The following is a 206437-nucleotide window of genomic DNA, read 5'->3' on the forward strand; positions in this document are numbered from 1 at the left end:
CCCCCTCCCCCTCTCCTTTAGCAGGGAAAAGGAAAAAGCTGATGGTAGAGTGCTCACGGGCCGGGCCTGTAAGCCCACCAGGCAAGCCAAATTGGGAGCAGCAAGAGCAGAACCACGGGTAAAATCATTCCAGGGTGATTGTCCAAAATGGGCACCTGCGAGAAAAGCGTGATGTTGGAGAAGGACGATGGGCTATCGCCTCTTGCCGCATTCTGCGAATCGCGTTTTTCTTTCTGCTCTTGCTGCCACTGCCGTCACGCTGAACTACCAGCCGGCGGGGCTGGAGGCTCGACCAATGGGCAGACGAATCGTCCAAAGAGGCTCAACACCTTGAAATGGAGGTTGCGGGACACTTCCACTTGAAAGGGAGCATAAGGTGTGTGCTCTCCGTCGATGCTCAGTAGTCCACCTCCTTTGAGAGCCTTGTCACCTGCTTTCCTCCTGGGCGTAACACGATATGCTTCCGCTTTGAAGTAAGACAGAGCGCGATCATAGATGATCTGACCCTTCTCCGCGCCGTCTATGGCTCGTAACTTGCCCGCTCGACCGCCGTCGTGCAGTAGAAGTGCGAGATCCAATAGGCCATCGCCGGGAAGCGCGTAGGGAAATTGCATCAGATCCCTCGCCACGTAGGGCAACTTGCCGGCATAGAGCCCGGATATGCGCGCATCCACTTTGGCCCAGCCAGTCGGAGTGGTCGCGCCTTGCAAGACGGGCAGGACCGTGTGAGGCCATGAAGGATCTTGGAGGTCCAGCACGGGCAAGGCCTCTTGAGATGGACCACTCAGCGGGTCCAGCACGCTCCCGTGCCGCAATTGGGCCGCGTTCGATGTCTGCCCGGAGCCATTCGCCCGCTGCGGTGACGATGTCCATTCCAGAGTCGCGTTCTCGACCTGTTGTGCATCCTCTTCCTCACCAGACCCTGCAGCCTGCAACCCGCCATCATGCGTCGAGTCAAGACTTTGACTGCCCTCTGCAAAACGGGCCACACGCCGTCTCATATCCGCACGATTTGTCGTTCCGGAAGCGCCAAGCTTGACGTGTATGTCGACCTCGCAGGGGGTATTGGCGAGCACGCCTCCGACGTAGCCAATGATGAATCTCGCATCTCCTAGTGCGCGCATGTGTTCGGTACCGAGGTCCACATCCGCCATCAAGCCGATCGCCTGGGTAAGGAAGGAATAGGAATGCGTATATGCTTGCGAGGGCGCTCTTTCCAGCGCTGGCGGATCAGACGAGGCTTCGGCGGCGTCAACGGCTGCCGATTGGCTCGCCGTCGCAGAAGAGACCACGCTGGCGTTTAGAGCGCGCGACTTCCTTTTCGCCTTGCCATCAGTAGACGAGGCGCGAGCAGGTAGCGTGTCGGAGCGTGGCTGGGTGATGCTGCACACATCGAGCGAAAGCGGTCTCCCTTTGATGGCATTCAAGCTGGCCAATGCCATGCTGAAGCCCTGTTTAACACCGAGCAAGTTGACGGAGATCGCATTACCGCTGCCGGTCGGGATGGGAGCCACACAAACTTTCTCGAGTGCCTCTGCGCCATCTGGCCTCTTTGCCAATCCATTCAGAATCTCGTGCAGCATGCCATCGCCGCTGACCGTCACGATGGCATCGTAAGCATTGATGTCGATTGTTTGAGCGATGGAAAGACCATGACCAGAGTGCGTGGTAATTTGAATATCCAAGGTGCATCCCGCGGCTTCGAGGATCGGCCGCACTTTGCTGTGGAAAAGCTGCACTCCCTTTCCGGGCCCGCCTACAGGATTGATCAGTACCTTGAGGTGCCGGAAAGGTTTGACCGCCGCTGCTTCAGGCCCATAGGCTAACCGCATCAGCTTTTCAGCCCATTCCGTTGCCCGCTCCTGCTGATCCTCCTCCAGGGCGTGCACACCCTTCGCTTTGGCCACCAGGCGAGCCTCGATCTTGACCAATCTAACGTTGGCGCATGGTCCTTGTATCTGCTCCTGAAGCGCAATCAATTTGCTCCTAGCCGCCTCTCCGTCAGCCGACGCCGAAGGGGCTTCATTTTTCTTTGACAATGCTGTTTGTAGCGAGGCAACCTGAGATGCCTTGGATGGCGGCGCTTTGAATCCAAAGGGGCCTAAAGGGTTGGATTGATTGGCGGGTGGTGCGAGCAGCCGCACAAGCAAGGAGCCGCCATCCGAGTCCGGCACAAATGAAGAGTACAACACCAGAGCGTTTGGGACGCAAATATAGGCGTGCCTTGGGTCTACATCGTCCGCGCCGGAGACAAGTAGAGGAAAGGATGCGTGATTTGATCAGGACGGGAATCGCTGCCAAGCAGGGCCGGACCACTGACCTAATGCGCGGTCCGCACCATTCACAGCGTGCGCGCTGCTTCCTCCCCGCGCAAGCCAAAAGAGGTCGTCGTCAAAGCTCAAAGTTGCAGGCTTTCCTTCGATGGAGACGTGCACCGAAGAGACGCTCGAGCTGGCTGTGCTTGCTGTTTGATCAGGCGCCGTGCCGCCTTTGACAGCCTTTGATGGCTTGTCAGGTCCTCGCGGCAAACCCAGGGCTGGCCCCGACATGTTGTCGGAAGGGATGCAAGCTCCCCACTTCACACTCGCGATGGAAGGCTATATGGGCGGTGCAAGCGACTGTTGTACCCGGGAGCTAGGCCATGCCACTCCTCAAGGGCTCCACAAAGCGTCTGGAACTGACGCAAGCGCCCAGGCCCACGTGCGAGAAAGGAAAGCCGGGGATCGACTATGAGAAGAGCCAGCGGATATACTCCAGGGCATCTGAGGTCGCACGGCTGCTGGTACTGCTGTTGGTGGTGGTCTGTCACAGAGCCATGCTTTGGTAGATATTTACGGAGTGTGGTCGCGGCTTGCCTTGTTGTGGGGTTTGTAGGACAAGGCACGAAAGTCAAGAGTCAAAGTGAGGGGCGGAGTGATCGATCACGTGCGCCCAAGGCATCGTGCACGCACAAAACGTGCCGCGGCTCGATCGTTCTTGTACACCGCGCGGGATTCGTGATTGATCGACTCACACTTGACGAAGCGTTCACCATGCGCAATCATGAAACACATCAACCTTACAATCGGGTCTACGCGTGCATCGACATCATAGAAGCACGATCGCATCTTCGATTCAGAAGAGAGAGAGCGCACTGTGAGCCTTCAGCATGGATGCGACGCCCACACAAGCACAGCTGGCCGCGGCCAGGTTGAATCCCGAGGCATTGCAGCACAACACTTCCCAGCTCTACTAGTGAGTCGCTTCGTCGCTACATGCATTGCGCCTAGCCATCGTCTTACGGAGAGCTCTATCGCTCCTCAAATTTCCAGTGTGCGCTCCATTTTGCTCTCCGTTGCTGGCTCGGCAGCTGGCGTGCTAGGCTTGCGAACCTGGGCAGGATTGTTGGTCTACCTCTCTGCCTTGGTCCTCACCAACATCCTCCTTGTCCTTCTGCTAGCCAATCCTTCTCGACCTCAAGCGCACCTGCACTCATTTGCACTCAAAACCAACGCACCGACCGGAAGGGCAGGTGGATCCAGCGCCGGAACGCTAGCGCTAGCTTGGGTCGGTTGGCTTTTCGAAGGAGCGCAGGAGTTTGGCTTCAGCTTTGTGCTCTGGTGGACGTTGTGGAGCGCTTTGGTGCATGGTGAGTCGATGATGGGCAGTGTCATGCTGGAGCAGGCTCGACGCCTTCAACAGCGCAAGCGCTGCTAGGACCCAACATGTCTGGGTATACTCCTTCCAGTGCATGTATGCGAGCTGACCAAGAACTCTCTCCTCGCTCGCTGATGCAGTATACGACTAGACCACGACAGAATCAATGTCATTGAAGGGAGAAGAGAGTGATGAAGACATCGACGCGCAAGTTGAATCCGCTCATCTAGATGCTATTGTATGCTAATGGATGAGTGACGCACTGTCAGAGGAGGGTCTATCTACACGAGGGCAAAGGCCAGCTTGCACAATCGATCAACGTCAAACTTCTCCGGCTCTCTGTGGAAAGTCTGCAGCAGCTCTTCACGTTCCTGTGCACCGCTTGCATTGGCTACAGCAGGCAGGTAGAACCTCTGCAAGCTCATGATGAGCAGCTGAGCATCTTGTTGGCTCAGCTTGGCTTCGCTTTGCAATGGAGCTGTCAGCTTCTCTTGCTCTGCCTCGCTCGCTCCTCGCGCCGCTGCCGCTGCTGCGGCCTGGAAACCTGTTGGAGCTGCTTCGGCATTGGACGCTTCTGTCACTTCGCCGCGCATGAGGACTACCCCCTTTGAAGAGGAAAGATCAGTGTAGTAGGTGACCACTAGCACTGGCTGTGCGTATTCCTGGCGCAGCTGATACTCGGCCAGTGGTGTGAAGAGCACCGTAGCTGGACGCAGAGGAGAGGCTGCAGCTTCTGGTGCTGCCCCTTGCGCCACGGGGGGCTTGGGTGGAGGAGGCAAGGTGGCCCACTCGCAGAGGTACATTTCGTAGCCCTGCTTTTCTGACTCTCCTTGCACGTCATCCGTCTCCGGTGAGACGCTGATCTTGCGAGGGAGCGGAAGGACGAATTGCTTGTACTTCTGTCCCCGCTCCACCATGGCAGAGTACATGTGCGAAGGTACGACTGCTGAGAGCTTGTTCTTGAGCGTGTGATAGCTCGTCCACAGCTCTCCAATCTTGCCAGGGTCCGCTTCTATCAGCTTCTCCAGTGCGATGATGGACGAGAGTGGCTGCAATGTGGTGGGCCATGAAGCGGCTTTCGTGGGTCAGAATCCAGCTCCCATCGACTCGGCCGCCGACATCAGTGTCGCTACTCAACCCACCTTGACACCGCTGCCTCCAGGTCCGCTGCCAACATCTCCACTCTCCAATTTCCGCTTCGCTTCAGCCTCCGCTCGAGCTCTGATCTCTGCCGCCAATCGAGCATCTCTCTGCTCCAAAGACTCGTTGCCATTGCTAGATGTGAATTCGCTCTCCTGCCCTTGCTGAGATGCCGCGAAGGAATCAGCAGCAGCTTTGGCGGCATCGACCCGTGCTCTTGCTGCGGCCTCTGACTTTTGTCTGGCTTGTGCGGTGAGTTCGTCCAGTGATAACCCCTGTCTGGAGCGCTCGTCGACAAAGGTTTGCAATGCAGAATGAGCTCCGTGTACAGCTGTACGCGCGCAACTCGAGCTCTAGACGTCTCTAGCCCGCCTCACGATGCGGGCTGTCAGACAAGTGTCCCTACTCACTCCATCGCTTTGACCTTGAGCCTACTCTCGTACTCTTTGAGCTTCCTCTCCTTCTTCTGTTCCAACAAAGTGCGTCTCTCTTGCGGGCTCAAATTCGCCTCTCTAGCTCTCTGAGCAGGCGTGGTCCCGTTCGAATTGGACGCAAGGGGCGAAGCATCCAACACTTCTGAAAGTGAAGGAGCAGAGACCGAAGCAGAGGAAAGCGACGTGCTGGAAAGGCTGCGCAGAGCCGATGTGGAGTCGCGCCTCCGAAACGGGAGGGATGCTTCTTGCCTGAGAATCGGCTTGGATGCGGCGTTGAATACAGACGAAGACGCTTGTCTGAGCCCGCCGGCGGTCCGCGCAACAGCGATCGCACTGGGTCCGAGCATACTTGCACCGTAAAGTGGAACACGAACCTGGTCACGGATAGGAAGATGGTGGAGATCGTGGCGAGCGCAATAGGAATATCCTCATCACCGGGCTTTCTTGAACCAGGGTTTCAAGGCCCACGCGAGGAAACGCTTGCGCCGGCGACATCTAGACATCCGTGAGCAAAACCCGCCTGGTGGTGACGGTCACGTGATCGCGATTCCAGCTCCCGCACAAGGTGACGCCTGGCTTGACCTGACAGCGCGCGATAAGTCGGTACATAAGGCGGAAAACAAAAGATATAAAGTATGAGCTGAATGTCAACTGCTCCAGCATTTCCCCCTCTCCCCCCTCTACCCGCGGGAATGATGAAGATGAGCCGCGAGCATCGAATCACCGCGCGTCATGATGACCCACACTTGTGACTTATATGAGGAGTCACCATGCATCGTGAAAGTCAAAGTGCAGGCTCGCCGCGCGTGTCTGATGTGCGCGTATTACAGTACGGTACCGGTATATGCGGACCGCGACCCTCGATATAGGGTCGCAAAACGCGCTAAGCTCGAAGCCCTCGGCTGACGGCGCAGCAGCGCAGCCACGACACGCAAGTCGATCGATCGCTGCTGAGCGCGGGGCCTCCCCGCGTATAGCGCTCGCGTATCACACTACGCGGTACTCACCACTCGTGAGTCTCGTGACTCTATGAAATATATGCGCGGACGCAAGCGGCGGCGGCGACGATCGTTCGGATAGATCGAGAGCTGCATGTGTGTGCTGCTGCATCGTCTTCTCGCCTTGATTGGGATTTTTTGCATGGCGCCGAGAAAAGTCTTTTCCACCCAACCACATCACCAGCACAGCTCACGAGTTCACGAATGGCAACGCGCAAGCAGCCGGCCAGCTGCAATCAGAGCATATCAAGCCAACGTAGCCCCCAGGCTCCATCACGCCGCCCATCTGTCCTTACCCCAACATCGGTCTCATCACATCGCACCCCGCAATTGTCGAGACGGCTGTCGAAAATACACAGGGCACAGGCTCCGCCACACGATGGCGGTCTTTGCCTTCTTGTCCTACTTCAAGCCGTGGTGGAAGCAGACAGATACGGACTACGAGACTGTGCTTTCTCGCTTGACATCCGACATTACGGAGGTGCAAACTCGATTGACGCAGGTCAAGACGCGAGAGAGGAGAGCGAGCGTGACCTTGACCTTCAACGCCTTCTTCCTCTACGCTGCTTATGTCGCATGTTGCTGGTACCTGCGCCCGCTTATCACCTCACACCCAAGAGGTGTCGTCGTTGCCGCCTATCTACCTGTTGTGCTCATTCCTTTCCTGTGAGTAACGCTGCGAGTCAAATTCTTCTTATCGATGCAGTGCGCTGATGCTCCAAGCAATAACACTCTCAGCATCATTTACACTCGGCGCATCGTCCGATGGTGGTACAATCGCATCTCTGAGGGCGAAGGTGAGCGTTCGGGCGAACTTCCTGCCGTGAGACGCTCGCATGCCATCCCGCTAAATTCTGCTTGCGCTCTCCCTCCGCGCAGAGAAACATCTGCGATCGCTGCAGCGAGCGCGTAGGACGAAAATCGACGAGATCAAACGTGCTTCCAGGTTCGATTATATGCGAATGCTGCTGGACAAATACGACGACATTCAGCCACCTTCTCGAGCTCGTCAGGCTGCATCGAGTGCCAAAATCGGAGACTCGCCAGCGAAGGGCCCTGGTGGTGGTTTAGCAGCGCCGGGAAGTAGTCCGCGATCCAGACCGACTACTGCACCAGGCAACGCCAGTCGAGCTCCATTTTCCAACGCATCTACACCACCTGTGCCGGCAGTGCCTGGCAACGGCTCTGCACACGCGCCGCCTCATGATCAAGCTGGCACAGCCAAAACGCCAGCTCAGGGATCAGCGGTACCCTTGGCTGCGCAGGCCGTACCACCTCGCACCTGGCTGGATCGCGTAGCAGACCTTATCTTGGGCAGTGAGAATGGAGACGGCACCTTGAGAGACGAGCAGAAGTACGCCCTCATATGCAAGGAATGTCTCAACCACAATGGGCTATGCTTGCCGAGCGAGATCGAGGAGATACGTGAGTCCACCGGTGAAGGTGCCAGGTTGAATTGACGTTCGGTACGGCACGACACGTCCTGATATGACAAGGTCCGATGACGGGGGAGGGGGGCGGGCGGGCGGACACAGCAAAGAGATTCGTTCTGGTCTTTTGATGCAAGACGGAGTATCAACAGCTGACATTGAGCCTCTCTGCGTCTCCCCTCTAGAATACATTTGCCCAAAGTGCGGCACGTTCAACTCTCGAAGGCCTTCTACCGCACCCATCTCATCTCCCTGGGGCCGAGCACGCTTCGATTCCACAGCCAGCATCCAGAGTATGAGTGGGGCATCCCCGTCACCCAACTCGAGGGCGCAGGGCGAAAGGGGACATCAAAGACCGCATAGCGTTGCAGGATTCTCTACGGACTTCTTGACCCCCGAGAGAGCTTTGAGCGATCGAGAAGGTTCCGGAAGACCCCTTTCGCCCTTGCACCAACCAGTGACCGGCGCAGACCATGAGCTGGATGGCGACAGTGAAGCGGAAGTGGAAGAGGAAGCGTGGGAAGAGCTGCGAGATTCGGAAGAGGATGACACGCCACCGGACGAACCACTCAATTCGAGCGACCCTGCAGGCACGAGATCGTCAAGAGCCTCGGGTAAGGGGTTGGCCGGGTCGAAGGGGCCCAAGTCTCGCGGAAGCGGACCTACGCGCAGGTCCAGCACACTCAGAAGTAGACGCTCGGGCAAGCCGGACCTTATGGACGTCGATTAGGCGAAGTCCCTTGTGGGACTCTCGTGGCCGAATGGCTTGCCAGAAGCTTGCAATCGTTTAGTCAAGTGATGCTGTAATAGTAAGCGAACTTATCACCATTTCGCTTGTAATCGCGCAACCGTAGTGTGGTCGATCAGATCGACGATCTCAGTAAATCAGCGCGCGCATGTATGTTGTTGCTTCGGACGTGTTGATATACCGTGTATGGGGCTGGAATCGGCTGTGACGAGCGACGGCGAGCCTGCATGCCCCGCACGTTTGAGTAGAGAGGTCCGTGCGCCGTGTCGTGAATAAAATGGGTGAACTGCGCGTTGTGAGCGCAGTTGGGGGCGGGCCACGCGGACCAACAGATGCGAGTTACGAGTGTCAAGTGACACTCACGACTCGCAACGATGTCATTCACACTCACGTCATATCATACGTTCGCAATCGACTTGAATTAGGCTCCGTCTTGTACCGGCACGCATTGATTTCGAAGCTCGCTTCCACCCACTGCAACGCCTCTCCTGCACCGGATCGACTCCTCGACTCCTGCGGTATCCTGCAGATAGTAGTCGGTCACTTTGAGCCCGCCCGCCTCTGCATAGCCACAACAACGTCAGCTCCGCCACCTTGCGGAGGTTCGCTTTCTTCAAACCATGTCTTCCTCCACCGTCGCTCAGTTCAGTCCCTTTTCCACCAGCGTATCTCCTTCGTTTTGGTCAACACTAGCAGCGATCAAGATTGACAAGCTGCAATTGTCGGATGAGAATGTGCCGGTGAGAGGTCATTATGAGGTCGGAAAGGTCATCTACGACAGAAAGACGGACGAGGATGTGCCCCTGCCTGCTGCTGTGAGCTTCGACGGTCAAGGCTTGATCGAGGGAGGGTGAGTTGGCTTGCGAGGATGTTCAGTCTCATCTACGAGAGCGCCGCACTCCCATTCTGAGAGCGTGCATGTCATCTCGCACCAAAGATACGCGCTCCCACCCAACACCTTCCCAGCTTGGGGAACACTCAAGAACTTCAATACGATCGAAGAGTTCAAAACAGCGGACAAGCAAAAAGTCTTCAATGATGTGGCTCAAGAAGTGAGATTGCTTGACGCTGTCCGGAGCGCGACATGTAGCTAATCTCTTCCGAACACTATCTACTCGCAGATCTTAGACGGCATCCTCACCGCGCAAGACCCCACGCCATTTCTCACCCGCTTCCTCGTCTTGTCCTTTGCCGATCTGAAAAAGTACAAATTCGTGCACTGGTTTGGTTTTCCTGCGCTTGTGGCCAAGCCGGGCTGGGAGCTTGCTGGAGCTGATGCTCAGCAAAGAGGATGGAAGGCCGCAGACGGAGTTGTTGGTAGAGATCAGGTGGGTGGGCAAGACAAGTGCTTCAGCCGGCGAGACAGCGGCCAGCGCTCGTTGAATGACGATGCCGCTGATGCGCTTCCTGCCCTCCTTTGCTCGACAGATGCCCGCCATTGGTGCAGCACTCGCGCAGAGGAGAGCTTTGCAAGGATCGGACTCCGCATCAGCTGCATTTTTCCTGGCGCGAAGAACAGCAGGCGAGGAATGGCAACTCTCGGATGTGACGTCGTACGAGCCGTTCTTTGCGAATGTATCTGAAGACGAGGTAAGAGGGCGCATCATTTTGTCGGTGACATGATGTATGCGGTTGACAAGTGGCGCTGATTGAATCGCATCGGTCCCGATTGCTAGCGCATAGTCGGCTTCGTAGACCCCTCGCCTCTTTCGGACTCACCAGGCTGGCCGCTCAGGAATCTCTTGGCTCTGCTCTCGGTGCGCTATGGTGTCAGAAAGATTCGAGTGGTGGCGTGGAAAGACCCATTGGGTTCGCAGATATCAAGCACGGCAACTTACAGGAGTAGAGTAGCTGCCTTGATGCAACCGGAGGTAGGCAGTGATGCCTCAAACCAAGTAGTTGCCAAAGGAAGTGAGTCAGCAAGAGAATGCAGGCACAAATGCGATCATCTCAGGCTGATTCTCGTCAGACATCTGCGCAGGGACTGTTTTGCTCGCTTATGAAGCGGGGCAGCCAGCTCGACCCAACGCAGTCGGCTGGGAACGCAATTCTCAAGGGAAACTCGCTCCCAAGATGGCCGATCTCAGCCCATTGATGGATCCGAAGAGGTGAGCAGCACCTTCGTGGCTTGGTACGTCGACGATTGAGAGCTTATGGCCAATCTGTGGAACGCTTAACGGACTGCAGGCTAGCAGATCAAGCCGTGGATCTCAATTTGAAATTGATGCGCTGGCGAATCATGCCCGACATCAATCTAGAAAAGATTCACAATACCAAGTGCTTGCTGCTTGGTGCCGGTACTTTGGGCTGCTACGTAGCGCGGACATTGATGGTGCGCCGTCTGATGGTGCAGTCCGCTATACACGGCGTCTCGCTAACGCAGACCATTCGGCTTGGCATCTCAGGGTTGGGGAGTGCGGCACATCACGCTCCTTGACTCCTCTCGCGTCTCATTCTCCAATCCTGTCCGACAGCCCTTGTTCGACTTCGAAGATTGTCTTGATGGGGGCAAACCGAAAGCAGAATGTGCAGCAGCCAAACTCAGCAAAATTTACCCCGGTGTCGAGGCAAAGGGGATCCAAATGAGCATCCCCATGCCTGGACATCCTGTGCCTGCTTCTTCCCTAGAGCAGACTCGAGCAGATGTCAGGCATCTAGAACAGCTAATCGATGAGCACGACGTGGTATACTTGCTCATGGACTCGAGGGAGAGCAGGTGGCTGCCCACACTACTTGGAGCTGCCAAGAACAAAGTGGGTTACCCTGTAGGTCTTCCTTCTCTAGGGACGTCACTCTGCTAATCCTGCACACTTGCCTTCAGCTCCTTTTGAACGCAGCCCTTGGCTTTGATAGCTACCTCGTTATGAGGCACGGCGCATCGCCAGATGTGCAACCAACCACTACTCCTGCACGAGGTCAGGAGATACCTCTTACTAGGCGAAGGTTAGGCTGCTACTACTGCAACGATATTGTAGCACCAGCAGATGTGAGTAGGACAAGCGTGTTGATCTCCTTCCACGTCAGCGGTCCCAGCTGAATGTGCTACGCTGAGAATGGCGTCATGGCTGATGCCTCGCTTTAAACAGTCTTTGACGGACCGAACCCTGGATCAAATGTGCACGGTCACACGACCTGGCCTCGCTGCCATTGCGGGTGCTTCTGCTGTAGAGCTCATGGTCTCTGTCTTGCAGCACAAGGACGGGTGAGTGGTGGCTCGGTGCGACTGTGTCTCTAAAAGTCATTGCGACTCATTCGACCCAATCGCAACGCACTAGCATCTTGGCGCCTGCCTCCACTGCTGCGCGGAAAGATGCGTCAACAAGGGATGAAGATTCCTCAGACCCTTCCAAATCCGGCTCGGTGCTTGGTCTCATCCCGCATCAGATTCGGGGATTTTTAGCTCAATTCAGCAACCTCTTGATAGTGGGTCAGGCTTACGAGCGCTGCACCGCTTGTAGTCCAGCCATCGTGGAAGCGTATCGCAAGGACGGATTTGACATGTTACTAAAGGCATTCAACGACGAAGTCTACCTGGAGAAAATCACGGGCTTGGATAAGCTCAAGGCGGAGACCGAAGCGCTCGATGCAGATCTAGACTGGAGCGGCAGCGAGGCAGAGGAAGGCGACGGTGAACTGCTCTGAATCGAAGGAACGCTGGTCCTCTGCTTCCACCTTGCGCTCTCGCCTCTTGGTAGCTCCTCTCACCTGTATTTCCGCCTCCTCACATGACTTTGATACCACCCATCAATTCGCAATTGCGGCTTCGAGCTACGTGACACATCCTGAAGAGGTCATTGCGCTCATGTGACGCGTTGTGTCATTACTCAAATACTAAGATGGAAAAGATGAGAAGATGAAGGAGGGCACAGTAGACCATGAACAGCAATCGGGTGCGCCGGGTACTGAGCAGCTGATGCAAGATTTTCTCGAACGGATTGAGCACTCGCAGACCCTCCTGCAAAAGTAGGAGACCGCGATTAGTTCAAGGCGCCGCCCACAGCAAAGGGCACACGAATCGAGCGATACTCACTCTCCCTCTAAAAGCTTGAAAAGGATTGGCTACGTTGGCTTCGTACCTCGCTTTATACTTGTCGGCCGGTTCGTCCCTCCGCTGCAAGCTCGCCACGGCGGGTGTGACGTGAGAGCTCTGACCCGTCGTCGTCGAAGAGTAGGCTTGCAAGTACCTGACCTTTTCATAAAGACCCAAATTATCGGCTTGAAGCTGCTTGACCTCGTTGCGCACTTCGCTCAGTGACTCGAACGTGCGCCGCAGTTCCTACAAGCGCGATCTAGTGCTCAGCTTTGCCAGTCTTGTACAGGTGCCTGAGACACTCGGGATCGACTCACTTCTTCGAGCTCCGCGTTTCTTGCTCTGAAACGATCTCTCTGGCTAGTGATGATGGGCAGAAGGCTAGCGCTAGGTTGTGCAGCAGCACTGCTGCTCGCATCGAAAGGAATCGTCTTGTCCTGCACTGTCGATGTTGACCCTTCGTCGTTCGCTGTGACCGGTTTCTGCGCCGTGTTGCTAGTTCGACTCATATTGACGTTGACCAAGTCATCCTCTAATCTCCGATTCAGCGCCTTTAATCTCTCCAATTCGCTGCGAGAGCTGTCCAGCTCTACAGATATGGCCTCATACTTTGTTTGCTGCACTCGGAGAGTAGTGATTTGGTCGGACAATTTGCGATTCTTGGCGAGAAGTAGCGCTTCGAGCGGCTTAGCCCCTGGTGCACGCAGAGAATCTGCAGCAGCAGGCTCTGCATTGGTAGGATCGATCTCGTATGAATCTGCGTGTTCCTCATCGTTTGCATCTCCTGCCTCGTCGCTGGCAAATTCGACGTACTTGACAATGTCCAGCTCTCGTTTGATCTCTTCATAATCGGCCATGGAATCCAGCTTCCTGCGAAGTCCATCAACCTCCTTGACCTTCTCAGCAAGCGCCTTTGATTTCTCCTCCGATTTGCGCCTCTCTTCCTCCACCGAGCGCTCGGCTCTCTTGGTCTCGTTTTCAAGTGCAGCTTCGAGCCTCGCTGCCTCATCACGGATGCTTTGAAGCCTGCTTTCCCAGTCTGCTCGGCGCTCTTCATCGCCTCTAGACAGACGCAAAGCTTCAAGTTCTTCCCTCAAGCGATCGTTGCGCCTCTCTAGCTCTACCGATCTCTCGTTGGCTCTCCGCGCATCCTCCTGCGCCATGGCGATCTCCAACTCCTCCACCTTGGAAGACTTGTCCGATGCATCTACGCGACGCTCGGTCGCTTCCGCGTGAGCAGCTCGAAGCTCCTTGAGCTGACTTTGTGCCACTTCCAGCGCTCTAGAAAGATCGCTTTCTCGAGTCGTCAGGTTCGATACCCGCTCTTCCCACCGCGCAGACAAATTTGCCTGGATCGCTGCGGACTGCTCTGCTGCACGCGTCTTTGACGTCTTCTCCACCTCTGCGAGCCTCTCTGACAAGCGCGCTCGGTCCGCTTCAAGAGACGACACTACGGATGCTTTGCTTCTCAATTGCTCGTTTTCGGCTGTGAGTGTCTCGACTTGAGACTTGAGGGTCTGCAAGTCTTGCAGAGACGCCGTCTGCTCCTGCAAAATTGGTGCAAACCGGCTGAGCTCTGACGGTCGACAGCAATGCGCATGCATGAGGCTCCATCAGCCCTTCTCGACACTTACTAGAATCAGTTCGAGCCAGGGATGAGGATCAGGTGCGCCTTTGAGCCTGTCAGCCACGGACAAGAAGGCGTTCTCGGCTTTCCTAGCACGATTGGTGAGCGCGTCGATCTCGGCCTGGTAAGCTTTGAGCAAAGGCTTGAAAGCTTCGATCTTGGCCTCGTCTTCCAATTTCCTAAATTCTCGTGTTTGCTCCGCAAGCTTCTTGCGAGAGATGAGAGCTTCGGTCTGGGTGGACACGAGGCTGGGGGAGAGCTCTGCAAGGTGACTCGTCAGGCTTGGAAGCGAAATGTCTGGTTCGGAAGCGCGGGGAGAGATTGTAGACAGCCACCGATCAGCTTACTGAAGCCCCACACATCGCCGGTAGCATTGGGCTCGAGTCTGCTCGCTCACCTCGCCAAGCGCTCAGTACAGATGAGAAGTCGGATTGCCCTCCTCCTGACGTCTTGGATAGGTACGGCTGGCGCGGTGCAGCCGCCTCGACGGACTCGGTCCTTGAAGCGAAATCCGCCGCGATGAATTCCGCCATGACGTCTAGAGTCAGTAGATGTCAGCTGCTGTACGTCGCGCGGTGAGGTGGTCAGGTGCAGGTCTGCCCATCAGTCGGAGAAGCGGTCACAGTAGCAAAGGCAGAGAGACGCAAAGTTGGCCCTTCGCGCTTCCGTTGTCTAGATGCCTCGCTATGACTCGTGGAGATGCAAGCCGGCTGACCTGTGGGTAGAGCACTGAAGCCTTTGAGCGCTACGTTCGAGCTTCTGGCGAAGCGTTGCGCCAGCTCTATGACGGGGCTCAAATGGCGTGTAGAGCCGGGGCTTGCAGAACGGCAAACAATCACGATTGGTGACTCAGAGTGGTGATCACTTGGTACAACAGCGTGCTTGTGCCGTTCGCGCATCTATCCACAAAAGCAACCGCGGTAGCGTGCGTTTGTGCGTCAATCGCGGTCGTTCGTTGCAGCTAGTCACGTGCTTTGTCGGCTTTACCCAGATTCGAGACTCATGACTTGGAGGCGTCAAGGTCTTCTTTGCCGTGAGAAGGACGATTATGACTTCCATCTGACCCTTCAACAGATTAGGTCATGTGAGATGATCGGACACAGACAAGCATTGCAGACCCGCACCTTCAAGTGCTTCGAAAATCGCATGGACCTGTGCACATCATCGCTTTCCGGCGGCAAGTGCGCGCGTACAAGTGGTGACTCTCGTGTAAATGACGCTGGGAGGGAGGCATCTTTGCAGACAAGCATGCTTGACGGTCTTGAGAAGTAGCAGGTCAAGTGCGAGATACAGGAAATCCAGGGGCTCAGCCGTGAAGCTGTGCAGCCTTCTGTGCATGGACCCAAGCGATGCGCTCGGCTCGATATCGTTGAGCCTTCTCAGCGGTGGTCCGGGAGTGCATGCTTCCAGCTGCGGGGATCGGGGCGATGAACAGTCAGAATGAGTGGCACAGCCCAACACAAGGCCAAGAAGCTGCACTCACACTTGCCAAGTAAGTGCAAGAGGCGGATGATGCGGTCCCCGATTTGCCAAAGAGCATCGACCACTTCCTGCGTCGCTGCTGGGAAGAGCGCGAAGCCGTGTCTTAGTGAGCAAGCCTTGAGCGCATCACACCTCACGCCCTCAATGCGACCCCGGGTACATACCTTTTGGCGGAATCTTGGCGTGTGTGACCGGCTCAGCCCAGTAAGGTGCAGGACCATGATTTTCGAAATGTTTGGCCCATGCCTCTTGAGACACATCGATCTCTGCAGAGAGTGCAAAGGCATGCGTGCACAGTTTGTGCAAGTGCCTTGGCCATCGCATTGCACGGCCGATTGCGACCAATGTGACGCCGGCCGCCGTACCGACCTCTTCCGCCACCGGTTCTGCTTGGTTCTCCAGCATGGTGAGTGTCTTTGAAACAACCTTGTCGACCTCAAACAATGGTGCCATGGCCGCCGCAGATGGGTCCTTCGAAATGTGCAGCATAGGGCGGGGTGGAGGTCTCTCAGGGCGTACCGAAGCACTGAGCGGCGCATCCATAGCCTGCTCCAGGCTATAATTGTTCTTCAAATGACCTGTGCGCAGGGTTTCGTACTGGCTGCTCAGATCTGGAGTCGGCTCCATAATGATTTGCAAGCGCAAAGAGCTGGACGCAACCTCTGGCTCGTCGGCAACGAAATTTTGGAACAGCACAATAGCTGCGAAAAGTCTGTAAGCAAGCAGATCTATGACGCGCAGGTGCAGGAACCCCGAGACTGCCAAAGGCATCTCTGAGCCTGTCGGGAGACGGTTGGTGCGGCTCCTCAGTTAAAATCTCCATCAAGACGCTTTGTGGACCCGCAAGAAGAGTAGTCACTGCAGCACTTACCATCAAGCTTTGGCATTGGTAGACATGCCTTGGCCCACTGCAATGTCTCCTCGATTTCGTCGACCGCCTTCTGGAGATCTGGCTCAGGGCCGTTCTCCGCGAGAAGCACCTCAAGGGGCGTATTGAGCATGCGGATGATCCTCCCAAATAGCAGAAAAGCAACGTGCTGAACTGCAAAGACTGATGTGTCTGTCATTGCGCCGTCCCTCCTGGTCGGAGTCCATGCTGCGCCCTGCAGCACGAAACGAACATCAGACTCAGCCCAAGCATCGCTTACGCTTCATCTCCTCGCCAGCAACTCACGCGATGTATAAGATTGTCAGACCCCACGAGGCTGATCTTCAGAGAAGAAAGCGAAAACGGCGTGGCTTCGAAATCATCCGAGGTGCGGGTCCAGACGTAGCTCGAGCAGATGATTAGTGTCACGCGTCGCAGAGCATCGCGATCCGGAGGATACTGAACGTAAAATCGAGCGTCGCACTTGCGAGGCCTTGGCGTGCCTTCCGTGAATTGCGCCAATTCTTTCTCGGATTGTTCCTCGCTCAGAGATGTACTGTCCTCCTCAGGCGATATGTGAGCAGGCAAATCGAGAACGTCGAGGCGCCAGGCGCGAAGCACGTAGAACAGCCAAGCCTAGCGGGCGCAGGAGCAGCATTAGAAGTTAGAGGTAAGAACCAGATGACCACTCCGCGATCGCGATTGGAAACGTCGCACTCACCTTCATTTCCAGCATGGAATGTGACGAAATACCATCTTCAGATGCTGACATGTCAAGAGCGTATCCTTTGGAGAAGCGAAAGATGTGTCAGCCCGCTCCGCATGCAACCTCGGAAACCCCACGTGCGCTCACCTGTTAATAGCAAGAGGGGGTCTACGGCACCTTCAGCGATGAGCTGTAGGAGCAAGTCGTGCGCAATATTCCAGCTACGTCGAGCAAACCCAAGCAGCCCTTCCCTCAATTGCTCATTGGTCAACTTGCATCGGAGCAGTTCATCTCGAACGCCCGCCTCGACAGCTTCAAGGTCACGTTCGCTACGCTCGCCAGGAAGGAGCAAAGCTCTATGAGCTAGCAAGGAAAGCAGCGCGATTTGTAGGTGATTTGGAATTGGTGGAGGCTGCTCGCCCGTCATCGGGTCAACACCCCACAGGATCCTGGCCGGAAAGAGCTTCGTGGACGCGTCCAAATCTGCAAATTGCGCGACCGCTAGTGCGATGTAGAGCCTGTCGTCTCGGGAGTAGTATTGTTGCAGTTGCTGCGCGGTGATCAAGAGGGTCATTGAATGAGTCGACCAAGGTAATCAGAAGCAGGACAGTCCGCACTTACATTCAGAAGCGACGAGATGAAGCTACGTCTACGATCCAGCATCGAGGGCGGCGGCTGCGGCTGCTGAGGGTTCAATTGCGGACTTGTCGCTCCAGCTGACCGGGCGGATGCAGGATCCACACCCGACCACGAAGAGGGTGGCGGCGAAGTCGGATCCGTCGAGGGCGGTGGGGCGTAGAGCTGCGTGTAAGGGCTATTGGCGGCCCATAGACCCGCACTGGTTTGCAGTGGCGAAATTGGCGATTTCAACCGGCTGCTTCCACTTTGCGCGCTGCTCGTAGAGGGCGCATGGGTCAAGTCGACAGATATGGGGCCGTGGTGCGAGTATACTAGTTCGTGACTTGTACCCGCTGCACGATTGATGATATCGTTCGGATTTGGATTCGGCTGGTCTTGCCAGTATGGATACGGCGCCATATTTGCTCGCGGAGCTTGCAGAGGAAATTGAGGGGGCTCATGCGCCCCAGGACCGAGGTGCATGGCTGCAAATGCGGCAGAAGATCGATTCTGATGAAAAAAGGCGGCGGAGGAAGTAGTTCCGCCGGGAGAGGAGGCTGCCGACGGCACCGCAGCAAAGTGCCCTGACAGCGGTGAAAAAGCGATGGGGCAGCTTGTTAATGTGGGACACAGAGTGCCTCGCCAGACGCGAGCATTCGTGACAGCCTCTTCACTCACCATTTGCTGAAGAGCTGGGCGAAGGACCGAGTACCGTGCTCGGACTACTGCCATCCGCTGAATTACTGTCTCTCCTCGCTCCGGATCCAGTTGCTCTCGCAGCCATGTATGCAGACCCGGCACTCCTGTCGCTCCGCGGCGCCCCTCTCGCTGGCAGCGGCGCCTTCTTGGCTTTCGTCTGGGCAGCATTCGAAGCTGGCACGCCTGAGGTCGAAGAGTTTGCCCCAGTCGCTGCCTGAGGCTTCGCCTTGGGTCCCCGCGGAGCACGATCCCAATCAAAGACGCACAGGTTAAGAGCATGGGCTTCGATAGCTGCGGAATGAGCCGCTCGCCCCGGAGTTCGAGGCATAGCAGAGCGAGCTTTGTTGATGCAAGCGCTGCAAGGATGCTCGCCATTGCAGCGAGCCTGTGCGCCAGCGGAGGACAAGATTAGATGAGCACACGGGAAAATAAATCGTGAGAATATCATGAAAGAGGGCCCATGAAATTTCTCACTTTTCTTGTTCGGCAGAGCTCGCAGGCAGCCCAGATCTGTGGGCGGAAGTGATCAAAGGGTGCCAGGTGAGTCGATTGGGTACTTGCGGGCCTCCAGTCGTGTGCATGTGGTGGAAGGGCTCGCGGCAAAAGGCTGCGCATCTCACTCACCCGTCGACGCTTGGGTCCTTGCTCCTCTGCGTCATTCGCCGCATCGGCGGCGGTCGGATCACCCCCGGGTTGCATCGCCAAAGAGGAAGGCCCAGCAATGGGATGCATGTTGCACCAAACAGAGCCGGTGAACGGCTGACTAGCAGAGGGTAAGCTTTCAGGCGCGTTGCTGCATGGACGACCAGAGCGCAAGCTGAGCTGGTCGGCGCAGCAGCAGCTTCACTCGCGATGCAGGTGGACGATCCCTTACGCGAGGACCAGCCGTCGCGAGTGTCTGTGACGCGCAGAGAGCTGTCGTGTCGAAGGGAGCAGACTGACTAGAGGGGGCCCGTTGTCCGCACGATGCACTATTAGCGGAAAGCGCTGAGTCGTTGGAGGATGGATGGATGTAGTGGAAAGTGACGAATATCTGTGCATCTGTGTTGGCGCTTTCTTCATGAAGTTGTGGTTCCGACAGACAGGGATCGGCAGGGAGAGAAGAGGCTTGGCGGGCGCGCACGATGGATCGATCAGTGACTGAATGGTGCGGTGCGGTGCGGTGCGGTGCGGTGCAGTGCAGTCAGAGTCTTGAGTGCATCGTCACGAGTGCAGTCTGAGGTGCGTCAGTCTGAGTGCAGTCAGTCAGAGTGCATCATTTGGGTGCTGCTGAATGCGGGCTTTTAGGCGTGCGCGCGCGACGATGAGGGAGCGCGTGGTCGCCTTGCGCGTAGCGGGTTTCGGTTGAAACAAGCTCATCCAGCACCTTGACACCCATGCATCAGCAGCAAAAGCATCAAGCCGGCCGCCTTGCCGCGTATATACGTGTAGCGGGTGCCTGCATGTATACGCGGTGTAGGTGCATGCGCAGCAGCCGCATTGCTTGGCCCTTCTGCCGTTCGCATGCATCAGCGGCGGAAGCACAGCAGCAAGCGAAGCTCTTCTGCTCGCTGGACAAGGTCGGAGCAGGTCCAATCTTGGAATCACTAACGACTCATCAGACTCGTCAGCATCAGCCTTCGAACCACTGAATCCACATCGCCGAGAGGGGGGGCATAGACCGATGATGTACGCAGGACGTTGATTGAACCTCGATCGTGACTCGAAGCACCGGCAGGCATCCTGCTGCAGTCATGGCAAGCGTACAGTGTCTTCACCGCGTTACAGGTGGGCGGGCCGCACAGATCACAGCACCAAGATGGAGGACCTTCCGCGAAGCGGCACTTGGAGCAAGAAGCGCAGCGTGGATAAACACATGGACCACAGAGACTCACACTCATGCGGCTCGGGTCTCACAGCTCTTGAAGGGCAGCTCAAATGTCGAGTGACTCTGAGGAGTCATTTCTGTCGGCGCGGCGCGCACTCACACTGTGACTTGAAAACATCGATCGTATTCGTGCATCGTGCTTTCTCACGAGTCAAGAGTGGGCTGGGCGACCAATAGACGAGGGTCGATGCATTACGATGGCAAAGGGAGAATCGATCGATCCGTCTGGACTCAAATCAGGTGCGAAGAGAAGCAGCAGCTTCTAAATCAAGAATTGCTCAGGTCCATCGGCGCGGAGTCTTGTGTGCGCGACGAAGACCACCGTACGTGGCTGACCTTACGCAAACAGTATCCACAGCCCGATTCGCTAACGATCAATCTCACTCATACACAGAGCTGGGATCGAGTCTGCGTGGTTCAGGGCTCAGGTGCAGGTTCCAGATTCGGTGATGATTCCGAAAAAAAAAGCTCAAGCTTGGTTTGACTCTTGACGGGTGCTGCAGAGCTCGGTGTGGCTTGATTGACCAGGACTTCAGCGTTCTATCTCCCTCATCATTGAGCAGCGCTAATCTCACCAAGACGTCATCCATGCACAGCAGGCTTGGAAATCGGCAAATCAGAACGAGCTGCACGGTCTCGTCGGCTTTGCATGGCTGAACGCTCGGTTCGAGAAGCTGGATCGAATGCTAGGATGCTTGTTTGGCTCAGGAACAGTCCCCACTGGAAGCTCTATCAGCTCAATACAGACCAGGAAGAGCGCCGCGGCGGACCTCGGCTATTCAGCGCGCAAATCCGGAGTCAAAGTCTGGATAGGCGCTGCGAGCCTTTTGGGCGCCTCGATCAAGGAGGCATAGAAGGCAGCTGAGAGAGCTGTTTTGACATTTCGCTTGATGTGCTGATTCCTCGCCCGACTCACGCATTGTCGTTGGTCAAACTTGCTCGCTCGACAGCACTCCATCAACGCTTCGCCGGAAGCCTGTCTGGCCGACGGCTGTATCCGTCGATGCTCGACGATTTGATCCCAATAAAAAAAATAAAAAAAAAATAAAATAAAAAAAGACGTCGGACTATGTAATCGGGCCGCTTTATCGTGCAGCAGCGTTGCAGGCGCCGCTTGGTGTGCGCTTTCGGTCAATCCTGTCGTGTCCTGCGTTCTAGACCCATGGCGCGCGTTACCAGACGAGCAGTCAAAAGCGCCACTCGGCAAAAAGTGTCAATTAATTGTGATTTGGATGCGAACTTCACACGCGCGCTACCGTAGCGCCGCGACTCGATGGGCACGCGATGGCGGACCTCACCAAGCGACACGCATTCACGATTCACGATTCCACTCACAGTCACGAATAACCTTTTCCTTCTCGCCAGTTGGCCCAATCTTGTCACATCTCTTCCATAGCTGTGTGAGGAGATCATGTTGGCCCGCCAACGCAATAACGCAGAGTGTAAGTGTGTGTGTGTGTGTGTGTGACACTGCTATGTCAGAGACGCAGGAGGAACCCTTTCAAACCCCCCAAGCCACACGCTGTGCCCGGGTTGGCTTTCAACTCCGCTCCGCTCATATCGCACGTCCCCTCGCGTCTGTTCCTATAATCGCGCAATGTGTAAGAGCTCAGACGCACCAATGGTCTACTCTCACAGTCTCATTGTTGTTGGCTGACCGAATCTTGCTGGACTCTAGCCGAATGGTGAATGTTCGCCGCCGTGGGCGTGGCAGACCCTTATCGCGCGCGCGCGCCCGTCGCAAAAGGCATGAAGCCTCTCGTCCCGCGACGTAATGGAAACAGAACCCTTCGAATGGACTCGGCCTCGGCCTCGTCTTGACGAAGTTCTATGATGTGATATCAGGAGCTGAGTGCGAAGTGAGCTGCAAGCCACGCTGGACCGCCGGTAACGCGATTCTCGAGCGACCAAAGCTTCGTCACACGTCAGAAGAAGTTGCCCGCTGGTCCCAGAAAATGCTTGCGGGCCCTCGGGCAAAACTCATCCGATCTTAGACCACGTACATTCTCTGCATCAGGCTGTGATGAAGATCTCAAATTACCAGGGCATGGAACACTTGAGCGTTTGCGGAACCTTCCATTCGCTCGGAAGGACAGAGGAGTGTCAATTGCATTTGCATAAGCTGGTCGACCAGCGACCGGACATGGGCGTAGCGGCACCCGCACGGATGTGGTAAGCTACATTATGATCGGTTAATGAGTCCGTGAATGATGAGTATCGCAGCATCGTGCAGGTTGCCAGCTATCAGCAAGTGCCTAGGAAGACGCATTAGCGCGGCGGCTTTCCTCTCGTGGAGGTCGTTTGTTGCTCAGAGCTGGAACTTGGTCGAGTTGGCTGTGGCGTCGGAGTCGCTGACGAGCTGGAAGCTATCGGTGGGGGGGCACCAGCAGGTGCTGACGAAGAAGCCGGTGGAGAAGCGGATGAAGAGGTCTTGCCTAAGGGGACCGGAAAGATGCCTGAACCGTCGTCTCCGCTATCGCTACCGCTGCTCTGCGCGGGGGGGGAGGGTAATTTCGAGAGCGCTGCTTTTGCAGCCTCATTTGTCGCCGCGGCTTTTGAAAGCGCTTGATAGGCAGGGACGCTTGTAGCTGCTGCTGTCGAGAGTGCTGTCACTGCAGCTGTCGCTGCTGCTGCCTCAGGTGCAACTGCGACTGCTGCGACTGCTGCTGCTGCTGCCGGTGCAGCGGCCGCTGCGGAAAGTGCTGCTGCTGCTGCTGGCGTGGCCAATGCCGCAGCTGCAAGTGCTGCTGCTGCTGGTACTGAACCTGCTGTCAAAGCTTTCTTGAGCTCGCTGATTGCGTATGGATCTCCACCTTTTGCAAGGTCTTGAAATCCTGCCACTCTTGCTGGATTGCTAGCGTGTAACTTGTCCACTACTGCGTTTGCAGCCTCTGCTTCATTGACGGTTGTTCTGTCCTCTTCGTCGCCCCAATTCTTCCTGCAATCGTCGGGCTCTGCCCGATCCTGCATCCTGCCGGCAAAAATGGGGCGGCTCAAAAGCTCTCGCCGATTTTTAAGGCTCTTCGGCGGGTAATCTTTGTGCGACCCATCAGGCCGAAGGCAGCATTGCAATGCCGGATCGCAACTCTTGCGGGGACATTTGGGACCTGTCTTCGGCGGCTGAGGCTGGTAGTCGTGTCTGGAACGAAGCCATTTTGGCGCGGCGAGGGTGTTGTTGTCGCAGCAGCGATTCTTGTCCCTTTGCGGAATTGTAATCTTCAAGTTTTTCGTGTCTTTCGGGTAGCCATTGGGATTCATGCCGCAATATTGCTCCAGAACTGGCTCCAGCTGGGGATGCAGCGCAGTCACGCTGTCAAAGATGTAAGTCCAGACCCCATCTCCTAGCTTGAACCATCGGTCATCAGGATAAGCCTCATTTACTATGCCTGCTTTGCCAAGAAGCTCCACCACTTTAGTCTGCATATCTTCCGCTCGTCTGTTTGCGTCTGCCCGCCCCTTTTGTATGTAGCTGTGGAACAGGGTGAGATTTGGCATGAGTCCGTCCTCTGTCATCTCTCCGACCGCACACATTCGGCCTCACCTCTGCAGCGGAAGTGCTGCTTTGTTGTCATTTCGCACCGTCGTCGCTGACCTTTCGCGCGCGGAGGGCGACCATTTGAACGTTTTCGGCGGTGTCGACAGAATCACTCGTTCGACGAGAAGGTCTTCAGCCTGTTCACGTTGGCAGGAACGCCAACCAAGTTGGTGTCACCGTTCATCGAGCTCACAACACCACTCTCCCAATCATCTGGGTTCGCCTTGATCGCGTCACAGATTTGAGTCTCTGCTTTTGCGATGTCTGGGAATGCTGAATTTTTGTTCTTGACAAGATCTTCTACGAGGTCCGCCATCAACAGACCAGTCAACATGCGCTGCTCAAGGAAATGCTCGCATTCTCCCGCGATCAGCGGGTCCCCGTGATGAGTTTTCCAATTGCCCGAGGTGAGTTCGAGTAGGCCATTCGGATCTTCTTTTTTCGGGACCTTGTATGCATAGCCAGGCTTTTTCAAGCATACAGCTCCATATCCGGACGTCTTGATGCTCTTATCGAGCCCCTGAGCCTCACAGAATGTTTTTGAGCGCCAGGAGCTCTTGACGGCTGTTGTTAGAGGCGCCCTGAGAGTGATCAGCGGGGCATCGGCGCGTGCAGAAGGAATGGAGTCGACACGGGCAAGCGTTGCCACGCAGAGTGAGGTAGTCGTGAGCATGAAATTTGCCATGCATGCAAGAGAAAGACGCATCTTGAGACCAGCTCAAGGTAAAGAGGGGAAGGGAGGGCAAAGGGAGGGGAAGCGACGAAGAAAAATAGAAGGAATTGAGCGGGACCTGCCTGAGGAATGGAGAACGTCGCCTTCTGAAGACATGGATTCGAGCGCACGCGGGCTGTGAATGTCCCTCTTATAGCCATATCATCGAGCAGAGGCTACCACTTCTGTCGTACATCCCTCCAGCAACGGTGCTCTCGAGATGGGTAACCACCTCAAAGGGTTACAGTAGTGGCACTTCGCCACAGCTCCCTCGACCACGACCAAGTAGCGTCATTCAATCATGGCACGAGAGGCGGACTACGGACTACCTCCTTCACACTCTTCCAATCATGATATTTGCCAGAGCGAGAGCCCATGCGAGCGGAGCGCCCTGAGATACATACCGTTGACCTCGATCTGGAGACTCTTCAACCGCGTGGTCTATTTTGGCGTTCGATTGTTGCCGCTACGTGGTTGGGCACCCAGTAGCCACGCTGACCTCGCATGAAGTCGTCGGCGTAGCACTCCACGAGGTCATGCTTGTGTACAGTGTTGCACCTACGTCTTTGGCTAGGTTTCGATCGTGGTGACATAGTCGTGAGTGTGCATCCGCAGATACCAAGCTACCGCTGGCGAATATGCAGGCGGAAGGGACCACGCGGCCGTCAATGTGAATAGCACGCGGTCGAAATGACTTCCTTTCCCGCGCCATGCCATGATCGAAGAGCCAGTCTCATTGGTGATCAAGGGCGACGCTCCATTCAGCCAAGCTTGCCGCAGGAAAGCATCTGTCCTAGCCCCCACTGCTCACAATTCACAATCACGATTATTATAGATCTTGCGAGCCTACGCTGGCGTAGTTGCACAGGCACGGTACTGGTGACAGTGCTGTACAGTATGCACACATCCTTAGCGCCCTCGTCGCGTGCATGCAGCGGTCAGCCACAATGACGGATGCAATTACCTCACAGATGCTTGGGAACGTCCAGCACGGTGCTGATGTTGAACGGCAGTCATGAAGTTGGATGGCTGGTGTGGTTCAACGACCTGCTGGTCATCACATGACAACAGAGTCGTGACAGGAAGCCAGCAGTCGTGAGTTGTTGTGCCTGTTTGTGAGGACGAAGCTGAGTGTATACGTGCTCGGTACTCATCAAAGTGGTCGGTCTCAATCGAAGTCAAGGTTGCTTGCTTACGCCGGACTACTCATCGGCAAAAGGGAGTCACCAGAGCCTCGATTCGTGGACTGGTGTGATACGTCATGATTGGCTGAAAGATTAAAGGAGGCTCGAATAGCGCAAATTTTGAAGGTCGATATAATCATTTGTACATCCGTGATTCAGCAGTAATTTGATTTGATTCGTGATTGGTGCATGCACGCCGTGATGATCATCTACGCCCATATGGAGGCACAGCGTGCATAAAGCCGACACTAGCGCAATTTTGCAAGGGTTTCACGTCTGCTGCTTGTCTTGATTCTGATTGACATTCAGTGATTCGCGCGATTCACATTTTGATTGTGATTCAAGGTTGTTATATTGAGTCGCGCGAACACCACATGGTCCGCACGCCCAGCTGCATATTTCCGCAATGGGCGTCCCGGCTCGATCCTTCGTGTCGTTCGCATCCAAATCATGAGCACAGGCCCAAAGCCGCTTCTCAGGATGCGTAAGGCTCACATTCTGCCACGTGATGCCCGCACGCACCCCGGATGCATACACATGTACTTAGCTAGACAATCAACAGATGTGACCTGGTGATAGCAATCCACCATCATCACCTCTGATCGTCTTATAACACCTATACAGTGAGTAGAGGCATGACTTCTATGTAAGATGGAATCGTGAAGGCCGATCAAGCGGTGCTCAGACGGATATTCGCAAGCGATGCTTTGGCGGCATAGACTTTGACTACGGTCAGCAGCCGCTCCATCTCTTGCTGGCTTCTGCTTCCCTCAAGACTGCGGCTTCTGACGCAAGTAAGCTCTCATCTCACCACAGCATTAGCGTGGATATACATTACGTGCCGGTCTCCACGGCAGAAGTCTTGATTCATTCTGCCCTTCGTGACCAGTCCTTCAACTTCTTCTTCGACTCCCTCCCGTCTCGCCTTAGACTCCATTCTCGAGGGGTACCTTTGAGCCCTCAATTCCCAGCGATTTGCCATCAGCGTCCATCAAGCCGCCCCAACGTACATCCGCAGCCATGACCGTGCCTATCTTGCCGGACCCCTTCACTCGCTTACCCGCGGAGGTCATGCACTGCATACGCGAGTTTCATTCGCCACACGGACGCTATGGGTATCGCGACAAGGAACACGTGCTGCTCGCTATTGTGAGGATCTCTGGCTCTCGCGGTGACGGGAGCGTGCAATTTGCGACCTTCTGCTTACCATGCTCAGCCCTGCCGCAGTCCCGATACTGGTTTCGCATCGTGATGGTGGCCAAGTGGCGCCATCTCGAGGCGCCTGTAAATAGAGTTCTGGGTCACATCGAGACTTACAGAACGTTTCCCTGGCTTCAACAATCAGTCATGTCGCTGACAGTTGGCGGAAGCTATCCATTGGGCAACTTTTCAGGTCATATTTGGGCCCACCTTGGCTCGACGATGGTAGATCCCGACGTACGGCTCGTGCCCTCTCTGGGCGATAGAGTGTTTATGGATCTAAGGCGTATCATGCGCGTGCCGTTTAATCGCTGTACATCCCACATTGAAGAGCCTGAGGAGGACAAGGAAGTATGGAAGGCGAATAGGGCGCAGGCGCGGGAAGAAGGAGATTCGCCACGCGAGTGCGAGATGTGCCAACGAATCGACGAGCCCAATTGGCCTTTTCCAGAGCCGCAAGATTTCTACGATGACGACGCTTTCACTGTCGCAGACCTGATCTGCAGTGACCCATTCGTCTTCTCAAATCTTGACGGACCGTACGGACGTGGCGCCGTCCCCGGAATCAGCAGCTTCAACGACTACTGGAGAGAGGCGGGTGTTCTGATTGATCTGGTCAAACCAAAACATCTCCGACTAGCTGACAGAGCGTCTCCAGTGCCGAAGCCCCTAGCGAGTACCATTACGGACTTACATTGTGTCAAGCATCTAGAAATACAAGACGTATACCCATACTTCTGCATTCCAGGCAAGCAGAGCTCCCACGCGCCGAGATGTGAGAGAAATAGGCTGATGTCCGGCTCTCTTCGGTCTCTCCCAGCTTACTACACGAAGATGGTCGCCAATGTGGAAGAGCTCAGCATGAGGCTAGACTGGAATTGCGATGAAATGATCTATTTCTGGGTCAGCGACCCCAAGCACCGCGATGAGGAAAAATCTACAACCCAAAGCTGCCAAAGCGAAGGAGAGGTGAAGGGCGATAGGGCGTGCTTTCTGAATGACGACGACGATGAAAAGCATGAGGACGATTTTTCCGAGAAGCGGAAGGGCTGGAGCTCGATGTCGCTGGGCTTCATCGCGACAGCCACCGACTCGCTGGGCCGCAAGATGCTCGCGCGCTCAACATGGAGTGGTTTCGAGCGCTTCATAGATGATGCGCCTGCAAATTCGTTGTCAGGTCGACTGCTTGATCTCATCGAATCTGCCACGCAGCTTCGGCGGCTTACTCTACACGGTGATGGAACATGCGTAGCTCTGTTGAGCGCTCGTTTGCTCCCGGTCTACGCCACTCTTGATTCTGTCGACACATTCATGACGAAACCTGGAATTGCGCAAGGGAACATCGCGGAGTTAAGAAATGATGTAGACGCCCACCTTGCGCACACGATACCTTTGAGCAGCCTACGAGATGCTTTCTTGGCGCTCGTTCATGACAGCGATCCACCACGTGCACTTCGAGAGTCAGACGTTCACGATGTAGCCGACCAACCCGAATTCTGGGTCTTGTCAAAGAACTTGCACAGGATGGCAAGTGCAATAGTCCAAAAGTTCAACGAGCGCGAGAAGCTTCCGGCCGATGGGCATCGCTAAAGGGTAGTCACCAGGTCTCCTAGCCAGCGCGCTGATCGCCAGTGAAACTTGTTCTTCCTCCGGTTCTCTCCACTGCAAATTCGACTTCATCCCTGCTCAACCCTACTTTCAAAAGTCATTCGCGACTCATCACAATCACAATGCCGGTCTTGTTCATCATTGAGGGGTATGGATGGAGGGCGGAAGGCTACTGGATTGTCAATGCCGACCTGCTAGTCTCGGTTGAGATGCATAATCAACATAACGCTCTGACGCTAAAGGTCTGCCTTCTACTCCCAGCCTTCAATGCGAGCCTGACTCTTCACCACGGATTGAAGCTCAGCTCGTGCATCCTTCTCTCGATTCTGTTGGTCATTTGCTACTTGGTTGGGACCACTTCTAAGGCGTGTCTGCTTACGCACACCTCATAGACGACTGCAAGAATTCGCCCATATGTCGCGCTCGACCTGAAAAATACCTCTCATCCTCCAAGTCGGTCACTCATCCGCCGCACTCGGCTAAAATACCGCTCATCCATCGAGTTAGGCCGCGCTCGGCTAGGACTCCTCTCGTCCAACAAGTCCGGCACCCATCCGTTTCGGCCCCAATACCTCACAAGAGAACGCGACATGCGCCCGAAAGTCGCGTCGGCCCGACCCCGGTCAAGGGAGTCGCCAAACAAGGTTCCAGAATCAAGACTCAAGAGAGCGCGCTGCGATCAGGCCCCGATCAGACAGAAGATAGATTTTCGAATACACTCATGTACAGGGCGGCAGCTGAAGACCTCAATGCCACCGGGTTTGCCTCACGTCAGCGTCCCTAGACTGGCCGAGCAGGGCTCTCATCATCGCCAGAGGGTCACTTAGGCACCGTCTGCAATTCCTCTTCTCCTTCCTACCTCTTCTCTTTCGCCCTCCTCAAGAACGAGTCGCTGTGGGGACACGGCCTTCTCTCAGTTAGCCGTCTGTGCGCGCTTGACTCATGTACGCGTCCGGTCCCGTCGCACCGCGACTCTTAATACCATCATCTTCCCCCCCCCCCCCTACCAAAAGCGTGATCACTTTGGCGACCGCACTGGGAATCGAAACCCAACCCCTGTACTAGCTGCTTGCGTACGATCTGTTCATCAGTGTAGGCACGTGCGCTCGCGTACTCGAGGAAGCAGAGGGCACGATGCGGAATCGAGCAGTCCAAGCCACCGGACAGACCGATGGGCTCGCATGACATTCGGGCCGTCCATCGAATTTGCTCAGTACGCTGTCGGCCACAGACGAGAAGGGGTCTTTACCATGTACTGCGAGGAAAGTCAAAGGCGGCCGAGGGTGAGCTCGAGAACATGCTGATGCTGTGCATCCTGCGGTCAGAATTTGCAGCTCTCACGTCCAAGTAATCCTTGAAAGTCATCCGTGAAGAAAGCATCGACGTCAGCGCGCTGCGCGTCTCGAATTGTCTGACGCTGCTCCTACTCACTTTGCCCAGCTGCTCGCTCTTGAGCATCATGCGCTCTTCGTCATCCATTCGCCGTACGACCAGAGCCTGAAGCAGATGACAAGATATGATGGCATTGCTGGGTCAGAGAGGCGCAGGAGGAGGGTGGAAGAGATGGGCGGAACCACGAGAATACGCACCCCTGTGAGTGTGACGTTCACCACAGCCAGGATCAGAGCTGCAAGTCGCCAGGCTGGCGTGGTGTACGGCGCATAGGGCCCGTGAAGAAAGGAAGCACCAAGCACCGCAACCAAGATGGCGGTGTAGGAGGGATGCCTGACGAAAGCGTACGGCCCCGTAGTGATGACCTGCGCGCATATACGCAACTCCTACTCAGCCAGAGCGCCCCTTCGCACAAGCATCCCGCTGACAGTACGCACCTTCTGTCCCGACTGCACAGCAAGATCGAATGTGAAGCTTTTGCCCAGCGTCTGATAGCACCAGAGACGACCCGCACCTCCAGCAGCTGCGAGGGCGCAAGCCAGCCTATATCGACCTTGATCCTTGCTCTCCACCCACAGCTCCAAGCTGCGTCCACTGCCGTGATTCGCTCTCCACAGTGACCTTATGTGCAGCGCAGTGAGCACAAGCAACAGAGCATGGAAGATGCGCTCCAGTCTGGTGAGTCCCAGCTTACGAATCAAGTCTTCTGGCTCTCCATTCCCTTTCGCCTTGTCAGCCTCCTTTTCCGCCTTGGACTTGACGCTCGGCGCTTGTGCGGGTGGTGTGGTTCCTGCGATCAGCAGTCCGCTCGCAGTGATGACCGACAGAGCGTCAATCGCAAAGTCAAGGTTGCTGAGCATGATGTTCAGATGGGACGATTTTGGTTGCGGATGTCTCGGCAAGCTATGTAGAGTCGCAGGAACGAATGACTGCCAAGAGGAGGCAGACTGGAGCGAAGGAAGCGGATGCTCAAGAGCTAGTCACACGAAGTTGCGTGTGGTCAAAGCGGCCGTGGATTGCGATTCAGGGATCATGAGGGAGAGAGAGTATGCGAGCTCTTATCAGCCAGCTTCTATGGAGAGCCTACGCGAACCTGTACGGCTGCATACCTCCTACGAGGTCTCCACTTTGACTCAAGACTCTTGACTTAAGAGGGCCAGCCGAGTATCACGTGACGAAAGTTTCGCGCACAAGCGACTTCTGAGGGAGTCTCGAGTTTGAGTCAAGAGGTCGAGGCTTGCAAGCTTATGTATGGTTCCAGCCATACAAGGACCCAGCAGGGTCGATGACGAGTCCATCGTAATCGGGAGCTGCAAGTACGCAAGTTTCGAGTGACCACTCACGATTCGCGAGCTAAGAACCGCTGCTTGCGAACCGAGGGAAGTAGCAGCCGCGAGTGTTAGCCGGCTGCGCGCCCACATCCATGTAGGTCGGGGGCACAAGATGAGCAACTCAGACACTTAACACCATCGAGGCGATTTGGCTCAAAACAAGCGCGAGACGCTTGATTTCGGCATCCGTTATTGTCTAGACAGCTGCCTCGCAGATCGCGCATTGCACATGCGTACGCTTGCGCGTCGGTGTAGGCAGATGTGGACTGGTGTGCGATTGAAGGAAAGAGTGACGCGCAACGTACATTGGAGCCTTCGTGCTTTGTCGAGAAGGGTGCGTAGAGAGAAGATTGCGCAGCCACGAGGGTCTACTCGTCGTCCTGCAAAGAGAAAGATCGATGACGGTCAGGCAAGTGCGTAGCGGCGCCACTACCTGTCGCCCACCCGCAATGCGCCAAAAGACTCACCTCCGACAGCTTGGGAGCCAGGTAGAAGCGTACGTGGCCATCATCAAAGCCAAATTCGCACTAGATGGGTGGAGAGAGCAGTGTTCAGCAAGTGATTGCAAAGAGAGCACAACATCAATGATCGACTAACCAACAAAGGAACCTCATTGCTCATGTGAAGGCTGACTCGATCGCACAATGGCGCCGCTTTAGCAAACATGGTGAGATACTTGAGACTGAAAGTGAGGGAGACGGATTGGTTGAGTCTGATCTCTACCGGCACCACCTTGTCTTCACCGGAGCCCGCCTTGCGCTTCTTCTTGTTGGGCTTGCTGTCTTCATCGTCGTCGTCATCATCGTCTCCAGCACCAGTAGCGCTACCAGCGCCTTGCTTGAGAGTGAGCTTCGCCACGCCCAGTTCTCCGTCCGCGCTAAAGCCCACGCCTTCCTTGGACACGTCGATCCTTACGCTCTCGCCGACTACGCTCAGGTCCCTGCAAATTCGTGCGTACTCTCCAGACGCCATTGACACCACGGCGTCGTACTGAGTGTCCGGAATGCCTAAGTGCTCCGAATCGATGTCCATCAACTTCATGTCGTACTCGGCAACTCTGTCCGACTTGGAGCTCTCGAACATGATTCCCAGGCTGTCTCCATCGTCGTCCTTCTTGATGGTGACAGTGTCGTTGTTGTCTGCAGTCTTGATGATCTTGGTCAGGCTGACAAGAGAGACACCAATGCTCATAGGCCTGTCGCACCTGTAGGGTGCGAATCCATCGCTGTGCAACAAGCGAGGCAACACGAGCGGGTTTACGTACAGGTTAGCGAGAGGTGGTCTCCTGGCCCTACTCCAGTGGGTTGCACGACTCACGATCGAAGCTCGACTGATGACAGCGCAACGTGGGAGTTGTCCATTGCTTGCATGCGGATGCCTTCTTCATTGCAGTCAAAATTGGCATCCGTGATGAGGTCTCTGACAGCGTCAATGACCTTTTTGAGGGTGGAGGCACTTTGCATGCGTGCTTCCAGCATGATGGGCCAAGGTGTGTCGAGGAAGAGCTTGCAAAAGGGTCAGAGGGTCGAATGGGAACCGAGATCAAGAGATGCTGTGAATACGAGGCTTGAGGGATCAATGAAAGATGCTGATGGGAGTGATGGGGAAGAGTGCCGAGAGGCCTGTTGCCCCGTACGTGATGCTGACTCGCATCCGCGCGTGGCGCCTGGATATGTGCTGTTGGTCTCTTTGCTGCAGCGCGCGCGCTTTGCGCGACTTTTGACCTGCTAGACAGACGCGTTCGCGCGCTCCAGCAGCTGATGCAGCACGCGAACTCGAGACTTTTAAATTGATAAAGGCAAACAACGCGCGTGGCGTGCACGCGTCGCGTGAGGTCGAAGGCGCGCACCCTGTGCAATGTCGTACGAGAAATTTAGGCGCACTGCAGACTCGATTATTTTTGTCCAAATGCCCTCGCGGCGGTGCTTGGCGGCAACCTCACGCACCTGCCGCGCACCCACTCGATGTGGTGCTTCTGCCCGTGTAAATGCTCTTTCGACTTCGTTCCTCACCAGTACCGTGACTTCAAGACCCGATCGCTCGACCGACAGCAAGCTGAAGGGTCCTAGCAGCTACGACCATTCTCATCTGCTTGTATTGACCAACTTTACTCGCCTTGCAAGGCATCATGCCCGCTCTCACAGAGGCGATTCACTCGCAGTATGACTCGATTTTGATTCTCGACTTCGGGTCGCAGTACTCGCACCTGATCACTCGGAGATGTCGAGAGCTCAACGTCTACTGCGAGATGCTTCCGTGCACTCAAAAGATCTCTGAGCTAGATTGGAAACCCAGCGGCATCATCCTATCTGGCAGCCCCTACTCAGTCTATGACGAAGGCGCGCCCAGAGTTGACCCTGCGGTGTTCGAAGCAGGTGTGCCCGTGCTGGGTATATGCTATGGCTTGCAAGAGATTGCCTGGAATCACGGTGGCAAGGTCGACCCACACGATCGGCGGGAGTATGGCAAGGCGGTCATCGACGTCGTCAAGACGGGCGATCCACGCATGGACCGCCTCTTCAAGGATGAGCCCAGCCAGGTACCAGTGAGTGGAGGTGGGGGTCGATCGATGGAATGAGCTGCGCTCATCCCATGCGCGTCTTACGTCCCCCTTTCACTTTAGGTATGGATGTCACACGGCGATCAGCTATCAAAGCTGCCGGACAACTTTAAAGTCATCGCTCGGACTCCGACCGCTCCTTTCGCCGCCATTGCGCACGAGACCAAGGACATCTTCGGTGTGCAGTTCCATGCTGAGGTGACGCACTCTCCGCGGGGCAAGGAGCTGTTCTCTGCATTCATCGACATCTGTGGCGTGCGCCGGGATTGGAACATGGTAAGCTAGCACATCTTCCAAAGCGCTCATTCGTCAGTCGACCCGCTCACTGACTCCTCCTGACTGCATCGATCGCTCGCAGGGTACATTCATCGAGAAAGAGGTCGCCCGCATTCGCGAGTTTGTCGGGCCCACCGCCAGGGTTTTAGGTGCTATCTCAGGCGGCGTGGACAGCAGTGTGGCGGCGAAATTGATGCATCAAGCCATTGGCGATCGCTTCCACGCCGTCATGGTTGACAATGGCGTTTTGCGGGCTGGAGAAGCGAAGCAGGTGGATGAAATGCTGAACAAGCATCTGGGAGTCAACGTCACCATTGTGGACGCATCCGACCTCTTTCTCTCCAGACTCGAAGGCGTCGAGGATCCGGAACAGAAGAGAAAGATCATCGGCAACACCTTCATCAACGTCTTCGAGGCCCAGGCTGCAAAGCTGGAGAAGCAAGCCGAAGAAGAGGAAGCTGAAGCGAAGAGACTCGGATCGCAGCATCAACCCAAGGGCAAGTATGAGTTCCTCCTTCAAGGGACTCTCTACCCAGATGTCATCGAGAGCATCAGCTTCAAGGGACCTAGTGCTACGATTAAAACTCATCACAACGTTGGTGGCTTGTTGGCGGATATGAAGCTGAAGCTGATCGAGCCATTGAGAGAGCTCTTCAAAGGTGAGAATGGGAATGATCAGTTTGCCAAAGGGAGCCCCGACTTCCTGTGCTCACATAGCGAACTTGTGACCTTGCAACAGACGAGGTACGGGAACTGGGCAAGTTATTAGGCATTCCAGCGCATCTGGTCGGCAGACATCCTTTCCCAGGACCAGGCTTGGCAATTCGCATCCTGGGCCCAGTAACGCGGTCACAGGTAGCTATTCTGCAGGCGGCCGACTCGATTTACATCGAAGAGATCAGGAAGGGTGGGTTCTATGACCAAATCAGTCAAGCGTTCGCAGTGCTGTTGCCAGTTCGAGCCGTTGGTGTGCAGGGCGACAAGAGGACATATGATCAAGTGATCGCATTGCGAGCTGCGCAGACCACCGACTTCATGACTGCCACTTGGTGAGAGACAACAAGCGGGCTTGACGTGATGTCGGACCGTTGTACTGACGGACTTCTTCGCCCCGCGCAGGTTCAATTTCCCGCACGATTTTCTCTCGAACCTGTCCAATCGGATCACTAATGAAGTCACGGGTATCAATAGAGTGGTGATGGACATCTCGTCAAAGCCCCCGGCGACGATTGAGGTGAGCGATTTCTCGTCCCGGAACAGACCCGCTCCTCACCCATGCTAATTTGCTGCCTCTCGACGTTGGCAGTGGCTTTGAACAGCAGCATAGACCTTCGGTAGCTGCGCGCATTGTTTGAATTTATACAGATGATCAAGTCACTCATTTGCGTCGCGACCACGCCTGCACGTGCGACGGGTGGGTGTCGATGACATAGGGTAGCTGTCTTGCGGCAAGAGCTGGCTAATTTAGGCACTCAGAGAGATTCTGCCTGGGATTGTCGGACCGATACTTGGATATTGCGAGCTTCCTGCAAGATCTGTAAGGTTTGCGCGTCAGTATAGCAGCACAGTCTCTGCAGGCGTGATGCTCTAGTAGCTCACCCGATCGACATCCAATTGTGGCAGGCTATAGAGCATGCTCTTAGCTTCCGATTGATCCAACTCTTCTAGTGCGTCTTTGCAATTTGTCAAGATGGCGATGCAAACAAAGAGGTGCAAGTCAAGCGGGTCGGGAATAGCGAAATAGGTGTCTGTCAAGCCCGCGCAAGATGCTGTAGAGTCAGACAGACGGATTGCCCACCGTCTCGTATTTCACTGGCGCTATGCACTCACCCCATAGGCGGAGCAGGTCATCCATCTGCATTTCGCCGGCTAGCAGATGCCTCAGCCAGCTGGTCGCGAAAGCAACGACGTCTACCTCTTCCTCTTCAAAGTATGCGTAGAGGTCAGGTAGAGTGGTTCGAAAGAGTGTCAGGAATCCAGACACTTGGGCGGGCAAGGGATTGCGAGCGTTGTATTTGTCTATCGATGCGAGTTGCAACCATTCGCGTCAGCAAAGGTGGCCCGCTATGTAAGGTGATCACGCCGCAAAGCTCACCAATCATGCTCATCAATTTGTCGAAAGCAAAGAACATACCAGCTTCCACCCTCACGCATTTCACGAAGGGTGCGCATAGAAAAATGAGATCTGGACTGAAGCCCTCGAAGGTGGCGCGTGGTGCTGTTGTGGTGCCTTCACGTGCTTGGGGCGAAACGCTTGCCACCCCCTCGGTGGCCGCCTCAGGTGCCCCATCGCCCAAGCTGGAGCGATGTCGGAAGTGGTCAGCAGCAACGACGGAGCTGACAGACTGACCGCGGCTGACACCATCGAATGCCGTGGTGGAGTTCACAGCGATAGCTGGTCCAGAGTGAGCCCATTCATACTCTCGAGGCAAGCTCGCGCCAGGCCGCATCGTTGAAGTCAAGTTAGCATTGGAAGCCATTCCTGAGTGATCATTGCGGGCTTCTAAGTGCGCAGAGGAAGCACCTTGGCTTTCCTGGGATGGGCTTGCGCTCAGTGGTGCAGTTTCGTGCTCGTGCATCCCGAAGTTGGTACTCGATGAAGATTGTGAAGTGGTGGCTGTGCGTTCCGCACTCTCTTGCTGGCTTGAGCTTGCCTCGAAGGGCGGCCAACTGGACAATCTCGATGTCGAGGCTTGTCGAAGCTCGTGCGGATCATCTCCTTCGCTACCGGAGGAGCTGTGATCCGATCCGCTATCGCTATGTACAGTCTTGAACGGGGGTAAAATGACGGAGTCTTTCCTCTCTGTGCGCCTGCCGCTGTCGTGGTCCCATCGATTGAGATGAGCGCATACAACGCTGCCGACAGCTGCCGAAAACCGCTTGAGCTCTTCGCCCGCCGCTGCTACCGGGTCTTCGTCTTCATGTGACCCCAGCATTCCGGAGCTGCCAATCCCACCCATGATTCCGACGCGGGCGTTCGCCAATGCTCCATCAATGCGGTTGGGCCCACGTTCGCGAGTGCCTGTGGCGCTGCTCAACGCCGAGTCTCGAGAAGCGCTGGGTTCACTGCTGCCGGAGGCGAGTTGCAATTCGTGCGAGACGTGATATGGATGATGATTTTCCTGCCATGGCATGGAGTATATGCCCGACGTGGCCTGTGAGGATGGTCGATGAGGAATGCGTTGCGCTGCCGATGATCGGGGTGAGAGACAGAGGGAGATTTTGTACGAGGGGGAGAGAGAGAGTGAGCTGCTGCTGCTCGCAGCGGCAAGTCCGATATGTACGACGCCCGCCAGGACGCAAGGACGATTCGACGTCTGTCGCATGAGCGAAGACGAACGCTGGATTGCAAGTCGCACTCACCGCTTCTCGCCAGGCCACGACTCAGTGGGGTGCGCCTGACCAGTCTTCTCTGGTAGTACCTGGCACACTCGCCCCTGATCCTCTTTTCGAGTGCCGGATGATGCTTGTCCAGCTGTTCGTACTCCAGATATTTGCTTCTGACCGACGTCATCTCTTGACTCTTGTCATCCGACAGTACGCCCAACAAGTACAGCCACACCTCCCCTCTGACTTGCGGCTGGCATCCGTGCCTGGCGTAGTCTCGCAGCTTGTCCAGATCCACATGCTGCTCCGCGCTGAGAATCTCGATGTACTCTTCCACCGACGCCGCTGCGCTGTGACTTCCATTCGCAGTCCTGCTCATCTTACCTGCCTGCCTATCGTCCTCAACGTCGCGCGCAACGCGGTGCTGGTGTTGTGAGAGACACTCACGACTCTGTGCGCTTTCGCTCTTGCTCTCGCTGGCATATTCTTCGCTTGTGACGCACAGCCCGTACATCTGTCGCTCGACACTCGTGACTCCGATCGGGATTTGACTCTTCTGAGTACTCATTTCTCACACAACGCACATCTCACGAACGAGCACAGCAGCAGGACCCGGCCAACGTACTTGGGCGCCGCGCCCTGCTGCACGCCATATGATGCACCCCCGCCACGAGCGCAAGTCAAGATCGACTCCAATTATTATAAGCGTGCAAGAGTTTTGACGAGTGCTGCGAGTGAAATTCCTGAATCCGTAGATGGTCCGTGCGATCTCACGTGACTACATCCGGCGCGAAACGGAGCAAGCGGGAGACTCGGCAGAGCGAAGCGGGAAAGATGCCGGCCGCTCCGGTTGCACGCGTCTTTAGCCTACGCAACTCGGGCTTCGGCCATCGATCGTGCTCTGCGCGCGTATGCGAGCAGCTTGCCCAACAAAATGTGCCCGCGCGCCTATATGTACGCTCTCACGCGTTCAAAGGGCGAAGAACGCTCGCCTCGCGCGCTCGGAGAAGAAGGAGCAGCAAGGCCTGCGGGGGATCGAATCACGAATGGAGTGTACGCAATACGCAGCAGGGGTTGTCTGCTGCTGATGGGTATAGCAGCTGCATGCCATTCTGATTCACTGATACAATTTGTGCTTCAAGGGGCCGTTGGACCCCGCGGTCGCTCTACCCTATGGCAGTCAAGAGTGTGAATAGTACGGCCAAAGAGGCACGATCGTGAATGCCCAGCGCATCAGATCTGATACAGTGTGAGCAGCAGTCCCGAGTAGTACATCCAACGTGCAGCAGTCGCAGTGCGCGAAGCTCTTGAGTCCATGATAGCCAGTGGTGAGTGGAAAAGTCTGACGAGTGTCGCAAGCTGAAATAGTATCAAGTGTTGCTGGCGTTGCTCTCATCTCCTTTTTCCCGTCCACAACCTACGTCCCTGCCATTCGCCATCGCCGTGACACATCGTTGGCATTTACACCCTCCCACTCTTATCCCCAAAGCACTCTCTTTCCCACTACGGCGGTAAGTTGGATGACACAGGGATGCGCTAGTCATTCTGCGTCATTGCAAGCGGTCTCTCACGTCTCCTCGCCCTTCTCCTCCTCCTCCTCCTCCTCCTCCTCCTCCTCCTCGTGCGCAGATGACCCGCCTTGCGACTTCCAGTCTCTCGCTTCTCCGCGCATCGTCCAACCGAGCACTGAGCAGCACAAGCACAAGCGCAGTCCGAGCTTCCAGCGTCTCCCTGCTGAACGCTTCCCGTCCCGCCCCCTCCAAGGCTTCCTCCCGCCAACCCTACAGCCTTCGCGCCGCCCTCTTCTCAACCTCTGCTAGCAAGATGGCTGGCGGTGCTGGTCTTGGTGAATCCAACGTCCGCCCTGACCCCGATCAGGTCGTTCAGGACATTGCCGACGTGAGTGAGCTGAGGGTGGGCTCGCTCTGGTACCGCATGTATCCACTTGCTCCCTCTGATCACTGCCCTCCGACTTGACTGTTCTGACTTGGCCCGGCTGTCTGTGCTGGTGCTGCTTCCTCACTACAGTATGTGCACAAGTGAGTGCCAAGGTTCCGGATCTTGCTCATCTCGCAGAACGGTCAGATACTGATGCAAGAGCTCCGTCTCGCAGCTTCGAGATCACCTCCGAGACAGCCTGGAACACTGCCCGACTGTGCCTGATGGACTCTTTGGGTTGCCACATGGAAGCTTTGCGCTACCCCGGCGCCCGTGCTGTCCTCGGTCCCGTAGTTCCCGGCACTGTCGTGCCGAACGGAGCTAAGGTGGGTGACAGTGTGGAGGTTCAGGTTGCCGGTTCACGCAGCCCAAGTCAGTCGCAAGCTCACGCTATGTTTTTTTGCTCGCTCTTGGATGCGTAGGTGCCAGGCACCAACTACCAGCTGGACCCGATCCGTGCTGCTTTCAACAACGGCGCTCTGATCCGCTGGTTGGACTTCAATGACACTTGGCTTGCAGCCGAGTGGGGTCACCCTTCCGACAACATCGGTTCCATTCTTGCTGTCACCGACTGGCTCAGCCGCACTGCTGTCGCTGAGGGTAAGGCTCCCCTGAAGGTCAAGGACATTCTCGAGGGTGCTATCAAAGCCCACGAGATTCAGGGCAACTTGGCCATCAAGAACTCCTTCAACCGCGTTGGTTTGGACCACGTCGTCCTCGTCAAGGTCGCCTCCACTGCCGTCGTCTCCAAGCTGCTTGGCAACAGCCGTGACCAGACTGTTGACGCCATCTCTCAGGCGTTCGTGGATGGCCAGTCTCTGCGTACTTACAGGCACGCTCCCAACGCCGGTTCCAGAAAGTCTTGGGCTGCCGGTGACGCATGCAGCCGCGCTGTGAACCTTGCACTTCTCGTTCAAAAGGGAGAGATGGGATACAACTCTGTGCTGACTGCCAAGACCTGGGGCTTCTACGATGTGCTCTTCAAGGGCAAGGCCTTCGAGTTCGAGAGAGGTTATGGAAGCTACGTGATGGAGAACGTCCTCTTCAAGCTTGTCCCTGCCGAGTTCCACGCTCAGACGGCTGTCGAGGCTTCCATCATTCTGAACCAGAAGTTCACCGAGGCTGGAAAGACCGCCAAGGACATCAGCAAGATCAAGATCTTGACTCAGGACAGCGCTATCCGTATCATTAGCAAGGCTGGTCACTTGGCCAACTACGGTGAGTTTACGAACCCAGCGAACATCCCAGTAGGAGCACGTCGTGATTTGAGGGCTCATTTCTTTCCCTTGCTCCCACAGCCGACCGTGACCACAGTCTGCAGTACATGGCTGCCCTCGGCTTGCTCTTCGGCAAGTGCGAGCCTCACATGTACGGAGACGACTTTGCCGCCGAGCACGGTGCAGCGATCGACTCTCTTCGTGAGAAGATGTGGGTCGAGGAGGACGCTGGCTACACGGAGACCTACTTGGACCCTTCCAAGCGCACCATCGGAAACAGCGTCGAGCTCGAGTTCACTGACGGCTCCAAGCTCGGCCCCGTCGCGCTCGAGTACCCCGTGGGCCACGTGAGTGACTGGCTGACTGGCTGACTCGTCTGGTCGCGTTCTAAGGCACAACGCTGATCATGAGAGGTGTTTTTGGCCCCTTTTGCCGATCTCTCTGCTACCATTAGCGCGCCCGTCGTGAGGAGTCCATTCCCCTCATCAAGAAGAAGCTCGGCGTTCACCTCGAGGGCCAATTCGACGAGGCCAAGAAGCAAGAGCTGCTCAGCTTGATCGATGACCACGAGAAGCTGATCAGCCTCGACGCTCACAAGTTCGTCGACCTCTGGGTCAAGAACTAAGCGCATCTCGCTCAGAACCAGAGACGAAGCCCAGAGATGTAGTGCATTGTCTCTTGCGAGAGTACAATGCAAACCAAAAGGTCAATGATGTATTGTCTATTCGCAGCATCCTGCGTGTCGTCGAAGCAGTTGCCCACAATTTTGCAGCCCTGTACAATGTTTGGCGATCCGCAGATTTGCAGGCGGGCCAGTAGCACCACACGCGGCGAGAAAGGGCGCGCGAAGACTGAGAGACGCAATGATGGCTTGGTGCGATTCTGTCCATGAGGTTCAGAAACGCGAGTCGAATAGGAATCGATGATCAGAGGCGGGGTGCAAGCCGAAGCGCAAGTCCTTCAAAGCTACAGTCCATGCGTGGGCTCCGCCACGCCCAATTGTTTCCTGCGTCCTCTTCCTCTGCGCAAACCCTGTCCCCTTGTGCGTGAAATGGTGTCTGGTAACGAGAAAGGCAACTCCTGTTCTTGTTTCATGTCTTCGTCCGACGAAGAAGTCGCACCGATGCCCTGTGCTGCAGCGATCATAGTGGCGCGTTTATGCAGCACCGTCCTGACACACATACCCAAAAGGGCACGTCAGTGTGCATCAGGTCAAGCACACGTGCAGGAAAGGACCACGGGTAAGTGCGGTCACTCACCATCGCGGCAACCACCTGTACCCAACTTCAGACCACACTCTATTCTCCTGGTAAAGCTCGATAAATTCTTGATCCATGCTTCGAGACTTCGGATGACTAAACCTCCTGTACTCGTCAAAGATGGTGGTCAAACTCCACTGTTGCAGCTTCCTCAGGCAGCCGATCAGACATCCCGTACGGTGCTTGCCCTTGTTGCAGTGGATCAACATGGGGTGATTTCTGCGGTCCAGGATGGTGATGAGAGCTGCAGTGATCATGTTCTCGGGTACTGCAAGGGAAGCGGTTTCACGTCTGTCAGTATGAGCCGGAGTTCGAGCCTGCCGCGACGCCAAGGTCGGCTCACTTTGAACAAAGGGCTCCTGCAGTGTTCCCAGATGGTGGGGGGGGAGAAGTGAAATCAGTTGCGTCATACGAGCACCAGACTGCTTTTTGATTGCTGAACACTCACCTTGTTGCCAGGAATACCAAATTGAAAGAAGCGGATCCCTTCATCGTGCAAAAACTTCATGTTCTGAGCTGGGTACTCCTCCAGGATGAGAGTTCTGCGAGAAGCAAAGATGCAGATAAACGTCAAGACGCTGATCGAGGCGGAGCCAAAGGAGCTTCGAGCAGCTCACAAGACACTTTTGAGTCCCAGTGTCTTCAAGAAAGTGAAGTGCTTCTTCTTGGGAAAGCTGGACCTGTACACCCAAGTGTTGACCATCGCAAAGTTGTCTGGTGGCACCAAGGTCGGGTCTTCGTTGCTCGCACCTTGTGCTGTGCTGGGTGCAGAGACTGCGGTAGAAGTGGCAGCTGCCTGTGCAGGTAGTGGAGCTGCGCTGGAGGGCAACAACGTCGCTGCCGAGACAGAAGCCTCGACGCCCGGTGCTACGTCGTCATCGGGAGGCGCCAATGGCTTTGAGAGGCCAGAAGAGGCGGGCGAGGTCCGGATGTGAGGCGTGACACCCCCTTGCGCGTTCGCAGCATCGTGCTTCTGCGTGTCCGTGCTTGTCTGAGCGCGCAAGATGGCGCCCGCGCTCAAGTCGGTCGAGATCGCTCGCTCAGAAGCATCACGGCTCGATGCCAGCTGATCGATCGAGCGCTTCGAGTGGAGGGAGAGCGGCTCATCTACCTGTTCGGGGTGCCGCGCAACCGCCATCTCCTCTTTGCGCTGCACGCTCGAACTGGCATCTGGCAGGAGTGCGGCAAGCTTTTTGTGCGCCCTTTGCGGGCTTGCCACCTTTCTGCGCTCCCAGTCGATGAAGCAAGCACTGGCTGTGAGAGTCTCATCATCATAGTCTTCTGCTTCCCAGTCTAACGCCTCGTCCATGTCGATCTCTGTCTCTTGGCTCGCATGACCATGTACCAAGGCGTCACCATCCAGGTCGATGCGCTGATCCTTGCTTGGTGACTCGAGCGCACCGGTAGCATTCTTGATGCAGCTCCCGTCTTTATTTGTGGGTCGCGTTCCGCCAGAGTTGGGCCAGCCAATCAAGTCGCTGGATCTCAGTGCATTGTGCGAGGCTCTTATTTGCAGCAGAAAAGCTGGCGGCGCTCGCCTTGGACTTCGCCTGTCGCGCGGTCGCGCATTCGAGGGCGTCGTGTTCGATTGGCGAACCGCAGCACTGCTCGGTACGGCGGACGCGTTAGGCTCACTGGACAGATTATTCTGTTCGCCCAATTCTCGCCCCGATGATGATGGTGCTTTGGCGACTACGTCTGTGCTCATGGTGAATAGAGCTCGTGGCAGTCAGCCGATTAAATCCCCGTCTGACCAAAGCTGCAAACATTTCCCCAAGGGCGCGACCAGACGATCGGACGTGACTTAACGCGGCCAACTCTTTGTCTTCTCTCGCAGGTGGTGACTGATTTGTGGAGATGTTATACTCTGTAAGGACCGCTCATGTAGAACGCGTGTGTTGCCGTATGTTGGGATCAGAAGTAGCCGGGCGCTGGTTGTGACTCACGAATGAGTAGGTGGACGCGAGTGGTGAGTCTTGAGTCTTGAGTCGTGAGCGTGAGTGCTGCAAGTCCAAGTGGAGAGGCTGGGTGCTGCAAATGGCGAACCCGTAGTGGGACGCATTCAAGGTCACGTGTTTGCTCATCAGGACCCTGCATGGCCAAATTCTTGACTTCAAACCCAAACTCACGACTCACTTCACGATGGTAATCGCGGTGACTTGGACTCTGACTTTTGACTGTGAAACTTGACCGCACACGTGCCTTCTGAAGCATGTGAATCCCATCACGAATGTCGGTGACAGCGACGCTTATCGCGCGAGATCGACGGACCGTATCCGAGGTGTGCGTGAGTGTGACGTGAGCGGCACACGCATCGATCGAGCGTCATCGCGTCTGATGAAGCGCGGTCAGGAATGAGATGTGTGTCCGTGTGTCATGCTCGACACATGTCACTTTTGACTTCCCTCCTGCGCGCACGCACCAAACGCGACGCGTGCCTACGAGCGCGCTAATGTGAATGCCGAGAGGAGCATCCAACGCACATCAGCCATGCAATCGCCTATCTGCGCACCGACGGTTCATTTCACAAGATCGTCTTGCTTATCTGGAACCGTCCATCTGTCTCGCGGTCGAGCGCTGCTGCTGCTCATCCTACGTGTTGACCGGCCCGATCGCAGATCAGGGGCACTTGATCATGCACCGAAGTCGTGAGTGTGGTCAGATCGAGGCAATCGTTGAGATGACGCCGTACATGACGCCGTTCTTGCATGACCTCCCCTGTCGAGCGAGGCTGGTCGCCCTATAAATGGCGGTCGGTGCGTGTCCGTTCAAGCGAAGCAAGCTGCAGTGCACAGCTTTTGGTGCGTGCCTGACCTCCTGACAGCAAGCAAGCGGCCATTAAGCCTCTCGGAACTCTTTTCTTGACTCAAAAATTCCCCGCGGAACGATCGAATGCATGACTTTGGCCTTCCTTAGAGGGAAATCGACATACTCGTGACTGTCAACAGGCTTTCAAGAAGCCAATCGAGATCGCTGCGGAGCGTCGCAATCACGGCACGGATGTGGACGACCGGTCAGGCGGGGGCTGTGATGGTTGTCCCGCCCAGAAGACGTCAATGTTGTCCTTCCAGCTCGCTACTGGCCGATCACTGGCACGTGCGTAAGTAAGCGCCACTCTGAAAAGGGGGACATAACATACGAGTTCTGCGCAGCGACCCCTGCCGAGCATGGCCCATTAGATCGCGGGTAAGCAGAAGCGTCGACTCGGCAAGCATGTCGTCACGACCAGCGGAGGAAGCGACGGGATCTCAAACGAGTTGCCGTTCTTAGGCCCCCCTTTTCCAACGGCAAGTCACAGTCCGAGTGCAGGCGGCGAGCGCCCGGTTCAGGTGCCCATCTTGTACTTCGATTGCTCCGTCAATTGTGAACGAAGTTGGCTCGCAAGTCTCGAGCAAAAGCCGGCGTGACAGACCAGCCATCTGGTCTAGCCGTGCGCAAATTTGCCGATCAGACAGACGGCTTGGACTAGCTGCTGCTGCCCAGTGCGTGACCGACAAGCCCAACAGGGACAATGAAAGGCAGGCAGGCCCAAGCAGACGCCTGGCAACCGCCTTGACTCACGACTGCTGGATACGGCCTGGCACTACACTCAAGACTACGAGCGGAAGCAAAATATAACTCTTTCAATTTGGGGTCGAATGTCCGGGCAGCCTCCGCCATGCCGTCCAGCTCGCCTGTTTTGCTTCCTGTCAAAGAAGTCTTTTGTGGGGTTGATCTGCGAGTGTATGCCGGTACGGTACACGCGTGGCGTAGCCTTTTTCTTTGCTCGCGCGCAAACCCAATCGTGAAATCTTTGCAGCATGGCGCCCGCCGCTCGCGGGGCTTATTGCGTCAACTTATTAATTTAGATGAACCTGCGCTGAGCTGAGACATGGAAGCAAAGATCCTCCGCGGCGTCCTCTCCCTTCATCAGCCCGCCCACCTCTGTGCTTATTGAGACGCTGCGCGATGCTTTGCTCTGCAGCAAGCAGCATCGCACGTCCTTGCGTGGCTTGCGATCAGCAAAATGGGAGGTCCGAAGTCCGTTAGGTTTCAGAAGAGGGTCTCGCTGTACTGCACATACACATGGTTGCACCGTGTATATGCAGGTAGAGTGCCTGCCACGGCTCGCGAACCGAGCCAGTCAAAGTGATGAAGCAGCAGCAGCAGCAGCAGCATGCAGCAGAAGCGTGCGCGGCTGCAGGTTTAGGCCGGCGCGCAGAAATACGCTTCGATCCTTCTGGGTCCTTAGCAAGTCGAGTGCGGAGTTTCTTTGCTCGTCACCTTAGCGGTGAAACAACAGAGGTCAAGGGAAATATCACTCAGTGACTACTGCTGTGTCCGGCCAGCTGATGCAGCATGCGTGCGTTGCAGCTTGCCCCGGGCCATCTTGGCCAAGACGACGCAAGGCACCCGCTTAGGTCGAGCTCGTGCGTTCATACGCAGGACATTCCCCAACAAGCCGAGCTTGATCAATCATCAGTCAGAGTATCAAGCTTTCCATGAGCCACGTCTACGAGAGTCTGAGTGCTTGTGTCGAGGTGACCGTGTCTGACCCTTGCCATATACTCACTCGCATCGGCAATGTGGATAGGCTCTTTCTGCTGATCTGCACCGAGCAATGACCCACTTTCCGACGGCATCTGGGTAGGCATCGCAACCCCAGCCAGCCAGCCAGCCCACAAAAGGACGCTGGTGAATACCGTTTCACATCATTCGACGGTCGGTCGCTCTCGTCATACACTCCCTTTCGCACTCCATTCGCCACTCCACCTTACCTGCCTCCGGTCAAGGCTGACTGCCTACCAAGCAGTGCCGCATCTGTTTACCTTCCTGAATCCATATTCTCCTCCACTCGCATCGTTCTCGTTGCCCAGGCACTGGCCCCTTCTTCCCCCCTCTTCCACCTTCCTTTGATAAACATCTTCTTCCAGCCTTACACTTCATCGACAACTTCATCATGCGTTTCTCTTTGCTCGCACCATTGGCTGCCCTTCTCGCAGCAGTCGCATGCGCTCCGTCAGCAGTCGAAGACGCCCACCACAACGAGCTCGCTGCTCGCACTGCAGATGCCGCCGCCGTTGAGGCTCACGCAGCCCTAGAGGGCAGAGCTGTCGACTATCGTTTGGTCAAAACAACATCTGGTCAAGTGCGCGGCGTCGACGATGGCAACGGCGTCTACCGCTGGCTGGGTGTCCGTTACGGTGCAGATACCTCAGGCGCAAAGCGCTTCACGAAATCCACCCTGGCACCGTCTGCAGATGGCGTGTTCGACGCTTCGAATGCCGGTCCCAGTTGCCCTTCTGTCCAGAGCGCTAGCAGCTACGCCAAGCTCGCCTTCACAGGACAGCAGATCGATCCTCCCAGCAAATGGTCCGAAGACTGCTTGAGAGTAAATATCTGGGCCAAGCAATCTACGCGTCAGGGTGCAAAGGCTAGGCTCGCTGCGAACGGCAAAGGAGGTGCAGCTGTCTTGTTCTGGGTCTACGGCGGCTCCTTCAACACCGGCACAGCAACAATTCCGCTGTACAGAGGCAACAACTTTGCCGCAAATGAAGACGTCATCGTCGTCTCCTTTGCATACAGGCACAGCATTTTCGGCAACCCTCTGTCGGACTACGTCACGAAACAGAAGGAGAATGCTGCTGACGGATGGAACTTCGGACTCCTCGACATGGAGCTCGCTCTAGAATGGGTCCAAAAGAATATCGCCAGATTCGGCGGTGATCCGAGCAAGATCACATTGTTTGGGGGCTCCAGTGGCTCGACCATGATCGACGCTTACTCTTACGCTCACGTCGACAAGCCAGCTGTGGCGAGCTCGCTCATCGTCTCTTCGGGCTCCGTGATCGGCTTGCAGCTCGCGTCTGGCACAAAATCCATCTTCAACTTTGCCAGGTACGACTCTGAGTGGAACACCGTTTCGGACAGCCTCGGCTGTGGTCGATCAGGCGGTCAGACGCAATTCCAATGCATGCAGAAAGTGCCCATGATGGACCTCGTCAACGCCACGGTGAAGCTCATCACCTCGGACAACACCGTCCAATTCGGTCCCACTCCTGACGGTCACACCTGGTTCCAAGACTACGCATTGCGCAGCAACACCGGCAGAGTCTCCAAAATCCCAACGATGATCGGCACCAACTCCAACGAGGCTACTCTGTTCTCAGACGACCCTGGAAACACATTGATCGTCAAAATCAGTGACGCAGCTTTCACTCCTCCATTGTGGACATGTCCAGCCATGACCAACGCTGCTGACCGCGCTCGTGTCGGCGCGCCAACATGGCGCTACCAGTATCACGGTGCTTGGGAAGACTTTACGCAAGGTTACCCCGCTCTTGGATCCTACCACTTTGCAGAGTGCCCGATGCTATTCGGCACATACCCGCCATACTACCTGGGCAATCCATCCAAGAAGGCGACGATCACACCGGAGCAAGACAAGACTTCGCGCCTGATGCAGCACGCTTGGGCGGAGTTCGCTAGGGATCCTGTCAATGGTCTGCCCAAATTGGGCTGGCCTCAGTACAACCCTACGCAAAAGACTCTTGCGACCATCGCTGTCAACAACCAGCCGCAATTGACGCTCACACAGACCAACTTTATCGATCAAGGTGGATGCGCCGTCACGGTGCCTAGCTTCAACTTCCTGCAAGGTCTCAGACAGACCATTGTGAGCCTTTGGTAGAATGTGCGCAAAATATCACACCTTTCCTTTGTCTCTTTCGCCATCGCTTGCTTGCTTGCCAAATACCACGCAACCCCTCTTGCATCTGCTCTTCCTGCTCACTTGGTCACCGTTGCGACCTCTTCCACTGGGTCATCCTATACAAACTTCACTTTCTCCCTCTTGGCGCACCGCCCACCATCAGAGACAATCAGTGTCCTGTTCCATGAGAAGAACCTCACCTTTCTTTGATTCAGCCCTTCCTTTCGCGACTGTACCATTTCCCCCCTCGTTGCACGCGAAAAATGCCGCGCTAAATCTCGCACACGTGCGCGCCATTGCTTGTTCGAAGTCATTTGTGGAGCTTGCGATCATACAGCTCTGTGATATGCTTGCCTCCGCGTCACGGCTTTGTAAGGGAAATGGTCTCCTCAAGACTCGTCTTGTCCTTGGTTCCACTCAAGCTTCTTGTACGTACGTACTTGAGAATGACCCAATCGTAGTTCTTGAACCGTGAATCAAATGTGAATGTAAAGTTGAGTGACTCAACTCACTACTCGCGAGTCAAACTCGAATACCAAAACAACTAAGATGCTGATCAAAGTCAAATCGGAATCGTGAATCAAAATCAAGAATCAAATCTTGAATGATGTGAACGACGGCTTGACTGGCAGGCAGGGCGGGCAACCCCTTTGCCCACGTGATCAGTTGGGTCGCGCGTGGAGTTCTTCTCGCGCGCGCGATTAACTCCCAGGGCAAATATGCAGCGAGTCGCTCAGTCAAGAGTACAAGTCATGATGAGTCTTTGAAGTCCGCCGAGTGACATCAACATATCAACATCTGCCTCTCTCGTCCGCCGACATTCGACAAGCATTCTTTCCATACCCGAGCGTTCCGCGCAGAATCTGACACATTTTGGACGCAGAGCAGCATTCACTCATGGCAGAAGAGCTGCATCACCAGACAGAGGCGTCTTGGTAGCTGGCTTCAAGCAGGTTCTCGCGGAGCTTACCGCCAAGGATGCTCCCGCCTGCCGCAGCCCCTCTCTCAAGCGGCGTGTCCCGAAATGGTGCGCTCAAATCTAATGCCTACGCGTCCTATGAGTCGTTGATCAAGGTGAGCCTCATCCCGCCGCGGTCCAGGTTTGGTGCGAGGTTTGTGGGGATGCACAAGGTGGACAGCAGAGGTCGCTGTAAATTCGTTGGCGAGAAAGGCGGGTCAACAGCTCTGCGCACGTACTCTCCCATTTGTTCCTGCGCATGGCTAGCTGCTTTCCATAGCGGTCCTCCTACACAAGGCTCGGCTGCCACGTATGCTCACTCTGATGGTCACACCTTCCTTCTTTCGCTTCCAGGACGTCCTCCGCAGACGATTGCTGCGCATGTACACGCTGCAGCTCGTAGCGACCCACTTCACTCTCTCCGCTCTGCTGGTCACCTCGTCATCAGGCCTGATATCGTTTCTGAGGCCTACGATCGTCCTGCTCTCAGTGATCGTTTATGTGGCTGCAGTCCTGCCACTCTTCGTGCTGCTGAAATGGAATTTGAGCCAGCCGGCAACTCAACCCGCACGTTGGAGCTTTCTTGGCTTTTCGCCGCCATTTGGCAGTCGAGGAGGATACGCCATCGAAGCCCTGCGGTCCTCTAGAACACAGACCAATCTGGGCGCATACGTCGTGAGCGGCGCAATTCTTGCCATCGGACATGCAACAGCTCTTTGGCTCTACTCGCCAGAGACCTCCTCTGCCTGGTCGCCCTACATTATTGTCAAAGTGGGACCTCGAGGTGGACCATTCAGCACAGTCACCAGACCGAACGAGCGCATCTTCGCCTTGGTGAGCCTGAATGCTATCTTCGGCTTGGTATATGCGATTACAAGGACTGCTCTGCGGCCACGTCGACCTCTGCCACCCTTTGAGACCTCGCCGTTCCACATCGGTATTTCTCAACGCGTCTCGACTGCAGTAAAGCGGCGCCTTCTGCCAGCCTTGTTTCTCGGACTGGCAGCTTCTACCGTAGAGTTCTCCATCTACCTTTTCATCAGGCGCCCCTTTTTCCGCGCTGTGCTGCGCCTCGTAGGAGCTCAGTCATCCTTACGACCGCTGCTTATTCCTTCGTTCGCCACGCCCTTCCTCAGTCAAAGTCCAGGGCTGGCGACCCAGCTCAGCTCGCTGGCAGCAGCAAGCGCCGTTATCTGGGAACTCGCATACGTGCTGTGGGATACCTACTCCAGTCAGCCCGCGAATGTCTCCGCCTATGCAAAGGGTCAGGTCAGATGCTTGATAGGAGGCCTCGCAGCGCGACGAGGAAACGTAGGCACTCCTTCTCCAACAGCGGTACAGGAGTACTACTCGTATTTTGCTTTTGCCGAACTCGCACATCTGTCCAACGTGGATGAGGTGTGGAGGAGAGCTCTGTGGAAAGACGTTGGCGACGTACCTAGTGGAGCACTGGCAGATGGAGTCAATAATGCAGCCCTAATTGCTTCCTTGCCATTGAGCCGCAAGAGCGCCTGGGCAAACATTGCGACGGAGTGCTTATCGGTGCTCGAGTCTGAAAGGGAACTCGTCGTCAGGAGAGGCAAGCCCGTCGCTCCTGCTGGAAGCGCGTCTGCTGTGGTCACAACTCCTAGCGCAAAGCCGCGCATCTCATCCACGGGAGCAAAGCATGACGTGCTGGTGCCGGATCAGACCGTTGTTCGCGCACCCGCTCCAACTCTGTGGGAGAAATTGATTTCAGCATGCAGTATCAGTCCGACGGCATCTTCAACTGCTCCAGCCGCCCCTCCTCGGCCCAGCAACACCTCAGCAGGGTCTTCGACGGCTGTGCAGCCTGCAACATCGCAAAGTAGGGATCCGAACTTGAATCAGCTCATGCACAGACTCGCACCCTCCGCACCCGCCAGCACGCCAGGAGTCCCGCAAAAGTCGAACAGTGCTCAGGAGCAGACTGCATCTCCAGCCACGCCCAGCCAGCAAGCGAATCCACTTGCTGCGGCGTTTGCGTCGGTGATCAATACAGCGTTCGCAGCCAGCAGGTCGCTCTTCCGCCTCCTGCCAGCCACGCAGAGGGACCTCATCCTGGGCTACTTGCCGTCGTCCTCTGCATGGGAAACATCGAACGTGGTACTATTGGATAGCTTGGTCCCTGCAAGTCCAGCCTTAAGTGCTTGGGCAGCACATGCAGCTACATCTCTTCTGTCCTTGAGCGTGACGGAAGACGTTTACGGTAGCGTCAGCCTCGCCGGGGCTTCTCACACCAGAGCTGGTTCGGAAGAAGTCATTGCTGCGTGCGCAGAGCTCCTCAAAGACTTGGATCAGTGGCAGCGAGAAGCGGAGGCTGAGGCCGTCGCTGCCGACGAGGCAGCGAATCGGTCGGAGAAGCGTGCTAGTCAAAAAGCAGGGGCAAGTAGCTCAGCCGAGAGCACCTTGCCGGTAGGCCCTAGCGCGCTTGATCACGCACAGCAACGAGTGGCTCTTGCCTGGTCGAAGAACGCCGCACCACTCCAACAAACCCTTCGAAATGGCTTGAGACAGGTCTTGAACACCTACGAAGCTCACGGCGTGACAATCAGCCCGAAGATGCGGAGTGCTTTTCACCAAGCGCTAGCCACATAGCAAAAGTGTGGCTGTTCACGTCAAAGAGAACGGAATGAGCATGCAATAATCGCAGCGATTTGAAATACAGTCTAGTAGGACTTGCGAGGCCGAGTAAGGTGTAGGGAAATGAAGGTGCAGCGCCGCCAGACAAGCGAGCTGGGTATGTAATGCGGCGACAGACTTGGAGTCGAGTAGTGAATGTGGGTGTGTGTGCTGATCTAGCGAGAGTGCGGAGTCAAGAATGAGCGTGGGTGTGGGACTTGGGAGAAGCGCGAGGATGGAAGAAGCAGGCGCATCGGCCAGGCTACAGCGAGCAGCTCTTTGTGGCCAGATTCCTAGAATGGCGGAGAAAGAGGGCTGTGATAGGAGAGGGGAAAATGCGGGGAAAAACGACCACGAGGTGTTGAAGCTGAGAATGGGGAGTTGAAGTACGAAGTCCCAAATTCAGTGCTGTTCAATGATGCTGCGACGGGAATCGTAGAAACGGAAAACCTGGGCACAAATAAGGATGTCAGCGCTAGAGAAGAATGCTCAGGCACTTGCATTCTTCTCACCTGCATGGTTGGGCTAGCATAGTCGCTCTCGCGCGCTCGGTTACGACCGGTGTTGGGGCTGAGATTGTCGGTCACCAGCTGAAGCGGGACGAGACCTCGCCGCACTGAGACCGGTCCGATCGAGGGTGACTTCAAAGCTTTGCTATGCGTGCCAGCCTCCGCTGTCGCGCGGCGTTTCCGGCTTTGCAAATTCTGGAAATCGACCCTTGCAGCAGATCCTTGACCTCTACTGGGGTCACGTCGCGCGCCGATGCCTGCAACGTTCTCCGAAACATGGACAAGGGCGTGGAGATCGGGAACAGAAGTGTTCCTAGCGTGTAAGTAGCGTTTAGATGGCGGCGGTGCTGCTTGAGTCACAAGCCGTTCTCTAGGTATGGGCCTCGGGATCCTCGACGGCTGCAGATGAAGGGGTCTAAGTGCACTCCTTGCAGTCGTGTGCTGAGGTGAGCCTGGGCAGCTTGATACTTCTTTCAGGTAGCCAGCAAGAGATGCGGCTGTGACGTGATCTGGTGGAGGACGATGGTCAAAAGGTGCGGCTGTCTCCTGGCCATTCGTAGTCGGTGCAGTGCGAGAAATGGTGCTGGGTGCAGAACGGCTTTGTTGGGCTTCGCGGTGCTTTGAACGACCCGAGCCGCCTTCTGTGGAAGCTCGTTGCCGCGAATTGGAGTAAATCTTCCCTTTCACCTCCTTCGAAGGAGCGGAGGTTCGCACAGGGGTGGGCGATGATCCTGATCGGGAGCGTGTAGTCTTGCGCGGGTGTTGCGTCGGCTTTCTTTGCACAGCTAGCAAACGGTGTGCTGCCAGAGGAGACGGCCCCGGACCAGCACTCATGCGAGAAAGCTCATCTTCCTCATCGCTCCAAGAGCGGATCGAGGGGCCAGTCGAGCAGCGTTTGCCAGTGGCTGATGCGACATCCTGAAAGAGCAGCTGCGCCTTGACTTCGAGGCTCTGTCCAGAATCCGAAGCACTCAGACTGATGCTGTCGACCGCAGTGTGATTGGAGTTGGAAGGAGCCAAAGGACGCTCTCGGCTCTGTAGCAGGGTGATGGCGTCACGAAGCACTTCTGCTGCTTCTGGACCGCTTGGCGTGCGTGGCCGGACTGTACGTGGAGGTGTCGAAAGCCTTCTTCGCTCCCAGATTCTCGCTGTTGGCGAGGAGGTTGGACTGACGGAGACAGCGCGGGCTGGGCCGGAGGGCAAGTCGTGGCGCTCTGGGGCTGCCATCGCGCGATGAGGTCGATGAAAGTCCCAATTGGCGCCATGAATAGGTGCGCGCACGGGTCCCGCACCTATATCGACAAGAATGGCTTTGGGCGCGATGTCAGACGCCACGCTCACGATCGAAAGCGTCCGATGCTGGAAGTCAGATGTTGGCGTCGCGACCGGCGTAGATGCAGAATCGGAGAGGGGACTAGCCGGAAGCTGATGAGCTTGACTGTCGGTCGCGAAGAAGGCCAATAAAGCATCTTCGGCTTGTGATGACGACGATCTGAGCTGCGAAGACTTAGGCAAATTTGGGCTCTTCGTCAAGTGTGGCTCAACTTTGGATGCAAGTGGCGTAGAGCACTCTGCAAGGTCGAACGGAGTGCGTTGGAAAGCCGCAGGAGAGGTGATAGCTGCTTCCTGAGAGGACGAAGAGGATCTTCTTGCCAGCAGCGGGGCCGGCGTCTGCAAAGCTTCTGGTGATGCGGACCACAATCTCTGCCCATTCATGACAGACACGTAGCTGGCCATCGAATACATCGACTGCGGCGTTTCTTGGAATAGCGCTACTGCATTTTTCTGGACGGAAGCAGGAGGTGTGCGGTGGTTGGAGCGACCAAGGCGCAGCGAAGCGTCAGAGGCTCGCGTGTGCATACTGAAGTCGGGATCGTCGATGGTTGCCAAGCGCCGTTTTGGTTGCGAGTGAGCCCTTGCTCGACCAGTGGGCACGTTACCGGGGTCCGTATTGGTCATGGGCATGACGACAGTATTTGCTCTTCGTCGGGTTACTGCACTGGCACGCAGAAGTCTGGCGTGTACACTCTTCATGGCTGCTCCATAAGCCGAATTAACGGAGATGTCACCAGGAGCGGTTGAGAATGTCGTGCTTGAGCTGTGACGGCTGGCATGAGCATCACTGAGCCTTGCTGGCACTCTGTTGCCAGCGAAAATGACTATGCCCGAGGCATCGCCCGCATCTACAGAGTGTTCCTGGGCCACGGTGGTCAGATCGAGCGGATTCACTTTCTCGGCGCAGGGGGACATGCCAGCCGCCTCTAATGCGGCAAGGACCCGGTTCGAGACCAAAGCTCCATCCGCAAGCGTTGTAAAGCTTCTCTCGCTACTGCTAGCGCTGATCGCAGCGAGGTCAGACTCTTCATCCGTGAGGTCATAGACCGCATCGCGCTTGTTCTCCGAAGCAATTCCTTGCGCAAAGCCGTCTGTTGAAGGCTCACTCGTCAGCTGAAAAGACTTGGCTCCTCGCAAAGAGTCCACGCTTGGCAGAGGTTGCCAAAGAAGGCCTAGCTCGATTGTTTCGTTGTCCAGACCTTGCCGTGCCTCTGCGTGGTCTTCGTGGGTTGGGTGCGCCGTCGAGGCTTTCACAGAGGAAGTAGGATCGTGCTTGGCGTCAGCAACGCCGGATTCTGTTAAAGTACTAATCGTTGCTGATGCAAGCTGTGAGAGGTCTTCCTGATCGTCGGCTGGCACCATGAAGCCGCGTGTCGGCGGTGCCGTCTCGAAAACGTCGGTAGCTTGGCATTTGGCAAGGCCGAGGTCAGACTGGGAGCCGAACGCGCGGCCAATGCCTATGCCAAGTCCTACGAAGGCGGCCGAGGCGCGTGGTCGGGCATTTCCTGCCTCTTGTGTGCTTCTTGCTTGCGGGTGACCGTTTGTAGACTCATGCTGCGCTTCTCTAGACAACGCTGACTGCGAGCGCAAAGCCGAGCCATGACGACCCAGCACAGGAGACAATCTTGCGGAGCTCGGACGAGATGACGAAGCTTTACCCTCATTGGCCGGCTGCGAGCCGAGCTGAGGCGAAGCAAGGACAGATGCACGCCTTGGCGAGCCAAAGACTGCTAAAGGTGGCAGCCTCGGGCTGTCAGCGGTGTCAAAAGCGTGACGCTGCTTGGTGCCACGTGCGGTGGAGGAGAGGTGATGGTTGGGACGAGCAGCGCTCGATACAGCCATTCCTGAGTTGACGCCCTTGTTGCGCTCGTGAGCTGGCGCAGCAAAATTCAGATCCAGCAAGTTGCTCATATTTGGGCTTCCCGCAAACGCATACGGACTTCTTGTCTGGCCTGCAGGTGACAAGAGCGATGGACTTGCCTGCGATTGAGGAAGTCGTGTGGGATACTGCTCGATCAAGCCGAAAGCAGTGCGCACAGCAGTCGCGACCGCTCCCGTCGGCGCGTCATTGACCAGGGGCGAAGACGGCACGCTCCTTGCGGACATCGGCACAGAGGCGCCGGATGCACCACTCGCCGCATCCGTAAGCTTCACACGACTGCCCGTGGCCAAGATGTTCGAACGGCGCTCACTTCGAGATGACCTCGATCCTGGCCTTAGGGCTCTTTTCATCTTCGTGACGACTTCGCTTGATTTTTGCCACAACGCCCTGAGTCTTGATGCTTCGTGTGTGGAAACGCCAGCCGTGTATCCAACTTCACTCCGCGTGGTGCGCCAATCCTTCAAGGATGCTGATTGTGCCCTGTCACTTAGCTGCAATCGTTGGGATGATGGCTGCTTGCGCCATCGACGAGCGAGTAGCGTGCAGAGTGACATCAAGATCAATAACAGTAGGACGATGATGCAGACCGTGATTGCAACACCCGCCGGTGTGTTAGGGCGCAGCTGCCAGCCGGCTCCGTGATCATTTGCTACGGGATGGTAGTCGGCGGACACATCACTGCTGGACTCGGGGCTACGATCGGTGATGGTCGTGCTGGATGTGAGAGCTGAAGGTATTGCACTATGCCTTGGTACAGAAGGACAAGGCGTCGAGATTGAAGCCGAGTGATGAGTGGACGAGCGGGGTGCGGTGTGAAAAGAGTGCTTTGCTTTTGAAGATTCCTGGTCATGGTCCACAGACCGTTGTTCGATGCGAAACGGAGTGGCTCTTCTGAGCTTCATTCGATTTGCAGATGCATTGCGAGCGTCCGAGTCTGCCTTTGGCTCCTGTTTGTGTGGCCTCTGGGAATATTGCTCTGTAGAAGGGTCATCCTTCTGCGACCACCATCCAGCCTTGTCCGCCCCTCGTCTTGCGATCTGTGCATGTCTTTTCCTGTGCGAGGCCTTGCGGCGCGCATCAACAGCGCGCTGCGCCTCGGGCATTTGGATGACAGAGCTCTACCCTACGTCGTCGGAGAGATGCCAGTCTATGGCATACGGGCTGACTTGATCGGGACTTCAGAGGGCGTTCTCCTTCTAAAGCGCCATCACCGAGATCAGTTGCCACGCAAGGAGATCTATGCTGTTGCAAAGAACGCGATGTCCAGTCCGAGGGATTGGCAAAGCGAAGAGGAGATACGTTGACGAGGCAGAGCTGCTGAAGGGATGTGGAAGGGGAAAGTGAGAGGTAAAGAGGGAGGGCAGAATGCTCACCGGAGTGTAGACGCGTGTGAATGGAAGTTGAGGAAGAGAGGCGTGATGACGGTGATGCTGTATCGGCTGTCACCCTCCGCGAGTTGGCCATCAGCAATGACCTGGTCAGCAGGCAGGTTAGGGGAAGTATCCTTGAGTCACGCAAATACTCCTGACGCCCATACTCCTGCGTCGTATGCGCGCGGTGAGAACTCTATAGCCTCAGAAGCACTGGGTGCAGGGAGGAATGTCTTACAATCATGAATGAAGAGCCTCGACCGTTGATTGCGCACTTGCATGGCGATGTGCCATCACATACTGGCCAACGAGGTTGACAGCGCACTGCACGATGCTTGCGACTAGCGACCCCTGCGTTGAGGACAGCGCGTGCAGTCAAAAGAGTGTGCGCTTTGCGGCAACATGATGCCTGGCTTGCTTCGGGCTAAGGAAATGTCGTCATCAATCATTGCTGGGAAGCGCATGGCTGCGGCCACACACGGTGATGACGGCGCATGTGGATGGTGGATGCTTGAAGCCATGCGCGAGCAACTGCTGTCTGCCCTGCATGCTATTTGTGTGTAGCTGTCGCTCGAGCTCAACCGTCAATCCGAGAATGAAGCCGTTGAACGCAGCGCGCGTGTACCGGTACCGTACCACCGCGTATACGCGTGCGCCGGCGCTTCCTGCTAGAGATGCGCGTCACGTGCTTTGACTTTGTTGCGGGTCTGCGCTTGTCTGCGTTGATGAGTTTGACTTTTGACGCACACTCACAACTCTTGACTTGCACGCTGCGCACGAGGTCTGGAGGGTGGAGGCCAGAACCATATGGAGCGGCATTCAACATTTTCATCTCCCAAGTCACTGACGCTCATCATCCTATTGACCTCTGACTTGCAGACGCTTGACTCTCCTAGCGCCATCGCACTCGTGACTGGCAGATCTTTCGATCATGCGCTGCTCTTTGCTTCTTGCCGCGTGTGCAAGCCTTCCTTTCGCGGCGCTGTGTGCACAGATCCCCTTCCTGTCAGAGCTTCAGGACCCCGCGCTGCCAAAGGCTGAAGTCACCGTGAGCCTGTCGAAGGAAGGTGACAGCTTTGAGACTCTGGTCAAGCACCCCAGCGTACCCGCGCACACTCTGCGGTTCACTGAACCTCCCAAAGATCTTTGCGAGCGCAGCTCAGCTCGCTCATGGTCGGGTTATCTCGACGTGGACGTGGACGCGCTCCACCGCCATCAGGATGGCAGCGACCTTGCTAGCGCAGGCGGCAAACACCCCAACGCTACCATTGAGCACTTCTACTTCTGGGCATTCGAATCTCGTAGCGGTCGACCGCACGAGGATCCCACCTCTTTGTGGCTGAATGGAGGACCTGTTGAGTATTCGCGATCGGGCCGCCGGTCGGATTCGGGACTACCCTAGCTGACCTAGACTGATGCTCTCTTCAGGGCTGCTCGAGCTTTACCGGACTGCTCATGGAGCTTGGGCCTTGCAATGCTGCGCCTTTCAACACCAGCAAAGGTCCTCACACAGAATGGAACCCTTGGTCGTGGAACAACAACGCGACCATACTGTTTCTAGACCAGCCTGTAGGCGTGGGCTTCTCCTACGCCTCGTGGGCCAACACTACGCGTAAGGATGACGCTCCTGGGCGCATATACGACGCTGCCGCTGCTGCTCGTGATGCGAGCGCATTTTTGCAGCTATGGGGCATGCATGCCAAATCCATCTACTCCAAGGACGGCGAGGAAAGCAAAGGCATCTCCACTTTCCACATCGCAGGAGAGAGCTACGCGGGCCGATGGATCCCGTACATTGCGGAGCAGCTCCTGAGAGATAATGAGGAGGCCAAAGAACACCCCGAGCGCGGCATCGAGCCCCTGCCTCTTGCTGTGAGTGCCGACGCGCCATGCGCTATGCCAGCGTTTTTGCTTGGTAGAGCGCGTCCTGACCTGACACCTGATCCTGGCGTGCGTCTGCAGTCGGTACTGATCGGAAATGGCATCACCTCGCCGAAACACCAATTCCCAGCATACGTGGACTACGCCTGCTCCAACAAGAGCGGCTATGGCATCTTCTACCCCAAGGAGCAATGCGACGACCTTTGGGCCGCGGTTCCGGTCTGCCTTGCGCTCGTCGACAAGTGAGTCGCGCCGGTTGAAATGACTGGCTCGTAGCCAAGCTCGGTCGTCTGCATGCACGACTTACGCCCCTTCACGTCAACTAACACGTTCAGATGCAACAAGCCTACTCATACTGGCCGGTATGACGAAAAGGCTTGCGCAGCTGCAACGCTCTACTGTGAAGACTCGTTGCAACAGCCTTGGGCAGACACCGGCAGATCGACCTATGACTGGGCCCACTGGGGAGACTACGAGCAAGAAGAGTGGGTAGCACAATTTCTGAATGCCGCAAACACGAAGAAGGGTCTTGGAATCGACAAGCGCGGCGCTGGTGACCATCACGATGGTGTGTTCGTCGGCTGCTCCGACAAAGTCTACGAGAATTTCGACTCGACAGCTGATGGACCAAAAGAGAGCACATGGGCTGGTGAGTTCAGTGGCTGCTTACGAAGCCATGGTCTGCTGACGCTCGGCTATGACCGCCACTCAGTAAAACGTCTGCTGGAAAATGGAGTGCGCGTGCTCGCCTATTCTGGCAAGCGAGACTTCATTTGCAACCACATTGGTGAGCAGGCAGTGCGATATGCAGTCAAGCTGGCACTGAGCGTCGTCTTGTCCGTCCATCCCTTCCTAGGTAACGAGGCTTGGACTCTGGACCTCGAATGGAGCGGCAAGGAGGAATTCAACAAGCAAGAGCTGAAGCCTTGGATCGGTCACGATGGTCAGCAGGCCGGTTCATACCGCAACTATGGCAATGTGAGTGTGACTCAAGCTGAGCCGAAGGTTCGCACACGTGCTTACGTCCTTCCACGTTGGTCCTGCCTTGCGAATGCACAGTTCACCTTTGCTATCGTTGAGGGCTCCGGTCACTTCGTGCCGTTGGATCAGCCGCAAAATGCCCTGATCATGCTCAACAGATGGCTGCATGAGCCAGCTGACGGCACATTCTGAGGCCAGTCTTGGAGGTTGACATGCGATCCATGAAAGAACGACAAGCAACAAAGCACAGCAAGCGCATCAAATGAAATTTGATCTGAAAACAAGGATGACTCTATAGCCTGATGACTTCCTCGAGGGTGCTTGTCACAATCTTGAAGTCATCGTCTGATTCCTTGCGATCTTTATCGAGCCCTGTCAGCCATGAGCTGACAGCAATTCTCACCGCGCCTTTGCCGTTCCACGAGGTGCCGCTGACGTACATTTGACCAGTTTTCTTGATTGCCTCTACCAGCCTTCCTGCACCTTCTGCTCCCGCAAGTCTCGCATTCGGACAAGCTTGGGAAGCGCGAAAGAGGACAATGTTGTAGCCCCACTCGTCGAGCGCCCAGGGCACACGACTAGCTCGGCTAGCATCTTCTGGTGCCAACTTATCATCGGGCGCAGGAGTGAGCACCTCGAATGCTTGGTGAAACCTGAGCCATCGGCGAAGGCGCTTGGCGAACTTGACGTTGCGCTTCACTAGGGCAACGTAGCCGCTGCGGCCCTGCGACAAGAGGGCGGTGTACAGCGGCAAAGCTCTGAACCTTCTTGAATTCTCGATGTTGCGAAAGAGCGGCGAGGGCTGTGACATGGCGTATTGCCGACGCCGTTCCGCTCCGCTCAGCGTGCGCGAATCTTCTGTTTCGCTCGTCGAGGTAGTGGATCCAACCAGATACGCCGGCTTTGGTCCTGCACCCGGACCAAACACAGCATCTATCGGACTTTGTGATGCGTGCTCGATAAGACCTGAGACTGCTCCAGCGGCTGTCTTGCGTCGGATATAGAACAAACCGCAGTCGTAAGGTACCTGGCCCCCTCCACCGGAAGAGTAGAAGGTCAGACTACTGCACATCACAGCTCTCTTGCGGTGAGACACCTCACATTGAGCTGCTTGTGAGCGTCGCTCGTGATGCTGTCAGCCAAGTCCAGATCACTCGAGACCCACTCGAATCCTGGCACGAGGCACGCAAATGCGGCAAAAGCTTTGCAAAGGAAGTCGAAGGCCTGCATCATGTTAGGCATCTAGTGCTCGAGGAGTTTGCATCCTCATGACCTTGCATTGAAGCTCACCTGCATCGACGTGAAGCCAAGCGTGATACTCGTCACAAAGAATTCGAATCTCACGCAATTGGCCACATAGAGCTCCCTGTGCCCCGTTGAAGTGCACTTTAGCATCCAGCGGTTAGCAGCACTGCGATTTGCAGACTCACCGTGTTGACCTCGCCCATGCCGATGACAACGACCGCGCCCTGCTCTGCGCGCTGTGCTTTCCGCAGAGCATCCTCAAGTCTCTCCAAATCGACCTCGAGGCAGGCTGCTTCCTTTTGCGCCTGGCATTCTTGGTCATTTTGTTCTGTTTGTCCCTCATCGACCGCTCGAGAGCGGCGCGACACGTCTACGATTCGTTGGCGACCGATGCCGGTGATAGCAGCAGCCTTGGCGATGCTGTTGTGCGGCAAGGCTGTAAAGATGTTGACTGCAGGAGTATCTGGACCGATGCCGTGTTCGGCGAGAGACCACTCTTGAGTCACAGTCGGGCCGGATGCATTGCCCGCTTTGCTACGAGACATGATACGTCGGATCACCGCCTCTCGTGCGCAGCAAAGTGAAATAACGTTGCTGCTAGTAGCTCCGGTAGTCAGGGTACCCTCCCAACGTTCTCTTGACAAGCCAATGAGGTCTTGAGAGAGGGCCACTGCGTGCGCTTCGACCACGGTGGAAATGCTTTCATTAGGCAGATGTACCTGTACATTCTGATCGAACAGGGGCACAACCAAGTCTGCGACAGTCGCAGAGGGCAGTGTGCCGCCCGTAACGAAGCCAAAGTATCTGCCGCCATTATGACCTGGATTGAGGGCAGGAACGACAGTGTGGAGCAACACGTCCGTCGCTGTCTTCAATCCAAAGCCGAGCTCTGGCAGCTCGTTCGGCAGCGTCTGGATAGCAGCTTCGAGCGCCTCGGGACTCGCGACCGCCGCTTCCGTATGGATGCTGTTTGATCTGCCTTCTGCCAAAGCCAAGACCCTTTGCAACGCCTGGTCATACTCCCGTGAGCCCTCCAATTGTGGCGCTGCAGCTTGCGCTCCTGCGGACATGGTCGGTCTGCGCCTGTTCAGCTCTTGATGATTCCTATGATGAGCTATGGTGGTCAAGAGGATCGCATCATCACCACTCAGTGACTGGCCCCGACTAGCATCTGGTGCGGCCTATCCATTCGAGTCATCCTTCCACAACCGGAGAGACCTTCCGAGCGTTCGGTCATGCCTGCATGCAGCAGGCAGGAACGCTGTGGGCGTCATGCAGATGGGTACGTACCTCTCGTGGAGAACGCGCAGCCCGGAACCAGCAGCAGTGACGGAACGAGAGGCAGCTGACAGTTGCAAGTCTTTTCTTTTTGCTCGGGTCTTGGCCTGCCTGCACCCATCACTCACCACTTGATCCACCGCGCACCACGAGAGCCCTGGACGAAGAGAGCCCTCATACATCAGCGTCACTGGCAAACTCGGACAAGCAAGGGCTAAGAAGATGATAAGATTTCGTCATCGACATGGGTGCCGACGCTCGACCAATGGTGAATGTGTAGATGCAGCATGAAGAGATGAAGCGCGTGCGTGCGTGCGTGCGTGCGTGCGTGCGAGCTGCGATGTGATTGGAGGAATCGATAGCTACAGCTGTATGACTAGTGGGCTATGGTGAGGGCAACTGAATAGGGAACAGTGGAGGACGTTGACTTGGATTGGGAGCTGAACATCAAGCCGCGACAATTGCCGAATCGGGAAGCGAGGGCTGAGGGCTGGTTGAAGACGGGTATACACGATGACCTAGCAAGGCATCGACGGCAGAAAGGATGATTGGCTACATAGAGAATATCGGAGCATGGAAAAGAGATCTCGTGAGACTGACATGACACGGCTTTTAGATCCCCTAGCTGCCACGGTTCACATCGAGAGACCCGCCCTCGGAAGAGTCTTGGGGAAGGGGTGCCATGCCCATAGAGGACAGTAAAGAGTTGATGTAGTAAGACGTAGCGAGCGCGTCACCATCAGAAGCAGGTGGCAAGGGGCTGCTGCCAGCTGCTGGCGTCTGGGAAATCATCACGTCGAAAGCGGGAGAGGCCATGCCCGATATGGCGTTGTTGTTGATCTCGACTGGGGCGGGAAGCATGCCGTTGTGCATTTCACCAAATGACAGCCCAATTGCGCTGTTCGACGTAAAGTCAGGAAGACCAGACATATCGAGTGCATTGGAAGCCAAAGAATGCTGGGATTGGCTGAGCTGGGCGTCACCAAAGTGCTGCGGCGTGTTGAAATTGGGCATCTGGGGCAAGTTGCTTCCGACGTTTGGTGCAAAGTTGAAATCGAGTGGCGAGTTGAGGTCTTGTGTGAACATGCCATTGCCGCCATTCGCAGATGCGTGGGCTTGTGCAGCCCATGCCCTGGCAAGGCGATCGCGCTGTGCTTTCGTCTCATCGTGATTGAGCATCGGAGGAGGCTCAGTAGGCGTGGACACCACTTGTGGGAACGGCGTGATGGGTGTCAGCATCGCCCTCTGCTGCATCGCGCCCCAAGCGCTGGAGTTGTGAGTGCTTAGGGCGGGACTTGGCTGACTGGACGACGACGAAAAGGAGCGTTGCATGGCAGCACCCATGTTGCCTCCGAGGTAAGGAGCAGGAGGAATATTCAGCTGCAGGTTAGGCTTATTGATGGAAAGACCTCTCTTGCGCAGCAGCGTTGGCCCTAGCTGCTGCTGCTGCTGCTGCTGCTGCTGCTGTTGGTGGAAATTCTCGCCGCTGAGAGACCTCATCATGGGCATGGATGGCGGTGGCATCGATCCAAAGCTCTGAGCACCTTGAGGAGGCTGCGGTGATGCCTGGGTGCGGATGAGTGTGGGGACTGGACCACTGTTCGTGTGCACCATGGCGGTGGGTCTGTGCTGCGCTGGCATATGCTGCATGTTGATTGACTGATGATGCGGGGACATAGCAGGCAGCGGAGCGTAGTGACCTATTGGCGACGGCGACATCCTAGGTGCCGTGAGCATGGAAACGGTGGGTGTTCCTGGCTTGCCGCCGAGTGCTTCGACGCATTCTAGATCCCAGGCAATGACAAGGACAACATCGCCCACCTTTGATCCAGGGCTGACGTAGCCAGAGACGTCGGCAATCAGATTGCAGCTTGGACCCCCAATGCTGGCAGCCATCGAAGCATCCGTAGTGGAAACAAAGGAGTTCTCGCTGCTGAAATCAGTAGTGGCACCAGCTTGGCGATGAGCATTGTCGTCCGTCGCAATGACGAATTCTTGAATGATGGTGACACCAGAAACTGCCATGCCCAGAGCTGCTCTTTCGCTGGGCTCTTTGCCGAAAGACTGATTGGCATCACGCTGGGAGTAGACATTTACGGGGTGATTGCGACTCAGGAAGTCTGCCCAGAAGTCTGTCGCGAAAGGTGCTTGATGCCAAAAACGATGGCGATTCTCAGAAGCGTTGAGAGAAACTCCGTCGGAGGGTGTGACCGGGGACGAGTCGACGCTGCTATCGGTGTTCTGGGAATCGGCGTGTCCACTGTCCGCAGTACCGTTGCCGCTAACCGAAGGCTTGCCTGATACGCGGCGTGGGGCATCTAAAGGCTCGACCAGCGAGAGTACCCGTTTGCCGTGGGAATAGACCGTAGTAACACTAGTGAGTCGAGAGCTTTGAAGGCTCGTTAGACTGAGCTGAGTACTGAAGTGGTCGTAGCGAGGGAGCAAGACGTCCGCACGAGGAATGGACATTGGCACGTGCACATACAAGAATTGGCAGGGCAGGCGATGGTACATCTCCGCCAAGCGAGGGAAACGGTAAGCGCCAATGCGCACAGAGTCCAAGGGCAGTCGAGGTAGCTGCGCATTGTGTTGAGAGATCGACATCATCGCCTGCCGATCCAATGAAGTGTAGACGTGCTTGTCCTCGCTAGCAGAGCAGTGAACCCACATGGAGAAGCTTGCGGGTAGGATGGGGCAGGACACCGACGCCGCTGCCTTGGGGTCCTGTGGGCTTGAGAACTGCAGACCATTGAGAGCCGTGGTCAAGCCGCCCGGCGTGCCGGGCTGACTATTCAGATAGGGCAGGCCGACCGAGGAGAGGGCAGGCGAGGGAGTGTGCGGACTGGCCAAGCTCATGTTGGACAGGGCAGCGCTTGGAGTGTATGGCGAGAGCAGACCAGAGGTTGCGTCTCCAAACATTGGATTGGGCCCACCAAGTCCGCCGTAGCCGTAGCTGGCAAGAGTCTGGGCGTACATCATTCCGCCGGCTGGGATGTAGAAGTCTTCCTCGGTGACTGGTTCAGCGATGAGCTGCTGGAACTCGGGATCACCCTGTGGAAGTCGTCAAAGTCGATGAGCTCACACGGTGACGGTAGTGTACCGTCATCCAGCACGTACCTTTTTGATGTTCTTGAGGACCTGAATGTGGCTTGACACCTGCTTGCGCGAGCGACTCTTGTTCGTCTTGCGCTCAATGTAGTCAGCAATGAGCTCATTGCGCCCGCAAGGTTTGCCGTGGACCAGGACTTTGCGTCGACCAAGCTTCGGAATGAGTCGAAGAGCCTCCCAGAAAGCGACCTCGACATCATCGGGCCATACTTCGGCTTGCTTGTTGATCTTGAGCTCAGTGACCTTGTTCGCGTTCATGGCTTGCTCTTGTGCCTGTTGCATTGCGTTTTCCGGCGAGATGGGCGGTGCTGAACGAGGAGGCTTTGGCATGCCTGCAGCATGAAGGTCGATTTCTTGAATGAATGGCACGGTGAGACCCGCCGTAAGACCGGCGATCTCGCTCGTCATATCCCCAGCGATCGATCGGCGGCGTTGTCGGCTACTGGCACTGCCGCTGCTTGACACACTGTCGGGGACCGTCGCAGAAGACGCCGATGAGTACGGCGTCTGAGTCAGGCAGCTCGATGCCGCTGAGCTCGCTACGCGAGCAGCGTTGCTTTGCATCGTGGTCCAAGAGTTTGGCGGAGTCTGTTGCACGGCTCCGTGTTGGCCAAGCGAGTACGAAGCACTCCGTTGCGGTGTCTGGTGAGGCAGAGGTGTCGTCCGACGTCGCTTGGAATCTTCGCTTTCTTGGCTCTGGTTGCCGCTCTGGATGGCGCCTTGCGAGGACAGACTGACGGTGAGACGAGGTGGGGACAGCAGAAAGTCTGCGCCCGTGCCGCCGCCCAGGGTTGAGAATTCGAACACGTCTGCGTTCGAAGAGTGAACGGCTCCATCTTGAGCCTCCTCCTTGACGGCCGTGTTGACGCCCGATGCTGAACAGAGCTCCGTCGCACTTGCTGGCAGAAGTGCTTGAATGCTATGGCGACGCGAGGTCGAGTCATTGCGGACGTGCAAGGAGCGCTTGCCCAACGCCTTGGTCGGCGAACTGCCTGGAGTGCCCATTCCGAATTCAAGCGCGGCAGCAAGGCTCGAGTGCGGGGCACCGTTGGCCGAGTGCGGTCTTTGCTCCAGCTCCAAAGAAGAAGAGAGGAAAATGTCGTTCTCGTCAAAGTGCAAATTACCGCCGAGGAAGCGCGCCGAGGTGTTGTCTGCCGACTGTTTTCGAGCTTGGAGAGGAAGGCTTGTCAGTCCATTCTCTGGCGTGCAGAGATGAGAGTCGACGCCTGAGGCGAGAGTCGAGTCGGAATAGCTGGGCGAGGGAAAAAGTCCGTGAGCCTGACTGGAGGGAGGGGAGGGAACCGAGTGCGACGCGCGAGGGTGGCCATCGTTGATATCAGTCATCTTGACCGGCCACGTCGCAATGATGGCTGTGTTGGGGCTGAGAGGTGCTGCCCAATGGTGTTTGAGATGCTTGTCAGGGAAGGATGTCGTGGTCAGAGATGACTTCGATCAACGAGCGTGGATGACCTTTGCCAGTAGGGCAGGGCTGAGATGTCACCAATGAGAGGGTGTTCGAGTGGACGGGGACTGTACGGAAAGTGTATAGGTTGTCGCGGTACGTCGTGATAGTAAGGATGAGCTTTCGAGGAGTAGCAGGCTGAACGTGTGAGACGAACGAGATGGAGAGGCTGTTCCCGGGGTGTCAAAAGTGTGATGATGGAGGGAGAGGAAGGAGGGGAAACTGTAGGCGCAGGTAAAGGAAGATGGCACTGGATGATGTGTTTATTATGAGCTGGCGGGGAGGTGGCTGACCTGCCCAGACCTCTTTGTACAAATGTGCGATGCGGGCACTGTGGCCCGCCCTCACGGTGAGTGCAGACGTACACCATCCACCAACGCACCAGCAGACCCTCAAATGCGGTGGCACGGATAGAAGGGCTGCACACCTGCGTCAGGCTCAACCTGATCTGCTGCACACGACGGCCCAATCGTCTTGGCTTCTGCGAGGGGAAGAGCAACACATCAACACTTGTAGCCGCTTCGAGCCGCAGGGTGGACAAGCAAGGGCAAGGCAGGACAGGACTAGGCAGGGTTACACGCATCGATGAGGCTTTACTTTGATCCGGCACTAGACCGCTCGGAAACGTTTCAGGGTCATGGCGGCACAGAAGCAGTGGGATAGCAGGGTTTAGCGGAGTCGAGCGAGTCAAAGTGTTGCAGTGCTGGATGTGCGCTGTGGATACGCTGTATGCCGAGCAAGGGGATGAAGAAGGGGGCTTGAGTGCGAGCAAGAGGACATGCGACTGTTCCGCTGTGACGGTCCCTGAAACGATGAAGATCAGATGTAAGGGAGAGCGGACAAAAGTGAGCTAGCAAGCCAACGGCCACGCGCGCGCTTCTCGCTCTCATCGAGCATCGCGCTCCCACGCCTCTTTCGCATTGCCTTTGACCTTCACCGGCCCAATGCCCTGCTGCCCTGCTGCCCTGTATCCCCCGCCGTGGGATGCACGCAGCACGCACATCATGCGCCTCGCTCAACGGTCGCGCTCATCTCACCGCTAGCGCTCACACGCGCAAACAGCACCGCATCCTTGCTCCTACACAGGCTCCTCACCGTCTCGACAAACAGAAACAAGTAGCAACATGGCGCCGATCGATTTGGCCCCCAAGAGAGCTGGGCCGCCTGCGTTTCCTGCGTGTTCAGCTGATCTGACCCTATCGCAAGGCTAGGGTCTGCTCTGACGGTCAATCCACGACCCCTACATCCTCGCTCGCTGCGATTCGAAGTCCCCTTTCCGTGTCATCTCAGCGGAGCGCTTCGTTCATTCGTTCAGCTAAAACGAGGCTTGCCTTCGTGTACGATACTACTACTGTATCGTCCAATCGCGTTTTGGATCGACTCGCGCTAGCACCCGAGCAAGTAGCTGTTTCAGCTGGCTGACAGACGGTCTGAGTTTCAGCTTCTCGGCAACCTGAATCTATTCGAGGTACCAACGGTTAGGCTGCATCCGGCGCCGCAAACCGACCTGCTGCTTGCCTGCTTGCCTGCTTGCTTGTCTTTAGATGGTGTGCCTCGAGCAGAGCCGAGGCCTTCAAGGATCCGATGCGGTACCTCTTCTCGCGCAATTCCTCTGGCAGAGACTCGCTTGCCTGCTGAGCCTGTCGTTCGCCGGTGCGCCATCCTATGCAATGGCAAGCAAGGCGAGAAATGAGGTGTGCAGATCATTGGGTCACGTCTGCGCGGCCGCTTCGCATGCGTCGGGCATCACGAGGGGGGCGAGGCACTGCAGCGGTGTGTGTGCTCGAGTGCATCTCTCTACAACAATCAAGCCTCATTATTCGTGCTGCTTCACACTGTTCTCAAATCGATTTGCCTCATTCCTTGGGTCAAGATGGCCGACGTCAAAGATCAAGCAAGCTTCATTTGTCCTGCCACCTGACCAGCACTCCTCGATCACCGCGGTCGATCGTGGAGCATTTTCAATGTTCGTGGCTGAATGGCGGTCTATTTACACATAGCTGCTATACCTTGCCTGGCAGAATACGCCTGGGTCTGACGTCGCGCCTAGCGTCGATGCTGGCAAAAGGCGTCATCTTGTATGCACCGGTGCGGAGCGACCCCTTGCTTGATATGGAATTTGGTGCGTGGGCCGCGCACGCGCACGCACGCGCGCGCACACACACACACACACACACACACACACACACATCAGCATGAACGTCCGTCCACGAGTGATCGGCGGGGCGATACGATCAACAACAAGCACAACACTGTCTGATGCGACTGACACTTCCGACTCTCGAACAAATCTTGATGCATCTTGCACCCGACGCTGGCTGCTGCTGCGCGTCCCGCCCCCCTTGACTCATCTTCCAAAAGGCTTCGATCGCTCTGTCCGGAGCTAGGACGTGATAACAAATCAAATGTGTCGAGCGACCTCCTTGCGCTTCTCGAAGAAATCACTTGTCGGTCAGCTTCACGTGGCTAATTTAATAGACGCAAAAGGCCCTGCCTGCTGTGACTGAAAGAAAGGCACGCATGCGATTTCCTTTTGCCTGATGCGGTTTCGTTCAAGCATGCGGAAGAGCGGTCGGTCGGCTATCTCTTTTGGCTTTCAGATGAGGAAGCGTCCGACCGACGAGGTTTGCGCGTCGCGCAAGGCGAATGAATGATGGGGCCGAGTTCAAAAAAATTCTTCTTCTTCTTCTTCTTCTCCTTCTTCTCTAGATGCCTTGCCCCGCCAGATGGGTGCGAAGCTGGTGCCCACGACCCATCCATCCAAAACGCTTTCCTTTCCCACCTTCTGACGCTAACCGAGAACGCGAATGCGGATGCGGGCCTTCTGCGCCAAAAGTCCTCGATGGACCGAACCCCGGCTTCGTAAGAAGGTAGGTCTCGCCCATCTCTTTGCTGCGGAAAAGTCGTCAGGGACCCTCGAATCTGTCAGAAAGTGCGACAAGGCGATAACGATGCCGCATCCGATGGGCGAGCCAAATCTGTGGTCGCACGATCTGATTGAGAACGCTTACAGAGCGTGGGAAACATGGGAATCTTCCACGATCGTCGAAGCAACCCGAGAACGAAAAGTCTAGATATTGGCCGGTGGATCAGAGCAACAGCTTTCATGTCCCGCGCGTTCTGAATCAGAGCGGAGGCCACGGGTCCAAAGCACGCCAGTCATCGAATGGGGACCGATGGGTGTTCACAGGGGTAAGGGACAACACTACAAGCAAGCTCAAAGCAGAAGAAAAGGCTGCACAATCAAGGAATGTTTCATTGCAAATCAAATTAGGGAAAGAAAGCTTGGCTTCAAAACATCACGTGAGCTACTCAAGCAGAGGCAGTCACAGCTGGTGCTGCGCCTTTGCTTGCCGTGAATGCAGGGGCACCAGTGCGGACAGAACGAGAGCCAGGCGCATCGGCGATGCGCTTGGACAGACCCAGGAGATCGTCAGACCAGAGCGGCAGACTAGCAACGTCGCGCTCGGCCTCAATGAAGAGATCAGCGAGCTTGTCAGTACCAGGAGCGCAGGCGCGCAGATCGTCCGTACGGCGCAGGTCGAGTCTGGTCCAAACGTCGTCGAGAGCGCGGACTAGATGAGCGATGTCGGCTTCGCTGTGACCAGGTGTGGGAGTCACGCGAAGTCGCTCGTGGCCACGTGCAACGGTGGGATAGTTGATAGGCTGGACGTAGCATCCGTGGTCTTGAAGGAGCATGTCGCTTGCAGCGCGAGCGAGGTTTGCATCGCCGACGAGAATGGGGACGATGTGCGACGGGTTTTGTTGAATGGGGATCGAGACGTCTGCCAGAGCTGCCTTTAGCTCCCGCGTACGGATCTGCTGAAGACGGCGAGAAGAGTTGCTCTCCATGAGCAGCTCAATAGCGGTACGAGCTCCAGTAAGCACAGCAGGTGGCAGAGTGGTCGAGAAGATGAATTGAGGAGCAAAGCAGCGGATCATGTCCACAAAGCGGGAGGAACCGGCGATGTACCCGCCCACGACACCAAAGGCTTTGCCGTTCGTACCAGTGATGATGTCGATACGGTCCATGATTGTCGGCTTGCCACCTTGAGCAGAGGCACCGCCACGCATCTGAACGTCCCAGTCCAGGTGCTCAGCAACACCTGCACCGCGAGGCCCGTACATGCCGACAGCGTGCACCTCATCGAGGAAAGTAATGGCACCGTACTTCTCCGCGAGCTCGATCGTCTTCTCGATGGGTCCAACCGTGCCGCACATGCTGTAGACGGACTCGAAAGCGATGAGCTTGGGAGTGTCTACAGGTACAGCTTGCAGCTTTGCCTCGAGGTCTGCCATGTCGTTGTGCTTGTAAATGACCTTCTTCGCGCCCGAATGGCGGATGCCTTGGATCATGGACGCGTGGTTGGAGCTGTCCGAGAAGATGACGCAATTCGGAAGCATGGAGCCCAGAATCGACAAGGTGGCATCGTTGGCTGCGTAGCATGAGCCAAACACTAAGGCGGCCTCCTTGCGGTGAAGCTCGGCGATGGTGGCCTCGATGTGCTCGACATGCTGATTGTGACCAGCGATGTTTCGCGTGCCACCAGCTCCTGCGCCGTACTTGGCGAGCGTCTTGGACATCTCCTCGAGCACCTTGGGATGACGACTCATGTTCTGGTAATCGTTGGAGCACCAGACGGTGATCTCCTGGGTCTCGTCTTGAAGATGTCCACGAGGCGCACGGTCGACCAGACGATTGATGTTGTTGAAGTAGCGGTAAGACTTGTCCGCATGCTTTGCCATAATGTTGCGGTGGTAGAATTGCTCATAGTCGAAGCCCGGCGCCTGCTTGGGCTGTGGCGTGGGTGGAATACCCATACCGCTGCCTGGAGTGCGGGTCTGCTTGGTCTTCTTCTTGACAGCATCGGCGCGGAAGGAGGAGCGACCCTCGGCGGCGAAGGCAGCAGCTTTCTCAGCCGCTGCAGCAGCTGCTAGCGCCTTCGTGTGGGGGCATCTCTCCACGTCCCCAACGCCTCCAGTGCGGATGCCTTCTTGAGCATGAATGCGGTCGATGCGGTCGTTGGGCACAATGCTCGCGAAGGGGGACTCGGTGCGTGCGACGTAGCCACGGGTTTGCTGCTGGTTAGCCAAGTGAGGGTTGAAGGTTGCACCAGCAGCGAATGGGCAGACCGAAGGACGAGGGCTGGCAGTGCCGAGGCGGTTGGAAGCAGCAAGCTGCGCTGGGCCAGAGCCGAATAAAAAGTTTCCAGCGGCACTCGACATGGCCGGAGCAGCTTGTACGGCAGTCTCGGGATGAGAAGCGATGGCCTCGCTCATGACTGGGCATTGCTGTGCTCTAACCGCGAGGTGGGTGGGACCATCGCTGATAAAGCTGTGAGAACTCATGTTACGCAATTGTGGCATCGGGGTGCGCGCCAGGAAAGGGCACGAGCTGCGCAGCTGGCGCAGAGAGCCAAGAGTGCGCTCCATGTTGATGATCTGGCGTGGGAGGAAAAGGGATGGTGGAAAGAATGAGTGCCTTGTCTTGCGGAAAGCTCCCTTGGCAGATGGTGGTCGAGATGGTAAGCTGCTGGCTTCTTCGAAGGAGCTGCAAGATTTGACGGGGCGCGGTTCAAAACAGCTGACTACGGAGCGACTGGGCGAGCAGCCGCTGTAGGTACATGTGTGCGTCCGGCGTCCGCACACTCGGCAAGCGCGAGGGCGGGCCTGGGCGTGTGCACGGCTAGAGGCGTGGCTGAAAGGCGGCTCTCCTGCGGCTTGCCTCCCGCTGGGGGGCAAACACGCGCAAGAAAAGTGGGATCTTCGGCAATTCCTGCAGACACGAGAGCTGCGCTGCATGCTTGCGCACGAGCATGCAGCCAGGAAGATCCGCACTCGTGGCTCCAGCAGCATAAAAGCACGGCATCAGGGCAGCGTCCAACATGGCGTCATGATTGGAAAGCCCTCGACCGGGATTGGCTAGGCTCACAGCTGCACCATCAAGCAGCATCAGCAGCAGCATAAGCAAGTGTACGTGTGTGTATACGTGCGCGGCCTCGCTTATTACGACCTTGATTCGTGGGTGAGACTGAGACTGCAGCATGAGATGCCATATGGAAGGGCTCAAGCCTTGTCTGTCTGCATCGTGCCATTCCACCCTCGTCGATGCCGTGCTCCAATCAGTGAGTCGCAGCAGGCACGAATTACGAGTCGTGAACTGCGGGGTGGGTGCGTATCGTATGCTCTTCATCAAGATGTCGGCTCGCTCCATCAGCCCCACACGCTCGGCAGCTGCAGCTGCAGTCACAACAGTCTGATCATGAATCGTGAATCTGTTGTGGTGCGTATCACCGACAGCGCACTTTGACTCAAGACTGGTGACTGTACGCAACTCCAGTCTTCTTCATGATTGCAGCTGGCGCGCGATCGCTTGTGCTACAGCCTTGCAGCCAGCAACGAGTGAAAGGCATGGCTATCGCGGTGCTTCGTGCCAGCCATGACTTCGGGGAGATGCTGCACTTGCGATAACCAGTCAAAGTCACGATTCGCGAGTGATTATCGACGGTCGTGACGCCGCCGCGAGCTGTGCAGTTGGAGCACTTGCATGAGACCGTCTTCATTGTTGGAGCAGTCACAAAGTGCGCCAGCAGTCAGAGTGTCTTCAGCCGCCGAGTCAATCAAGCCCACCAATCAAGACCGTGAATCGTGAATGAGCTCAAGGATGCGTGGCACCAAGCTTGATTGGCTCGCCCGTTGCTCGTGGCTTTGACGATACGATACAGAGCGGCGGTGACGCCTAGCAGGACGAAGCCAGATTCTGCATGCGTCGCGTTTGGGCGACGTGTCAAGACGGCGTACGGGAATGAACCTACGCGATGGGAAACAAAGCCAACCAGATCTCTGAAGCCTGGATACACATCGAAGATTGACATTCACGATTGTTGTGGGAAAACACGTGCAAAGCTATTATCGGTCTCGGGACAGTATGCGATCAGTCAAATGGCACCGAACGGAGCTTGAGGAGGAAGGGGGGATGCATTCATTCCACAAGCGGGTGACAGGAGCGGTGTATAAAGTACATGGGAGGGGTGAGGGGCTCGACTGCCGAGCGCTGCCCCCTTTGGAAGGTGGATTCGTGACAAGCGACGAGGCTGAAAAGGTGAGAACAAAGACGTGAAGTCAAGTGTCGCTGGAGACACTAGACACAAGTCGCGTTGGAGTGCTAGAGCGAGGATCCAGAAGCTTCAGTACCGAATCTTGGAGCTTGAAAAAAAGACGGGAGGCGGAAAAGAAGAGATCGTGCGAGGTCCCCGTTGGTGGGAAGTCGTTCAGAACTTGCCAAGGGTGAAGGTGAAGCCACCATCGAGGTTTGCGCTCGCCTTGGGCAAGTCCTTTGCGGTGGGCACGCGGCTTTGGAGCGCCTTGGCGTAGCTCTGGGCTTGAGCTTGGTACCTGAGCAAAGCCGCGCGGATTTGAGCAGCGTAGGTGTCAAGCAGCGCGCGCTTCGCAACAAGAGAGGTGAGCTGAGCTTGAGTTTGATCGGCGAACTTTTGGTAAGCCGCAGTGATGGCGTCACGGTTGACTTGGCCCTCCACAGTTCCTGCCAGCTTCTCCAAAGCGGTCTGGCCTTCCTTGAGCTTGGCACTTGCGGCATCGATCTGGCTCGCCACATTTTTAGCGCCGGCAGAGAGACCGTTGGTCAGGGTGCCTTGGAGCGCGTTCGATACAGCAGTAGCTTGGTTGCTTGCGGCGGTCAGGTTGTCGACCACGGCACCTGCTGCGCGTTTGGCCGCGTCAGGGCTCAGCGCCTTTGTGATGCCAGCTGGGATCGTTGGAATAAACGGCAGGCTGGGTGTCTGGATGGCGGGCAACGTTGGCAAGATGGTTGTCAATTTGCCAAATGCGTCTTGAAGAACGGTGACCGTGACCGTAGGGTAGGCGGCGGAGCATCCAGCTGTGTAAGAGGCACCGGAGCCGCTAATGCCGATGTTGTCTGCGGCGACGCCGGAGGCGAAGAGGATGGCACCCAGGACCAAGACGGTGGAGAGTTGGAACTTCATCTTTGCGATTGTGTTGATTGATCGAATGTGTGCCCAAGGGTTTGCCACAGAAGAAGCAGATGGAAGAAAGGCAGTGAGGAGCTTTGAAGAGCAGGTGGCTAGGCGAGGCGAGAGACTGTTTGATGAGGATGAGGGACAGAAGAACTACGCTTCAAGAGCGGCCGCCTTTATACCTTTCGTCTCGACACGACGCCCTGCTATACATGTCGTTACTTCCTCTTCGAGTCGCTGACCCATCGTAGCCGTCGATAGACAACGTGTCTAGTTGCGACGTCCACAACATGACCTCACAGCAAGCCGACTGATGGTTGTCATCCGTGACCCCACTTTCGAGCTTGCATCTTGGGAGCGATATCAAGAAAGATGGTCTAGAACTCCGCAACCAATCCTGCACGCATGCGACTTCCCAAGCCGTGTTTTGGATGGGTGCCTCTCCACCGTGGGACTCGACGCTGGGTCTGCGCTTTGAAAAGCAAGGTACGGTCGGACCTAGCTTCTACCGAAGCGCAGAGCGGGGAATCGCGTTGCCCACCGTGTCTGTCTGTGAGGGACCGCTGTATATGGCCTACGCCGATGCAAGAAGGAAGGCTGAGATGCGGGGAAGCTTTCAATTGCCTTGAGACATCCAGTCAACGCCGTCTCGAGGGACCCGATCTACTCGCAGTATCTCGATGAGCCGCAACCGGCTGAAGCGTTCACCCCTTTGTAGCTATCGGGCCTCGAATATCTCATCTTTGGTCCGAGGGTCAGGGGGTTGAGCAAACCATCTAGCACGGGCCTTCCTCCAGCCGTGATCCAGATGGTCCGCTCTCTGACTTTGAACAAGATACTCGTGATCGATCGATTCGTGACTGATTGATTGATTGATGCTGCTTGAGACGCGAAATGCAGTTGGTTCATGGAAGCTCTGGAGATTCCGCATCGAGTCAAAGGTTGAACTCCGCGCATTGCTCCGCGCGCGCGGCTGAGTCTAGATTCAAGGCGTAAGCGGGATCGCGCATGACGCCAACCGGATGGTCCCAGTCCGATCGTGCTCTAAATTTTGATTTTAGAACGAGGGCCTTCGGGTGCTGTAGCTTGATCTCGCTGGACACAGCCAGCTCAGGAGGCTTAGTCTCCGGGCCGTGTAAGAAATGCTTGTGCGATAATCACAGCTGAGGCGAACAAAAGTGTATCTTCTTCGTAGGGCTAAAGTAAGGTGGGAAATGTCAAAAGGTTCTCATCGCAGCAGTACGTTACCTGCTTGGCGATGCTGTCAACGAGCCTGCCTCTCAAGTGAAGCACCGCATGATACAGCACCCTTGACTGCGGCTCGGGACGTTCTTCCTCGAGGGACGTTCGCCGCAGTCAAGACTGCTGAGCGCGAGACATCATGTGTGAAAATCTTGAAGATATCTGTGCTGAGAGGAACAAGAATGTTGAAGAATCAGCCCATCACTGCCACGCCTTGCCGAGACCGGATGGTAGAGCTCCGATGAGTCTGCTGCAGGAATGGAATGTAACTTTAGAGTTTGAGTGAGACAAAGGCGAGACCCTCCTTCCACCTAAGCACGATACAACAGTGCATGAGTCTTGCACACAGCAGCAGTCACGCGTGGATGGCGGCATGGAATGGAAGGAGAAGAGAATTCATGCCGCGACGATGAGTCTTGGCTGTGCATGTCCAGATCGACCGGGATGACCGCTTCCGGCAATCGCGTGGATCGTGAATGCGCGCAACGCGCGCTCTCTCTCTCTCTCTCTTGCAGTGAGCCCCAACCACAATCACGATGATTCATCTTCCGCGAAGTAGATCCACCCTTCAGCCCCTTAACTGCCGCCCTGATTCCACGCAACTATGGCACGCGAAGCCAGACACAAGCTGCTAAGCGATTCGGAGCGCAAAGGCGATCTCATTCGGCTTGCCATTTCGCACGATATGTCTTGAGAGCAAGGCCGCGTCCATCAATTTAGCTAGGGCAAGGGCCTGGAACTGGTCCAAGTCGGGCTCGACCTTGCCGAACCTAATCCTGAATCAAGACGCAAATCAAGCCGCTCCTGCAAGATCAACGGAGAATCTCCATCTCCCATGACGGCGAAAAGGTGTGACGCTCCCCATGCTTCTCTGTTCTGAGGTGGACACACGTCAATGTCGGACCCCTGCATTGGGTAGAATCAGTCAAGAGTGCATGGCACGGATCGATTTAGTGAAGAGTGCGTGGCACCTTCGTTGCCAGGGTAGCGATAGGGAGCTTGAACACCTCTGACAGAAGCCAAAAAGTGCGTGCTTCGTGTTCCTGAACGGCACCTGGGCTCACTTCGAGCCCCACACATCCACAACGAGCGATGGTGAAGCGGCGTGAAGAAGGGATCCGTGGCTTTCGACGCCAAGGGAGGCATCTTGCTGTTAGAATTTCATTACGACCATCCTTTTTTGCTCTCGAACGCACGAATGATGTGGCGATCATCATCTATTCAAAGGTGTGAACGAATTTGCTGTCACCACGCTTTGTCTGAGCTCGTGCACGCTCGTGTTTCCGCCAAAGGCCCAGTGGCGATGGTCTACGAGCGGCGCCCCTGTTGATTGACGAGCACTGCTCGATTGAACAGCGCTGCAGCCCTTAAAGCATGAAGTGACTCACGATGACAATCAAGAATGATTTTCTGCACTTTTGCGCACACAAGCATGTCCAATCGAGGAATGGATTTCCTATCAAGTCATGACTCCACCATTGGTAACTGGTCGTATCGAGCGAGTACCCACGGAGAGGTGGGGCATGACCGATGCCCGAGGCTGCTTGACGGTGAATCATCCACCGTCCCACCGGCTGACTGCTGCGCAATATCTCCGTCCCGCCCCTCCCCCCCGCCATCGCTCGACTGCTGCTGCTGCTGCGCTGGGCCAGTGCTCTATGCTGACCGGGCGCAGGAATTGCCGTCGTGGTGCTTAGAAGGCAAGAAGTAAGACTTTGCCATCTGTGCATGGACAACCGCCGCGTCTCTCGCCCAAGCTGCGCTTATTTGTGTGAACCAAGCTCCACTGAAATCCTGCTCGGCTCGTGCGTGTGGGGGAAATCACCCGGCATTTTTTCTCAAAAGTGCACGGACCTCTGATGACTGCGCACACCGGCGACCACCCTGCCGGTTTGGATGCGCTCACCTATATCCACGCTCGTTCTTGATTTAGTCATCGAGTGAGGGTGACCGCGGTACTTTGATGACTGCTTCTTCGCCCTCCCCACAAGATGAAGTTGACATCGCTGGCTCAAAATCTAGAGCTGCACTCCTCATCAGCGCAGCACACATATCGAATCGAATAGGTGGGGGACTTGGCGGGGAGAAAGTGAGTGACCAAGTGGCGCATAGTGTCTGAATTCAGACTCGTGACTCATGACTGTCCAAGCGTGGGGAAGGCCGCGCGTCGTGCATGACGACTTGATTCACGACTTATGATCAAACAATTGATAATTCACGACTTAATTTCAGCAGTCTTGAGTGTGAGTTGGCCATGCAGCATGCATCAGGTGCATCAGCAGCAGGTCAGATCGAGAAGACCGCTTGGACCAGCAGCAGCTGCGGGAAGCGCTGCATGCTGCATCATGGCGGGCGGCGGCTTGTGAATGACCGGTCCCCGGCCCTTTTCGCGACCATGCATGGCATCAGAATCAGCATTCAATAAGATTTGCATTTGCATGCCGCATGGCGCGCGCGCGCGCTCTGTGGCGAAGCTAGTCGGTGCGCGCCTTCTTTCACTTTGCACGCACACTCAGCAGACTCGTGACTTGCCGTTCGTCCGCACTTTTGTCCCCCCACACTCAAGCGAGAAAGTAGCGCGCGCTCTGCATGCTTGTCTTCCAGCATAGGGTGACCCGCCAAATCTCCACACTCCAATCAAGAATGGCTACTGCGACTGCCGACCGCAATCGCAAATCTGCTTCAAGCGAATTTCTCCTCTGCCAACTCTGCCTTCTAACCTCCACCCACCACCTTACTTCGCTGTCAGACCCCGAATCACAGCATCACGAGCTTCGCCTTGATAGTCCCGCTTTCACGCTACCTCCGCCACATCCAATCATGACGTCCGCAGTCTCGACTCAAACACCCCAGCAGGTGGCACAGCTGGAGTACACTCCCATCGACACTATCGCCGGTATCAATGCAGAGCTTCGCAAGAACTTTCTTACTGGCAAGACGAGAAGTTTGGAGTACCGCAAAGCTCAGCTGAAGCAGCTCTACTTCTTGCTCAATGTAAGTAGTGCTCGAGTAGGAGTGTCCCGGGGAGACAGCAGTAGCTGCTGCACAGTGACTTGACGCTGCTCGCACGCATTCATACTGTGGCTTGCATCCCGCCTAATGCTCACTCCGCACATCACTTCACCATCAGGACAATGCAGAGGAGATTGCCAAGGCTATCAACAAGGATCTCGGACGTGCCAGCTTCGAGACCAATATGGCCGAGATTCTCGGCACCAGCAACGAGATCGTCGAGGCTGTGCACAACGTTGGCAAGTGGTCGAAGACCGAGAAGCCTTGGTCCGGCGTCGCCTGGGCGTTCCACTCTCCTTCCATCCGCAAGGAGCCAAAGGGCACCGTTCTGGTTCTCGGAGCCTGGAACTACCCCGTTTCGGTGCAAATCGGTCCCGTGATTGGCGCTCTCGCTGCTGGATGCACGGTTGTCCTTAAGCCTTCCGAGGTGGCACCACACTCTGCCAAGCTCTTTGCTGAGCTCTGGCCCAAATACCTTGACCCCGAGAGCTCGCGCATCGTCAATGGGGCAATCCCAGAGACGACGGCCTTGCTCGATAGCCGATGGGAGCACATCTTCTACACTGGTAACGGAACAGTTGGTCGCATCGTCGCCGAGAAGGCTGCTAAGTGGCTCTGCCCCACCACTCTGGAGCTCGGTGGAAAATCCCCTGTCTGGATCGACGACTCTGCTGACCTCAAGATCGCAGCTCACCGTGTTCTGTGGGGCAAGGCTGTTAACGCTGGACAAACCTGCATTGCTCCTGACTACATTCTCTGCACCAAAGCCACGCAAGACAAGCTGGCCGTCCAATTCCAGAAGGCTGCTGAGGAGTTCTGGCCCAAGAGCAAGGGAGGCGTTATCAAGAGTGATGATTACGGGCGTGTGATCAACGTTGGTCACTGGAAGCGCCTGAACCAGATGGTCGGCGGCACCAAGGGACGCATTGTGCTTGGTGGCGAGGGCGACGAGGCCAGCAAGTTCTTCGCACCTACTATTGTGGCTGACTGCAAGTCGGACGACCCTCTCATGTCTGGAGAGATCTTCGGCCCTGTGCTTCCCATCCTCCCTGTGGCGAATCTCGACGAGGCAATCCGCTTCATCAACTCCCGTGACCAGCCCTTGGCCCTGTACACCTTCGGAGGTGCCAAGTCGACTAAGAAGCTGTTCGAGGAGACGCGCTCGGGCGCAGCTGTCCAGGGTGACACCCTTCTGCACTTTGCGGTCGGAACACTGCCTTTCGGAGGCACTGGTCCTTCCGGCTACGGAATGTACCACGGCAAGGGCAACTTCGACACCTTCACCCACACCAGAGCAAGCTTAGACGCTCCTTCGTCTGGCGTCCTCGGCAAGGTCGTCGAGGCCATCATGGCTATGCGCTACCCTCCTTACACCTCCGCCAACCTCACCAAGTTCAAGCTGGCAACGCAACTCAGCGCTGGCTTTGGTCGCCCAAAGAACCCTCATGCTAGTGTGTCCCAGAAGGTAAGTCCTCGGGAGGTGTAATGCGGTGTAGCAAGTCGGAAGTGCGCCGCATTTGGTCGAGCCTTTTTTCTCTTTCAATCACCAACGCGCCAGTACCGAGTGCTGAGCTGTGTCCTTTCTTCGTTCTTCTCTTTGCTCTCTTGCTCCCTCGCTCCCTTGCTCGCTCGTCGGCCGATGAATCGCTTTTGCACGCCTAATTCGGCGCTCACTGCCTCTGCCCTCCCTCCCATCTCGCTCCCGACCAAGAGTCCAGTAGTCTAGGCTCTAAGCTCGGATTGATCGTTCTCGTACTCGCCATCGTCTTTGGCGCCCGACAACGAGGACTCATTGGATCGCCTTGACCTCTATCGCTGCTCCATCCAACATTGCTCCCAGACCAAGCTGCTCGTCGCTTCTTTCACTTCCAACCTTCTTTCCAACGAAAGGTGACGCTGAAATGGTTTCGAGATCTTCTTCGCATGTAACGCCTCTTCTCGATTTCTGCTTGCACTCCTTCTTAGCTGGACACCGCAACCAACGCGTTCACGAATTGTCTCGAGGCGAAATTTGTTCAACGTTTGATACAAAAGGCTGTGTGACCAATTAGCGACACAAAAAGTGCGGATGAAACATCAGAGCAAGTGAAGCCAAGCATGGATACGAAGCGGCTGCAGTCAAAGGTGCGACAGCGAACACAAGTCGATTTGCGGGAGTTTTCCCAGCGGGCAGAGCGGTGATTGAGGTTCAGGTTAGATCCGTTTCGATCAGTCCAACCTGCGCCTTTTGACATCCATGTTCTACGCCGTGCCACAGACCAGAGAGACGCTTAGGTCAGCGCAGATTCGAAAGAGCGTGGTGAGGCTGATCACACGACCAGCGATGACGATCGAATTTGCTCCATCTCCCGCCCTCCACTCACCTTCGAATCCTTCTTGCCTTTGCGATAAGCGTTCTTGTCGCGTCTGACATGACGTCACAAGGCTGTCAGCGTGGGGACGAGATTCAGAACGTGCCGCCAGGTATCGCTCACTTTCGATCTTTGAATTTGCGCGCCATGCCGAGCTTTACCTTGTGCGTCTTGATGTACTGTTCGGCTATAGACTCGGCATTCTGATGGAAGCAAAAAGGAGGGAGAACGTGCAGTCAGGCGCGATCGCTTTTGACATGGGCCACCGCGAGGTCCAGACAACGGGACTCACTTTTCGGAAGACTACCAACTTTGGTTGCATGATCAGAGCGTTGCCCAACGTCAGGATGAAAGGTAGGAGCATCCATCATGAGCACGACTCTCACCTGGTTATGCGATTTCCACTGCGCGTCTTTGACGTCTTCTTGACCATGCTCCTTCTCTAGCGCCTCGATGGCTGTCGACACGGTTGCCGAGGGCTCAGCTTTTGTCTCGGCTTTGACTTGCGGCATCTGGCCGGTTTCAATGTACTGCTCCAGATCCTGATCCGCGTCTTCCCCTTCGTGCTCAAAGTCGAGCTGCATCGTTTATTTGCGCGGGTCGTGGTGGTCAGCGTGGAACCTGATGAATCGGAGAAAGTGTGCACACTCGCTCACTTGGGCTTCTGGTGCATCTCCCTCATCACTCGAGTCAGAGTCCTCTGCTTGTACATCTCCATCTAGATTTTCCTCCTTCGCTGCTGAGCCATGTGCTGGCCGTGGCTCGGTCAGATCGATGACGTCCGGCTCCTCTTTCACGCGAATGTTGTTGTCGTATGTGCCAGGCGCCTTGCCTTTGCGCATCTCCACAAAGACTACCTCATCTTCTTGCTCCTCCTCCTCATCTTCAACTTTGGCCTTCTTATTACCAGATTCTAATCTTTCAACCTCTTTCCGCCGCGCCTTCTCTTCCTCCTTGATGCGCTTGCGACGTTCCGCTTTCTCGTGCGCAATGGCCGCTTTTTCTTCAGCCTCCTTCTCATCCTCCGCCATGTCGTACAAGCCGTTGGCGATGCCGGCGAGGTATGAGTTCTTTGCTAGCGCGCCTTTGAAAGCGTCTTTCGCTCCGTAGCACCAAACCTGAGCCTGATTGAAGCACATTTCGAAAGCCATTGCGCTCGCTGAAGAATTGGTTGCCAGACCGTAAAATGTCCATTGCATGCGATCTTGCTCCCCTCTGCACTTGTAGTATCGCTCGGTATAGCACTTGCAATCGAAAAAGACGGTCATGGCAATGCTCATCGTGCTCATCCACAACTCCCTGTTGACGCCCTTGCCGCTGGTTGCGGTGACCCAAACGGTGCTCTGACCCGCTCTGCTCAGATCGGATTCTCCTTCCGCATCTTGGCTGACCAGTATATCGCTTTGAAGGATGTTGAACCTGCTCATGAGCCTATTGCTTATACTCATCGCCTGCTTCGCCTCCGCCTCTCCCGTATTGGGGTGTTGAGCGAGAGAGAGAGCCTTTTTGATCCTAGCCAGCACACCTTGGTCGATGGTAGAGGCACGTGTTGGATTGTCGGACGAAGAGATGGCGCTGCCTGTATCCGCCAGGGCGTGCACTCGAGCTCGATAGGGAACTTTTGGGCTCGCAGCCGCAGCCGCAGACTTTCCCTTCGCACGCCGTCGTGGTTCGGACTTGGGCTTGTCGACCTCGTCTTGAACATACTCCGAATCTGAAGCGGACGTACCGCCAGATCCCGAATCGGATGCATCGTCGCTATCCTCGTCGTACAGTCCGACGTCGTAGTAGTAATCTTCCTCCTCCTCTTCCTCCTCCTCCACCTTTGCTTGCCTTTGCACCATGCTGATTGATACACTTGCTACTGCGAAATGAGAGTCCCCCCCCTAAACTGTACCACATCAACCTCGGTGAAACGCCTGCGGAGCGATGGGAGAGGTCGGAGAGAGCGTGCGCACCTACAGCATGGATGTATGCGGCTGTGCTGCAGTCGAATCCCTACAAGCGCATAACTCTATGCACGCAGGCCAATCTTGGAATGGTGCGCCTATCTTGAATCTTGATTCGATCACAATTTGAATTCACTCTCACACCTGTCACGAACACTCTTGACTCCAAACTCGATTTAACTCGCGGAATCACACGCGTCACGTGTGTGATGAACGCGTCGGTTGAACAACCAACCATACAGAACTCAAATGAAGCTCACCCGTGCATGCATGCAAGCTTCTCATTGTGATTGCATGTCGCTCTTGCAATCTCGGACCTTTCAGGCCTCATCATTCACGACTGACAAGCTTCCGCGCTCATCACAGCATCCGCACCTGTTGGGTGTACTGCGCGCTGCGTTGCCGCCACAATGTCCACCGCAGCCGAGGGAAGCTCTCGTCATGCAGGCACAGCTGTTGGCAGCAACCCGCTCCGATCGCCAACGCGAACAGCAGCTACACGCAGTTCAGCAGCTCGTCAATCGACAGGCGGACGCTCGAGTGCGGGCGGAGCGAATGTGGGCAGCGCAGTTCCCAGCCCTTCTCTGCATTCCAGACAGCGACAGAGCTTGTTTGGAGAGAGCGATAGGGTGGTGCTGGATATCGGCTTGTCCATCGCTAGGTACGGCTTTGAGGGCGAATCCAGACCCCGCGGCTTGCTCAGCACATCGCAGTACAGCCTATGGACTCCAGACTTTTGGAAAGGATGCAAAGACGAGAGGGCGAGAAGAAGCAGAGAATTAGACTTGCTCGTCAACATCACCAAGCTCCTCAGGGTCATCTTTCACGACCTACTGCTCGTCGATCCGCGAGGCAGGAGGATCGTTCTGGTGGAGAATGCCCTCTTGCCTGATTATGCTGCTCGCACGCTGTGCAAAGTGCTGTTCAGCAATCTCCAAGTCGCGAATGTCGCCCTCTTGCCCGCTCCGCTCATCAGCTTGCTGGCAGTCGGTCGCATGACAGGTCTGGTGCTGGACGTGGGCACGCACCATAGCCGACTCACTACAGTGTACTACGGTCGATTGTTGTCATCCAGACCAGACATACTCGTCACGCGGCGAGGCTCTGTAAGGCTAAAAGCGAGGCTTAAGAACTTGCTAGTGTACTTTGGAAGGTATGTTGCCGCCACGCCCAGCACCGCCAGCAGGAAGCAGCGGACGTCAAAGATCAAGACAGAGTTGCTAGATGATGCCTTCTTGGATGACATCATCGCCAAGGCGATCTTTGTTGCGCAGAAGCCTATCGAGGACGTCGAGGAGCAGCGCCGCAGTGAGATCGCAGATGTAGACACTTCGGACCAAGCCAGGCCCGCCGCAGCTACTCCCGCGCAGTCCACATTTGCTCTCACGCCGACGTCTGGCCCTCAAGCATCCTCTTCGGCCTTGGATATCGAAGACGGAGCTTACGATGAGAGCAAAGACGAGGCGTTGATGCGTCAGCTGCAATCCCGCTACGCACACACGTCCAGAGCAACTTCGCTCATCCTGCCCGTGCCTTCTCGAGAATTGTCCGACCCTCACGCGCCAGTCTTGCATAACAGCACGACGAGCTCTGCCTCGCAACAGCAGCAGAACCAGGCCAGTGGAGTCATTGTCGTGCCCAATTGGATCAGAGAGCGCGCAGTGGACGTCCTCTTTGAGCCTGGTGATGACGACGAGAAGAGTTTGCCCGAAATGATCTGTGATGCTTTGATCAATGCGAGTTCATCTGGGCCGTGTGTTGGCTGTTTGTAGAGTCGAGCGCTAATGATGAGCCCTCAAACCTCTTCGCTCCCATTCGACAGCTGCCCATCGACATGAGGATACCGCTCGCGAAGCAAATGCTGGTCACTGGTGGCGTTGCTACCATGGCTGGCTTTGCACACAGGCTCAAGGAAGAAGTGACGCGTCTGCTGGACAATTGCACCATCGATCAGCCTCACTCCGTCGCACTCACAGTGCCTCGCGTTGGAGCATGGTCCGGCAAATCCGAAAAGAGTGCTCGCAAGGCATCTCGAGCCTTAGCTGACAAGGACCTCAATAAAGCTCAAGTCGGCGCAGGAGGGATGGATGATCAAGACACTCGAGGAAAGGATACCACGGAGCGCAAAGCCCCACCGAGGGAAATCATGCGATACGCTCCTATAGCTCATCTGTGGCAACACGTCTCGCTGATGAACGACCACATGCCCTACATTCATTCCAACGGTCAAGCACAAGGTGGGGATGCCCCAGCATTCGCCCCAAATGTCGTCGCTTGGGTAGGTGCCAGCTTAGCAGGTAGCATTCGCACCACCTCCCTCTCCGAAAGGACGAAGGAGGCGTGGGAGGAAGCTGAAGCGCAGGAGCGGGAAAGGCTGAACAGGGTGGGCGCGAACGACGATGCGGCTGGTGCTAGACCATTGTTTGGATCGGGAAGGGGAAGCTTCGTCGGTGTCGTTGGCGGCATTCATACTGGCGCTTGGGGCGCGCTCTCAGCGCACCTCAGAACCGGTCCCAGATCACCCGCTCCCAATCCCACCGCCAGGTAACCCCGCACATGCGCCTCTCTCCATCATCCTACATACGCTCATATCACTCAAAAGCTGGTCGCAATTTGTGGAGCGATTTCTGCATCACAGGCACGTGCTGAGCATTGCATTCGGTGACTTGTGCGTGAAGCAGCTGTTCGGGCGTGTCGATCATTGCGGAATCGCGAAGCATCCTCAAATAGTCCATAGGCGCGCCTCACCATCCGCGCCGGCAGTGGCGAGCCATGGTTGCGTGGGATGCCACTTTGCGTCGAGAATGCCCAAACCTGCCGACACGCTGTGTCCTCTGAGTACCTTGAGCGGAACGAGCAAAGGAGCGGTGGTCAGATCGTTGTAGACTGTTCCGTGCAGCACGTGAGCCGTGCCATCGTCGCTGACGCTGGTAAACAGCGGGTAGCTATGGTGGAAGGCGACTGCTCGAAGAGCTCGAGAGTGATAACGCAAAGTCTTGTATGGTCGCGTAGACAGCTCCATGTCGAACCATACGAGACGTCTATCGTAGGAGCCGATGATGAGATGCTCGCCGCGAGGGTGCACGTCCATGCTGCTAATGTACTTGACACCAGGTTGCAGCGTCTTTGTCAGTGCCTGAGCAGCCAGGTCGTACACTCTGATCAATCTCTGAGTAGCGACGAAGAGGTGTGGCCTTAGAGGATGGAAGACAACCTTCTGCACGGAGCTTCCCTTGCCAGCCCTCGCGAAAGGCGCTTGCGTCCTTTGCCTGGATATTTGGTGGATGAGGACCGACGATGAGCCGGCATCGGATGCTACGGTAGCTAGGTAGTCTCCCTTAGCGTGCCATGCAAGCGCTTTTGGAGTCCCACCGACCTCGATCAATGCAGCCACGCCGATGGCCCTTTGACCATCCGTTGGGCGAGTCCACTTGGAAGCTGGTGCTTTGGTTCCGGCAGGTGGATTCGAAGCTTCAGCTGGCTGGTAACCAGCAGTTGCGTACAGGAATGAAGGCGTTTGTGTCGCTGCATGGCCTGGCGTGCACTGCGGCGGTGCGACGAGCAGTACTCTCCCAGTGCTACAAACAGGGAGTCGGCTGTATGATAAGCGAGCAGATTTGGGAAAGAGAGACATCCGCGGCTACATACCTGGTGGCTGCAAAAAATGAGTAGCTCTTGTTGGGGCACCAATCGAGGCCATAGACGGGCGCTCGATCTGCTGCTGGGGCACCGGCCCACACGTCCCACACAGCGGCACACCTACCAATGGCGGTGTCCCACAGCCTGACTCTACCGTCCTCCGCTCCAGTGATGAGCCATTGCCCTCGCGGGTCGAACGCAAGACACCTTACCCTGATCCCGCCGGGATGAGGATAGACGAGGGATGTAACAGTCGGAAATGGCCTCAGTTCTCTGGGAGCTGGGAGTTTGGGTATCAGAGATTCGGCATCCTTAATGTCCAGCTTGGCTCTGCGCATACGTGGAGCCATGTAGAGATCAAGACAACGCTCGAAGCGCTCTTTGAGGCCGTCTTTGTACCCAGGAATGAGGCGGAACGATCCATACTTCGCGGGCATGAAAGTCATCTTTCGATCTTCTGGTTCGGCGTCTTCCCACTCTTTGCGCTCCTGTTCGGAGAACAAGTATTCCGCTGGAGGATTGTACGACTCTGCATGGGTTGGCAAGGCTTGCTTGGGAGCTGGCATGTGCATAGGATGATCGGCACGAGGCTCGTCCGAATCGTTCCAGATGTTGTAGAACTCGGGCTTGACCTCTGGAGGCGCGCGGGAAGTGATCCTGCCCTGTCGAATCGCTCGGACAATCTTCATCACCTGTGAGATGCAAACATGTGACTGATGAGCTCTAGTCCCTCGCGAGCCGCCTCGACATTCCGGCTTACCTTCTTGTGCTCCCATTTGCTCGGTACGAACCGGCTCTTGGGCTCTGGCCTGTTCGTGAGTGGCATGTCCAATTGCTTGCCTGGTCCCGTGTACCATGGCTGGTAGTCGGCGTACTGGTCATACGCAGCGTCCGGAATTTCGCCTTGCTGTAACCTGCGAATGATGTCGAGCTCCTCATCGCTCAACTTGACGTTCTTTCCTGTCAAGCGATCTTCTGCACTCATCCAACTGTCAGGATCTTCTTGTGTAGCCAAAAAGCGATCGAGCTCGTCACCTTGTGCTGGTCGCATGACCTTCTTGCCATTGACATCGTAGCCAATGTGCGGCATGTCATCGTACCATTCAATCGGCACGTTGCCAATTCTGTTTGGCGCATCCTCTGTGCTATCGTCGGAATCGTAATCCGCCTCGATCTTTGGATATACGCGTTTGGGCTGTCCGGTTACTGCGCTAATCCTAAATTCGCCTCGCGCACTTCCATCCGCGTTCTGATTTTTGCGGAAGATAGAAGGGGCAGCCTCCGACTCGGTCTGCCCCAGCGAATTGTAGGTGGGTGCGGTCTCGTCAGGCTTGAACGTGTGCCTAGCGACCATGTCGTCCAGATTCCGCTGTACCTCCGAGTCTGATGCTGATGCCTCTGCCAGCTCATCCGCCAGAGCTATAAGTAGGGTACAGCGCTGGGATGAGTTTCGATGATCGAGGCCAGGTCCTTTTACCCAGGGGCCGCTGCGAAAGCAAGGCATGCATTGATGCACTCACCATCCTCCTCATCCTCGTCCCAATTGTCGACTTCTTCGCTATCAAAGCCCTCTTCGGACTCTGCCTCCGAGCCATCAACTACATCCGCATCACTTCTTCCATCATTCTCATCTTCATTGCTACCTTCTTCCGTACCATCCTCGACCTCGCTAAGCTCGGGGTCGATCTCGGGGAAAGCGTCTACGCCTTCATCATCCTCTTCTAGGTCTTCTTCAACGTCCTCGTCATCGAGATCCAGCGCGAGCTCTTTCTCCGCTTGTCTCGGCCGGCTCGCCGCTGACGCCTTCTGTTCAAGAGGCAGACTGACCGATGACTCGCCGTCATTCTTCGTCGAGGCAGCTACATCACCGCCTCTGTGATCGCGCTTGCGACCCGCTGACCGCCCTGAGCTACCAGCCAAGCTGGCAACAGGCGCCATGGTGCCTAGGCGACCCTGATTGCGCCCCTTCAAAATTTCTGCTCTTGCGTGCCGTGGCGAGCCTGACGAAGTTGCGTGATAGGGTGGGAGCAGTAGAAGTGAGGCAGGGCAGGTCTGCTCTTCTTGCAGGGATGATCGAGCGGTTTACGAGTTGCGAGAGAAAGCATTCCCAAAATTTCTGCTGCAGGAAAACGCGCCGCCAGGACTTTTTTTTGGCCGGTAGGTACCTCCGCTTCCAGTCGGCGGCAGTCCAAATGCTCGAGAATATTGCAAGTCACGCGCAGCTCATCGTGTGCGCGTGTGCATGCAGGCAAAGTCACAACAGAGTCGTGAGTCACGAGTGTCAACTTCTTTGATCGCTATAGATCACTTGCTTCAAAAAGCTGCATAGGCTGCTGTGGTGTGACTGTATGCGGACATCTGTTGACACTGCAGGGCTGGCGCAGACACTGAAACTCCATAGCTTGAAATTTAAAGCTCTCTGAAGCGAGACGCTGTGTGGCGCATGACCTGCAGCAGAGAGCAGTCACGCGGCGCGGCGGGAAGCTGTGGGCTGACGGGGCGTTGTGATGCATGCATGCATGCATGCATGCATGCAAGTCGTGCCTTCCAGTCGTTCGATGGAGCACGCGCGCGATACAGCGCAGAGCGCACTCAAAGACTGCTGTGTGCATGCCAGGCCTGCCGTGTTCAAGCAGCGAAGCGGCAGGAGCGGCAACTTCAGCAACGTGCTTTCGCGCCCTGCATGGATCGATATCGAGAGGGCTGAGCCGGCCGGATTCAGCAGAAACACGCACCAGCGCCTCCGGGGTGAGCTGGTGGATGCGTGTGCATGTGCGCATGTGCGAGCGTGTACAGCAGCACGCACATCAGCCATGGGTACGCATGCAGCAGGCGCGACACGCGCGCATGGCGAGACCAAAATCACGAGTCGCGGCGTGAGTGGCAGTCATCAGTCGTGAGTGAGTCTGTGAGTGGTGACGAGTGAGTGCGTGAGTGCTGGGAGTCAAGAGTCGAGAGTATGTGAGTCTGTGCAGAGTCTTGTTGGGTGTGCTGAATCGTGAATCAAATGGGCGGCGCCGAAGGATTTGTGATTTCACGATTGTGATTGTGCACAGCATTCACGATTCAACTCGCATTCCAAGGTGCACACGTATCGCGCAGTTCATCCCCTCGCTACGCCTCCAACCTCGTCAACTCGTCCCCACCCACCACGATCCGTAATTGTTCTTGCACACCAAAAGATACCAGCAAGACGTTTCTCACACATTTGCCGATCAGATCAATCACGAATCTGGGTGCGTCAGGCAAAAGAACGCTCATCCAGTAGGAAAGAGAGAGAGAGAGAGAGAGAGAGAGCTCTCATATTGTCTCATCTCGGAAGGTCACTCCGCTGCACTCGGACAGGGAACGGTTTGGAGCAGCATATTGCCACATCCAGCGGCTTCATAGCGAATCAGCTGGCACGGCAAGTGTATCAAGCCTCACACAGTTTGCTTAGCCCACTGGCCCAAGATGTCGACCCCGACCACCGCCGAGTTCGGTCACCCCCTGCGCAAATTCAAGGTGAGCATCTCCTTGCGAAACTGCTACAAAGCCAATGTTGCACGCTTCCGAAACAGGGAGGGAGATTTTGAGAGATGTTAGAATGGAATGGTGCCGTAGACTGGTGAGGATTGAAGGAGGTGCAGTGACGAGGAAGAGAAGGACCCGAGATCGCTGCAACTGTGTGCTTGTCAGAGGCTTGCGCTTCCGGCACTTAGCAGCTTGTCAGCGTTGTCAGCGTACGGCCAAATTGGATGTCGATTGGCCGCGAACTCTTCAGAGACGTTAAACCCGGGCAGCCAGGTCACCAAGCTTACGAGACACTTCGCCATCCCGCTTCTCTAGCTTGTCTTTTTGGGCGAGCAGAGCGTGGGCAAGACATCCCTCATCACCAGGTTCATGTACGACACTTTCGACAACACATACCAAGCGACTATCGGCATTGACTTTTTGTCCAAGACAATGTACCTCGAGGACAGGACAGTCAGATTGCAACTGTGGGATACTGCTGGACAAGTGAGTTGCCGGGATACGTTCCTCTGAAATCAGCGCCATGCTCGGCAGCGCCAAGATGCGGGACCGAGCGATACGGCTACGTGCTCGCTCTGCCAAAGGCGGTAATTCTCTGGCACCAGCTGACGAGCTAATCTTTCATTTACAGGAACGTTTCCGGTCTCTTATTCCCTCCTACATTCGTGACTCATCAGTGGCAGTCGTGGTCTACGACATCACCAGTAAGTGTGCTCCTGACTCAGCCTACGTCCCGCTTCGGATGCTCAGTCTCTTATCCCTGCAAATCTAATCGCCTCTCTAGACCGAGCATCTTTCCAAAACACAAGCAAATGGGTGGACGATGTGAGGGCTGAGAGAGGTAGCGATGTCATCATTGTGCTGGTAGGCAACAAGACAGACTTGAACGACAAGCGGTGAGTTGATAAAGGGTAGGAATGCGTCTAGCTCAGGCGTGATGTCTCACAACCTTGCCCCTTTCGCCCTTGGTGCGCATGTCCAGTCAAGTCACTACCGAGGAGGCTGAGAAGCGAGCGCAAGAGTTCAATGTCATGTTCATTGAGACTTCGGCAAAGGCTGGGCATAACGTCAAGACACTATTCAAGAAGATTGCACAAGCTTTGCCCGGCATGGACAAGGATGCGACTGCTGAGGGTCAGCAGGGAAACAAGAGTGAGTGCTCGCAGCGTTGTTGGTGCGCGTGCCGCCTCGGTCACGCGACTGACTTTTCCCGTCCCGCTCAAGTGATCGATGTCACTGCTGCACCAGCCCAGACGACGATGGAGGATGGAAGCTCCTGCAAATGCTGAAGGAGGGGAGAAAACGTTGATGCGACTGCTTGTATATTTGGCGCTTCGAGGGGCAAGTTCGACATGCCTTGAAGTCCAGTGTAATGTGGAGGCGGGCAGTGTAGCCTAGCGCTGCGAGGGGCACGGCTCTGCTTCCCCAAGCGAATCAGTTCTGGTGTCCTGCCCACCCCAACTTCAACCTCAATGTCATTGTTTGGCCTTTTGCTGAGTGTGGACTGATCATCGCAGGACCAGCAGAGGAATGAATGGCGATTTTTGGCACCCAGCGCGCACCTCAGAAGGTGCCTATCTAAGCTTGCTTGTCGACCTGCGAGCTCCAACTTACTCTCTTGCCCTTGAACAATTTGGGTAGTTGGCGACCAAGAGCGCGCACGCATCAGGTAGCATTTACATCTGCTACCGTGGACGTTTCTAAGGTTGAAGAAGCATGCCTTCGCTGCTCAAAGCCGGGATGACGGCTTTCGAGTACAAAAGCACACGAGGTACCGGAGCCAATGAGTTGTGGTGCTGATACCGTCGACAAATGGCTCGCAGAGGTGTTTGACAGACGCAGCAATTCTTCTTCAAGTTGCCTTGAGTCGAGAGTCAGAGTCAAGAGTCTGTGTCCGTCATGCGAAGACAGCACGTGACTCGTCTTGCATTGCTTCGACATTTTGATTCAAGATTTTGATCAAAGTCCGCTTTGATGAAAGCTCAAGAACAATCTTGCTTCATGCCGATGAAGTTCTTCTTGGGTTGGATGAAGAGCTGGGCGCACAAAAGCTGAAAGGGACGATGCCAAAACATTCTAGAATGCAGCCGGGGCCTTCTTGCCGCCGTCCGGGCCGGGCGGTGAGGTGAATATGCGTACTACATCTGCGATCGCAGCAGCATCAGGCGTGAAATGCGCAGCGGAAAGCCGCCAAAGGCTGTGGGAGCTCTCGTCTAGCTATTTCGCGTGTGAACCTTTTTTTTTCTTTTTCTTTTTTTGTGCGCGTGTGGCCTGCTGCTGCATGGGCGCGATGCTCGGGTTCGCAGTCACGAGTCAAGTGTACACGGAGGGGGGGGGGGCCGCATAAATGACGCAGTTTTCTTGCGCGCTCCGCACTATCTGATGGCGCTAATGCGCTCCTCGATCCCATTCAGATTTGACGTCCCATCTCCCCTCCTCCTCCTTGCCTGTTGCCAACGTGAAATCGTGAATTGCCTCGATGCAGCATCGCCTCATCTCGGCGAAAATGACGTCGCAGGCAAAGAAGTCCCATGCAGCAACGTATAGGGCAGAGATCGCTCGCCGCCATTATTTGCCCAAAGAAGGCTCTCACAGAGCCAGTCGCCAGTCGCCAGTCGCCATTCGCCAGTGACGATGCGCTTCGGCGACACCAGCCGGATCACGAGCAGTTCTTTTGCTGCAGGACGACAAAATTTCTGATCAGCTGATTTCTTGGCTCCCATTGCGCGGACCCGAAGCGAGCACAAGCGCTGACGAGATCCACAAAGTGCGTGCGTGGGCCCCGGAATCCTGTTGTCTGCATCGTCATCGAGTGTCTGAAGCGCAACGAAATAGAGCTCTGCGCAATAATTTCAAACACAGCTCTTGCCCTTCCTGCTGGGCCATTGAGGTCATGTCTGCTAAATCCCACACTGGTTGGCTCGCCGTTCGCCGTTCGCCGAGGCCAGCACGGCGTCTAAATCTTGTGCTGAGCTTCAAGTTGTCTCGCTCCTGTTCGCCACCCCTCTGGAAGCGAGCTCTTCAAGAATGTACACGTCGGGTGCTCCAAACTTCGAAGCGTCATTGCCCCCCGTCGCAGAGCACAACAAGCCTGATTCAGAGCGACCGACCTCGTCTTGCTTCCAAAGCGAAGATAATCCGATCGAATGCGCGTCGAAAGTAGGCTAAGGCAAACTTTGCAGACCTTCTGTTGACGTCGTTGACGCCTGTGACAGCAGAGCTGAACAAAGCTTCAACGTTCGTTTGCCTCGCCTGCAATGCCTTGGAAATCGGAGCCAAGAGTCGTTAGAGCCCAGTGCCTGCGCTAGCTTCTTTTGAAAAGGGGACAAATTCACGCTCAGGTCCGGCCTGACGAATGGATGCCTGCGCAGAGCTGAAGCATCTGTGAGCTGGTCGCTCAAAGGCGTGATGCGCGAGGACTTGAATGTGCTACTTGTTGCAGCGAAACGGCGGTGCATTTCACAGCTCGCGCGGGCTTTGATCCGATGCGAAACCCAAAAAGAGAGCTGGCCAGAGGTTACGAAAGTGCTCTCTTGGTGCGTTTCTTCTTGTGCCGCGGCGTCTCTTCCAGGGCCACCCGAAACAAAAACCTTGGTTTCCCGCGTATTTGGTCGATCGTGATGCTTGCGTGCTGCAGTCTGCGCCTGAAAGCTGCTGCTGTAGACGTAGACATGGCCGGAGAAACATTCGTGCTTCCGCTGGTACTGTGCTATCGTATGGTAACTGATCGATGATCAGTGAGAAGATCGATTGCTGCGCATATCGGAAGAGATGGTGGGGGCTCACATAGCTGACATGCTCCTTGGCAGCTCGCGCTAATCTTCTTCATTCATGTTAAGTACCATGTGTCCATCGACCTTGTCCGTCTTTGCAAACCCCTCATTCCACAATAGCTGAATCGTTCAGTCAAGTCATTCCTCAACTTGCCTCGTCATCATCCCGACAACGCCACCACTTTGCCCCAGCTCGTTCGACCTGCGAGCAACGTGGCCTCGTACAACACAGACTGGAACAAAGCTGAGTGTCGACGTCAGCAGCAAACATTGAGTCACTTCGACGTCATCCGTCAGCAACGAACATTGAGTCATAGACACAGGTGAGCCTACGAACCATTTGCCACTGCTTGGAGAATCGGAGCGCCTCCGAGCGCCGAAAGACATGGGACGATGACCGCTCATCACGTCATTCGGCGTTCGTGTGGCGAGGCAGAAGCCTGACTGGAAGTCTCGCGGTCCTCTTCGGCTGTCAATTGTCTGTCGGGGTCGAGGTTGCTACCTTACAGAAACGCAAGCGGCTTCGCAGAGAGACGCCAAGTGTTGTTGCTCCTGCAAGACTGGCTCGCAGCAGATGAGTGCCAGCATGGCATCTGCATCAGTCTCTGCTACTTCTCGCGGCGCTTGGCCCACGTCGATGGATCATTTGAAATTGGTTGGTGGGGACACGTTGACGGTTAGCGCCTTGCTCCAGCCGACCGAGTGTCGGTGGAGCGTGCATCTGTTAGCGGGAGTGGGAGCGTCGGGTTCCGTCATCTTCGCTAGTTGCGACCAGCAGGGTCGCCTTGTGGCCGTCCAATCACACAGCGCGCAATTGTCAGGCTATCCACCCGACCATCGAGCAATGGGCCGCACGGCCAATCTAAATCGTGATGGCAGAGCATCGTTGTGGCCTCTGCCGTTCACCAGAATCAATCTCCGCCCCCACTCCGCCTCTTAAAACGATGCCGGACCCGGCAGATTCATAAGAAAAAGGCTGACCAATCTTTCCTACATCCATTCTGCTTGCGTCCTCTCAAACAGATTTCGCCCGCAACATCGTCTTGGATCTGCATCCTTCCTCATTTGCGGAATCAGGCCACTTCGCTCCCCGTTGCGATCAGCTACATCACAGCATGCAAATTAGCATCACCCCTGCTCAAGCTCCGGTGAGTGCAAGCGGTGGTCTAGGTTCGCGGCAATTGGCGACGAGACGGCCAGGAGTGTGGTACGATTGGCCGACGAGACCGCGGCTCGGCCTGCTTGCTTGGCTTGCGAGAGCCACTCGCGCGGCTTCTTTTTGCGTCGATGTCGAGTTCGTATCCGTGCTTCACCATCGTCAAGGTCGAAGCTATACGGCCACTCATGCAGAAGTGCCGGCGGTCCTGGACAGGCACGCTGCGCCGCGCGCGGCCATGGCGTGGAGCGTTGAAACATATCCATCGTGGCCTATATGTCCGCGATGCGGGACGCGCTGCTTCGACTCGAGCTTCAATTAAGGTTTTCATCAAGTAGCGCGTCGCTCATTTCAAATTCAAATTCGTCTAATCACGAGTTTACAAAAAAGGCGCGGTGGAAAATGATCAGATCTGCGTCATCAGCGCATGTCAGGGGGGCGCGCGGATCGACGCTCCACATGCGAATTTGAATAAAGGCAAGGGCACAACGCAGGTTGGCCTTTGGCACGCGCGCGTGTAAGCCTATGCTGTACAGGCGGCTCGTAGCTCAGCACGTTCCTGCACGTCTTGCCTGATCTAAGCAAGATTTTGGTTTCCGGTGCTCAAAGGGCTTCTCCTTAGCCCTTGCCGTACCTCACTCATCGATCCGAACCGCAACTTTATTGGTCTGCGCACCGACGTTCGCTCATCGTCTTCAGGACAGCCATGCTGATTCCCTCGCTTCCCTCCTCTTTCCCGATCCTTGTACGATCGCGACATCCCCACTGATTCGTCGCGCTATTCCTGCAACGTCTCACACAACTTGCTCCAACTCTCGCTCTGGCCATCACGGCGTCTTTTCGAAATCATTGATCCATGGCCACATCCATCACTTCAAACCTACGCGGCACTATCGTCAATCGCATCTGCGACCTCGATCTGGGTCGACAGGGCCTCGTCGCCGCGCCTAGCGCCACCGGAACCGCACCAGCTCGGGTGGACATGAGCGCTTCCGCCGCCCCATCGAAGGGCACAACGGTCGACCAGGAGATCTACGACCTTCTTGGGGTAGGCTTCGGCCCTGCCAATCTGGCTCTCTCCATTTCCCTGCGCGAGAATGCCGAGGCTGCCGAGAGGGGCTTGCGCTTCCACTTTGTGGAGCGCCAACCTCACTTTGCTTGGCACTCAACCCTCTTGCTGCCAGGGAGCCAGCTCCAAGTCTCGCCCTTCAAGGATCTCGCTACCATGAGGGATCCCACATCGTCCTATTCGTTCGTCAGCTACCTTCACTCCATGGGTCGATTGGCCGCCTTCATCAATCGCGAAGCTACCATCCCATCTCGTCGCGAATGGAGCGCCTACCTCACTTGGGCCGCGAAGCGCATGGATGACTACGTCAGCTACGGGGAAGATGTTGAATCCATCGAGCCCGTCGCGGACACCAACTTAGCTGTTTCTGAAGGTGTCAAGCTGCTTCGTGTCACCACCAAGAGGCGCTCGGATGGTCATGTCAGAATCCGACTGGCTCGCAACATCACCGTCGGCGTGGGCGGCATCGGCCGTGTGCCTGCACCCCTTGCCAACGTCTACCCAGCTCAACCGTGGACTGCCAAGTCGAGGGTCATTCACACTTCCACCTTTCTGCCATCTCTTGCAGCCATCGCCCCCGTGCTCCGCACTCAATCCAAATCCCGCTCACTAAGGATCGCAGTCATTGGAAGCGGCCAATCGGCTGCAGAATCTGCTTTGCACTTGCACCGCACCTACCCCGAAGCGGACGTCAACATCATCTTCAGAGCATCGGCCATCGTCCCATCAGATGACTCGGCGCTCGTCAATTCGGCAGCCTTTGATCCGCACCGGACAGACACCTTCTGGCGCGCCGGATCCGAGGAACGAGCAGAATGGCTTCGCGAGTACAAGCGGACGAATTACTCAGTCGTTCGCAGCGATGTGCTCAATGCCATCGACGAAATCGTGTACGACCAGCAGATCGAGTTCGATGCACCGTGGCCCGGTGCAGATGGTCCCAGCAAAGGAAGACTCAACCTCCTTCCCAACACGCAGGTGGACATTTCGCGTCTGGTTGGGGAAGGTGATGACCAGCAGATCGAACTTACGACCTCTGACACCAAGCCAAACGCCGAGTCGGAGAGCAAGACTGAGCGCTTCGACCTGGTGGTGCTAGGCACTGGTTTCGAGAGGGCACCAGCATGCATGAAGTTCCTCCAACCCTTGGCAGCTCACTTCCCAGCCTTGGATCCCGAAGCCGACAAGCGTCGCGCAGAGTTGGGCTACCCGCAAGAGGTAGAGACCCTCGAGGCGAGACGTGCAGCGAACGAAGCCGCTGGCGAAAGAGCAGAGGAACGTTTGAGGGAGAGAGTGCGCGGGATCGCAAGGGACTACCATCTCGTTCCATACGCGTCGCAAGCGTTCAGCCCCAATCACAGAAGCGGCACCTCTAGCCCTACCAGCAGCAGCTCTTCTCGCACGCTCAGCGTCGACGCTACCAGTCGTGAAGGGGTTGCAGGCGCATTTCAACCGGGCGTCTTTGTGCTGGGTGGCAACGAAGCCACGCACGGTCTATCAGACTCGCTCCTTTCCATCATTGCGCATCGAGCAGGAGAGCTGACGAGCACGATCTTGGCACGGACTGGCAGTGTCCGCCGCGAGACTTCGTCCGAAGGCAAGATCTCGACCGCTATCCCTAATTCCGCGGTGACCGCCGATGCGATTCCAAAGGCGAGCGGCGAGTCGCTGATCAAGCCTTTGATCAACAAGGTCGAGTCCGTTCTGCACGCCTAGCCGCCCTACCAAAAATTCTGTTAGCCCAATGCAACTCCCCTTTATGCACCCACGAGTTGCACTCTTGCACTCTACTTTTACTAGATTGAAAGATTGTACAATAGCCGAGCAATAGCTCGAACGCCCCAGACGGAATAGGAATCGATCCTTGCAAACCCAACTAGTTGCGATAACGTCTGGTACAGCGTCTCGATGGTTCGCGCCGGGCGTCCTGGCGTGCAGCTGGACAAGCATTCTTGGTCTGATGAAAAGTGTTGTTGTACAACTCGGAAGCAGGAGCCCGTGCTTCTCCCGAGTGAGATGTTGAGCACGTAGTCACGGATAGACTGACGATGACGATGCGAGGCTAAGGCGACACCTTTTTGTGGAGCGCTGATGAAAGAGTTACTGTATGCCTGACTTCCTAATCCAGAGTTGTCTCGGCAACGCTGCTGCTTGGCGCAGCTCCTGCGGTCGATCGTGGATTTGACGATGGTACGGGGGCTATTGCGCCTTGAATGAGGTCTGCATGCGTGGGGATGGAGGAACTTACTTGAGTATGTGCCAGTCGCCCCAGGGGAGAGCGATTGGGGCTCAAAGGAGAATTGCGGGAAGGTACGTGGCCGACTCACCTTCGATGCTCGATTCGATCGCGTCGATGCGCGTCGACATTTCGCGCACTGAAGTGCGGTGAAAGTCAGGATACGTTGAGGCGAGGTCGGCAATCACGACTGGTCAAGATAGCACAAGCAGAATGCAGCCTTGAGCCGACTCACTTCTCGCCTCCACCTGTTGACTCATCTCTCCGAACCTAGCCTCTAGACTGTCAGCCAGCTTGTCCACCCATTCCGTGAGCTCGTGCGGGCTGGAGATGGCAGAGGCATCTGGAAGAGCATGCGGATCCGGTAGCGGTGGCGCGCCTAGACGAGGAGGTGCTGAAGTTGGCGGTGCGGATTGATCCGACTCTGTTTCCTGCTTCTGCACCTTTTGAACCAGCGGGGTGGGACGAGTGGGTGTGCTGTCCGATGCGTTGCCAGCAGAGGGACGCGCGCGAGAACTCGAGGCTAGTGGAGCTCGAGCTGTTGTAGCCATGATGGTGAAGGGCTGAGCTGTAGTTGAGCGAGCGAGATCCTGCACTGAGCCTCGTGATTGGACGCCGAGATGGTGGTCATGACAGTTAGCTGCAAGTCACGAGTCCCATTCTGACGAGTGTTGGTTTGGCTCGACTGCTGTTTGTTTTGTTTACGCTGCTGTATTTAGCTGCCTGTGCATCCGATGTGCGATTCACGAATCATGCACGCACGGCACTGCACATCACGCGGCGCGCCGGACGGTAGCGGTCACGATCGAGACACGTGAGTAGTCAGTCACGAGTGTCTCGATCGTGCGAGCCGAGCTCAACGCCTCCAACGGCGAATATATGAGGCGCATGCATCTCAGACCATTTTGTACTCATCAGCGACCAGCACCCGCTCATCCACCAACGTCCCTGTCATCAACACGCTGCGTGGTGCATAGGCTCTGCTTTGAGTCGTGCATTGGCTCTCGCTCTTCCGTTGTGGACCCAAGACTTCTGCCTCGCGCTCGCGTCAACGACTGGCTGGCCAGCTTCTCACACATCCGCAGGCGGGCGGTGCAGGCGTGGCACACGTTCCCAGCTGACTCGACCGACCCCCAACGGTCTCTCGAGCCCATTCGTGATTGCAGCCCTTCAATGCCAGCCCCATTTGCGCTCTACAGGGGCAACGTCTCGCCGCTGCTGCTGTAGAGATTTAGAGACGACCTCTTTGCAACATGCTGTGACGCAACCATTCATCTCGTCGTCTCTTTGCACCACGTTTACATCCTTATCGTCCCGACACCTGAGGTGCGAACCTCTCCTTCCACCATCCACTGCTCTTCTCTATTCATCATTTCGACGCTCGACAGTCTCGGGCTTCCGCAGAAGCGGCAATCGCTCACACGTCCTGAGCAGACGTAGTGCGAAGGCTCGCCTCGCCCGTTGGCTTTGACCCCACCTCACACCATTGGCTGTGCGGTTCCAAAACCCCTAGACATGCTATACCTCACTGCGGACAAGTTCCCGGTCTGTGAGTCTGCGGTGAGACCAACATGCGTCTGTGACATCTTCTTACGATCGCTACACGCTCTGCAGTCGTGCCATTCGGCATCATTGGCTTTTATCGATACTTTTGGTATATGATACGCTTGGCTGCTGCCGTTGTCTATAGACCCATTCCGCCTCCTCCTAATCCAACATACATCGCTGCAGAAGATGTGACAATGTGAGTAATGATTGTGGCCATCGCTCATCACGAGGATCAAGTGCCAGCCTCTGACGTGGGGTGGCTTCCACAATTAGCATTGTTCCCACTATCGACGCGGGAGAAGAGTTCAAAGAAGCAGCATTTAGCTGGTTGCAAGGATCGCCTGCTCAGATCATCATCGTAACGGAACACAAGATGAGAGGGCCCTTGCAAGCACTGGCAAATGAGGTCGACCCCGAAAGGATTACGGTTCTGACGGTGCCCAAGGCCAACAAAAGGTTGCAGATGGCTCACGGGATACGACACACGGCGACGGACATCATCGTATTCGCAGATGACGATGCCATTTGGCCACCCACCTTATTACCATGGGTCTTGGCCTGCTTCGAGGACCAAGCTGTTGGTGGTGTGGGGACGTCGCAGCGAGTCAAGCCTATCGGTCACAGGATGACAGTCTGGGAGACATTGGCAGCATTCAGACTGTCCATCAGGAATTTCGAGATTGCAGCTTCCACGCACATTGACGGTGGTGTGCCCTGCTTGTCGGGTCGAACAGCCGCGTATCGCACCGTCATTCTGAAGGATCCTGCTTTCCTGCACGGCTTTACAAACGACTACTGGTTGGGCAAGTATCTCCTCAATTCAGGCGATGACAAATTCCTCACCCGCTGGCTAGTCTCGCACGGCTGGCAAACATACATTCAGGTATGTCCCCAGGCCGAGCTGCTGAGCACAATGAAACCGGATTGGCGCTTCCTCAAGCAGGTCTTGCGGTGGACCAGGAACACCTGGAGGTCGGACATACGCAGTATCTTCAAGGAGAGGCATATCTGGACCTCCCACCCCTTTGTAGCCTACAGCATGGTGGACAAGTTCATCAATCCCCTCACCCTTTTGGTTGGACCTTGTTTGGTCGCCTACCTGATCGTCAAGAGCACGCGTCCAGTCGAAGACGGGGGATATCATCTGCCTGCATGGAACATCATCATCTCCTACTTTGTCTGGATCATGGCCACCAGAACGGCAAAGCTTTTGCCCCACTTGTGGTACAGACCTCAAGACATCATCTACGTTCCAGCTTTCATCCTCTTCGGTTACTACTTCTCCATCATGAAGATTTACGCGCTCTTCACTCTGCACGAGACTGGATGGGGAACGAGAGCGGGCATTGGCGAGCCCGAAAAAGCTGGTCAAGCTGCTGCTGAGGCGGATGTCGCTGGTGCGCCATACGCGGGCGAGCGCCCTCTCGCTGCTGCGCAGCACAGCGGTCAGAATGCAGAGTCGCGATCTAGCACGAGCAACGGCGCTAGGATGGGCGAAGCATACGCTCTCAAGTACCACCCAACGCAATATTCCCAAGATTCTGTCGAATTGGGAGCTCTGAGGAGATAAATTGCAGGCCGAGGCATCACTCTTGCGTACAGCCGTTGCACTCCCGTCATGGGCACAATTCAGCCCTATGCAGTACCAGTCCGATTTACCCTTGGCTGCCGGGAGGACGCTCGTACAGTTCCCGAATCCTTCAATCGCATCAACTATACCCCGCCTTTGCAGCTTGCAGTATGACGCCGTGGCGTGACTCTGCTGGCACGTGTCTGTCATCAATTTGCATGGCATTGAGACGAGGAAAGGGTCCTAGCTGAGAGCAACGAGTAACAAGAAAGTGATGATGACGGCCTGCGAGATGCGAGCGGAGTGTCAGCTTTGACTTGCGTCAGACTCGTCAGATGAGACTCACGCCAAAAATTTTGAGCATCAGCATCCGATTGGACGATACGTGATGCAGGTATTTGAGCAGCTCCCTCTGCGCTCCCTCCACGTTGAGCCCTACTTCTTCGACGTCGGCATCGATTCTGGGTCCGTGCCAAAAGTCTCCATGATCAGTCACTGCAAGAATGAAGACTGCTGAGTTCGCGCATCAACGCCATTTGTCTCACCTAGTGACCATTTCTCCTTGCTCTTGCACCATATGTGCCAATTGTCCAAAGATGGAGCCAAGCTCTGAAATGGTGCTCTCGATCGATTCAATTGCAGTGGACCGCTGCTGCATGTATGCATCCTGACGAAGAGCCCAAGAGAAGCGCCATCAACAAGTCGTCTAGCAAGCACACCTGCAATCGTGACTCACATTGCCTCCGTTCTCCATCAGCTCAAGCTGCTGCTGTTGTTGGCCCATATCCAGCGTCAGAAACTCCCCACCTCCTTTCGCCTTTGAATCGTACCCATCATAAGCTGCCTGCGTTGGGTCGTATCCTTGCTGGGGTGCTGATCTTGCAGCCACTTGACTTTGACTCGATCCAGCTCTGGGAGTGTAGAGCGGGGAGTCTGGTGGTACACCGAGGCGAGAACGAAGGACTATGATCGGGTGAGTTCTTTTGGCCTCAGCCGAATGCGCAATGATTCCGGACCGCATTTGCACGCTCGCAGCACTCACTCGAGTTGGCTTGAGGTGGTGCTGGAGCTGCTCCGCCGTTGAAGGCAAATTGGTCAGTCCGCTCTCTCGATGCTTTCATGTTCTTGTAAGCGTTGCAAATGTTGCCCTGTTAGCTACATTGCGCGGCTTCACAGCGATTTCATCTTAAAGACTCACCTTTGTCCTGACCTCCAACACTTCCTGAAAAGCGCTCGTAGTCCCAGCCAATCTGCTCTGGAGCAAAGTGACCACATTACCTCTGTGTTCTTCCCCCTTGTCCTTCTTGCCTGATGGCGCCGCCCTTTGATGCTTGCCGAAGGATTGGAGCTGACCCAGTTGTTGGTTGATCGACGCTAAGTCGTGCTTGATGATGTACGTCAGTTCGCTAATCTCGACGGGTCGATCGTCGAAGAGGGTCTTGCGCTTCGCCACTACAAGCGATGGCGTCGAACAGCAGTGTGCATCAGTCAGCAAGCTCCTCGACTCTTGCTCGACGAGCCAGCTGGGCGACCAACATTCCACTCACGCTCAGCAAGTCTTCCCAACTTGGCGCTCGTCTCTGCGATCTCCTTGGCCACAGATGCAGCCCTCTTTGCAAACTCGCTCCTTTCTGCTGGAGTCTTTTTGCGATTGTTCCCTCCATCAGCAAGCAGTCTGCTGGACGATCCAGAGGCTTGGGTGTGGGACTCTACGAGCGAAAGGAACTCGTGCGTGCGATCGCGATACCGCGCGGTAGATGCTGATGACATTTCGCAAGACGGAAACAATCGAAGGGGAGAGTCTGGACGTCGTGGCAGATGAATAGAGAGAGATCAGCGCAAAGAGGTATGGTGCGGGCTAATGGGACGATTCACGCTGGGGGTTTTGGGTTTGTCGGTGGTGATAGTTGTACACCACCTGCCTGGTCCCTGTGCTGATTTCTCCTGTAGATTGACGCGCGGCGGGCGACTCCAGCACGCGGTGAGTACGGCAGCAGCATCAGCAAGACAGGCAAGACAGGCCGAGTGGCTCGCTCCATCACGAATTGTTGCGCGCAGCGCCGCGCAAGCGAATCTCGAACCAAAATCATTGAACGGGCGAGACGGTCACGTGCTAGCTTCGGCACGCGTGCGCCTCCACATGCTGGTGTTCGACAGCATGCCATATACTCGTGACTGTAGCTGCGTATCCTGTTGGGGTTCACGAGACAAAGTTTTCTCAAACGCAGCCTCCGGCATACACGTACCCCGCCATCTCGATTGCAATTGCAATCGCAATCGCAATCATTCACATCCTCACCTGCGTTGCCCCCTCTCAGCACAGCTAAATTGCGGCGCGAACGGAATCCTTTGTAGCCGCTTGAACCCTGGCATCACTGTCGCACATACAGACTTAGTCTTCATCATGAGCACCAGCCGGCCTTACACTGTTCGATGGGGCATTCTTGCGACTGGCGGGTAAGTCAGCGAGTATCGGTCAGCATCTCATGGTCCGCATGACTCACACCTTCGCAAACACTTCATTGACGCAGCATCGCCAAAAAATTTGCCGGCGATTTGTTGGTGGACCCAGCGACAAGGGACGCGCAGGACGTTTCTCACCAAATCGTAGCCGTCGCTTCATCCTCCTCTGCCGAGCGAGCTCAGGCTTTCATAGAGTCTGATCTTGAATGGGCAGCGAAAACGAAAGTGGGGAAGCCTCACGCATATGGCAGTTATGAGGAAATGTTGAAGGACGAGCAGGTACAAATCGTGTACGTTGCCACGCCCCACAGCCATCACTACGCAAATGTCCTGCAATGCTTGGACGCGGGCAAGCATGTATGCTGTGAGGTGAGAGTGCTCGGCGCAGCGCCTCTGACTTTTGACTCTGCTACTGAAATGCACGTGGTTCGTCTTGCAGAAACCTTTCACCATCAATGCAGAGCAGACCAAGCATCTGGTCGACGTCGCTCGCTCAAAGGTGAGCTTAAAGTGAATGAGCGCCAAGCTCCGCGAAGGGCTCCAGCTGATCGGTTGCCTGTGCTCCGTTGCCATTTCGCAGAAGTTGTTCCTAATGGAGGCCATGTGGATCCGCTTCTTTCCCATAGTGCGAGAGATTCAGCGCCTGCTTCACGAGGAGAAAGTGCTCGGAAAGCTGCACCGCGCTCATTCGGAGCTCGGTGTCCACTTCGACAACGCCACACCGGAGCACAGGCTGCTCAATCCGGAGTTGGGAGGTGGCGCTCTGCTGGATTTGGGCATTTATCCGCTCACTTGGCAGCTTCTGACCTTGTTTGAGGATCCCAGGTAAGTTGAATGTCGCGTTTCGTGCTCGCGGCCCCGGCTGACCGGCCCGTACTCCCAGCAACGAGCGTCAAGCTCCCAGCATCACTTCAAACGTCCTTAAGCATCCCGTCACTGGCGTCGACGAATTTACTTCTTTGATTCTCAACTTCGAAAAGGGTCACACGCAAGGAATGTTGACTGCAAACGTGAGCCCATTTCACGAGCACTTCACAGATCTGCTGGCGAGATTGACTGAATCGCTTCCCTTCGCGTCGCGGCGCCCGCCACCTGCGACAACAGTTCACAGTGCGCACCCACTCCCAGCAGCACACGCTGATTCAAGGAGAAAAGGGAGACTTGACGGTTCACTGGGCTCCTTTCAGGCCGACGGCTTTCACTATTACTCTGCGTAAGAATTCGGACGAACTGGGCGAGCCGAGGACGACAGAGTTTGACATCCCAGGCGGTCATGGGTGAGTCGCTTGAACGGAACGGCAGCGCCGTCTCCATCTGTAGCAAAGTCTGGCACTTGGTGACCTCATTCCGCTCGTTCGCCCATCATGCAGCATGTTCTGGGTGCGTTCCGAGCTAGTTTTATGTCACACACATCGAGTCCGGCTGACAGGCACCTACTGCATCCCACAGGAAGCCGATGCTTGCTCTAGGGCCCTCAGAGATGGCAAACTCGAGGCGGACCTGCATCCCCTTTGTGAGCATCGTCGCCGTGCATCATCGTGAACCTCCATGAACTGACTGTCTCTGCTTCACGTCTTCTATCTCAGCAAACTCCATCTTCACCATGGAGATCATGGATCAAGTGCGAGCGTCCGCCAACTTGAAATATCCTGAGTCCATCGAAGCTGTGCATAGGTCATGATCGCGGGCACCAAGATTACAGTGATGAAATCTTCATTCCAGATTGCACGAGTTCAGGAAGCATTGCTGCAAAGTGTCTTCACAAAAAGTCCGAAAGATGTGCATGCGAATGACGCCAAAACCTGAGCCCTATTGGCGACCAGAACGTCGCTGGCTTCTGTTGCGCTCGCGCTCGCCTCCCGAAGACCTCCCTCCACCTGCGTTTGATCTCTCCTGTTGGCTGCGTGGCCCGCGAGGCTCGCTGCCACTTCCATGACGGCGGTCTCGCTCTCTGGTTCTAGACGGGCCATCATTACTCGCTCCCGCCTGAGCTCGCGAGTCGTCGCGCCCGTGACCTCGCGCTCCTCGTTCACCGCTCCTGCCGTTGCTTGGTACACGCGGCTCCCGCGCATCTACGGACTCGCGAGACGATGTGGCTGGCTCCGCCTCGCGCTGTCGCTGCCAATTGGGACCTTTTGGCACAGGGCGAGCGTTGTCAGACGCGGATCTTTGGAGCGCTTGTTCGTGAGGACGACCTCCGCCTCCACCCAGGATGCTGATGCCTCTGCCTGATGGCGGGTCAGCCCCGCGCGCCGCTTTTGAATCTTGCTCTTGTTGCTGCGAGGTCGATGGCCGCCTGGATTGTGCGTCTAATTTAGGACCCGACGGGGTAGATCTGACATCCGATCGACTCGCGGGCGGAGAGAGCTGTCCCTTCCTTGGTCCGCTGGGTGTTGTTGCTTGGTTGTCGTTGCGGTCGCGGACTTCCGCTTCCACACCCACGCGATTGCTAGCTCTGCTGCGATCTAACTTTGCGCGCTTGCTATCGCCTGCTCTGTCAGCCTCTTCGCGGGTAGGCTGCGCAGCAATCTGTGTCAGCAACGCTACGACGCTGCAGCGCGAAGAGCAGTCGATTGAGACTCACTGTCCCTGAAGCAACTTTGCCCTCCTGATCGCTTGCGCCAAACCGATCAGCCAAAGTACGTTTATGACTGCTGGTGGGTTGAGCAGCATCTTCATGGCCACGTCCGTTTCGATCGGCATTTCCAGCGGTCTCTCTCGGCGTGGGCTTGGCGGTCGACTTTGAGCCCAGATCCAAAGCACGAGCCTCTGCGTCAGGGTCCTCGCGGCGGCGTCGATCATCTGCTCGGTGTATTGTAGTGCGCGTGTCGCTCTCTTCAGACGGGACTGCCTCTCGTACTCTGCGATCTGCGTAGCGCGAAACTCGTGGCACCTCATCCAAGCGAGAATCACGCCCACTTCCGCCCCTCGCTGCGCTCCTGTCCATTTCCCTTTCTGTCTCTCGCGGTCGCGGACGGTTTTGACTGTCTCGAGCTTGGGGCACGGTGTCGTCACTATCGCGAATAGATTCACGTTCTCGATCAGTAAGTCGCTCCCGATTCGAGTCGCGCCCGCGGTCCTTGCTCTCTCGCGACCTAGACGAGTCCACGCTCGGGGCCCGGCTGTCACGTGCAGGCGACACGTTCCTCGATGAAGCTCGAGGTGCAGATGTGGGGGTAGGATGCCCTTCACGTGCGGTTGAATCTTTGGCCGGTCGTGGTGTCGAGTTGCCCTGTGCTCGGTCGCGTGCAGCTTGAGCGCCAACAGTGTCAGCAGGCCTTTGCGGCGCCACCATAGTGTCTGCGGCCGCTTGCCTGGCAGCTGTTGAGGTGGGCGTACTATTGCCGACGGCCTGACGTGGATGTTTGGGCAAATCGGACCGAGGTGCAGAAGGCGGTGGTCGGTCTCGCTCAGCGGTGCGGGCTGGGGGTCGAGGCGGCAACGAAGAAGACCCAGCGCGATCAAGAGCAGGCCTGGATGCAGACGCATCGGTAGAAGTGGCTGGGTGGTCATTGGCGTCAGTAGGCCTCGTGGGTGGCGCCTGAGGGGTGCGACCTGGGACACCACGGTCGGCAGCAGGTCCCATCGGCGGCGCGTTGGATTTGGGACGAGTAGGCAGTGGGCTCGTGTCGTTGAAGCTCTTGGCCGCAGTCGTCTCGCTCGCTTTAGCAGGTGGGGCTACGTTTGCCTTTGCATCCTTGGCACTTTTCGCGACGGCCCTCTCAGCCTCGGCAGCCGCAGCCGCAGCGGACTGGGCAGGGGGATCCGACTTGAACTTCCAGACAGGGAGCCAGGCGCTTTGACCTTTCTTGAGAGTTGCAAGTAGGCCTTGGCCTAGGACTTTCAGGTCACCTCGATCTTCCTCGTCGACAAGCTTTTGCACTGCTAGACACAAAACCTTGCCGTGGTGCTCGTCCAAGGGGAAGTATTGCGCGATTCGCGTCATGACGACAATGACATTGCGAAGACGCATATACTCGGATGACGCCAGGCACAGCTCAAAGGCCTGCGCAAATATATTCAATGAAGGGTCAGCTTGGATCAAGGGCATACTGTTGAAGCACTCACCTGAAGCAATGCAATGTGCCACTTGTGGAATAATTGGCGAAAAGACTCCCATGGCAGACTCTGCGCGATGGTCCACCTCGGCCGGAATCCGGGCAGCTCTGCGCCGACCGCTTCCTTGGCATATACTGCCTCATCAACATGCCATGCAGAAAGATCAGAGAGCACTTGCTGGAGGAATCGAGCATAGTTGCGTGCCTCGTTCTCCGTGCATGCGAAGATGATGGGAGCAACGTGGTCCACGAAGATCCTGTCGTATGTCATCAGCGAAGAGAAATTCGTCGTGCCGTTGGCGTGCATCAGGCGTATGAATCGACCGGCAAAGATTGCGTCGGTAGGCGAGAGCAGCGCGCGTGGTAGAATGCAATGCTCCAGAAGTTGCGCCACAAGCTGAGCTCTTTCTGTCGGCGTGGAAATGTGCGCTGTTATGTCGCGGAGCGGAAGCGGCAAGATCAGCAAGAGGTGAGATTGAGTGCTCTGGCTAGGCTAGAGCAGACTCACCAAACCAGTGCCCTTTCTCCACTGCGAGGCGACGCCGAGTGGCAGAGTGGGCGAGGGTCTGCGCTTTGAGTTCAGCTTTGAGATGCGACAGGACTTCAAGCGCATGGTCCCTTGTCTTAAGGTTGCCGCGGCGTTCATGGTCGTTCGCTTTCGCCAGCATTTGCAGCGCATTTGTCTCAACATCGTATCGCTCGATCGGCACGGCGATGTCGGAGAGGCTCAATTGCCAAAAAGAGGCAAAAAAGTGAGGGCCCAGTATCGCGCTCACGGCAGCTGGCAGCATCTCGTTCGCTGCGGAGATCGCCTCTTCCATCCCGGGGCGCCAGACTGATTTTGTCCCTGGCAGGCTTGTCGAGGCCGGAGAGACAGCCGTCATCTCCACCTCCATCGCCTGATCAGTCTTCTCTTGACCGGGCTCTACGGTACCTTCGGCTTGCGATTCGACTGATATTTGCGCTGTATCGTCAGCTTCACCGAGAGATCGAGTGTCCTTGGGCGTCGCGCTGTGCTCATTCGATGAAATTTTGGTCGCCGCCTTGGCCTTGACTTCAGCTTTGAGACGCTCTTCGGCCTGGTTCGCGTCGGCCAGTTTCATCGCCATTAGAAGACGAGGTCTTGCCATGTGAAAGGCGATGGCGGGCTCAATACTGAAGCGCGAATAAAGATCGGATAGCTTGGGGATCAAAGTAGAGTAGGCGCTTGGCTCGAGTTGTGTGAGCAGGAATTCAACGTACTGGAACAGTGTCTCTTGGCAAGAATCGAAGGCGTTGCCCATGTACTTCAGGCCTCCTTCGTCGTCCCCGATCAGATAGATGCATGCTTGGCGCTGCTGAGCTATCAATATCAATAGCGGAATAGTCATGCAGCTTGCCTCCATCGCAAGCAGAAGGCGCGCTCCGGAGTCATGGAACTCGCGCCTAGTGTCGCTTCCAATTTGGGCATTGGCGACCATCATCGCTTCTCGTCTCAGCAGGCGTCCACCTGTGAGCGCGGCAATTTGCTTGTCGCCCAAGTTTGCCAGTGGCTCTATGCCAGACATTTTGAGCACTAGTTCTCGTATCAGCACCAAATCTTTTGAGTTGTCTTGCTTGAGCTGGTTGGCCATGTACTGCAAAACAGGCCCAACGTCTATTTCCTTGTGTCGCCTGTAGAGCATACCTGCGAAGCTCGAAAGAGACTTGAGCCACAGGCTGATGTTGGTGCCATCCTGTTTTGTACGTTCTTTCTCTGGGTTGCTGAGTGCGTCCAACAAGATAAATGTGAAGACGTCGTATTCGAGCTCGCTGAGATACTTGGCGCATTCTACGATTGGTGCGATCAAGTTGTCATACGCTTGCACTTGATTCAAAGCCACCGTCAAGAATATGCAGGGATTCGCGTGCGATGCGGTTGCTAGATCCTTTGCTGATTGCCTGACGTTCTCACTGCTAATGCGCTTGAGAATCCCCTTGGCCTCACGTTCCGTGGCGATCTGGCGAGCCTTGAGTTCTGGCTTGCGATAGAGGTCGTACTTCCATTCGCCGTAGAGTGCGTACCGTTCCTGGTACGTCAGTCTGTGGATGATGAGCCAAACCTCTTGGGCAATGTCCCAATCGCCGTACGTGCAGCTCAGAGCTGGAAGTAGAAGCGATCGGACAACTTCGAGCCACGCAGCCTTTGACTCTCTCCCCTCTTCAGAAGCGATATCTTGTTCCAGCTTTCTCATCGCCATGCGGAGACCAACCTTCGTAAGTCTTGATACTTGCTTCATAAGCTCCATGTCCTTGGCGAGGTTGACACCGAGCAAGCGAAGGAAGGGCACAAAATCTGTCAAGACAGCCTTCGGCTCGCAGCCCGGAAGCTCCTTATCCCATATGGGGTAGAAGAACACCGGAATTAGCTCTGGGCCGCGTTTGGATTCCGAGGCGGCCTTGCCCTTAGGCTGAGGCATTGGATTCGTGGATAGTATGGGCCTCGGAGGTCCCTTCGACCTGGATTCGCGCTCGCTGCGGGGAGCTTTTGGAGCTAGTCTCGGATCAGGTTCGTAGAGAGGCGCGGTGGATATTGTAGCGGTGGCAGGTTCCAAGACGCGGCGGAGTAGGCGGGCGTAAAGCTCCGCGACGCCATCGAGTGAGCTACAAAGCCATGGATGCCTTCCCAGGATGAAGACTGCATGCCTCAAGCCGCCAACGGCCAAGAGAGCCCGCAAGAGACCACCAACTTGATTCGGGGGTTCTTTAGCTGACGCCGTAGCTTCTGCCTGTCTAATCTGCTCCGTTTCCGCCCCCCCTGCGCCTCCAGGACGATGCAATCCGTCTTCTATCAAAGCCGCGGCCATAGTAAGCGCATTGGCTTTTGTGGTGGATGCAGAACGTGCGGAGAGGGTCTTGCGATAGGCCTGATGAAGTTGCTTCATGCCTTCCTCCTTCGGGCTCAGGTGAGGGAAGAGGTCCGCAAAACGAATAAGGGAGTTCTTGATCATCAGAGCAGTCATAAAATACAGATCGTCAGGCGTCTCTTCCCGCGTATCGGGCATCTGGTAGAATCCATACTTGAAGCCGAGCACCTGGGCAACTGTGCTGTTCCCCCTATCTTGCGAGAAATCCAGCCGAATGGGCCCAATGAAGGACTCTTCGTCCTGCATGGCGATGTCGTCATCGTTTGCGCTCTGGGCGTCTGGATGAGAAGGTGCCCATGGCGACACTGACAGCAGAGCTAGGAAGAAAGGCCAGTGACTGACAACATTGCTACTGAAGACATCCATGACGACGTCCAGGACGCGATTCGGATCAAGATCAAAGTACCCAATCAGAGCAGAGATGTTGCCCATCACGCGACGGGCACGGGCGTTTCGCGCGTCGACGCTTTCTTGCTCGACTACGCGATATTGCGCAGGCAAGTCCGACGTCGACTTGGACGCTTCACCATCAGCTAGCCCGTTGGAGGCTTGCACCGCGTCATGCTTGATCGGGATGATCGATGGACCCATGCCGCTGATGAGCTCGTTGATGAGGCCCGAGTAGCCTTCATTCTCTTCTCGTAGCAAGTTGAACTTTTGCTGCTTGTAGAGATTAGCTGTGTTCATACGCACCCCTTTGCGCTGGAAGCCTGTCTCGTCCAGTATCAAGCCAACTGCTTTCAGCAGTGGCAGATCAAGCCTTTCCGCGGTCGTGAGCCTTGGAATGATCTGCTTTTGCTGAAGAGGCCCGAAAAGATGCACGTGCGCGTTAAACACCGCTTACGTTTGGCCGAGTAGTCACACGCATGGCGAGGTCATCCACTAAGCTCAGACTCACAATCAGCTCCTTGACGATCTGAGCTAAGCTTGCTCTGCATCTAGCAACAATGTCGGCAGTTGACTTGCTGCCATCTGCTGCAGCCCAGAGCGCTGTTGAAGCACTCAGGTCTTTCCGTGCGTCTAACTCCGCGTCAACTGCCCAGATGCCATCCAGGATCGCGTCTACCAGAGCCTCCGACGTTTCGGGCACAGGCGCTAGAGAAGCGCCATTCTGCGAAGCTGCTGATGACGCTGCAGAGGCGACAGATGACTGCTGCTGCTTCTTCAGAGCCTCGAAGATTGCAGTGTATGCTCCCGGCAAGAGTCGTGGATGCGCCAAATGTGAGGTGAGTAGGGCAGTGAGCAATGAAGGGAAGGCTGTCGCTGCGGGGCCGCTATCTGTTTGAGGCCATGAGGATAGGAAAGTATCGTGACTGTGATGAAGATGTGATTGGGGTGGAGAGGAGAGAGACGGATACCTGTGGTGAGAACTTTGGGTTGCTGACGTTCGTGCGGACCGTCGAAACAGGCTAATTCCATGTCCCCATTTCTAGAGCGATCGAAGCCTTGTTCCATACTAGGAAGCCAGCTGCTCTTGACCGCTCTTCAAGCCGGCAAAGACGAAATGGATGCTGAAGCGGATGCCCCGAACGCTGAAAAAGTGGAAGCTCACAGTTGATCTCGACCTCCGGTATCCCACCGTTCCATGCTGGCAGCGACAAGCTGATCCGCCTCCAGCCTGTTCGCCGGGAGCTTGACGTCCATGGCGGGGCTCTCTGCGCTCTCTGTGGAGCGTTGACGAAGTTGTGTGTGTCTCAAAGAAGGACCTGTCGGCTCAAGACATCAAGCTGCATCCAAAAGGCCGGAGGGTCGTGCTTCCGATGCGATTCAGGCAGGATTGCCTAGGGTAGGCTGAGCAGACGTGAAGAAGACCGGACGTGGTTGTGCGCACAGCGACGTTACGCCAAGTGAAGGGTGTCGAGGGAACGTAAGAGAGACATTTGCTCTGCCGGAAACTTCCACAGCGTGGTGTGCTTGTATCATGTGGCATGCTCGGCTGTGAACTGTCATGAGTCGGGTAGGTCTATATAATTCCCTTCGCAAGCGCCGACCGGCACGAACGCACGCGTGTCTGCGCTGCGCGTGACCGTCAGTCAGCCCGCGTGATGGGTTCTCGGCCGAGAGACTCACGTCCTTGCAACCACGCGCAAAATCACGAAGCACCTCAAGCTTTCTTTCACCTTCACAACACACCAAAGTTAAGACTCAAGAACAGCCCCCTCCCACAAGCAATGCGTATTAGAATTTTTACCTCTCACGAGAAAGACCTGGAGGTGGTGGGTGTTGTGCAGCCGCTGTGTCGCGACGAACACAGGCGGGAAGATGCGAGGTGGTGGTCTTTGCGTGCACCATCACCCCACGTCCATGACTTCCTCGGCTTTTGGCATACAGCTACAACATCTATTTGCGAATGCATCAGAATGATCGGAAGTGCATGTCGAGCGTCTGCGTGATGGTGAAGATGCCAAACTTTTGGCCGTTGTATCCACTCGCGACTCTTGTGTGTAAAGTCAAGTCCCTTCAGGAGTACCGATCTGGTTCACCGGTATGTATCAGGTTTGTGATAAGGCCTCCAGTAGAATTCAGGAGCCACAAAGTGCTCGGGTAGCGGAGTGTTGTCGGGCAGCAATGTGCGCGTGGCGTCAAGGAAGGCTGTTTCCCAAGGTGGGGACAACGGTGACTCGTCGACATGGCATGCAAGGTAGTCCTTTGGCCAAGGCCCTCGTCGAGTCTGCAGCGCGCTCCAATCTATAGGTGGTACCGGTATAAGTGACTCCTGTAGATACGCTGAAGGAGTGGCACCGGGATGTGCAAGGAAGAACGAAGCTCCTCCATCGAATCCTATGGTAGAGGGGTCGCAAGCCCACTGAATGACAGCGTTGATTTGGGCAGAGCTCAGGGCCGCATCGTCAGACGCGACTGTCGCCTTGAGAATGGCGAGTCGAAGCTCTGAGGGCAGACGAGCAAATTGGAAGCTCCCTTCCCCCGAGCATTTATCTTCGCTCGAGCGGCATCCCAGTACCCGCGCCACTGTAAGCAGGCGCAGGCTTCGTGCATGTACCGCTCTTAGAATGTTGTTGTTGGCAGTCATCTGGTCGTCGAGCAGCAACATGGTAATTGTGCGCGATCTGCGGAACGTGTCTGAGCGTTCGAAAGGCGGATCGCGCTGACGATGCAGCGCCCAATAATAGGTACCGGGCCGAGCGTGCTCGGGACGGGGCTGGGGAGGCGCTGGTGGCCACTGCGTATCGGTTCTGATACCCGTGTTCTGAAAGGACCGTAGCTGTCGATGTGGCTCCGTGAGTTGCGCTTCAATTTGCCCGCTCAGATCGCCGGCTCCCACTACAGCCAGCACCATCTCTTGGAAGTCAGAAAGGCTGAAAAGGTTTCCTCTCACAGATATCGTCTCCAGGCGCGGAGCCCATCCTCCCTGCCTCTGCTGGCTCGAGCCATCGGCAGAGTGACTTATGTTCGGCACTGCTTTTGCAACGTCGAAGTCACCCCTTGCGCTTGACCTCGAAAGCCTCGCTATGGCTTTCGCTGCCTCTTCTGTGTCATAGTCGTCGAGAGTTGCATTTAGATGAATCGCTCGAAGAGCTGGAGCGTAGAGGTTGTCCAGCAAGGACGCCAGGTTTCGAGCACTGAACGAATTTGAATTCAGCTGAATCGTCTTTAAATTCGAAGTGCCTAGCGCTCTTAAAAGCTTTGAGCAGCAATCTGACTTCATCTGTGGGCAATTGCGCGTCAGCAAGTGCTTTGGAGCATCGGGTATCGCAGAGAGGGTGCGGGCAGGGAAAGACACTTACCACCAGATCGTTGCCGCTTAGATCAAGATGCAGCAGGTCGACATTGTTCTGAAGATAAGAGGCAAGCGGGTCCAGTATCTTGTCCGTCAATGAATTGTTGTCGATGCGCAGCGTTCTTAAGCGGATGTATGCTCTGCGTGTTCTTTGATAGCCTGGCTTCGCTTGAGGATCCTCCTCATCTTCAAAGCGCTCGGCGTCACGTCCAAGATGACCGAGTTTGTACTTGCACAATGTCTCGAGAACCCTTTCCAGACCCGCATCACCTAATTCGGCGTGACTCAGAAGGAGGTGCCCCAAGGGCATCGCTTGGGAATCTTTGCTAAGCCACTGTGCGTGCGCGCATTTCTCCAGCGCTGCACAGACGTCTCTAGACGAAGCTGGCTCCTCACCGGCAGATATGGCGTGCAGTGCCACCTGCCGCGAGGTAGGCTGCAGGCTGAATGTCGCGCTCCATCCATGCGTTTCGTAGATGAAAGGCTGAAAGTCAGGCATTCTCAATGGAGGCCTTCTCAGCGCGTCAGCGGCTTGGAGTGAAGCCACGTCAGACGCGCTGAGCACGCATGCAGTGTGATACGATAGCGACTTGTGAAGGGATGTTGTGATGGGTCTTGATCATGAGTCACGAGTGTATACAGTCACGAGTCAACAGTCAAGAGTTGAGTCGAGAGTGAAGAGTAACTCGAGACTCCGCACAGACCCATCATGATGCATCTTTCTTGGCCGCGCTAAGGTGCCGAGATTGTGGTCACGTGTACGCTTTCCCGTCCAGCCTCCACCTCGCGCTTCCCGCCCGGCCGCACACAGAGCTGCATACAGCAGTCAAGTATTCACGATCAGTCTGCATGGGTTGAATTCACATGATAGCGGCGTGCACGGCGGTATACGGCCACAGTCAGCGCTCGCTCACATGCATGTGGCGGTCAGCTGCTGAGGGGATGTTGGCGGCGATCGAGTCGCGCGACATACTTAATCCACGGTTCACGTTCGCGCCCACCATGCCGCACCCTTCTCTCTTCACCCACCACTGAGCTAGACCAGACCTTGACTCGCGAGATCGGTAGCGTGAGTTTATGCGCGCTCTGACTTCCACCACGCTGTCTGCCACTGAACAAAACACGACCGGGGCCTCTCAAACCCAAATGCCCGCACAGCAATGCTCTCCAGCATCACCAAACTGATCACACGGCCCTCCATCTCGCCACATCTCAGACGCGCTCACAGCCCCACTCAGCCTTTCAGCACCTTTTTCGCACGCGCTATGAAGGTCACGCCAGTTGCAGTACGCGATGACGTGAGCGGGCGTGCTTGGACAGGGTGCGGTCTGGAAGGGGAGCGCTAGCTAATGTCCCTTCACCCAATGAACATCAGAACTACGCATACATCGTGTCAGACGGTGCTAAAGGCGTCTTCGTAGATCCTTACGATCTAGGAAAGGTCCAGGATGCTGCCCAAAAGCTCGGCGTGTCGGAGATCGTCGGCTCCATCACAACTCATCGTGCGTGTAGCGCTACGAGAGCATCGTCATCAGAGCTGCGCTCATCCGTAGCTTCCCAAGCCCAGACCACTTTGACCACAGCGGTGGCAACGAAGCATTTGTGGGTATATTCCTCTGTGGCAGCCGCGAAAGCCTTTGCAAGCTCTGATTACCCTCGTTTCTGCAGGCAAAGGCGTACCCTTCGGCTACTGTGTGGGGAGGCAGCGACAAGTGCCCGGCAATGACGAAGCAGGTGAAGAATGGAGATTCATTTCCGCTATGGCAAGGCTCCAACATCCAAGCGAAGATCTACGCTACACCTTGCCATACACAAGATTCACACGCTTTCTTCTTGCAAGACGAGGCCGGCAAGAAGGGCGTCTTCACCGGGTGAGTATGGTGAATAGCTCTGCTTGAGCACATTGGCATTTGTGCTGACGAGAGCCCGAGCCTCTTTTCTGTCAGAGACACCCTCTTTGTAGTGAGTCGGATCGTGATGGGATCGCATTGCCGGCTCGGAGCTCAGATTCCTTCTGCTTTGGAGTGCAGGGCGGCTGCGGTCGCTTCTTCGAGGGCACGCCAGAAGAGTGAGTTTGACGTCCAATTCGCATCGTCAAGCAGCCCGAACTAACGCTGTGTAAATATCGCTTATGTCAGAATGCACCGCGCATTGAACACGGTACTCGCTAGTCTGCCCGACGACACTATTGTTTACTGCGGACATGGTTAGTGAGCGAATCGCAACGCTGGCGTTGTCGTAGGGCACTTGCTGAACTTCGCCTCGCTTGCGTCAGAATACACCGGGGGCAACATTGCGTTCGGAATCGGCGTGCTGCCACAACGCAAATCGGTGCAAGACCTTGCGGCCTTTGTCAAAGAGAAACGCAACAATGGCGTGACCACAGGTGTCTTCACGATCGCAGACGAAAAGAAGCACAACGTCTTCATGCTTGTCGATGACGAAGAGGTTGCGGAGGCAATTGGCGCAAAAGGCAAGGGTCCCGTGGAAGTGATGCGCATCTTGCGGGAGTACAAGGTGAGTCCAGCTGCGCCATTTGCTGTAGAGCGCACACTAATCAGGTTTTCGATCTCCGCACAATTCAGAACAATGGCAAGATGCAAGTAAACCTGTGAAGCAGGAGCGATATGTCATCGCCGCTCCGCCAGAACTGTGCCCTTTTCCATATCAGAACCGGAATTGTCTTCGCCCCTTCGCAACGTCTCCAAAGATCACCCTTTAGGTGTGCTATGGCTGCTGCCCTCACACCGCCGTTCTGTGCATTTGGTATCTGTGTATTCTTGCAAATTATTCATCCAGCCAATCCATCAACTCCGGGCTGAAGTAGCTGAGAATGATAGTGGCGCCAGCTCTGACGAAAGCTTCGCTCAGCTCTACCACCTGCGCTTTCAGGTCGTAAACTCCAGCTGCGGCTGCTGCGTGTAGCGCTGCGTACTCTCCCGACACCTGCACAAAGATAAGATTGGCGCACTGAGCACACATTCCACTTTGTGCCAACTCAGACGTATCGACTTACGTGGTAGACAGCCAGAGGATGGTCCGGTGCCAATTGTCGCGCCTCGGCGAGCTGTGCGAGGAGCGGCGAGCACGCGGTCAGAGGACGCGGAACGAGACCAAGGCGCGAGGTGTGGGCGCGAGACTCACAATGTCTAGATAGATGCTGCCAGGCTTGACCATGATGATGTCTGCACCCTCGCCAACATCGCGCACAATCGCTCGACGTGCCAAGCCCCGCGCATTCTGAGGCAGCTGGTAACACCTTCTGTCACCAAACGCTGGAGCAGACGCAACGGCATCTCTGAGAGCGCAGGCAGCAATCTCGAGCTTCAGTTCCGTGCATTCGTGAGCCTCGAGCCCACAATGAAGCAGGTGCTCACCTGAACGGGCCATAGAGAGAGCTCGCGAATTTAGCGCTGTAGCTCATCAAGCTCGTCTTTCCCACCAGACCGCTATCGATGAGCGCCCTCTTGATGGCTCCTACGCGTCCATCCATCATGTCCGACGGGGCGACGCAATGCGCACCAGCTTTGGCGTAAGCTAGAGCGACATCTGCTAGCCTCTTCACGCTCGGTCCATTGTTGATCAAGCCGTCGGCGTGCAGGATACCGCAGTGTCCGTGAGAAGTGTATTCGCAGAGGCAAACGTCGCAGGCCACGTAGAGATCTGGGAACTTTTCACGGAGCGTCTTGACGGCGCTGATGACGGGCCCCTCTGGATCGTCCGCAAGAGTCCCGATCTCATCCTTGAAGGTGCATTCAAGAGGGCGGCACGAGTCGATGAGCAGAGCACGCCTTGGAGTCATCATGCTGTCCCACTCACTTTGGGTTTCCGCTCAGGAACACCGAACAGGATGACGCTGCTCAGGCCCTTCTTGATCAGAGGTTCCAAGAATCCTGGCAGCTTGTTCACGCCCCACCTCCTCTGGTTGGGCATGCCTTTGAGCGGAGCTTCGGCATCCGGATCATCAGAAATGAACACTGCGCAGAGGAGAGGACAAGAAGAACGGACGTCAGTGATCGCAAAAATATCTGAGAAGCGTGTGGAATGGAAATGAACTGACGAGGATACATGAACATGGACTTTGTGATCCTGCGTGATTGACCTTGCCATGATCGCGACAAGGGGTGGGCGTAACCGCCATGAAGCTGCGAGCTTTGATGGTCGAGAGAGAGGAGCGACGTGTGCGTGCTTAGCCGACCTAGAAGCAACGCGTGGTGCGAGCATTTGGACGACTCACGAAATGTCAGACATTCCAAATTATTCGAGTTTGATATCAAGACCGGCGAGGTGTTGTAGGAGTAAAGATTCGTGATTCAGCTTTGGAAGAAGAGCGCTTCGCCTCGATGGGCATGGTCGAAAAGCAGCTAGCATTCAATTTGAATGCTCCGACCCCTGGCCAACATCGCCTGCGGGAAGCAGCTCCACGTCGTACCGGACACCGACCGCTAATAACATGAGCAGGTTGCTTTGCTCCACGTACGTCGCACGACTCGCCGGCTTGCATGCATCCGGCAGCAGCATGACAAGTTCATCACGTTGAAGCCGAAGCGGATATTCGTCCCGAGTCACGTGTATCAGTTGGCACGCCGGCGTGCGTGCGTGTGCGTCAACTCACGACTGTGACTGCTGCTGCTGCCCGCTGCTGCCCGCTGCTGCCCGCTGGTGCGCATGCTGCTGTTGCTGCTGCTTTGAAATCGGCGCGCGCAGGCTGTACACATTGGCTAGAGGGTGGGCGCGTCTTCAAGCTTCTCATCCTCCTCCTCAAACCCTCGCTGTTGCAAGCGATTCACCTAGCAGACACACAACTCTCAGTCTCGTCTCCACCGAGTACAGCAGGCAGCAGCACTCCACCATGGCGATGCGCTCAAGCTCAGCCGTACGCGGCGCTCTCAGGCCTTCTTCATATTTGAGGGATGCAGCAACGTCGGAAAGCAACAAGCCTGGCACCTACGCTTCTTCTCACAAGTACACCTACGTCGAAGGTCGAACGCCCTTCTGGCGCAAGTTCAGAGACATCTTCGCCGTCAACCCCGAGATCTCTAGCGGTCTGCCCAGACCTGACCTGGTACGTCGTTGTGCGCTTGCTCTGGTACGAGCAGCGAGTCGCGGTTCTGATTTCGCACCTGCCGCCTCGCATGCTCCTCTAGGTTCGCTACCCAAACCCTGGCTCGCGTCCAGAGAAGGCTGCTCTCACTCCCTCGCGAGCTTCAGGTACGCATGCGTTCCTCTGCGCATGCAAGCAGTGATGCGTATATGCTCATTGTGTCACCGCTTTGATCCAATCTAGACATTGCTGGCAACAAGTATCAGGATAGGGACTTTAGACGCATGTACCCCCAGCTCTTCATGGTGACCCAAAAACACTTGACGAATTTGCTGCTCGCAGCTCCCAATGAGGACGGCACAAAGAGGTGAGCGGGTGCGGTATTGAGCACGCACAGCGTACCGCTCAGGAAGGTCACGTTGGCTGGGGAAGCTGCGGCGTACCTGCTTCGCGGGCAAGGCGGCTTACACACTGCCTTGCCACTGGGAGCAGCTTGCCACACCCATCCTCTCAAAGCACCGCCCTGGTCAAGGCCCCAGAGGACATCGATGCACCGTCGGCCTTCACCGATGTCTTGGCTCAAGTTCACTCTCCCCAGGCTCAAGGCGGACTGCACTACACCAGCCAAAACCTTCCTCCTCGTCCACCTTTCACCGCTCCTCAGCACATTTTGGTCAAGAACCCGGGCGACATCCCACACGATCCGTGAGTGATCTCCATCGCACGATACGATGCTCCGCCTAGGGTCAATTTGCTGACTTGCATCTTGCTCTATAATCTCGCAGCCACGCGTTCTTCCCAGCGGAGAACTATCGCTCTCGCTAGGTGGGCAATACGTCGTGCTCACCTGCCCCTGCTGGCCGTGGCTGAATAGATGATTGCTGCTGGCTGTCACGCTGAGAATGCGGCTGCTGTGGCGCTACTGGACAGATGCTGCTGATTGCTTCGACAGTGGAGCGTGCAAAGTCGAACTGAGAGGTGCAGACGTGATGTTGAGGTATCGAGATGTTGGGATGAAGCAGCTGCCTGCGTCTCAGGGCAATTCGAGTCGAAGTCATGCTTGCGCCGGCTTTGGACATTCACATCCCAACACCATTCTGATTGTCAGGTATGATTGCGATTGTTCTTGCAACGCAGAACGGAGGTTGTGCCTGCCAAAAACAGACACAAAGACAAAGCGTGATGCACGCCTGCGCATCGAACGTCTGAAATGCAAGTCTCTGTTGCCGCTTGATTTGCGCATGCGAGAAGGAGCGACTGTGTCGAGTACTCGGAATTCACGATTGGCTATTATTGGAGATTCACGATTCTCATTGCGGTCATTCGCGGGACTGCACGCGCACCCCTCCATGCCTTGATTGTTGCGTGTGTATATTGCGGTATGGAACCGCAAGGCGGGACTCGGCGCGAAGCGTTTGCTTCACTCACACTAGCGCACTCGCGCGAGGAGACGCGCTACGCGGCGGCAGCTTCCGCGCGTCCTCCACACGAAGATGTGACGTGATGAGAGATAGGATGTGATGGTGTGCAGGATATGAAACGCCGCACAAACGCTTTCAACTCACGACTACTCGTCGATCCGACGTTCAAAAGCGAATTCGAAAGCGGTCGCAAGGGTTTCTTGGGATCATCGTCATCTCAGCAAAAGTTGACGGAGTCAAGCCGGACGAAATTCATTCGCAGCGTCCTGACAAGCTGAAAAGATGGCGTCTCGAATCTACGATCAGATCATCTTGTTCGGTGACAGCCAATTCGAACATGGGGACTTGCTGGTGGGCTTGCTGCAGACCGCGTATCAGCACAAGCTCGAGGGTGAGTGGAGGTGGGGAAGTGGGATATGGCGGTCGAGAGGCGCGAAAGCGTCCGCTGAGCAGATCAAACCTCCTCTTGCAGTTGTGAAGCGAGGCTTTAGCGGTTACACCACTCGAGAAGGTTGGTGCCATCAGTCTTCTTTGGTCGACGGTCCGTCGAGTGGGACGCGGTTCGAAGCGCTGATGTAAGCATCGTCTTCTTCAAAACAGCGCGAGCCATCGTTCCTCACGTTTTCCAACAGAGCGATCAGCGTGAAGTCGGCGGGAAAGCGGCCCTCGTCGTCGTTTGGTTCGGGACCAACGATGCCAAATTGAAAGGAACTTCGCAGCACGTGAGGCGACAGCAGAGCTCAAGTCACGCGCGCAGCCTGTCTGTTGGCTGACGCTGTCCGTCTAAACACATCGGCCTCAGCGTCCAGTCAGCGAGTTCGAAGACAACATGAAAGCGATGCTGCAAGAAATCGAGGAGAGATGTGGAGCTGGGGTGCCCATTCTTGTGCTTACTCCAGCACCTTGCCTCGACAGCCTCTCCGTACCTAGCAAGCACAACATTACAGCAGCATCGCAAGAGATCAGTGGCGCTGGTGTGAAGCTCGTCGCCGGTCTGAGCAAGAGCAACGTCAAGCCGGTCGAGATGATGCGAATGCTCGACGATGCCAAGAAGCGCTTCAACGGCCTGCACGACTACATAGTCGAGGATGGCCTACACATTCGACCTGAGGGCTATCACGTGAGCAGAGGGACGTGATCGATTCATGGCGGCACGCTAGCTGAATTTGACCTCTTGTGCATCCGGATGCACTAGTGGATCTTCCAAGTGAGCGTGACGTGGCTGGTGAGATACTGGCACGAACTGAAATAGAAATGCTGACAATGTGGATTGACCCTCCATCCTCCAATAGACGCTGATGGAAGCCATCTCGACGCACTATCCCTCCCTGAAGCCGTGGAACCTACCACGGGTGATGGCGGACTACACGCATATTGTCGGAGAAGAGGTGCCTCTACCTCGTCCAGTAGACACCTTGGCACCCCAGCGCCTGCCTGCTCAAGGATACAAACCACGTTTCGCAGAGCACGATCTCACCACATTCGACGCTAGAGCCAGAGAGCTCCTCTCCGATAGCAAATGATACGAATCATGGCAGGAGTGCATGCGGTTACTGGGGCAGCGCCAACTCCTCTTCCTCGAGCTGTCCTATCACGCCGCGCTCAAAATGAAATTGCGCGCCTTCTTTGGCCCACCTCCACTTCAAATAATTCCGCAGCTCTTTATCCAAGGGTATCATGCTTCTCCAGAGTGGCGTCTCTACTTGCGATGGTTGAAGTCCATGCTCTTTCTGCCGCGCTATAGATCCGCTGCTCGCGCCACATTCGCCTCTCGTCACTTCTCGTCTCCTTCGCAACACCTCTGCAAGTTCTTTGGAGCTGCGTGCTGCTTCGTCCGGATCTGCCAAGCCTTGTGACGCGCCTCCAGCATGACAAAAGATGGCCCACGAATCGACGGCGTACCTGCCTGCTCCTGGTAGATGAGCAACGGGAGTGAGAGGGTATGCACTGGTCCCGGGCAGTCTGCGATCACGAGCTTTTGGATCTCTGCATCTGCTCGATTCGGCGCGCCACGGTGGCAGATCTAGCCAAGCTTGGCTGAAGGACTTGAGGCGAGCAGCTCGAATGTTGTGCAGGCCTATCGGCTGTATCATATCAGTCAGCTCGCGCAGGTCAGCCTTTGCCAGAGCTTCTGGTGTGGGAAATTGATGCAAGAGCTTCCAAAAGACTGGAACAGCTTTAGAGCCGTGGGTTTGGTTGAGCAGCATGCTAAGGGGGGAATGCGGCTCGACGTGAGTATACCGGACCGCGTGCTTCTCACAGCGAAGCAAGGGTGAACGGTACTTACGTGGCGATCAAGACCATCCACGAATCATCCTTGACGATTTCCTGAATCATGCCAAAGAACGACTCGCTTCTAGAAATGCCGTGTATGCGGTGCGGCTTGTCTTCATGGGGCGTTGCTTTTGTCCCGTGCGATTGCAGATCATTTCTCTTTGGCCGAGCACGCTCCTTGCCCCGGCTGGTCTCACGCGATGACTCGTCTTTATCAACGTCTGGATTCGCTCCGTTCAAGACGGCAATTTCTCTGTCATGACTGAGCGGCACCTTCACTCTGCGTCTCTTGCTCGTGTGTGAAGAGCCTTTTTGCTGCTTGGTCTCAGCAGCGGCGGGCTTGCCCTTGCGCTCAAAGTACGGCGACACCTGCTCAATGTCTCGTCGCTTGCGGGTAGGTGTGCGCAGCTCGTTGCGAGCATCTCGAGCCTTTCTCGCTTCCCTTGCCTCGACCTTCTCTTCGTCGACTTCGCTTCTTCTTTGTACCGCACTTTCGCAAGCATTGCTGCCAGTCCGCACGCCCTGCTGGGCGGCAGCGCCTTGCAAGCGCGCTCGTTCTTGCAGCCTACTGCTTCTGCGCATGCTCACGAGTAGAAGAAGAGTTCGTCTGATTGGATACGCATGCGCACGCAGCCACCACCGCCTTGGGTGAAGGAATGGAAAGTCTTGCGTATGAGTGCTCGGCTGTCAATCGAATGAGTTCACGAGATTCGCATCACAATTGCTGCGTGTGAAGGCGGGATGTGATCGAGCTGAAAGCTCCCAGACGCTGGCGGGATTCTGACCTCATATGCGGCTGGCGCGTTTGCGCCTGCTGGAGGTACCGGTACAGTGCATGGTGAGTCAAGTCAGAGCACGGGACGGCACCGTTACCTGCATGTATGCACGCTGCATTCACATTCGTCCCGGCCAAACCATCCAACCGCCATCCCGACTCGTGCTGTTTACGCGATACCGCCACCATCTGTGCAAAGGCAAGGGCTTGACTCAGCAAACAAAGGCAAAGAGAAGTGATGACAGCTGATACATGTGCAGAAACGGGCACTTGGACATTCGAATACTCCAGCGCGTAAGCAATCAAGCCTAGCTGCCGCGAGCAGCATCAAAGTGGGCTCAAACGAGATGAATCGCGCTCTGGGAGAGCAAGCGGCACGGAGCGTTCAGGATGCTAGTCAAGCCTGCCTCCGGCGCACAGTGGGGACCATCTCGCCCATACAGACGAGAGCATTCTCGAGCGGGTCTGTGTCAAAGAAGCAATGCAAGGCTTTGTGTGCTGGCATAAGCCTCGCTTTTCTAGGTGGCGCTTTGGCTTCACAGACCGCCCCTCATGTGGAACTTGCTGGAAAGCGGCTGTTCGGTACCTCATCAAGCATCTTTGCAGACGAGATCAAGTCGGCCAGCTCGAGCATACTTCGCCAAGCTTCTCCAGCTGCTGCACGAAGACCTCAAACTCACTTGGTCTTCCTCACGCTCGATCAGGCTGAGAGGGATGCGTGAGTCCCGAGTGTACAAGCACGAGCATCGTGGCTTTTGTTGTAGGTGGGCTCTGTGAGCCTCTTTTCTTATTTTTTTTTGTACGCTCTTCACCCCATCCAGATGGCAGCAGTGGATCGCATACTTTCGAAATGAAGGTTTCGACTGCCTACTGATCAATGCGGCTGTCGAAGGCGGCGAAGCAGATCACAGCCGCTTGGGAGATGGTGAGTGGAGCAGGGCCGATGCGAGACAATGTTGTGCCACCAGCTGCTTAGACTTCTACCCGTCTGCTGTTTCTGCATGTCGACAGAGCTCACCCAACAGCTACGTCTCGCATCTCTACCCGTGCAGCCCATTGTGCTGGTCCAGGATCAAAGGGGCGCACAGGTTGCATTCGAGCACTTGTCGAGCGACCCCAGAGCCTCAGGTTTGATGATCTTCCTCTTCGACAAGAGTGGGCAAGAATCGTCCCTGAGAAGCATTTCAGACAGAGCGAAAGAGGTCAAGCTGCCGTCAAAGCTAAGGTGGACTCTTCTCAGTGCCAGCGAGGCTGATGCCATCAAGAAGGCAGAGAAGTGGATCAGAGATCAAGGGTTCTCGTAGAGCAAATTATGGGGCTCGAAGGCGCGCCTCAGAGAGTTCTACAATTTGAGCTTTGCCGACTGAATGTATGGTATTGTATCTAGCAGCGGCATCACGTACAGGGCAACAGAGTCAATGAAGGGCTACTTGAAGTCTCCCCAGATGTCTGAGAATGCATCCTTCTTTTGTGCCGTAGCTCCGCCTGTAGATGGCGCAGCAGTGCTATTGCTGATTACAGTGCTGCCCCAAATATCGTTGCTACTGGAGCCGAAAGTGTTGTTGGACTGTGCAGCGGCGGGAGGTGAAGCCCACGGATTTGACGCGCCAGCAGCAGGGGCAGGTGCAGGCGCACCCCCCATCGACAACCCTCCAAACGCATCCAATCCTCCAAATGCCGACTGATTGCCGGCATTCTGTACCGGGGGAGATGTCGCTACAGGAGGTTTCTGAGCGAAGAGTGACAGAATATCACTCTTGCCCCTAGCACCACCGACTGTAGGAGAGGTGGGGATGGTCGTGGACGTAGCAGCCGAGTCACTCCAATCCAGATCGAAAAGACCGCCGCCACCTCCCGTCGCTGGCTTTGGCGGTGCAGCCGCTGACTGCGCGGCACTCGCAGAGACAGGCGCGGGGCTTGATGCCCTACGAGGGGCAGGCGCAGGCGCTTCGGCTGGGTCAGACAGCAAATCGATAGCCGGTGCCGGTGCCGCTCTCGCGGGTTTGGGCGATGTGCTAGAGCCAGCGGCGGGGACAGTAGCCTGACCATTTGCATCGGTATCATCATTAGTCTGTGTTCTCCGGCAGAAGCATCAGATATTGGCTACTGCCACAAAAGACTCACCGGCGCTGAGGCTGGTGCAGCACCACCTTCATCAAGTACACTAGGGTCAGAGGGAGGTGCTCCCTCTTTGGCCCATCTCCGTGTCTCGTACTGGAGAAGGCCAGAGCTGTTATAAGCCGCCGTGCTTCCGCATGGCAGTGTGACGACTAGTCGAGCGTCGAGCGTGCTCACCTTGCTTCTGATAAAGCTCTCAATTTTGTGATCAGGGGGTACGTGGCCAGCCTTCAAGTGCGCTTCCCAGTATGCATTCGCTCGTTTGTTACCCCACTTCTGGATCGAGGCCATCTGTTCCGGCGTCCAGATATCCAGGTCGATGGATTTGACTGGTTGGCGAGATGAGTGCACAGGGTGAGCGATCCGGCTTTCCTAAGTGCCCTGTCAGGACTTGCGCGCTGCTCACCTTTTGATATGTGCGTTCCCATGCTGCGATGAATGCCTGAGCAACGGATGCAAAGAAAGCAGCCTCTGTGGATGTGTGATGCAGATGTTGGATGAGCTGGTGCGCAACGCGACCAAGGGTAGTCGCGCCCTTCCAGTGCGCTTATGACTGTACGACGCACAAGTTCCAAGATGCCCATCGCGGGTCTTGAGGTCGGGCGCAAGAAGGACAGTCGCTTCGATCAGCCAAAAGCACGAATCGTTGGGCCTTTCAGAAGCCGAGAAGGACGTACCGTTCTTTTTGCAGTCCACGCAGCTCTTGTTGTCGGGCTGCTTGACCATCGCCCTGAGCGTCCGAGCGTTGGCCTCATTTTGGGCCTTGCAGGTGGTTCAAATGGTGAGGAGCAGACCAAGCGCGCACATAAGAGCAGTGTGAGCCGCCATTGCGAGCGCAACACAGCTCCATAGATCGCAGCTCACTTTGGACTGTACTGGCCTAGACATTGCGCTTTGCCTCAAGCTTCAAACTCGATGACCTGTTAGCGAACAGCGACGCCTACCTACCAGAAAAGCGTCGGGTAAGACCGGTGTAAGGAAGTCGTGTGGAAGTGATGAGGTCCTCGAAACGTGTAGCCAATCGGTCTGGCGATATACAAATGGTATGCACGTTGCAGCGGTCATGCTGCGTGATGGTGTTGCGCCAGACGAGCCTGCCGAGCCTGGCCTCCAGGCGCTCACCAGCAGCAGCTGTCGTGCGCCGGCAAGCATCTTTCGTGCGAGAGGAGTCTTCTCGCTGTCGTGCGCCCACCACCGCGGCTGGGGCGCGTGATCTTGCATACACCATGCAGGCGCTGATGGGCGCGGCAGCCAGACGAGTGATGAAGGAGTTGTGATGGATCGAGGAGGCATCGCTCGACTTCCCTCGGAATGTATGCGCCCACATTTTGAAGGGACACATTGACGCTCAAGCACCATCATCCCCTTGAACGCTAGTGAAAGTTGGGCTTTCACGTCATTTTTACCGCAGCATCTTTGTCCTCTTCTGACGCTCATCCTTGGAGCCTCATCAACCCTCTCTTCAACCTCAAGTGCCAACACTGAACGCCAGCCCGACAAAGCGTTCATGACCTCGACTCCTTCCGGTACCGGGACACCCCCTCCAACGGCACAAGGAGGTCAGGCGAAAGCTGAAAAACCGACTTTAAGCGGCACGCGTATCAAGCAAAGAAAAGGTGTTGTCAAGAGTCAGGCCAAGTTCGAGCCCGAAGGTGAGTTTGGCACGAGGGCGACGTGCTCGAGGAAGTCTGTGCGAAAACAAAGCACGGCCACGACAGCTCCTCCCTGGTGGTCCGAGTATGTCAACACGCAACCTGTATCGCAGAGCGTGCCCAATGGCTAGAACGAGAACACGCTTCTCCACCCTCCTCTCAGCCTGACACATTCGATACTCGGCGTTGACTTTGACTCTGACTTTCTTCCTACCCCTCAAAGCATTCCGCGACGCGGTTTACAAGTACTTTGATGGTGTCTCCGCTACCGACGACTGGGATGGCTATGCTGCTGCCCTAGACAAGGCGGGCAACACCCTCGACTATCGCAAGTCAGTGGCTCTCACGCGTGCCTCGACCTCACCGCGGTGCAAAGCTCTGATATGTCCACTGCTCAATTCCTTACTGTTACAGGTATAGCGATCAGTTGTTCGAGATCTTGATCGCGTGAGTCGGTGCTGTGCGAGCCTTTCGGCAGCTGCTGGGGGCCGATACTGTGGCGCAGCTTTCGCTGACTTTGAATGTATGCATCTTCATCCCGCAGTGGTAACCTGCTCGCTCCTGGCGGTAGCCCACTTGACGATGCGCCAAGCAGCCCTTTCAGCGTCTTCGCTGCGAAGAGTGGATCGCCAGCTGATGTGAAGCCCATCATCACCACGCTTGACAAGGTCATTCGTAGATACAAGTTTTTGCAGAAGCCCTTGGACGAGCACTCGATCAAGTATTTGCTTCAGTACATTGGTCGCTTCGATGCTGGTCAGCGCGAACGCTTGGCTACGGCCACTGCCTTCCTCATTCAGATGAGCTTAGTGTCGGCCAGCTGCCTTCTGGTGCTGCAGAAGGACAATCTGACCAAAGATGAAGTAGCTTTGAACTTCATCATCAATGTCTTCAAGGCTTACTTGGCAGAAGGCAGCATCGATACTCTCAGTACCAGTCTGCGCAAGGGGCGGGTCACAGACGTCCTGCCCTTCTTTCCTCAGACGAAGCGCTCTCAGGCCAACATCGTCACTAGCACCTTCAGCTCTGCTGGTCTCACTGGTGTCGCTAACTTCTATGCCAAGTTGGCAGCCCGAGATGCTCGTGAGGCGGTCATCCGTCGCCTACACGAGCTGCGCGAGAATTTGGACGTCGTGCAAGAGCCTGTCGACGGTGCTGCCGAGGAGTCCAATCCTCGCGTAGATGAGATCGTCGACTACTTGAACGAGAGCGGTCTTCCCGCCGAGGAACGTATCGCCACGGCGTGGGAAGGTCTTATGAAAGATCAAGACCCCAACTTTGTCAAGGTGAGTCATGTGAACTTGATCAGCTTCGTTGGTGTTTTTGCTCAATCGGAACGTCTTGTCCTCCTCGCCTTTAGCACGTCACACCAGTCTTTGCTGCTATCGTCAAGGGCCCTCGCAACGAACTCGCCTTGATCAATGCAGCTCAGACTCATGTCAGTGCGTTGGGTGACCAGGCCAGCATGAAGACCTTCCCTGGCTTTTTGAAGGTAAGTCAAATCTTCACGCGCATTTTGCATCGTTCTCAGAGCATTGGCTTCGGCACCGCTGACCAGCACCTCTCATTACGTGTTTCACCATTAGCTATGGTACAACGAAGATGTCGTGAGCGACTCGGCAAGTGCGTGTTTTTCTCAGAGAACCAATCGCCCAGCTACTGTGAAGAGACTCATCGCTTCGCTGTCCTTGCCTGCTGCAGTCATTTTCTGGCACACCAAAGGCCACAAAACAACACAAGGCTACCAAGCCGTGCTGCAAGTCGCTGCGCCTCTGGTCAAGGTGGGTACAGCCCATCGTCGAAAACATGTTCGCGTGTCTTTCGCTGATGCTTCCAATGTGCGCTCGCGTTTGCTTTCTGTAGTATCTCCAAGAGCAGGAGGAGGAGGATGACTAGGAGTGAACCTTCTGCTCTCTCTCTACTCTGACGGCTCAGCATCCCAAGATGCTTAGAGCGTGGCCGCCAAGTGAAATTCAAATGGCTCTGCAAAGCAGAGTGGGCTTTTCCCTTGAAATACCACGCGTGTGCCAATGGAAGTGCGAAGCAAACCGCGAAATCGTCGAGCAAACGAATTTACCGCAGCGCACTGACTTTGGGAATTCTTGAAAGGAGGTTTTACATTACAACAACGAGCAATCGATGCGTGGACAGTAAGCATTTTTGAATGTGCGCGCGGCCAGCGGCGATGCGAAAAAGTCTACGAGCGCAGGGAGAGAGGGTGCAAACGATTAATGCGCAGCTCAGGCATCCTTCTGCGCTTTTCTTCTCTGCGCGAAGCCTTTTGGCAAGAAGCCAGGCGCTTCCACTTCGCCTCGCTCGATTGCGTCTAGTTGCTTGATCATCTGGGGCAGCCAAACAGGCGGCAGTGCGTCAGCACATTCACGAATCAAGGGCGATGCTCGTAAAGGCATCATTGAGCCTCCACTGCCCAAGACGAGCCACTCACATCGTAGTTGACCTTGGCGCTAACAACAGAATCTTTCTTGTACTCGGGGTGCGTCCTCACAAAATTTCTGATCCACGTTGCTGCAGTGATAAGCTCTCCGCTGGCTCGCTTCGATACCAGGTCAAGATAGATGCCCAGTTCGCACCGGGTCTCGACGTCCATCGTGAGCGAGTCGAGGTAACTGTAAACCAGCGTGATCAGACCGGGGAAGGAGCCGTCCTGTGAACAGTTTTCCCCAGAAAATGCGGACGCCGTAGCGAAGAAGGAATGACATCGATCAGATTGCGGGTTAGGATACGCATCTTGAAGTGTGACTCACCTTTCCATTCATGAGCTCATTGAGCGTAAATTCATCGTACTCTTCTTCGACCGGAGTAGGCTCAGGACTCGCAGCGCGAGAGGAAGCGGAGGTCCGGGGGAGAGGACTCTTGACGCCATTCGACGACGCCGCTGCTCCGTTGGCCGGCGAAGTGGCGCCTCTGTTTGGGCTTGGTGCTCTGCTTCCTCTGGGCGTCCCTCTACCACCTCTGCCGCTTACCGAAGAGTCCCGCGCATGATGTCTCGGCTTTGACCTGAATACCTCTTTTCGAAAGTGGAATTTTTGCGTATTGACAGCGTCCCGAATGTGGGCTCGCTTCATGTTCACATCCACCTTGCTGATAGGCATGTAGAAGTTGAGGTGGAAGCTCAAGATGGCTCGGGTAAGCAGCACGATGAAAATGCTGAAAGCCGCGTTCTCAAAATCGGTCACTTGCACCTCCATGGATCTGAATTCTACCCTCCATCCAATCTGACCACCAGGTGGTGGAGGCTTGAATCTCATCGTCTGCCAATTTGTGGATTGAATGTTCTCAAAATGATCCATGGACTGATGATCGTCAAGATCGACCATCTCGCTGAAGATGACGAGGGGGTCTCGAATGAACAGGTGGGCCAGATGCGTAGCGAGGAGAGGGTCGATGCCGGCCTTTTCGAGACGAGTCTTGACCTTTTCATCGACTGGCAAAGGATTGTCGTTGTACTCTGGCCGATTGGCAGGATCTTGAGAGATGTAGCTGTCCACTGAGTCGTATCTACATCGTAGAAGGGCAAGAAAGGCGCTAAATGCAATGCAGTCATGTGCCTTCGGCAGCAAGCGCTGGAGCGCATCTCGATTTCAGGACTCACCTACTCTTCTGCATCAGCATTCTGCTATCCTTCAGTGGCTCCAGCCCGCGTTCTTCTCTCGTGCGGTCATCCACTGCAGCGGAGATGACGTTCCATCGACAATCGACATCTGCTAGGTATCCTCTGTATGCAGGACTAGCGGCCGTCAAGGCCAGTAATAGTGGTCCGACGGGGACGAGTTGGTCGTACACTGTTCGAGCTTCTTGCACGCTACAAGCTTGGAATGTGACTTGCAAGCAACAGCAGCCCATGCCGAAGCCCATCGCATCCATGTATATGTGATCGGGCAGCGCTGCGCCCGCCCTTGCTTCCTTGTCCTCTGGAAACAGCTGTCTGTCCCATGGGATGCTCGAATCGACAAAGGGTCGGGGAGTGAGCTCATCGTGAAAGATGGGCATGTTGATGGCGACCTTTGCACCTCTCCTCTGCCTGATGTTTGCTGTCAAAGTCGGGAAACGCGCATGAGGATTGATGACTTCATCGGGCAAGAAGAGACTTCGACTGGCCGATCCGTTCGCTTCCAGAGGCGGGTCTGTGAAGGGCCTGTCAGTCACACCCAACCTGGGAAAGGACGTGAGCGTAACAGGGAGCTCGTGAGGGAGCAAGTGGGACCTGGCGATGCGACGCCTCAGCCGCATGTTGGCCTCGACGGTCCTCAAATCCCGGGGTGTGACGCCATAAGGAGCTCCAGGCGTGCTCTCGAGCATGAAGCGCCCGTATTCGGGATGAAAGGTCGGCACGTGTCCACCTGCTGCTGCGTCCCCGGGCAGCTTGGTGGCAGCGTCGGCATGGGATTCAGCCAGCACTTTGAGAATCTCTGCTTGTCTTAGGGACAATCGGGCATCCGCTTGCTCATCGTCGAAAGAGACCACGATGTACTCGATCTCGTCGCCCCACAGCAAGCCATCACCCCTCCTATCCTTGATCTGCTCCCACAGATGGAGGAACTGCGTGATGCCATGCTCTCGCACGTGCTCTGCCAGCGGTTTGGTGTCGGGCCATGAAAGCGGCGTGCCGAGGGATAGCAGTCCCATGGCTGTCGGTATGAGGAGTGACCCTTGCGGGCGGAAGGAAAGGAAGAGAAGAAGCGATGCCGAAGAGGATTAGATGACGGGTTCTTCCGAGCACAAGCTGCTTAGCGCGAATGCGAATGCGGATGGGTCTCGTGACTTGGCCAAGACCAGCCTCTTGCACTTTGCCGATGCGACGCGATCAGCAAGGGGAATGACGTGATTGAGAGTCAAGGATGAGGAAGGGCGTGTCCGCGAGAGCTGAGCTGGGTAAGGTGAATCTATGCGAAGAATTTCGACCGAAATGTTGAGCTGCGACGCACCCAATCGGAGCAGTGGTCGCCAGGCGTTGTCATAGGTACCGCGATGTGTGTCAAGGGCGATGGAACGCTGCGCATACACCTGGACCGTTCCTCCACGTCAGGGAGCGAGGGGATGCTTGTTGCCTGAACCCTTCCTCGGAGGACGTCCAGAAAAGAGTCTCAAAGTTTTGCCGAAGGTCGGCGCCTCACAGCGTCGGTGTCGCAGGTTTGAATTGTGATTTGAATACCCACCCAGTCTGAATTCATATCCAAAGGCGGAGACTACAAAGCCTTTGCAGCCTGTCGATTTGGCGAAGCACAAAGGCCGATGAGCAGCAAATGTATCGACCGGAGTTAAGACCCATTCAAAGCTGCTGACGCGACTTTACCGCGCGAGCGAGCGGCACGTGAAGTTGAGCGCGAGGTGTCCGGCAAGCTCGGTGAGACAAGCAAGTCGTAAGTACACCCTGCACCAAAACTCAAGGTCGGTCAAGAGGTATATATATAGGTGATCGTGATTTTGGTTATGAGCGATCGAGCACCACGTTGCACGATTCAAGATTACGGAACCGAAGATCTCTCATTAGGCACATCTCTTCGACCAGAATTCATTTCATCAGAAAGCTAGGGTTTGTCAACGCCATCATCTTGCGAGGTGAATAAAGGATGACTACGCGTGAGCGCCAAACAGAGAAAAGCCAGGGTGCGCAAGACAACTCGCCACCCCATGACTCACGACTGCACATGTGCGCGTCGCTATATACAGAGCTTGTGCGCAGCAACAATCACGAATTGACTCGTGAATTCTGGCAGCAGGCACTCGTGACTCATCGGACTCAGATCAATCAAGAATAATCTCTCGCACCGCTCTATGCCGCTATAGCCGTGCTGTGGTGCGGAGGCGTCCCACCAACGGAATAGACTTGGGAATTGCATCGCGAACGTTATAAGCACGCAGCACACTCGTCCTTTTGCTTTCAACCTCGAGAAATTCTCCACATCTATGCAAGATCGGGCTTTATAATTTGAACAAAGCCCCGAAATGCGCGCTTAGCATTTTTGGCGAGCGGTATATAGCGATCGAGCGCTACAGTCAAGAGTACTGTATCAGGCAAAGCGATTCAAGGATTCTTGATTGAGTCGTCAGTCAAATTCTGCTCTATTTCGCGCCGTCGTTTCTAGTGGTGGTTACCGAGTACAAAACCTCCGGAAACGATCGAGCTGCCTGAATATGTCATATTACCGGCGGCGTGAGCAGTCTCGAACATCGCTTCGTACGTTCGACCTACGATTCACGGAGGCGAAACTTCGGTCTGGGATGGGGCCCGACGCTTGCAATCGTGAATCACGAATGGCGCACTCCTCCACCAGTCACATGAGCAGAAGGAACCCAAATTCAAGGCTCGAGCAAATTCATGGTCGAGAATCCGTGCTTGCGTGCGACGAGGGGTGAGGCGAGCGAGCGTACACCACTGCTGGTGAAGTTTCGGATGGATTGGTGGTGCGTGGTGGACGTTAGCAGTTGTCGCAAAGATGACTGCTTCTCCTTCCGGACCACCACTCCACGTACAGCGTTGCACACGCTCACCTCCACGAAGTACGCCTTCAGGCTAAAGTCGCCATAAGATGGTTCTCCCGGGTTTCCTCGACATTCGAGCTTGGGGTTTCTTCCCCGGCGCCCCTGAATGGACTTCCAAAGACATACCTGACCAGACCGGCAAGGTCGCCATCGTGACTGGCGCAAACGTAAGTGGCACTGAATGGTCGCTAATCTCATGTCCCGGTCCTATCGCTCTCTGATCCACTATCGATGGGGTCTCTCAGACCGGGATTGGTCTCGAAACAGCATACAGGCTGGCCGAGAAGGGCGCAAAAGTCCATCTCGCTTGCAGGAGCAAAGACAAGGCTGACAAGGCCATCGAGTACATCAACACAAAAGTTCCGAACGCTCAGGTGCAGTAAGTGAGAGGACGGGGCGCGCTCAATTCCTTCGATGCGGCGCGACTGAAACAGCCCTTGTTGGTCAACATCTGCAGATTCTTACAGCTAGACTTGTCTTCGCTGCGCTCCTCTCTCGACGCAGGCCGGCGATTCGCCTCTACGGAGCCTAGGCTCGACCTCCTTATTAACAATGCCGGTGTCATGATGCCTCCTGAGGGATCATTGACGCAAGACGGATACGACCTGCAGTGGGGCACCAATAACTTGGGCCATCAAGCCTTTACCCAGGCGCTTGTCCCACTGCTCAAGAAGACTGCAAAGAGCGCATCGGCTGGGTCAGTGCGAATCATTTGGGTTGCCAGCTCTGGACACTGGATCCTCGCACCATGGAGCGGCGTCGACTTTGAAAGTCTGAAAGAGGGCAAACATCGCAAGCGAGACACCAATGCCCACTACGGCATCAGCAAGTTGGGAAATGTGCACCAAGCTGCTGTTCAAGCTAGGCAGCTAAAAAGTGACGGGATCATCACTGCCAGTCTGCATCCAGGCAACATCTTTTCCGACTTGCAACGGCATCAACCCTGGATTGTCAAGGCGATCACATCGATCGCCTTGCACTCCACCGAGCGGGGCGCACTGACTTCTTTGTACACTGCTACGAGTCCCGACGTCACTTTGGCTGAGAGTGGCTCTTACTACGTGCCGTGGGCGCGCAAGTGGAACACAAGCCATGCCAAGGCAGATGATCCTGCAGCTCAAGAAGCTACGTGGGAATGGAACGAGAAGGAGATTGCCGCTTTTGAGTCCAAAGCTCGCTGATATTGCCAAGTTGCCCGTCTCAAATCGAGAACAATTCATTGCTACATCGCGCGTTGGTCTCTATCGCTTGACACTTCTATGAGATACTTTTTTGGTTCTTGGTCCGATGCTGCTTCTATTTGCTCCACGTTGTATTTCCTCCCATATTATGCCGTTTGTGCTTAACCCACCGCAACTCTTCGATGCACCTGTTCACCCTCTGTCGATTCATTGGTGCATGTGCGCAAGCGCTGTGAGAGGGTGGTAAAACGAGCTTCACGTTTGCAACAAGCGTCAACGTCTTGTGTGACTCGGACTCGTGACTGTCGACCTCCATGATTTCCATTCACGTTCAGGCATACCGGTACCACGCAGCATCCTCGATCATAGCGTGCACGCACCACGAAGAGGAATTTTTGGCCGACGCGTTCCTGCATCTGCAAGACGGCTAGGCGAAACATAATCAAAATTGAATGCAGCTTCGTGAGCCGTGGGTCGATCATTCGTGATTCGAAGATGACAAAAACCTTTGACCCACTTCTCATCCCCATCCTTACGCTATGCTAGGCGCGCACCGATTCACCTGCCGAGCTCGAGCTATTTGATCTGAGCTTGACCCACAGCAATGTAGTGGAAATTGCCTCAAAGCTCAATAGAAGTTGGGAAGGCGGATCTGGGCGGAACTGAACCTTCGCACTCGTTACTGGGCACGCGGGAAACAAGCTGGGGCCGAGACTCTCACTGATCCCCGCTTTTGCCATGACGCCTGGTCCCGAAGTAGCTCGCGCTTCCCTTGGCTCTGGTCCGAAGGTTCAACCTCGTCGCTCGCGCTTATCACCGCCATGGAACTCTTCCAGCACCGATCAGGCATTGCCGAAAGCGTCAGCTATGCCTGTCGAGGTTGCTGACGATGTTCAAGATTTCAACCCACTTTTTGAATGCATTGCTCAGAGGCAGCCAGATCAGCAGATGAATGAGACCCTAAACGATGGGTCCGTGCTGCTCGCAGAAAAGAGCTGGGGTGCCTCCTTTGCGCGGTTTCAAAAGGGCGCCATTTGTCTTCAAGATGGCAGACTGGACCTGTATCAGCAAGGTCTGAGCAGTGTCCATGTGCCTCTGCTGACCGCGGCGCTGATGGAACACTGCTCCCGCCCCGAGGCTGCTTGGAGAATACGCCACCTACTTCTAGGCAACAATGCTTTGGGCGACGGAGGCATCAGAGCGCTTAGCTCGTTTCTGCACGAGTGTCCTGGCGCAAGACAGCATCTCATGACTTTGTACATCCCTGCCAACAACGTAACATCGCAAGGTCTCGCGGACATGGCTAGCATACTGCAAACGGACGCGCTGGCTATTCAGAGCTTGTGGCTTAAGCGCAACCCCCTGGGCCCGATCAGTGTTCCTGCGTTGTTGGCCTTGGCTTCGAGCTGTCCCGCACTGCGCTGCCTCGACGTCGATGTGTGTGAGTTGGGCGATGATGGATGTGCGGCATTGTGCTCTGGTCTGCAACATTCCAACATCAACCTATGCACCTTGTACCTCTCTGGCAACGGCGCTGGTCGCAAGACATGTTTCGCTCTAAGGGATGTATGCGCTTCTCCTGCCTCCCCTGAATCTCTATACTTGACGTGCTCGCCAATCGGGGACGAAGGCATCGAAATTCTCTGCGACGGCTTTGCCCGCAACACAAATCTCCGCCGCCTTGTCTTGGGCTCGATGGGAATGACTTCAGCAGGCGTGTCGGCCTTGTGCAAGACGCTAGCCAACCACCCTACCCTCTTGCACCTTGATCTATCCCGCGCTCCCGGGACAGCCGATCTTGAAGCACACTCGAACCACATCGGCAAAGAAGCGCTGACGTCTATCGTATCGCTCATCGAGAGAGCAGAGTCGCTGCGCTCGATTGTTTTAGGTCGCCTGGAGATCGACAAGCAGGATCTGGAACAGCTGCGTGGTGCTGTGCTAAGTCGAGGCCCTTCAAAGCGCCGCATCATAGTCTTCGAAGCCTCGCTGCCAAGCGACGAAGCAGACAGGGAAGCGCGCACCTCGGTTCGAGCGAGAAGAGATCGCTTCCAAGCGGCTCTGTCTCAAGGAGGGCAACAGGCCGTCGTTCAAGAAGGAGGCGCAGAATGGCTCGGGGACACGAATAGCCTCGACGTTGTGGCTCATGACTTTCTGCGCTTTGAATCCAAGACACCGTCGGACAGGCTGTATGAGCTGACCAAGCGACTCTTGGCCAACCCGCGAGAGGTCAGAAATGCCGACAGTATCTTCAAGGCGGAGGTGCTGAGAAGCAGGAAGAAGAGGCAGCCCCTGCGTGATAAGCGCTGACTACAGATTCGAGAATAATAACTCCGATCTCTGCAAATGTCACTTTCGCCAGCTGCATGTAACCAATCATGTAAACGAGTCGAGTATACGAGATGGACCTCCTTCCGCCGGCGCAGCAAGGCTTCATCATGATGATCAATTCAAAGTAGACCTTGCGCCTGCATAATGGCCGCCACTACTGTGATTGCTGTCGAGGTGTCGTGAGAAAGACATGTTTCATGATCATGCCGAGTCGTTCGAACCTTGCTCAGAGACCGAGCGGCGTACGCAGCTAGGGCATGGCAGCATGATCGAGAAAAGGTCCGAATTAATAAGAACAGAAGAGTCACGATCGAGTTTCTGATGAGTCAAGAGTCGTGAGTCAAGAAGTGTGAACCCAGCGCGCAGGCTTGATCGCACATGACGCACGGCATCAGGAGGTTGTTCCGCTGCAGGCACGTATAGCGAGCGGTACGGTACACTCGTCACGAGTCACGACCTACGAATCGGAATGCCATGAACGTGTCGGGCTGTGCTTGGTGCGTGAGTTTGGTTTCGAGATACACGATTCACGATTGCATTTGCTGCATAAAGGCCGACTGAGATGACTCGTCCCTTCAGCCCGTCTTGCTGTATACCATCACCTCTCAATCACAGATCAACGCGGCATCAATGTCTTCGCTCTTTGGCGCTCTCTCAGGTGCGCTAAGCGCTGCCCAAAAGGTCGTCTCTGGCTCGCAGCCCCACACACGTTCGCTGCAAAAAGAGGTGAGGACTTGGCTACATGCGGGGCACACGCAACTGTAGTCGACATTGCTGGGCGGGCTGACCCGATCACAATTTGCGCAGATCCGTATCAAGAGCTTGCACTTGCACCCCATCAAGTCGTGCGCGGGCAGCAGCGTTGCGGAAGGTGAGGATGCCTGTCTCGTCGCTGCTCCTACCAAGGTTCTGCTTTGCTGACACCTCTCCTTGGGCTCGGCATCGCCAGCGGAGATCACGCAAGAAGGCTTCAAGTATGATCGTACGTGGCTCATCATCGATGCCAAGGATAAGAAGTTCTGCACCGCTCGAGGCACACCGCACATCGTTCGCATCAAGCCCATGATCGACTCGCAGAGGGGAGTGCTGGTCATCGAGGTGCCAGCATCGAAGGACGTGGAAGCAGATGCGGAAAGCACGACTCTGGAGGTGCCTTTGGACCCATCGAACGAGGAGCTGAGCAGGGCGGAGCTAGTTTCGGATGTCGAGATCTGGTAAGTCTGTGCTGCCACGGGGCAGGTATGAATGTCCTGCTCGACGGCAAGGCTAATGCTCGAAACGCTCTACGAGCACCAGGGGTTTCCTTGCGGATGGATACGCAGTCTCGAAGGAAGCAGATGATGCGCTAACCAAATTCATGGGCAAGCCTGTGAGGCTGGTGCGAAAAGGTCCAAAGGTGCGGCCGGGTGGGCTCGATGACCCGCGTGGCGAGGAGTCCAAGACCAGCTTCCAGGACTTTCACTCGCTGACTGTGGCGTCAGCAGAGTCATTGGAACATGTTCAAAAGACGCTCGTGGCTAGCGTGTATCCAGAGCGAGCTCAAGCGGGGGACATGAAAGTTGGGACCACTGCAGTCGAATGCTTCACTGTGCCAGGCAGCCTAAACAGAGAGTTCTGGACCGGTGAGTATCGACCTTGCGCTTGCGTAGCGTGGAGCTCACAGCAACTCTCCACGCGAACGCAGAGGAACGTTTGTCGAGATTCCCCATCGAACGCTTTCGCATCAACATTATCCTCGAGTCTGCTGGCAACAACAAGCTTGATCCATGGGAGGAAGATGGTTTCAAGAGGATCGAAGCTTTCCCGGCTTCGCAGGCCTCTCACGCACCCTTTGGCCCAGACGCGCGTGGCAATGGCGTCGGCATTCACGTCAACGCCAAATGCGGACGATGCCTCGTCCCTTCAGTCGATCTGAACACTGTGAGTCCCGATGGAGTCATGTCTCGCAATGGTGCTCACGACGTGTCGCACTCTATTGGGCCAGGGCAAGAGAGATCCGCACATTCCTTATCTCGTGTTGCAAAAGTTCAGGCAGGTGCAGCCAGAGTTGAAAAAGGTGGGCAAACCGTGCTGTGAGTGACCGTCGCGTATGGAAGTGTTCGCACCTCGAGCATGTTGACCTCAAGTCCTGCCTCTTCGCTCGGACAGTCGGAGTGCTCTCCTCTCCAGCACAGAACACCGGCTCCCTTCGAGTGGGAGATGTGGTTCGTGTTGTGAGCACAGTGGACCCTGACACCCGACCCCTCACCAAGTGATGCACCTCCGCCAAGAGGGCCGCTGACACTTAGCAGCGACTCTTCCTCAACGACATTGTATGATATGACGAACCCTGCTGTGTGACAAACACACCTCCCTGAGCAGATCATCAGCGACTCGAACCGAAAGACTTGTGATAGCACCACGTCTGAGCACTTTGAGAGCGTCTGTTTTGAACTGTTTCACCAGGGCGCGGGCAAAGCGCACACGCGGAGACCGCGCCGTTGCTTCCGCGGACGTTTGTCCGAGCGCGCGTCCCAATAAGCAAGTCGACTCCGTATATATGAATCTGAACGTAGTGTGGGGAGGCACAAGCGTGTGCATGCATGCAGGCACGGTTGTAATTATTGGTCGGACGCATCACGATTGGCCGTTGTTCAGCTTGGCCGATCTTGTCGGTTCGCATAGAATCATTTCGCGATCCACCTACGATGACTTACGCCAACCTTCACCTTGTTGTTCGACTTTTGCAGCTATCAAACGCTTGCCCTTCGCTCCTGCTGTCATATTCACAGCACCATCGCCCCCTCGGTGAAACATCTGGATTGACAACACGCGTACGCGGACATCCCGTCCCGCGGCCTTGGAAGCGCCACTCGTGACTCACACTTGTTTCACTCGGACTCACCCGGTGTTTCTGACGCTTTCTCCGGTCATCTTCGATCATCGCAAAAGCCGAGTTTCGACCATCTGAGCTCGATTTTGGCGTCCGGCGACTGTAGAAGCGCAGCCGGCGATCGGCAGAGCTGATTACCGAAGTCGTGAGTGTGAGCGACTGGACCTCGGAGCTTGTTTTGCAAACGCGGTGAAGCCCGTCCTGCTTTTGTTGCCTCGAGGGCTCTTGGCCTTACACGCAGATACTCCCTTGCTTCACGCAGTGGCCTGGATCATGGCGAGCAAGATGCCCCAATCATGGCAAATGGCCAGGATCACATGCGCACCGAGCGGCTCAAGCAGGTCTTGCGGCCTCGTCGCCTCAGCAAAGCTCCAACACCGATCGATTTCGAGGTCTATGACGACTACCGCTCAATGCCGGAGCGCAAAGTCCACCTCTGCCAACAAGACTCACCTGCCTGGTCATCCTACCTCTGCCTTTGTGCCAGATTTGAAGGCTGCTTTCGTGGACGCAAAAGTTGGCGGCATACCGACGTACAGGCTGACGGATGGTCATGGAAAGTTGATAGAGGGGGTGCAGGAGGATAGTCTGAAGGTGAGTGAGAGAGAGAGAGAGAGAGAGAGAGAGAGAGAGAGAGAGAGAGAGAGAGAGGAAGTTCTAAAGTCCACCTGATGAGAGGTGCCATTTCGGCGTCGGTGCACAAAGGTGAGCTGACTGAATGTTGCGATCTGTCAGCTCGGCAAAGAGGAAGCGGTGAGGATGTATCGGACAATGTTGTTGCTGCCCACGCTGGACGTGATCCTGTACGCCTCTCAAAGGCAAGGCCGCGTGTCCTTTTGGATGACGAGCACAGGGGAGGAAGCATCAATAGTCGGATCTGCTGCGGCTCTATCAGACACCGATGAGGTCTTTGCTCAGTACAGGGAATTTGGAGTGCTCCTTTGGCGTGGGTACACGGTGGACAATGTGATGGATCAGGTGGGTATAGCGACGTTCTGCGGCAGCGACCGGCGAATGGAATGCTCAGCTCCTGCTTCGATGCCCTCTGGCCAGGTCTTTGGAACTTGCGACGATCCAGGAAGAGCCAGACAAATGCCTGTGCACTTTGGCTCAGCGAAGCATCACTTTCATACCATCTCTTCTCCGCTCGCTACTCAAATCCCTCAAGCTGCGGGTGCTGCGTACGCTCTCAAGCGCACGCCTGGGAGAGAAAATGATGTCGTGGTATGCTACTTTGGTGAAGGTGCAGCCAGCGAAGGGGACGCGCATGCGGGGATGAACATTGCGGCCACCCTCAGATGTCCGGTGCTGTGAGTCGAGTATCAAAGACATCCTGTGCCTACTTCGCATTCCTCGTCAATGCTGACTCTGCTTACCTTGCAGATTCATCGTGAGAAATAATGGCTTCGCCATCTCCACACCCGCTGCGGAGCAGTACATGGGCGACGGCATCGCCTCTCGAGGTCCGGGCTACGGAATGCCTGCCATTCGAGTCGATGGAAACGACGCTTTGGCGGTGCGAGCAGCAGTCAGCGAAGCGCGGACACGAGCCATCAAGGAGCAGAGACCAATGCTGATAGAATGCATGACCTATCGGGTCGGTCACCATTCCACAAGCGATGATTCCAGCGCTTACCGCAGCGCATCGGCCGTCGAAAATTGGAAAAAGGTGGACAATCCGCTGCATCGGATGGCTTCCTACCTCCGAGATCGAGCCTGGTGGGATGATGCGATGGAAGAGGAGACGAAAAAGGCATTTAGGAACGAAGTGGTGCGCGCGATGGGAGTTGCCGAGAAGAAGAAGAGGCCAAACTTGAGCTCCCTCTTTGAGGACACGTGGACCAAAGTGCCCCCAATCCTGCAAGTCAGTCACGACGATCGCGGGTGATGTCCTTGACCACGACGAACGCAGCCAAGGCGCTGCAAAGGCTGACACTCTTCCTCGCTCAATCACTTTCGTTTGAACAGGATCAGCGAGCAGAGCTGGCGCGTCTAGTGGACCTGTACGGCAAGAGCGAAGAGTGGGCCAAGGAGCTGCCCAAATACGAAGACGCCGGCAAGGACCTGGAGCAATGGAATCGCAAGAAGGCTTAGGCTTGGCAGGTGTGGTGCTCTTGGGCAAGCGCTATCCCACCCTAGCTGTGCCGCTGTCCCTCCTCTGTAATCCCGTCGCGCGCATAAACAACCAGCGCTCCATGGAAATGGCCATTGCATGCTATTTATTGCAGTCTCACGTCTTCCCCGGCAAGTGGAGAGCCGAGTTTGAGCCTGTGATTATCACTCTAATTCACTGGCGTGGGCGGATTGCCGCCGATGCGATTTTGACCCATGCATCCTCTAAGGGTCCAAAGAGTGAGGAAAGGTGTTCGATTCGCGTTGTTCGTCCCACTTGGCAATCTAGAGGGGCGGAGAGAGAGACAGCCGTGCGCCGCGTCAGCAGATCTGCGTTTGACTGGGCATGCGCATGCGCATGCTCATGGGATAAGTTGCGAAGAGCAGTGCCCCCTGAACGTGGCGTGTGACTTTTTGAGTGCTTTAGCCTGGCAGTAGCGCTTTTCAAAGGCAGGGCATAAACGTCTGCCAGCCAAAAAGCCTGGGCAACCTCCTCTGTCACGCCCAGCTTTTGCCTCGTCCAGCTCCCGCTCTCTGGCCTCTTCTATCTGCTGAAAGCCGCATCAAAGTAGCGATACTCACCCACTCGTCTATGAGCGCGCGGTCGCACGAGGTGAGTGGGAATGACGCCAAGGTGAGCTTGTGCTGTGGTGCATAATACTGCAGACCTGCCACTCACTGGGGCACAGACTGTGAAAAGCTCGGTAGAATTGCTTGCATGCTGGGAAGTCCTCTCCCTTTGCGTTGGTGCACTTGAAGTAGTCTACGTAGCTGTTCAAGAGAAGCGTCGTAGAAGTGAGGAGAGCGCTTCAAGTCAGCCCGTCTTCCCTGCTGCGTGCCTCACGCCGTCCCGACGACGCTTTTGGAATTTTAGAAACGTACTTTTGCCAGCTACGGGCGCATGCGTGGACAGAATGAGGAAGTCAGCTCCGAGTGTGATGGGGCATCATCTACATGCATCTCCGACTGTCTGCTCACCAGTGCTTGGTCTGGTTCTGGTTGGGAAAGCTAAAAGATGGGATGAAAATAGCAAATCACTTTCTCAGCTATCGCGCGCCACGCAAGTCTGCGGGAGCGCGTCAGACAAGACTCACCGAGCGTCGAACGCCACAGCTAATACGGAGGAGGAGGAGGAGGAGAGGAAAAGCCAAGGTGGAGGAGCGCTAGAGTGTCAGCGCACGTTCCGCCGCCAATCACAGATCGAGACGGTCATGCGGCCGCCGTGGACGACCACGATCGAGTCCCTTGCCACCCTGGATGACCCAGAAGCGCGAGACGGGCTACAGGTAAAGCGTTTGTGCAGCGCCTACGCGATACCCGTCTCAGCATTCGCCTGCGTGCTAGCAGGACGAAGTCCCTTCAGCTATGCCTCCTCGATGCCAGCATGCTCACTTTGCAGCGTGAACGTCTTGGGCTTCTCCCCCTCAGAGTCGGACATGATGGGCTGGCTGAATCTGTGCTATCAAAAGATTGATGCGTAACGTCACCGAGTGCGACGTTGAAGATGCGATTGTTCGTCGTGCTGGACGAGGGTGGTTGTGAGAGTTTGGTTCGCAGTCAGGTCGAGCTATTGGTCAGCTTCGGCTTGCAAGGTGGAACTTCCTTCTGGATCGAAATCAATAAGAGCGGCCGACCCTTTGGCGTGTAATCAAAAGCGCAACTGTGTGCCAACCAACTGCCATAACTGCCGTGCGTGTACCGCGCATCACGCCTCACGCACCAGCAGCACCACTCACTCACCACGCACGCGCTCTAGCTGCCCGGTCGTTGCCGCCCTGGATCACGCTGCTGATGGGAGCCTGAGCGTGGAGCGCATCGCATCGCATCCACGTGGGCTCGCAGGCGCGACTTCGACACAATGAGCGTTGTGAAATTTCTAATCAGGATCTACAAAAGTGATATGCTCATCATTTTAATACCGACGATCTGCCGGCTTAGCGGGGTCGAGTCGGACCGAGATTACAGCAGCAGTCAGTCGGAGAGGGCCAGAAGCTGCGCTGCGCTCGGACGACGTGACCCAAGCGGTGCATTCAATTCAATTTGTCACGACTAGCTTTGATCGACCACTCACGACTACGGCGACAGAAAGTATCGATGTGAATGAATGGCCAAGTGCGGGGAAAAGCAAGCAGCAGAGACACACGACTGGAATGGATGCATGGGTCTAGCGCTTTACATCATCATCATCATCGCCCGCCCGCCCTCGCTCGCTCTCGTCACACGCAATTGCAAGTAGCAGCTGCCAGAGTCACGAGTCAGTAATTCGATCCACAGCGCCGTCGAATCGCGAATAGCGGAGATCTATAGACGTCGTCGCTACAGCCCCGACAGCCCGAGCCCGAGCCCGGGTCGCGTCAACATGTCGCTACTCAAATCCTACGAGTCTTTTCTGCTATCCAACGCCAGTCAAATCACTGCCGTCGAATCTTCTTTGCGGTCTTTGACCTACTTTTTGCCAGGCAGATTCAAGGATGCTGAGTTGGCTGGAGAGGCGGGTGAGTGGATGCTGTGATTGATTCTGCTCGCTGGCTGAGAATCACAAGCACGCTGTGTCGTGCCTTGCACGGAGCTGCTTTGTACTCACGGGTTGAGGCTTGCTCTTCTCTCTCTCTCTCTCTCTCTCTCTCTCTCTCTCTCTCTCTCTCTCTCTCTCTCTCTCAATAGTGTACGCCGCGCTGAATCTGTTGGGCCTGTATCACGACTCGATCTTGTATCGACTGCTGTCGCCCGCCAGCCAGCCTGCCACTTTCCTAAGTCGATCTTCAGGCAAGAATGCGTCCGGCTCAGTGTCGGTGTCAGCAGGAGGAGCGCGCACATCCAGCGGCACCCTTTTGCAGCACACTCCATCGCCTCACGCCAGGTATACGCATCACTGGGCGGATCGCAGCTCGCTGTACAACCTCGCTGCTCGATCTTTGGTCGTCGTAACCTACACCGAGCTACTGGCAGAGATGATAGCTAGAAGAAAGCTTGGCAAGCAAAAGGCGTGGGATGTGGTGGTGGGCATTGAGGCTGTCAAGTGGGTGTCGCGCCGTGATTGCGATTCTGCATGCTTGCTCCGCTCCACTAGTCCAAGATCTGACTCCTTGCACCGCCCCCTGTAGAGCTGCACTGCGGATCGCACTGCTTCGTCTCACAGGCTCCAGGCCTTCCATCCAGCCGCCCATTCCGGAGCGGGAAGTGGACCCTGCTATGTTAGACGAGCTGCCTGGTGGTGCTCGTTCCCTGCGTGCAGCCGATGTTGGAAGCAGCAACGGCTTGCGCGCATCCAAGTGGAGAGGAGCCAAGACGGGTTTCGAAAGGCCGACACTGGCAAGTCTGCAGGCATCAAGGAAAGGAGATGCTTTCAGGAACAGCCTTAATGGGCCGGCTTCTACCAGGCCTGGACAGTCGCGCATCGCTGCTTCGAACGCATCTGGAGCGGCGGGCGGCAGCAACTCTTCGAGCGGAGACAGCGATAGCGACGAGACGTTGGTGGAGAGTATGACCGAGGCGGACGTCAATGAATACTTGCTCAGCAGGACACTCAAGCCAAGCGATGTCAGACCTGCGGAAGAGCTCGTGAGACTGGTGGCGGGCAGGGAGGGATCGCTTGCAGAAGGGCTTTGGATAGCTCGGCCACTCATCTACGGTGAGTCGCGTCTGCGAACTACCGAAGACTTGCACGTTCGTAGAAGTATTTTCCCGCTCACCCGTCCTCTCTGCATGCCCACAGCTGTCGCACTGCGGAAGTATGGACGGAAAGCGTACTTTCCCTTTGTACTGTCTCTCTTGCTTGAATGGCTCGCCCGGACACTGCGACAACGGTCCCTCGCTCGCTCAGCCTCGCCCAAAAATCCTCTGCTTGCCATGCTAGCCGGCGGCAATCCGATCCTAGCGCTCTTGACAGCATTCATCGGCGGAGCGCCGGATAGTCAGGCCATCAGTGATGTGGAGAGGGCAGAGTGGAAGAAGAGAGGTAGGGCTTTCTGGTGGTATCTGCTTAGGGGACCTGCTTGGGACGGATGGACTAGGTGAGCTGAATCGGGTCATAAAGCTTTACGACAGGCGAAAAGCTTCGACGCTGATCATTGTGCCATTGCCATGCAGACCGAAGCTCGAACGTATCATCAATGCCACACAGAACAGAGCCATCCTCGGCATTGTTGGCGGAATTGTGAGTTTCCGCTTGCCCAGCCTTGGCTCAGGACTTTTGCTTAGATCGCTGCGCGTTGCCCACCTTCCGACTTGACAGATCGGTGACTACCTGCCCCTCATCGACGAGTACCACTTTTACAGCTCGACATGAGACTGTTCATATGTCGATCATCTGTCATACGATGCGTCATTGCCCTAGCCGCCCGTCGCATTGCGCCAAAATCGTGAAATTTGGACAATGATCACGCCACGTCAATTCAAGCGCGGAAGGTAATGCACAGACGCTTCGGCGCACCAGAATGCTTTGATTTCTCAAGGTGACTTTGTGTTCCAAAAGGGGCTTTTTGACGAGATGGGGAAAGGCTGAGGACACAGCGCTGTAGCGCAGTGATCGAAGCTGGTATCTGAAGCTGAAGCTGGGCAAGTTCGGGCGACTATAAGCAAGCAAGAGGGCACTCGTGCCTGGACAAGGGTGACATGGAGGCGCGAGAAGAATCTCAGATTAGTCCAAGGAAAGCCGGTGCGGATTGGTCGGCCTGGGTGCATAAGAGCTGTGGACAGTATTGGCATCCTGCGCGAAGCCACTCGAAGGCGCAGCTGGTTCATCCAAGCTGATACGGTTCGAGGGTCCAGTGGTCTGACTTGTACCGTTGCCAACTTGCTTCATGTCCAGCCTGGACGTGCGGCGTCGCTTGCCGCCAAAATGTCCCATATTGTCGTGCGCGTCCGCCAGACCCTTGCCAAAGTTGGCCATGCACCAGATCGCATTGATCAGGGTCAAGAAGAGCGAGATGGTGGTGAAGATGCCGAAGAAGGTCAAGGTCAGGCGGACTGTGGCGTACGTGGGCCGGACAAACACCTGCACGATTTGATAGATGAAGTAGGCCGCTCCTGCTATGAACGCAACGATGCAGAGCGCCATTATTGCCATCCATTCGCGTCGGACAGCTATGCCTGCCAAGAAGAGCACCGCCACGGCAATGGGCACGGCAGCGATCGTGAGCCCAAAGTAGGCATCGTCCCGCTGACTGACCAGGATCAGGTACGCAACTAAGCGGGCAACACGTCGATGGGTGCCTGTCAGCGTGGCCCTGACGCGCAGGAATGCCCAAGACAATCGTGAATGCAGCTCACCTGTAAAGCCGACACCGAGGAAGAAGTCAAACTTCAAGAGAACTTGGAAGACCTGGTACACCAAGAATCTTTGTCTCTGCTCGATGGATGCTCCAATAGCCTTGTAAACTTGCCAGCCGTACTCCTGCCAGAGCTTGTACGTGAGGAAAGTGATGGGGACCTGCGCCAAGCCCACTATAATCGGCACGGCGATCAACAGCCTCTCGACGAAGGGCAACAGGTCTCCGATGGCACTGCAGCGACGATTCGGTCTGTCTTCGCATCGGACGCCGATTCCTTGGTTATCCTGATACTGCAGCGCGTCCCTCACTTGTGAGATCTCCAGCGCCGCAGTGACGATCAGAGCGACGTTGAAAATGCAAACGCCCATGACTTGGATGGTATTCTTGAGGCGCTGAGCATCCAGCGAGATGCAGACCAGGAAGACTGCGCCGAAGAGGAATAAAGCGAGGTAGACGGAGACGGTCTTGAGGCGCTGCACTTGAGTGCTGGTCCTACTCTGGATGGTGCCGTAGACGACAGCGACGAGGACGATGATGATCACAGCTTCGACAATGACAGTTGCCATGAATGCGGAAGCCCATTTGGAAGGAATCCACGCCCTGCCATTGGCTGCACTGCTCTTTCCGCCTAGGCTTCGCGCGTTTGTCTCTCCAGTCACTGCAGATATCCCGCTCCTAGATCCAGCCCTGGCTCTTGGTGCTTGGCCAGCTGAGCTCGAAGGAGCGACGCCATCCAAAATCCGAGTACCTCGAGGCGAATATGAAGTACTCTCATCGTAGCTGTCCGGAGGGGGCGACGCGTAGTAATACGCTGCAGCTTCTCCAGTTGGTGGCCGATCCGAGAGACCTGCATCTGCGGGTGCCAATGGCGTTGGTGGAAGAGGTCGACTCTGCCTGGCGCCCTTATCGCCTGCGCTCGCTGAGTTTGCACCAAAGTACTGTGGTGACGAGAAGTCTCCAGGAGTTTGAACGCGAGGCAGCCTCTGGTTGCTCTCGCTAGCCGTCGGTGCAGTTTCCGCAAGCCCACTTGTTCCAGCCGTGCCTGGACGAGGGCTTCCGTACTGCTGCTGATTGACAGTGTCAGAGGATGGCATGTTGCCTGGAGTTGTGTACATGCTCGCGGCACTGGAAGCCTCATAACCTGCTTGGGAAGGTGCGTATCCCGTCCCTGTGGGTGCGTAGCCTGACTGAGCGCCGGCAGTTCTGAAAGAGGTGGTGGATGGCCCATTGCCAGAGGTGTAGAAGGACGGCGCGGCTCCAGAGTGCCCTGCATCTGACCTTTCATAGCCTTCAGCATCGTGCGATGCATGCAGATGAGCCATGTTGGCTACCGCGCGTAGACTTGGAGCGTGTTCGCGGGATGCGGTTGGAACGAGAAAGAGATGGCTGCGAGACGTACGCCCGAAGTATCACGGCGGGTCTGTGAGTGTGAATCGCTGTTGCGCCGATCGAGCTGCGGTCCGGTATAGAGGGACGGTGTAGAGGGAATGGTGTGCCGCCGACCTTGCTCGGTGTTGATCAGTGTTCGGTTGATAGTTTGAAGGCTCAAAGTCAGAAGCTCAACGCGCGGTCACGAGTCACAACAATTAATCGATGCTGCTGCTTCGCGTGTGAAATTTGTCTTTGAATCCAGCATCCAGCGTAGACGCGCGCGGATGGCAACTGCGCGGCGTTCCATCGTGCGCGCGCGCGCGTAGCGCACGCCGCCCTGCTCGTCCTCAGCGCGGCGCGGGTGTTCTTGCATGGCAGCAGCTGATGCAAGTCGTAAATCTCGCTGCGAGTCGCAGCATGCAAGTCGCAGCATCAGTCTCAACGTCCTCACCTGACCTACTGGCACAGTCCAGAATACCGGTATAGTCACAACAGTCTTGAGTCTCTTCTGACCATCGCGAGCGGGTTGAAGCGCCGCGAGCATCGCAGCAGCAGCAGCAGCAGCAGCAGCGGATGAGCTCGCATTCAAGGATTCAATCCCAACCCGCGATCAACGTACGGCCCACCGTCTCGACATCGCTAGCATGCATGGCGCCCAGCATGAGGCTCTACAGCATGTGATGAGATGGATACATGACGCCGCAAATAACAACCACAGCTGTGTAGAGCTACACTACTACTACTACTACTACTACTGTACTGACTACTATGCCCATCATGCAGTCATGAGTGGCTGACCAGCAGCAGCCCCTCATCGCTGACGGTGCGAGCTTACCAACCGCTTATAATTGCTACGCTCATGATTTTTTCACTCAACGACTCCAGTACCGGTAGCGTCGTACACCGTACATCATGAAAGACCGCATGCTGTTGCTTGAGCAGCAGCTAAGCGGGTCGCTTGACTGAAACAGGCGATGCCACGCATCTGCTCAATTCAAATTGTAGCGGTAAATGTGACTATATACAGTCGTCATGCAGCAGTCACATAGATACCCGCCTCTGCCTGCGCGCGACGCCGAAACTCCGAATTGCGCCCAACAACGCCCAGGCTAAGAGAAGCGCCTGCCTTTTGACTCGAGTTCGAGATGTCCGTAGCCAACGGCAGGAGGGATCGCCGACCTGCTGTGCACTGTAGCTCCCTGCGATGCAAGTAGTATACAGTCACAGTCACGAGTAGTTGAGAGAGAGTCAGTACAGCGGGCGAGTCGGTGCCGCTGCTTGACAACAGCTAGCTACTCGTGACTTGAAGGATCGTTGACTCGATCGCCATGCATCAGCAGCAGCAGCCCTGCAGCTTCTGGCAAGAATCACAATGACTGCTGCTGCGGGCGGGCACGCGTGCGTGGGCTTTGGCTGCTGTGGCATCACCATTCTGGTTGGATCTGAATCACGATTGGGCCAAATGAATTGAGCCCAGATGAGTGTTCCGGCCTGTACCCCGTTACGTCTCGTTCGTCGCAGCATCGGTGGCTGTGCTAGCGAGTCTGCGCGAAGAACGACCTCATGCAGAGCAGATTGCGAAACTCGCACCGACAATCTCGAATCAACAATCCAAACGTCTCCTTCGCGTGACTGCCAAGCTCAAAGCACCGCTTCGATCCTTGCCGAAACCGACGCTCTTCCGGCTGTGCGTCAACAACAGTCTCGATTGATGCTCAAAAGCTGCCATGAGCGGTGGCACTTTCGAAAGCGCGCTACACACACGTGTGACGCTCGTGCACGATGCAAACTTCATGTGCTTCAAATCCTGGGTATGGTACATGTGCTTAGCTCGATACAAGGATGGGCAAGGGGACAAAGTAGAACGTGACTTGTGCACGGGAGAGGGACGTGGGAACATCCAGGTAGACTTGCGATACCGTCCATCACATTACCGAACAGCACCCCTTGCCGTCCGCACCATCATGAGGCCCAGATCCCGACACTCGAACATCACCATGACCTGCGGCAGCGGCAGCGGCGGCTGCAGCAGAGCGTCCTCCTCTCTTCATCAAGCTACCAGCCCCCGACGCATCTGCTCGATCCCTCGCCTCGATGAATTTGCGATGTATTTCTGTGGCTGCCATCTTGAATGCTTCTTCCACATTCTGACAAAGAGCAAGTACACCGCAAGTACACCGGAAAATTCAGCTGATCCGCTCAAAACCACTCGATCGCCTTGCCCGCTCACCTTTCCGGTCTTGGCTGACGTCTCCACAAAGAGCAATCTGCAGCGTTTTGCGATCCGTGAGCACATGCGAGCCAACCGCATCTCGTCCATCGTTTCGGCGCTCACCCTTCCCGCTTGGCGAGGTCTTCCCCCTCTTCGGTGGTCACCTGCCTACCCTGCTCCTCCGCTAGATCCACCATGTTACCGACCAGAATGATCGTCACGCTGTCCTCTGCTAGAGACCGAACGTCTCGCAACCATTCAGCAGCATGCAAGAATGAGTCTCGATGTGTCACATTGTAGACCACAAGCGCCCCAGCTGCTCCTCGATAGTATGATTGGGTAATCTAAGAGTGGTGAAAGGATCGCGACGTCGATGAGCCGTGAGGCAGCAAGGACTAGCAGGATGCTGCTTACAAGGCCCGACGCGGCATCGAGCGCGTGGTCGTCTCCTTGACGATTTCGCTTTGTCGACTCACACTTCTGAATGCTTCAGAGCCCGCTGTGTCCCAAACGTTCGCCCGGACAAGCTCTCCGCTAATCTCAAAGGTGTGCGAACCAAACTCCACTCCGACTGTAGGATCCGTCGCGGCCAACCACCTCTGCTCTGTTAGGCGTATCAGGATGGAAGATTTGCCCACGGAAGAATCTCCTACAAGGATGAACTAGAGCCGGAATGGATGTCGAAAGGATCGTGTTAGCTCGCTGGTGCGCTCGAAACGTCCAGCCATGCGCACCTTTGTCAAGTAGTCCCAAGATGTCGACATCTCGGCAGTCTTGAACCGGGAGGCGTTAGGCGAGGTCGCAGATCGGCGGAAGCAGGGATGCGGAACACTTCTGAGCTCCGCGAGCAATAGTTCGGTATCGCGAGTCGTAAATGCAGTGGAATCACGAGTGTAGGTCAGTACTCTTCAAGGAGGGGGTCCAGGCGATTGTGGTTGATGATGTCAGTTGGATGCGTACAGCTAGGACATGCTCATTCGTGATTCAAAAGTCGGGGAAGGCTGTACCGGTATACGCGCTCGTGACCCCATCAGGCCGTGCACCAGCCTGCATGCAACATAGCAGCATGTTCACGATCTTGGATTGGCGCCTTGCGCGCGCAGTGTGAGTCGAGTCAAGCTTTCCCCACAGGGTTCCGGCCTTTCTGGTCACGTGCATGCGCGGATCCAAGGCCGCGGCCTTACCTCCACCGCGCGACCTATACATGCGAGAGCTGTAGCTGCTGCAGGCGTGCTGCATGCTTTGCGAAGAGCCACGCTGAGCGAGTAGTCTGGAGTCACGATCGAGTTTGTTTTGCGCCCATTGGGCGTGGCGGCGGCTGGCGTGGCTGCAGACATCACCACAGATAGAGAGTTCATGAGTTTGGAGTGAAATGGACCGCTCGAGGCTGACGATACGCCAGTCACGAGTCAGGAGAGTCTCGTTGGCACTCGCAGAGCCGTGCGTTATCGTGCAGATGTGCAGATGTGATCGAGAGAGGCACCGGGGCTGGAATGTGAATCATATTCCCGCCACGCACGGCTTAATCCATCGAAGTTGCTCGATCGAGGCTGGCTAGAGTCAGCGCTTAATTGCCATGATACAAGATCCAATTATAAGATTGAATTGCTGCATGGCGAGAAAGGTCGGGCGTAGGCGGCGCAGAAGGCGCACAAACCACTTTAGCAGGCCGTTGCTGGCTGTTGTGTCTGTGCACAAGATCCAAAATTTGCCGTTGCCGTGGCGGCTGCATGCAGCAGCAGCGACTTAGTACAGCGCGAGGGGCGCAGGAACGGACGCCATGTGCACGCAAACTGTGATATGAGGTTCACGATTGGTCAATTGAAGTTCGTTTGCGCTCAACGAAAAGATTTGGAATCAGCACGAAATACACGAATCAAGAGGAGAGAAGCCGCACCTGAAGCAATGGCCCCGCTTCAGACATCCTTCCACCAACTGTCGCGACACTGACTGATCTTCATCTCCAGCATCGACTGTAGTCATCGTCAGTACTCAGCACCTTCAACATGTCAGTTACCGATAAATTCATCCAGCAGATCGATGCCAACAAGGCGGGCTTGATCAAGCGCTTGGCAGATGCTGTCGCCATCCCATCCGTCTCTGGCGATGCTCGCTACCGCCAAGACGTGTTCCGAATGGCAGATTGGCTGGTCAAGGAGCTCGAAGCTTTGGGCGCCAAGACGGAGCTGAAGCCTCTCGGCAAGCAAAAGCTCGACGGCAAGGAGATCGACCTGCCACCCGTCATCTTTGCAGACTACGGCACTGACCCGAAGAAGAAGACCATCTTGGTGTACGGAGTGAGTGCCGCATGTCTGTCTTTCAGATTCCCAAATCTTTTCCAAGCTGATGACGAATCGATGGTGCCTCCCGCGCAGCATTTCGATGTGCAGCCTGCGCTCAAGTCAGACGGCTGGAACACCGAGCCGTTCGAACTGGTTCACGATGAAAAGACTGACCGTCTGTACGGCAGAGGCAGCACTGATGACAAGGGCCCTGTCCTGGGCTGGATCAACGTCATTGAGGCGCACAAGCAGGCAGGGTGAGTGGGATGGGAGGCTTGTAGGCCCACCTCCGGGCTGCTCTTGCTGATCAATTCAGGAGCCGCGCCCTCTCACAGCATCGAGCTGCCAGTCAACCTCAAATTCTGCCTCGAGGGTATGGAAGAGTCCGGATCAGAAGGTTTGGACGACCTGATCGTCGCCGAGAAGGACAAGTTCTTTGCAGGTGTGGATGCTGCGTGTATCAGCGACAAGTGAGTTCTGCTTGTTTTCAACATCTCACCTGTTCTCCGCTGCTCAAACAAAGCCCTCAACTTCGCCCCCATTACCTCCTCACAGCTACTGGCTAGGCACGTGAGTTCTGTCATCCCATGCACGTCTTTGTGCGCACCGGCTCACATCCAACCGCTTGCCGGCTCTTGACCATAATCCAGGAAGAAGCCTTGCCTCACCCACGGTCTGCGAGGCATCAGCTACTTCAAGCTGTCAATCAGCGGTCCTGGATCAGACCTTCACTCTGGTATTTTTGGAGGAATTGTGCATGAGCCCATGACCGATCTCTTCCACATCATGTCATCTCTGGTGACACCTCAGGGAGAAATCTTGGTCCCTGGCATCAAAGAGCTGGTTGACCCCTTGACGGACGAGGAGCGCAAGCGCTATGAGGTCATGGAGTTCGGCGTCAAGGACATGAACGAAGCTACTGGCAGTGCGACTACAATCAGTGACGAGAAGGAAGGCATTCTTATGGCGAGGATGAGGTACCCCAGCTTGTCGTTGCACGGGGTGGAGGTGAGCGGTACGCCCTGGACAGCATGATGTTCGTGGACATGCAACTCAGCTCCTAAACCCATGCTACTCGCAGGGCGCTTTTTATGAGGCTGGTACGAAGACCGTCATTCCAGCGAAAGTTATTGGCAAGTTCAGTGTCAGGTTGGTGCCCAGCATGACTCCTGATAAGGTTGCGGAGCTGGTCATCAAGCATGTTCAGTCTGAGTTCAAGAAGCGTGAGTCCCACACATCAGCGCAGTCAAGAGGCGGGATGGGGTCATTATGCTGACAGGTCGTCTGGAATAGTCGGATCCAAGAACACTATGAACATTGAACTCGCAAACGCAGGCAAGCCTTGGCTCGCGGATCCGAACGTGAGTTACGAAATCTGACTTGGAAGCCACGCCTTCCTGGCGGCTGACGTGCTTTGCCCATCTTGCAGCACTGGAACTACGCCGCTGCAATCAAGGCCACGGAGAAGGTGTATGGCGTTAAGCCGGATCTTACGCGTGAAGGTGGCTCCATTCCTGTTGCCCTGAGCTTCTCGGAAGTGCTTGGCAAGAACTTGCTCTTGTTGCCCCTGGGCAGAGCAGACGACGGTGCTCACTCGACCAACGAGAAGCTCGGTGAGTTGTTGTCATCTCGAGCAACGTCGACTATCGCAGGCGCTTTGCTGATGCAACGTTCCGGTTCTTCTCGCACCTAGATTTGTCCAACTACGTCGAGGGCACGAAGCTGCTCGGCGTGTACCTGCACGAAATTGCAGCGACCGCTTGATCACGCGAGAAGTGTATTGATCACGGACCGAATTTGATGAAATTACCTGCTTTTGCACAGCGTGGTGGCCGTGATGAGGTTCTTGCTGTCCAAATCGAGGCAGCCGACGCTGTCTGCGCCGCGAGCTTTCTCTTCAAAAAGTGACAGGCGCCCTGGACTCAATCACACTGGTGCGAACCGCGAGTGCAGTCAAGAGTCAGACGCTGCGCTCTGTAGTCGCGATGATGAGCTGCAAGTGTTGGGAGTGCCAGTGCGGAAGGAGTCAGGTGGTTGTTGACCTTGACGCCCATCGAATCTTTTTTCCCCTCGATCTTGCTGTTGACGCTGGCTTCCAGAAAGCATCACGGGAAGCTGAGGGCCATTTCTGATGCCTGATTAGAGGCTCAAGTCGTGACTTACCATCTTGAAATTGTGATGCTTACTTGACATTCAAGATCGATTCAGATTCGAATTCGTGACTTGAGCATCCCGCCACACGTCTTTGCCGTGCATATAGCGCTGCATGATCCTGCAAGAGCAACAGCTGCAGCGCGGTGGCCTTTGACTTCTGTATGGAGGTGGCCTGCACTGCACGCATGCACCAGGCGCGTGACTTGCGCGTCTGAGCGCGTCGCTTACGCGCCGATTGACGCGCCGCGACGAGTCATTTCTCACTCGTGACTCTAATTCAACCCAAGAGATGATAATAATAATAATATTTTTAAGTTTGATTGGCTTTCGGATTGACGCGCCGCTTCACTACGAGGAGGTCAAGCACCAAAGTGATTTGTATGCGGTACCTTTTTCATCTTTTCGACTCAGACTCGCAGCTGCTGACGCGCATCGCGTTTGTTGTTCGGGCCGGCGCACCCTGCACGGGCGTGGATTTCGACGGCGCTCCGCTTGATGCGTCGCGAGTGGACCCTCTGGACTCTGATGACTCTCTTAAGACTCACGACTTGAGTTCAGACTGGTGACAGCTTATGCTGATCATGACAAGCGGCAAGATCGAGCGTGTGACACCTACGTTCGCTCAGCGCTCTGCATCGAACTTGTCTGCCACAGACCTCGATCCAGCAGACTCGCAAATCGCGATTGGTCTTTTGCTACAACTCATAACATTCAGGCCGTACGCCACTTGCCGCGCAGCTCTTCGTCACTCAGCATCCTAGGAGCGGCGAGTCGTGATTCGCGAGAAGGTGTTGGTGCTTAGTCCGCACAATCCTCCATGGCATTGTGACGATCCTCCTGTCGCACACTCGCGCCGGCGCTGGAGCTTTGGCTGTAGAAGGTACATCCTTCGCAGCTGTGCTCGCCCTCAGAAACGCGCGGTAGCATGAGTCACGCCCGCAGGCCAGTTCTTGAGCCAATCGTCGCCAACACACCAAGACGACGACAACGCCAAGACCGGAGTGGTTCGAGCGCCACGCAGGCCGCCTCTCTACGGCGCATCGACGACGCCTCCACTTATAGAGACAATCAAAATCAGGATCCAGACTTCTCTCCATCCTTGTCACACCGATCGTCGGGCTCAGCTCAATCCTCACCAGCCAGCTCGCCTCATCAGCGGAAAGTTGCCGCAGGCGGAGGAGCGTCTGGCCACAGCTTGCGCAAGATGCAGATCGAAGAAGGAGAGAAAGCGCGAGCTGCGAGAGCAGGCTTAAAGCGAAAGCGCGGAGGAGGTAGTGGAGGAGGTCTAGGGTCGCGAACCAATCTGGTAGCGGCCGAGATGCGATCCTCACCCCAACCATCGACCTCCAGAACACCTTCAGGGTACTCACGCAGAAGCAAAAGCCGGACACGAGGCGAGACTGCCCTTCCTGCAGCGACAGGCAACAAAGGTCAACGACCTATCGCCGTCTCACATGGCTCCACCAGCAGCTTGCGCAACACCATGACCCGCCTGGAGCTTAGTGACGGCAGCCAGGATTCTGGAAGAAGACCAATGCGACGAAGCGCCAGCAGCCCTACCGGTCGCAGGACTTTGCCAATAAGGAAAGCATCCTGGAACCAGCGTTCTACTTCATCAGACCACGAGGCCTCTGGAGAGGACCATGGACACGCTCCTGAAGCTCAGAGCGACGATGATTTTGAAGAAGACGAGACCGAGGAACATCAGTACACTGAGGGTAATGGTAAGTCCCTTTGCGCATTTGGTACCTAAGCCCTTGACAGTAGCTAAAGACGTCTTGCATTCGCAGAGGTATCCTTCCGCCAGACAGCGACGTTCGCCCAGCTTATGCGGCTTCGTCTAACACACTTGAGCCGCATCAATGAAGACATTGGTGGGGATACTTGGGCCGTCACAAAGAGAGACTTGGGCCTTTCGATCATAGCTGCGGTATGTTCCTTCTTGTCTCGCTACATCAAGCGTATACGCAGTGCCAGACTGACGAGAGCGCCTTGGACTGTATGGTCGCTTCGCAGAGGTCGCGTGCTGAAACTCGCGGATCTCGGCGCGCTTCAGGCAGTCGCAAAGCGCCCCACAGCGTGTCCTCAGAATACACCGACACTTCTTCAAACGCGGAAGATAAGGAGACTTCCGCAACGCATCAGACAGGGCGATCTGCTCGGGGCGGTAATGAGCTCCGCAAACCCAAAGGGACCTCAGCCGTGTCGCCCGCGGTGCGTCGCGTCCGCATGGCCAACAACAGTCCCGCAACATTTGCCAAATCGAGCCCGGTGAGGACACGGGCACGGACAAGGACTAGCCGCGGCTCTCGTAAGTCCTTTCAGCCAAGTCGTCTTGCACAAGGACCAAGCCCACGCTTGGCTCGCACTGCACCAGGAAGGAGGAAAAGGAACAAAAGAGTCGCATTTTCTGCCAATGATCTACGACCCAGTCGTAGGCGCGCTCAAGGTGATGGAGATGATGCGGGCGCAGTGCCAAATGCGTCCGATGGAAGCGAGGAGGACTCTCACGCCCAGAGATACAGCGACGATGAGGACATGAACAATTCGCAAGACGAGTACTCGTCCGAAAGTTTCGACGAGGCCGATCCGGCTGGGGACAGCACCTTCGTGATCGAGGAGGACGAGGATTCTGATGAGGGAGAAGACGACTCGATGAACGTCGACGCGGGCAGTCCAGCATTGCCAATCACTCGAAGAGCATCGGCGACGCTCAACAAATTGCGGCAGCAAGACATCCGCTCCTCCTTGATCGCGGCTCGTGAAGCTAGCCGCCCCCAGCGCACGATGGCCCCACCTCGCATCTCAGCCCGGGCGCAGAGTGGTAGCAAAGACACACGTAGGCGCACATCGCGCAGCAAAGGTGCACGAGACACTGACGGGACCACTTTAGACACGGTTGCCCGAGTATCTGACGAGGAGATGGCCATCTGCTCCAGCCCAACGAAAATCCGCAAGCTTCGCAACGGCAAGCAGCTCCGTCTGCAAAGGTCCAGAGGCGAGATATCCTCGCCAGCGAGCGAGTCCGACGATGAAGCCGATTCGGAGAGCTTGCGATCGAGCCACAGTGCTGGCTCAGGCCACTCGCACCACGAGGACGCGCCTGGCTCTGAAGACGAAATTGAAGAAGAGGAAGATGACATCATGGCCGACCCCACCTCTGCGAAGCTGAGCCGCCTGCGACTTGCGCGTCTGTCGGCTCTGTGCGAGGAGAGGGGCATCCCTTCTCAAGCCAAGAAGGCCATCCTCGTCGATCGTCTGCTCCAATGGGTGAGTGCGAGCATCTTCGTGGAGACGAGCAATTGCTGAATGCGCCACCTCATTGGTCACAGTTCAAGAAGCAGCTCAGAGACGAAGCTGGCTCTTTGTCGGACGAGGCTGCGCCTCGCTCGAGCAGTTCGATCTCTACAGTGAAGCCTGACGACAGCCAAGATGAGGATGTTCCCCCAGCAACAGCCACAAAGGTCCGTGCAGGCGGGCGACAAGCCGCAAAAGTCCGCGCCGTCGTCGTAGGGGCCCCTGGCCGCAAAAAGAGTGCTAGTCATACACCCTTGTTGCTGCGATCCACGTCCAAGGAGCCCAACTCTCGCCCGCCCAGCCCTGTTCTCGACGAAGACCACCAGGATGCGCAGCCAGCAGAGGCCGTCGATGAGCTGAACGGGCTCGACCTCGAGATGCTGAATCTGACGGACAAGGAGATAGCTCCTTTCAAGCTCGAGAAGCTGGACAAAATCGGCTCCGGGGGCTACAAAGATGTCTACATCGGCAATTACAGGCCGTCTGCAACGGCCTCCGCCACTAATCGAGGCCGAGCCATGAAGGTTGCGATCGCTGACATTCGGGACGATCTCACCGAGATGGACATAAAGGAGCTCAGCCTGCTCCGCGATCTCAAGCATGAGAACATCGTCCGCTTCATTGGCGTCTCCATACCGGAGCCCCCGCGGCACGTTCCATGCATGATCGTATCTGAAATTTGCACCAACGGCGATCTGTTCGACTATGTCCGCAATGTCGAACCGCCGCCTGCAGAAGAGATTGTGAGTACGTTGAGTGACCGCTTCGTCTTGGCTCGCATGAACTGACATGGTCCACTCTCAGTTTCGCATCATGCTAGAGACTGCCAAGGGCATCGAGTATCTGCATAGTCGCGATCCCGCCATCATACACCGCGACATCAAATCGACCAACATACTAGTCACCAGCAAGAAGGTGGTCAAAATCAATGACTTTGGTCTAGCTCGCGTCAAGAACACACGGCGGTCGATGATGCGTTCTCTCGTTGGCACTGTCAACTGGCAGGCCGCCGAGCTCTGGGTGCCAAAGCCCAATTACAACGAAAAGGTGGATGTGTGGAGCGTTGCGATGACCTTCTGGGAAACTTTGCAGTGGCACGAGAAGGTCAAGAAGTATCCATTCGAGGGCATGAACGAGCATCAGATCTACCTCGAGGTTGGAGGGCCAAAACGCGTTCGGTGAGTGCACCTCCGCCCTTCGCGTTGCAGAGGTGTGCAGTGCCAACGGCTGACGCAAAGTCGCTCTCTCGCACTTGCAGTCCCAAGACGGCATCCATACGCAAGCGACATGGAGAAGGCATTGTCAATCTCTTGGATCGAATGTGGGATGCGAATCCGCGCAACCGCCCAAACATGCTTGGAGTTGTTGAGGAACTAGAGCGACTTCTTGCAGAGATCCGAGAGCGATGAAGCCATTCGACAATTTTCAAGCTTACGCTCATTCCAATTCTGGGGCCTTGAGCATCCACATCCATCTTCTGCCCACCTTTGCACGACCACCCTACCTTGCATGCTCAAACATACACAAAGTCCAAACGCATCCTTCAACGAAATCAAGTGTCACGTTCGCAGCCACGCACACAGCATGTGATCCCATGGCAGTCGCCGGTCTAGTCTGATGAAGATGCGAGTGGAGGAGCAGCATGCCATTTGAGTACACGTGTAGCAATTGTATAAGAACGTCGCGAGTGTGGAGGGGAGTCGATCAATGGTCAAGTCATACAAGAGGGTGAAGCGAAAGTGGCGCATAGCAAATTTGATGCCGGTGGACGATCGGGGTCAGAGTCGAGAGGGACGGTCGTGGTGTGATGTCGAAGCGGAAGTCTGGACCAGCGAAGGCAGAGAAAGTATTCGAGGGCTCTAGCGGTGCGACAGAGGCGCCACAGCATCGTGCGACGAAGTCGAACCTTGTATTCGTAGTGCAGACGATGACAAGGTCGGGTCTAGAAGCCAGCGAGAGCCTTGGCATCTGCCATGCGCTGTGCTGCCAACTTGGAAGGGCGAGCGTCTGATTGGCTAAGACCTGGCATCGACTCGGAAGCTGGAGTTGAGAATTGTCTAGACATGGTACGCAAATGCAGAAAAGGAGCAAGGAAATTTGGTCAGCGAGAAGCCGGCTTCGAATGTTTGGCTCGATATTCATCGAGAGAAGAACGGGCGAGGCGAAGGGGTGCTTGCTCACCTTGTGGGCATGGTGACCTTGCCGGCGTAGTTGCGGGTCGCAGCAACGGGTGCTGGCTGGGCAATCGATGCAGCCTGAGTGGTGATGCTGGCCGAATTTGTGGGTGCGGCTTGTTGCGCAGCCGTCGGTGCCTTGGCAGCTGCCGTGGTGATGGCGCGCGCTTGCTGGGCAGAGACGCGACGAGCAACGGTGCGAGTGGCGAGAGAGAGCATTTTGAACAGTCGAGTCTGTTTGAGGATGGTATAAAGTCACAAAGGCAGGCGTGTTGCGTCTTGTAGATGCGAATGCTTGCGTTTGACTTTTGCGAAGTTGAGCAGAGTGAGGGCTAAACTTTTGGGAGGCGAGCGCTGGAAGGGGCTCTCTATATATACACCTCGGGCGGAAGGCGTTCACATCAGCAAGGATGAGCGGAAGAAGACTTGCTGGTGCGCAAGGGTCCGGCCCGCACCGACCGCCATCGTCATTGTGCGCTGCGCGTAAGCCATGTTCTGGTCTGGTCACGGCAGTCTTGGTCACAATCGAGTACGATGAGTCTTCCCGCGCCTCTCACGAAAAGCCTCCATTCATGTGAGACCCAGCCAGCCAGCCAGCCCTCCCTCTTGGATCGGAGGGAAGATTTAGAGCTCGGCTGCTTGCTAGCTGCCTAGCTGTGCAATCACGACGGTCACAGGTGTAGATGATTCTTGATTGCATCTGTGCGACCGGTACCGTGCGTGCATCCCTTGTGTTCGTCGCACGCTTGGGTGCAAACAGAGGCGAGCGTCAGCCTCGGCATCAGAGCATCTGCAAACATCGAGGCGGCAAGCGGTCACCGGCTGTACCCGCAACAGCCCTACCGTGGGTAGATAGAGTTGAGCGGCAATATATAATTGCTGAAGGCGGCGAGTGGCATCCGCGCGGGCCCGCTCGCGCGAGTGGGACGAGCGATGACGACGATCGTGGGGAAGGAAGGATGTGCAAGGCCGCGCGCGCCTGCTGCTTGCTAGCTGCTTTGGCTCTCGGACTGTCTGATCGCTTCGACTCCGCTAGCAAGCAAGCATAGCCCCGCGGCGCTAAGGCAGCTCGCTCGCCTGACCATCGGACTGCATGCACGGTCGAGCATACAGTCGTGAGTATATGCATGTAGTGCCCAAAGGCCGCAGGGATCGCAGCGCGATGCTCACCATATGCTGACGCTGCTTGTGCTCGATGCTTGCGGGCCGGCGCTCGCCCGCCGCTCGCCGCCCGCCCCGCTTCTGTCACGCGGTCCGGTCCGTCAACGCTCAATGGGGGAATGTGAATGCTTGCGACTCGACTGCTCTTGTGGGCGCCTATATAGCAACTTGGACCGCACCATCGTCTCCGCTCCACTTTCGAGCGCTTTCATCTGCAGCAGCCCAGGAACCCGGCTTTAGGCTCTCAGCAAGACAAGAGAAGGCTTATTGCTATCGTACTGTACTTCTTGCGCGATGGGAAACCGTACTCTACAACAGTTGTGAGTCAGCTGAGACTGTCCAGATGCCACACAGAGCCAAAGCATGAACATGAGTATCTAGGATGTGGAATCAAAAATGCCTTTCTACCTTCATCAGCTTAGCTCGTCCGAGGCACGGGTCCCCATGATCTAACAACAAGTCACGAGTGCTGCTGTGACTCAACGCGAAGAAGACTCGGAAACAGTTCTCACCGCGTGCGTGAGAGTCCGCGGCGTACGCGTACACAGCTAGCCCCACCACCACCAGTGCACGAGCCTGGTCTGTGCCCGATCCGAAGCAATAATCTCGCAAAGCGCGGCAGACACCGCCGGAGGCAAGGCATCATCAGCAGGAGCGAGCTCACCGTCAATGTCCGCCAGTAGTGGTACTACAAGTCACGAGTGCATGGTACTGTGACTGTATTTGGATGTGGGCCCATGGGCCCAGGGCAGCTATAGCTGGATGCTCTGCGCACTCAAATCTCGCGCTCGATCGCCAAGCGAATGCGCGCCTGAAAAGGTCCGTCGCACATCTTAATTGTGCGCGCTGCTGCGCGGAAGCTTGAATGATGGCGGCTGCATGCGGGTGTGGGGTGAATCACCAATGTTGAAGCAGACATCACGTCGGGGTTCTGAACCCTCGCGACGCTGCGTTGACTGCACGGTGCTGCCGCTGTGAAGTGAGCGGCTAGCTGCTGCTCTGCTACTGTATGTGGCTGCAGGTTGGACCCTGCCAAATCGCCAGCATTGGCCAAATCGCCCGCCACTCTCCAGCAGCAGCGCCTTGCCCTCTCACCTCTTCTGACGCTCGTAGCGATGCGCGGTGCAATCACGACGTATTATTATTACGCGGTTATGCAGTCTAGTGAGTCACGAGTCACTCAGTGTAGAATCGCGATGTTGTGCACTCGAGCACCGCGTGCATATGCTCGATCGATCTTGAGCCTGCACGCAGCGCAGCGCACGATGCCGTCATCGTCTGCAGTCTCTGTATCGACGCAAAAAGGCAGCCGTGGCGCGATAGCGCCAACAGCAACGTGGGAATCTCAATCATGATGAACATTCGAGAGCATTCATCGGACCTCCCGCATCATATCACAGCATGAAGAGGGGCCTGCTAGCGGTCAGATCCTTTTGAGGCTTCAGTAGTCCAAAGCTCCCGAAGGGACAAGAGCTCGTGAGCCTCGCCATGCCGGACGAAAGACTGATGATGAGCGCCGACAAGGCAGCGCAATAAGCAGGCGAGTGATTGATAAAGGATGAAAATTGCGTTCCTTCGATAAGCAAGCACTTGATCTTCACGGCGTTACAATGTCCCAGAAGCTGACAGACTTGCCTTTTTGGGTGAATGAGATGAGGGATAGAATCTTGAATATTAGATTTCACTAGAGAATATGTGCGGACGATGATGGCCAGCGTCCCGATGCTAGTGAGGCCTGCACTACGTCCCGAACCGAATCGTCACGACTCGATTCACGATCCACCATAGTCAGAGAGTGATACTCACACTCACGACTCATCGTGACTGTACTTCGCAGAGCCGATTTAGGCAAGTCAGAAGCATCTCGAACATGAAGAATTCTTGTTCGCCCTGCGCGTCGTCGCTGCGTGCAGCTTTTTGATCACTGTTGTGAGTCACGAGTTGCATGCCCACGGACCTCCGTCGGGCTGCATAGCATGCTGGTGAGGCAGTGCCTCGGGGCGGAAGCTGCATGATGGTAGCGCGATGCAGCGCGACGCAGCCCGCGGAAGCCCCTATCAACACTTCCACTTCAACATCCACCCTTGGTTGCGCACGCGAGCCTTGTGGTGTTCGCTGCGATGCAGTAAAAACAATCACAACCTTCAATGGTGATGCTTCAAATTGTCATACAAAGCATTCCACTGATCCGAGATCATGCAGTCTTGCTTGCCTATTCTGGACATTCGGCATTGCATGGCGTCTTGCGCTCATTCTGGTTTCAATCACGCCGAAGCGGAAGCTGCTGCGAAAAGGCTGCAGCAAGCGTGACAGCCCTCGACCGCGCTCGAGGCACGCAAAACTCATTTACAATCTCGCGCACGCACGCGCATACAGTACCACTGTACACACGTTTGACTTTTGCTCTTGCTCCTCTCCTCGCATCCATCCCTTGGGCTACCTCACCCCTCCCTGCTCTTGACCGTTGCATTCACATTTCCCCACCCTAATCTCATCCCCTCCATTCACGACCCTAACGCCTTGCACGCACCAAACGAGCTTGTGGCTTGTCTCCTACTCTACACGCCCGTCGGCGTTTGCCTCCCATTAGACCACTGCGGCGACTCGGCGAGCCTCGACATCGATTGGTAAAGGAGGTCTGGCTTTGGTACAGCTAACGTTCCACTCCGACGAGCCATTCACGCCTACTTACGAATACCATTTGACGCGACGCGATACGAGACACGACTCACAAAGTGACACCCGCAAACCCTGTCGGGAGCGCTTGGTAGGTGAGGGGCGAAGACCCTCAGTGCGCCTACTTGAGCGTTTCGCTGATCTCGCTCCTGGTGTCTGTCAGGTGCCAACGGCTCTGGGCTACAGAATGGCTGCCTTCCTACCGACGCAGGAGCCGGGGCCTGGACCGACAGCGCAGCCTTTGCCTTCCTGGCTTTCCTACCAAGCGTACACCACCGTTGTCGGTCCCTTCACCGAGACTGTCACACGCATCATCTACTATCCGGATGGCAGCGCTCCTCCCACGCAGACGGTCGAGGTGAACGTGGGTGAGACGACAAGCATCGGCTATTCAGTGGTTCAGCGGCCTCTGCTCTATACAGGTCCGCTTCCGCCTCCGCCCTTGGGCACGCTCTACACCCTACCAGGCCAGGAACTGCCAAGCAGCTCAACTCAGCAGGTGACGGCTCCAACTTCTGCACCTAGTGAATCTGCACCACAGCCCAGTGGCACGGTGTCATCCAGTAATGATGTACCCACAGGTACATCAACCGCGCCTAGCGCGGCGCCGACTACGAATCCCTCTCAATCTCAAGGCGCAACGGGCACCGAAGGAGAATCCGGTACCGTCATACCTGTCCCGACCAATACAGCTACATCTGCTGCTCCAACGCAGACCGCGAATCCAACGGCGACGAACACCGCAGCCACGAATACGGCCACCTCTGCGCCCCTTCCTCAACCAACCGATTCTGCAGCCGCTTCTTCTGTTTCCTCGCTGTCGAGTGTTTCTGCATCCAGCGCATCAGCGTCCAGCGCTGCCTCGGCGTCCAGCGCATCCGCCTCCAGCGCTGCCTCGGCTTCATCCGCATCAGCCTCAAGCGCGTCCGCATCTAGTGCTTCCGCTTCAAGCGCATCACAATCGTCTCAGACCACACGACCGCAGCCTACCGGAACTATCGCAGGTATGCCTCCGAATGGTGGCGGATCTGGACTGTCTGGTGGTCAAATTGCGGGCATCGTCATCGGCGCCTTTTTCGGACTGCTTCTGCTACTGTTGCTACTCTTCCTTCTGTGTCGCAGGCGCAATAGAGATCGCGGTGCGGAAGCTGGTGTGGGAGGCGCAACTGCAGGAGGAGGTCCCATTCGCAGATTCAGCGACAAGTACTCGGCTGGATTCTCCAGAGGCGGCAGTCGAAGACTTGGCACGTACGCGGCCATCGGCGCCGCTGGTGCTGGCGCCGCTGCTGCCGGACGCGGTGGACGTGGCAGCCTAGCAAGTGATGAATGGGAGGAAGATCAGCTTAATGGAGGGAATGGCAGTGGATTCTTCGTCGTCGGTGGCCGCGACGGAGATCAAATGGCATCCGACGCCCCGGCTGTCGGCAGTGATCCTTTCAGCGACGGAGACGGCGGACGAAGCACTGGTGTAGGAGGCGGCAAACGCAGAGCGCTCGGCGCTCTTGGTCTGGGCGCTGCCGGAGGATTTGTAGCAGCCGCGTTGGGCAGAAGGCGATCCAGTAACAAGGATAAGCAGTACAACGAGAAGGTGTCTGGCGGTGCGACCTCCGACGATGATGTTGACGCTCATGGCGCGGGAGAGGAGAGGCGGGGGCTGATGGACTACGCAAACGTGCCACCCGCAGAGCGTGACATGTCTCAAGTTGGTCGTGGCGGCGCCGCGTGGGGCGAAGGCGACGGGGAAGGGGACATGACGCAGGACTCGGATTGGGCATCCAACGCTGGCGTCCTTGGTGCAGGTGCTGGAGGGCTAGCTGCTGCGGCCGCGGCAAGCCGTGGGCGAGGTGGCGATCCCAAGTCCGACCCAGAGAAGCAAGGCCTGATGGACTCTCAGTACGACGAGAGTGGCCAAGACGTCGGAAGTCCAACAAACGTCCGCAAGGGGATGACGCCGAGCCTCTCCGCCGGATCCACCTCTGGAAGCGGTGGTAACCTGTGGGGTACGCCATCAGCTCAGTATGCCGCGGCCGGACTTGCAGGGGCAGGTGCAGGTGCCACAGCGGCTGGCAATACGCACCGTCGTAATTCGGACAGTTATGGCGGAGGTGGCTACACATCCGGCTCGCAGTCCGGCAACCACTCGAGCAGCAACAACAGCGGCAGCGGCTCACGATCCAGAGGCACACCAAGCTCGCGGGGAGGTGGCGGTGGCACCAGCAGCAATTCGACCGGGACGCGCACCGTCCAGGGCTCACCCTCTACCGTAACGAGTTTGCCACCTCCCCCGCGCGCTCCTAGAGAGCGACCCGGCGTCACAACATACGGCAATCTTGCTCCTGGAGCGGCGGCTGGAGCCATCACCGCCGGGTCAGAGGGAGATACTGAGCGGAAGCCACGCATTCCTTCTTTCCATGCAGGATTCGGCGAAGGCGATCTGGGAATGACGGGCACAGAGCAGCCCGAAAGCGATGTTGAAGGCGCAACACGTGCACCAGCGCTACTCGGAGCTGTAGCAGCCGGCGCTGGCCTAGGCGCTCTTGCTGCTGGACACAGGGATAGCGGGGGCAGCACCTACTCGCGTGGTGCTTACCCCGAGCGCAATTCGGCAGAGGTTGCCGCGACCCCGGACGAGGCAGATCGTCATAGCCGCTTCATCAGCCATAACACACCTCTGCTAGGCCCAGGAGCAGGTGGCGCTCAGACCGATGCAGGATCAACCTCGCAAAGCACCGCGCATTTGTCACCTTACGCTCCTCCCGCTGCTGGATATGGCGCTCATGGACGTCTATCAACCATCCGTTCCGTTGGCGAGTTTGGCGAAGGCAGTGCTGGCGGTGGATCGGCTCTCCACTCTTTGGCATCAGGCTCTGGTAGCGGAGGCAGCGCGTCGCAGTTCGGTTCGCGAGGTCAGAGCAGTCAACAAAATGCCCCGTCTGAAGAGGCTGGCGCCGCTTTGGGAACAGCGGGCGGAGCTGCTAGCTTCTACACTCCCCCTGGCTCACCACGAGGCACTCTCGGTCAACCCAGAAGCATGCGAAGCTTGGGTTCTACCGGTGGTGCGCCGAGCAGACTTGGAGGACCTTCTGGCTGGACACGAGAGACAGACGACGAAATCGACGATTCCGAGAACCCCTTCGAGGACACGCGTGCGATCAGGCCAGAATCAGGGGAGCCAGCAAGCGATGCGCCCGACCAGTATGCAAGTGCGGCAGCTACCGGTGGGATCTTTGGAGGTCTGGCAGCCGGCTGGCGTCGTCTGACCATGGGCAACACAGCACCACCTTCAAGCGCCGAGCGCGAGACGCCGAGCCACGATCCAGACTTCTCGCCGGCATCGCCGCAGCGCCATGGCGCTCGACATGAACCTGCCCAGACTTCTGACCCTGGTCTGGCGGCAGACGTGCACAGCCTTCGCGCAAGTGTCCATCGCGCCAGTACGCTGGGACACGGTCAGAACAGCGGGCAAGGCTCGTCACCCCAAACTATCTCCAATTCTCGCGAAGCATCCAGCGGCTCTGGTGGTACGTCCGATTCGCGCAACGGTGAGCCTTCGGCTACTGAGCAAGAGCCGACGGTGCCACTCGAACCTGCCATTGCCAATGCGCCGAGTCTGCACTCAAGTCAGCGCTCTGCAGGTGGCTACAGTGCGAGCATTTCAGACACATCAGGCCAGACCAACTCGTCCAGAAGTCGCACAGGACCTGCAGGCTCAAGACGTTCTGCCATGACCACAAGCACGGGCATCGACAGTCTGAGCAACCGCACGCACGTGACGTCGAGCGAGCCGGACTCTAGTCGTAGTGGCAGCCGCAGCGGAGGAAGCAGCAGTCGCCGCACCGGGCTCAGCGAAGGCAGCGGAAGTACCGGCGCTGCGAGCTACAGTCCAAGTCATTTGGCGCGTGGAAGCACTATCAGCACCCGAGGCGGGACTATGTCCAGCGGCGGGGCTAGCAGAGCGAACTCGCGCCGAACAGAGACAGACTACGCGCGGTCCCTATCTGTTGGTCCTGAATCGCAAGAATACGCGAGTGACGGTCAAAGTAGTCGTGCAACGGCTGGCGGCGGCAGCAGCATGCTGCCGGCTTCCGGAGCACTGAGCGGCAGCGGCAGCGGTAGCGGTAGTGGCAGTGGGGAAAGAAAGCGACGCCGTAGCGGAAGCTGGGATGGTGGCGAGGGAGAAGAAGGTTTGCGCCGACTTGACAGCGTGCGAGAGGTCGGGGCAGCTGAAGAGCGAGACAGCATCTCGAGCGCTGGCCCATACCAAGATTTGTATGGGCACTACCCTAGCTCATCGCTAGGGGCAGCGGCTATGCGTCAGGCGCAGCGTGAGCTCGACCAACAGCAGCAGCAACAACAAGGCGGAACCTCACATTCGCCGCAGTCATCTTCTGACATGGGCCGCACCCCGCGGGCACCGCCGCGCAGCTTGATGCCCGGCGCGTCTCCAGCGGTCCAACCCACGCTCACCACCACCACTTCGTCCCCAACTTTGCAAGCCCTGCAGGGAAGAGGCGCTTCAGGTCAGACCGGTTCATTGTCATGGCGCGAATCCCCACGTGTGGCGTCGGCGAGCATGCGTGCTGCCGAAGCCGCTGCTCATCTTGAACGTTCACGAGCCGAGGCCTTCCCGCCGGGTCAATCAGAATCAGCTGCTGGCACGCGACCTGCCATACCAGAATGGGGCCCTCTGGAAGCATCATTCCCGGAACAGTCCACCAGCTCTCCGCGGAGAGGTCGCCTGAGAGACGCTGAGCAGGGACCGGAAGAGCCCGAAGCTGGACAGGACGATGGAGCAGAGGGCCGAGAAGGTGGTCGAAAGAGCGGGGGCATGTGGCCTCGCTTCTTGCGTATGTAGTTGCGTCTTACACATCTGAAGATTTTCTCCTTTCGACATCATTCCCATCTGGACATTTGCTTCTGGCAGCTTCGCGACCACGACAGCCACCGTGTTTCACAAATCTGATTCAGGTTCCCACAATGTCAGGCAATGCGCACGACTCGCAAAGTCCTCTACTCACTGAGATGCCTCCTTACCGATGCTCGCCTAACACGCCGACACATAGATAAATCACATGTCATTGCCCAAGCATCGGAGACCGCACAACAGAAAACTAATAGACGTACAGTGAGTGGCAAATGGAGATTTCGGACGCTTAGCTCGGAAGTGCTTGGATGGCCTGAGACAACACATAAAAGAACCGGCGCCGCTCTTCGGTAATGCACCGGGGGCACAGCATTAGTGGGTGGCTTAGGAGCAGATCGATGATGCTCAGTTGAGCGCAAAGTGCGGCTCGGGCGCTTTCCAAGGCCGAAATTTGCTCCCGCATGTACAGGCTACTGGGCGTGCACTCATGCCCTCGGTGGCGACTGAATCCGCAAAGCTGGTGGCAGGATTCGCCACCACTAAGTGCCCTTTGCACTCACGACTGTCAAATGGTCGCGTATCCTCGCTTTGGCTTGGTCAAAGCCGCAGTAATGGTCTCAGCTTCTCGCCGGCAGGTGGGAGCAGTCACTTGCCTGGCACCTCACTTATATCAAGTCGCTTCCAAATGTCCTCGAGAGCATGAACCTCGCCCCCTGATCGCCGCCGGCGGCACAGAAACCTCTTTTTTCGCCTCCACAGGCTGCCCTGGCAGGGGCTGGCTTTTCGAGCCTATCCACTTCACCGCGCTTCTCTTCTGCTCCGCTTGAAAGCGGACGGACTGGCGACCGCAAGTGAAATGGACCACACAATCAGAAGTCTGGCGCTGCTGTGCATCGCCTCTGTCCTTCTTGCATGCCTCCTAATCCACGGCTTCGCGCATCCGCGCATGCTCAGCCATGCAACACATCGCTTGCGTGAGCGAGGTACCAGCTTCCAGAGGGAAGCCCTGCTTTTGCCTTTTCATGAGCAAAGCATCGTGTTTCGTAGAGGAATCCTTTCTGCCAACGAAGCTTCGCTGATGGAACATTTGCAAGGGGAGCCCGGCCGCAATGTGAATAAAGTCGAGGTGAGACAAGCGCGAATTGCGGCCTGCTTCGGCAAGGCGCACAAATGCATACTGATAGCCTCCGCATCTTCATGTTCATTCGTGATTAGCTCCTGAGGTCGTTGCCTCAAAATCTTGGTAGCAAAGACCCGCCAAATGTGGTATCCTACATGTTGAACGATAGTCACGCGAATGCTTGGCCCACCATCCGACCGGCAGGAGAGCGTAGGGTCGATAAAAGTCTGGCGAAGCAGCTTCGTGTCTTTGCCGAAGCCGTGTCGCACGCGGACGCAGATGTGAGTCGTGCTGTTCCTTGGAAGATGCGTCGACTTGCTAATCACCCGGTTCCGGTCGCGCTCAGGTCACGCGTCGGCGAAGCCCAACCACGTCATTTGCCGGCTCGAACGACATGGACGCTGACCATCTGAGGGCATACGCGACACTCTTGGCAGGGGATGGCTCCCGTCAGCCAGTGCCCGGCCGTGTAGGCAGTGGCTCGCAGGATGGCACAGTCTCACCCACACGGATCGGCCACCTCCATTCCCAGAGTCACAGTGCATTGCTTGCCCAGAAGCATCACGCTCCTGCTAGCGAGTATGGAGTGCATGGGCTGCTCGAGGCAGGAGCTCATAAACGCAAACAGGAGATCGCTTCGGTCGATGGCGAGTCAAGGAGACATTCCGCTATCCGTTTGCCTAGCTCGCAACACGAATCGCTTCGCGCTGCAAAGCGGCCTCGTATCACGGTGCATCCCTCCAGCTGGATTCCGCCACGACAAGCGTCCCTGGAACCATCTGAGGTCTTCAGCTCAAGCTCGACACACTCTGCTCCGCATCACATCGCACATGAAAATGCCTCGAAGATGTTTCCGAGCGGCGCGACCAGAAAAGCCACTACCTCCAACATGTCTGGAACGGGCTTTCACGCTGCTCGACTTCAGCCCAGGTCCTTGGACATTAGCGATGCTGGGAGGAAACGGATGCTGATGAAGCGAACTATAATACAGCTCGAAGTGATAAAGAACGGAACGCACCAAAGAGCTGCGGTCAAAGCTATCAATGCTTACCTTGAAAAAGATAAACATCACGTTGTGCATAGGATGATCGTGAGTTGTTGAGCGGTGCGGCATGGTGCAGCGCAGTGATGCTGACCAAATAGCTTATCAGGTTCAGACCGGATTTCGGCCTCCAAACGAGATATCTGACCGCACGTTCCTCACTGCGACTGCATGGACGAAGGAGAACAGGCTTGTGCCTTCAGGTGTGCTGAAAGGGCATGAGACCCTTCATATTGTTCCTCTTCCCGATCACGCCTCTTTTGTGGGCGGGGGCCACCGAAGTTCGACGCTCATTCGGCCTGACGGAGCTCATTTCCAAAATCCGGGACCTCTGAAAGAAGCGAAGAAGGTGTATGCCCATGGCTTGCGTCCTTATCCTGTCGATACTGTTGACACGACACTCATGGATGCGCACGGCTCGCTACTACCCGAGCATCCGCGAGACCCGAAGCACTACAAGCAGGATTCCAAGGCGAGATGCGGACGAGTGATAGACAGGACCAAACAATACTCTGGCAATGGCAATGGTGGGCCAGCTGACTGGTGCAGCGCGTCTGGAGACCTCGGGCGCCCCCGTCGCCGGCCCATCACTGCATCTTTAGCTGAAGGTTCTCATACTGAAGGCCAACGTATGGACCAGTCGTTGCCGAGGAGCGCTGATCAGCCCGGGCCTAGCAGGCAGGCCAAGGTGTCTCCTCAGGCATTCCATGGCACAGGCTCGGTGGCCTACCTACACCAGAACCAATCCTACGGACGACTGTCGAACATCCATCAACCGAGCCGGAAGCCACGGCCCGCGCCAAATGAAGCTTATAATGCCGGCAACAAGGACGCGTCGCTCGGGCGAGAACTCTCTGAGGCCTATGGTAAGCGGCAAAGAACAGACGCTGCTACAGCATCCGATCAGATCGACGGCGCCGATAGAGTCTCGACGATCCCTGAGAGGGCTTTGGTTGGTGGCAGTCGACCGAGCCTCGGATTTAGCAACAAGGACCATACTTCAAGCTTGACCCTCACGGCTCAAAGGCACAAGGAGCCACTGAAAGATCCATCTACACCGTCACGCCAAAGACCGGAGGGGCTGCCTCGGATCGACACGAGACTCCGCCTTGGTTCGTTTAGAACCGGCGTAGCGCGTTTCCGGAGCAGCAGGATTCGTCCGGCAATACCAACGGAAGGGTCGGCGGACAATGGTCCGGACCTGGAGCTGCGCCTAGGCAGCAAGCCAGTCGCGACACCTCGCGACCAGCACGAACCTTTCAGCCCGATGCTAAGCAGCACAACGAGACCATTCGGACGAAAAGTTCATGAGCATCACCTCGAGTCGACTACGTCGACGTCAGAGTTTCCTGCTTTTCCTTCTTTCAGACCAAGTTGAGCGCAGTTTTGACTAACAGAGAGGCGTCCGAGCTTTCGTGGACGGAGCTTTTTCCTCAACGATAATCCTGCACGAGCATCGGATGACTGTTGCTAGGCTTCCGCAAAGGCATCGCTATTCACCGGTGCTCGAAGACAGTCCGGAAAAGGCAAAGCAAGATGTGGGCGGTCCTCGGACGGGCTCAGTGACTCGTCGATAAAGCGTTATTGGCTGTGTCGCTAGAGCGAGATTGCCTTGATTCGCAGTCCTGGTCTCCGCACTACACTCACGACTTTGATGCCGCCTCCTTTGCGCAAGCCCTGTCTCGTGGTTCTGTCCGGAAATCACGAATGCACCAACCATTCAGCAGAAGAGTCGTGAGTTCTGCCTTTGGGGTTGCCTCGCGCGCGTTGGAACGTAAGTGGTTCACGTGACTGCATTTGCACGAGCGCGCCGGCACCGGGATTCAAAACGACGTGCGGAGCCGATCTCGCTTGTATTTTGATTCAAACTCGTGATTGAAACGTTGCGCTCTGAGCCTTGCACCTTGATGGTCAACTTGTTGCTTTGTGATCATCGTCGATTCACGATCGGGCCTTCTCTGAGCCGAGCGACGCCAAGCGATATGGGGTCGCGATGCGGGGAAGCGGAGGCGATGCCGGAGTCGCTACAACGAATCTTACATGTCGAATCTGAATGTTGAACTTGCGCTTGCACTCACGATGTAACTCGCCATTGACTGCGACTCGTGACTCGCACTGCGCTGGTATCACCCATCCACCATTTCCATCCGCGATTTGTGACCTTAGAAGAACGTAGCAACGCGATCGGCAATCGGTAAGCGGCCAACCCGCCCTCCCTTCCTTTGCCCCTCTCCACCTCCTTCACCGCTTCGTTCTGCCAGATCGCCTTCTGAGCACCCTACTCACACGACCCTCCCTCTCCCAATGCCAGAATCCTCCTCAAAGGGCAGAATGAGCGCCTTTGGCGTCGTGCCACAAGCTGTGGTGGTGCCTGCAGCGGACGGCTTTCCATTAGCCGCTCATCGCTTCGAGCCTCCGCCAGGATCGAGCGCGGTGGGCCAGACGGATGGACAGGAAGTGAGGGCGGTGGTGGTGGTGGTGAACGCGACGGGAGTGCAAGCGAGGTTCTACCACGATTTCGCCTGTTGGCTGGCCATGCAGGGATTGTGCGCCTTCACGTTCGACTTTAGGTATAGCGGCAACTCTTTCCCAAAGCAGTGGTTGGACAAGTTGGAAGGTGCAGGGGATGAGGAGGAGTATGCGCAAGTGTTCGAACAGGCTATCAGGACGGCGCCGGATGAGATCGGATTGATCAGGACGTGGGGAAGAGAGGATCTGGCTGCTGTGGCTAGATTTGCCCACGACGCTCATCCTCGGGCGCCAATGTGCTTCTTTGGCAACAGTCTGGGCGGTCACCTGATGACGTGAGTGTCAGGGCATGCACGCAGCCTGCCCGCACTCCAAGCGGTCCTCAGTGCGTTGTGGACCGATGAAGCTCATACGCCGCGTCCTCAAACTCTCCCTTCCTCGCGGACTGTCTCTCCCTCTCTCTCTCCTCCCAAAAGCGTCCTGGAACCTCGCATGCTGCAATCCTTTGGCGTGCCCATTCGCTTCGCCGATGTCAATGGCGGCAATGCGCATTGGCGAAACCACACCGAGCCAGAAGAGTCGCTGTTCGGCTTCAACGAGGTGATCATCAAGCCCATCGAGACTGATCGGCTCTTCAGATCCAGCAGCTTGGGTCTAGGATACGACATTCCCTACGGACCAGGCAAGGACTGGATCGACTGGTTCAGTGAGTCGGTCGATTGGAGCTCGAGTTCTTGCACCTCTCGAGTCGCTCCTCAGCTGCAGACCTGACGCTCGCAATGCTGCTGCAATTCGTTGCATCACCACGGCTCTTTACCAGCGCATCCCCTCTTCTCGTTGCACGTGCCAGAGGATGAGCAGAGGGCAAAGGAAAATGTGCGCATGTTTGATTGGATCTACTTTTCCTTTAGCGACGACGAGACAATTTCGAGGTGAGCAGTGGCAGTCGTAGTCGCGATCAGCGTCTTGCTTCCTGGACTTGCGTGTGGCTAGTCGCTGCATAGTCGCTCATGGCTGTCACCCGCCACGCCGTCGTCTTCAGACACATGATGCATCAGCACGCCTCTTTGCTCTGCGGCAAGGGTTCCAGGACAAAGACGCTGTTCATCGACCCGCCCAAGCTCAAAGGCTGGCCAAAGTGCGGCCACGTCACGTGTTTCAGACCATCAGGTCCTCGACTGCCAAACAAGACGGGCAGTCCTCGAAATGTGATCACGGGCAAAGCAGACAACAGCGGAGAGGGCAGCAGCAGTGACATCGGCGAAGGCAGCGTAGTGGAGGAAGACGACGACGACGATGATGGTGCAGAGAGAGCAGTGAGGGGAGGAGAAGCTTATGAGCCTAAGGAATTGCCCGAGGAGATCGCGAGAGGAGAAGGCGCAGACGCGGATGCTGCTTCGGAACCTACGGAGCTGCTGGGAAGAGAAGACAGCATCTGGCAAGTCTTTCTCAAATACGCCCTCGAAGGTCTCGACACAGTGGATCCTGCTTTGGGCGACTTGCGAACGTGGGACGAGACTAATGCGAGGGACTGCGATGCTCTCAGGCGCGAGGAGCGCCTTGTCCGCGCAAAGGCCGCAGCAGAAGGCGCCAAAGGCAAGACTGATAGCAAAGCTAGATTGTGACAATACCCCTCGATTGGACCCAAGTCTTGATCGCCTTTCTTGTGTTACACTTGCATTTCCATTGCACGCGCCTTGTGCTTCTTTCAGACTTGCTTTCGTACACACTAGCTGCAACTGATAGGCGCCGCCGCCCTCTGCACGTCGAAGCTCATCTGCGAAGCGCGAATCAAATCTTGCTACCCTTTGTCAGTCCACCCAGACCCAACTCCAGACCCACAGCAAGGTGAGCTAGTCTAGCATCCACCGCGAAGCCCTTGTCTTGAAAGTCTGCCAGACGTACGGAGCGCAGTCGGTCTTCAGGTCAGCTTTGCGAATGCGCACTTCTCCACTTTGCTGCCCGCGCCGCGTTTAGCACTTCTGACTTACCCTTGAGCGTCTTGTAAAGGCCCTTGACTGGGACGAGATGTTTTTCGATGAATTCGCCTTCCTCTGGCTTGGCTACCGGCTCTTCCGAATCGTCCGACAGATGTATACGCACAACGCACAGCTTCATGTTCGCGCCAGAGAGCCCCTAATCGCATGACGAGGAAGAGAGCAACTTTTCAGCTCGTCTGACTCAATGCGGAGCAAGAATGCAATTCTCTCGTAGCGACTGGTCTGCAACGGAGTCCAAGGTCACTCACGGGATCATTGACCATGATGGTGCTGGTCTCTACCACATCGACCGATCCGCCTTGCTTCGTGGTGCCGTATCCCGTCTCCTCCTCCAATTCCCTAAGAGCGGCTTTCTGAGCTCCTTCATCGCCCTCTTCACCAGCATCTACCAGACCTGCTGGCATTTCAATGACCGAAGAGGCAACGGGCGGTCTGAACTGCGAGATCAAAAGGACATGAGTCTCGGAAGAGGGACGATGAATGAGGGCGCATATAGCCACGGCTAGGATGTGATGAAACACAAAGCAGGAGCGCGGGGGGTCAGCTGATGCGCAGGCGAAGAACGACTTCAATGTATGCGTCGCTCAAGAGGCAGCATTGCGCCTCCATCGCAATGGCAGTCGCGCACTCACCATCCACCTCTCCCTTTCTCGTCTTCCTGTCGGCGCTCTCCCACTTTCTCTCCCTTCCCTCCTGATCCACCCACTCGATAGCTCTTAGTCCGACCCACTTGGCCTCCGAATCATCCATCGGTCTGCTCCTCAGGACCTTGGCATCTTTCGAAGACATGCTTCCGATGCCGCTACTAATGCTGCTGATGTTCGCGCTGCTTTTCGGTCCTGGGAGGCCTGATCGGAGCGTGGGCCGAGCGAGGATCCGGCTCGATTCGAGTTGAAAAGCTCGTGCGTGAAGAGGCAAGCGTGGCAGGTGGTTCAAAATCGGTACAAGTGCGCGCGATCCACCGAACAGTCCAATCAGCATGGCACAATCAGGGTCACGACAACGATCAAGGCGAACAGAGATGAGAATAATGCAAAGAGATGTAGAACCACGATGCTCAATCTCTAAGCTTTCGAGAAGGTTGCTCCCCCCCCAAAAGCGAGACAGTACACTCACACTTGACAGACTCTTGACTTTGACTCGCACTTCCCGTGATTCTGCCTGGTCTGTGCATGCTGGAATTCAAAGAGATTGTTCGGTTTCTTTAAATTTGATTACCAAATCTTTAGATGGAGTGTTTGTAAAGTCCCGAGTTTCGCAGCAATGCTGCTGTGCCCACGCTATTTCTCATCATTACCTCACCTCACCTCCACATGCAGCAGCTATACGCCTCACCCATGACGCAAATCCACCACTTTGATCCGAAGACCGCATCAACGAAGCGTGACCCTGACTAACACGTGTTGAGGGAGACCACGAGATCCTTGCTGCATTGCACGCGTCATCCACGTACATCCCAGTCCATTCAGATTGGCCTTCCATCCCATCTTTATACTCTATACTCGCTCCACTTCGAACACTCTGCAATCCTCTTTACTCGACAAACGCCACGGGGAGCACGACGACTACAGCGCGCAAGTAAGCAGACAGTGCATATTTCTACAACTTCGAGTAACTTCTACTCGTCAGCCAGTCATGGTCCTCCGACGAAGTAAGTTGGAGATATCGCACCTTTTGCAACAGAGGCGATGAACGCAGGGCTGATGAGGCGTCTACGCTTTGTGTCCTTGTGCGCTGCAGTCGCTCAACAAGGATTGTGCTCCTTTCGACACTCACAATGCAGCAGCAGCAATAGTCGTCTCTTGCGCTGTGTAGCCGCATCACCCGCAGCTCGAGCCTCCTTCTCCTCTCCGTTGGGCTCACCTCGAAAAGGTTTGTCCACTACGCGTACATTACTGAAGGATGACGTAGGAACAGGCGTAGATCCAGGCTACACCTCTCCCTCTCCTTCATCCCACATCAAAGAAGAAGAGATGAAAGCCTCCAGCGACAGCGACTCGTCCACTCCTGCTCCCTCGCACGAGTCCGATCCATTTCCTCTTCCCTTTGATCCGCGTCTCGAAGGAATGAACCTTAGCAGCGCATCCCAATCATCAGGATTGAAGGGAGCTCATTCCTGGGAGGGTGCGCCGCCAGACGTGGGAGAAGCGGTGGATGTGGAGCAAAAACAGGACGAAACGCCGGTTCCTATTCGTCTGCCTGGTAGAGGTCCAGAGGATGAGGATAGGGAAAGGCGAATCGCAAGGCTGATATATCAGGCGAGGAAAAGAGGAACATTGGAGACGGACTTGCTGCTCTCCACTTTTGCTCAGCAACATCTCAAAAACATGCCAGATATAGAAGTGCTGGAATTTGACATTGTGAGTTCCTCGTCCACTTCCCCCTCTCCCTTTCAAAAGTGAGAAAAAGGGTAGTAGCAAGCTGAACTTTGCCCCTTTCATCGTTTTGGGACGGCTCTCCCTCTCTCTCGCAAGCTCCTGGATGAGCCCGATTGGGATTTGTTCTACTGGCTGACTGAACGCAAACCCGTGCCTGAAAGGTGGCGAGCCAGTTTCGAGACGGAAGGCAGGCTAGGTTGGCGTTTGCGCAAACATACAAAGAACGAGAATAAGGAGGTTCGCAGGATGCCTTCCCTCTGAGCTGTGCGCGATCGCTCGGCCTTGTTGTGTCCCCCTCCCCTCCTCTCACCTCACCGAACTGTCCAGACGCGTCATTGCATCGCATTGATGACAGAAAGCTTAGAATTATGTACAGACGAGGCTCGAAAAATTTCAAGACGACCGCGACAATATGATCGCTGAGACGTCGCTTGCATGTCCACATTGCGTGAACGCGTGACAAGTGTTGAAATCCGTTCGACCTATCACGTTGGGGCCCAGATGAAGCAGGCAAGGCAGAGCGTAGGCAAGTAGATTCCATCGGCATCCTCTCGCTCACTCAAGCAGGAGGATAAAAGCCGGCGTAAAGGGCCAAGCTGAGAATGTTCCACATGACAAGAAAGCCCACGAGGTACCTAGCTCTAGGGGTAAGAGCCACTGCAGCTTTGCCCCCAGCACCCGTCGCACAGCTTCTCGAATCATTCTTGGACCCAGAGGTCTTGCCATCGTCTTTCTCTTCGCCTTGGTCTTTCGCATCGCAAGGCGTTTCCCGCTTCGACCCGACTGTGCCTTGTTCGCCCTGCAAGACCCAGTCGGCAGCGCCCCACCAGACCACCGGTAGTGCTATGGCGAGCCTGAGGGAGATCTGCGTGTGCGCCATGACGATCAAAAGCAGCGCCGATAGAGTAGCGTGATGCACGACGACGAGCATATGCGGAGCACTCTGCATCGTCAAGATGCGTCCTCGCGAGTGTGGGCGATGGCGCGTGAGTAATCGTGATTGTACGCCTGGCGTGTGGTGCACATGCGCGCCTTTCAGCCAAGGTTGCAACGTGCGTCGACAGACGCTCTTCCAGTCTGAAAAGTAGTAGGTCCAGATGCAATCCAGCATGGGCATCAGTATCGGTGCAGCCGAGAGCAGATTGGGGGATTGAGTAATGGTCCAGTATGCGAACGGTCCCACGTTCCAGTACCTCTTTTGCACGTAGCTGTAGGCAGAGAAGCTGTACGGCCCGTCTGAGCAGTAAGGCGGTATTCGTGCTTCCTCGCTAAGCGATCCGCCGTGAGCTTGAGCGCGAGACGGGCCGCACATGTGTTCTTGCATCCACACTTGGACCAAAATCAAAGGAACCACTGGAACGAGGACGAGAGGAAGCAGGAACAGGCAACGCAGCTGCGCAGGAGAGCAAGCGAGCGGATCGTAATCAGCTTCGTTATGCGCGCACGCAAGTGCCAGAGATCGATGAGCCATGCAGCATGCAGCAAGCCATTGGTGACCACTCACCATACTAAGCGTCCATCCTCGTCGGCCACCAGCCCCGTCCCACAGAATGTGCCAAAGAAGTAGCCCGCTAGTCAACACGCCATTGGCGCGCAGAGCGCTACAGACAGCGCCCAGCACAGCAGCGAGGACCAAGCGCGCCGGACGCACAGGTCGATTGCTCGGCTCCAAGGTCTCCTTGGTACCGCTCGGCCTAGGCTCAACACCATCGTCTTCGGCTTTGGACGAAGACAGGAGGAGGCACAAGCTGAGAAAGGCGCACGCGAAGGGCGCTTCAGGAGTAGGGGTGATTTGAGCCCACGGAGATGGTGTGAGGATGCTCAGAAATGCGGCCGTGAGAGAGAAGATTTCATCATTGGTGTGCTTTCGGCCAAGTCTGTGACGTTCGGCAGGGCAGAAGAGGTGACCATCGGTATGAGGGTCAGCGTGAGCATACGAACAAGGAGGATTGCGAGCTGAGGCAGACGCAGCGCTGGCTGCACCTACCTGAAGAGCAAGAGTGGACAAGCTATGCTGCTCAGGGCGCACAGGGTCGATGTTATGGCAATAGCAGCTTCTGCACTCCAAGTCTGGCCTGGTATGACAAGTGGCAAGCTACCTGCAAGTCTAAGCATCCAAGGCAAAGCGGGCTGAAAAGCAACGCCATGCTCCCACCAATATCCACCAATCGATCCGTTGAGCGAATGCTCCTCTGCACCCCGTCGATCAGGCGAGGCAAGGCTGAGATAGTGCGTCGTGTCCCATCGAGTAAAGAGCGTTGCGAGGGTGGATTGTGGGACGCATGAAGAAGCGTCAAAGGGATGTTGCAGCAGACCAAAGAGGATGAGCAGCAGTATGCTCAGAGATCGGTGAGATGCTGCGACGATGAGCAGCCAGCGCTCCACAGATTGTGTGGAGTAAGTGCTGCTCCGCCCATCGCGGCTATCCTTTTCCGTCCTTGGCCGAGATGGTACGCTTGGATCAGGATCATTGCTGCTCATAGTGCGCAGCTCCATCCTGGTGCATACAAGCAAGCTGCAATTGAATATGCCGCACACACTCGTCCTCCAGAGCAGCGGTTGGCTCAGCTAGAGTATCGCTATGTTGAGCACATGTTGCGAGATCTTGACGTGCAATCTTACGAGCTCGAGAAGATCTTGTCTGCGAACACCAACGTTTTCAATGGTAATTTGCGCGTCCAGAGCAGGGTGTCGTAAGGAGCGCCGCGCGTTGTCCTGTCCTGGCTTGCTAGGACATGGTGTGGGGAGACTCGTGATGATTAGACTCACGGCTCACTCGTGACTTGACATTTGGAGCGCGCCGCACCGCTGTTTGCTGATTGAGGTGGAGCTCAGGTGATCACGTGGTATGATTCTGGACGGTTGCAGTGAAGCTTCCGCGGCAAAAAGAGCGCAGCATTCACGCCACTCGTGACTCCTGATTCACAGTCACATCCATAATTTCGATTATGCGATTTATTTTTTGATACTCTGTCTTACACTTCGAGTCTCTCTGTGCATGGTGTACCGATCGGTGGGTTGTTGCAAGACAAACATATGAAGTCACATATCCAACTTGACATTTTGTTCACGATTGACTTTTTCACACTCCGCAAGTACTCTCATCGACAGAATGGCTCGTGCGCGCCGAAGCTCATGCTCGCAGCTGTTGATGATGTTGAAGCCACGCCGCACCAACGCAGAAAGCGGATCCGACGCCTGCTGGCTCGGCAGACCCGTGGCTTTCCATCATCCAGAAGACCCTGAAGCGACCCCTTGCAGACCTCCCACCTCCGAGCGTTTTTGATCTGCTGATCTGCGCTCAGAATCAGGATTGAGACACCATCCCGCGCAAGCTTATCAAGCTTGCATCCGCCATGAAGGCCTGGAATGAGTCGTGATAAGAACAAGCAAACCTTGGCAGACCTTGGAAGTACAACTCGAATCGGCCACTGATCGCATGAGGGCAAAAGGCTTGTAAGTCCGCCGATGAGTCAAACGAATAAAATTTCGCAGACTCCCCGTCCCCTGCATCAGGGTCGAGTCGGAATCACATTCTTGATTCTGTTATTCTTATTGTGTCCTGGCCACAGGAGTCTTTCCGACTAGCTCACTGACTTTCGATTCGTCAGCCTACAGCAATTACCCTACCCCGCCATGACAGCGTGAGTGCGGTCTCATAGAAAGAATTTCGCACAAGAAATGTGCAATCAAGGCTGTTAGCCATATATGCACAAGACTGACCGCAATCGGCGGCGCGGCGTGCGCCAGCAGAGCAAGCACACCCCTAGCTGAGCGGATCCCTTTGAAACGCCGCGGACTCTGTATCCTTGCTGATTACTCCGGAAATGAAGTGATGGGTGGTGATGACGCAGCATGCATCTTTCCCAGAAGGTGCTGAGCACGGCCTCACGCACGCGACGTCGCGCTCAAGCACCTGCGGCGCGGCGCTCGGGCAAAGCAAGCATCATATGTTGTCAACAGCAAGCTTGCGATTCCCAATTGACACATATGATAGGCCGAGTGAAGGATGAGTGAGTCAGGCACTGCACTTGAGAGGCTGTTCCCGCGTCGCCCGCCCAGCTTGATCGATTGTTGGCATGCAGAAACCAAGTACGCGTGTGCTGCTTGCAAATGGGCGTTCTGAGACAGGGGGCCCGCGTGGACGGATCTGTCTCTGCCAGTCGTGACTCAGCTGCTGCGTATACATGCTCGGCTAGGTATATATGTACATAGCTATCTGCGGTACGCTTCCTGAACGCAGAGATGTGCCAATGAAAGAGCAGAACACACGACTAACAACTGACGAAAAGCTCCCTTTCATCCGCGATGCTCTTCGACTGCAATTGCACCGCTCAATGGACCGAGCCCGCATGGGCCGCAAGGAACGCAACAGCAACAGTATACTTTCAGGATCTGTACCCGTACAGAAAGGTACTCAAGTAGGAGGCTCGTGCGCCGCCGTCCCGGTGGTATGTACTGTACTGATGGTGGTGGTGCTACTACTAAGTGTGCTCGTGATGACTACTCTACTCTTGACCACTTGTACGGTACTTTCTTCACCTTGCACCCATGCAGCATCAGCCAGTCGGCGCCAGTCACGAGTCATTTGACGCCAAGCATGCAATATGCAGGCTTGTCCATTCGCACGCCCCGCATCCGATCCGCAGATTTGCGCAGGTCCAGGTCACCATGCAGTCAGGTCATCTTGCTTGGGCCAGCGCTAGCAGACCTACGCAGCGCATTCCGCCACCGCTTCCCGTGCCTATATTTGCACCTGCTGCATGGCGTCGTCGACCGAAGACTCATCAAGCTGGAGCGGAACTTGAGCAGGTGCATGGGCGATGAGAGACCGATTCATGAAATGTACCGCATAGGAGACAGCCTAGCTCACTCATGATCTCGAGATGATGGGCGTGTGTGCATTCAGTGATTGCCTACCGGTATATGGGTCGTGTGCTTGGTGCACGGTGTGCATGGGCCTACCGCGGTGTTTTAGGGGGGAGTTAGCTGAGTCAAGAGTCACACATTTGACTCATGTTGGGCATGGGAGTATACTTATCCAAGACTCGCCTGCCGTGGCGCAGCAGCGCATGTGCCGCCGCCGCTTGCTCTCCGCGTGCGATCGTCATTTGCGGCGGCGGAGGCGAAGTTCCTCTGCTATATAGTTGATGCCCACGCGGAAGGTGCTTCGCGCTCATCGAATCGATGCGGTTTCGGCATTTGCTCTGTGTCCGTCGACCATCCACGTCAATCATGAATCAACATCGCGATGATGGACATTGCGATGACCGCCAAGTGTAACAACCAGCAATGAGCCCGTTCCTCATATATACCTGCGTCCGCCTTTCCGCAGCAATCTCAAGAGGAAGAGGGGGTGTTCGCTTGTTCGCTCGATCACAAGTTGAAATCAAATTTACGTGACAGACATAACAGAAAATAATGATTTTGCTAGATTTGACGGTTTTGAATGGGTGTTATGTGGGTCGTATTTACGAGTCACGAGCGTACTTCAAATGAAACTTACTCCCTAACTCTTGACTCAAGACTCACTTCACGACTGTGACTGCCTTTTGCCGCACCGCCGCTCAGCGAGCCCTTGCAGCGGCCGCGGGGAGCGCAAGGCGCGTGCAGCAGCCTGAAGAAATAGCTCAATCAAGAATGCCCGGTACCTTAGGTCTCTCTGTTCGAGCTCTGTTCCGGTACAGTAAGCAGTACGCAACGGTACCATACATGATGTCTCCTGCATAGCGACTGCTGCTGCTGCTGCTGCTGTTGTTGTCCGTGATTTGCTGCTCATTGATGGACGGATCATATGCATCTACAGTAGCTGGAACGCATTCGGCGACGACAGGGTCGCTGTAATTATTCCACAGCCCCACGATCTGCTCCGCCCCTCACCATCCAGCTGTGCAGACCTGAGGATGGACAGGGCACTCATTCACACAACTCTGATCTCTACTTGTACCACTTGCTTGTACCACCCCTACCATCCGTCTAATACCTCAGCCATTCAAGATTCAGCTTCGCCCATCTGATTACCACTCACGACCTCAAACGGCCTACTCACCATTCGCGCAAGCACACGTTTGCTCCACTCGCCCCTTGCGGTACACCCGTCAACGATAGACGAGCATAAGGCAGGCAAGCGTATTCAGAGCTGCCGTGGAGTCCTACTGGCTCCATGCTGCAGAGGCGTTCTTGAGGCTGCGCGGTATCAGCAGCAGCACGAACCACAAATCTCCAACCCCGATCTTCAATTTACCTGCACAACACAGACCGCCCGCGCCTACGCCAAGATCAAATCGCTCGCGCTCGCACAACGCCATTTGTCTCAAGCAGAGGCTATTAAGCGCGGCCAGCGGTGGTGACCATTGAGCCCTTATAGCTCGGTGTGCGTTTCCTAGAGCTTCTGACGTGCAACGCGTCCATGAGTCCTAGCAGACGCCTCGAGGAGCGTTGCAAAGACCCTCAGGTCCGAAGACTGCACGAGGATCCGTTCTACTCGGTCTGGGTCCACTGCTCCAGTCCGGATCCTTATTGATCTCGGCTCGCCTTGCGCATCTCTGCATAAGCGCCGGGCTCTCGGCCCCCCTCCCCCCTTTCAATCGCACCGCCAATCCTCCCATCAGCCAGTCTCCTTGCACGTTTGGGCCTTCTGTGGCCAAAGACGCCAATAGGTGACGGGGCTCGCCTCTGGTACAGGTAGCGCACGCTAGGGTTTGAGCGGCACACTACGCCATCTTGAGCTCCACACCTCTCGCCTTTCAGCGCATCTAGGACAAAATTGCGTGAGTAAGGCGGTTACCCTTGACTAGCTCAAGTGCCGCAAACAGTACTCATTCGCTTGTTGCCCTCCATGCATACGTCCGCTTCTTTTCACTTCTTTTAGGCGGTCGCACCGCAATTCAGAATGTCAGATTCGTCGTCATCACGCAGCGGGGGCGTGTTGGGCAAGCTGTTCTCCTCCACCGCGAACAATGATTTTGCGCTGCCCTCTTCGCTGAACAAGGTTGCACCAGATCGGCCCTCACCCGCTTCCATGCGTCCTTCCTTCCAAACCACTCCGAGAGAACACTCCCCGAGCACAGGTCCTCCACGATCAGCGGGATCCACGAGCGCCGCAACTCCAATGATGCTCAACCAATCTCAAGCGCCATCCGCGTATGCAGCCTTTAGCGGGCCAGGACGGCCTCCAACGGATAGGAGAGGTAGCGAGCCGGTGTTGCACGCAGCGTCTAGTGCATCACTCCCTTTGCCAGGGGCCAGTCTCATTGGGCCTCCCCGCAGGCCCCCTAAGCCGGATGCTTTGCGCATCAAGAAACCAAAGGCAAAGGCTCTCAGCATTTCACTACTTTCCGGCTCAAGTCCGTCCACGGCGCCTCGCGAAGGCTCTTCATCAACACCTGCCACACCTTACGGCGCGAGTACCGATCTGCTTGGCCTGCCCCAACCAGCTGCAGCTCGCAATGGCTTCAACGTCTCTGTGCTCCCTGGCCCGAAATCAGCGGGGCACCGCAGACCTTCACCGAGAATGGAACAGGCGGCATTCCCTCAGCGCAGTCACAGTGCGCTTGGATACAACGATGCGCAGGAAGAGGAGTTGATAGATGAGGAACTGGGCGCTGGTAGGAAGCGCAAGTCCTCCGCTCGTTTGTTGAACGTGCTCGCCTCGCGCGGGGGCGCGACATCTGGAGCCTTTGTTCACGATGACGTCCACATCATATCGAGATCCACCGCCTCTTCTGAAGGAGCAGTGACAGCTCCTCCGCGTGCATCGTCCAGCAGTATTCGAGATCAACAAGTGGCAGGCCCTCAGCCTCCCCCTCCCCCTAGCACCAAAGCACGCCCGCCCAACTTGCCAGATCGACTTCCAAATGCTGCAGAGAGCACCTTCCTTGACTCGGTCGCAGACTCAAGTGTGTCTCGGCCCTCTGTCGAAATTACAGACTGGGAGCAGCACGAGACAGGAAATGATCACCTCGCCCAACAGCGTTCTCGATCTCGAGAGGGACAAGCATCTCCTCCGCAGCAGACGGAACAGCCCACAGTCGTCCATCCCCAGCTACAGCCCCGACGCAAGTTTAGCATGAGCAGCCTGCTTGAAGCAGCTCCTCGATCCATTGCAAACGCGCGCTCGGGAGCAGAGGGCGTCAACACTGCCGCTTACGCAGCCTTTCCTTCAGCTGCTCTACCGCAAGCGAGATTGCGGCCAGCTGCGCAGCAGCATGGAGGCAGTGACGCCTTGGGTATTCCATACGCGACAGGGGGCGCACCTGCATCTGCGAAGAACAAGAGGAGGTCGCCAGGTGTGGATGGCCCATTAGTCGACTCCAAGGACCGCGCCGGTGCTTCACTTTTGATGATAGATTCTGGGCATCCTCACGGCTCAAATCGGAACCGGCAGCCGCCAATCTCACCAGGAGCGCAAAGGGCTCCCGCGCAGTCAGGAAGCAACATCACTTCGGCAGCCGCACCGGCAAGTCGCAAGGCTTCAGCGCTCGCTGGTCTATCAAGCAAGTTCATGCGAAGTACAGATAGATTAGCAGATGGGGGAGATGATAGGAACATTGCTTCTTCTCCCACGCTGATTGCTCCCCCGCCGCGACACAAGCTCGCCAAGAGCTACACGCGAGATGGACAGCCTGGAGGAGGGCAAATTAGTCGCAAAGGTGACTGGGAACCGTTGGCGGCCTCCCAAAGTGGGGGTGTGGCTCACACAATAGGGCAGATTGGAGCAGCTGTCGGCAAGAAAGGTTTGGGCATGATGAGGAGCTGGAATTCAAGCCAACAAGGCAACCCTGCCTCGACCCCGGAGCTTTCCAGCCAGCCTGGCGCATCTAGCGCATCGCAGTACGTCGATAATGAAGCGACGCGAAGGTGGAACAATGCTACCGATCCTGATGTCGCCTTGCCACCTAGAGGGAGCTCCGCACGACTTGCACCGGCAATGCATGGGGGCGTGTTCGCTGTTCCGCTGCGGGACGCCGTACTCCGCACCCGGCTCCTAGATGCTGAGGCTGGCATAAGCGTCAATCCGACCTTGCGCTCCAACCCAAGTACGACACCGCGTCCCCTCACCCAGCTGGAAGATCTCGATCTGGGACTCGACTTTTCGGTGCCGATGCCAGCTTCTTCTAGTGATTCGATGATCGAATGGCGTTCGTCACGATTCGTAGGCAGCCCTACTCTATCCGCATTGCCACCTGCCGCTGCGTCGCAGGCCGAAGCAAGAAGGAGGTATATGCCCGCGGTCGTCGTACGCTGTCTGGAGTCTCTCGAAAGATGGGGATCCGACGAGGAGGGCATCTATCGTATTTCGGGCAGGAGCAGTCATACGACCAAGCTCAGACTCATTTTTGATCGTCCTGGAGGCGATCTGGAACTGCAAGACATTGGACCAGCAGACCTGGACTTGAATAGTGTCTCGAGCTTGCTCAAGCATTATCTTAGAGAGCTGCCCGAATCCCTGCTGACGCAGAAGCTGGCAAGGTCATTCGACGAGGCGGCAGCCAACGCCACTGGGTCGTGTGCCACTTCAGGTAATTCCTCCGGAGGTCCTGGCGGATTGGCAATGGGCATGTTTGGAGCCTCGCCTGTCGATCGCCCACACAGCGCAATGCACCCAGATCAGCACTCTCTCGCTATGGCGCAAGCCGTGGCGCCTATCATGCCCCGCTTACCGGTGTGCAACTGGTACCTCTTGCGAGAGATTACGCACCACTTGTCCAAGCTTTGTCAGCCGGAAGTGGTGGCGCGGACCAAAATGCCTCTCAACAATCTCGGTTTGGTACTGGCGCCCACTCTTGGCCTCAGCGTGGGCATGATGCGAGCACTCATCCAGCACCACGCCATCGTCTTCTCCGCCGGTGGACCGACTGAAAATGATGAGCAGCTCGGTGCGCCGGAGGGCTCGGTAGTGACGCTCGCTCGCGCGGCAGAGGGGCACAGGAGCGCAGATCACATGTTGCTAGCTGATGCGTCGAGAAGAGCTGTACGTCCCTCTACAAGCCCCGGCTTCGAGCCTGAAGTAGCGCCAGGACTGTTGACCGTCAGTCGATCCAGCGATGCAATCGACAAGCGAGACTCGAACAGCAGCGTAGCAACGCTCCGCGCGGCTCTAGAAAACATGTCTCCAAGGACCGCCCAATACCCGCAAGCTTTGGAAGATGATCCTGACAGTACGGCGGCACCCATCGCTGCGCGATTCACCCGATCACGTGCAGCATCGAATGCCAGCGCCTTGACCTCGTTCACTTCCGGGTGGTCGGTTGCGGAGCTGCCGCCCTCACCAATGCTGACTCATCAACGTCTTGACAGCAATGGAAGTAGCGTTGAAGTTGGCAAGCAGCCTGGGTCGACATCTTCGCAGCTCGTGTCGCAGGTGTCGCCCTCTCCCTCTTCATCTTTCAGCACAGGTACTGGGGCGCATCTGCCAGCTGCCTGGGAGTCGAGCAGCAACAGCTCGTCTTCACGTCGCACTAGCGAAGATGGCGAGATGGGCGACGGCTATCGCAAAGGTAGCAACACGGGCCCTGCATCTCACACTTCGCACTCGTCCTCGATCGACAGGCCGCGACCCCTAACGAGTGGCAACAATCGCTTCTTTGCCAACAAGAATGGCCAAAAAGCCGCTCCAATCGTTACGCGCTTCCGCAGTCAGACCACGGCTTCCCCCGATGTCACTTCTCCCAGGCGTCTTCCACCTTTGCAGCCGACTGGACTCAGCGTCTCCCACAGCTCGCCCAGCAATGGACCATCCTCTTTGCCGGACACGGGGCCGGAGCTGAGCATGCGGCAAGGTCTAGGCCACAGTTCTGCAGCCATCGCAGGCCGATCTGACCCTGCACAAGATGCATCTCCCGTGACGCCGCTTGCTGCTCTTCCTTGATCATGATGACTCTGCATACTTTAAGGACTCGACAGCATTGAGCGGATGCCAGTGTTTTCAATTTCTATCTGTCTTGCTCTATCTGCACAGTCACGATTCTGCCATCTTTCTCATGTTAATGCACGTCCTTTCATGCTCAGAACCACAATCGCATGCCAAAATTCCCTTTCACACTCTTCCGCACCGACCTGCACAATCGTGAATGTTCTTGCAATATCGCCAATCACGAGTGGACTTTTTTTCCGCCCAAAGATTGATGGCTCATTCATGCTGGGCGTGCATACATCAAGCTTCTTGTCTCGCAGCCTGCCTAATTGCATGAGTTTGAGGGCGAACTGATGATGTTGTTGTCTTGAGCAGCTCTATCTGAGCTCGAAACGTCGTCAAGGTCTGGATCCGACCATCGACACGATCGGAGTTCGGATCAATTTTAGCGTGGCCCCCCTCCACCCCTTCCCAGGTTGGACCCTGGGATAAGAGAAGGCGATGATGAGTCGCGACGGTCGACGTCTGGTCTCGAGAACGGGAGCGGATTCAGCCCGTTTGGCTGTCCCAGCGTCATTGCTTGCAAGCCCGCGTGGAGGGGAATCAGACACCCTGTACCCTTGCTTCGGGGATCGGTGATGTTGTGCCTAAACGCCGTCGAGTCCTATGAGCAGGTGATCGTGACGCCATCGACCGTTTGATCAATCGTGCACATGTCACTTTCCTCGTAAATCTATCGGATCCGTGTCGTTGGTGTACTTCTCCTCGCCGCGCTGTGCATCAGAGCGTATCAGGAATCGAGTGAAGCGTCAAGCTGACCAGCGACTGTTGCTTTAGAGCGCGCTCGAGACCCCATGCAAAATATGGCCAACGCCAAGGTTTCTATGCGGCCCCGTCTAACTTGCAGCCGAGAAGCGGCAGCTAATGTGTCGATGCACCGCGGGTCCGATGCTGCGCTTCAGCCTTGCATCGCGAGCGATGTACAGCTGACCCAAGTCACAATGTGTGAAGTCAGTGGTACCACCGTTAGCATGTCTCACCAGCAAAGTTCTTTGCTTGTTCGAGAATCTAAGTGGGGCGTTCTGACTAGCGAGCTTTTGCTGAGGAGCTTTTGGGTGAGCTGATCCAGCTAGACCTGCAGTCTGAGTCGTGGAAATTGCGGAATCTTTAGCGTGCTCGCAACCTCTAGACACAAGAATGGATTCTCAAAGCCGCTGAAGTCAAGCTCTGCTTCAGCGTCCCCTTGATCACGCATGGGCCTCGATCTCGACCTCATTACTGCTACTCACTCGTGACTACAGGTACCGTGAGGCGATGGATATTCGAGACTACTTTTCGCCTGAGCACTGTCAACCAGCTGGCACCGCCTGCCGGCCTGGAACATCGCTCAGCACATGCCTCCACCCGCTGCGCCTGGACTTTCAAGGGCTTGCATGACGCTAAGGAAGACGCGTCGAAGGCCAAAGGTGCGCAAAAGCCGGGCATGTATGTAGCGTGTTGAGCAGGAGGAGCTGCATCAGAGAGATAGGCGGAGGTCTGAACCTTGATGGACCCAACATCCTTGAAAACGTTCCCTCTGCTCTCCCATGTCATGTGAGGCAAGCCCGATCGGACTGCCTGCAGTGCTTCGTCGCGATAGCACGATTCGAATGGCGGAATCGAGTCCGAACGCAGCAGACGTACAGCGCTGTACTCCCAAATCTCCTCGATTCGTGATTACTACCGGTGCTGAGCTGATGACTCGGCCACGACTGGGATGGGCGGCGGGCTGCTGTTCGAGACAGGAAGGGGCACGCCTTTCACGTGTCGCGGTCATTGCCGATCCTTTTCCCTGGAAGTTGTGGCAACTCCTCATGGGCCAAGAGCAGGCGTCCCCCTCATCGTCGTTCCCCTCGACGATGGTCATGGATACCCAGGACTTCATGGTGTTGTCAGTAGTGAATGTGCTGCAGGCCTTCGTGCACAACCTGCACGCGGCGAAACCCTGCATCGAGAGAGGACGTCTGACCGTTCTGAACGAGGCAGTCGATGCTCGCGCTAGTCAAAGTGCATCCTGCGAGATCCAGTCTTGAGACTCCGCCCTCGAAGAGGCAATTTGGACGCCCTCGTCGGATGCCGTTTAACCTCCGCTCCGTGTGCTAGCGCGATTTGCAAAGGACCCAGGCCTTTCCCGCTTGTTGTCTTAGCGCGCTGCGAGTGTTCACCTCCGTGCATCGAAAGAAGTCCATCCTGCGCCTGCCCAAGAGCCACGGTGTGGATGGGCGAGCCGCCCCACTCACCCTTCGCGCTTCAGAATCCTTCTTTAAAGTCATGTGGCGTTCTGGCATTAGCGTCTTCGTGACCCTTAGCTTCTTTCCACAGCACTTTTCTGAAAGCTCTTGAAAGGAAGCCACTCGACATTATCGATCGTAAATCCTTGAGGCGACGCGCCTCACCAACTCACCCACAAACATTCACCAAGCGACCACCTTTGCCGACAAAATGCTTCGCTGGTGGCTGAAAGCAACCGTGCAGCTACTCAAGCGTAACATGACGGTCGTTTCGCAGCCATCGTCCTGCGCAAGAGCTATACACTGCTGGATCCCTGCGCTCGCCATAACGCTCACGGCTTGCTTTCAATGCGTGTGGCCGCCAGTTTTTTGGTAGAAAGGCTCCGCCCAAGCACATGTCTTTTGGGACGTCCGGCACAATGCACGGGCCGTTGATACACTTGCTGTGTCCGCACGCCATGTTTCAGATTGAAAGCGATGGTCGACGACGGCAGCCAAGCAACCAAAACGGCCTGGCTACCGATCCCTCTTGTCGACGTGTCGATGACCGCCTTTGGTCGCTATTGAAGACGCGCCACTGTCCAGCCCTCCTGCGTTGCACAAGGATAGGGCAAGTGACTGCGTCCCTCGAAAAGGGGCTGGTCACGGGCGTCTTGTTCTTGTGTTTGTCTATGCACTCGTCGTGCGGTCGGGCCTTGCGCATGGCTGCTATCGCGTGCGCTTCGGAGCATGGTGAGGTGCAGGTCTGTGCAGCATGATCGACAACGCAGTCTGAGTGGCAAGATACTGTAAGGGATTTGTTCAGGTGATTGGAGCCCGAGCTTTCAGCTTGTAGGCTCGCGAGCACAGCTCGAGAACCACACGACTGCAGCTTCACAGTCTGAACAAGTCAGCACGAGGCGAGTGAGACCGAGCCGCGACGCGTCGTGTCAGGAGATGCTGCAGAGCACCGGAGTTTCCCAGGCATTCCTGGGTCGAGGAGCGCGTAAAATGAGCCGCGCTAACGAGAACGAACGTCGTCCGTCGAGCAAGGCAGAATACTCACTTCCTACTCAGCAAGCACCTTGGCAGTCCACGAACCAAAGCTACGGTCCGAGAGGAACCCATGGACACTAAAGTATGCGTTCAGGACGTCGTACGCTGGCGACTTGCCCAAACGCCTGGACGCTGATTCAGAGTTGACCGTTTATGCTGCCATACTCGCAATGAGGGCGCCAAAAGATGGCAGTGTGGGCACCGTCCTGCCTTTCGAATGCCTCTTGACCAACGACGCCTGGACGCCTGCTCATCTGGCCGCAATATTTAGACGGGAAAGGGCACAGCAAAAAAAGAAGTCGGCGTTGGCAAGCGCGCGAAATATAGCTGATCCAGGGCGAGTAGAAAGGTTTAGCATCGATTGGGAGGTCCAAGCTGCTGAATCGAGGAGCGCATGAGGCGAGCCATTTGCGTTGCTACAAGTCTTCTGCAAGAGTGGTCTGCCTACTCCGGCACGCCGCCGGTAAAAAGGTGCTTGACTGCATGAAGAGCACGTCCCTACTGTGTGCTTCTGCTCGCTACGATCTGCGGCGCAAAGCACTCCAGCCGTGCGCTGCTGAATGATGGGCGATGAAGCTCTGCTCTCACAAGACATTTGTTCGCGCCAAAGCGGTGTGAGACAACATTGTACATTGCAGCGCCAATCGTGCTGCAATGACCAGTAGAAGCAGCAGGCTTAGAGCCGATGTGCACCATGCCGCATCATGTACGATCGATCTGCCTTTTTGGCTACGCTCGCAGATCGTGATGATGATGTTTTGCCGGGCCTGCACCCTTCGTCAGGCGATCGAGCCAGCAACTATCGACCTGCTGCTCGTCATGCTCATTCGCGACCATCAGGTCGCTTGTGGCTGAGTCATGGTGTGATACTCGACAGCACCATCGCGCACCGTCAGCAGGTCTTTTCCTTCTGCTTCGCAGCGGTGTCACCGGCAGTTGCACGGATACCTAGACGAGTAGTGCTCGTCTGCCTGGGTGGCCAGTGAGGTGACCTTCAGCACTGCTGTCACGATACTTGCTGTCGAGCTGTGCATACGGTACTACTTAGCAGGGCGAGGAAAGTTAGCGTACATTGCAGCGACGCGAAGACGTGGTACCACATGCCCCCACGCGCTTAGAAGAGAGCAGCCGAGTACAGTTTCCTGACGCACGGTGAATCCACCAGCCAGATATTGGGCCTGCTACTTCGACTCCACGAAGGCACGACGAGCATCCGCGAGCTCCTCACGCCCCTCATCGAGGAGTGCTGCCTCGGTGTTGCACAAGGCTACCTCGCCAACCTTGATGTGCCCACTTCACGCTGTTGGACCGTGTATCGCTCATCTCTTTATCACCACCGTCTCTGAGGTAGACGTCGGAACGTTTCGAGACCTCAATCCGATCCACTCGACAATAAAGGAACTCTCCGCGCTACTTTTCTTCTTCGCGCGTATCTAGAAGCGGCTCTTGATCTGCTGCCAGCACAAGAATCGGCGCCACCGACTTCTCCAGGACTTGTCGCCGGCATTCGACCTGACAGGACCGCCAGAAACTTACTTGCTCTCTGGCAACACCGGAGATCGACGAGGCCCGCTCATCTCACCTCGTCGTGATTCTAGGCATTTTGAGTGTCGGGAGCAGCAGTCAAGCGACAAAGCAGGAAACGGACTCTCTATACAAGTCGTGTCTGCGCGCAGGCATAGCATTCCTACGTTCAGCCGCCATTTCGGTCGATTTTTCGCACCTCGCTCTCCCAGGTGGTCTTGGCGAAACACCGCGCGGAGCGTCAAGTCCGGCCGCCTGAATTGAGCCAGCAGGCGTCTAAGCAAGCGCCTTGCTGACGCTATATAGTAGTAGTAGCAACACGGCATTGGACTCAAGACTCGCAGTGGCGGCAAGATCCATAGACTTGCTATAGAGCTGTTGAAAACGCGACTCAGAAGCTCCATTCTGACGCCAGCGCACTGAGCTGAGCTGAGCTGAGACTTGAGCAGCGCAGTCAAGTCTCTCTTCCTTCTTCGACGGAGCCGCTGCATCGACAAGTTGACGGAGGAAAAGCTTCTTGTGATTCCGGCCTGCAGCTTCCGGCCCGTTTCTGCCATCAAATCACATCGATCCCGTCTTCTGGCGACCTCGAGTCTATTCCCTGTACTGTGACGCAAGCAATCGCACCGACAACGACGTCCTGATCGCACCCTAGGCCCTGCATCAGCCCGTCAGCCAGTCGGTCGGTGGGTCGCTTGCCATCACATCTGGACATCGAGCACCCTCCCGAAGCGCAGCCACACACCGCGTTTCCAAGGCGTCAAAGTCGTGCGAGAATTCCGTTGCGCAAGTGTCTCAATCAACACTTTTTTGCATCGCTTTATTGAGCAACATTCACATCGATCTCTTACCAGGGCTCGCTGTCTCCTCCAGTGCCCAGCGATCTGCTTGCAGGCGAGCGCTTGATTGCTCAAGCCAAGCAGGCTATATCTCTCAATTAACTCAACAAGCACCACCACCACCAGCAGCAACTGCTGGTTGACCAGAACCACTGCCGCGGCAAGCGGCAAAGTCAGCACCTTATTGGGGCAGTACATTCATCGATTTATCGATTGAGAGACAATCTTCCTCAGATTGCCGAAAGGTGAGAAGCAAGACTTGGCCGTCCCGCGCCTTGCGCCACCGAATGAGCACTTAAAGCGGCTTGCCGCGGTCAGAGACCTAGCACCCTTCTCAATGAAGTCACAGACTCTTCGCAGCCTCGTACGGTAACAGGTGCTGACGCCCCGCCTGTTCCGCAGTCATCATCATCAGCAGCGCTATCGCTCCGACGCCGCCGCCGCGATCTGCACTCCCTCGCCGGCTCAGGCACCTGAGCTGAAGAAGCCCTGCTGATCTACTTACCTTGGCTCACTTGCGCGCTCGTCATCCCCCTGCAACCTCCAGCCGACCGAGGGCTGGGCGTTGCCACTGCGAGACGGGACCAAGTCATTGCGATTGCTATCAAGGCGCTGACAAGTCGGCAAGATCACAGGCGCAGGTTCAGTCGAGCCCAGCTGCTGCTGCATCGACGCCAGCACTGCTGAGTGTGTCCTGCCGCGTACGTGATTCAGTGAAGGCACACCGCAAGATCGCAAAATTTTCGGCAGTAGGCGTGGTACGGCGGTGAGTTGGGTTCACGATTCACGATTGCAGAACACTTTCCGCGGTCTCTCTTGGATCATGTGCGCGACCACGCAAAACCAAGGTTGCGCATAGTGGTGCTATAGCTATACTGCTGGCTGTCTCAATCAATCGGTGCGGACGCGGCAACCACCGCTCAGGATCACTCAGCTGAGGTGCCTGCATGCTCAGCCGTTGTGCGAGCCAGCTCAATTCTGCTGCTTCAGCCTCGATCCTTGTGGCTGCTGTTCTCTGCTGCTTGCGAGCACACAGCGTGCCTCAACGGAAGGCGTTACTCGGTGGCCTCATTTCTTTGAGCCACAGCCGCGGGCGGCGAGACCTTGCCGGCTTGCTATACAAGTGCTGGCTGAGACGGCAGTGACAACATCAGCTATAGGCTTCGCCTGTACGGCTGATTCACCTGACTGGCGCGCTGCTGTAACGAGACATTGTCGACGGTGCCGGGCTAGCAAGCAAAACTTCAGGAGCTCGAGTCGGGAGTGGATCAGCAAGGAAGAAACGCTCGCTGTCGCGCAGTGGCGGCGAGAAGGCGTTTCGCCATCGCAGTGACTTGCGATGTGCCTCTATCCGGCGTTGGCTCGCCCAGAAGGCACGCGCCACGCCGCTGGCATCTGCCCTCGTATTCCGTATCGGTCCTCGCTTCGTTCCCGTATCCAAGTTGGGGGTCTTGACTTGCGAGACGGTGATTGGCTGCATGTGGCGACACAGGAAGACTGAAGCTGACCTCTTGCTGTCCGCCTTCACCCATGCACCCACCCTCTTTTCTCAGCTCGCTAGCCGCGTGTCCGCCCTCCCGCAGACGTTTGCCGCTCAAGCGACTCTTCTCTGCCTGCCTTTCCAGTCTCGCCACGGCCCTCACCAGCAGCACTCATCAACGTATTATTAGAGCGCCTCTCATCGACAGAAACCTGCCCCACATCTAAACCCGTGCCCTCTTACCCTTTATTCCTCCTTTGGTGCAACAAAGCATTCCCTCGAAGTACGGCGCCGCATTCGTGAATCTTCACCACACCGTGGATTGTGGGACCATTGCACCCTCCGCTAGTTGGCAACGGGTCAATTTGTTGCGCAATCGCTTCCCTCTTTGCTTGTGAGTGCTCAGACTACGAGGTATCAGCGTTCGCCCCTCTCTCCTCCTTCATCTTTTACCTACGCAAACTTCACCGTGTCGAGACCACGGATCGCCCCGATCTGCTTGTACTACATGCTCCGTTGAGTCTTGACAAAGTCTCGCCTCGCTTGGCTCCTCTCGCTCTGTTCACCTTGCTTCACACTAGCTCACCGCTGCCTTTTGGGCCCCCACAGACGCAAGCCAGCCGCTCAACTCTCAAGCGACGGGTCTCTTGGTACGCAATCTGTTTTCTGGGCGAGTGATCACCTTTCGACACTGCGGCACAATCCAATCCGCTGTTAGCGTGACAGATCATGTTCGCTTTGACTTCGAGCGCACCATTCGTCCATCAACATCAACAGCCTCAACACCACCAAAGTACCTACCAGCAGACGAAGCTCCCTGCATTGACCAGCAGCGTATCTTTTGGAGGAGCTAGCGGGGCTGAAGCACGCTCGCTACCGCCGCCCCCCTTGGCGCTGGGTACAGCCTCATCAGGTGCTACTCAGTCCGGCGTCCTGCCTTCCCCGGCCGCTCACTTTTACAGTCATCACTACGGTCCTAGCACCACGTCTATGACCTCGCCTGCAGCCGGTCAAGACACTCATTCCACAGGCATCGAAGCTGAATCGCTCGAACTCGCAAAGCGCGCCAACCCGGTCAAATTAGAGACGGGCAACGCAACGGCTGACGGGAGCTGTCGTTCTGCGCCAGCAACATCGTCAAACTTTCCTGGAAGCGCCCTTGCAAACGGCGCAGGCGAAGCGACTACGATTGACAGCCTTTCGGATGCTCAACGGCCCATCGCAAGTGCCATAACTGCGTCACCTTCCATCTTGCCTCCTATGTCTGATAGACTCGAACGTTTCGGCAGCACCAACGACCAGAGCAGCAACGTAGAAACGGGCTCTAGTAGCGCTTCGGGAGACAACGCAGCTTGGACCCGTGGAACCGCAACGGGAGGTCTTCCAACAAACTCCAATCCTGCCGGAATGTCGTCAAGCTCCTACAACGGCAGTGCTGCTGGCAACATTGCGCCCAGTGGTCTCACTGGTTCTCTTGGCGGACCACATGCAAATCAACCTGGCGCCACTCGCCTTTCGGGAGATTCAGGACGATTCGCATTTTATCCTAGCGATTCCAGCAGCTCGGGGCATCCGCGCGACACTCATCATTCAGGCTCGTCCTCCAGCGCCTGGGATCACACGCAATCCACCACTCCAATCACTCCCTACGGCCCTCCTCCGCCGCACAGCGCTCACAGCGGTGTTGACACCAACACACCGTCGACTGCTACAACCAGTGGTCCGTACGCGCAGCAACGTGGCAGTGTCAGCTACTACCAACCTGCAGGCAGCATCGCTCAGCAAGCGCACCAGAATTTCGCCTCTGACAGGGCTACAAGTCCCTCTCACCCTCTGTGGGCAGCCAGCGAGCCAAACTCTCCAAATGTGCCTCAAACTGCGTCTGCACCCTCTACGTCTCATGGATATCCTCAAGGCCAACCTCGAGGTATGCCTATGAGCTACAGTGCGCGACCGTCATACGGTCAAAGCGTTGCCCGAATCTCCACGCCCACTTATGCTTCGATGGCTACTGGCGCAGGTAGTGGAGCCGGCGGCGGCGGCGGCGGTCCCTTCACCGCAGGCCCTGCTGGCCCAGTTCCCTCGTACATGGGCGGCGCTGCCGGTCTGTATCACAGTGCGGACGTTGGACACGGCCAGATGATGAATGGTCCTCAGCGCACGTACATGTCACAGCAAGGCGCACCTCAGTCTGGCCATCAAGGATACAATTCGCAACACTTTGCCAACGCATACGGTCACAGCGCCCCCTTCTTATCTAGTGGCTATCCTGGTCAGACGGGAATGATGGGCATGCAGGGCGCGCATGCGCCTCACAGCGCACCGCTGCCGTCGGATCCCATCATTCAAGATTCTTACGGTAACACTGTCGAGTTCAGAACGCACTACTTCAACCCTTTCGAGGTCAAGCACCGCCGTCGTACCACCAAGGCGCAGTTCAAGGTCCTTGAAGGGACATTCAAAGGTGCGTTTTCCATCTGCGGAGTGGATTATTTCAGCGCTGGCTTGCGCTGACAAGCCCAGGCTCCCTTGACACCGTTTGTAGAGACGCCCAAGCCGACGGCTGCAGTTCGCAAGCACATTGCAGAAGAGCTCGGTATGCCGACGAGAGCTGTGCAGATCTGGTTCCAGAACCGACGAGCCAAAGCCAAAGCTTCGGCCAAGAAGGATCAAGACAAGACCAAGAAAGAAGGTGCGGCAAGCTCGGACGTCAAGCCTGGGCAGGTTGGGGATGGAAGTGGTGCTTCGACAAGCGAGGCAAGTGCGCCGCACAGACCGTCTGGTGGAAGTGTGTCGTTCGACAGCAGCTTTGGACACAGCTCCAGCGTTGAAAGCGCTGCCTCCCAACCCCACGAATCTAGCGTCACCAGTGCCAATGCTGCATCTCACGGTCAGAGCACAGGGATGTACGGTGAACGAGGCTCTTTTAGCGGTCCCAGCAGTGCTAGCTTCTACCCGGACAATTCTGGTACCTCCAGCTCGCACCAAGGCGGTGGCTCGACATCCAACACGCCTCGATACGCTCCCCCTTATCATCCATCGGACGGTTCTTGGCGATCCTACCAGTGATCGTCAGGACCGCGACTGTTCGGACTATGCCTCGGCGCTTCTTTGACCATTTAAGCTCTCTTCAAGTCTCGACGTCTCAGCCAAATTGCTTGTACAAGAAGCCGCGCCTGCTCATCGACCCTGTCCTCCCCCCTGTCAAGAATTTCCTCTTGTCTCTTATAAGCCTGCTCGGCTAGCCCCCGCCACGCCAAGAATCCTAGCGTGCGCTTTCCCCGCGTGTCAAATTTGGGCATAGGGAGGCGTCTGCCTGCAAAGCGTGAATTGCGCTTTGTTCTACTTCTCAAGATGCTTGCCGATAATTCTCTTGCTGTTCTGCGCTTTGCCGATCTCACCACTTGTGTTCTGCGCTCTCCTGTCAGCCCGGTTCCGTTTATTATTCCCTCGGCTTTCAAAATCGTCATCCGTGCGCCTGCATTGGTGTGAAGTGCGCTGTCGATGAAAGTTGGCACGATTGATGAATTGACGAGTCTGCACCTTCTCGACGATCTCGACCCGCGCGACGTTGAGTCATTTGACGCTAAATGAGACAGTTGCTTGGCCTGATAGCAAGTGCCATCAACGCCTTCACACTGTCGAAGACACGCATATGTCGAGGTGAGTCGAACCACGTGAACATGTGGGAGCTCAAGCCTGTGTGAAGCCGTGTGAGAGGGGATCGGCCTGCGCGCTATAGTCTCGGACGGTGTGCACGGCAGCGTCGCCGCTTTCCCTCTCCGACGCTGAGCATACGGGCACGAAGAATCATAGTAGAAAGTTCCAAAACCGACATAGGCCTGAATAGCTTGTCAAACTTCGCAGTATGTCGCTCTCGCTTCAGATCGCATCTCATGGCTTTCAGCAGCGAATGACGAGACGACCCTCTTGTGGCTGTCACGCGCTGATCCTTTCAACGAATCAAGCCGTACAGCGCTCGCGCATTCGCCTTGAGCATGCTGCATGCAGCAGCAGCAGCAGCAGCAGCGGCTGCGCGGCAAAAATTCTTCTTCACGCGGCGCGCTGCCATGCACGCCTGCGTTTAAGCACGCATTCACGATTTTCCGATTGGCGACTGCTGGTTGTACACAGCACCAGCCGGTGCATGTCCTGTGAGCTGAGAGCTGCTGCTGCTCGGGCAGGGTCTTACTAACCCTTCTGCTGCAGCTGCATGGGCTTCGTCGGCTTCCAATGTCGGTCGCTTTTTGTGACAGGCAGCAGTCAGTGTGAGCCGTGGATCAAGCAGCAGCAGCAGCAGCAGCAGCAGCTCTATGCACGGTCTTGCTATAGGCACAGACTCCCATCTTCGTGATTCGGAATACGGGACGCCTGCACTGGTACGGTACTCTTTACCCGGCTACCGCTCGCTCCGTCTCCCTACGGCTTCGCTGCAACAAGTACGGATCGCAAAACAACCTTTTAAACACCACAACACCGAACAAGGCAACTTCAGCTTCCAAGCTATCGTTCGCTCCCACTTGTTGCAGCTCGCCATAATCGCAGTTTAAGAAGTCCAAGTCGACTATCTAGGCTCCTGGTTCCAGCGCTATTGGTCAGGGTACGATATCTGGAGACTTGCTCAGCTCATCAAGATGTCCCGACCTGTATCAGGCCTACTCTGACGCGACTGTGGATCGATCTTCAACAAAAGTCGGAATCTTCGAACGGGCAACCAAGTCCAGAAGCGGTCAAGCTTCCTGCCGAGTGTGAGCACTCGCATAATGGTAGCTGGTGCAGCGACGCCTACCGCAGCGGCCACACCAGGCTCAGTGACCAACTCGCCAGCCCCTTCAGTGCGCTCCATCGCCAGTCACGAAGGTAGCGCAAGCGGCAAGACATCAGCATCAGCAGGATCAGGTGGCAGCGGTCAGTCTCCCAACAGTTCCGCTTCCTGGGGATCTCATCATGCTGCAAGCACGCTTCATGCTCTGGCAAGTGGACATACTCACACGCAACAGTCTCCGCCATCTGCTCAGCGACCACAAACGACGCAGAGCAATCGAAGCGATCAGTCGGGAGCTGCCCAGCGTCCTAACAGCTTGAAAACCCCACAGATTGTCAGCAACACTAAATCCCAACCTGCTGCGGGCAATGTGGGAGGAGCGCAACCGTTCGCTAAAGGTGTTGCGATTGGACAGCGGCATGTGCAACCGATTGCGGCGAGGCCGCCTGCTGCTGCTGCCACCAACAATGCAGGCAACCAGCGGCCAGCTAGCTCCGGAGGGGCCTCCGCAGCCAGACCTTCTTCTGAAGCAATCGATGCATCGCCCACAAGCGCTCCATCAGTGACACCAGCTCTGCGACCTTCCGCCTCCATGAGCTCGGTTCCTCCAGGCGCGGCTGTGGAGGACTCAAAGGCGCTCTTCACATCAACTGCTGCCTCTGCTAGACCACTCAGCTCAGCCGCGCAGCCCAAGTCGAATACCTCACAGTCCTCGCAACTCAAGGTGGGGCCGAGCGGCAGCACCAATCCTTCCAAACCTGTGAAGCTCAACGTGCCCTTCAAGCACCCCGTCCCAAATCCTTCTGTCACAGCAAGCAAGGGCAATGCACAGCTCAAGTCCGCTGCCCCGGCTGCGGCTGCGGCTGCGACTGCGACTGCTCAGGTACCCAGCACCGCAAACAAAAGACGCAAAGCGAACAGGGCGTGTAGCGCTTGCCAGAAGGCTCATTTGACCTGCGACGATTCCAGACCTTGCCAGAGGTGCGTCAAGAAAGGCATAGCGGATACTTGCACAGATGGCGCGCGTAAGAAGGCAAAGTACCTGCTGGATGACGATGAGCTGTGTGAGTGGTCCTACCAGCCCATGTTCAGAGTGCATTCGTCATGTGTTGTCCCAGCAAGAGGAGTCATGAATGCTGCATCACTAGGCGTGCGAGCTTTCCGAGCCTGGCATTGCTTATTGACACTCACTGTGTGTTATTGTGCATGTACTGCAGTGGAGCTCAAGAGGGAGAAGGAAGCGAAAAAGCGCGCCAAGCAGAGCGAGATAAGCGAGGGTCGCGCTTCTGCTTCGGAAGATGCAGCAGAATTTAGTCATGCGGACGAAAGCTCGGCCGGGGTGGCAGAGACTAAGCTAGAGGAGACTGCGCAAACATCGCAAGACCAACAGCTGCCGCAGTGGCCCGAGGAAGGTGAGCCTCTTCCCGCTAGCCATGGGCCCATGCAGTACCTCGCTGTCGATACTGATACGCTTTGCTGCGTTGCGATGTTCTCCAGCTTCCATGATGAATGTCTTGCAACCGGCGCTGTTCGATGGCGCAAGTGCGCCTTCTGGTAGCCTGGGGACCTCTTCGGCTCCCTCGGACTTCTTTGGCACAGTATCGGCGTTCTCCCCAGCGATGCAGGCGGCTTCTTTTGGCATAGACAGAGGAGGAATTCAGGCTACAGACTCGAACATGAACATTCCTCTTGAGCTTCAGGAGGCTGACCAGCAAGGTCAGACTTCGGGTCTGGGCCCTTCGGAGCCAGGAGCGCGCGCAGACTCGGCAGTCTATCATGGTCCGGCCGAATTTGGTTCGGAAGCTACTTCGCTGGAGTACTCTTTCCTCAGTAGCATGCTGCACGGGATCGATCCACACCTGCTTGGCGGTGCTACGCCAGACACGGACCCAGGAAGTCATGGCAGCGGAGGTGCGGCCACCGGTGGGGCGTACCCCGGCACACCTACTGCGTCTGCTGGTGGTGGTATGAGCATGGTGACAGCCAGCACGTGGCCTTCCGAGGGTCTGCTCAGCCAGCCATATCAGCATCAACAGATTGCCGGGTCCTGGCAGCCAGCACGAGGATTCGGCGCCCTGGGTGGCAGAGTGGCAAATTTGCCGCACTTGCATATGGGCAACCAGGGAGCTGGAGGTTGGAAATGGGAAGGAAAGGATGGCTCCGAACCCGCGCAGACGCAAGAGAGAACCATGGGCGCTCAGCCGGCTTGGGATGCAGAGGTGGACTACGAAAGGGCAGGGGCTCGTGAGCAAGCACATGATACACAGCATGCTGCTTCGGTGGGCTACTCAGAGGAGCGCAGTGGGACCGTTCGGACGATGCACGTAATGCCTCCTACCGGCGCTTCAGCTGGAGGGCAAGCAGAAAGCTATGGAGCGCTTGAGGTGCCATCGCCCAACGACACAAGGACTGTCGATGCTGCACACGGAGCCATTGCCTCTGCAGGACCTGAAACGCAAAGCACTCTGCAAGCTGGTCAAATGCAGCCACAAGAGGTGCTTCAAGACCTCCATCCGACGCGAAGCGCAACCGGACCAGACTTGGAGTGGAAGCAGAGGGTCAAGCACGTTTACTCGGACAAATGCAAGCCTTTTGCATACACCGAAGGCTATCACTTCCTTCTCAAACACATCACAGCTCGGTGAGCAGCTCTGCAATGTCGAGTGCTACATTTTTTCAACCACTTACCTCGGTGTTCCGTCTGTTGCCAATCTCACACAGGTACGAGAAGTCCGAAGTGCTGCGCATTGTTCGAGCTCTGGCGATCTTTAGGCCAAGCTTGATCGCATTGCAGATGCCCTTGACGGAAGATGACGAGATCTTCGTCGAGCGAAGCATACAGAGGACTATACTGGAGTTGGAAAAGCTAATCAGCTTTTCCGGCACGCCTACGGTCGTTTGGAGGAGGACGTGCGAAATTTGCGTCGTCGGCATGGAGTTTTGCATGCTCACTCAACGCACCAGGGACAGCCTTTTAGGTCGTTATGTGTACGAGGTGAGCTGACTCGACCACACTAGCCACACCTAGCCTGGAAGCCAAGGCCCTGACCTTCAAAGGAAACGTCTTGCCCTTTCTCAGTTCTTCGACACCGACTCTTCCTTGCGCTACTGGGAGTCCTTTGCGCTTCACGCCTTTGAGAATACCGCCTCGGCCGTGTCCATGACCGTCAAACTCCTCGCCTCGGATGGCCGCGTCATTCCTTGCGCCGCATGCTTCTCCATCAAGAGAGATCAATTCGATCTGCCAAGCTTGGTAGTCGGCAATTTTTTGCCGCTCTTGTAGACCCCCCCTCCCCTCCTCTTACCTCTCATCTCGAACAGAGTTTTACGACTCTTCGGCTGCTCGGCTGCTCGGTATCAGCCATCATTCCCGCTCGCGCACAACCGCGACATTTCGCAAATGTAGCATCTTTCATGCGTCTACGCCTTCACGCTCACACACATGCGCGGGGGCAAATCAATGTATTTGTACGAAAGTCTGGCGTTGCTTGCAGAGGCTGGAGTCTAGAACGTGAAAAAGATCATTAAACGTGCAGGATGAAGTACAGGGCAG

The 206437-nt window shown here is 56.1% G+C and overlaps 70 protein-coding genes across 70 annotated transcripts; 36 read left to right on the forward strand and 34 right to left on the reverse strand.

Moving 5' to 3' along the window:
- Nucleotides 1-17: 17 nt before the first annotated feature.
- IE81DRAFT_322409 (hypothetical protein) lies at nt 18-2874 on the reverse strand. The gene is made up of 2 exons (XM_025513629.1): nt 2321-2874; nt 18-2230 (listed from the first exon to the last, which is right to left on the reverse strand). Exons 1-2 carry the CDS (start codon nt 2547-2549, stop codon nt 255-257), a joined length of 2205 nt encoding a protein of 734 aa, XP_025370500.1. The 5' UTR covers nt 2550-2874; the 3' UTR covers nt 18-254.
- Nucleotides 2875-3030: 156 nt separating this feature from the next.
- On the forward strand, nt 3031-4035 carry IE81DRAFT_322410 (hypothetical protein). The gene is made up of 3 exons (XM_025513630.1): nt 3031-3234; nt 3312-3628; nt 3777-4035. Exons 1-3 carry the CDS (start codon nt 3149-3151, stop codon nt 3785-3787), a joined length of 414 nt encoding a protein of 137 aa, XP_025370501.1. The 5' UTR covers nt 3031-3148; the 3' UTR covers nt 3788-4035.
- On the reverse strand, nt 3816-5805 carry IE81DRAFT_322412 (ATP11-domain-containing protein). The gene is made up of 3 exons (XM_025513631.1): nt 5187-5805; nt 4779-5055; nt 3816-4685 (listed from the first exon to the last, which is right to left on the reverse strand). The coding sequence occupies exons 1-3, from the start codon at nt 5555-5557 to the stop codon at nt 3918-3920; spliced, it is 1416 nt and encodes a 471-aa protein (XP_025370502.1). The 5' UTR covers nt 5558-5805; the 3' UTR covers nt 3816-3917.
- A 504-nt stretch (nt 5806-6309) lies between these two features.
- On the forward strand, nt 6310-8497 carry IE81DRAFT_322413 (hypothetical protein). The gene is made up of 4 exons (XM_025513632.1): nt 6310-6874; nt 6947-7005; nt 7088-7633; nt 7824-8497. Exons 1-4 carry the CDS (start codon nt 6588-6590, stop codon nt 8366-8368), a joined length of 1437 nt encoding a protein of 478 aa, XP_025370503.1. The 5' UTR covers nt 6310-6587; the 3' UTR covers nt 8369-8497.
- Nucleotides 8498-8755: 258 nt separating this feature from the next.
- Nucleotides 8756-12161, forward strand: IE81DRAFT_322414 (putative APG7-component of the autophagic system). The gene is made up of 11 exons (XM_025513633.1): nt 8756-9236; nt 9324-9438; nt 9508-9714; nt 9815-9976; nt 10063-10297; nt 10368-10494; nt 10574-10718; nt 10792-11139; nt 11208-11372; nt 11473-11588; nt 11662-12161. The coding sequence occupies exons 1-11, from the start codon at nt 9007-9009 to the stop codon at nt 12026-12028; spliced, it is 2217 nt and encodes a 738-aa protein (XP_025370504.1). The 5' UTR covers nt 8756-9006; the 3' UTR covers nt 12029-12161.
- On the reverse strand, nt 12118-14908 carry IE81DRAFT_87548 (hypothetical protein). Its single transcript, XM_025517712.1, has 5 exons — nt 14441-14908; nt 14051-14340; nt 12734-13963; nt 12417-12662; nt 12118-12341 (listed from the first exon to the last, which is right to left on the reverse strand). The coding sequence occupies exons 1-5, from the start codon at nt 14574-14576 to the stop codon at nt 12207-12209; spliced, it is 2037 nt and encodes a 678-aa protein (XP_025370505.1). The 5' UTR covers nt 14577-14908; the 3' UTR covers nt 12118-12206.
- A 441-nt stretch (nt 14909-15349) lies between these two features.
- IE81DRAFT_346555 (hypothetical protein) lies at nt 15350-19148 on the reverse strand (the record flags this gene model as incomplete). The annotated part of the gene is made up of 12 exons (XM_025516053.1): nt 15350-15453; nt 15527-15601; nt 15690-15791; nt 15891-16304; nt 16397-16628; nt 16700-17029; nt 17115-17179; nt 17247-17649; nt 17721-18301; nt 18396-18801; nt 18891-18926; nt 19041-19148. 12 exons carry the CDS (start codon nt 19146-19148, stop codon nt 15350-15352), a joined length of 2856 nt encoding a protein of 951 aa, XP_025370506.1.
- Nucleotides 19149-20012: 864 nt separating this feature from the next.
- IE81DRAFT_340740 (hypothetical protein) lies at nt 20013-21137 on the forward strand (the record flags this gene model as incomplete). The annotated part of the gene is made up of 3 exons (XM_025515622.1): nt 20013-20523; nt 20566-20606; nt 20883-21137. Coding segments are annotated over exons 1-3 (348 nt in total), but the record flags the coding sequence as incomplete, so codon positions are not given.
- Nucleotides 21138-22551: 1414 nt separating this feature from the next.
- On the reverse strand, nt 22552-23796 carry IE81DRAFT_346556 (hypothetical protein; the record flags this gene model as incomplete). The annotated part of the gene is made up of 1 exon (XM_025516054.1): nt 22552-23796. One exon carries the CDS (start codon nt 23794-23796, stop codon nt 22552-22554), a length of 1245 nt encoding a protein of 414 aa, XP_025370508.1.
- A 131-nt stretch (nt 23797-23927) lies between these two features.
- On the reverse strand, nt 23928-24524 carry IE81DRAFT_329498 (hypothetical protein; the record flags this gene model as incomplete). Its single annotated transcript, XM_025515150.1, has 1 exon — nt 23928-24524. One exon carries the CDS (start codon nt 24522-24524, stop codon nt 23928-23930), a length of 597 nt encoding a protein of 198 aa, XP_025370509.1.
- A 1776-nt stretch (nt 24525-26300) lies between these two features.
- On the forward strand, nt 26301-28808 carry IE81DRAFT_87818 (hypothetical protein). Its single transcript, XM_025517713.1, has 3 exons — nt 26301-26337; nt 26604-26863; nt 26942-28808. Exons 2-3 carry the CDS (start codon nt 26735-26737, stop codon nt 28502-28504), a joined length of 1692 nt encoding a protein of 563 aa, XP_025370510.1. The 5' UTR covers nt 26301-26337; nt 26604-26734; the 3' UTR covers nt 28505-28808.
- Nucleotides 28809-29533: 725 nt separating this feature from the next.
- IE81DRAFT_322420 (hypothetical protein) lies at nt 29534-31128 on the reverse strand. Its single transcript, XM_025513634.1, has 5 exons — nt 30352-31128; nt 30112-30279; nt 29954-30019; nt 29864-29875; nt 29534-29777 (listed from the first exon to the last, which is right to left on the reverse strand). Exons 1-5 carry the CDS (start codon nt 30772-30774, stop codon nt 29733-29735), a joined length of 714 nt encoding a protein of 237 aa, XP_025370511.1. The 5' UTR covers nt 30775-31128; the 3' UTR covers nt 29534-29732.
- A 287-nt stretch (nt 31129-31415) lies between these two features.
- On the reverse strand, nt 31416-32985 carry IE81DRAFT_337028 (proliferating cell nuclear antigen). The gene is made up of 4 exons (XM_025515494.1): nt 32563-32985; nt 31843-32470; nt 31713-31772; nt 31416-31625 (listed from the first exon to the last, which is right to left on the reverse strand). Exons 1-4 carry the CDS (start codon nt 32721-32723, stop codon nt 31614-31616), a joined length of 861 nt encoding a protein of 286 aa, XP_025370512.1. The 5' UTR covers nt 32724-32985; the 3' UTR covers nt 31416-31613.
- Nucleotides 32986-33373: 388 nt separating this feature from the next.
- Nucleotides 33374-35363, forward strand: IE81DRAFT_288814 (GMP synthase; the record flags this gene model as incomplete). The annotated part of the gene is made up of 5 exons (XM_025511787.1): nt 33374-33790; nt 33869-34081; nt 34164-34740; nt 34821-35130; nt 35201-35363. The coding sequence occupies 5 exons, from the start codon at nt 33374-33376 to the stop codon at nt 35361-35363; spliced, it is 1680 nt and encodes a 559-aa protein (XP_025370513.1).
- A 48-nt stretch (nt 35364-35411) lies between these two features.
- On the reverse strand, nt 35412-38043 carry IE81DRAFT_322423 (hypothetical protein). Its single transcript, XM_025513635.1, has 5 exons — nt 37445-38043; nt 36177-37268; nt 35912-36100; nt 35681-35829; nt 35412-35616 (listed from the first exon to the last, which is right to left on the reverse strand). The coding sequence occupies exons 1-5, from the start codon at nt 37974-37976 to the stop codon at nt 35554-35556; spliced, it is 2025 nt and encodes a 674-aa protein (XP_025370514.1). The 5' UTR covers nt 37977-38043; the 3' UTR covers nt 35412-35553.
- A 583-nt stretch (nt 38044-38626) lies between these two features.
- On the forward strand, nt 38627-41601 carry IE81DRAFT_322424 (2-methylcitrate dehydratase). The gene is made up of 7 exons (XM_025513636.1): nt 38627-38919; nt 39038-39307; nt 39437-39447; nt 39522-39672; nt 39769-40564; nt 40645-40910; nt 41018-41601. Exons 2-7 carry the CDS (start codon nt 39038-39040, stop codon nt 41186-41188), a joined length of 1665 nt encoding a protein of 554 aa, XP_025370515.1. The 5' UTR covers nt 38627-38919; the 3' UTR covers nt 41189-41601.
- Nucleotides 41602-41818: 217 nt separating this feature from the next.
- On the reverse strand, nt 41819-42549 carry IE81DRAFT_271872 (protein-tyrosine phosphatase; the record flags this gene model as incomplete). The annotated part of the gene is made up of 4 exons (XM_025511412.1): nt 41819-42090; nt 42166-42181; nt 42271-42364; nt 42440-42549. Coding segments are annotated over 4 exons (492 nt in total), but the record flags the coding sequence as incomplete, so codon positions are not given.
- Nucleotides 42550-46288: 3739 nt separating this feature from the next.
- IE81DRAFT_322427 (alpha/beta-hydrolase) lies at nt 46289-48988 on the forward strand. The gene has a single exon (XM_025513637.1). It carries the CDS (start codon nt 46762-46764, stop codon nt 48490-48492), a length of 1731 nt encoding a protein of 576 aa, XP_025370517.1. The 5' UTR covers nt 46289-46761; the 3' UTR covers nt 48493-48988.
- A 302-nt stretch (nt 48989-49290) lies between these two features.
- On the forward strand, nt 49291-52230 carry IE81DRAFT_322428 (hypothetical protein). The gene is made up of 2 exons (XM_025513638.1): nt 49291-49587; nt 49826-52230. The coding sequence occupies exons 1-2, from the start codon at nt 49492-49494 to the stop codon at nt 52085-52087; spliced, it is 2358 nt and encodes a 785-aa protein (XP_025370518.1). The 5' UTR covers nt 49291-49491; the 3' UTR covers nt 52088-52230.
- A 274-nt stretch (nt 52231-52504) lies between these two features.
- IE81DRAFT_88041 (hypothetical protein) lies at nt 52505-57051 on the reverse strand. Its single transcript, XM_025517714.1, has 2 exons — nt 52624-57051; nt 52505-52561 (listed from the first exon to the last, which is right to left on the reverse strand). The coding sequence occupies exons 1-2, from the start codon at nt 56938-56940 to the stop codon at nt 52514-52516; spliced, it is 4365 nt and encodes a 1454-aa protein (XP_025370519.1). The 5' UTR covers nt 56941-57051; the 3' UTR covers nt 52505-52513.
- A 937-nt stretch (nt 57052-57988) lies between these two features.
- On the forward strand, nt 57989-60358 carry IE81DRAFT_322429 (alpha/beta-hydrolase). Its single transcript, XM_025513639.1, has 7 exons — nt 57989-58561; nt 58636-59079; nt 59170-59330; nt 59424-59737; nt 59801-59875; nt 59945-60066; nt 60148-60358. The coding sequence occupies exons 1-7, from the start codon at nt 58139-58141 to the stop codon at nt 60259-60261; spliced, it is 1653 nt and encodes a 550-aa protein (XP_025370520.1). The 5' UTR covers nt 57989-58138; the 3' UTR covers nt 60262-60358.
- A 69-nt stretch (nt 60359-60427) lies between these two features.
- Nucleotides 60428-62336, reverse strand: IE81DRAFT_282758 (PLP-dependent transferase; the record flags this gene model as incomplete). Its single annotated transcript, XM_025511546.1, has 6 exons — nt 60428-60924; nt 61036-61096; nt 61171-61271; nt 61360-61435; nt 61500-61619; nt 61689-62336. Coding segments are annotated over 6 exons (1503 nt in total), but the record flags the coding sequence as incomplete, so codon positions are not given.
- Nucleotides 62337-63213: 877 nt separating this feature from the next.
- On the reverse strand, nt 63214-66705 carry IE81DRAFT_337033 (hypothetical protein; the record flags this gene model as incomplete). Its single annotated transcript, XM_025515495.1, has 7 exons — nt 63214-63619; nt 63677-65376; nt 65404-65643; nt 65710-66032; nt 66090-66166; nt 66203-66408; nt 66439-66705. The coding sequence occupies 7 exons, from the start codon at nt 66703-66705 to the stop codon at nt 63214-63216; spliced, it is 3219 nt and encodes a 1072-aa protein (XP_025370522.1).
- A 380-nt stretch (nt 66706-67085) lies between these two features.
- Nucleotides 67086-67981, reverse strand: IE81DRAFT_88063 (hypothetical protein). The gene has a single exon (XM_025517715.1). The coding sequence runs from the start codon at nt 67743-67745 to the stop codon at nt 67137-67139; it is 609 nt and encodes a 202-aa protein (XP_025370523.1). The 5' UTR covers nt 67746-67981; the 3' UTR covers nt 67086-67136.
- Nucleotides 67982-69828: 1847 nt separating this feature from the next.
- On the forward strand, nt 69829-70355 carry IE81DRAFT_88158 (hypothetical protein). Its single transcript, XM_025517716.1, has one exon. It carries the CDS (start codon nt 69970-69972, stop codon nt 70234-70236), a length of 267 nt encoding a protein of 88 aa, XP_025370524.1. The 5' UTR covers nt 69829-69969; the 3' UTR covers nt 70237-70355.
- Nucleotides 70356-70395: 40 nt separating this feature from the next.
- On the reverse strand, nt 70396-72735 carry IE81DRAFT_322431 (putative 5-aminolevulinic acid synthase). Its single transcript, XM_025513640.1, has one exon. The coding sequence runs from the start codon at nt 72593-72595 to the stop codon at nt 70475-70477; it is 2121 nt and encodes a 706-aa protein (XP_025370525.1). The 5' UTR covers nt 72596-72735; the 3' UTR covers nt 70396-70474.
- A 1622-nt stretch (nt 72736-74357) lies between these two features.
- On the reverse strand, nt 74358-75376 carry IE81DRAFT_88181 (hypothetical protein). Its single transcript, XM_025517717.1, has one exon. It carries the CDS (start codon nt 75163-75165, stop codon nt 74434-74436), a length of 732 nt encoding a protein of 243 aa, XP_025370526.1. The 5' UTR covers nt 75166-75376; the 3' UTR covers nt 74358-74433.
- A 2278-nt stretch (nt 75377-77654) lies between these two features.
- IE81DRAFT_88197 (hypothetical protein) lies at nt 77655-78244 on the reverse strand. The gene has a single exon (XM_025517718.1). The coding sequence runs from the start codon at nt 78126-78128 to the stop codon at nt 77766-77768; it is 363 nt and encodes a 120-aa protein (XP_025370527.1). The 5' UTR covers nt 78129-78244; the 3' UTR covers nt 77655-77765.
- A 651-nt stretch (nt 78245-78895) lies between these two features.
- IE81DRAFT_322435 (ALDH-like protein) lies at nt 78896-81260 on the forward strand. The gene is made up of 3 exons (XM_025513641.1): nt 78896-79392; nt 79529-80875; nt 81122-81260. The coding sequence occupies exons 1-3, from the start codon at nt 79042-79044 to the stop codon at nt 81134-81136; spliced, it is 1713 nt and encodes a 570-aa protein (XP_025370528.1). The 5' UTR covers nt 78896-79041; the 3' UTR covers nt 81137-81260.
- Nucleotides 81165-83807, reverse strand: IE81DRAFT_322436 (hypothetical protein). The gene is made up of 6 exons (XM_025513642.1): nt 82418-83807; nt 82148-82339; nt 82054-82071; nt 81885-81964; nt 81774-81816; nt 81165-81651 (listed from the first exon to the last, which is right to left on the reverse strand). Exons 1-6 carry the CDS (start codon nt 83603-83605, stop codon nt 81619-81621), a joined length of 1554 nt encoding a protein of 517 aa, XP_025370529.1. The 5' UTR covers nt 83606-83807; the 3' UTR covers nt 81165-81618.
- A 53-nt stretch (nt 83808-83860) lies between these two features.
- Nucleotides 83861-86377, forward strand: IE81DRAFT_88330 (actin-like ATPase domain-containing protein). Its single transcript, XM_025517719.1, has 2 exons — nt 83861-85446; nt 85533-86377. The coding sequence occupies exons 1-2, from the start codon at nt 84121-84123 to the stop codon at nt 86256-86258; spliced, it is 2052 nt and encodes a 683-aa protein (XP_025370530.1). The 5' UTR covers nt 83861-84120; the 3' UTR covers nt 86259-86377.
- Nucleotides 86378-86432: 55 nt separating this feature from the next.
- Nucleotides 86433-89287, reverse strand: IE81DRAFT_288804 (BOP1NT-domain-containing protein; the record flags this gene model as incomplete). The annotated part of the gene is made up of 4 exons (XM_025511786.1): nt 86433-87288; nt 87359-88041; nt 88110-88819; nt 88870-89287. The coding sequence occupies 4 exons, from the start codon at nt 89285-89287 to the stop codon at nt 86433-86435; spliced, it is 2667 nt and encodes an 888-aa protein (XP_025370531.1).
- A 1235-nt stretch (nt 89288-90522) lies between these two features.
- IE81DRAFT_322439 (ras-related protein rab-6A) lies at nt 90523-92415 on the forward strand. Its single transcript, XM_025513643.1, has 6 exons — nt 90523-90853; nt 91178-91348; nt 91494-91566; nt 91647-91758; nt 91845-92014; nt 92087-92415. The coding sequence occupies exons 1-6, from the start codon at nt 90803-90805 to the stop codon at nt 92149-92151; spliced, it is 642 nt and encodes a 213-aa protein (XP_025370532.1). The 5' UTR covers nt 90523-90802; the 3' UTR covers nt 92152-92415.
- A 1390-nt stretch (nt 92416-93805) lies between these two features.
- Nucleotides 93806-94967, reverse strand: IE81DRAFT_88496 (hypothetical protein). The gene is made up of 2 exons (XM_025517720.1): nt 94649-94967; nt 93806-94571 (listed from the first exon to the last, which is right to left on the reverse strand). Exons 1-2 carry the CDS (start codon nt 94689-94691, stop codon nt 94027-94029), a joined length of 588 nt encoding a protein of 195 aa, XP_025370533.1. The 5' UTR covers nt 94692-94967; the 3' UTR covers nt 93806-94026.
- Nucleotides 94968-96312: 1345 nt separating this feature from the next.
- IE81DRAFT_322442 (hypothetical protein) lies at nt 96313-98738 on the forward strand. The gene has a single exon (XM_025513644.1). It carries the CDS (start codon nt 96648-96650, stop codon nt 98574-98576), a length of 1929 nt encoding a protein of 642 aa, XP_025370534.1. The 5' UTR covers nt 96313-96647; the 3' UTR covers nt 98577-98738.
- Nucleotides 98739-99042: 304 nt separating this feature from the next.
- On the reverse strand, nt 99043-99428 carry IE81DRAFT_273534 (hypothetical protein; the record flags this gene model as incomplete). Its single annotated transcript, XM_025511432.1, has 3 exons — nt 99043-99080; nt 99188-99235; nt 99332-99428. Coding segments are annotated over 3 exons (183 nt in total), but the record flags the coding sequence as incomplete, so codon positions are not given.
- Nucleotides 99429-100467: 1039 nt separating this feature from the next.
- Nucleotides 100468-102504, forward strand: IE81DRAFT_88558 (putative polysaccharide synthase). Its single transcript, XM_025517721.1, has 3 exons — nt 100468-100645; nt 100711-100840; nt 100918-102504. The coding sequence occupies exons 1-3, from the start codon at nt 100612-100614 to the stop codon at nt 102212-102214; spliced, it is 1461 nt and encodes a 486-aa protein (XP_025370536.1). The 5' UTR covers nt 100468-100611; the 3' UTR covers nt 102215-102504.
- IE81DRAFT_322443 (t-SNARE) lies at nt 102212-104135 on the reverse strand. Its single transcript, XM_025513645.1, has 7 exons — nt 103762-104135; nt 103413-103666; nt 103257-103338; nt 102951-103177; nt 102760-102881; nt 102561-102675; nt 102212-102499 (listed from the first exon to the last, which is right to left on the reverse strand). The coding sequence occupies exons 1-7, from the start codon at nt 103982-103984 to the stop codon at nt 102458-102460; spliced, it is 1065 nt and encodes a 354-aa protein (XP_025370537.1). The 5' UTR covers nt 103985-104135; the 3' UTR covers nt 102212-102457.
- Nucleotides 104136-104544: 409 nt separating this feature from the next.
- Nucleotides 104545-106454, forward strand: IE81DRAFT_312159 (NAD(P)-binding protein). Its single transcript, XM_025512450.1, has 8 exons — nt 104545-104671; nt 104746-105046; nt 105117-105176; nt 105258-105502; nt 105561-105687; nt 105782-105954; nt 106048-106190; nt 106264-106454. Exons 1-8 carry the CDS (start codon nt 104619-104621, stop codon nt 106356-106358), a joined length of 1197 nt encoding a protein of 398 aa, XP_025370538.1. The 5' UTR covers nt 104545-104618; the 3' UTR covers nt 106359-106454.
- Nucleotides 106411-113264, reverse strand: IE81DRAFT_329522 (hypothetical protein; the record flags this gene model as incomplete). The annotated part of the gene is made up of 9 exons (XM_025515151.1): nt 106411-106715; nt 106758-106954; nt 107262-108150; nt 108242-108683; nt 108746-109143; nt 109244-112418; nt 112519-112898; nt 113018-113103; nt 113173-113264. 9 exons carry the CDS (start codon nt 113262-113264, stop codon nt 106411-106413), a joined length of 5964 nt encoding a protein of 1987 aa, XP_025370539.1.
- Nucleotides 113265-115087: 1823 nt separating this feature from the next.
- IE81DRAFT_88748 (hypothetical protein) lies at nt 115088-116027 on the reverse strand. The gene is made up of 2 exons (XM_025517722.1): nt 115367-116027; nt 115088-115277 (listed from the first exon to the last, which is right to left on the reverse strand). Exons 1-2 carry the CDS (start codon nt 115856-115858, stop codon nt 115257-115259), a joined length of 513 nt encoding a protein of 170 aa, XP_025370540.1. The 5' UTR covers nt 115859-116027; the 3' UTR covers nt 115088-115256.
- Nucleotides 116028-116212: 185 nt separating this feature from the next.
- On the forward strand, nt 116213-118342 carry IE81DRAFT_88876 (Metallo-hydrolase/oxidoreductase). The gene is made up of 9 exons (XM_025517724.1): nt 116213-116428; nt 116588-116657; nt 116735-116861; nt 116927-116961; nt 117028-117230; nt 117323-117427; nt 117498-117565; nt 117635-117876; nt 117945-118342. The coding sequence occupies exons 2-9, from the start codon at nt 116625-116627 to the stop codon at nt 117972-117974; spliced, it is 843 nt and encodes a 280-aa protein (XP_025370541.1). The 5' UTR covers nt 116213-116428; nt 116588-116624; the 3' UTR covers nt 117975-118342.
- On the reverse strand, nt 118147-119610 carry IE81DRAFT_346586 (putative porphobilinogen synthase; the record flags this gene model as incomplete). The annotated part of the gene is made up of 7 exons (XM_025516055.1): nt 118147-118305; nt 118376-118426; nt 118504-118657; nt 118737-119101; nt 119179-119336; nt 119420-119511; nt 119597-119610. 7 exons carry the CDS (start codon nt 119608-119610, stop codon nt 118147-118149), a joined length of 993 nt encoding a protein of 330 aa, XP_025370542.1.
- Nucleotides 119611-120102: 492 nt separating this feature from the next.
- Nucleotides 120103-121635, forward strand: IE81DRAFT_322449 (hypothetical protein). The gene is made up of 5 exons (XM_025513646.1): nt 120103-120424; nt 120507-120570; nt 120647-120770; nt 120896-121108; nt 121189-121635. Exons 1-5 carry the CDS (start codon nt 120212-120214, stop codon nt 121226-121228), a joined length of 654 nt encoding a protein of 217 aa, XP_025370543.1. The 5' UTR covers nt 120103-120211; the 3' UTR covers nt 121229-121635.
- A 291-nt stretch (nt 121636-121926) lies between these two features.
- Nucleotides 121927-123168, forward strand: IE81DRAFT_89031 (SGNH hydrolase). Its single transcript, XM_025517725.1, has 4 exons — nt 121927-122215; nt 122297-122335; nt 122425-122546; nt 122627-123168. Exons 1-4 carry the CDS (start codon nt 122107-122109, stop codon nt 122960-122962), a joined length of 606 nt encoding a protein of 201 aa, XP_025370544.1. The 5' UTR covers nt 121927-122106; the 3' UTR covers nt 122963-123168.
- On the reverse strand, nt 123023-124830 carry IE81DRAFT_340766 (DNA glycosylase). Its single transcript, XM_025515623.1, has 2 exons — nt 124112-124830; nt 123023-124032 (listed from the first exon to the last, which is right to left on the reverse strand). The coding sequence occupies exons 1-2, from the start codon at nt 124678-124680 to the stop codon at nt 123375-123377; spliced, it is 1227 nt and encodes a 408-aa protein (XP_025370545.1). The 5' UTR covers nt 124681-124830; the 3' UTR covers nt 123023-123374.
- Nucleotides 124831-124942: 112 nt separating this feature from the next.
- IE81DRAFT_89095 (hypothetical protein) lies at nt 124943-126359 on the forward strand. Its single transcript, XM_025517726.1, has 3 exons — nt 124943-125591; nt 125695-125798; nt 125926-126359. The coding sequence occupies exons 1-3, from the start codon at nt 125221-125223 to the stop codon at nt 126126-126128; spliced, it is 678 nt and encodes a 225-aa protein (XP_025370546.1). The 5' UTR covers nt 124943-125220; the 3' UTR covers nt 126129-126359.
- Nucleotides 126360-126976: 617 nt separating this feature from the next.
- IE81DRAFT_288686 (Arf GTPase activating protein) lies at nt 126977-127756 on the reverse strand (the record flags this gene model as incomplete). Its single annotated transcript, XM_025511782.1, has 5 exons — nt 126977-127087; nt 127169-127320; nt 127398-127462; nt 127558-127582; nt 127669-127756. Coding segments are annotated over 5 exons (441 nt in total), but the record flags the coding sequence as incomplete, so codon positions are not given.
- A 550-nt stretch (nt 127757-128306) lies between these two features.
- Nucleotides 128307-130846, forward strand: IE81DRAFT_322454 (ARM repeat-containing protein). Its single transcript, XM_025513647.1, has 8 exons — nt 128307-128643; nt 128867-128975; nt 129058-129090; nt 129188-129929; nt 130004-130135; nt 130230-130266; nt 130345-130424; nt 130507-130846. Exons 1-8 carry the CDS (start codon nt 128499-128501, stop codon nt 130537-130539), a joined length of 1311 nt encoding a protein of 436 aa, XP_025370548.1. The 5' UTR covers nt 128307-128498; the 3' UTR covers nt 130540-130846.
- IE81DRAFT_355208 (GCS-domain-containing protein) lies at nt 130532-133290 on the reverse strand (the record flags this gene model as incomplete). Its single annotated transcript, XM_025516671.1, has 4 exons — nt 130532-130985; nt 131090-131308; nt 131409-132189; nt 132257-133290. The coding sequence occupies 4 exons, from the start codon at nt 133288-133290 to the stop codon at nt 130884-130886; spliced, it is 2136 nt and encodes a 711-aa protein (XP_025370549.1). The 3' UTR covers nt 130532-130883.
- A 1818-nt stretch (nt 133291-135108) lies between these two features.
- IE81DRAFT_89218 (NAD(P)-binding protein) lies at nt 135109-136528 on the forward strand. The gene is made up of 3 exons (XM_025517727.1): nt 135109-135314; nt 135393-135526; nt 135605-136528. Exons 1-3 carry the CDS (start codon nt 135195-135197, stop codon nt 136326-136328), a joined length of 978 nt encoding a protein of 325 aa, XP_025370550.1. The 5' UTR covers nt 135109-135194; the 3' UTR covers nt 136329-136528.
- A 324-nt stretch (nt 136529-136852) lies between these two features.
- IE81DRAFT_322457 (RNI-like protein) lies at nt 136853-138769 on the forward strand. The gene has a single exon (XM_025513648.1). It carries the CDS (start codon nt 137067-137069, stop codon nt 138636-138638), a length of 1572 nt encoding a protein of 523 aa, XP_025370551.1. The 5' UTR covers nt 136853-137066; the 3' UTR covers nt 138639-138769.
- A 412-nt stretch (nt 138770-139181) lies between these two features.
- IE81DRAFT_322458 (hypothetical protein) lies at nt 139182-141058 on the forward strand. Its single transcript, XM_025513649.1, has 7 exons — nt 139182-139385; nt 139467-139530; nt 139609-139873; nt 139956-140281; nt 140344-140579; nt 140644-140731; nt 140808-141058. The coding sequence occupies exons 1-7, from the start codon at nt 139290-139292 to the stop codon at nt 140912-140914; spliced, it is 1182 nt and encodes a 393-aa protein (XP_025370552.1). The 5' UTR covers nt 139182-139289; the 3' UTR covers nt 140915-141058.
- An 869-nt stretch (nt 141059-141927) lies between these two features.
- Nucleotides 141928-143625, forward strand: IE81DRAFT_288846 (putative 2-oxoisovalerate dehydrogenase alpha subunit mitochondrial precursor; the record flags this gene model as incomplete). Its single annotated transcript, XM_025511788.1, has 5 exons — nt 141928-142125; nt 142267-142509; nt 142585-142841; nt 142915-143395; nt 143500-143625. 5 exons carry the CDS (start codon nt 141928-141930, stop codon nt 143623-143625), a joined length of 1305 nt encoding a protein of 434 aa, XP_025370553.1.
- Nucleotides 143626-143680: 55 nt separating this feature from the next.
- On the reverse strand, nt 143681-145496 carry IE81DRAFT_322462 (putative COX12-cytochrome-c oxidase, subunit VIB). Its single transcript, XM_025513650.1, has 6 exons — nt 145036-145496; nt 144738-144756; nt 144622-144651; nt 144526-144534; nt 144316-144414; nt 143681-143929 (listed from the first exon to the last, which is right to left on the reverse strand). Exons 1-6 carry the CDS (start codon nt 145079-145081, stop codon nt 143869-143871), a joined length of 264 nt encoding a protein of 87 aa, XP_025370554.1. The 5' UTR covers nt 145082-145496; the 3' UTR covers nt 143681-143868.
- Nucleotides 145497-145676: 180 nt separating this feature from the next.
- IE81DRAFT_322463 (peroxisome membrane protein) lies at nt 145677-148060 on the forward strand. Its single transcript, XM_025513651.1, has 6 exons — nt 145677-146138; nt 146308-146662; nt 146748-147274; nt 147359-147656; nt 147733-147799; nt 147878-148060. Exons 1-6 carry the CDS (start codon nt 146003-146005, stop codon nt 147929-147931), a joined length of 1437 nt encoding a protein of 478 aa, XP_025370555.1. The 5' UTR covers nt 145677-146002; the 3' UTR covers nt 147932-148060.
- A 222-nt stretch (nt 148061-148282) lies between these two features.
- On the reverse strand, nt 148283-150010 carry IE81DRAFT_288670 (hypothetical protein; the record flags this gene model as incomplete). Its single annotated transcript, XM_025511780.1, has 2 exons — nt 148283-148830; nt 148915-150010. 2 exons carry the CDS (start codon nt 150008-150010, stop codon nt 148283-148285), a joined length of 1644 nt encoding a protein of 547 aa, XP_025370556.1.
- A 2058-nt stretch (nt 150011-152068) lies between these two features.
- IE81DRAFT_365823 (Rab2/RabB-family small GTPase) lies at nt 152069-153482 on the reverse strand. The gene is made up of 5 exons (XM_025516962.1): nt 153234-153482; nt 152976-153161; nt 152623-152843; nt 152518-152554; nt 152069-152434 (listed from the first exon to the last, which is right to left on the reverse strand). Exons 1-5 carry the CDS (start codon nt 153261-153263, stop codon nt 152213-152215), a joined length of 696 nt encoding a protein of 231 aa, XP_025370557.1. The 5' UTR covers nt 153264-153482; the 3' UTR covers nt 152069-152212.
- Nucleotides 153483-154152: 670 nt separating this feature from the next.
- IE81DRAFT_322467 (CNDP dipeptidase) lies at nt 154153-156596 on the forward strand. Its single transcript, XM_025513652.1, has 9 exons — nt 154153-154796; nt 154875-155038; nt 155117-155251; nt 155337-155351; nt 155432-155789; nt 155863-156004; nt 156075-156142; nt 156211-156394; nt 156475-156596. The coding sequence occupies exons 1-9, from the start codon at nt 154506-154508 to the stop codon at nt 156543-156545; spliced, it is 1428 nt and encodes a 475-aa protein (XP_025370558.1). The 5' UTR covers nt 154153-154505; the 3' UTR covers nt 156546-156596.
- A 3495-nt stretch (nt 156597-160091) lies between these two features.
- Nucleotides 160092-161632, forward strand: IE81DRAFT_282881 (kinase-like protein; the record flags this gene model as incomplete). Its single annotated transcript, XM_025511550.1, has 4 exons — nt 160092-160205; nt 160352-160975; nt 161037-161410; nt 161491-161632. Coding segments are annotated over 4 exons (1254 nt in total), but the record flags the coding sequence as incomplete, so codon positions are not given.
- A 542-nt stretch (nt 161633-162174) lies between these two features.
- Nucleotides 162175-162625, reverse strand: IE81DRAFT_329539 (hypothetical protein; the record flags this gene model as incomplete). Its single annotated transcript, XM_025515152.1, has 2 exons — nt 162175-162289; nt 162414-162625. 2 exons carry the CDS (start codon nt 162623-162625, stop codon nt 162175-162177), a joined length of 327 nt encoding a protein of 108 aa, XP_025370560.1.
- Nucleotides 162626-163579: 954 nt separating this feature from the next.
- On the forward strand, nt 163580-171098 carry IE81DRAFT_329540 (hypothetical protein; the record flags this gene model as incomplete). Its single annotated transcript, XM_025515153.1, has 10 exons — nt 163580-163663; nt 163732-163887; nt 164116-164146; nt 164182-164386; nt 164559-164731; nt 165246-165295; nt 165416-165496; nt 165543-165950; nt 166158-166334; nt 166407-171098. The coding sequence occupies 10 exons, from the start codon at nt 163580-163582 to the stop codon at nt 171096-171098; spliced, it is 6057 nt and encodes a 2018-aa protein (XP_025370561.1).
- A 1052-nt stretch (nt 171099-172150) lies between these two features.
- IE81DRAFT_322472 (hypothetical protein) lies at nt 172151-175006 on the forward strand. The gene is made up of 4 exons (XM_025513653.1): nt 172151-172233; nt 172323-172508; nt 172574-173317; nt 173379-175006. Exons 1-4 carry the CDS (start codon nt 172186-172188, stop codon nt 174645-174647), a joined length of 2247 nt encoding a protein of 748 aa, XP_025370562.1. The 5' UTR covers nt 172151-172185; the 3' UTR covers nt 174648-175006.
- A 338-nt stretch (nt 175007-175344) lies between these two features.
- On the forward strand, nt 175345-177529 carry IE81DRAFT_322473 (hypothetical protein). Its single transcript, XM_025513654.1, has 4 exons — nt 175345-176073; nt 176215-176444; nt 176559-176670; nt 176781-177529. The coding sequence occupies exons 1-4, from the start codon at nt 175574-175576 to the stop codon at nt 177361-177363; spliced, it is 1425 nt and encodes a 474-aa protein (XP_025370563.1). The 5' UTR covers nt 175345-175573; the 3' UTR covers nt 177364-177529.
- Nucleotides 177530-178527, reverse strand: IE81DRAFT_288669 (hypothetical protein; the record flags this gene model as incomplete). The annotated part of the gene is made up of 4 exons (XM_025511779.1): nt 177530-177630; nt 177730-177874; nt 177987-178240; nt 178371-178527. The coding sequence occupies 4 exons, from the start codon at nt 178525-178527 to the stop codon at nt 177530-177532; spliced, it is 657 nt and encodes a 218-aa protein (XP_025370564.1).
- Nucleotides 178528-179079: 552 nt separating this feature from the next.
- IE81DRAFT_322475 (DUF339-domain-containing protein) lies at nt 179080-180525 on the forward strand. Its single transcript, XM_025513655.1, has 3 exons — nt 179080-179389; nt 179479-180098; nt 180213-180525. Exons 1-3 carry the CDS (start codon nt 179374-179376, stop codon nt 180375-180377), a joined length of 801 nt encoding a protein of 266 aa, XP_025370565.1. The 5' UTR covers nt 179080-179373; the 3' UTR covers nt 180378-180525.
- On the reverse strand, nt 180486-182728 carry IE81DRAFT_90144 (hypothetical protein). Its single transcript, XM_025517729.1, has 3 exons — nt 182104-182728; nt 181621-181993; nt 180486-181509 (listed from the first exon to the last, which is right to left on the reverse strand). The coding sequence occupies exons 1-3, from the start codon at nt 182610-182612 to the stop codon at nt 180676-180678; spliced, it is 1716 nt and encodes a 571-aa protein (XP_025370566.1). The 5' UTR covers nt 182613-182728; the 3' UTR covers nt 180486-180675.
- A 4088-nt stretch (nt 182729-186816) lies between these two features.
- Nucleotides 186817-191041, forward strand: IE81DRAFT_90171 (hypothetical protein). Its single transcript, XM_025517730.1, has 2 exons — nt 186817-186886; nt 186988-191041. The coding sequence occupies exon 2, from the start codon at nt 187009-187011 to the stop codon at nt 190984-190986; it is 3978 nt and encodes a 1325-aa protein (XP_025370567.1). The 5' UTR covers nt 186817-186886; nt 186988-187008; the 3' UTR covers nt 190987-191041.
- Nucleotides 191042-198848: 7807 nt separating this feature from the next.
- Nucleotides 198849-201188, forward strand: IE81DRAFT_329545 (hypothetical protein; the record flags this gene model as incomplete). The annotated part of the gene is made up of 2 exons (XM_025515154.1): nt 198849-200583; nt 200665-201188. The coding sequence occupies 2 exons, from the start codon at nt 198849-198851 to the stop codon at nt 201186-201188; spliced, it is 2259 nt and encodes a 752-aa protein (XP_025370568.1).
- A 1294-nt stretch (nt 201189-202482) lies between these two features.
- Nucleotides 202483-206336, forward strand: IE81DRAFT_312219 (hypothetical protein). The gene is made up of 4 exons (XM_025512451.1): nt 202483-204296; nt 204382-205525; nt 205606-205879; nt 205964-206336. Exons 1-4 carry the CDS (start codon nt 202883-202885, stop codon nt 206165-206167), a joined length of 3036 nt encoding a protein of 1011 aa, XP_025370569.1. The 5' UTR covers nt 202483-202882; the 3' UTR covers nt 206168-206336.
- The last annotated feature ends 101 nt before the right edge of the window (nt 206337-206437 follow it).

The sequence above is a fragment of the Ceraceosorus guamensis genome (genome assembly GCF_003144195.1).
Source record: "Ceraceosorus guamensis strain MCA 4658 unplaced genomic scaffold IE81scaffold_20, whole genome shotgun sequence".
NCBI lineage: Eukaryota > Fungi > Basidiomycota > Exobasidiomycetes > Ceraceosorales > Ceraceosoraceae > Ceraceosorus > Ceraceosorus guamensis.

What these genes read in the sequence shown, in the direction of transcription:
- IE81DRAFT_88041 (XM_025517714.1), bottom strand. Translation starts at nt 56,940, where the DNA reads ATGCCCGAGGCGCAGCGCGCTGTTGATGCGCGCCGCAAGGCCTCGCAC. An exon ending in ATGCTAGCCCAACCATGCAG is followed by an intron (nt 52,562 to 52,623) that starts GTGAGAAGAATG and finishes ATTTGTGCCCAG; the next exon opens with GTTTTCCGTTTCTACGATTC.
- IE81DRAFT_322439 (XM_025513643.1), top strand. Translation starts at nt 90,803, where the DNA reads ATGTCGACCCCGACCACCGCCGAGTTCGGTCACCCCCTGCGCAAATTC. An exon ending in ACCCCCTGCGCAAATTCAAG is followed by an intron (nt 90,854 to 91,177) that starts GTGAGCATCTCC and finishes CCGCTTCTCTAG; the next exon opens with CTTGTCTTTTTGGGCGAGCA. An exon ending in ACAGACTTGAACGACAAGCG is followed by an intron (nt 91,759 to 91,844) that starts GTGAGTTGATAA and finishes GCGCATGTCCAG; the next exon opens with TCAAGTCACTACCGAGGAGG.
- IE81DRAFT_322413 (XM_025513632.1), top strand. Translation starts at nt 6,588, where the DNA reads ATGGCGGTCTTTGCCTTCTTGTCCTACTTCAAGCCGTGGTGGAAGCAG. An exon ending in GTTGTGCTCATTCCTTTCCT is followed by an intron (nt 6,875 to 6,946) that starts GTGAGTAACGCT and finishes TAACACTCTCAG; the next exon opens with CATCATTTACACTCGGCGCA. An exon ending in TCGCATCTCTGAGGGCGAAG is followed by an intron (nt 7,006 to 7,087) that starts GTGAGCGTTCGG and finishes CCCTCCGCGCAG; the next exon opens with AGAAACATCTGCGATCGCTG.
- IE81DRAFT_88496 (XM_025517720.1), bottom strand. Translation starts at nt 94,691, where the DNA reads ATGAAGAAGATTAGCGCGAGCTGCCAAGGAGCATGTCAGCTAT. An exon ending in CCAAGGAGCATGTCAGCTAT is followed by an intron (nt 94,572 to 94,648) that starts GTGAGCCCCCAC and finishes ACCATACGATAG; the next exon opens with CACAGTACCAGCGGAAGCAC.
- IE81DRAFT_365823 (XM_025516962.1), bottom strand. Translation starts at nt 153,263, where the DNA reads ATGTCGACATCTTGGGACTACTTGACAAAG. An exon ending in CTTGGGACTACTTGACAAAG is followed by an intron (nt 153,162 to 153,233) that starts GTGCGCATGGCT and finishes TTCCGGCTCTAG; the next exon opens with TTCATCCTTGTAGGAGATTC. An exon ending in GCTCTGAAGCATTCAGAAGT is followed by an intron (nt 152,844 to 152,975) that starts GTGAGTCGACAA and finishes CACCACTCTTAG; the next exon opens with ATTACCCAATCATACTATCG.
- IE81DRAFT_88876 (XM_025517724.1), top strand. Translation starts at nt 116,625, where the DNA reads ATGAAGGTCACGCCAGTTGCAGTACGCGATGAC. An exon ending in GCGGTGGCAACGAAGCATTT is followed by an intron (nt 116,962 to 117,027) that starts GTGGGTATATTC and finishes TCGTTTCTGCAG; the next exon opens with GCAAAGGCGTACCCTTCGGC. An exon ending in TATTGTTTACTGCGGACATG is followed by an intron (nt 117,566 to 117,634) that starts GTTAGTGAGCGA and finishes CGCTTGCGTCAG; the next exon opens with AATACACCGGGGGCAACATT.
- IE81DRAFT_322409 (XM_025513629.1), bottom strand. Translation starts at nt 2,549, where the DNA reads ATGTCGGGGCCAGCCCTGGGTTTGCCGCGAGGACCTGACAAGCCATCA. An exon ending in TGGTGCGGACCGCGCATTAG is followed by an intron (nt 2,231 to 2,320) that starts GTCAGTGGTCCG and finishes CGGACGATGTAG; the next exon opens with ACCCAAGGCACGCCTATATT.
- IE81DRAFT_89218 (XM_025517727.1), top strand. Translation starts at nt 135,195, where the DNA reads ATGGTTCTCCCGGGTTTCCTCGACATTCGAGCTTGGGGTTTCTTCCCC. An exon ending in CCATCGTGACTGGCGCAAAC is followed by an intron (nt 135,315 to 135,392) that starts GTAAGTGGCACT and finishes GGGGTCTCTCAG; the next exon opens with ACCGGGATTGGTCTCGAAAC. An exon ending in GTTCCGAACGCTCAGGTGCA is followed by an intron (nt 135,527 to 135,604) that starts GTAAGTGAGAGG and finishes CAACATCTGCAG; the next exon opens with ATTCTTACAGCTAGACTTGT.
- IE81DRAFT_312219 (XM_025512451.1), top strand. Translation starts at nt 202,883, where the DNA reads ATGGTAGCTGGTGCAGCGACGCCTACCGCAGCGGCCACACCAGGCTCA. An exon ending in CTCAAACACATCACAGCTCG is followed by an intron (nt 205,526 to 205,605) that starts GTGAGCAGCTCT and finishes AATCTCACACAG; the next exon opens with GTACGAGAAGTCCGAAGTGC. An exon ending in TAGGTCGTTATGTGTACGAG is followed by an intron (nt 205,880 to 205,963) that starts GTGAGCTGACTC and finishes GCCCTTTCTCAG; the next exon opens with TTCTTCGACACCGACTCTTC.
- IE81DRAFT_322429 (XM_025513639.1), top strand. Translation starts at nt 58,139, where the DNA reads ATGCGCTGCTCTTTGCTTCTTGCCGCGTGTGCAAGCCTTCCTTTCGCG. An exon ending in TGTGGCTGAATGGAGGACCT is followed by an intron (nt 58,562 to 58,635) that starts GTTGAGTATTCG and finishes TGCTCTCTTCAG; the next exon opens with GGCTGCTCGAGCTTTACCGG. An exon ending in AAAAGAGAGCACATGGGCTG is followed by an intron (nt 59,738 to 59,800) that starts GTGAGTTCAGTG and finishes ACCGCCACTCAG; the next exon opens with TAAAACGTCTGCTGGAAAAT.
- IE81DRAFT_322436 (XM_025513642.1), bottom strand. Translation starts at nt 83,605, where the DNA reads ATGGTGCAAAGGCAAGCAAAGGTGGAGGAGGAGGAAGAGGAGGAGGAA. An exon ending in GAGATGCACCAGAAGCCCAA is followed by an intron (nt 82,340 to 82,417) that starts GTGAGCGAGTGT and finishes TAAACGATGCAG; the next exon opens with CTCGACTTTGAGCACGAAGG. An exon ending in CGCAAATTCAAAGATCGAAA is followed by an intron (nt 81,817 to 81,884) that starts GTGAGCGATACC and finishes ACGTCATGTCAG; the next exon opens with ACGCGACAAGAACGCTTATC.
- IE81DRAFT_322473 (XM_025513654.1), top strand. Translation starts at nt 175,574, where the DNA reads ATGCCAGAATCCTCCTCAAAGGGCAGAATGAGCGCCTTTGGCGTCGTG. An exon ending in GGACTGGATCGACTGGTTCA is followed by an intron (nt 176,445 to 176,558) that starts GTGAGTCGGTCG and finishes GCTCTTTACCAG; the next exon opens with CGCATCCCCTCTTCTCGTTG. An exon ending in GACGACGAGACAATTTCGAG is followed by an intron (nt 176,671 to 176,780) that starts GTGAGCAGTGGC and finishes CGTCGTCTTCAG; the next exon opens with ACACATGATGCATCAGCACG.
- IE81DRAFT_322431 (XM_025513640.1), bottom strand. Translation starts at nt 72,595, where the DNA reads ATGGAGCGCACTCTTGGCTCTCTGCGCCAGCTGCGCAGCTCGTGCCCT.
- IE81DRAFT_88330 (XM_025517719.1), top strand. Translation starts at nt 84,121, where the DNA reads ATGTCCACCGCAGCCGAGGGAAGCTCTCGTCATGCAGGCACAGCTGTT. An exon ending in TCTGTGATGCTTTGATCAAT is followed by an intron (nt 85,447 to 85,532) that starts GCGAGTTCATCT and finishes CCCATTCGACAG; the next exon opens with CTGCCCATCGACATGAGGAT.
- IE81DRAFT_322435 (XM_025513641.1), top strand. Translation starts at nt 79,042, where the DNA reads ATGGCTACTGCGACTGCCGACCGCAATCGCAAATCTGCTTCAAGCGAA. An exon ending in AGCTCTACTTCTTGCTCAAT is followed by an intron (nt 79,393 to 79,528) that starts GTAAGTAGTGCT and finishes CTTCACCATCAG; the next exon opens with GACAATGCAGAGGAGATTGC.
- IE81DRAFT_322475 (XM_025513655.1), top strand. An exon ending in AAGTGCTGGAATTTGACATT is followed by an intron (nt 180,099 to 180,212) that starts GTGAGTTCCTCG and finishes CTCTCTCGCAAG; the next exon opens with CTCCTGGATGAGCCCGATTG.
- IE81DRAFT_88181 (XM_025517717.1), bottom strand. Translation starts at nt 75,165, where the DNA reads ATGAAGTTCCAACTCTCCACCGTCTTGGTCCTGGGTGCCATCCTCTTC.
- IE81DRAFT_88197 (XM_025517718.1), bottom strand. Translation starts at nt 78,128, where the DNA reads ATGCACAGATGGCAAAGTCTTACTTCTTGCCTTCTAAGCACCACGACG.
- IE81DRAFT_89031 (XM_025517725.1), top strand. Translation starts at nt 122,107, where the DNA reads ATGGCGTCTCGAATCTACGATCAGATCATCTTGTTCGGTGACAGCCAA. An exon ending in GTATCAGCACAAGCTCGAGG is followed by an intron (nt 122,216 to 122,296) that starts GTGAGTGGAGGT and finishes CTCCTCTTGCAG; the next exon opens with TTGTGAAGCGAGGCTTTAGC. An exon ending in CGGTTACACCACTCGAGAAG is followed by an intron (nt 122,336 to 122,424) that starts GTTGGTGCCATC and finishes TCTTCAAAACAG; the next exon opens with CGCGAGCCATCGTTCCTCAC.
- IE81DRAFT_322428 (XM_025513638.1), top strand. Translation starts at nt 49,492, where the DNA reads ATGCTCCCGCCTGCCGCAGCCCCTCTCTCAAGCGGCGTGTCCCGAAAT. An exon ending in CCTATGAGTCGTTGATCAAG is followed by an intron (nt 49,588 to 49,825) that starts GTGAGCCTCATC and finishes TTTCGCTTCCAG; the next exon opens with GACGTCCTCCGCAGACGATT.
- IE81DRAFT_88748 (XM_025517722.1), bottom strand. Translation starts at nt 115,858, where the DNA reads ATGCCTGACTTTCAGCCTTTCATCTACGAAACGCATGGATGGAGCGCG. An exon ending in TAAGCGGCAACGATCTGGTG is followed by an intron (nt 115,278 to 115,366) that starts GTAAGTGTCTTT and finishes AGATGAAGTCAG; the next exon opens with ATTGCTGCTCAAAGCTTTTA.
- IE81DRAFT_88158 (XM_025517716.1), top strand. Translation starts at nt 69,970, where the DNA reads ATGCGGATGCGGGCCTTCTGCGCCAAAAGTCCTCGATGGACCGAACCC.
- IE81DRAFT_322424 (XM_025513636.1), top strand. Translation starts at nt 39,038, where the DNA reads ATGACCCGCCTTGCGACTTCCAGTCTCTCGCTTCTCCGCGCATCGTCC. An exon ending in TGGTCACTTGGCCAACTACG is followed by an intron (nt 40,565 to 40,644) that starts GTGAGTTTACGA and finishes TTGCTCCCACAG; the next exon opens with CCGACCGTGACCACAGTCTG. An exon ending in TCGAGTACCCCGTGGGCCAC is followed by an intron (nt 40,911 to 41,017) that starts GTGAGTGACTGG and finishes TGCTACCATTAG; the next exon opens with CGCGCCCGTCGTGAGGAGTC.
- IE81DRAFT_88063 (XM_025517715.1), bottom strand. Translation starts at nt 67,745, where the DNA reads ATGCGTGTAACCCTGCCTAGTCCTGTCCTGCCTTGCCCTTGCTTGTCC.
- IE81DRAFT_322423 (XM_025513635.1), bottom strand. Translation starts at nt 37,976, where the DNA reads ATGAGTACTCAGAAGAGTCAAATCCCGATCGGAGTCACGAGTGTCGAG. An exon ending in CAAATTGATGAGCATGATTG is followed by an intron (nt 36,101 to 36,176) that starts GTGAGCTTTGCG and finishes TCGCATCGATAG; the next exon opens with ACAAATACAACGCTCGCAAT. An exon ending in CACAATTGGATGTCGATCGG is followed by an intron (nt 35,617 to 35,680) that starts GTGAGCTACTAG and finishes CAAACCTTACAG; the next exon opens with ATCTTGCAGGAAGCTCGCAA.
- IE81DRAFT_322427 (XM_025513637.1), top strand. Translation starts at nt 46,762, where the DNA reads ATGCGTTTCTCTTTGCTCGCACCATTGGCTGCCCTTCTCGCAGCAGTC.
- IE81DRAFT_322463 (XM_025513651.1), top strand. Translation starts at nt 146,003, where the DNA reads ATGTCGCTACTCAAATCCTACGAGTCTTTTCTGCTATCCAACGCCAGT. An exon ending in TGAGTTGGCTGGAGAGGCGG is followed by an intron (nt 146,139 to 146,307) that starts GTGAGTGGATGC and finishes CTCTCTCAATAG; the next exon opens with TGTACGCCGCGCTGAATCTG. An exon ending in GTGGGCATTGAGGCTGTCAA is followed by an intron (nt 146,663 to 146,747) that starts GTGGGTGTCGCG and finishes CGCCCCCTGTAG; the next exon opens with AGCTGCACTGCGGATCGCAC.
- IE81DRAFT_88558 (XM_025517721.1), top strand. Translation starts at nt 100,612, where the DNA reads ATGCTATACCTCACTGCGGACAAGTTCCCGGTCT. An exon ending in TGCGGACAAGTTCCCGGTCT is followed by an intron (nt 100,646 to 100,710) that starts GTGAGTCTGCGG and finishes CACGCTCTGCAG; the next exon opens with TCGTGCCATTCGGCATCATT. An exon ending in GCTGCAGAAGATGTGACAAT is followed by an intron (nt 100,841 to 100,917) that starts GTGAGTAATGAT and finishes TTCCACAATTAG; the next exon opens with CATTGTTCCCACTATCGACG.
- IE81DRAFT_322410 (XM_025513630.1), top strand. Translation starts at nt 3,149, where the DNA reads ATGGATGCGACGCCCACACAAGCACAGCTGGCCGCGGCCAGGTTGAAT. An exon ending in AACACTTCCCAGCTCTACTA is followed by an intron (nt 3,235 to 3,311) that starts GTGAGTCGCTTC and finishes TCAAATTTCCAG; the next exon opens with TGTGCGCTCCATTTTGCTCT.
- IE81DRAFT_322467 (XM_025513652.1), top strand. Translation starts at nt 154,506, where the DNA reads ATGTCAGTTACCGATAAATTCATCCAGCAGATCGATGCCAACAAGGCG. An exon ending in AGACCATCTTGGTGTACGGA is followed by an intron (nt 154,797 to 154,874) that starts GTGAGTGCCGCA and finishes CCTCCCGCGCAG; the next exon opens with CATTTCGATGTGCAGCCTGC. An exon ending in CTCGACCAACGAGAAGCTCG is followed by an intron (nt 156,395 to 156,474) that starts GTGAGTTGTTGT and finishes TCTCGCACCTAG; the next exon opens with ATTTGTCCAACTACGTCGAG.
- IE81DRAFT_337028 (XM_025515494.1), bottom strand. Translation starts at nt 32,723, where the DNA reads ATGCTGGAAGCACGCATGCAAAGTGCCTCCACCCTCAAAAAGGTCATT. An exon ending in TCATCAGTCGAGCTTCGATC is followed by an intron (nt 32,471 to 32,562) that starts GTGAGTCGTGCA and finishes CTTGTTGCACAG; the next exon opens with CGATGGATTCGCACCCTACA. An exon ending in GCAATGAGGTTCCTTTGTTG is followed by an intron (nt 31,773 to 31,842) that starts GTTAGTCGATCA and finishes CCACCCATCTAG; the next exon opens with TGCGAATTTGGCTTTGATGA.
- IE81DRAFT_322454 (XM_025513647.1), top strand. Translation starts at nt 128,499, where the DNA reads ATGACCTCGACTCCTTCCGGTACCGGGACACCCCCTCCAACGGCACAA. An exon ending in AAGACCCCAACTTTGTCAAG is followed by an intron (nt 129,930 to 130,003) that starts GTGAGTCATGTG and finishes CCTCGCCTTTAG; the next exon opens with CACGTCACACCAGTCTTTGC. An exon ending in TGTCGTGAGCGACTCGGCAA is followed by an intron (nt 130,267 to 130,344) that starts GTGCGTGTTTTT and finishes TGCCTGCTGCAG; the next exon opens with TCATTTTCTGGCACACCAAA.
- IE81DRAFT_322412 (XM_025513631.1), bottom strand. Translation starts at nt 5,557, where the DNA reads ATGCTCGGACCCAGTGCGATCGCTGTTGCGCGGACCGCCGGCGGGCTC. An exon ending in CTCAAGGTCAAAGCGATGGA is followed by an intron (nt 5,056 to 5,186) that starts GTGAGTAGGGAC and finishes CGAGCGCTCCAG; the next exon opens with ACAGGGGTTATCACTGGACG. An exon ending in CTGGAGGCAGCGGTGTCAAG is followed by an intron (nt 4,686 to 4,778) that starts GTGGGTTGAGTA and finishes ACCACATTGCAG; the next exon opens with CCACTCTCGTCCATCATCGC.
- IE81DRAFT_89095 (XM_025517726.1), top strand. Translation starts at nt 125,221, where the DNA reads ATGAATCGCGCTCTGGGAGAGCAAGCGGCACGGAGCGTTCAGGATGCT. An exon ending in GATCAGGCTGAGAGGGATGC is followed by an intron (nt 125,592 to 125,694) that starts GTGAGTCCCGAG and finishes CACCCCATCCAG; the next exon opens with ATGGCAGCAGTGGATCGCAT. An exon ending in TCACAGCCGCTTGGGAGATG is followed by an intron (nt 125,799 to 125,925) that starts GTGAGTGGAGCA and finishes CTACCCGTGCAG; the next exon opens with CCCATTGTGCTGGTCCAGGA.
- IE81DRAFT_322472 (XM_025513653.1), top strand. Translation starts at nt 172,186, where the DNA reads ATGGAACATTTGCAAGGGGAGCCCGGCCGCAATGTGAATAAAGTCGAG. An exon ending in GCAATGTGAATAAAGTCGAG is followed by an intron (nt 172,234 to 172,322) that starts GTGAGACAAGCG and finishes ATTCGTGATTAG; the next exon opens with CTCCTGAGGTCGTTGCCTCA. An exon ending in TGTCGCACGCGGACGCAGAT is followed by an intron (nt 172,509 to 172,573) that starts GTGAGTCGTGCT and finishes GGTCGCGCTCAG; the next exon opens with GTCACGCGTCGGCGAAGCCC.
- IE81DRAFT_312159 (XM_025512450.1), top strand. Translation starts at nt 104,619, where the DNA reads ATGAGCACCAGCCGGCCTTACACTGTTCGATGGGGCATTCTTGCGACT. An exon ending in GCAAGCATGTATGCTGTGAG is followed by an intron (nt 105,047 to 105,116) that starts GTGAGAGTGCTC and finishes TTCGTCTTGCAG; the next exon opens with AAACCTTTCACCATCAATGC. An exon ending in TCGACGTCGCTCGCTCAAAG is followed by an intron (nt 105,177 to 105,257) that starts GTGAGCTTAAAG and finishes GCCATTTCGCAG; the next exon opens with AAGTTGTTCCTAATGGAGGC.
- IE81DRAFT_322442 (XM_025513644.1), top strand. Translation starts at nt 96,648, where the DNA reads ATGGCCACATCCATCACTTCAAACCTACGCGGCACTATCGTCAATCGC.
- IE81DRAFT_322457 (XM_025513648.1), top strand. Translation starts at nt 137,067, where the DNA reads ATGACGCCTGGTCCCGAAGTAGCTCGCGCTTCCCTTGGCTCTGGTCCG.
- IE81DRAFT_322414 (XM_025513633.1), top strand. Translation starts at nt 9,007, where the DNA reads ATGTCTTCCTCCACCGTCGCTCAGTTCAGTCCCTTTTCCACCAGCGTA. An exon ending in TCAATGATGTGGCTCAAGAA is followed by an intron (nt 9,439 to 9,507) that starts GTGAGATTGCTT and finishes ATCTACTCGCAG; the next exon opens with ATCTTAGACGGCATCCTCAC. An exon ending in ACGTAGCGCGGACATTGATG is followed by an intron (nt 10,719 to 10,791) that starts GTGCGCCGTCTG and finishes TTGGCATCTCAG; the next exon opens with GGTTGGGGAGTGCGGCACAT.
- IE81DRAFT_340766 (XM_025515623.1), bottom strand. Translation starts at nt 124,680, where the DNA reads ATGCGCAGAAGCAGTAGGCTGCAAGAACGAGCGCGCTTGCAAGGCGCT. An exon ending in TGGATGGTCTTGATCGCCAC is followed by an intron (nt 124,033 to 124,111) that starts GTAAGTACCGTT and finishes TTCCCCCCTTAG; the next exon opens with CATGCTGCTCAACCAAACCC.
- IE81DRAFT_322420 (XM_025513634.1), bottom strand. Translation starts at nt 30,774, where the DNA reads ATGCTCAGCAACCTTGACTTTGCGATTGACGCTCTGTCGGTCATCACT. An exon ending in CTGTGCAGTCGGGACAGAAG is followed by an intron (nt 30,280 to 30,351) that starts GTGCGTACTGTC and finishes ATATGCGCGCAG; the next exon opens with GTCATCACTACGGGGCCGTA. An exon ending in TGAACGTCACACTCACAGGG is followed by an intron (nt 30,020 to 30,111) that starts GTGCGTATTCTC and finishes CATCTGCTTCAG; the next exon opens with GCTCTGGTCGTACGGCGAAT.
- IE81DRAFT_322449 (XM_025513646.1), top strand. Translation starts at nt 120,212, where the DNA reads ATGGCGATGCGCTCAAGCTCAGCCGTACGCGGCGCTCTCAGGCCTTCT. An exon ending in GTCTGCCCAGACCTGACCTG is followed by an intron (nt 120,425 to 120,506) that starts GTACGTCGTTGT and finishes ATGCTCCTCTAG; the next exon opens with GTTCGCTACCCAAACCCTGG. An exon ending in CACTCCCTCGCGAGCTTCAG is followed by an intron (nt 120,571 to 120,646) that starts GTACGCATGCGT and finishes GATCCAATCTAG; the next exon opens with ACATTGCTGGCAACAAGTAT.
- IE81DRAFT_90171 (XM_025517730.1), top strand. Translation starts at nt 187,009, where the DNA reads ATGTCAGATTCGTCGTCATCACGCAGCGGGGGCGTGTTGGGCAAGCTG.
- IE81DRAFT_322443 (XM_025513645.1), bottom strand. Translation starts at nt 103,984, where the DNA reads ATGTCATCAGCATCTACCGCGCGGTATCGCGATCGCACGCACGAGTTC. An exon ending in ACCACCTCAAGCCAACTCGA is followed by an intron (nt 103,178 to 103,256) that starts GTGAGTGCTGCG and finishes ACCCGATCATAG; the next exon opens with TCCTTCGTTCTCGCCTCGGT. An exon ending in TGATGCTCAAAATTTTTGGC is followed by an intron (nt 102,500 to 102,560) that starts GTGAGTCTCATC and finishes CGCATCTCGCAG; the next exon opens with GCCGTCATCATCACTTTCTT.
- IE81DRAFT_90144 (XM_025517729.1), bottom strand. Translation starts at nt 182,612, where the DNA reads ATGGAGCTGCGCACTATGAGCAGCAATGATCCTGATCCAAGCGTACCA. An exon ending in TGTCCACTCTTGCTCTTCAG is followed by an intron (nt 181,994 to 182,103) that starts GTAGGTGCAGCC and finishes CGAACGTCACAG; the next exon opens with ACTTGGCCGAAAGCACACCA. An exon ending in GAGGATGGACGCTTAGTATG is followed by an intron (nt 181,510 to 181,620) that starts GTGAGTGGTCAC and finishes TCTCCTGCGCAG; the next exon opens with CTGCGTTGCCTGTTCCTGCT.
- IE81DRAFT_87548 (XM_025517712.1), bottom strand. Translation starts at nt 14,576, where the DNA reads ATGGCGGAATTCATCGCGGCGGATTTCGCTTCAAGGACCGAGTCCGTC. An exon ending in GAAACGCGGAGCTCGAAGAA is followed by an intron (nt 12,663 to 12,733) that starts GTGAGTCGATCC and finishes TCGCGCTTGTAG; the next exon opens with GAACTGCGGCGCACGTTCGA. An exon ending in TTCAAGCTTTTAGAGGGAGA is followed by an intron (nt 12,342 to 12,416) that starts GTGAGTATCGCT and finishes CTACTTTTGCAG; the next exon opens with GAGGGTCTGCGAGTGCTCAA.
- IE81DRAFT_322458 (XM_025513649.1), top strand. Translation starts at nt 139,290, where the DNA reads ATGTCTTCGCTCTTTGGCGCTCTCTCAGGTGCGCTAAGCGCTGCCCAA. An exon ending in GGGCAGCAGCGTTGCGGAAG is followed by an intron (nt 139,531 to 139,608) that starts GTGAGGATGCCT and finishes CGGCATCGCCAG; the next exon opens with CGGAGATCACGCAAGAAGGC. An exon ending in AAAGGTGGGCAAACCGTGCT is followed by an intron (nt 140,732 to 140,807) that starts GTGAGTGACCGT and finishes TCGCTCGGACAG; the next exon opens with TCGGAGTGCTCTCCTCTCCA.
- IE81DRAFT_322462 (XM_025513650.1), bottom strand. Translation starts at nt 145,081, where the DNA reads ATGTCCGACTCTGAGGGGGAGAAGCCCAAGACGTTCACGCTGCAAA. An exon ending in AGTCTGTGCCCCAGTGAGTG is followed by an intron (nt 143,930 to 144,315) that starts GCAGGTCTGCAG and finishes TCCGCCCCTCTA; the next exon opens with GATTGCCAAGTGGGACGAAC.
- IE81DRAFT_87818 (XM_025517713.1), top strand. Translation starts at nt 26,735, where the DNA reads ATGACCGTGCCTATCTTGCCGGACCCCTTCACTCGCTTACCCGCGGAG. An exon ending in AACACGTGCTGCTCGCTATT is followed by an intron (nt 26,864 to 26,941) that starts GTGAGGATCTCT and finishes GCCCTGCCGCAG; the next exon opens with TCCCGATACTGGTTTCGCAT.